The sequence below is a fragment of the Rhinoderma darwinii genome, chromosome 7 (assembly GCF_050947455.1).
Source record: "Rhinoderma darwinii isolate aRhiDar2 chromosome 7, aRhiDar2.hap1, whole genome shotgun sequence".
Taxonomy (NCBI): domain Eukaryota; kingdom Metazoa; phylum Chordata; class Amphibia; order Anura; family Rhinodermatidae; genus Rhinoderma; species Rhinoderma darwinii.
In genome coordinates this window covers 93,198,132-93,486,489 of record NC_134693.1, presented here as the reverse complement: position 1 = coordinate 93,486,489, position 288,358 = coordinate 93,198,132, and the positions used below count along the sequence as shown (strand labels likewise).

General features: G+C 44.0%; 1 protein-coding gene across 3 annotated transcripts; it reads left to right on the top strand.

Moving 5' to 3' along the window:
* Positions 1–124,930: 124,930 nt before the first annotated feature.
* TMEM184B (transmembrane protein 184B) lies at positions 124,931–282,604 on the top strand. 3 transcript variants are annotated; one of them, XM_075833691.1, is made up of 11 exons: positions 124,931–125,166; positions 130,556–130,709; positions 173,537–173,770; positions 207,057–207,222; positions 223,147–223,237; positions 233,658–233,733; positions 243,262–243,353; positions 260,158–260,327; positions 264,357–264,551; positions 277,974–277,997; positions 279,672–282,604. In XM_075833691.1, exons 2-11 carry the CDS (start codon positions 130,659–130,661, stop codon positions 279,908–279,910), a joined length of 1,338 nt encoding a protein of 445 aa, XP_075689806.1. In that variant the 5' UTR covers positions 124,931–125,166; positions 130,556–130,658; the 3' UTR covers positions 279,911–282,604. The 3 variants fall into 3 exon arrangements, with proteins under 3 accessions (XP_075689806.1, XP_075689805.1, XP_075689807.1); XM_075833690.1 differs by having other exon boundaries at positions 124,931–125,178; XM_075833692.1 differs by lacking the exon at positions 277,974–277,997 and having other exon boundaries at positions 124,932–125,178.
* Positions 282,605–288,358: the final 5,754 nt, after the last annotated feature.

Here is a 288,358-nt window from a genome sequence, read left to right as displayed (position 1 = left end):
CTGTGCCTATGCCCAACAACCCCATACCTTCCTCCACATTATAATGCCCCCACACAGTATAATGTTCCTATAGCTACCCCATAGCATATTGCCACCCATATCTGCCCCCACACAGCATAATGCCACCATTACTGCCCAAACAGTATAATGCCTCCATCGATGCCTCCACACAGTATAATACCCCGCATACAGTAGAATACCCCCTGTAGCTGCCCCCATACACTATAATGCCCCCCCATACACTATAATGCCCCCCATATAGTAAAAAGCTCCTGTAGCTGCTACCATGTCATCTGCCCCTCTATACCCAGTATAATGCCCCCATATGTTCTAATAGAAAAATAATTACTTGTCCCCATTCCCACGATGAGTGGAGGAGATCCTCCTTCGGTCTGTGCGATGAGGGACTTGGTGCAGACAGGCGCGATGACGTTACAAGATCGCGCCCACCTGCGCCGATCGGCTCACGGCACAGTGAATGCTGGAGCGAGGGGCCGTCAGCTTAGGGGCCCGGTCGCAACTGCTGCGAACTTTATAAGCCGCTGGCCTTTGTTCCGTGACCTGGGCGACCGCAGTGAATGTTAATTGTCACGCCCACTGATGTCAGACTATCGCAGGACATGACAAATTTCCAGGACTGCCAGGATATATTACCAACCTTACCTGCCCAGGACCTTACACCATTATTTAACTTCTAATAAAATTCAGACACCTATGTGGAAGTGGCCACAGCTTTATTGATTATAACACAACTCGGCATGAAGACATCTTTATCTTCTTAATCCTGTAATGCCGATGATCACTGTTATCCATCAGGCATGTAGGGTTCTAAATCCGCCTTCATAGCCGTACTTTTCCGTCCAATGAGGGGAAATGAGAAACCTACTCCGTCCCCCGACCACCCCCACTAAGCAACGCCAGTCCCCGCTCTGCACCATCCAACAGGTCCAAAAGGAAGATATCGAGCTCGATATCATTCAGATGCACTCCATCCGGTGCAAGGAAATCTGCGTTATCCCCTTCTAAGGACTGCTGCTGCAATCCCACTCCACCTATGGAGCGAACATAACGCGACACACACTTGAGTAACCTGCACACACTTTCCAAAGCCGCCATGTCCCTGGCACCCGCCAAACTACGCGTCACAATTACGGACCACACCACTACGCACCACGCAAAAACTTGTTGAAAGCGTTGCAGATCAGTGCGAATTAATGACAATTCGGCCATTTTTCCTGACCAATGTCACCCCCCCCTCCCGCGTGTACAACAGGTCCATCCGCGTGCTTTCTAACCGCCACTATTTCTGGCAGTAACTGCACCCACCGTAGTCCCCGGACACCTTTCCAGTGGACATTCGCCTGGGAAAGGCCTAAATTCGGGCCAAGAGGCCTCTGTACAGCACGGATAGCTGCCCAATGCACGTAGGAGTACCCCATGATCCATATCTGGGGGCGGTGAGACCCTGATAAGAAAATCGAGCAACTTAATAATAGGGAATGACACAAGCGGCAACAAGAAAAAAGCTAAAACAAAGTAGGGAGGGAAGGGGGAGACAGAGAAGGAAATACAAGAAACATCAAAGAAAGACACATCAACTACAAACCAAATCCGGCCTAACATAAGACATAACTATTAGAGCTCCATCTACCCAGGCGCATAATAGCGCCCGAGTTCAAACCCAAAGTGTCCGCTTCAGTGGCAGCTTCGATCCGGAAAGAATGAGAACCAAATTCGCTAGGCACCAGTCCCAGGTGTCTCAAACTAGCCTTAAAGACTGCTTCAAATTGGAAACGCTACAATAGAGAACCGTTTTTGTCTATTAAAAATTGTAAACCGACCACCCGTACCGACACAAATTTTTTAACCAATGCCACAGGGCACCACGGACCCCCAACCTTTCCTATAGACAACCAGGAACCCCTCCCCATTTGGTCGGTCTTAGACTGCCTAACACAAACCCGAAGGGAATCCCCCCAACATCAAAACATCAGGCCTGGAGAGTCCGCCCTGTTTGTTAACACTGGGCGAAACCAATTCACCCACACGCAACTCTGCAAAGAAAGCCAATGAAAAAGCTGCACCAAACAAAGACAAACATTCATACGCATCCCAGCAAACATAACATAAAGTGTACAAAATCCGGCCCAACAGCACGAACGACACTGGCTGTCTCGTATCGTGAGAAACCACCTCCTTCTTCCAACGCTTAAGCATCTGTCGTATTACAAGCTCATTTGTTACATACCTGACTCCCCACAATTTTAACATAAAGGCCACCCCTGCTAAATGTTTACTAGACGTGGCCGCACTACAACCGTCCTGACGCAACCTGACCAGAAAATTGAGAGTGAAATCAAGGTGACAACGGTCTTGTGGCGGAAAATTACCCCCCGCAGATACCAACCAACGATCCCATGCTCTGCAATGACTGCTCCAAGTCGACGGTACTACCGAACCCTTCAACAGACTCACAAGTTCTCCTCGACCAGGGCCCACAAGTGAAGAGGGGGGAACTCCCCTTCTGCCAAAGCTGCAGGGTGCAATTCCCGGAAAAAGGACATCTGCAAACGAGACAAAGCATCGGCCATCACATTACAAACCCCCGGGACATGTTTCGCACGGAACCATACGTTCAGCTGTAAACACTTCAAAACCAAGTAACGTAACAATGCTAAGACAGGTAAGGAACTGGACGACAAGCCATTCACCGCATGCACAACCACCTTATTATCAGTCCAAAATATAATCCGCTTGTCCACCATCCTATGTCCCCACAAATCTATAGCAATTATGATTGGAAAAAGTTATAGCAACGTCATTTTACGTACTAACCCTAAATCACTCAAATAAGAAGTCCAAGGGGACCTACACCAACTCTGGCCTAAGATTGCGCCAAACCCATCGCGCCCAGCTGCATCCGTGAACAGTTGCAAATTCACGCTTGACACATCGGGTCCCTGACAAACCGCCCGCCCATTGAAGGAATTCAAAAAATACTGCCACACAAACAAATCCTTCTTCATGCTGGACGTTACCCTGATAAAATGATCCAGTCTCTGAATTCCCCTAGTCGCCGAGGACTAACGCCGAGAAAAAAAACACCCCAAGGGAATGATGCGACAAGCAAAAACTAATAAACCCAACAATGACTGCAGCTGCTTCAAAGTCACCTTTTTAGACACAATTACCTGGTCGATTTGGGACACCAAACTCGCCAACTTATCGGGCAACCGAAAAATCATCTGTATGGTATCGATTTCAATGCCCAAAAAGGACAAAACAGTCACAGGGCCTTCCATCTTTTCTTCTGAAATAGCCATCGAGCCATCATCTGGCGAAGGGGGGGCTCTTTTGAAATGTTAACTTGTTGCTGCTGATCTCTGATACTGCTGATCTCTGATACTGAGAGTGCAGCATGCTGCAGCCGCTGACACTTTGAATCTTGCTACTGGCACACATTGCACTATGCTGGTTACTATCAGCAGTGAACATAACTTTTAATTTCTATGTAGTGTGTCTTTGCTATAATAGCCTAATAAAATTTTTTTATTTTATCTTGCTTGTAGTTGTTAAAAAGGGCCTTTTGCCGGCAGGCAAATATTTCTATTGATCATCTGGCGAAAAACCCACAACAGCGCACTGCACAAACCAGAGCCCTTAGGGCCTACAAAAAGGAAATCATCCAAATAATGAATGACCGAAGAAAACCCAGACTCAAAACGAACCACCCATTCTAAAAAGGAACCAAACATTTCAAAACAGCTGCAAGATATAGAACATCCCATGTGAAGGCCCATGTCTACATAAAAGGAACCGTCTAAACAACAACCTAGCAAATGAAAACACTGTGGATGAACCGGCAACAAACGGAAAGCCGCTTCAATATCGGATTTTGCCAAGAGCGCACCCTGCCCTGCTGACTGCACTAACCGAACTGCATCATCAAAAGAAGTGTACGAAACCGCCACATCCTCCCTGGAGAAGCCTAAACTTCCCCCATTCTTTTTTGGGGACCAGGCCAAGGAGGGAGACCCTCAGATTAGGATGAAGCAGCTCGCTGAATGAACCAGCCATTCTGCCCAATTCTACCTCCTTTGCCAGTTTTTTACACGCTACCTCAACATTCTCATTGATCGACTTCAAATTGTCGGCCAATAACAAGGAATACTCAAAAGGAACAAAACATTACGAAAAAATGCTAGTGAGCGCTTCGGCCTCCCGCCTCCTGTGGTAGCGCTCTAACCACGGCTCCATCTCGAGAACGCTCACTGGCTTTCTCTGCTGCGCCGGAAGGAGGTGCCTTGATAGGCTGCTTACCTCTCCGGAAACAACTGGGCGCCGAATGAGCGCCCCCACAGACGGAGCATTCATGTAGGAATTTGCACATGGCAAAAAACCGACAGTTACCCTCATTGTAGAGCCAACAGGCTCCGGTGGGTCGGAGCCCGGAGCCGTGGCCGCACTTGGAAAGGGGCGAGACTGTCTACTACCTTGCTTTAAAATCAGCTGCAGCCAAACGTCAGTTGCCTTTGATGCCTAACCAATATCAGGCGTCAAAGCCAAACGGCGACTAAATTCTTCATCGTAGCGCCACCAGGCTGCACCACCGTGCAACATGTGGGCGCTAAAAATTGTGTCAAAATACACAAACAATTCGGCCCCCTTCTCAGGGTAGCGCTGGCAAATAACATGGGCCAGGGTAGAGTAACCATGTATCCATTTGCCAAACGTCTTTGCAACCCTAACCTTCTTGTCTGAACCTCTCTCAAATACTCCCTACTTATCGACCGTCACCTGATCAACGGAAACTAAAGACCAAATATCCACAAATTCATTTCTCAACATTTTTTCTTTGGTCTCCGCTGACAAATGAGTCCTGAGAGGAGCGACCCCACAGAACAAAGAATCCCTAAACGTCAAACTTGATAAATTAGCCTCTCTCTCAGACGGAGGCTTCGCCCCCCTGGTGGAGCAGGGGGAACTGATGCTCCCTCATTTGCGCTTAAGCCAGCCACCACGGCTTTTAATACAGAAACCAAATCATTTCCAGATAATACAGTTTTGTTAAGCCATGCGTCACCGCATGCCGACTCACCATTCCCAGAGGTCCCGCCGACTCCTGAGGGTAATTTCTCCACTTGCAGGGACACCGGAACCATGGCCTGAACCTCCCCAACCAAACCGGCAGGAGGAACACCCTGGGACGGCTGGACGCTCAGCAGACAAATGATGCACCTACTGACGTCGACCGCATCTCTGCGTCCGCAAAGATTTCCTCGATGAACAACATGGCAAAGCGGACGAGGAGGATGAAGAAGAGGAGGAGGGTGTATCTCTGGAAGATGACGAAGACCGCCGATCGTGCGCCCTTTCTCTATCGGATCTATGACGTCTGCAATGGCCATGGTGACGATGTTTGCCAGAACTACGTTTCCTCCCTCTTCTGGAACGCTCCCTGACCAGACCTGTGGAAGAAAAATCAAACAAGGCAGGAGAAGGGCAAACAGTATGAATACGCTCCCTGGCACTACCATCTTTAGAACTGGCCCTACTCTGCGTCAACCCCTGTGGGAAGGAGCCTGTAGGACCAGCTTGCAAAGAATACAAAGCACATGCTGCAGCGGAAACCCCAGTGCCAGGGCCGGGCTGTACACTACTCACCGCCTGCTTCCTTGTCTCAGGACCCTTCTTCCTATGCGGGCTGCCATCTTGCTTCCTGGCAGCCTGCCGCTGAACCGGAAGTCCTGCCTCCACCCTCACTCCAACCACTTCTGGTTGAGCAGGGGCCATAGCAGTGAGCGATGACATCATCGCCGGCTGCTCTCGCGAGCATGAAGCAAGGCCCAGGTCCAGCGCACAAGCCTCGTGGTGGGCGACCATGGCGGACCAATCCCCTGGACCTACTTCACTCACCCCACTTGCGGGTACGCTGCGCACCGCATCCCGATGCCATCTGAGGGGGGATTTTACCGAGCAGATGCCGGTTTAACAGCAGCCCTCCTAGCACTGTGGGGAGGGATGCCAGCGCAACGCAAGGGAGGGAGGTACTCCATCCGCCGAAGAAGCGCCGGATGAAACAGGCTTAGAGCCTGTGCTGATCCCAGCACGTGGCGGCGCAGCACCCACTGCACGACCGTGGGTATGGGCAGGGCTGGGGCTCAAACGGGCAGGGGGGCGAATTACACGCTGTGGCCTACCCCGGGTAGCCGCTACAGGCTGCTCCACAACTGGATCCATCTCTTCCCGTCTTCCCCTTGCCAAAAGGGATTCCAGCCAGGCCGTCCCTTCTGAGGCCACCCGCTGTGCCACCTGGCGCAAAATATCTTCAGCCATCTGGAAAAGGACGTCCACCGATGCAAGAAGGAAAAATGGAGGCTCAAGATCTTCCAGCTCCAACTGAAGGATGTTCCTCACGCTGCAGCTGAAGGTAAGAGGGCGTTCTGCCCCAGATCCCACACTTATATTACCTTTACCACCCCCTCTTACCCCTTGTAAACAAATCCTCGTCCTGGGCATTTTTTGTATATGTTCACACCTTTACTTAACCCTTGCAGTCCCTGACACTTTCCCTAAACGGTTCAGTGTCTACAATGATGCCAAGAAATGCAATCCAATGTCACATTGACTTCTGGCGCAAATGGTTAATATGCCACACAACAGATTAGATGTTATTTTGAAGTAAAATGCAGTCAAAAACGGTGCGAATATCATGGATAAATGTGGAACGTGTGTAAAAAAACGTAGTCAAGAAAAAAAGCTCTAAAACGGAAGCCAGTTTACCAGCTGATATGTACGAACTATGGCAACTTAACCTCTTCCCGCTCCTGGACGTACTATTAGGTCATGGTAACCATAGCGTTCGCGCTCCATGACCTAATAGTACGTCTCGGGAGTAACGTTTCGGCCGTCCTCCCGACATATACAGGAGCTGTGACAGCTGCTGTCTCGTACAGCAGCTGTCACAGCTCCTACAGCGGGGACCGATCGCTGTGTCCCCGCTGATTAACCCCTGAAAAGCCGTGTTCAATAGCGATCACGGCTTTTTAGGGGTTAAGCTGCCATCGCCGACCTGCTACACGATAGCGGCCGGCGATGGTGACTATGGCAACCGGACACCAAACAATGTCAGGACCCACTATGCTTGCTGTCAGTGAGTAGCTGACAGCTCTGATCCACTGCACTACACATGTAGTGCAGTGTATTAGAATAGCGATCAGGGCCTCCTGCCCTCAAGTCCCCTAATGGGACAAAGTAATAAAGTAAAAAAAAAGTTAAAAAAAGATGTGTAAACATAAGAAAATAAAAGTAAAAATCCCCCCTTTTCCCTTATCAGTCCTTTATTATTAATAAAAATATATAAACAAACAAATAAACTATACATAATTGGTATCGCCGCGTCCGTAACGGCCTGAACTACAAAATTATTTCGTTATTTATCCCGCGCGATGAACGCCGTAAAAGAAAATAATAATAAACCGTACCAGAATCACAATTGTTTGGTCACTTCACCTCCCAAAAAATGGAATAAAAAGAGATCAAAAAGTTGCATGTACCTAAAAATGGTGCCGATCGAAACTACACTTCGTTACGCAAAAAATAAGTCCTCGCACGTCTTTATTGATGGAAAAATAAAAACGTTCTGGCTCTTAGAATAAGGTAACACAAAAGGAAATGATTTTTTACAAAACAAATTTTATTGTGCAAACGCAATAAGACATAAAAAAAACTCAGGGCCGCTATCAGGGGGGTATTAGGGGTACTGGTGTGAGGGGCCCGGCCAAACCTAATTGAAAGGGGGGCCCGGCAACTGCCGCGACATTCTTTTGGTAGGAAAAAACGGGCCCCTGCAATGGGGCCCGTTTTTTTCACCAAAAGAATGTCGTGAGCTGCTGCTGCTGCGGGCCCCCTCCCCTCCCCATGGGGGGCCGTCAAACTGTCCGCCCGCGCACGCGATCGCGCGCGCAAGGAAACTCCCGCGCGTGCGCACTCGCGAGCGCGCACCCACGATCGCCCGCACTCGAGACCGCCCGCGCGCGCACCCGCGAACGAAGCGTGCGCAGCCGCGGACACACATGGACAAAACTTACCTGGAGCCTGGCTGGAGGTGAAGGACTGGAAGTCTGGACCGAAGACATCGCTGGAAGAGGACTGGAGTGGGAGCAGCTCTTCTGACACAGTGAGTAAATTATCTCAAAGTGCTGTTTATGTATGGCCCTGTTCACACAGTATTTTGCAGGCAAAAAAAAATCTGACTCAAAATTCCTTAAAGAATTTTGAGGCAGATTTTGACCTGCCCACACTATCTTGCCGCGTTGTTTTGCTGCGTTTTTTGCCCGCGGCGATTGAGGATAGCAGACAAAAAAACGCAGCGAAAAATTCATTTTCTGCCTCCCATTGATTTCGATTGGAGGTCAGAGGCGGAACCGCTGCAAGAAAGGACGTGCTGCTTTTTCTATTTTCCGTGACTTACTCCCATTGATTTCAGATTAAGTCAATGGGAGGCGGTTTTGGAAGTTGTTTGGTGCTGATTCTGACGCAGTGTCCGAGTCAATATCAAGGCCCAAAAACTCTGTGAACTGGGCCTTATTGTTAGGGCTTATTCAGACGAACGTGTAATACGTCCGTGCAACGTGCGTGATTTTTACGCGCCTCGCATGGACTTATGTTAGTCTATGGGGCCGTGCAGACTGTCGGTGATTTTCACGCAGCGTGAAACTCACGACATGTCCTATATTTGTGCGCTGTTCGCGCATCACGCACCCATTGAAGTCAATGGGTGCGTGAAAATCACGCCCAGCACTTCCGCAGCAGTATAAACTATGAATGAAAACAGAAAAGCACCACGTGCTACAAACATACAAACAGAGTGTCATAATGATGGTGGCTGCGCGAAAATCACGCAGCCGCGCGCCATACGCTGCTGACACACGGAGCTGTTATGGACCTTTTGCATGCGCAAAATGCCACATTTTTTGCGCGTGCAAAAAACACACGCTCGTGTAAATCCGGCCTTAGGGTAGGAATACACTAGGCATGAACACTGCAGATTTTATGCAACACATTTTATTGTGGAAAATCCGCAGCGTATCACAGTCGCAGCAGAGTGGATGAGATTTTAACAAATCTCATCCGCACGCTGCAAAAAAAATTGACCTGCAGTGTGGCTTTTGGCTTTTTAAGCCGCAGCATGTCAATTTATTCTGTGGGATCGCTGCTCCTCTGTTGCGGAAATGCTGCGGTTCTGCCGCAAAAATCACAAATGAGAAAAGAAAAAGGTACTTTTTTAAATTGATAAAGTTTAGACTTACCCCGGCCGTAGTCCTGGTGACGCGATCCTCTATTCTTAGCGCAGCCCGGCCTCCTGTCATGACGTTTCATCCCATGTGACTGCTGCAGCAGTCACATGGTCTACAGCGTCATCCCAGGAGGCGGGGCTACGTTCAGAAGAGAGAGACGCGTCGCCCTAAACTACGGCCGGGGCAAGTCTAAACTTTTTTTTCCCTACAGGATTCCCGCAGCGGACATGCCTCACCAAACCTGCACCACTATTTGGTGCGGTTTTGCTGGCAGAATTCCCGGGGCGGATAAGCGGTGTAGTTTTACTTAGCTTATCCGCCTAGTGTGCCTTTTTTTTTTCTCATTTGTGATTTTTGCGGCAGAACCGCAGCATTTCCGCAACAGAGGAGCAGCGATCCCACAGAATACATTGAATCGCTGCGGCTTAAAAAGCCAAAAGTCACACTGCAGGTCCATTTTTTTTGCAGCGTGTGAATGAGATTTGATCAAATCTCATCCACTCTGCTGCGACTGTAATAAGCTGCAGATTTTCCACAATAAAATGTGTTGCATAAAATCCGCAGTGTTCATGCCTAGTGTGTTCCTAGCGTGATTTTCGCGCAGCCGCCATCATTATGACACTCTGTTTGTATGTTTGTAGCACGTGGTGCTTTTCTGTTTTCATTCATAGTTTATACGACTGCGGAAGTGCTGGGCGTGATTTTCACGCACCCATTGACTTTAATGGGTGCGTGATGCGCAAACAATGCACAAATATCGGACATGTCGTGAGTTTTACGCAGCGGACACACGCTGCTTGAAAATCACTGACAGTCTGCACGGCCCCATAGACTAACATATGTCCGTGCGAGGCCCGTGAAAATCACGCACGTTGCACGGACGTATTACACGTTCGTCTGAATAAGCCCTAACAATAAGGCCTTGATATTGACTCGGACACTGCGTCAGAATCAGCACCAAAAAACTTCCAAAACCGCCTCCCATTGATTTAATCTGAAATCAATGGGAGCCAGTCGCGGAAAAAAGAAAAAGCAGCACGTCCTTTCTTGCCGCGGTTCTGCCTCTGACCTCCCATCGAAATCAATGGGAGGCAGAAAATGCATTTTTCGCTGCGTTTTCTGTCTGCTGTCCTCAATCGCCGCAGGCAAAAAACGCGGCAAGCTAGTGTGGGCAGGTCAAAATCTGCCTCAAAATTCGGTGCGCGGTTCCAGGCGGTCGCTGGTGCGCATGCGCGGGAGTTTGCGGGTGCGCGCGATTGGTTGCACGGGCGGCAGTGTTTGACGGCCCCCATGCTACCCAGGGCCGCTATCAGGGGGGGTATTAGGGGTACTGATGTGAGAGGCCCGGCCAAACCTAATTGAAAGGGGGGCCCGCAGCTCATGACATTCTTTTGGTGAAAAAAACGGGCCCCATTGCAGGGGCCTGTTTTTTTTCTACCAAAGGCAAGTCGCGGCAGTTTGCCGGGCCCCCCTTTCAATTAGGTTTGGCCGGGCCTCTCACATCAGTACCCCTAATACCCCCCTGATGGCGGCCCTGGGTACCATGATATAGTGCTGGACGGAGTACCGTTAACAGGCGGTGCCACGGTAGGGGGGCCCAGAAAATTTAGCTGTAGGGGGCCCTGAAATTCCTGATGGTGGCCCTGAAAAAACTATAAACATATGGTATCGCCATAATCGTATCGCCCCGCAGAATAAAGTGAATATGTCATTTATAGCGCACGGTGAACGCTGTAAAAAAATCTAATAAAAAAACAATGGTAGAATTGCTGTTTTTTAGTCACTACGTCACCTAAAAATAGAATAAAAACTGATCAAAAAGCTGCATGCACCCCAAGAAAACTACAATGAATTCCTCAAGGGGTCTAGTTTCCAAAATGTCACTTTTGGGGGGTTTCCACTGTTTTGGCACCACAAGACCTCTTCAAACCGGACATGGTGCCTAATAAAAAAGAGGCCTCAAAATCCACTAGGTGCTCCTTTACTTCTGAGGCCGGTGCTTCAGTCCATTACCGCACTAGAGCCACATGTGGCATATTTCTCAAAACTGCAGAATCTGGGCAATAAGTATTAAGTTGCGTTTCTCTGATAAAACTTTTTGTGTTATAAAAAAAATGGTATAAAGAGGATTTTCTGACAAAAAAAATATATGTAAATTTCGCCTCTACTTTGCTCTAAATTTCTGTGAACTGTAACCTAAAAAAATAAATAAATAAGGCAATACTTCGCTTCTTACATTATACTGATAATGAGCCGTGCCCACCCCGAGATGACCCCAGTTTTGACCGTTTGTATAAACGGAGACCCCTATTAGACCGTTTCAGTGCCCGGTTTTCCCAAGCATACACCCCCGAGAAGTGTATTTCTATTGATGAGTCCCTGGTACATTTTAAAGGGAGGGTTCAATTCCTCCATTATCTGCCGGGTAAGAGGGCAAGGTATGGCGTGAAGATGTATAAGCTGTGCGAGAGTGCATCAGGGTATACCTACAGGTTTAGGATATATGAAGGGAAGGACAGCAGTACTCAGCCCCCAGAATGCCCCCCCTTACTGGGATATAATGCAAAAATTGTGTGGGATTTGGTGCACCCACTGCTGGACCAGGGTCACCACCTCTACCTGGATAATTTTTATACCAGCGTCCCACTCTTCAAGTGCCTCGCTTCCACAAGTCCTGCGGCATGCGGCACTGCTAGAAAAAATCTGAGAGGCCTCCCTAAGACTCTGCTTGGGCAAACAAGAAGGGGTGAGAGCAGGGCACATTATAGCAGCAGCATATTGTGTGTCAAGTATAAGGACAAGAGAGATGTCCTTGTATTGACAACAATACATGGCCACACCAGTACCCATGTACCTGTACGAGGTACCAGTACAGAGACCCCCAAGCCAGACTTCATCCTGGACTACAATAGGTATATGGGAGGGGTGGACTTGTCAGATCAAGCCCTGCAGCGCCATGTGGTGTGGTATAAGAAGCTGGCCGTGCACATCATGCAGATGGCATTGTACAATGTGTACGTGCTACGTCGATGTACAGGCCAGAGGGGAACTTTCCTGGAATTTCAAGAGGTGGTTATCAAGAACCTAATCTTTAGGGACCAGGAAAGGGGGGGGCACCCAGTACTTCTGGAAGCGAGGCCACACGCATCGTACCAGGGCAACACTTTCCAGGAGAAGTTCCCCAAACTGGCAAGAAGGGAAAAAGTCAAAAGAGGTGCAAAGTCTGCTATAAGAGGGGGATAAGGGAGGACACAATATATCAATGTGACACGTGTCCCGAAAAACCAGAGCTCTGTATGAGTGTTTTAAAATTTATCATACATCCCTTGGTTTATAATTTACCCCAATTTTACTTACCCTGATGTACTCCGCACAGCTTATCCCCCCTCGTCTTTCCCCTCTGGGCCCTGCTGTGTGCCCAGGCAGCTGATAACAGCCACATGTAGGGTATTGCCGTACCCAGGAGAACCCACATTACAGTTTATGGGGTGTATGTCTCCGGTCAAAGTGCTCACTACACCTCTAGATGAATGCCTTAAGGGTGTAGTTTTTAAAACGGGGTTACTTCTTGCGGGTTTCAACTGTACTGGTACCTCAGGGGCTTCTGCATACATGACTTCGCACCAGAAAATCCCCAGTAGGCCAAATGGTGGTCCTTTCCTTCTGAGCCCTCCCATGGGCCCAAACCGCAGTTTATCACCACAAATGGGATATTGCTGCACTCAGAACAAATTGCGCAACAGAATGGGGTATTTTGTTTCTTGTGAAAATAAGAAATTTTCAGCCAAAACTACGTATTATTGGAAAAAATTAATTTTGTTTTAATTCCCAGGCCAATTCAAATAAGTTCTGTGAAAAAATTATGGGGTCAAAATGGTCACAACACCCATAAATGAATTCCTTGAGGGGTGTAGTTTCCAAAATGGGGTCATTTCTGGTTGGTTTCCATTGCTTTGATACCTCTGGGGCTCTGCAAATGCGACATGGCACCCGAAAACCAATCCAGCAAAATCTGGACTCCAAAGAACAAATAGCGCACCTTTCCTTCTGAGCCCTCCCATGGGCCCAAACGGCAGTTTATCACCACAAATGGGGTATTGCCGCACTCAGGACAAATTGGGCAACAAAATGGAGTATTTTATTTCTTGTGAAAACAAGAACTTTTGAGCTAAAACGACATATTATTGGAAAATTTTTTTTTTTTTTAATTCCCAGCCCAATTCAAATAAGTTCTGTGAAGAAATGATGGGGTCTAAATTGTCACATTACCCATGAATGAATTCCTTGAGGGGTGTAGTTTCCAAAATGGGGTCGTCACTTCTGGTGGGTTTCCATTGCTTTGATACCTCTGGGGCTCTGCAAATGCGACATGGCACCCGAAAACCAAACCAGCAAAATCTGCCCTCCAAAGAACACACAGCGCTCCTTCCCTTCTGAGGCCTCCCATGGGCCCAAACGGCAGTTTATCGCCACAAATGGGGTATTGCTGCACTCAGGAGAAATTGGGCAACAAAATTGGGTATTTTGTTCCCTGTGAAAATAAGAAATTTTGATTAAAAAAAACATCTTATTGGAAAAAATGAAATTTTTTTCATTTCACAGCCCAATTCAAATTGGTGCTGTGAAAAAACAGTGCGGTCAAAATTGTAACAACAACCATATTTGAATTCCTTGAGGGGTGTAGTTTCCAAAATGGGGTCACTTATGGTGGGTTTCCATTGCTTTGATACCTCTGGGGCTCTGCAAATGCGACATGGCACCCGAAAACCAATCCAGCTAATCTGGACTCCAACAAACACATAGCGCTCCTTTCCTTCTGAGCCCTCCCATGGGCCCAAACGGAAGTTTATCACCACAAATGGGGTATTGCCACACTAAGGACAAATTGGGCAACAAAATGGGGTGTTTTGTTCCTTGTGAAAATAAGACATTTTGATCACAAATGACATCTTATTGGAAAAAATGACATTTTTTTAATTTCACAGCCCAATTCAAATAGGTGCTGTGAAAAAACTGTGTGGTCAAAATGGTAACAACAACCATAAATGAATTCCTTGAGGGGTGTAGTTTCCAAAATGTGGTCACTATTGGGGGATTCCTACTGTTTTGGCACCTCAACACCTCTTCAAACCTGGCATGCTGCCTAAAATATATTGTTATAAAAAAGAGGCCTCAAAATGCACTAGGTGCTTCCTTGCTTCTAGGGCTTGTGTTTTATTCCACGAGCGCAGTAGAACCACATGTGGGACATTTCTAAAAACTGCAGAATCTGGACAATACATATTTAGTAGTGTTTCTCTGGTAAAACCTTCTCTGTTACAGAAAAAAAATTGAATAAAATTGAAATTCAGCAAGAAAAATGAAATTTGCAAATTTCACCTCCTTTTTGCTTTAATTCCTGTGAAATGCCTGAAGGGTTAAAAAACTTTCTAAATGCTGTTTTGAATACTTTGAGGGGTCTAGTTTTTAAAATGGGGTGTTTTATCAGGGTTTCTAATACATAGGCCCCTCAAAGCCACTTCAGAACTGAAGAGGTAACTTAAAAAAAAGGCTTTTGAAATTTTCTTAAAAATATGAGAAATTGCTGTTTATGTTCTAAGCCTTGTAACGTCCAAGAAAAATAAAAGAATGTTCAAAAAACGATGCCAATCTAAAGTAGACATATGGGAAATGTGAACTAGTAACTTTTTTGGGTGGTATAACCGTCTGTTTTACAAGCAGATGCATTTAAATTCTGAAAAATTCAATTTTTTCAACATTTTCTCTAAATTTTGCAATTTTTCACCAATAAACACTGAATATATCGACCAAATTTTACCACGAACATGAAGCCCAATGTGTCACGAGAAAACAGCTCAAAATTTACGGCTGTCAGAGAAGCCTCGCAAAATGCGAGGAGGAGCATTTACGACTGAAACGAGGCAGCTGTTTTCTCCTGAAAACAGTCTGTCTTTTCAGACGTAAATGCCTGCTACCGTGTGCACATACCCTAAGGGTAGATTCTCACATGAATTCACTGAGGCTCCATGCCCACGAACATAAAAACGTAAAAACGCCCGTAATCACGGGCCGTAATTACGGCCCGTAATTACGGGCCCATAGACTTCTATTGGCCACGGGTACCTCCCCGTATGCTTACGGGAAGGTGCCCGGGCCGTTGAAAAATATAGAACATGTCCTATTTTAGGCCGTAATTACGGCACGGGCAGGCCCATAGAAGTCTATGGGGCTCCCGTAATTACGGGTGACTACGTGTGTGCACCCGTAATTACGGCACCCTGGACAGTGACTTCCGATCACAATATAAATCAAGGTGTAAAAAAAATAGAAGTTCATACTTACCCAGAACTCCCTGCTTCTTCCTCCAGTCCGGCCTCCCGGGATGACGTTTCAGCCCATGTGACCACTGCAGCCAATCACAGGCCAATCACAGGCTGCAGCGGTCACATGGACTGCCGCGTCATCCAGGGAGGTCGGGCTGGATGTCAAGAGAGGGACGCGTCACCAAGGCAACGGCCGGGTAAGTATGAATTTCTTTTACTTTTACCCTTGGAAAGGGCTGCCCTTATCTCTATCCTGCACTGATAGAGAGAAGGAGCTGCCGATTAGTGCAGTGAAAACGTGCCCGTAAATACGGGTGGAATACAGGTGACACCGGACCCGTATTTACGGGCACGGGTCCGTAAATACTGGTGCAATACGGGTCGAATACGTGTGACCAAGGACCCGTATTTACGCCAGTATTTACGGGAGGCAAAAAATACGTTTGTGTGCATGAGGCATCTTGTGGATGAGATAAACTAAAACATAACTTTTATTGAATATTTATTAAAATGACAGATAGCAAAAAGCTTCCATCCTAAATTCCACTTAAAATAATTGGTATATTATTTGGGAATCGTTGCTATAGAGCAGAGTTTCCCAACCGTTTTATGCTCGAGGCACCCCAGGGTAAAAAAAATTCTCAGGGCACCCCTACTAAAAATTGTTTACAAAACGACACAAAATGGCTAAAAACAAGCACTAAAACGCTCTAAAACGGAAGCTAGTTTACCAGCTCATATGTACAAACGCAGCGTTTTTTGGCGCGTGCAATATGGGCAGGTCCATGTGAATAAGGCCTTAGGGTGTGTTCACACAGCGTTTTTTGCCTCAAAATTCCTTTAGGTATTTTGAGGCAGATTTTGAATTGACTGTGTTGTTTGAATTTTTTTTTTTGCTGTGTTTTTTGCCCACATTTTGCCGTTGAAGCGAATGCAAAAACCGCAGACAAAAAAGCACCAAACGAGCGCCGCAGGTTTTTTCTGCCTCCTATTAATTTCAATGGGAGGTCAGACGCGGAAACCACTCGAAGACCATTAGCCCCCAACTCACAGTAAAACGACCATCAGACCCCAACTCACAGTAAAACGACCATCAGCCCCCAACTCACAGTAAAACGACCATCAGCCCCCAACTCACAGTAAAACGACCATCAGCCCCCAACTCACAGTAAAATGACCATCAGCCCCCAACTCACAGTAAAATGACCATCAGCCCCCAACTCACAGTAAAATGACCATCAGCCCCCCACTCACAATAAAATGACCATCAGCCCCCCAATCAGCCCCCCACTAACAGTAATGACCATAAGCCCCCCACTCACAGTATAATGACCTCACAGAAACGGCCGGACACATCATGAAGTGATTGGGGGAGGCAGACATGACCAGGGTTGCAGGGGAGAAGGAATGAGGTGAAAAGTTCAGATGGAGGAGGGGGAGAAAGGTGGAGGGGAGGGGGCGAGGTTAACAGAGGGCATATAGGAAGGGTGAGGAACTGGTTCGCGCCATTCACGCCCCAGGAAAGCAGTTTAGCCCTTGTGCCGCCCGCCCTCCTTTAAAGAGGCTCTGTCACCAGATTTTGCAACCCCTATCTGCTATTGCAGCAGATAGGCGCTGCAATGTAGATTACAGTAACGTTTTTATTTTTAAAAAACGAGCATTTTTGGCCACGTTATGACCATTTTCGTATTTATGCAAATGAGGCTTGCAAAAGTACAACTGGGCGTGTTGAAAAGTAAAAGTACAACTGGGCGTGTATTATGTGCGTACATCGGGGCGTGTTTACTACTTTTACTAGCTGGGCATTCTGATGAGAAGTATCATCCACTTCTCTTCAGAACGCCCAGCTTCTGGCAGTGCAGATCTGTGACGTCACTCACAGGTCCTGCATCGTGTCGGCACCAGAGGCTACAGTTGATTCTGCAGCAGCATCAGCGTTTGCAGGTAAGTAGCTACATCGACTTACCTGCAAACGCTGATGCTGCTGCAGAATCATCTGTAGCCTCTGGTGCCGACACGATGCAGGACCTGTGAGTGACGTCACAGATCTGCACTGCCAGAAGCTGGGCGTTCTGAAGAGAAGTGGATGATACTTCTCATCAGAATGCCCAGCTAGTAAAAGTAGTAAACACGCCCCGATGTACGCACATAATACACGCCCAGTTGTACTTTTACTTTTCAACACGCCCAGTTGTACCTTTGCAAGCCTCATTTGCATAAATACGAAAATGGTCATAACGTGGCCAAAATGCTCGTTTTTTAAAAATAAAAACGTTACTGTAATCTACATTGCAGCGCCTATCTGCTGCAATAGCAGATAGGGGTTGCAAAATCTGGTGACAGAGCCTCTTTAAGGTTAGGTGTTATGTTTGTTTTGCAATGTGGATTCTTTGTTGCTGCTGGTGTTTTTTCTTTTACAGGGGACGACTGGTGGTGACTGGTAGGAGTGGAGTCACGGTGGCATTGTTGGCGGATTGGGGGATCCTTGGAGTTGGTGGTAATTTGAAGTGGGGGATTCATCAGAGGTATGGTCCCTAACAAATACATAATTGCTCATGTATATGGGCGTATTTTGGCCTCCTGCTGGGTGGTGTCCCGGGGAGAGGTTTTACATACTTGGCAAGCCAACTGCGGAGCAGAAAGGTGCCTCTGAGCCTGTAGGGAGACGGCTGGGGGTAAGTAGCTATACAGGGGGCAGTTAGGCGCCAAAGTTTTGGAGCTCCAAGGACTTCCCCTTTCCTAGTAATGTTATTTATAAAGTTATGTTTTATGTTCATGTAAATTTGTTAATAAAATGGCTGCTGTGGCCGAAATTTTCCAACCCACTGTCTCGTGTGTTCACTAGGGAAGGGAGAGTGGCAAGGAGGAAGGGAAGGGCCATGAAGCAGAAAGGGGAGTGGACAGTATTGAAGGGGAGGTTAAGCAAAATGGTTCGAAATGGGGCGAGCTCTGTAATCCCATGGTCAAGTAAAGAGACCATAAGCCCCCTCAGTAAAGCCACCATCAGCCTCAGTTCCCCCCCCCCCCCCCCCAGTAAAATGACCATCTGCCCCTCTAGTAAAGTGACCATCACAGAGAGAAAGTGTGCTTACTCCTGGGGAGGGAATAAATAAGGAGGTATAAGAACTACAACTCCCAGCATGTCCAGGATGCTATTATGGGATATCGGAGGACATTACAGGGAGGAGGTATAAGAGGAGAGGACTACAACTCCCAGTATGTCCAGACTTATTATGTGATATCAGAGGAAACTACAGGAGGAGGTATAAGAGGAGAGAACTACAGCTCCCAGCATGTCCAGACTGTTATTATGGGATATCAGAGGACATTACAGGGAGAGGTATAAACGGAGAGAACTACAACTTCCAGCATGTCCAGGCTGTTATTATGGGATATCAGAGGACATTACAGGGAGGAAGTATAAGAGGAGAGAGCTACAACTACCAGCATGTCCAGGATGTTATTATGGGATATCAGGGGACATTACAGGGAGGAGGTATAAGAGGAGAGAACTACAACTACCAGCAAGTCCAGGATGTTATTATGGGATATCAGAGGACATTACAGGGAGGAGGTATAAAAGGAGAGGACTACAACTCCCAGCATGTCCAGACTTATTATGTGATATCAGAGGAAATTACAGGAGGAGGTATAAGAGGAGAGAACTACATCTTCCAGCATGTCCAGACTGTTATTATGGGATATCAGAGGACATTACAGGGAGGAAGTATAAGAGGAGAGAACTACAACTACCAGCATGTCCAGGCTGTTATTATGGGATATCAATGGATATTACAGGGAGGAGATATAAGAGGAGATAACTACAGCTCCCAGCATGTCCAGACTGTTATTATGGGATATCAATGGACATTACAGGGAGGAGATATAAGAGGAGAGACTTACAGCTCCCAGCATGTCCAGACTGTTATTATGGGATATCAGAGGACATTACAGGGAGGAAGTATAAGAGGAGAGAACTACAACTACCAGCATGTCCAGGCTGTTATTATGGGATATCAGGGGGCATTACAGGGAGGAGGTATAAGAGGAGAGAACTACAACTACCAGCATGTCCAGGCTGTTATTATGGGATATCAATGGACATTACAGGGAGGAGATATAAGAGGAGAGAACGACAGCTCCCAGCATGTCCAGACTGTTATTATGGGATATCAATGGACATTACAGGAAGGAGATATAAGAGGAGAGAACTACAGCTCCCAGCATGTCCAGACTGTTATTATGGGATATCAGAGGACATTACAGGGAGGAGGTATAAACGGAGAGAACTGCAACTTCCAGCATGTCCAGGCTGTTATTATGGGATATCAGAGGACATTACAGGGAGGAAGTATAAGAGGAGAGAACTACAACTACCAGCATGTCCAGGATGTTATTATGGGATATCAGGGGGCATTACAGGGAGGAGGTATAAGAGGAGAGAACGACAACTACCAGTATGTCCAGGATGTTATTATGGGATATCAGAGGACATTACAGGGAGGAGGTATAAGAGGAGAGGACTACAACTCCCAGCATGTCCAGACTTATTTTGTGATATCAGAGTAAATTACAGGAGGAGGTATAAGAGGAGAGAACTACAACTTCCAGCATGTCCAGGCTGTCATTATGGGATATCAGAGGACATTACAGGGAGGAAGTATAAGAGGAGAGAACTACAACTTCCAGCATGTCCAGGCTGTTATTATGGGATATCAGAGGACATTACAGGGAGGAAGTATAAGAGGAGAGAACTACAACTTCCAGCATGTCCAGGCTGTTATTATGGGATATCAGAGGACATTACAGGGAGGAAGTATAAGAGGAGAGAACTACAACTACCAGCATGTCAAGGATGTTATTATGGGATATCAGAGGACATTACAGGGAGGAGGTATAAGAGGAGAGAACTACAACTCCCAGCATGTCCAGGATGTTATTATGGGATATCAGAGGACATTACAGGGAGGAGGTATAAGAGGAGAGAACTGCAACTACCAGCATGTCCAGGATGTTATTATGGGATATCAGAGGACATTACAGGGAGGAGATATAAGAGGAGAGGACTACAACTTCCGGCGTTCTGGCTCCATTTCTCACACAATTGCTAATAAACTAAAGAAACAAAAAATACTTAACCTGCGCATGCGCCGCTCCCACACAGACCAAAACAAAGCTCGTTTGTAGAGCAAAATCCGGCGCCATTTTCATGTGGACTGGAAGCCGCTGCCGGACAGTAAGATGACGACTTCCAGCCACAGCTTCCGGCCATATGTTCAACTAAGCGAAGGCGCAAGGAGCATAGACCAGCGGGGGCGGCGGTGGCAGGAGCAGCTAATTTATGTTCGTGTATGTGATGTGTGTATTATGTTTGTGTATGTTCGTGTGATACTGTCTGCTGAGCCCTGTATCTAATCGTCCTACACTGTGCAGTCGCTCAGAAAATGGCGCCACACAGTGTAGGAGGTTTGAAGACCTTCAAACCCCTCCTCCTGGCACTAGCCAGAAGAAGGCAGGGAAGGGGGATTGTGTGAGGACACTAGAGGAGAGTGTGTCCACCCCAAATTTGCAGCATAAATCAATGAGGTTACTTTACCACAGTGACCATGCTGCAATTTTGGGAACTGCTCTCTTTAGTGACCAGCACATGGAAATGTTATAAATTAGAATATAATTTATAATATTTCCTGACTTGTGAAAAAAATATAAAAAATTAAAACAATGTGTAATCACTCAAATACTAATTGTTTAACTGAAAAAAAATATAAAAAAAATTTTCTAGCGACACATTCCCTTTAAGGAGTTCTCTCAGGAAGCTCATAGTAGTCTTGAGAACATATATACTGAGGAATGTTTGCTCCAGCCCAGTAGAATACTCCTAACAAAGACTTCATAATATTGCACCCTGTTAATCTACACCCAACATACTCTCATCCAACTAATAGGTAATTTACATGGAAAGTGACGGTATAGTTTATGACGTTGCTTTTGCAAGTACATATGGATCTCAACCAAGATACACTCCTCACTCCTCTCCTGCAAAGTCTCTACTGTAGGTACATATATTCTCATAATCTCCTGAAATTTTATCTTATAACCACTACCAAGTGTAAAAAGATTAAATAAACGGCACAAAGGATATCGAATCATTCAGACCATCAGGCTTGGTAGATTTAAGCCTAAATATCAGTTTCTATTCTCACATGGTGTAATTTGACACCATGGATTTGTCAGCAGTGAATTTGCCGGAAAATTTTCATGTTTAACTTCCAGATTTAGCTGCAGAAGTACTGCGGATTTCACCCCTTGCATTTCAAAATAAATCCCAAATATGTCTATTTTTTTTTTTAAATTGTAGATATTGATCTTGTCTTGTAAGCACAATTGGTGCATAATTTTCCTTAAAGGGCTCTTCTCATCTTGGACATTTATGGCATGTTTACAGGAAGTTTCTGTAATCCTGGCCTTCTCTCCACTGATTCTCTGCCTGGATGCGGTGGTTGATTTACCATGCGAGGTCGGGGGACTCCCGTTCTCAAAATAAGTACGAGTTGGGACCCACATTTATCAGACATTTATGGCATATACTGTGGATATGCCATAAATATCTAAGATCGGAATACTTTAACGCCTTCCTGCTGCAGCCATTTTTAGGACTTTTATTTTCCTTTTTTCTCCCCACCTTTCAAACACCATAACACTTATATTTTACCATCAATAGAGCCCTATGAGGGCTTGATTTTTGCAGGATGAGTTGTAGTATTTCATGGCACTTATTGTGCCAAATAATATACTAGGAAACATGAAGAAAATTAGTGGTGGTGTGTTTTTTGTTTTTCATCGATTAAAGAGGCTCTGTCACCAGATTTTCAAACCCCTATCTTGTATTGCAGCAGATCGGCGCTGCAATGTAGATTACAGTAACGTGGTTTTTTTTTCAAAAACGAGCATTTTTGGCCAAATTATAAGAATTTTTATATTTATGCAAATGAGCCTTTCTTAAGTACAACTGGGCGTGTTTAAAGTTATGTCCAAGTGGGCGTGTATTGTGTGTGTACATCTGGGCGTTTTTACTTGTTTTACTAGCTGGGCGTTGTGAATAGAAGTGTATGATGCTGACGAATCATCATCATCCACTTCTCTTCGTTACCACCCAGCTTCTGGCAGTGCTCAGACACACAGCGTGTTCTCGAGAGATCACGCTGTGACGTCACTTCCTGCCCCAGGTCCTGCATCGTGTCGGACGAGCGAGGACACATCGGCACCAGGCGACAGAGGCTACATCGACTTACCTGCAAACGCCGATGCTGCTGCAGAATCAACTGTAGCCTCTGTCGCCTGGTACTTAAGAAAGGCTCATTTGCATAAATATAAAAATGGTCATAACTTGGCCAAAAATGCTCGTTTTTGAAAAAAAACAAACGTTACTGTAATCTATATTGCAGCGCCAATCTGCTGCAATACGAGATAGGGGTTTGAAAATCTGGTGACAGAGCCTCTTTAAGCAGATGTAGTTTTTAATGTTAGGGTATGTGCACACGATAACTGGCTTTTACGTCTGAAATTGCAGACTGTTTTCAAGAGAAAACAGCTCCGACACTTCAGACGTAAATGCTCTTCCTCGCATTTTGCGAGGCGTCATTGACGCCCGTAATCTTGAGCTGTTCTTCATTGAATTCAATGAAAAAACGGCTCAAATTACGTTTCAAAGAAGTGTCCTGCACTTCTTTGACGAGGCAGTTATTATTTAATTTTTAATACTTCCCACCTTGTGGAAGAAAAAAAATTATATAGCTTTAGTTTGCCATTTAAATATCCTAATTTTCTTTAGTCACATGACTATTTGCAAACGGATTTCCCTAAATTAAACAAAGCTTTTCCGATTATGCTCAGTAACAATTCTGTGTTCCTGGTTCATTTGAGGACCGATATGTCTATGTCGGCACCTCTGTTCCATGTACACAGTATTTGTCCTGTTCTGACGTTCCCCTTTTCCCTACCCCTTGCCATTCACTCTCCTGCTATACTCCCCGCTCTCACACATGGACCTACTCCATGCATCCTCTCTAACACAGACCCGTGGCGCCTGGATAGGCGGCACGGACCTGATGTATGAGAGTCAGACTGTGGTACGTCACAGCCAATTATTGGCTGTCACGTCACGACAAGGGGCGGACTTCTCAGTTCCCCCTGTCACGCATCTCCGGGCAGCACTGGACCGCAGCTTGGAGATGTCATTACATCTCCAGGATTGAGACCTTAGGGAGTCCGCTCAGGGTGTTTTGTGGCGTTGGTCCTCGGCACGACCGCTCGCTCAGCTGTTGCATTCATTTCATGCTCAGCGGGCTCGTGGTCGCGGGGAGGATCAACCTGTCACATTAGATACACGCCCCCTTGATACGTCACAGGGGGGCGTGTTAGGTAGGGCGGGCTTATGGGAGTAATCGGATACAAAAAGCAGAGAATCCCTCAGTATATTGACGGCACACGCCAGGGACAGGCGTTCTTTGTTTACCTCCCACCAGGAAGGTTTCACTCCTTACCACTGCAATGATGTTTTAACTACAGGATACCTTTTGCCACTGCAAACTTGCTCTAATCGTCGAGCATTCCCTCGTGTATGAATTGACAGCTATATCTTGAGCAGCAGATTCTGAATTTGAACGTAGCTGCTTTGTTGATCCAACATGCTTTAATTACTGAGCACTCCTCTTCACATGAATTGACAGCTAAACTTTAAGCAGCAAACTCTGAACCTGGACGCCGCTGCTTTCTTGACCTATCTCCCCTGAGGAAATGCCTGGTCAGCAGGAAACGCGTTGGGAGAACTATTTATCGTTTTCTACCATTCAGGAGTGGACACAACATTTTCTTTGAACACATCTGTGTGGAGGACTACTACTACTGACCGAAAAATACGGGGTTGGAGGGCAATTGCCCCATCGTTTTAACATTTTCTCTAAATGTGATCCGAAGAACAAGTAGCATCTAAATTAGAAAACCTTATAAAGGCGGACTGATTCTTTGCTGTCAACAGAATTTCTGATATCAATTTGAAATGATGGAAAATAATTAAGAATTTGTATGCAGTATTGGCAGATAGGATCCTCATGTTTTTTACATGTCTGTTACATATATTTTATTCAAATCAGTAAAAGTTATATTTTAGTACTCCGGATCTACTCTTTCTTTATCTTAATACTACGGAGAGCGAATTTATTATTATCCAGGTGGGGGGTATACAACACCACGAAAAATTTAAATTCAGAAATAAAAGGGAAAGCCCCAGATTTTTGCTGTGGAAAAACACATTGAACTTATATGGCAACGTAAGAACGGAGCATTAGTGCTCCTTACATCCTCAAAAGCGCTTCCCCCTCCCTTAAGGACCCCTTCAAATTGTGTTGTTGCCCTAAGTTTATCGTGTACATCAGGAAATCTCCTAACGTACACTATAAACAACGTAGACGATCATTCACAGGGCTCCATTATGTCCTTTTAGCCTACGTCTGGCTGGTAGACGTCGGTATACCTTATTTTTGAAGGATGGAATAGTGTAGTACACTTTGCTATTCCAGAGTTCCCAGGCAGAGCATCACAAGTGCTCTACCCGTGGACTTTGTCCCTGGGAAAGCTCCTGACGTTACTGTCCATATATGTAAAGTGACGTCAGGGATTCTCCAGGGCCGGAATCCCTGGCCAGACCGTTGCCGACGCTCCGGCCGTGTACTCAGGCTTTGCAAAGCTTCGGACGTCACTTTACGTATATACATAAGGAACAGTGCCATAGTCCCTGGGCAGAGTGCGAGTAGAAGGCTCCAGCCCTGTTTATGGACAGTGACTTTAGTTGTTTCCCCTGGGCCATTCCCCGGGCGACGTATCCCACTGTATGCCATACAATCAGATACGTTTTAATAGATCAAAATCCAGAGCATTAACCGGTCACTGCCTGCTCCATGGTTTCCTACACTGTAATTGACATCAGCATCAAAATCAGTTAATGTGTATAACGTACAAACGTTAGTGCCACACTCTCCGTTGCCCACCCCCGGTAATGGAGGGGGGCCCCAGACATCTTGTCTGGGGCCCTGCCCACCGCCACCAGGAGTATCGGGAAGAGCCAGGTACGATCCAGTACCCGACCATCTGTATTGATGTACTGGGGCGGCTGCAGGCTGGTATCATTAAGCTGGGATAGGCCAAAAACTGTGGCCCTTCCCACCCTAGTATTGCTTGGCTGCTGATGTTTTATTGTATCTGGCTGTTTATGAAAATGGGGGAGACCCCACGTCGTTTTCTTCAATTACTTCTTCATTTTTAAATTAAAAAAACAACGTGGGGTCCCCCCCATTTTCAAAACTAGCGAAATACAATTAGGGCATGACCACACGTGGCGGATTTCCTCCGCAACTGTCCGCATCAATGCCGCACAGAATCTGCGTTGCAGATTCTGCTGCGGTTCTGCACAAAATGTGCAGTAAATTGATGCGGACTAGCTGCTGCGGACTGCGGTAAAAGTACTTCCCTTCTCCCTATCAGTGTAGGATAGAGAGAAGGGACAGCACTTTCCCTTGTGAAAGTCAAAGAAATTCATACTTACCGCCCGTTGTCTTGGTGACGCGTCCCTCCTTCGGCATCCAGCCCGATCTCCCTGGATGACGCGGCAGTCCATGTGACCGCTGCAGCCTGTTATTAGCCTGTGATTGGCTGCAGCCATCACTTAGACTGAAACGTCATCCTGGGAGGCCCGACTGGAGACAGAAGCAGGGAGTTCTCGGTAAGTATGAACTTCATTTTTTTTTACAGATACATGTATATTGGGATCGGTAGTCACTGTCCCGGGTGCAGAAACAGTTACTGCCGATCGCTTAACTCTTTCAGCACCCTGGACAGTGACTATTTACTGACGTCTCCTAGCAACGCTCCCGTCATTACGGGAGCCCCATTGACTTCCTCAGTCTGGCTGTAGACCTAGAAATAAATAGGTCCAGCCAGAATGAAGAAATGTCAAGTTAAAAAAAGCAAGACGGATCCGCAGCACACATAACATGTGCATGACAGCTGCGGACTTCATTGCGGAAATTAGAATCTCCATTGAAGTCAATGGAGAAATTCCGCCATGAGTCCGCCACTGCTCCGCAACAGACAGAGCATGCTGCGGACACCAAATTCCGCTCCGCAGCCTATGCTCCGCAGCGGAATTTTACGCCTCATCTAAACGAACACTGCTAAATTAAAGTGTAAGTCAATGGACAAACGGCTCCGCTGCGGATTAACGCTGCGGAGTGTCCGCAGCGGAATTTAAGTGAAATTCCGCCACGTGTGAACCCAGCCTAAAACAGTCGCAGCCTAGCATTACAAGTGTGGGAAGAAGGGCTACTGTTTTTGGCCCTTCCCAGCCTAATAATACCAGCCTGCAGCCGCCCCAGTGTCCAACCGTCACTACAGATGGTCGGGTACTGGATCGTACCCGGCTTTACCTGATACTCCTGGTGGCAGTGGTTATCAGGGTAATAATGGGGATGGGTTACTGCTTTAGTAATGGGTGGGGTTATTGCTTAGTAATGGGTGTCATCAAACAGACAACTGCCATTACTAATAAAGTATTAAAAAACATATGAAAATATTTTTTTATTGAAATAAAAACTCCCCCACACAACCCTCTTTCACCATTTTATAAAAAAAAAAAAAAAAAAGTAGATCATCGAAGTAGTCCAACGAATCTACGATGTAGTCCAAACGGTCCAGTGTAACCTGCAAAACAAAAAAAAATAAAAGTTAGTAATATGTCGCTGTTTCTGCATTCCTTGCTCCTACTGTGAATCGCCATGAAGTTACACGGCGATTCACAGTAGGAGCAAGGAATGAAGGAGCAGCGGCGTATGAGCGCCACTGATCCTTCAAAGCCTCCGATCAGCTGTTTTGAAGGAGCAGCGGCACTCATACGCCACTGCTCCTTCACTCCTTGCTCATACTGGAAAACGCCCTGCATCGGTGGTTCAAGTATTACAGCTTTTTCCTATTCACTTGAATGGGAGAAGGCTGTAATACTGTGAACCGCCACTAGAGGGCGATTCAAAGTAGGCGTAAGAAATGACGGAGTAGCGGCGTACGAGTGCCGCTGCTCCTTCAAAACAGCTGATCTGCGGCTTTGAAGGATCAGCGGCGCTAGTACACTGCTGCTGCTACTTCATTCCTTGTTCCTGCTGTGAATCGCCATGTAGCGGCGGTTCACAGTATTACAGCCTTCTCCCATTCAAGTGAATAGGAGAAGGCTGTAATGCTGTGAACTACTGCTAGAGGGGGATTCACAGTAGGAGAAAGAAACGACGGAGCAGCGGTGCTCGCCGCTGTTCCATCAATACAGCTGATTGGCGGCTATAAAGGATCAGCGGTGACCCCCCCCACACATGCAACCGCGCCACACACAAACCCCTCAAACATGCAAAACACACACACACCTTACCTGCAGTGCGGCCGGTCTTCACCAAAATGGTGCTGGATTTCCCCCTACAAACCAGCTTTTATGCTGGGTTGCTCTAAACTGTGCATGGCACAGAGCATGCGCAGTACAGAGTTAGGGTATGTTCACACGGCCGTAAAACGGCCGAAAATTCGGAAACAGAATCCGATGGCCCGTTTTTTTACGCGCCCATTTTGAAGAACGCAGCGAATAATGCGAGTGGCTTAAAAAACGTCTGAAAATCAGGAACTGTTTTCCCTTGAAAACAGCTCCGTATTTTCAGACGTTTTTGAGTTTGCGTGTGAACATAGGGTATGTTCACACGCTTAACCAAAAACGTCTGAAAATAGGGAGCTAGTTCTTCAAAATAGCCCGTGTGAACATACCCTCAGACAGCAGAAGCACAGTAGATAGAGTCAGCTCCTTTACTTATCTCCTATGCCCTGTAGCTATAGCCATATTTAATCTATGTAGGTGTCGTGAAGAGACACATACACAGATGAAATAAAACATGGCAGCCCCCAGTACAGTAAAAAAGTGTTAATAAAAGCAAAACAATTTATGTGAAAAAAAAAAAGTTAATATTATATTTTATTAAATAAAAATACATAGATTAATAAAAAAAATAAAAAATCATACCACCTTTCCTTTAACCCCTTTAGGACACAGCCTGTTTTGGCCTTGTGGAAACAGATGATTTTTTCAAATCTGACATGTGTCACTTTATGTGGTAATAACTCCGGAATGCTTTTACCTATCCAAGCGATTCTGAGATTGTTTTCTCGTGACATATTGTATTTTATGTTAGTGAAAAAATTTGGTCAATAAATTCAATATTTATTTGTGAAAAACTTCAAATTTTAGCAAAAATTTGCAAAAATGTGCATTTTTCTAAATTTAAATGTATTTGCTTGTAAAACAGATAGTAATACCACACAAAATAGTTACTAGTTAGCATCCCCCATATGTCTACTTTATGTTTGCATCATTTTTTTTCACGTACTATTATTTTTCTAGGACGTTACGAGGCTTAGGCTGGGTTCACACGACCTATTTTCAGACGTAAACGAGGCGTATTATGGCTCGTTTTACGTCTGAAAATAGGGCTACAATACGTCGGCAAACATCTGCCCATTCATTTGAATGTGTTTGCCGACGTACTGTGCAGACAACCTGTCATTTACGCGTCGTCGTTTGACAGCTGTCAAACGACGACGCGTAAAAATACAGCCTCGTCAAAAGAAGTGCAGGACACTTCTTTCAGACGTAATTTGAGCCGTTCTTCATTGAACTCAATGAAGAGCAGCTCAAAATTTACGGCTGTAAGAGAAGCCTCGCAAAATGCGAGGAGGAGCATTTACGACTGAAACGAGGCAGCTGTTTTCTCCTGAAAACAGTCTGTCTTTTCAGACGTAAAAGGCACTTCTCGTGTGCACATACCCTTAGAACTTTAGCAGCAATTTCACATATTTTCAATAAAATTTCAATAGGCCATTTTTTCACGGACCAGTTCAGTTCTGAAGTGGCTTTGAGGGCCTTATATATTAGAAAGTCCCCATAAATCACCCCATTTTGAAAACTGCACCCCTCAAGGTATTCAAAACCACATTCAGAAAGTATTTTAACCCTTTAGGCGTTTCACAGGAATTAAGGCAAAGTAGAGGTGAAATATACAAATTTCATTTTTTTGGGCGAAATTCATTTGTAATAAAAAAAAAATCTGTAACACAGAAGGTTTTACCAGAGAAACGCAACTCAATATTTATTGCCCAGATTCTGCAGATTTTAGAAATATCCAACATGTGGCCCAAGTGTCCTTTTTTTTGTTTATTAATTTTTTTTTACTTTTTACACTTTATTTTTTTGACCTGCAGCTCTGATCGCTGCTAGAATACATTACACTACCTAGGTAGTGTAACGTATTCCAAATGTCAGTGTGACGTCACAGTCACTCTGACAGTTGGTCTACGAGGATCAGCAGAGGCTGATCCTCATAGGCTGACAAACATGGCAGACTTGGGGGCCGTTGTCTGGCCCCCGGGTGCCATCACAAGCATCAGAAGCCCCCACGATTGCATGGGGGCTGCTGATGCGCTACAAACCCGCTACATACGGAGATCGCAATCGAGCCCCGCATGTAACGGGTTAATTGTCGAAATCAGCGCCGATGAGCCGCTGATCGGCAACACTGGAGTGTCAGCTGTCGGGGACAGCTGATCTCCAAGTTCCCAATGCACACTGTCGCCAACAGTGTGCCATCGGGAACGACACAGTGACTTCCTGTCACTCTGACAGGAAGCCTATCAGGACCAGCCGAAGGTTGGTCCTGATGGGCTTCCGTCCATGGCAGACCCGGAAGCCATTGTTTGGCTTCCATTTGCCATAGTAACTATCGGCAAACCTCGCGATTTCGGACCGGGGTCTGCCGATATGTTAAAAACCCCCAAAATTCGGCGATTGCACCCGATCGCCGAATTTAAGGGGTTAATTCGCCGAAACCAACGGCAAAGGACCTCTGGTCGGCAAGAGTGGAGTGTCAGCTGTGTGCACCGGGAAAAACTCAGTAACTGTACGTCTTCGTGCGGGAAGTAACCTCCCGCGACGACGGACAGTTACGTCCTGGTGCGGATAGGGGTTAAGGGTCAAGAACGACCCAGGGGTAACGGTAGGTAGACCTGCTATAGGAGCAGAGGGCAGGGTGGATCCAGTAAGTTTATTGTAAAGGTTAAAGGGGTTGTCCAGGAAAAAAATAATTCTAAAAAGTGTCCCCCAGCCTTGGTTTGCCTTCCCTAATACCCCCTATTAAACTTCTAACCATTTTCTGTTTGATTTCCATCGTCACTGCTGCTCTGTTTGTTTACATCCCTTGTTGTTTGTTTACATCCCTTACTGTCTGTTTTCTGTCATGTAACCCACCATACCCATGATCCCCTGTAATGTAGATGTTACCTGCAGTCCTATGTAACACCACAGATAACAGTGATAACTCTATGATTACAGATAATGTGGTAAATGTTGCCTGCAGTCCTATGTAACACCACAGATAACACACTGATAACTCCCTGAGAACAGATCATGTAGTAGATGTAAGAGACAAACACATGCAGAGACACACACACACATACACACACACATACACACACACACACACACACACACACACACACACACACACGCACTGTAACATATACACATACAAAAGACAGAGACACACACTATATACACATACACACACATATACATACACACACAGACACTCACCATGTCTCCTTGCTGACAGCATCACAGGTCAGGATGGGCTGTGGGCGGAGCTTCCTCTCTGCTTCTCGGCACAGCAGAGCACAGAGTAGAGGCAGATGCTGGGAGGCTGCAGCACCGGAGTGGACCTGTCCCCTGACCTGAGTCACTGGGCGGGCAGTAATCAACCAGCACACGCCGAAACGACACATCACCAGTGACGTGTCGTATCCCATCCGAGATCTCTCTGGGGCGAGACCATGTGATCGGGATACGACACGACAATGGAGGAGCCTGAAAAAGTGACGTCAGAAGTCATGTGATCCGAAGAAAAGAACAGCCAGAGCGGAGAACAGACGCAAGATTGCACAGGTAAGTATATTATTCAACTGTAAATATGTGCAATGTGTGTTTAAATTTACTGAAAAAATAAATCTCGGACAACCCTTTTAAATATCTTCATCCAAAACGGACAAAGTAATAGGCGATTCCACCATATATGTAGCATAGTCCCACACCGCCAGCGTTGATCCGACACAGAGGGGAAGATCCTATATAAAGGAGATGGTTACCTCTACCACCTGGTAAGTATTTTATAATGATTTTCTTGTGCGAAGCAAGACGTATGTAATTTGTGTGTGAATGCCTTTTGCCAATCTTTATCTGAATTCTGAAGTACCAGTTCTCGTTCCCAGGACCTAGTACAGGCAGGGTCATAGCTAAAGGCTCATGGGCCCCAGTACAAAAGTTCCTCATGGGCCCCAGTACAAAAGTTCCTCATGGGCCCCCAACTTCTCTTCATGGCCGAAGAGGCAGCATATCTATAGCACTACGACCCCTATAGATATGGATAGGATTAAATACAGCGGCTTAGAAGACTGTGTCACATATAATAGGCTTAGCTACAGGGCCAAGCTGACAGTATCACACATGATAGGCTTAGATACAGAGCCCAGTGGACAGTATCACACATGATAGGCTTAGATACAGGACCCAGCGTACAGTATCACACACAGTAGGCTTAGATAAAGGGCCCAGCGGACAGTATGACACATGGCAGGCTATGATACAGGGCCGATGTCTGATACGGTCTGCTGGGCCCTATATCTAAGCCTGGCACATGATAGGCTTAGATACTTGCCCTATGTGAGATACTGTCTGCTGGGCCCTGTATCTAAGCCTAGAACATCGTAGGCTTAGATAGAGGACCGAACGTACAGTATCACTCATAGGCCCTGTATCTAAGCCTACCATATGCCAGGCTTCGATACAGAGCCCAGCAGACAGTTTCACACATAGGCCCTGTATCTAAGCCTATTATATGCTAGGCTTTGATACAGGGCCCAGCAGACAGTTTCACACATGGTGTGATACTGTCTTCTGGGCCCTGTATCTATGCCTACTTTGTGGTGGGCTTAGATACAAGGCCCAACAGACCGTATCACACATAGGCCTTGTATCTAAGCCTACCATATGGTAGGCTTAGATACAGGGCCACAGCAGAAAAAAATCTGAGCCCTGTATCTAAGCCTACCACATGGTAGGCTTAGATACAGGGCCCCAGCAGACAGTAAGCAGGGCACTGTATCTAAGCCTACCGCATGGTAGGCTTAGATACATGGCCACCGTAGACAGTAATCTAGGCCCTGTATCTATGCCTACCACATGGTAGGCTTAGATACAGGGCCATAGCAGGCTGAGATCGTATAATCTTTTAATCCCTCCCCCACCCCCCGCTGCTTTTCAGGATCTTGCATGGGCTCTGCTGACTCCCAGAAAGTGATGGAGGGGGCGAAGTCAGTGATGGGGCGGAGTCAGTGACGTTCGACTGGCCATGACCTGGGAGAGCGTCACTAATTTCGTCCTGCCCCCCCCCCCCCCCGTTGGCACTTTCTTGGAGACAGGAGAGCCTACCGACATTCTGCCCTGCAATCCTCCGCATTTGTACCCCTCGGCTGACATCACATCAACTGGTTTTTCACAGTGGACCATGTGGTAAGGGGGGCCTGTGGGCCCCCTGGCATGGGGGGCCCGGTCGTGACTGTAACCATTGCTGTCCCTATAGCTACGCCACTGAGTACCGATGTGTTGTGCTGGAGAAAAAGAGGGCTGGAGGAAAGTGTGGAACGAAGAAAGCAAATGGGATGAAGTAGAAAAGATTCCAGGGAGGTCTTATCTTTAGTGAGGGCACTATAATCCCCTATGGATGATATGTACGACCGTAATTGTAAATATGGGAACCACCTCAATCTTTTCCCTGGACAATTGTCTGACAAAACATTGAGTGAAGGAAGTTCCCCACTTGAAGACAGAGATTTCGGCAAGCAAAAACTATAAATCTTGTGCCAGCCAAGAAACTCCTCTACTCCCACAGCATGAGGAAAGGCAGGATAATCAAAAAGTGGAGTAAGTGGACCCGGTCTATGTGAGAGGTCTGTAGTTTGAATTATGCGATCCCATACTATCAAGAATTGCAGAGTTAACAAAAGGGAGTGCCTAAGGGAATTGTCTACCCATGGAAGCGAAGTCAAGGCCAAAGATGACATCTCCTTCTCAATGCATAGCTATTGTGCCAGGAAGTCACATTGTCTGTTCCGTGGTGCACACTGCGATCGTGGGGGTTGCCATGGCAACCGGAGGCCATTCCAGACAATGGCCTCCGGGTCTGCTATGTACGAAAGCCTATGAGGACTGTCAGCGTCACAATGACAGTTGTAATACGTTACACTACGTAGGTAGTGTAATGTATTATAGCAGCAATCAGTGCTGCTGGTGTTCAAGTCCCCAAGTGGGATAAAAAAAAGTTAATAAAAACGTTTTATAAAAGTTATAAGTTAAAAAAAACAAAAACTGCTTTTTTTGCTGTAATGTCTTTTAGGAAAAAAATGAAAGCGTTAAAAAAAAGTACACATATTTGTTTTCAACGTGTTCGTAACTACCCAAACGAAAAAACTATAATATTATTTTTCGCGTAAGAACACGGCAAAAATAAAAAACAGTGCCAGAATCGCTATTTTTTTGGTCACCACCCCTCCCAAAATATAGAATAAAAAGTCGCATGTACCCCAAAATAGTACCAAAATTACAACCCGTCCTGCAAGAAAACAAGCCCTTACACAGCTTTTTGGACTGAAAAATAAAAGTTATGGCTCTCAGAATATGCTGACACAAAAAATATTTTTTTTTAAAGACAAGTGATTTTATTGCGCAAACGCTGCAAAACATAAAAAAAACTATACACATATGGTATCGCCGTAATCGTATCGACCCGCAGAATAAAGAGAAATTTCATTTATAGTGCATGGTGAATGCTGTAAGAAATAAAGAATTTAAAACACCAAAATCGGTCACCTTAGCTCTCAAAAATGTTTATAAAAAATGATCAAAAAGTTGTATGTAATAAAAAATGGTACCAATAAAAACTACAGCTTGTCCCGCCAAAAATAAGCCCTCAGACCGCTCAATCGACACAAAAACTAAAAAAGTTATGACTCTCAGAATGTGGTGAAACAAAACAATTTATTTTTTTTAACAATTATTTTTTAATGGAAAAGTAGTATAATATATTAAAAAAACGATATAAATTTGGTTTCACCGTAATCATATGGAGCCGCAGAATAAAGTTAAATTGTCATTTTTACGACACCGTGAAAGCAGTCAAACTGAAACCCAAAAAACAATAGAGGAATCGTGTTTTTTTCAAATTTCAGCCCGCAAAGAATTTTATTTTTAATTTCTCAGTACATAACTGTCACGTTGGGTATGTGGATCCACCGGGCTTTACCGCCTTGATGGTATGGCAGCTGGCCAACAGGATACAGGTCACAGTCTATAGTTTGTATGGTGTACAGTAGCAAGACAGGCAAGGCTGGGACTAGGCAGCAGGCAGGCGCCAGGCGTGGTGTAGCAGGACAGGCGTGGTACACAGCACAGCATGACTTCAGCTTAACACGGCACTTGACCAGCATAGCACGGGATACAGGTTACAGATAGCAGGAACGGGGAACACTGGGAACTGGAAAACACTTAGGAGACCACTTGCATAGACATACTAGGATAACGACAACGAGGCTCAGGCAAGGCAGGAAGAGGTTGGGCCCCTCTTATAGTCCAGGGTGTTCATGTGCTAATTTGGCACTTAAAGAGGCTCTGTCACCACATTATAAGTGCCCTATCTCCTATATCAGCAGAGGAAGCGTAATCTCGCGAGATTACGCAGTAAATGACAGGTTACAACGAGATTACGCCTCCTCTGCTGTAACTAAAATAGAAACAGTAACGAAGTGCATAGATTGTGAATAGACATCCCGTGGAATGTCTATTCACTGTCTAAACACTTCAGTATCGTTAATGTGTTAGTATAAGACAGCACATAAGGATCTAGCAGGATCCCTATGCGCTGAGTAAATGAATGGAGAGGAGTGCATGATGCTGATTGGTCAGCGTCATACACTCCTCTGTACAACGCCCACTTGGTCTAAAGTAAAAATACGCCCACTTGTGCATTAAGCAACTCATTAGCATAAATGTAAAATCGCTAATAAAGTGCTGAAAACAGATTATTTTATTAAATAAAAAGCACTGCTGTCACCTACATTATAGCGTCGATCTCCTTATGTAGGAGATAGGACACTTATAATGTGGTGACATAGCCTGTTTAACTCACACATGTGTGCGCTCTGGCTCAAAGCTGGACTAAGCTTGCGAGCGCACCCTAGTGGTCACTGTGGACCAGGTCTAAAAAAAAAAAGAAGGAGGCCCCAAAATCCACTAGGTGCTCCTTTGCTTCTAAAATCTGTGTTTCAGTCCAGTAGCACACTAGGGCCACAAGTGGGATATTTCTAAAAACTGCAGAATCTGGGCAATAACTATTGAGTTGCATTTTTCTGGTAAAACCATCTGTGTTACAGAAACCAATGAATTTATGCAAAAAAAATTAGATTTGTATGTTTCACCTCAACTTTGCATTATTTCCTGTGAAACTCCTAAAGGGTTAAGAGACTTTCTGAATGCTGTTTTGAATACTTTGAGGGTGCAGTTTTTAAAATGGGGAGATTTATGGGGACTTTCTAATATATAAGGCCTTCAAAGCCACTTCAGAACTGAACTGGTCCCTGATTTTAAATAGTTTTAAATAGCCTTTTGAAATTTCCTGAAAATGTGAGAAATTGCTGTTAAAGTTCTAAGCCTTGTAACGTCCTAGAAAAATAAACGATGCAAACATAGTAGACATATGAGAAATGTAAACTAGGAACTATTTTGTGTGGTATTACTATCTGTTTTACAAGCAGATACATTTAAATTTACAAAAATGCACATTTTTGCAAATTTTCTCTATATTTGGTGTTTTTCACTAACATAAAGCACGATACGTTATGAGAAAACAATCTCAGAATCGCTTGGCTAGGTAAACGCATTCCAAAGTTATTACCACATAAAGTAACACGTCAGATTTTAAAAAAATAATTTGTTTCCACAAGGTCAAAACAGGCTGTGTCTTGAAGGTGTTAATTTATTTTTGGATAAAATAATGTTTGATATCCAAATTATTGTGCTTATTTTTTACCATGATTTGTGGTGGGTAGGCAAGAATTTGGCACGTATTTGTGTACAAAGAAGGAAACTTTTGACAAGGAAATGTCTTTATTTTGGACATAAAAACACACTAGAACACATACTGTACCTTTTATAAAATCTGTATTAATTTATAAATATATATATATACACTACCGTTCAAAAGTTTAGGGTCACTTAGAAATTTCCTTATTTTTGAAAGAAAAGCACAGTTTTTTTTCAATGAAGATAACATTAAATTAATCAGAAATACACTCTATACATTGTTAATGTGCTAAATGACTATACTAGCTGCAAACGTCTGGTTTTTAATGCAATATCTACATAGGTATATAGAGGCCCATTACCAGAAACCATCACTCCAGTATTCTAATGGTACATTGTGTTTGCTAATTGTGCTAATGGATGATTAGAAAACACTTGAAAACCCTTGTGCAATTATGTTAGCACTGCTGTAAACAGTTTTGCTGTTTAGAGGAGCTATAAAACTGACCTTCCTTTGAGCTAGTTGAGAATCTGGAGCATTACATTTGTGGGTTCGATTAAACCCTCAAAATGGCTAGAAAAAGAGAGCTTTCATGTGAAACTCGACAGTCTATTCTTGTTCTTAGAAATTAAGGCTATTCCATGCGAGAAATTGCCAAGAAACTGAAGATTTCCTACAACGGTGTGTACTACTCCCTTCAGAGGACAGCACACACAGGCTGCTAATCAGAGTAGAAAGAGAAGTGGGAGGCCCCGCTGCACAACTGAGCAACAAGACAAGTACATTAGAGTCTCTAGTTTGAGAAATAGACGCCTCACAGGTCCTCAACTGGCAGCTTCATTAAATAGTACCCGCAAAACTGCAGTGTCAACGTCTACAGTGAAGAGGCAACTCCGGGATGCTGGCCTTCAGGGCAGAGTGGCAAAGAAAAAGCCATATCTGAGACTGGCTAATAAAAGGAAAAGATTAAGATGGGTAAAAGCACACAGACATTGGACACAGGAAGATTCGAAAAAAGTGTTACGGACAGATGAATCGAAGTTTGAGGTGTTTGGATCACACAGAAGAACCTTTGTGAGACGCAAAACAACTGAAAAGATGCTGGAAGAGTGCCTGACGCCATCTGTCAAGCATGGTGGAAGTAATGTGATGGTCTGGGGTTGCTTTGGTGCTGGTAAAGTGGGAGATTTGTACAAGGTAAAAGGGATTTTGAATAAGGAAGGCTATCACTCCATTTTGCAACGCCGTGCCATACCCTGTGGACAGCGCTTGATTGGAGCCAATTTCATCCTACAACAGGACAATGATCAAAAGCACACCTCCAAATTATGCAAGAACTATTTAGGGAAGAAGCAGGCAGCTGGCATTCTATCTGTAATGGAGTGGCCAGCGCAGTCACCAGATCTCAACCCCATAGAGCTGTTGTGGGAGCAGCTTGACCGTATGGTACGCAAGAAGTGCCCATCAAGCCAATCCAACTTGTGGGAGGGCCTTCTGGAAGCATGGGGTGAAATTTCTCCCGATTACCTCAGCAAATTAACAGCTAGGTCTGCAATGCTGTAATTGCTGCAAATGGAGCATTCTTTGAAGAAAGCAAAGTTTGAAGGAGAAAATTATTATTTCTAACCTTGTCAATGTCTTGACTACATTTTCTAGTCATTTTGCAACTCATTTGATAAATATAAGTGTGAGTTTTCATGGAAAACACAAAATTGTCTGGGTGACCCCAAACTTTTGAACGGTAGTGTACCTACCTAAAGGAGTCAAATGAGGTATTAGTTGATATTCAGGTCAAAATATATAAAAAAAATGAAATCAATTTTGTATGTGGTGAAAGTATTTTTATAACGCATGTTAAAGACATAAAAGTTAATATTTCGACCTAAATATAAAAAGCCCACAACAATGTAAACTAACTGGAAACACAAAATCAAACTTCACACATGGCATCTCTAGCGGATAGAGTCCTGCTGTCAGGGCACTGCTCCCTCAGGGCTCACAAAATAATCTGCAAAGAGTTCCCGGATTCTGAGTCCAGATATTCCTGGTCATCCTTGTGTCTTGTCCATACTCTATGCTCCAGTGGCCATGTGATGTTCTACGTCACCATCACACAGGCTTTGATGTTGTGGCTCACATTGTCCGCATCCATCTGGATTATTGACATGAAGACCCTCCATTTGTTTTCAATATTACCGAAGGTGCACTCAACATACCGACAAGCCCCAGTGAGCCGATAGTTAAATATTTACCTCCAGTGGTCCATACCATGCCTGGGAAAAGGGCTCATAACATGGGTGGAGTCCAAAGGCCTCATCCGCCACTATCACATATGGTGTCGGGGGTCCTGAAGGGGTTCTTGGAGGGCTAGCTGGTTGCTTAGAAGCCGCTGACCCATTCTGGAAGCCCTGAAGGTTCCAACATCAGCAGTGTGACCATGGGAATCAATGTCTACAATTACAAACCAGTATTGAGTGTCAGCCATGGCCAACAGCACTACTAAGAAATACTGCTTGTAATTGTAGAATTGGCACACTGCAAGGAAGACCAGTGTTGTGGACATGAATTTTGGCAGGTCATCAACTGGACCTCGTTGTAGTCTTTATCTGGTTTCAAATGGTGGGAGAGCATTCAATAGGTACTATGCATCGGAAAGAAAATAGCACACTGACACGATATGTGAGTGTAATCAGATTCTCTAATTTATTAAGGAACAATACATATGTTATATACCCATTATGTCCATACCTCCCCTCCCTCAGTCACAAGGGACTGTGACCTTGAGTCATCATAAAAAGAACACGTATACATTATATCACATGATTTATCATAAATGTAGTCATAATTTTTAGCTGTGTGAGCGGATTCATAATATAGGCTGCGGTCGGCCATTTCTTAAGAAAGAGGAAGAAACGTTTAGACGTAGTGTTACACAAGTCAGTCGCAGAACTTCAATAGTTTTAAATAAGAGAATTAAATTGATTCTTGTTCATAAGAACATGATTATAAAATAAATGATAAAGCACGGGCTTCCATCTCACCAGGAACATCTGGACTCAGAATCCGAGAATTCTGTGCGGATTATTTTGTGAGCCCTGAGGGAGAAGCGTCCTGGCAGCAGGACTCTATTCGCTAGAGATGCCATATATGAAGTTTATTTTGTTATTCCTGTTAGTTTACATTGCCTAGGCCTCATGCACACGAACGTGCTTTTTGCGACCGCAATTCCCCCTAAAATCCACGGGAGAATTGCGGCCCCATTCATTTCTATGGCACCATGCACACGACCGTAGTTTTTACGGTCCGTGCATGGCCCGGGAGCCCGCACCGCAGAAAGAATGGGCGGCTCGCGAATGACAGTCCGGCTGAAAGTCCAGGGCTGACAGTCCGTTGCCGGCCGACCCGAAAATAACAGCCGTGCACATGGCTACGGTCATGTGCATGAGGCCTTAGTTTTGTTAGTGTAGGGCAGTGGTTCCCAACCGATGCCGCGAGAACCGTCCAAGGTTGCCGCGACACTCCGCTCACCCACTGCAAAAAAAAAAAAAGTTAAAAAAATATATATACATATTTATTTTTGCTACAAGCTCCGCCCCCGTCGTTGTAGCACACGTGACGCATCCACGTCTTTTACGAGTACCGCCCACCGCTTCACACTAGAAGCCTGACGGAGGGAGAGGAGCCATTAACCCTGTGCTGGGTATTTTTTTTTTTTTTAGTTTATTAGCATTTGTGTGAGAAATGGAGCCAGAATGCCGGAAGTTGTAGTCCTCGCCTCTTATACCTCCTCCCCGTAATGTCCTCTGATATCCCATAATAACATCCAGGACATGCTGGTAGTTGTAGTTCTCTCATCTTATACTTCCTCCCTGTAATGTCCTCTGATATACCATAATAGCAGTCTGGACATGTTGGAACTTGTAGATCTCTCCTCTTATACCTCCTCCTGTAATTTCCTCTGATATCACATAATAAGCCTTGGCATGCTGGGAGTTGTAGTCCTCTCCTCCTATACCTCCTCCCTGTAATGTCCTCGGATATCCCATAATAACATCCTGAACATGCTGGGAGTTGTAGTTCTTATACCTCCTCATTTATTCCTTCCCCAGGAGTAAGCACACTTTCTCTCTGTGATGGTCACTTTACTAGAGGGGCATATGGTCATTTTACTGGGGGGGGGGGGGGGACTGAGGCTTATGGTGGCTTTACTGGAGAGGGCTGATGGGGGGCTGATGGTCATTACTGTGAGTGGGGGGGCTGATGGTCATTTTACTGTGAGTGGGGGGGCTGATGATCATTTTACTGTGAATTGGGGGCTGGTGGTCATTTTACTGTGAGTTGGGGGCTGATGGGGATTTTACTGTAAGTTGGGGGCTGATGGTCATTTTACTGTGAGTTGGGGGCTGATGGTCATTTTACTGTGAGTTGGGGGCTGATGGTCATTTTACTGTGAGTTGGGGGCTGGTGGTCATTTTACTGTGAGTTGGGGGCTGATGGTCTTCGAGTGGTTTCCGCCTCTGACCTCCCATTGAAATAAATAGGAGGCAGAAAAAACTTGCGGCGCTCGTTCGGTGCTTTTTGTCTGCGGTTTTTTCATTCGCGGCAAAATGTGGGCAAAAAACACAGCAAAAAAAAAAGTCAAACAAGGAATTTTGAGGCAGATTGTTAGTTTCTGCCTTACAAAAAAAAAAACGCTGTGTGAACATACCCTTAGGCTGGGTTCACACTACCTATTTTCAGGCGTAAACGAGGCGTATTATGCCTCGTGTTACGTCTGAAAATAGGGCTACAATACGTCGGCAAACATCTGCCCATTCATTTGAATGGGTTTGCCGACAACCTGTAATTTACGCGTCGTTGTTTGACAGCTGTCAAACGACGACGCGTAAAAATACAGCCTCGTCAAAAGAAGTGCAGGACACTTCTTTCAGACGTAATTTGAGCCGTTCTTCATTGAACTCAATGAAGCACAGCTCAAAATTTACGGCTGTCAGAGAAGCCTCGCAAAATGCGAGGAGGAGCTTTTACAGGTGAAATGAGGCAGCTGTTTTCTCCTTGAAAACAGTCTGTCATTTCAGACGTAAAAGCCTGCTACCGTGTGCACATACCCTAAGAGTGTAGTGCTTGTTTTTAGCCATTTTGTGTCGTTATGTAAACAATTTTTGGTAGGGGTGCCCTGATAATTTTTTTTTTTCCTGGGGTGCCTCGAGCCTGAAAAGGTTGGGAAACTCTGGTGTAGGGACTTGCAAAACAATGAGTATCCTTGACGCAGGTTGCGGGCTTTCAGATTTTGGTAAAATTATTAACTTGTATGATTTTAATATGTGTTATAAAAATTCCTTCACCATAACAAAAAAAATTATATTTTGACCTGAATATGAACTAATACCTCATTTTACTCCTCTAGGTAAGTATATATATTTTTATTTTTAATAAAGATTTTATAAAATGTTTGTGTTCTAGAGTGTGTTTTCGTACCAAACAAAGACGTTTGTACACAAATACATGACAAATTTTTGCCTACCCGACACCAAACATGATAAAAAATAAGCCGAAAAAATTGGATTTCCAACACTCTTCTATCCCAAAAAAAAAAAAAAAGAAACATTGCAAAATAACAGCAGAACAATGAGGCTATTCATAAATATAACATAACATAACTATAACAAAAAATGAATTATAAATGATAAATTAAATAGATCAGGTGTAATGAAGGGGGTAAGGAAACAGACAAGTGAGCCCTAATCTACCCGCCACTCAGTCCCTGCCTACTTGCAACGACCCGCCCTAGGCGACGGGGTACAACTGGGCGACGGTCCCTATGCTCAATAAGTGCACGACAGACAAACAGACAAGGGTACACAGAAGCAAGGGAAAAGGGGCAGTTGCCCACGGCAACACCGTGAGCAACAAGAGTGGTGAACGAGCCGAGTCAAACCAGGAGTGTACGAGGTACCAAACGCAGAGCAGGAGAGTAGTGAACAAGCCGAGTCAAACCAGGAGTGTACATGGTACCAAACGCAGAGCAGGAGAGTAGTCAGTAAGCCAGGGTCAATATGAAGCAGGGTCAAATGGTTCAAGAAGCTGCAGCAGGGCCAGGAAACAAAACGAGAAGAATCACAAGCAAAGGAGGAACAGGAAAGGCAGGTATAAATAGACAGAGGGCGGGAGCTAGCTCGGTCTGGCCAGGCTGCGATAGGCTCTCCCACTCCTAAGCCTGCCATCCTGAGTGGTGGAAGATGGAGTCAGTCTCAGAGACATAGACTCAGGTGCAGACTGATTACCTATGGGCGTATACACAGAAGTTGTGCTTGGCAGATCCTTTACAGTACCCCCCCCCCTTTTATGAGGGGCCACCGGACCCTTTCTAAGTGGACCTGGTTTTTGGGGAAACGAAGGTGGAACTTCCTGACCAATACTCCAGCATGAACATCCCGGGCGGGTACCCAAGTCCTCTCCTCAGGCCCATATCCTCTCCAATGGACCACGTACTGGAGGGAGCCTTGGACCATCTTGCTGTCCACAATCTTGGCCACCTCGAATTCCACCCCTTCAGGGGTGAGAACGGGAACAGGAGGTTTCCTCGAGGGAGCCAAGGACGGGGAGCAGTGTTTAAGGAGGGAGGCATGAAACACGTCGTGTATTCGAAAAGATGGCGGCAACTCCAGTCGGAAGGAGACAGGATTGAGGACTTCAATGACCTTATACGGCCCTATAAACCGGGGAGCAAACTTCTTGGATGGGACCTTAAGGTGCAAGTTCTTAGACGATAGCCCCACCAGATCCCCGACCATAAACAAGGGGTTAGCAGAACGTTTTCTATCTGCCTGAGTTTTTTGTATGCTCTGGGACTCCTCTAGGTTCTTCTGAACCTGGGCCCAGACTGTGCACAGTTCCCGATGAACGACCTCTACCTCAGGATTGTTGGAACTACCAGGTGAAACGGAGGAGAACCGTGGATTAAACCCAAAATTACAGAAAAAGGGGGAGACCCCTGACGAGTTACTGACCCGGTTATTAAGGGAAAATTCGGCGAGGGGAATGAATGAGACCCAATCATATTGACAGTCAGAGATAAAACACCTTAAATATTGTTCTAGAGATTGATTAGTCCTCTCGGTTTGGCCATTAGTTTCAGGATGGAAGGCAGAGGAGAAGGACAGATCAATCTCCAACTTTTTACAGAAGGCTCTCCAAAACAATGAAACAAATTGTACCCCTCTGTCCGAAACAATATTGACAGGGACCCCATGGAGACGCAGGATGTGTTTGACAAACAAGGTAGCTAACGTCTTAGCATTGGGTAGTTCCTTGAGGGGCACAAAGTGGCACATCTTACTGAAGCGGTCTACTACAACCCACACCACCGACTTGCCTTGAGATGGAGGCAAATCGGTGATAAAAACCATGGAGATATGGGTCCAAGGTCTCTGGGGAATGGGCAAAGAACGTAGTAAGCCCGCTGGTCGGGACCTGGGAGTCTTGGACCTAGCACAAACCTCACAAGCGGCGACGTAGGCCTTAACGTCTTTAGGCAACCCAGGCCACCAATAGTTTCTGGCAATGAGGTGTTTGGTACCAAGGATTCCTGGATGACCAGATAGTGCGGAGTCATGATTTTCCCTAAGTACCCTTAGCCGGAATTGCAGGGGAACAAACAGCTTGTTCTCAGGAAGGTTCCCGGGAGCTGAACCTTGATCAGCCGCAATTTCAGAGACTAAATCAGAATCAATAGAAGAAATTATTATACCAGGAGGCAAAATACAAGCAGGATCTTCCTCCGAAGGAGGGCTGGCCATGAAGCTACGCATCGGCCTTAATATTTTTAGACCCAGCCCTATAGGTAACCAAAAAGTTGAATCTGGTAAAAAATAGCGCCCATCGAGCTTGTCTCGGGTTTAGCCTTCGGGCAGATTCTGGGAAAACCAGATTCTTGTGGTCGGTAAGGACCGTTACCTGGTGCCTAGCCCCCTCCAGGAAGTGGCGCCACTCTTCAAATGCACATTTAATGGCTAAGAGTTCGCGGTTGCCAATATCATAGTTACTCTCAGTGGGCGAAAACTTCCTGGAGAAGTAGGCACAGGGACGGAGATGGGTGAGTGACCTGGTACCCTGGGACAAGACAGCCCCTACTCCCACCTCGGATGTGTCAACCTCCACGATAAATGGCTCCATTTGGTTGGGCTGAACCAGCACCGGGGCCGAGATAAAGCACTTTTTAAGGACCTCAAAAGCCTGGACAGCCTCAGGAGGCCAGTGGAGGAGATCAGCACCTTTGCGAGTGAGATCCGTAAGAGGCTTAGCGATGACCGAGATGTTAGCAATAAATCTCCTGTAATAATTAGCGAACCCCAAGAAACACTGTAACGCCTTCAGGGAGGCAGGTTGGACCCATTCCGCCACAGCCTGGACCTTGGCGGGGTCCATGCGGAATTCATGAGGAGTGAATATTTGACCCAAAAATTGTATCTCCTGCACCCCAAACACACATTTTTCGGTCTTCGCAAACAGTTTGTTTTCCCAAAGGACCTGGAGCACCTTCCTGACATGCTCAATGTGGGAGGACAAGTCCTTGGAAAACAAAAGTATGTCATCAAGGTACACTACAAGAAATACCCCCAGGTAATCTCTTAGAATCTCATTTATGAAATTCTGGAAGACCGCGGGAGCATTACACAACCCAAAGGGCATGACAAGGTATTCGAAATTACCTTCGGGCGTGTTGAACGCAGTCTTCCACTCATCCCCCTCTTTGATGCGGATAAGGTTATACGCCCCCCGTAGACCAAACTTAGAGAACCATTGGGCTCCCTGAACCTGATTAAAGAGATCAGGAATCAAAGGAAGGGGATACTGGTTCCTTACAGTGACCTTATTCAAGTTACGGTAGTCAATGCATGGCCTAAGACCACCATCCTTCTTCCCTACGAAGAAGAAGCCAGCACCTACCGGAGAAGTAGAGGGGCGAATGTAACCCTTGGCCAGGCATTCCTGGATATACTCTCTCATGCCTTCACATTCGGGACAAGAAAGATTAAATATCCTACCCTTAGGGAGCTTAGCTCCTGGTACCAAATCGATAGCGCAATCGTATTCTCTATGAGGAGGTAACACTTCAGATGCCTCCTTAGAGAAAACATCAGCGAAGTCCTGAACAAACTCAGGTAGCGTGTTCCCCTCCTCAGTGGGAGAAATAGAATTAACAGAAAAACATGACGTCAAGCATTCATTACCCCATTTGGTAAGCTCCCCAGTATTCCAGTCAAACGTGGGATTATGCAACTGCAACCAGGGAAGGCCTAAAACCAAATCGGACGATAATCCCTGCATCAACAGTACAGAGCACTGCTCCAAATGCATGGAGCCAACAAGGAGTTCAGAAACAGGGGTATGCTGTGTAAAATAACCATTAGCAAGAGGGGTGGAGTCGATACCCATTACCGGGACAAGTTTAGGCAAATCAATCAAAGGCAAAGCTAGAGACATAGCAAATGCCACAGACATGATATTAGCAGAAGACCCTGAATCCACGAAGGCACTGCCGGTAGCAGACCTACCACCAAAAGAGACCTGAAAGGGAAGCAAGATTTTATTACGTTTCATATTTACGGGAAATACCTGTGCGCCCAAGGGACCTCCCCGATGATCACTTAGGCGCGGAAGTTTTCCGGCTGCTTATTCTTACGCCTAGGACAGTTGTTCACTTGATGCTGGTCATCCCCACAATAGAAGCAGAGACCATTCTTCCTGCGGAACTCTCTACGTTGTCGGGGGGACACGGAGGCCCCGAGTTGCATAGGTACCTCCGAGTCTTCCGTGGAAGATCGAAGCAATGGGACCTCGGGAGGCATCATGGGGGAGTCAGAGGGGAAAACACAAAAACGTTCAAGTTGTCGTTCCCTGAGACGTCGGTCAAGTCGTACCGCTAAAGCCATAACCTGGTCTAGGGAGTCAGAAGAGGGATAGCTAACTAGCAGGTCTTTCAGGGCGTTCGACAGACCCAACCTAAACTGGCACCTTAAGGCAGGGTCATTCCACCGAGAAGCTATGCACCACTTCCTAAAGTCAGAACAATACTCCTCAACAGGTCTCTTACCCTGACGTAAGGTCACCAGCTGACTCTCGGCAAAGGCAGTCCTGTCAGTCTCGTCATAAATGAGTCCGAGAGAAGAAAAGAAAAGATCAACGGAGGAAAGTTCAGGGGCGTCAGGAGCCAAGGAGAAGGCCCATTCTTGGGGCCCTTCCTGGAGCCGGGACATAATTATACCCACCCGCTGGCTCTCAGAACCTGAGGAGTGAGGCTTTAAGCGAAAGTAGAGCCTACAACTCTCCCGAAAGGAGAGAAAAGTCCTCCGGTCCCCTGAGAACCGGTCAGGCAACTTGAGGTGGGGTTCAAGAGGTGAGGTGAGGGGCACTACCATGGTAGCGTCAGGCTGGTTGACCCTCTGAGCCAGGGCCTGGACCTGTAGGGAGAGACCCTGCATTTGCTGAGCCAGGGTCTCAAGGGGGTCCATAGTAGTGTGAGGGACCAGGGTAGCCTAGGTATATGGGCTTGTGATTATGTAATGGTGGGGGTAGGGAAACAGACAAGTGACCCCTAATCTACCCGCCTCTCAGTCCCTGCCTACTTGCAACGACCCGCCCTAGGCGACGGGGTACAACTGGGCGACGGTCCCTACGCTCAGTACGTGCACGACAGACAAACAGACAAGGGTACACAAAGCTAAGGGAAATGGGGCAGTTGCCCACGGCAACACCGTGAGCAACAAGAGTGGTGAACGAGCCGAGTCAAACCAGGAGTGTACGAAGTACCAAACGCAGAGCAGGAGAGTAGTCAGTAAGCCAGGGTCAGTATGAAGCAGGGTCAAATAGTTAGAAGCTGCAGCAGGGCCAGGAAACCACACGAGAAGAGTCACAAGCAAAGGAGGAACAGGAAAGGCAGGTATAAATAGACAGAGGGCGGGAGCTAGCTCCGTCTGGCCAGGCTGCGATAGGCTCTCCCACTCCTAAGCCTGCCATCCTAAGTGGTGGAAGATGGAGTCAGTCTCAGAGACATAGACTCAGGTGCAGACGTCCATACCTATGGGCGTATACACAGAAGTTGTGCCTGGCAGATCCTTTACACAGGTGCAGACTGATTACCTGTGGGCGTGGATACAGAAGCTGTGCCTGGCAGATCCTTAACATCAGGAGAGGATGGTGGGGCTGTTAGGAAATGTCTGTCCCTTTAAGATTACGATGACTACTAGTCTAGCTTCTGGGCGGTTCTGGTTCTAGTGTTCAGCCTATCCCTTTTCTCTGTCGTTCCTCATATCAGGTATAAGGCTATGTTCACACGGGGTATTTTGGGGGAGGAATATCTGCCTCAAAATTCCGTTTGGAACTTTGAGGCAGATTTTCCTCTCCCTGCACGCCGATTTTCGCTGCGATTTTCGCGCCGTTTTTCGCCCGCGGCCATTGAGCGCCGCGGGCATAAAACAGCGCGAAATACGCTTTCTCTGCCTCCCATTGAAGTCAATGGGAGGTCAGAGTCGGAAGCGCCCGAAGATAGGGCATGTCGCTTCTTTTTCCTGCGAGGCAGTTTTACTGCTCGCAGGAAAAAGACGCCGACGCCTCCCATTGAAATCAATGGGAGGCGTTCTCGGGCCGTTTTTGTGACGCGGTTTCCGCGTCAAAAAACTCGGCAAAATACCCCATGTGAACATAGCCTAAGAGTGGAGTACTTAAACCTGGATTGCTTCTGTGTTCTTTGCTTGTGAATTTCCTGGTTTCCATGTGTTTGAGCAAGCTTCTGACTATACCCTGTACCTTTGGCTATTTTGACTTCTTGGAACTGGACCTCAGCTTGTCTCTGGATTACCCCTTGCTTACGGATTTGGACTTTCTGCTCCCAGTTGGTACTGCTCCTATTATTCCTGACATTCCCTAGCTTTGTGGTTTGGACTTTCTGTTTAACTTCTGACTGTCTTGTCACCTGTGCTGGTATTGCCTGCATTGCACCTCTTATCCAACACCGAACTCTGTTAAAACAACCTGGGCTCTATGCAGCAAATATCCTCCCGCCTTGAGGTGGGCTCTGGCGAAAACCATAGAGTAACCTTAGACTCTGTTGATCAGTGGTGTGACGGATTTGGGGTTGCGGATTTATTTGCACACTTAGTCCCCACAGTCTCCAGCACCCTTTGGGGAATTGTTCACCTAGCAACTCCATAAACTTAAATCCTGGGAATTGCTTAACAATTGATTCCATAACATATTCACAAGCCTTTAAAAATTATCTTTTTTCATTATGGAACATGTGCACGCCCTAGTGGAACAAATGCACAATCTGACTCAGCTTGTACAAGATATGGCCGTAGGGGTTTGTCATCATGAAACTGCGCAGGTCCAACGTTCCAGTCGCAACTCCGGTTCAACCTAAAATGACCTTGCCTGATCGTTTTTTTTGTGATCGTAAGTATTTTATTCATTTTCGGGAGAGTTGTAAATTGTATTTTCGACTAAGACCTTTTTCCACTCGAACTGAGCAGCAGCGAGTTGGCCTCGTCATTTCACTACTGCTGGGAGGGCCTCAAACTTGGGCTTTTTCGTTGAGGTCCGATGCCCCTGGATTTTTTTCTGTTGAGACCTTCTTTGCGGCCCTAGGGTTGTTATATGGTGAACCAGATATCACTGCACAGGCCAATCTGTTATCTCTCCAGCAGAGACGGCGTCCTGTCAAAGATTACTGTTCGGAATTAGATGGCCCGTCTCTTCATAGTGGAACGATGCAGTGCTCCGATGTCAATTCCGCCGAGGCTTTTCTGGAGCCTTGAAAAATCTTCTAGTTAATTACCCTCCGCCCTCGAATTTAGAGGATACCATGACTCTTGTGTGTTTTGACCAGTGTTTACGAGAACACAAAAAAAAGTTCAGCATCCTCCATCTGTCTCGGTGGAGCCCATGGAGCTGGGCTCTACAATGTCCTCTCATGAACGGAGACTTTTCCGGATCGCAGAGGGTTGTGTTTCTATTTCGGGGAGACTGTTCATCTGCTCAAGAACTGTTCCAAGACATCCAACTCCAGAAAACTTCAAAGCCTAGATGGTCCCCGGGAATGCCATCTGGGCAGTCAGGTTTTTCACACATTTTCTTTAAAAATCCTTTTGTCTGTTAATGTATGGTTTAATAACTTTTGCATTTCTGGTCAAGCTTTTGTAGATTGTGGTTCTGCGGCTAATTTTTCAGATTTTCAGTTTGCTATAAGATTGGCTGTTCCCCTTGTTCAGCTGAATACCCCGGTCAAAGTATCTGCCCAACAGCCCCGATAGTATAATGCTCCCATAGCTGCCACCACACAGTATAATTCCCCCATAACTGCCCCATACCGTATAATGCCCCCATACAGTATAATGCTCCCCATATCAGCCCCATAGTATAATTCCCCACATAGCTGCCCCCATACAGTTTAATTCCCCCCATATCAGCTCCCCATACAGTATAATGCCCCCCATATCAGCTCCCCATAAAGTAAAATGCCCCCATATGAGCTCCCAATACAGTATAATGCCCCCACATGAGCTCCCCATACAGTATAATGCCCCCATATGAGCTCCCCATACAGTAAACTGCCCTCTCATATAGCCCCCCATACAGTATAATACCCCCACCATATCAGCCCCCCATACAGTATAATACCCCTCCACCATATCAGCCCTTCATACAGTATAATGCCCCCATATGTGCATAGTAGAAAAATAACATAATTACTTACCTATCCCCGTTCCCACCCTGGGTGTAGGATCCTTCTCCTCCTCCGGTCTGTGCTATGAGTGACTCGGCCCCCATATGAGCTCCCAATACAGTATAATGCCCCCACATGAGCTCCCCATACAGTATAATGCCCCCATATGAGCTCCCCATACAGTATACTGCCCTCTCATATCAACCCCCCATACAGTATAATACCCCCACCATATCAGCCCCCCATACAGTATAATACCCCTCCACCATATCAGCCCTTCATACAGTATAATGCCCCCATATGTGCATAGTAGAAAAATAACATAATTACTTACCTATCCCCGTTCCCACCCTGGGTGTAGGATCCTTCTCCTCCTCCGGTCTGTGCTATGAGTGACTCGGCCCCCATATGAGCTCCCAATACAGTATAATGCCCCCACATGAGCTCCCCATACAGTATAATGCCCCCATATGAGCTCCCCATACAGTATACTGCCCTCTCATATCAGCCCCCCATACAGTATAATACCCCCACCATATCAGCCCCCCATACAGTATAATACCCCTCCACCATATCAGCCCTTCATACAGTATAATGCCCCCATATGTGCATAGTAGAAAAATAACATAATTACTTACCTATCCCCGTTCCCACCCTGGGTGTAGGATCCTTCTCCTCCTCTGGTCTGTGCTATGAGTGACTCGGCGCAGACAGGTGCGATGACGTTACGATGCTCAGGGCATAGTAAATGCTCGAGCAAACAGCCATCAGCTCCTTTCTCCAGCATTGAATGGAACCGGGACCTCGATGGGTGGCTTGCAACCCCGCAGGGGGACGCGACCCACAGTGTATTGTGTTGTCTTGTAATGTATTGTGCTGTATTGTGCAGTTTGCGGTGGAGAGAGAAGGGGAAGGGCTGTAATTTAACAACCCCCCCCCCCTTCTCCTCTCTCCACCGCAAACGCAGACAGCACAAGACAACACAATACTTTTCAAGACAACACAATATATTACAATACAGACTCTGCAGCTGACCTGGAGTCTTCCACACTGGCTGGAACGCCCCTCACGTGACGTCACGGTCACATGGTACACTAAGTGTACCATGTGACCGTAACCAGGAAGTGCCGGCTTCACAGCACAGAAAATGTATTTAATCAGCACGCTGTATGGCAGCGGGGGCCCTGTGGGCCCCCCCGGCTTAGGGGCCCGGTCATAATTGCGACCCCTATAGCTACGCCACTGCATGAAAGATTATATTAAAGACAGTCTCCGTAAGGGTCATATTCGTCTATCTACTTCTCTAGTGGGTGCAGGTTTTTTCTTTGTTGAAAAGAAAGGTGGCGGTTTAAGACCCTTTATTGACTACCGTGAATGGCCCTCTCATGTTCAACATTTAAGATCCGTCCTCCACGTGCTGAGGGAGAATTGTCTTTATGCAAAATTTGAAAAATTTCTTTTTGGAGTTTAGCAAGTTAATTTTCTCGGGTATGTTCTGTCACCTCATGATTTTCGCATGGACTCTGCGAAAGTTCAGGCTGTTCTTGATTGGGTCCAACCTACTTCACTAAAAGCTCTGCAGAGGTTCTTGGGTTATGCTAATTATTACCGAAAATGTATTCAGAATTTTTCCTCCATTGCCAAACCTTTGACGGATCTTACGAAAGTGGGTTCTGACCTTGTAAATTGGAAACCTAGTGCGGTCTCCGCGTTCGAAACCCTAAAACAGTGTTTTATAGAAGTGCCTGTACTTGTTCAACCTGACCTTTCCAGCCCATTTACCGTTGAGATTGATGCCTTTAGAAATATGTGTGGGGGCTGTGTTTTCTCACGGATCTTCTGTATTGACTAATTTGTTTCCCTGTGCTTTTTTTTCTCGCAAATATTCCACCACTGAAAAAAATTATGATATATGTAATCGTGAGCTTCAGTGGGCATTGGAAGAGTGGCATCACTTTCTAAAGGGGGCTAGACATCAAATTACTGTCCCGACTGACTAAAAACCTGACTTTTTTAGAATCAGCTAAAAGACTCAATCTCAGACAGGCTAGGTGGGCCTTATTCTTTATCAGATTTGACTTTATTGTAACCTACAGACCCGGGTCTAAAAATGTCAGGGCCGACACCTTATCTCGAGATTCTGTTCCTCTCAGGTCCCCGACATGCAGCCTGAACCGTTTTTCTCCAAAGGGGATCTTGCAACTGAAATTAAAGAATTTCAGCAACTCGCTCCGCAAACCATTCCAGCTGGGAGATTGTTTGTACCTTCTCAGTTCAGATTTTGTTTGCTCAATAAGTTACATGATTTTGTTTTGTGTGGTCATAACTAGTACTAAAAAACTAATCTCACGTCTCTACTGGTGGCAGTTTGTATCTCGTGATGTTAGATCCTATGTCTCTGCTTGTGATATCTGCACTCATGCAAAGACTCCTCAGATTTGTCCTATGAGCGAATTACTTCCATTGTCTGTTCCACAGAAACCTTGGTCTGCTATGGAGTTTATCACTGATTTGCCTCCCTCTGAAGGGAAAACTGGCATTTGGGTTGTGATGGACCGTTTCAGTAAAATGTGTCATTTTATTCCCTTACCGCAACTCCCTAATTCCAAAACTCTGTCTAAATTATTTATTGATCAAGTGGTTCGTCTGCATGATATCCCGGAAAATATTTTCTCCGATAGGGGTGTACAATTTGTGGCTAACTTCTGGAGAGCTTTCTGTAAGAAACTTGGTGTACAGTTCCCTATTTCTTCTGCATTTTATCCTGAGACTAATGGTCAAACTGAGTGCTTTAATCAAACCTTGGAACGGTATCTTAGGTATTATATTAGTGACCACCATCCTGAATGGGTCTCGTATCTTCCATTAGCTATAAATAATAGTCACCATGTTTTCTCTTTATACCTCACCGTTTTTCTGTAATTATGATTTTCATCCTCGTTTTGGATCATTTTCTGCCTCTTCGAGCGATCAAATAAACTTTGCACAGTTTCGGCTCATATTCAATCGAATCTGAAGAACTCCCAAGTTATTCAAAAGAAAAATGCTGACAAAAAATGTACTGTGGGTCCTGTGTTTTGTATGGGTCAAAACGTGTGGCTTTCTACTAAAAATCTGCGACTGAAAGTACCATCTTGTAAATTTGCTCCTAGGATTATTGGACCATATGAAATTGTTGAAGTTATTAACCCTGTGTCTTTTCACCTGGCTCTTTCTCCTTCTTCCAAAATTCATGATATTTTTCACAAATCCCTCCTTTAAAATTTTTTGACACCACCTACTCCGCTTACGAAACCTCCTCCTCCAGTTCAGGTAGAAGGAGATATGGAATTTGAGGTTGAGAGGATTGTGGATTCCAGAAGGGTCAGGGGTACTCCCCAGTACTTGGTGAACTGGAGGGGGTATGGACCAGAAGAACGAACTTGGGTTCCTGCCTTTTCACTACATGCTGATCCTTTAGTTAAAATCTTTCATTTGAAGTTTCTTTAAAACCTAGGCCGTGGTTTAAGGGTCCGGTGGCCCCTCGTAGAGAGGGGGTACTGTTAGGAAATGTCTGTCCCCTTAAGATTACCATGACTACTAGTCCAGCTTCAGAGCAGTTCTGGTTTTAGTGTTCAGCCTATCCCACTTCTCTGTCGTTCCTCCTATCAGGTGTAAGGGTGGAGTACTTAAACTTGAGTTGCTTCTGTGTTCTTTGCTTGTGAATTTCCTGGTTTCCATGTGTTTGATCAAGCTTTTGACTATACCCTGCACCTTTGGCTGTTTTGACTTCTTGGAACTGGACCTCGGCTTGTCTCTGGATCAGCCCTTGATTATGGACTTGGATTTTCTACTCCAGGTTGGTACTGACCTCTGCTATTTCTGTTTACCCTTTGGCTGTCTTTTTACCTGGTATTTCCTGCGTTGCACCTCTTATCCAATACCGAACTCTGTTAAAACAACCTGGGTTCTATGCAGAAAAAAACCTTCCCACCTTGTGGTGGGCTCTGACAAAAAACATACACCGTGTTCCAAATTATTATGCACATTGGATTTAAGTGTCATAAACATTTAATTATTAGTTTTTCAATTAAACTCATGGATGGTATTGTGTCTTAGGGCTCTTTGGATCATTGCAATCAATCTCAGACACCTGTGATAATTAGTTTGCCAGGTGTGCCCAATCAAAGGAAAACTACTTAAGATAGACGTTCCACATTATTAAGCAGGCCACAGGTTTCAAGCAATATGGGAAAGAAAAAGGATCTCTCTGCTGCCGAAAAGCGTGAAATAGTGCAATACCTTGGGCAAGGTATGAAAACATTGGATATTTCAAGAAAACTTAAGTGTGATCATCGTACTGTGAAAAGATTTGTGGCTGATTCAGAGCACAGACGGGTTCGTTCAGATAAAGGCATAATGAGGAAGGTTTCTGCCAGACAAATTAATAGGATTAGGAGAGCAGCTGCTAAAATACCATTGCAAAGCAGCAAACAGGTATTTGAAGCCGCTGGTGCCTCTGGAGTCCCGCAAACCTCAAGGTGTAGGATCCTCCAGAGGTTTGCAAGTGTGCATAAAGCTATTATTCGGCCACACTTAAACAAAGCTCACAAGCAGAAAAGGTTGCAGTGGGCTCAGAAATACATGAAGACAAATTTTCAAACCGTGTTGTTTACTGATGAGTGCCGTGCAACCCTAGATGGTCCAGATGGATGGAGTAGTGGATGGTTGGTGAAGGGCCACCATGTCCCAACAAGGCTGCGACGTCAGCAAGGAGGTGGCGGAGTCATGTTTTGGGCTGGAATCATGGGGAGAGAGCTGGTAGGCCCCTTTAGAAAATGACCTCTGCAAAGTACGTAGAGTTTATGACTGACCACTTTCTTCTGTGGTACAAAAAGAAGAACCGTGCCTTCCGTAGCAAAATTATCTTCATGCATGACAATGCACCATCTCATGCTGCAAAGAATACCTCTGTGTCATTGGCTGCTATGGGCATAAAAGGAGAGAAACTCATGGTATGGCCCCCATGTTCCCCTGACCTCAACCCTATTGAGAACCTTTGGAGCATCCTGAAGCAAAATATCTATGAGGGTGGGAGGCAGTTCACATCAAAACAGAAGCTCTGGGAGGCTATTCTGACATCCTGCAAAGATATTCAAGCAGAAACTGTCCAAATGCTCACAAATTCAATGGATGCAATAATTGTGAAGGTGATAACATGTAACTTGGCCTGTTAAGTTTTTTTGGATTGAAAGAGCTTTTGATTTCTGTAAATCTGACCACCTGATGCTGCAAATTCAACAAATTACCATTTTAGTTCTCTTTACAACCTTTAAAATGTTTTGATCTCTGTTGTGCATAAAAATTTGAAACAGAAAATTTAGAGTTTTTTACTTCTAAAAAAAAATCTGTTATCATTAGATTTGTTCAATAAAATTCGCATTATACTCCAACGGCTGATGGCTTGAAGATTATACTGACTGTCATTTGCATCGACTATTTAGGAAAATCAGCGAAAAATAACATTTGCATAATAATTTGGAACGCGGTGTAGAGTAGCCTTAGACTCTGTTGATCAGTGTTGTGGCGGATTTGGGGTTGCAGATTTATTTGCACGCTCAGTTCCGACAGTCTCCAGCAGCCGTTGGGGAATCGCTCACCTAGCAACTCCATAAACTTACATCCTGGGAATTGTTTAACCAGTGATTCCATAACAGGGGCACTTTCTAGAGTCTAATCTATTCTCTCCTAGGGCGATGGGCCAGCAGATTGCCAAGGAGGTGGGTTGGTATAATACGGCTCCTGTGGGCTGTAGTAAGACCCCCTAAATATATTTGGGTGTTGCATTTCTGGTGCAATTTGCGATGAGGAGGCGGTGAGGTTTAGCTGTGGGATGGCTGAGGCTGAGGAGTAGTGTGGCCAAACAGGCACCAGTGCTCCAATGCTGTAAACCCCTCCGTGGGGTCACTAGGGGTGGTTGCAGTTTCTAATAAAATCAGTACAGCAGATTGGGTTCTGAGGCGATGCTCCAGTGGTATAAATCGCAAATAAGAAGCCAGGGAATGGACAAAAGTATCCACCTCATCCTCGGGTTTGTTTTATTGAGGTATTCCAAAATGCTTTTGTCAAACTGGCTCGCAGTAGAGGGTTGCACTCTTTTTCTTTTACTGGTGGCTTTTGAGTGACCTCGATTTTTAGGAGGAGTAGGGATGCATACACTGGGGGCAGATGATGTCCCAGGATTATCAGGATCCTGGTGTTCCTGGTCCGGGGTGATTTCTGTGGTGTCTTCCACCTCTCCCCTCTCCTCCTCCTCTAGGTTGTCCTCCAAGCTAAGTTTGGAAGAAATACAAAAAATATTAATATATATTATCGCCGGTCGAAGAAACCCCTTTCCAGGCAGCACCTTTTGGGATGGGAGCTCCGAAGGGCTCCCTCTGCTTTGTCAGGTGGTATTCCAATTGGTAAATCAAGTATAAGCAGTGCACTGGGAGATCAATAAAGACAATAGCAATCTCTTGTCTTAATCAATATTCGCTCTTTATTATCAAGATACATAAGTTAATATACCCTCAGGGCGTATCCTTTAGTCACGTTTTTGCCTTGCATGGAACAACCAATCATAACATTTTACACGTATGACTGAAAACAGGTCATAGGGTACCTTCCCACTGAGGTCACATGATCTTTCTAACAAATCCTGGACTACAATTGAATTGTATGAGCTTTTCTTAGATATTTGTGATGTTTTCAAATATGTGTGTGAAATACGGAGATGAATAGAATTATTTGCAATTCTGATGATTATTTCATGTCTAGGCATTCTGCCAGTCTTCTAGCTCCTAATGTGAAGGCCACAAGAGGAACACACATAGATTACATATTTCTTGTGGACCCAAGCAGAAATAAGTGGAGGAAAGGTCATTTGAAAATGGAGGATACATCTCTGCGTAATTCGGCATGCTTGATAATTCATAATGTAATTTAATAGAGAATATAAGCAAACAGATCATCCATGACAAACACCTGTTTTTTTCATATTAAATTACAGATATTATATATAAATGATTATAAACTTCAAGCAATATAATCAATAGGGCCAGAGCTAGTAATATAATCGTATCACCAATTTAAGGTTTGGGTATAGGTGTGCCATCAGTGCATTGACAAATCCTGTACATCTTCATCCTCTTCCTCTGTCGTCTGTTCTTCACTGACTGTCATCCTTAAGGGTATGTTCACACGGCCTATTTACGGACGTAATTCGGGCGTTTTTGCCCCGAATTACGTCTGAAAATAGCGCCTCAATAGCGCTGACAAACATCTGCCCATTGAAAGCAATGGGCAGACGTTTGTCTGTTCACACGAGGCGTATATTTACGCGCCGCTGTCAAATGACGGCGCGTAAATAGACGCCCGCGTAGAAGAAGTGACCTGTCACTTCTTTGGCCGTAATTGGAGCCGCTATTCATTGACTCCAATGAATAGCAGCGCTAATTACGGCCGTAATTGACGCGGCGTTCAAGCGCCTGCACATGCCGGTACGGCTGAAATTACGGGGATGTTTTCAGGCTGAAACATCCCCGTAATTTCAGCCGTTACGGACCCCCGCCGTGTGAACATACCCTAATGTAACCGACACAGTTTGTGGAGTCAGACTGCACGGTGGTGTCCTGGTCACTTTTCTTCTGCTGTAAAACTTGGACGTTGCTGACTGGTTCACTCATGTCTGTGGTCTTTGACTTTGACCTTTTCTGATGTCATCAGGACTTGGTTTGGTCCTTCACATCTGCAGCTTGTTAGTATCGTCACAGCATTTTGTACTGTGAGCCTGGGATGAGTTCCCTCATAGGCGGAATAGTGGAGTTTTATTACGACTGCACAAACCCTCCACGTTCAAAGTCCTCTTCTTTTTCCAGCAAGTTGCTTGTTTGCACAGCTGCTTAGAATTTGTTGAACCCAACCTTTGTTAGTTTTTCAAATACAAATTCATATAGTAATAACATCAACAACAACAACCGTATGCCCTGTATAAAAGTTGTAACATATATATGTCCTAGTTTATAAAATCCCTGTAACATAGGGTATTGTTGATTAAAAGATTTCGGCTTATGATGGACAATTTTGTTAGCCTTCTTACATAGGATAGATATCAGACACTACTAATTTAACAAAAACGTATATATAATCAATATTATGAGTAATATATGTAATGCGCCTTGCATGAGTCCTGCAAACCATCCTCCAATGCCTCTGAACCATGAGGCCGGGTTCAGCCATGACAACCAATCTTCTTCAGAATTGGCTTTCCTAAATTCCTCCTTTAACTGCTTTGCTTGTTCAATATCATGTTTAATCTGTACTGTCCCTTGGGGATCTATATAATGACAGAATGCAGGACACACTATCTGGCACATACCCCCTTGACTTGCAGTTAAAGCATACCTTCAATGACATTGCCTAAAAATAATTTTTTGCACAGCTGAATAGAGCCTTTCACTACAATTCCAACTATACTTATATTATGCAGATAGCTAATTCCTAGCCCAGAGATCCATTCGTTGTACATGTCAGAGAGTAAATGTAAAATCTTCTCTTGCTGCATATTGAAATGGACAGACACATCCTGATTGTGACATCAGCTAAGGGAATTGAAGCCAGAGCTTGTGCCCTTATATCGTGCACGAGCATATCAGCTCAGCCAATGAGGTTACAGAATCTCATGCAGCAATCTCTCCCCAGCATATAGTATCTATTAGGGATGCGGGATGCATCGAAACTTCGATACTGTGCATCCCCAAACAGTTCGATACCGTTATTGTAAAGGATCTGCCAGGCACAGCTTCGGGGTTAACGCCCATAGATAATCAGTCTGCACCTGCTTCTATGTCTGTGAGACTGACTCCATCTTCCACCACTCAGGGTTGCAGGCTTAGGAGTGGGAGAACCTATCACAGCCTGGCCAGACGGAGCTAGCTTCCGCCCTCTGTCTATTTATACCTGCCTTTCCTGTTCCTCCTTGCTTGTGATTTCTTCTCGTTTGGTTTCCTGGCCCTGCTGCAGCTTCTTGTACTATTGTCCTTGCTTCATATTGACCCTGGCTTGCTGACTACTCTCCTGCTCTGCGTTTGGTACCTCGTACACTCCTGGTTTGACTCGGCTTGTTCACTACTCTCCTGCTCTGCGTTTGGCACCTCGTACTCTCCTGGTTTGACTCGGCTTGTTCATTTCTCTTGTTGCTCTCGGTGTTGCCGTGGGCAACTGCCCCTTTCTCCCCCTAGCTCTGTGTACCCTTGTCTGTTTGTCTGTCGTGCACTTATTGAGCGTAGGGACCGTCGCCCAGTTATACCCCGTCGCCTAGGGCGGGTCGTTGCAAGTAGGCAGGGACTAAGTGGCGGGTAGATTAGGGCTCACTTGTCTGTCTCCCCACCCCCGTCATTACATAATCACAAGCCCATACCTAGTCTACCCTGGTCCCTGACACCACTATGGACCCCCTTGAGACCCTGGCTCAGCAAATGCAGGGTCTCTCCCTACAGGTCCAGGCCCTGGCTCAGAGGGTCAACCAGCCTGATGCTACCATGGTAGTCCCTCTCACCTCACCTCTTGAACCCCACCTCAAGTTGCCCGACCTGTTCTCAGGGGACCGGAAGACTTTTCTCTCCTTTCGGGAGAGTTGTAGGCTCTATTTTCGTTTAAAGCCCCACTCCTCAGGTTCTGAGAGCCAGCAGGTGGGTATAATTATGTCCCGGCTCCAGGAAGGGCCCCAAGAATGGGCCTTCTCCTTGGCTCCTGGCGCCCCCTGAACTTTCCTCCGTTGATCTTTTCTTTTCTACTCTCGGACTCATCTATGACGAGACTGACAAGACTGCTTTTGCCGAGAGTCAGCTGGTGACCTTACGTCAGGGTAAGAGACCTGTTGAGGAGTATTGCTCTGACTTTAGGAAGTGGTGCGTAGCTTCTCGGTGGAATGACCCTGCCTTAAGGTGCCAGTTTAGGTTGGGTCTGTCGAACGCCCTGAAAGACCTGCTAGTTAGTTATCCCTCTTCTGACTCCCTAGACCAGGTTATGGCTTTAGCGGTACGACTTGACCGACGTCTCAGGGAACGACGACTTGAACGTCTTGATGTTTTCTCCTCTGACTCCCCCATGATGCCTCCCGAGGTTCCGTTGCTTCGTTCCTCCCCGGAAGACTCGGAGGTACCTATGCAACTCGGGGCCTCCGTGTCCCCCCAACAACGTAGAGATTTCCGCAGGAAGAATGGTCTCTGCTTCTACTGTGGGGATGACAAGCATCAAGTGAACAACTGTCCTAAGCGTAAGAATGCAGACGGAGAACTTCCGCGCCTAAGTGATCATCGGGGAGGTCACTTGGGCGCACAGGTATTTCCCGTAAATATGAAACTTAATAAAATTTTGCTTCCCTTTCAGGTCTCTTTTGGTGGTAGGTCTGCTACCGGCAGTGCCTTCATGGATTCAGGGTCTTCTGCTAATATCATGTCTGTGGAATTTGCTATGTGTCTAGCTATGCCTTTGATTGATTTGCCTAAACCTGTCCCGGTAGTGGGTATCGACTCCACTCCTCTTGCTAATGGTTATTTTACACAGCATACCCCTATTTTTGAACTCCTTGTTGGCTCCATGCATTTGGAGCAGTGCTCTGTACTGTTAATGCAGGGATTATCGTCCGATTTGGTTTTAGGCCTTCCCTGGTTGCAGTTGCTTAATCCCACGTTTGACTGGAATTCTGGGGAACTTACCAAGTGGGGTAATGAATGCTTGACGTCATGTTTTTCTGTTAATTCTATTTCTCCCCCTGAGGAGGTGAACACGCTATCTGAGTTTGTTCAGGACTTTGCCGATGTTTTCTCTAAGGAGGCCTCCGAAGTGTTACCTCCTCATAGAGAATATGATTGCGCAATCAATTTGGTACCAGGAGCTAAGCTCCCTAAGGGTAGGATATTTCATCTTTCTTGTCCCGAACGTGAAGGCATGAGAGAGTATATCCAGGAATGCCTGGCCAAGGGTTACATTCGCCCCTCTACTTCTCCGGTAGGTGCTGGCTTCTTCTTCGTAGGGAAGAAGGATGGTGGTCTTAGGCCATGCATTGACTACCGAAGCTTGAATAAGGTCACTGTAAGGAACCAGTATCCCCTTCCTCTGATTCCTGATCTCTTTAATCAGATTCAGGAGGCCCAATGGTTCTCTAAGTTTGATCTATGGGGGGCTTATAACCTTATCCGCATCAAAGAGGGGGATGAGTGGAAGACTGCGTTTAACACACCCGAAGGTCATTTCGAATACCTCGTCATGCCCTTTGGGTTGTGTAATGCTCCCGCGGTCTTCCAGAATTTCATAAATGAGATTTTAAGAGATTACCTGGGGGTATTTCTTGTAGTGTACCTTGATGACATACTTGTGTTTTCCAAGGACTGGTCCTCCCACATTGAGCATGTCAGGAAGGTGCTCCAGGTCCTTCGAGAAAACAAACTGTTTGCGAAGACCGAAAAATGTGTGTTTGGGGTGCAGGAGATGCCATTTTTGGGCCAAATCCTCACTCCTCATGAATTCCGCATGGACCCTGCCAAGGTCCAGGCTGTGGCGGAATGGGTCCAACCTGCCTCCCTGAAGGCGTTACAGTGCTTCCTGGGGTTCGCTAATTATTACAGGAGGTTTATTGCTAACTTCTCGGTCATCGCTAAGCCTCTTACGGATCTCACTCGCAAAGGTGCTGATCTCCTCCACTGGCCTCCTGAGGCTGTCCAGGCATTTGAGGTCCTTAAGAAGTGCTTTATCTTGGCCCCGGTGCTGGTTCAGCCCAACCAAATGGAGCCATTTATCGTGGAGGTTGACGCGTCCGAGGTGGGAGCGGGGGCTGTCTTGTCTCAGGGTACCAGGTCCCTCACCCATCTCCGCCCCTGTGCCTACTTCTCCAGGAAGTTTTCACCCACTGAGAGTAACTATGATATTGGTAACCGCGAACTCTTAGCCATTAAATGGGCATTTGAAGAGTGGCGCCACTTCCTGGAGGGGGCTAAGCACCAGGTAATGGTCCTTACCGACCACAAGAATCTGGTTTTCCTAGAATCTGCCCGGAGGCTAAACCCGAGACAAGCTCGTTGGGCGTTATTTTTTACCAGATTCAACTTTGTGGTTACCTATAGGGCTGGGTCTAAAAATGTTAAGGCTGATGCACTGTCACGTAGCTTCATGGCCAGCCCTCCTTCGGAGGAAGATCCTGCTTGTATTTTGCCTCCAGGTATAATCATTTCCGCTATTGAATCTGATTTAGTCTCTGAAATTGCAGCTGATCAAGGTTCAGCTCCCGGGAGCCTTCCTGAGAACAAGCTGTTTGTTCCCCTGCAATTCCGGCTAAGGGTACTTAGGGAAAATCATGACTCTGCACTATCTGGCCATCCAGGCCTCCTGGGTACCAAGCACCTCATTGCCAGAAACTATTGGTGGCCTGGGTTGCCTAAAGACGTTAAGGCCTACGTCGCCGCTTGTGAGGTTTGTGCTAGGTCCAAGACTCCCAGGTCCCGACCAGCGGGCTTACTACGTTCTTTGCGCATTCCCCAGAGACCTTGGACCCATATCTCCATGGATTTTATCCCCGATTTGCCTCCATCTCAAGGCAAGTCGGTGGTGTGGGTTGTAGTAGACTGCTTCAGTAAGATGTGCCATTTTGTGCCCCTCAAGAAACTACCCAATGCTAAGATGTTAGCTACCTTGTTTTTCAAACACATCCTGCGTCTCCATGGGGTCCCTGTCAATATTGTTTCTGATAGAGGGGTACAATTTATTTCATTGTTTTTGGAGAGCCTTCTGTAAAAAGTTGGAGATTGATCTGTCCTTCTCCTCTGCCTTCCATCCTGAAACTAATGGCCAAACTGAGAGGACTAATCAATCTCTAGAACAATATTTAAGGTGTTTTATCTCTGACTGTCAATATGATTGGGTCTCATTCATTCCACTCGCCGAATTTTCCCTTAATAACCGGGTCAGTAACTCGTCAGGGGTCTCCCCCTTTTTCTGTAATTTTGGGTTTAATCCACGGTTCTCTTCCGTTTCACCTGGTAGTTCCAACAATCCCGAGGTAGAGGACATTCATCGGGAACTGTGCACAGTCTGGGCTCAGGTTCAGAAGAACCTAGAGGCGTCCCAGAGCATACAAAAAACTCAGGCAGATAGAAAACGTTCTGCTAACCCCTTGTTTATGGTCGGGGATCTGGTGTGGCTATCGTCTAAAAATTTGCGCCTTAAGGTCCCGTCCAAGAAGTTTGCTCCCCGGTTTATATGGCCGCACAAGGTCATTGAAGTCCTCAATCCTGTCTCCTTCCGACTGGAGTTGCCCCCATCTTTTCGAGTACACGACGTGTTCCATGCCTCCCTCCTTAAACGCTGCTCCCCGTCCTTGGCTCCCTCGAGGAAACCTCCGGTCCCTGTTCTCACCCCTGAGGGGGCAGAATTCGAGGTGGCCAAGATTGTGGACAGCAGGATGGTCCAAGGCTCCCTCCAGTACCTGGTCCATTGGAGAGGATACGGGCCTGAGGAGAGGACTTGGGTACCCGCTCGGGATGTTCACGCTGGGATATTGGTCAGGAGGTTTCACCTTCGTTTCCCCAGTAAACCAGGTCCACTTAGAAAGGGTCCGGTGGCCCCTCATAAAAGGGGGGGTACTGTAAAGGATCTGCCAGGCACAGCTTCGGGGTTAACGCCCATAGATAATCAGTCTGCACCTGCTTCTATGTCTGTGAGACTGACTCCATCTTCCACCACTCAGGGTTGCAGGCTTAGGAGTGGGAGAACCTATCACAGCCTGGCCAGAAGGAGCTAGCTCCCGCCCTCTGTCTATTTATACCTGCCTTTTCTGTTCCTCCTTGCTTGTGATTTCTTCTCGTTTGGTTTCCTGGCCCTGCTGCAGCTTCTTGTACTATTGTCCTTGCTTCATATTGACCCCGGCTTGCTGACTACTCTCCTGCTCTGCATTTGGTACCTCGTACACTCCTGGTTTGACTCGGCTTGTTCACTACTCTCCTGCTCTGCATTTGGCACTTCGTACTCTCCTGGTTTGACTCGGCTTGTTCATTTCTCTTGTTGCTCTCGGTGTTGCCGTGGGCAACTGCCCCTTTCTCCCCCTAGCTGTGTACCCTTGTCTGTTTGTCTGCCGTGCACTTATTGACCGTAGGGACCGTCGCCCAGTTGTACCCCATCGCCTAGGGTGGGTCGTTGCAAGTAGGCAGGGACTGAGTGGCGGGTAGATTAGGGCTCACTTGTCTGTCTCCCCACCCCCGTCATTACAGTTATTTCATGTATTTCGATACTAAGCTGTGCAGCCGCACAGCTTAGCATTGTAACACATGAATGTATGAGAGCGGGGCTGCGGCTGTGTAATACAGCCATTAGTCTGAGTCCTCAAAAGTGCGCGCCGTCAGGATGATGCGATGCGGCCAGCGCTGCACTAATGAGCGGCGGCACTGAAGACCGAACATGGCAGGCACACTGCAAAACACCCCCATGTTCTGTCTTCAGTGCGCTCATTAGTGCAGCACCGGCCGCATCACCTCATGCTGAACGCACGCACTTGTTGTCAGGAGCGGGGCAATGACTGTATTACGCAGCCGCTCTATAACAGCGGAGATGAGAGAAACCTCTCATCTCCGCCACTATTCTCCTGAATCAAAGCTGAATGCCGCATTCAAGAGGAAAATGAGAAGGAGGATGCCCCGTGGATCGCGTCACAGGAATCCCTGTGACGCGCTTGAGGGACATACCATATATGGGCACACAGCACAGGGTCCATTGAAGGGCCCCAGGGCTGTCTGACCATATTTCCTGTTAGGGCATACTTAGCTATGTCCTAACAACTGCCTGTGTACTATCCGTACACAGGCTAATGTACTGGCATATAGATATATGCCAGTACATTAACCCCTTCCCAACCACCCCATATAGATTAACGGGCTGCAGCACTGGTCCTTGTGCCTGAAGCCCGTTAATCTACGTGTGCTCCTAACAGAGCACACAGGCGCTCCCCGTAGCCCGGCATCTCCCATTACTGGCTGCCACTAGCAGCCCTAGTACTGGGGGAAAACATTGGGTCGGATCACAGCGGTGATCCGAACCGTTTAAACACTTAAATGCGGCAGTCAATAGCGACCGCCGCATTTAAGTTGTTATAGAAACATCGGCACCCTGCTACGCGATTGAGGGGGCCGATTGCTGCGGGGGGGTGGTGATTGCTATGGCAACCGGAAGCCTAACAAAGGCTTCCGGTCTGCCATCTATGGAAGGTGATTAGATCCTACCAGAAACAGGACCTAATATGCCTCCTGTCAGTGTGTAACTGACCGGTATAATACCCTGCAATACATAAGTATTGCAGGGTATTCCAAGAACGATCCAACAATTGGATCTTCAAGTCCCTAGTGGGACTAAAAAAAAAATAAAAAAATGTACAAAAGTAAAATGTCGAAATAATACAATTTGAAATAAATAAAAAATAAAAAAATCGTCCATTTTCCCTTATAAAGTCGTTTATTATTAGAAAAAAATGAAAAAGATAAATAAACTATGCATAATTGGTATCGCCACGTCCGTAACGGGCTGAGCTATAAAAATATAATGTCATTTATCCCGCACGGTGACCGCCATAAAAAAAATATATAAAAAAAACCTATACCGGAATCGCTATTTTTAGTTACTTCAGCTCCCAAAAAATTGCATAAATAGGGATCAAAATGTCGCATGTCCCCAAAAATTGTACCAATAAAAACGACAGTTTGTTCCGCAAAAAACAAGCCCTAATTTTTCTGATAGAAAAATAAAAAATTTGATTCTCTTAGGATATGGTGATACAAAAACGAAATAATTTTTTTAAAACCGTGATTTTATCGTGCAAACACCTTAAAACATAAAAAAAACTATATACATATGGTATCGCCGTAATCGCATCGACCCACAGAATAAATTAAATATGTCATTATAGCGCGCAGTGAACGCCGTAAGAAAAAAATAATAAAAAACTATAGACGTTTTGACGGCCTAATTACACTAAATTCAGCAAAAAACCTATGGGATCAAAATGCTTACTATACCCCTAGACAAATTCTTTTTAGGACTGTAGTTTCCCAAATGGGGTCACTTCTGGGAGGTGTTCACGGTTTTGTTCCCGTAGGGGCTTTGCAAACATGATATGACACCCGAAAACCAATTGAGTAAACTTGAGCTCCAAAAGCCAAATTCTGAGCCCCGCCATGTGTCCAAACAGCCGTTTATGACCACATGCGGGGTATTGCCGTAATCAGGAGAAATTGCTTTACAAATCTTGGGGCACTTTTTCTTCTTTATTCCTTGTAAAAATTTATAATTTCTACCTTTTTTTGGAAAAATGTTAGATTTTAATTTTTACGGACTAATTCCACTAAATTCAGCAAAAAAACCTGTGGGATTAAACTGCTCACTATACCCCTTGATGAATTCCTTGAGGGGTGTAGTTTGCCAAATGGTGTCTTTTTGGGCGTGTTTCCACTGTTTTGGTACTACAAGACCTCTTCAAACCTGACATGGTGCCTAAAATATATATTCTAATAAAAAGGAGACCCCAAAATCCCCAAGGTGCGCCTTTGCTTCTGAGGCCGGTGTTTCAGTCCATTAGCAGACTAGGGCCACATGTGGGATATTTCTAAAAACTGCAGAATCTGGGCAATAAATATTGAGTTGCATTTCTCTGGTAAAACCTTTTGTGTTACAGAAAAAAATGGATTAACATGGATTTTCCGACAAAAAAAAGAAATTTGTAAATTTCCCCTCTACTTTGCTTTAAAGAGGCTCTGTAAGAACGTGATGCTGCTGTGTAAATGAATGGAGAGGAGTGCATGATGCTGATTGGTCATTGATTCGTCAGTATCATACACTTCTATTCACAACGCCCAGTTAGTAAAACAAGTAAACACACCCAGTTAAAAACACAATACACGCCCAGTTGGACATACGAATAAAAACACGCCCAGTTGTCCATTTAAAACCTCATTTGCATATATATAAAATTGCTCATAACTTGGCCAAAAATGAACGATTTTCAAAAAAACAAAAACGTTACTGTTATCTACATTGCAGCGCCGATCACATGCAATAGGAGATAGGGATTTGAGAATCTGGTGACAGAGCCGCTTTAAGTCCTGTGAAACACCTAAAGGGTTAAGAAACTTTCTAAATTCTGTATTAAATACTTTGAGGGGTGCAGTTTTTAAAATTGGGTGACTTATGGGGGTTTCTAATATAAAAGGCCCTCAAAGTCTCTTCAGAAGTGAACTGGTACCTGTAAAAATAGGTTTTGGAAATTTTCTTGAAAATGTGAGAAATTGTTGCTAAAGTTCTAAGCCTTGTAACGTCCTAGAAAAATAAAAGGATGTTCAAAAAACAACGCCAACAGTAAAAGTAGACATACGGGAAATGTTAATTAGTAACTATTGTGTGTGTTATTACTATCTGTCTTACAAGCAGATACATCTAAATTTAGAAAAATGCTAATTTTTGAAAATTTTCTCTAAAGTTTGGTGTTTTTCACAAACAAATACTGAATGTATTGATCAAATTTTTCCACTAACATACAGCACAATATGTCACAACAAAACAGTCTCAGAGTCGCTTGGATAGGTAAAAGCATTCTCAAGTTATTACCACATAAAGTGAAGCGTCAGATTTGAAAAAATTGGCTGCTTCCACAAGGCCAAAACAGGCTCAGTCCTGAAGGGGTTAAAGTTTAAAAATAAAGTACAAACATAAAAGTAATATTAAATAAAATAAAAAAATACACAAACACCTTTTTTTACAATAAACATTAAAATAAGTCTCAATACATAAAATATACACATATTCGGTATTGGTACGGCCGTAATAACCTACATAACAATATTTTTTTTCGTCATTTATGGTGTGTACGCTGTAAAAAAAAACTGCTTTCTTTCACTTATTGTGAGGCACGGGGTGTTATGAATTTAACCTCCATGTGCCTCACATTAAGGCCTCATTCAGACGAGCGTGGCGTTTTGCGTGCGCAAAAGCCACTTAACAGCTCCGTGTGGCAGCAGCATATGATGTGCGGCTGCGTGCTTTTCGCGCAGCCGCCATCATTATGACACTCCTTTTGGATGTTTGTAAACAGAAAAGCACGACAGCTATTGCGCGAATCACGCTGTTCGCACGGAAGTGCTTCCGTGCCACATGCGTGGTTTTAACGCACCCATTGACTTCAATGGGTGCGTGATTCACGCAAAACGCCCAAAGAACGGACATGTCGCGACTTTTTTCCAGCGGATTCACGCTGAGTAAAAATCACGGACATGTCTGCACGGCCCCATAGACTAATATAGGTCCGTGCAATGCGCGTGCAAATCACGCGCGTTGCACGGACGTTTTTCCAGTTCGTCTGAATAAAGCCTAATAGTACTTAAGCCCATCATGTACCTTACACATTAACACATTATGACTGAGAAACATGATTAGGGTTTATTACTGTAAGGGCTTATTCAGACGAACGGGATATACGTCCGTGCAACGTGCGTGATTTTCACGCGCGTCGCACGGACCTATATTAGTCTATGGGGCCATGCAGACAGTTGCGTGATTTTTACGCAGCGTGAGTTCGCTGCGAGAAACTCACGACATGTCCGTTCTTTGTGCGTATTTCGCGCATCACGCACCCATTGAAGTCAATGGGTGCGTAAGAATAACGCGCACCACACGGAAGCACTTCCGTGGGACGAGCGTGATTCGAGCAACAGCTGTCAAACTATGAATGTAAACAGAAAAGCACCACGTGATTTTCTGTTTACAAACATCCAAACGGAGTGTCATAATGATGGCGGCTGCGTGAAAATCACGCAGCCACGCATCATACGGGGCTGACACACGGAGCTGTTAAGTGCCTTTTGCTCATGCAAAATGCTGCGTTTTTTGCGTGCGCAAAACCGCGCACGCTCGTGTGAATCCGGCCTTAGGGCTTATTCCCACGAACGAATACGTCCATGCTACGCGCGTGGAAATCATGCGCGTCGCTCGGATCTATGTTACTGAATGGGGCCGTTCAGACGGTCAGTGAATTTCACACAGCGTATGTGCGCTGCGTGAAACTCATGACATGTCCTATATTTGCCCGTGTTTCGCGCTGCACGCACCCATTGAAGTCAATGGGTGCGTGCAAATCGCGCTCGGTACACGGAAGCACTTCGTGATTCGCACAACAGCAGTAAAAACAATGAATGAAAACAGAAATGGACAACGTGCTTTTCTGTTTGTAAACATAAAACCAGAGTGTCATGATGCCGGCTGCACAAAAATCACGCAGCCGCGCACCATATGCTGATGACACACTGACCTTTTGCGCGCACAAAGCGCAGCGTTTTTTGCGCGCGCAAAACTGACACGTCCGTGTGAATAAAGCCTTAATGTGAGGCACATGGAGGTTAAATTCATCACACATCGTGCCTCACATCAGAAAATGGAAGAACTTTATTTTTTATTTTTATTACTGTTGGCAAAGTATCGTTTTGGTATCGAAATGGCAATAGTACACAAAGTATCGGTTTCGAAGTCCAAATTCTGGTATCGTGACAACCCTAGTATCTATACAGACATCTTCTGCAAGGCAAAAGTAAAGACAGACAAGTGCTGCAATCACTGGATCCCTACATCATGCTAATATATAGCATAATGCTATATTTTAGAATCGTGTGTGTGTATATATATATATATATATATATATATATACATACATACATACACACACACACACACACTTTCCCTCCGCAGCCACTTTTCGGATTTTCACTGTCATTTTTTCCTCCCCATATTACAAAAGCCATAACATTTTTATTTTTCCATCAATATTGCTGTATGAGGGCTTGTTTATTGCGGGACAAGTTGTAGATTTTCACGCCATCATTAATTTTACCATATAATGTAGTGGGAAACTGAAATAAAAATAATTGTGTGGTAAAATAGGGAAAAAAAACAGCAATTCCTTAATCTTTTGGGTGGTTTTGTTTTTACGGCATTCACTTTATTCCGTGGGTCAAGACGTTTACAGCAATACCAAATTGATAACGTTTTTTTCATGTTTTAGTACTTTTACCAGGAAAAAACTGATTGTTAAAAATAAAATTTGAGTTTTCTCGCCACATTCTGACAGGCATGACTTTTTTATATTTCCGTCGATTGAGCGGTGTGACGGCTTATTTTTTGTGGGGCGAGATGTAGTCTCTATTCGTACAATTTTGGGGTACATGAGAATTTTTGATCACTTTTTATTCCATTTTTTGTGAGAGATGAAGTGACCAAAAAAACAGATTCTGGCGGTTTTCTTTTTTATAGTGTTCACCGCGCGGACTCAATAATGATATATTGTAATAGTTCAGACTTTTACAGATGCATCGATACCAGTTATGTTCATTTTTTTTACATTGTGCTTGAGGGGAAAACGGGGTTTTTTTTAACTTAATTTTTTTTATTTATTAAAAAAGTTATTTTACAGATTTTTATTTGTCCCCCTAGGGGACTTGAACCAGCGATCATTAGATCGCTTGCACGATATACTGCAATACTAATGTATTACAGTATATCGTGATACTGACAGTCTCCTATGAAGATTCATAAGAGTACAAAGATGGCGGACCTGGGGGGCCTTCATCATGCCAACCAATACCACCCCGAAATCGTGTTGCAGGGGCGCTGTTGGAAAGTTACAGGGTTGACTAGCCCCTGTTTCTAGTCATTAAAACTCTGAGGTCTCTATTTACCACGGCATTTGACAGGTTAAAAAGTGGGATTGCGCTGAAGTGATGGCTGTAACACCTAGCCGGTACGCTTGTTCTATGCAGAGGGCTCAGCCAGTGAGCCCCCTCCATGTTACCCCATCCCACGTCCCTACCCGCCCATATATATGGCGGATGTCGGGACGGGGATATATATTATATATATATAAATATACATACATACATACATACATACATACATACATACATACATACACACACACATATATACTAGTCCGTTTCAATGAATTAGAATATCCCCAAAAAGTTAATTTATTTCAGTAATTCAATAAGTGAAACTCCTATATTATATAGATTTATTACACACAGAGTGTTCTATTTTCAGCATTTTTTTCTTCTAATGTGGATGAGTATAGCGAACAGTTAATGAAAACCCCAAATTTAGCGTCTCAGAAAATGAGATTGTCACGGATACAGGGTATGTGGACCCACTAGGCCGCTCCGCCGTAGCGGGGAGGCAGCTGACCAGGTCACAGTCTATGCGAAAGTCAATGGCAGACAGTAATGCTTGGGTACCTGAAATAGTCCAGACAGTGGCAGTGGCATCAGCACGGATGGAGGCTGGTGCGGCAAGTGGCGCCAGACATGGCGGGCAGTATCCGATGTAGCAGAAGACACTGGACGTGGCAGAAGACACAGGACGTGGCAGAAGCCACTGGACGTGGCAAACGACAGCAGGAGCAGTAGACACGACTCCAACGCTGGTAGGCACAGGAACTAGAACAATACGGAATACAGGAACAGGTAACAGGGCACGGGTAACAACTGGAACGGGGAAACACTAAGGGACCATTTGCGAGACAGACTGGGATAGACTAACAACGCGCAGGCAAGGATCAGAAGGCTTGGTGCCTTTTTATAGACCAGGAAATCATGACAGTTGATGATGATCCTTTTGTGCGCGCGCTGGCCCTTTAAGGCCGCGCGCGGGCGAGCGCACCCTACGGGACACAGCAGGACGGAGCGGAAGTAAGCGCTGGCGTCTCCTAGGAAGGAGACAGGGGCCAGCGCTCACGGATCCATGGCTGCGGGCGTCGGGAGGTGAGTAAACCCGACGGCCTGCGGCCATGGACGCTACAGTATCCCCCCTCTTACGCCCCCTCTTCTTGGGACCAGAGCGAGAGAAGAACTCTTTAATGAGAGCAGGGGCACTGAGGTTCTCTTCTGGCTCCCAGGACCTATCCTCAGGACCAAACCCTCTCCAGTCCACCAAATAGAAAGTCCTTCCTCCTACCCTTTTGCAGTCCAAGATCTCCTTTACCTCGAATACATCAGAAGGACCGCTGGGAGCAACTGGGGAACTAGAAGTCTTGCTATAGCGGTTTAGGACCACTGGTTTCAGGAGGGACACATGGAAGGAGTTAGGGATTCTGAGAGTAGGAGGCAGCCGCAGTTTATAGGAGACAGGGTTGATCTGTTGCAGAATCTCGAAAGGACCAAGGAACCTGGGAGCAAACTTGTATGAGGGTACCTTCAAGCGAATGTTCCGAGAGGACAGCCAGACTTTAGTCCCCGGAAGATACTGAGGCGGCTCTCTTCTCTTAGTATCTGCCTTTCGCTTCATGCGATCTACTGCCATCAAAATAGAGGACCGGGTCTGTTGCCAGATTTGCAGGAAGTCACCATATGCAGAGTCAGCAGCGGGTACCTGAGATGAAGTCGACACAGAAAGAGGGACTCTAGGATGTTGACTGTACACAATGTGGAACGGAGTGGAAGTGGTGGACTCACTTGTGTGGTTGTTGTATGAGAACTCGGCCCATGGAAGAAGCTGTACCCAGTTATTGTGCTGTGAAGAGATGAAGTGGCGGAGATAATTTAACATGATCTGGTTGATCCTCTCAATTTGCCCATTGGATTGGGGGTGATAGGCAGAGGAATAGTCCAAAACTCACATCCAGGAGTTTACAGAGGGCTCTCCAGAACTTAGAGGTAAACTGAACCCCCCGGTCGGACAATGTGAAGAGGCAAGCCATGCAAGCGAAAGATGTGCTGAATGAAGAGACTCGCCAGTCGGGGAGCAGAGGGTAGGCCGGTCAGCGGGATAAAATGTGCCATCTTAGAGAACCGGTCCACCACCACCCAGATGGTGTTGCATCCTGCTGAGGGAGGAAGGTCTGTGACGAAGTCCATCGCAATGTGCTGCCAAAGGGCACTGGGTACAGGCAGAGGTTGAAGCAGGCCGGCAGGCTTGGAGTGAGTCACTTTGTTAGAGGCACACACCGTGCAAGAAGAGACAAAGTCCAGAACATCTTTAGGTAGCGTGGGCCACCAAAAGTGACGAGCAATCAGGTCTTGGGTTCTACGAACACCAGCGTGTCCCGCCAGTTTAGAACTGTGTCCCCAGCGGAGAATTCTTTTTGTGTCTGCCAACCGAACAAAAGTTCTCCCCGGAGGGATGTTCTAAGCTGCAGAGGATTAGCGGTGACAACGCAGAATGGGTCTATCATAGTCTGAAGGGACTCCACAGTGTCTTTCGTCTCAAACGATCTGGACAGGGCATCGGCCCTCACATTCTTGTCAGCGGGACGGTAGTGGAGCAGAAACTGGAAACGGGTGAAGAACAGAGACCACCTGGCTTGACGAGGATTCAGTCTTTGAGCGGACTGAAGGTAGGTGAGGTTCTTGTGGTCGGTGAAGATCAGGATGGGGTGAGCTGCGCCTTCTAGAAGATGTCTCCACTCCTCCAGGGCCAATTTGATAGCCAGTAGCTCCCGATCTCCAATGGAGTAATTGCGCTCAGCAGAAGAAAAGAGTCTTGAGTAGTAGCCACATACCACTGCCTTTCCTTTAGAGCTCCTCTGGAACAGAAGTGCACCAGCACCAACAGAGGAAGCGTCCACTTCCAGTGAGAACTGCCGAGATACGTCAGGGTGATGGAGGATTGAAGCTGAAGTGAAGGCTTTCTTGAGGCTAATGAATGCGGACTCTGCCTCTGGGGTCCACACCTTGGCGTTCACACCCTTCTTGGTAAGGGTAGAGATAGGAGCCGTCAGAGAAGAAAAGTTCGGAATAAACTGCCGGTAGAAATTGGCGAATCCTAGGAACCGTTGTATGGCCCTTAGGCCTTGAGGACATGGCCATTCCAGGACAGACTTTAGTTTCTCAGGGTCCATCTTAAGGCCTTGATCCGAGATGACGTAGCCCAGGAAGTGCAAAGACCTCTTTTCAAAGGTGCACTTCTCCAACTTGGCATATAAGCGATTCTCTCTTAGTCGCAGAAGAACTTGACAAACATGCCTCCGATGGGTCATCAGATCTGGGGAGAAAATTAAAATATTATCGAGATAAACTACAACACACATATAGAGGAGATCTCGGAAGATATCATTAACGAACTCCTGAAATACTGCGGGAGCGTTACACAGTCCGAAGGGCATCACTAGGTATTTGTAGTGCCCATCGCGGGTGTTAAATGCCGTCTTCCATTCGCCACCCCAGCGAATCCGGATTAGATTATAAGCCCCCCGCAGATCTAGCTTAGAACATTTTTTGGCTCCTCGTATGCGATCAAAGAGCTCCGAAATAAGTGGCAACGGGTATTTGTTCTTGACCGTGATCTGATTGAGACCACGGTAGTCAATGCAAGGTCGAAGAGATCCATCTCTCTTCTTAACGAAGAAGAAGCCTGCCCCAGCCGGGGAGGAAGATTTTCGAATAAAACCCCTCTCCAAGTTCTCCTTGATATAGGCTGACATCGATAAAGTCTCTGGCAAGGAAAGAGGATATACTCGTCCACGGGGAAGAGAAGCATTAGGAACTAGTTCAATGGGACAGTTATAATTCCGATGTGGAGGCAACGTCTCAGCCTCTCGTTTGCAAAAGACATCCGCAAAACTGGCTTACTGAGATGGTAGACCGGAAAGTGACTGATGCAGAGGGGGCACAACTGGACGGACTTGTGACAGGCAATGGCTATGGCATCTGGAACCCCATTGAAGAACCTCTCCAAAATTCCAGTCAAGGGTCGGGGCGTGTAGACGGAGCCAAGGCAGGCCCAGCAGGATAGGATTGATAGCCTTAGGTAGTACCAGGAAGGTGATCTGTTCTGAGTGAAGAGCTCCGACCCGTAGTGTCAACGGCTCTGTGATGAGCATGATCGGATCAGGCAATGGTAGACCATTTACAGAGGCAACAGCCAGGGGTCTCTCCAGACGGACTGTGGGTAGACGAAAACGATCCACTAGATCCTGCTGGATGAAATTAGCAGCCGCTCCGGAGTCAAGATAGGCGGAGGAAGGATGTGATGTCTCTCCGGTGACGATGGCCACAGGAATCGATAATCTGGAAGAGGTTTTAACGTTTGGAGACGTTCCACCTAGAGTTGCCTCTCCAATCAACCCTAGGTACTGGAGTTTCCCGGTTTCTGTGGGCATTGGCGCACAAAATGGCCCTTGAGGCCACAATACATACATAGTCCAGAGGAGCGTCTGCGCTGCTTCTCCTGTTCAGATAACTGGACTCTGTCTACCTGCATGGGTTCTTCAGGTAGCGCACTAGGAGAGGACAATAGTGGTCTCTGGACCGAGGGTGCTGGTCTGTGGACCCGGCTCTCCTGTTAAACCTCTTGAGAGCGCTCCCGGATTCTCATATCAACCCGGGTGACCAACAGGATGAGGGCATTCTAGGTAGAAGGAAGGTCGCGGGCCGCCAGTTCGTCCTTGATGTGAGAGGACAGTCCCTGCCAGAAGGTCGCCACCAGTGCCTCATTGTTCCATGCCAGCTCGGCTGCTAGGGTACGGAAGGAGATAGCATACTCACCTACTGTGGAGCCTTCTTGCTTGAGGGTCAACAGAGTGGCTGCGGCAGAGGATGTTCGATCCTGCTCCTCGAACACGGCACGAAAGGACTGCAGGAACAAGGCTAGGTCCGAGGATACAGGTCCTTGTTGCTCCAAGATTGGGTTCGCCCATGCCAGGGCCTTGCCAGCGAGGAGGGAGATAATAAACGCCACTTTGGCCTCCTCGGAGGGGAAGAGATGAGGCCGTAGCCTGAAATTAACCGTGCATTGATTGAGAAATCCTCTGCATGCTCTAGGATCACCGTCGTAGCGAGGAGGAAGAGGCAGAGGAACTGTGGATCCGGAACAGACGTGGCAGAAGACACTGGACGTGGCAGAAGACACAGGACGTGGCAGAAGACACAGGACGTGGCAGAAAACACAGGACGTGGCAAACGACAGCAGGAGCAGTAGACACGACTCCAACGCTGGTAGGCACAGGAACTAGAACAATACGGAATACAGGAACGGGTAACAGGGCACGGGTAACAACTGGAACGGGGAAACACTAAGGGACCATTTGCGAGACAGACTGGGATAGACTAACAACGCTCAGGCAAGGATCAGAAGGCCTGTCAGGGGCTTCCCCAGAGCCGGAATCCTGGAGCTAATAGCGCTCTGCCCGGGACTCCAGCTCTGGGGTTGCCCCTGACATCACTGTCCATATATGGACAGTGATGTCAGGAGGAGAGAAGCGGCTGTTTCGGAACTCCGGCAATGGGGAACTCCAGCTCTGGGGTTGCCCCTGACATCACTGTCTATATGTGGACAGTGATGTTAGAGGCTTCCTGAAAAAGGACTCGTATATATAACTATATATATATATATATATATATATATATATATATATATATAATATATATGCACACTACACACACACCCACGTGTGTAAAATGGCTGGTATAATAGCGGCTTTCACCTACTTGTGTCACCCACTATTACTACCTCCTTTATAATCAGGGTCACTAGGGTTATGCCTAGTTCCCCTACCTTTTCCTTATACTAACGTCTACTTGCTTTGCTTCTACTCAACGGATTAAGACCGTACAATAAATACAAATTGTATAGTAAATAAAGGGTAATATTTATTACTAACAATAATCACACTTACATAAAAAATGCACAAACTAAACACATCGCAGTAACCGATCACCGTATAGTATCATAAACCCCAATACACATAACACGTTAATATATATACTGAGTATACTCACACTATACGTAGTACAGTATAAACATTGTATCACAAACCTATGTTATGCCTCCACCCACATACCTGAACATACGTATGACATGCTCACTATTTCTGTCCCACTCCCTCCTAATATAACTTTCCCTATACACTAAGGGTTAATCAGGTAACACGGACAGCAAGGGTTAACTTAGGAACTCAGGACTGCAAGGGATAGACAGCAGCAATGGGTTAACAAGGGGAATGGGTTGCTGTGTAACAGGTAAATGGTGGGAAAGGGTTAAACAGGTATGCAGGTAAAGGGTTGAAGTAAGGAGGGGGGAGAGCACAACGTGTAGCTGCTGCTACACGTGGATACTTAGTAGTCCACGTGGTCCGAGTTGGTGTGTCTTCAGGTAGGCAGGAAAAGAGAGCAGACCAGGAGGGAAATGGAGTCCGTTGGTAACAGGAAATAAGAGACAGAGTGTGAGGCCGTTGACCCTCTTATAGCTTGTCCATGCACATCTGTGTGACAACACAACTCATGCACGTGAAAGGGGGGGGGGGCCTGGGCCTCATGGCTACCTCATGGAATACCATTATCTAGTAGGGGGATGGAAGGGCACTGTTCACTGTTTATGGCTTCCTTCCCCCAGGGTGTCTGATTACATGGTAGGGAGATGAATATACACCTTTCTGGAGGGACAAATATATATCTACATTCACTTGTACATAGATATAAATCTATAAAACACTTCCCTTTACACTTCCACATTGCTGGAGTACCGAAACAGAGCCGCTTCAAGCGCAAAGCCCGGGACTCCGGCTCTGGGGTTGCCCCTGACATCACTGTCCATATATGGACAGTTATGTCAGGAGGAGCAAAGGAGTCCCAGGCAGAGCGCTTGAAGCAGCTCTGTTTCGGGATTCCGGAACTGGGGAAGTCCCTGACATCACAGTCCACATATGGACTGTAATGTAAGGAGCAGAGCAGGGGTCCCAGACAGGGCACTTGAAGCGGCTGTTTCGGGACTCCGGCTCTGGGGTTGCCCCTGACATTGTCTATATATGTACAGTGATGTTAGCGGCTTCCACAGAGCTAGTGTACCGGAGCAAAGCCTTTACTAGCGCTCTGCCCGGGACTTCAGCTCTGCTCCAGACATCACTGTCTATATATGTTATGTGCGTTTCTAACTGGTCCTCCAAAGATGGATAGGGCATATCCAAACTCGTACACCATATGTTTGGTACTTTATCCTTGTCCCATGTCCAGGTAGCAGACTGTAACCTAGCTAGGGCACAGGTACCTGTGGTAGTCTGCGGGATCCATTTATATGCATTATGTCCGCATACTATATATATCATGGGGAAGGTCAAACCATTACTTACTTCCTATTGTTAACATGTGAGCAAAATTAATTAAAAGAAAAGACTGCTGTAACACACACCAAGTATAATCTGGCAGTTCCCGCTGCTCCACCACTTGCTATCAGGTTGCCTCTACCTCCTCTCTACGACGGGGATCCGAAGTAAGACTTGTAGCGGTTTCATCAATTAGTGTCTCATCCACTTAAGGTTACGTGCTCACCACTTCCCCTCTTATGAGGCCAAATTTGCTTTTATTATGTCTCTCCTCTCCGGCAGAGCCCTGGCATGGGCGAACCCCATCTTGGAACGAGAGGGTCCGGAATTCTCTGATCTGCCACGGTTTCTAGAGACTTTCCGTACTGTGTTCGAGGAACTGGGTTGAACATCTTCTGCCGCTGCCTTACTGCTGACCCTCAGTCAAGGGGCAGCAACTGTAAGGAAATACGCCATCCACTTCTGTACGCTGGCAGTGGTGCTAGCTTGGAATGCCTTAGTGGCAACTTTCTGGCAGGGCCTGGCTTCTCATATAAAGGATGAACTGGCAGCTCGAGAACTTCCTGCTACCTTGGATGCCTTAATACTGTTGGCAACCCGTACGACATGAGGATCCAGGAACGTGCTCAGAAGGTCCGCCGGGAGAGAATGTCCTATAGACTGGCACCTACGTTCCGAAGACACCTACTGCCTTCTTCAGTTGTTCCTCCCGAAGAGCCCATGCAGGTGGACAGACTCAAATTGTCCGATCAGGAGAAACCGTGCAGACGCTCTTCAGGACGGTGTCTGTATTGTGGCCGCAATGCCATTTTGTGTGTCAATGTCCACAGAAGTCGGGAAAGTCCACCACCTAAGGTTGGTTGGAGAGACAACCCTAGGTGGAACGATGCCAAATGCCAAATCCTCACCCAAATTATCAATACCAGCAACCATTGTCTCTGGTGAGAAATCACACACCGTCTCTGCTTATCTGGACTCCGAAGCAGCTGAAAATTGTATTCAGCAGGACCTAGTAGATAGTCTCCATCTGGGCACGTTTCCTCTGGGGAGACCCCTGGCAGTCACCTCTGTGAATGGGCAACCTCTGCCCAATCAGATTCTGTCCATCACTAAACTGCTGAGACTACAAGTCGGAATCCTCCACTCAGAACAGATTGCCTTGTTCGTCTTGCCAAAAGCTATCAACCCTATTCTGCTGGGCCTGTCTTGGCTTCGTCTACATGCTCCCGTTCTCGACTGGAGTTCCGGAGAGGTCCTCCAATGGGGATCCAAGTGTCTTCACCACTGCCTGCTACAGGTTCCTCCTGCTATGCCTCCACTGCCTGAGTCACTCTCTGGACTACCCACACATTATGCCAGCTTTACAGACGTCTTTAGCAAAAAGGAGGCAGAGGTTCTCCCTTCCCATAATTCCTACGCTTATCCTATTGAACTGACGTCTCACCCACTCGTGGATGGGTCTATCCTCTCGCCTTGCCAGAGACCCAGGCAATGTCGGCTTACGTCAAGGAGAACCTTGAGGTGGGTTTCATCTGGAAATCTTCTCTGGCCAGAGCCGGATTCTTCTTCGTTGAGAAAAAAGATGGTTCACTTCGACCATGTATCGATAACCATGGTATAAACCAAATCACGGTCAAAAACAAGTACCCCTTGCCCCTAATCTCAGAGCTCTTCGATCTAATTCGTGGAGCTAAGTTTTTTACAAAGCTGGATCTGTGTGTGGCTTATAACCGGATCCGGATCAGTCAAGGTGACGAATGGAAGACCGCATTCAATACCCAAGACGGTCACTAGGAGTATCTTGTGATGCCCTATGGTCTGTGTAACGCTCCAGCTGTATTTTAGGAATTTGTGAATGATGTCTTCCGGGATCTTCTATATGTCTGTGTGGTGGTATATTTTGACGACATCCTGATCTATTCACCAGATCTGACGACGCATAGAAGGCATGTTCTGCAAGTCCTGTTGTGGTTAAGGGGGAATCGCCTATATGCTAAACTTGAAAAGTGCATGTTCAAGAGGAACTCTCTGCCCTTCCTGAGCTACATTTTCTCTGATCGTGGACTCAAGATAAATCCAGAGAAGGCGAGATCCGTCTTAGAGTGGCCACGTCCACAGGGCCTTCGGCTATTCAGCGATTTCTGGGATTCGCTAATTTTGCCGGCAGTCTATCCCAAACTTCTCGTCTCGGACTGCTCCAATCTCTGTTCTCACTAAGAGGGGATAAACGCCAAGGTTTGGACTCCGGAGGCGGAGTCAGAATTTACCAGCCTCAAGAGCAACTTCACTTTAGCAAAAGTTCTTCACCATCCTGAAGTGAAGTGTCTTGACAGTTCTCTCTAGAGGTTGATGCTGGAGAACTTCTGTTTCAAAGAAAATCCCATGGTAAGGCAGTGGTTTGTGGCTTCTTCTCCAAATTATTCTCTGCTGCAGGAGCGCAACTACTCCATTGGAGATCACAAGTTACTGGCAGTCACATTGGCCTTGGAGGAATGGAGACATCTGCTGAAGGGCGCTATTCACCCCATCATCTATACGAACCACAAAAATCTTATGTACCTACAGTCTGCGCAATGATTAAATCCTCGCTAAGCCAGGTGGTTGTTGTTTTTTGCCCGATTCCAGTTCCTGCTCCACTTCCGCCCTGCATATAAAAATGTGAGGGACGATGCCCTATCCCGGTAATTTGAGACGGATGACTCGGGTGAGGCTCCCCAATATATCTTAGATCCTTCTGGGATTATTGCCGTTAATCCTAAACAAATTAGAAACATTCCACTTGGAAAGACTTTTGTTCGTCCTGCAGACAGGAAGAGAGTTCTGGGGACACAATTCCAAACTGGCTGGGCACTCTGGTGGCCCACGTTGCCTAGAGATGTTGAGGACTATGTTGCTTCTTGTACCAATTGTACCCAATACAAGTCCTCTCATTCCAAGCCTGCTGGTCTGCTCCAACCTCTGCCCGTTCCCGATGGACCTTGGCAACAAATAGCCATGGATTTTTTTTATCACCGACCTTCCTCCTTCTGCAGGTTGCACTACTGTCTGGGTCGTAGTGGATAGCTTCTCTAAGATGGCACATTTCATCCAACTAACTGTTCTTCCCTCTGCTCCTCGCCTGTCAAATTGATTTATACAGCATATATTTCGTCTGCATGGACTGCCCCTACACATCATGTCTGCCCCTCCATATCATGCAATTTACTTATACATTTTGGAGAGCCCTCTGTAAACTTCTGGATGTGAAATTGGACTTTTCTACTGCTGATCACCCACAATCGAATGGCCAAGTTGAAAGGATTAATCAAATACTGTTAAAGAGGCTCTGTCACCGATTTTGCAACCCCTATCTGCTATTGCAACAGATCGGCGCTGCTATGTAGATTACAGTAACGTTTTTATTTTTTTTAAATGAGCATTTTTGGCCAAGTTATGACCATTTTTGTATTTATGCAAATGAGGCTTGCAAAAGTACAACTGGGCGTGTTGAAAACTAAAAATACAACTGGGCGTGTATTATGTGCGTACATCGGGGCGTTTTTACTTCTTTTACTAGCTGGGCGTTCTGACGAGAAGTATCATCCACTTCTCTTCAGAACGCCCAGCTTCTGGCAGATGACGCTGCGACGTCACTTCCCCAGGACCTGCATCGTGTCAGACGAGCGAGGACACATCGGCACCAGAGGCTACAGTTGATTCTGCAGCAGCATCGGCGTTTGCAGGTAAGTAGCTACATCGACTTACCTGCAAACGCCGATGCTGCTGCAGAATGATCTGTAGCCTCTGGTGCCGATGTGTCCTCGCTCGTCTGACACGATGCAGGACCTGGGGAAGTGACGTCACAGCGTGATCTGACAGAAGCTGGGCGTTCTGAAGAGAAGTGGATGATACTTCTCGTCAGAACGCCCAGCTAGTAAAAGAAGTAAAAACGCCCCGATGCACGCACATAATACACGCCCAGTTGTACTTTTGCAAGCCTCATTTGCATAAATACAAAAATGGTCATAACTTGGCCAAAAATGCTAGTTTTTTAAAAATAAAAACGTTACTGTAATCTACATTGCAGCGCCTATCTGCTGCAATAGCAGATAGGGGTTGCAAAATCTGGTGACAGAGCCTCTTTAAACTCGACAACTCGGTGCAGCTCCTTCCTTGGGCGGAGTTCTCCTACAACAACCACACGAGTGAATATACTGCCTCTTCCCCATTCTTCAATGTATACAGCCCACATCCAGGTCTTCCTCTTCCTGTGCCTGCTACATCTCAAGTACCTGCAGCTAACTCTTCATTTGGAGACTTTCTTCATATCTGGCAGCAAACCAAATCCTCTATCCTACAGGCGGTAGACCGCATGAAGAGAAATACTGATCGAAAAAGAAAAAGCCCTCCTCAGTTTCTTCCCAGAGCCAAAGTCTGGTTGTCATCAAAGAATATTAGTTTGAAAATCCCCTTACAGATTTGCGCCCAGACTTCTAGGTCCTTTTGAGGTTCTCCAACAGACCAATCCTGTGTCATAAGCTATGACTGCCTCCAACTCCGAAAATTCCCAACTCCTTCCATGTGTCCCTCCTAAAGCGCGTGGTCCTGAAGCACTACAGCAAATCCCCTGGCCCTGCAATTTCTCGCAGTGGTGCTACTGACATCTCATAGTCCAGAATCTCCTTGACTTCAAAGAAGGTAGGAAGAAAAAATCTTCTACCTGGTTAACTGGAAGAGGTTTGGTCCTGAGGAGAGATCTTGGGAACCTGAAGAGAACATTGATGCTCCTGTGCTCATTAAGCGGTTCCTTCTGCGTTCTGGTCCTAAGAAAAGGGGGCATAAAGAGGGGTACTGTAGCGCTGGCGCGCGCCGTTCGGCGCTATCTGGCTTCCTCCAGCGCCAGCTAGCATCGTTTACCTTTGTGCCGGCGTCCTCCTCCTCCCCAAGGATGCCGACATGTATTGCTCTCACCCGTGGCTTGCTCCCGTAGGGTGCGCTCGCTCTCCCTGGTAACGTCTTAAAAGGCCAACGCGCGCACCACTATAACCTTTCCTATCGTATCCCTGTGCACCCTGCCCTACTTAAATGTGTCATGCCCTCCTTCCTCAGCCTGAGCATTGTTGTGTCTACTCATGTGCGTTTAGCAAGTTAGTTGTATCCTGTTCCCAGTGTTCCCGTATCCTGTTTACTGTATTCCGTAACTGTGTTTTGTCCCAGAGCGAAGTCTAACGGAGTTGAGTCCATCCTCTGTGCCACGCCAAGTGTCATCTGTGCCAAGAAGTCTGCTACGCCAAAGTGTCTGCTACGTCACGTATGTCAGAACTTCTATACAGGTACTCTAGTTCTAAAGACTTTCATTGACTGTAGTTTGGCCAGCTGCTACTCAGCTACGGCGGAGCAGCTAGTGGGTCCACATACCCCACAGGCTTGACAATAGGCCATCAATTTTTAAATTATGGATAACCCCTTTAACTGTAGTGCCATGTGAGTGGGGAAAGCAGCTGAAACTGGAGGAGAATAGGGGGGGAAGCATTGCAGGGGAGGCACTAATGAAAATAGAAAGGTGAGCAATGTTGAGCAGCACAGAGGAGGGAGGAAATAAAGGAGGAGAGGTACTGGGACATATAGGAGTCACAGAAATAGGCAGAGGAGACTACAACTTACAGCATGCAGCTCCCCCTCCAGTATTAGCTACAGAAAGGATCAAACGTTGAGCTTAGTGTTCCTCAGGAACAGTTTGCCCAAGCTTTTTTTCACTTAATATCATTATATTATTTTTTTTTACCTCCCATCCGTGTGTGATGATAGGAGGGTGCAGGGTCATTGCTAGCACCATTACTGAGTGGGGGGGCACAATGGGGGCATCATTACTGAATACGGGGCACTATTACTATGTGGGGAGCACACAAGTGGGCACTACTGCTATGGGAGGAACTAAGAAGTCATTATTTTGTATATGGAGCGCTAAAGGGGGCAGCGAACTCTGCAGAGACAAATCATAGTCGCTCGTCATTTCGGTCTGGGTCAGATGCAGACGAGAATGAACAAGTCCAATAAGAGATGTTGTCACGTGTGAGTTACTGTATACAACTATAGTCACTTATATAAGGTCTACAGTGTGATTATACTCTGCAGAGTGCCAGTGTAGGACTGGTATGTGACCACTGTATGGTGATTGTTGTCACGGCGCGGGGTGTGGGCCCACTGGGCCATACCGCGTAGCGGAGCAGCAGCTGGCCAACAAGGTACAAAACAATGTCTATAATTCAGAATGGGTATCTGAGGCAATGTAGACAGTAGCGGGAGCACGACTTGACTTTCACAGCAGGTGACACCGCAGATGCAGCGGGAAGACACGACTTGACTTTCACTTGTAGATACGATAGCAGGGGATACAGGGTACAGGCAGCAGGAACGGGTAACAATGGGAACTGGAAAACACTGGGAGACCATTCACAAGACAAACTTAGGTATACAAAAACGCTCAAGCAAGGAACCAGTGGGCAGAGCCCCTTATTATAGTTCAGCAGCCATTTGGCCTGATAACTGATGGGTGACAGCTGGACGTGTACTGGCCCTTTACGGCCGGGCGCGCGCGCCCTGAGGGAATCAGTCCGAGGACCCGGAAGACAGTGCCGGCGTCCCCCTGGAGGGAGCGGACGCCGTGAAGAGAGATGTCCATGGCCGGGATCGTCAAGGAGTAAGTCTAAACGATGACCCCCGGCCATAGACGTTACAGTATGCCCACTCTTCTTGGGACCAGAGCGGGAAAGAAATTTCTTCGAGGACAGGAGCATCGATGTTCTCCTCTGGCTCCCAAGGCCTCTCCTCTGGACCAAATCCCCTCCAATCCACCAAGTAAAACGTCCTTCCTCCCACTTTCTTGGTGGCCAGGATCTCCCCCACTTCGAAAGTTCTGGATGAACTGCCAGGAGCCACTGCGGAACTAGCAGTACTGGAGTAGTGGTTCAGGACCACGGGTTTCAGCAAGGAGACGTGGAAGGAGATAGCGATCTTGAGGGTAGTAGGCAGTCGAAGCTTGTACGACACAGGATTAATCTGTAGTAGAATCTCGAAGGGTCCAAGGAACCAGGGAGCAAACTTGCAGGTCAGCACCCTCAGCCGAATATTTCTGGAAGACAGCCAGATATTTGGACGTGGAAGAAACTGGGGAGGTTCTCGTCTTCTAGTGTCTGCCTTTCTCTTCATGCGGTCCACCACAAGCAGAATGGAAGATCGTGTCTGCTGCCAGTTCCTGAAGGTAGAGTCGGCTGCAGGCACCTGAGACATAGTAGAGCCGGGCCGCAGACTATGAAGAACGGACTGGAGGTGGTGGACTCACTGGTATGGTAATTATAAGAGAAATCTGCCCACGGAAGCAGCTGCACCCATTGTGTCGTCTAGAGACAAAGTGCCGCAGATAGTTCTCCATAATTTGGTTAATCCTCTCAATTTGTCCATTGGACTGAGGGTGGTAAGCTGAGGAGAAGTCCAATTTTACACCGAGTAGGCCGCAGAGTGCTCTCCAGAACTTTGAGGTGAACTGGACCCCTCGATCCAAGACAATATGCAGGGGTAATCCGTGCAGACGGAAGATGTGTTGCATGAAGAGATCAGCCAGTCGAGCAGCAGAAGGCAGACTAGTCAGTGGAACAAAATGAGCCATTTTAGAAAAACGATCCACCACCACCCAGATCACACTGCATCCCGCAGAGAGAGGCAGGTCTGTTACAAATAGCAATATGCCGCCACGGGGCATCGGGCACGGGCAGTGGTTGGAGCAGACCGGCTGGTCTGGAGTGGGCAACTTTGTTTGCTGCACACACTGTACAGGAGGAGGCAAAGTCCAAGACATCTTTGGGCAGCGTGGGCCACCAGAAGTGATGGGCAATTAGGTCTCGGGTCTTACGGGCACCCGCGTGACATGCCAGCTTGGAACTGTGACCCCAGCGAAGGAGTCTTCTTCTGTCTGCCAGCCGTACAAAAGTTTTTCCCGGAGGAATGTCTCTAACCTGCTGAGGGTTAACAGAGTAGATGCAGGAAGGATCGATAATATTCTGTGGGGACTCCACAGTGTCCTCTGTCTCAATTGACCTAGATAAGGCATCGGCCCTCACATTCTTGTCGGTAGTGGAGTTCGAACCGGAACCGTGCAAAAAACAATGACCACCTGGCTTGACGAGGATTGAGCCGTTGAGCCGTCTGTAGGTAGGTCAAGTTCTTGTGGTCCGTAAAGACCAGGATAGGATGAGCTGCACCCTCCAGTAGTTGTCTCCACTTCTGCAGGGCCAGCTTGATGGCCATTAACTCCCGATCTCCAATCGAGGAGTTGCGCTCTGCAGAAGAAAACAGCTTGGAGTAGTAACCACATACCACCGTCTTGCCTTTCGAACCTCTCTGGAACAGTAGTGCATCGGCACCAACAGAGGAGGCGTCCACCTCTAATAAAAAAACTGTAACGATACATCAGGGTGGTGAAGTATGGAGGCTGACGTGAAGGCCTTTTTTAAGGTTTCAAATGCGATTTCCGCCTCTGGAGTCCATACCTTGGCATTCATACCCTTCTTAGTGAGGGTGGAGATGGGGGCTGTCAAAGAAGAGAAGTTGGGAATGAACAGTCTGTAGAAGTTGGCGAATCCCAGGAAGCGTTGTATGGCCCTTAAGCCTTGGGGATGTGGCCACTCCAGGACAGCCTTGACCTTTACAGGGTCCATCTTGAGAGCCTAATCAGAGATGATATAGCCCAGGAAGGGTAGAGACTTCTCTTGGAACACGCACTTCTCCAACTTGGCGTAAAGATGATTCTCCCTTAATTTAAGCAACACCTGGCGGACATGGCCCTGATGAGTCACAAGATCTGGGGAAAAAAATCAAGATATCATCGAGATACAACACAGACATAGAGGAGATCACGAAAAATGTCATTCACAAATTCTTGAAATACTGCAGGATCGTTACACAGGCCGAATGGCATGACCAAATATTCGTAGTGTCCATCACGTGTGTTAAATGCAGTCTTCCACTCGTCTCCCTGACGGATCCGGATTAGATTGTAAGCCCCCCGCAGGTCAAGCTTGGAAAAAAATGTCGCCCCCCCCGTATACGATCAAAGAGCTCTGAAATCTGAGGCCTAGGTAATCAATACAGGGTCGAAGGGATCCATTCTTAGTTTTGACAAAGAAAAATCTGGCTCCGGCCGGGGACGAAGACTTTCGTATGAAGCCCCTCTCCAGATTCTCTTTAATGTAGGCCGACATAGACTGGGTCTCTGGCAAGGAGAGAGGGTAAACTCTACCGCGAAGAGGGGACGAATCAGGAACCAAGTCGATAGGACAATCATATTCTCGATGTGGTGGCAATATCTCTGCCTCCTTTTTGTCGAAGACATCAGCGAACTGAGAGTAACAAGGAGGCAACCCTGTCAATGACTGATTCGGAGAAGGCTGGGATGGATGGACATGTCCCAGACAGCGGTCTAGGCACTTGGGGCCCCACTGGAGAACCTCTCCAGAGTTCCAATCCAGGACTGGGGCGTGAATACGGAGCCAAGGCAAATCCAGAAGCACGGGGTTGACGGCCTTGGACAGGACATACAGGGAGATGAGCTCAGAATGAAGAGCTCCCACTTGGAGTCACAAAGGTTTGGTCACAGACAATACTGGGTCAGGCAAAGGCAGTCCATCTACCGAGGCAACGATCAATGGTCTCTCAAGCAAAACAGTAGGTAATTGAAGAAGATCCACAAGGTCTTGACAGATGAAATTGGCTGCGGAGCCAGAGTCCAGGTAGGCAGAGACTGGATGAGGTCTCTCGCCAGCGACGATGGACACAGGAATAAACAGCTTGGAAGAGAGTTCTCTATTAAGTGCAGTAGCGCCCAGGGTGGTCTCTCCAACCAATACCAGGCATTGGGGTTTCTTTTGCCTCTGGGAACACAAACGCACGACATGGCCAGCGAGGCCGCAATATAGGCAGAGTCCAAAGGTGCGCCTGCGCTGTTTTTCTTGATCGGACAGTTTAAGCCGATCCACCTGCATCGGAATCTAGGGCGTAGCAGAAGAACAAGGCAAGAGGGGTTGCTGGAAGCTGGGCGCCAGTCTAGGTAGCAGTTTCTCCTGTAGAATCTCTTGGGATCTCTCTCTGAGCCTTATGTCCACACGAGTAGCCAGTAGAATCAGGTCATCTAGGGCAGCTGGGAGCTCTCGAGCAGCCAGTTCGTCTTTGATCTCAGGCGATAGGCCATGCCAGAAGGATGCTACCAAGGCCTCATTGTTCCAGGACAATTCTCCTGTCAGAGTCCGGAACAGGATTGTGTATTCGCCCACGGAGGCGTCCTCCTGACGCAGGTTAAAGATAGCAGTGGCTGCCGATGAGGCTCGTCCAGGCTCCTCAAATACGGAACGGAACAACCGCACAAACCCCTGGAAGTCTTGGGTCCCTGTCGTTCCCAGATTGGATTCGCACACGCCAGGGCTTTGCTGAGTAGGGATATAATGAAGGTGATCCTGACTCCATCTGAAGGAAATGCTCGGGCGTGCAGAGTGAAGTGGATTTGGCATTGATTCAGAAACCCCCTGCACGAACTTGTGTCTCCATGGAACCGATGTGGCAATGGCAGCGAGAACCGAGAGTCTGAACTGGGGCTGCCAGGAGGTGTAGCAGGAGGGTCGATCGGAGGAGCTTGAATAGGAGTGGTAACGGAAGTAACTAGCGCACCTAGATGCTGTGCCATGGAGTCTACTGCCACAAAGAGTTGATCCCGTCGTGCTTGCAGATCCTGCAGGTCCGCCTGCATGGCTTGGGAGGATGACAGGCTCTTGACTTGGCCAGCGGGGTCCATTGCCTGAGCGTACTGTCATGGCGCAGGGTGTGGACCCACTGGGCCGTACCGCGTAGCGGAGTAGCAGCTGGCCACAAGGTACAAAACAATGTCTATAGTTCGGAATGGGTACCTGAGGCAATGCAGACAGTAGCGGGAGCACGACTTGACTTTCACAGCAGATGACACCGCGGCTGCAGCGGGAAGACACGACTTGACTTTCACTTGTAGATACGATAGCACGGAATACAGGATACAGGCAGCAGGAACGGGTAACACTGGGAACTGGAAAACACTGGAAGACCATTTGCAAGACAAACTTAGGTATACAAAAACGCTCAGGCAAGGAACCAGTGAGCAGTGCCCCTTATTATAGTCCAGCAGCTTTTTTGGGCTGATAACTGATGGGTGACAGCTGGACGCGTACTGGCCCTTTAAGGCCGTGCACGCGCGCCCTGTGGGAATCAGTCTGAGGACCCGGAAGACAGTGCCGGCGTCTCCCTGGAGGGAGCGGACGCCGTGAAAAGAGATGTCCATGGCCGGGATCGTCAAGGGGTAAGTCTAAACGACGACCCCCAGCCATAGACGTTACAATTGTACTCTGCAGAGTGCCAGTGCAGGACTAGTATGTGACCACTGTATGATGGCATTATTGGCTACATTGGTCATTGTGGTAGATATATGTGGTCAAGGTGTGGAGATATTATTTGGGCCTTGTATAGTGGTATTATTTGGTAGGTGCATGAATGTTTTATTAAAGGGTAAACTATCAGATATACATTAGTGTTAATGATGTGGAAAAAAATGTGGGATCAGGGCTGATGGATCTATGGGTACAGGTTTCATTATAAAGTAGTATCCAGGGACGGTGTACTAATGAGCGGGTGTATCTAACACTGTCGTGTTCTAAAAGTTATTTTATAGCTATACGGTCTTCAATATAAGTACAATATGTAACTACGGTAGATCATGGGCTAAAATTCTGTGTTACACTCTGATTGCACTAGAGTTATAGATGTGCTGAAATGCTCAGTGCTGGGACTATTTCTCTAATTTAGCAGTAGTAATCAGTAGAGCAGCAGACAGGTCTCTAAGGCCTCATTCACACTTATTTAGGTCAGTATTTTCCATCATTATTTGTAAGCAAAAACTAGGTGTGGAACATAAACAGAGAAAAGGTATTTAGAGTACACATGTTAACCCCAAACCTTCCCCTCAAGAACACAAAACAATATTTTGGCAAAATGAGTGGAGTCAGCGTTGTTTTATTTAAGATCAGCAGTAAAGTTGGGTAACCCGACAGATTGCGGCACCCCACACCCAGGGGCTGGGGTGCCCCTGCCCGCGCACCTACACTGGCTCCCTCAAGCACCTTTTTGGTTATCCACCATCAACCATTCTGGCTGCTGAAGTCAGCCTGAAATTGTGTACATGCCACACAGCCTGTGTCCCCCACTGATGAGCAACCCTGCTGTACATCTTGTGGTTAGCTTACCATCGCCCATAGCTTCAGATTTTGGCGAGTGAAGTGCTGCAATACCACCTCCAAACTAATTACATCATCGTGACAACAAGTTCTGGAAGGGTGGCACTTGCTTTACCCTGAAAGAAAATGTTAGAACCTCACCTGCTACTAGTTTAAACCACTAACACTAACCCAACCCTCGTGGATAGGAGATAAATGTATGATCGCTGGGGGTCCCCCACTTATCACTAGAACTGAGGTCCTAACCCCCATTCCTACACAATGAATAATCACAGTGAGCAGGATTTTGATTGGAGCGGCGGTCGTGCAGGCCCGCTGCTGCTCCATTTAATATCTATGTGGCCGATAGAAACAGCCGAGCGCTGTACTCTCAGCGATCATACATTTATCAGCTATTGTGTGGAGGCAGATTTTTTTCTGCCAGACAAAATAAAAACGGTGTGTGGTACGAACCCTTAGGCCCAGTTCACACGGAAGAATTTTTGCGCCGTATTCCGCTGCAAAATTCCACCTCCCATTTATCTTAATGGGAGTCGGACGCTTCTTTTTCTCGATAGCTGATTTGTTTAGCTGGTGGTGGGGGGGTGGAAAGCATCCTGCCCGATCTTCAGGCGGATTCTGCCAGAACCTCCTATTGATGTCAATGGGAGGAGGAATCTTCCTGCCTATGGCTGGAATGATTCTGCAGCAGGTTTTTCGGCTGGACCCGCCACGCAAAATCCGCCGTGTGAACAGGGCCCTCGGTTTCCCGGCACCATCAGCCATGTGGCCAGTGCCATCTTAACTCAATGACCCCCTATAAAATCCCTATCCCCACTAGCTGTACTGTTTTCCCATCTTCCCACCACTGCCCACTTTTATACCTCTTTCCATTTCTGGATCCATTATTCGTTTTTAGCTTACAAATACTGATGCTAAATACTGCCGTGTGAATGAGCCCTCAGACGGTGTGGACAACCCCTGTCCATACGCCCTATTAGGGCATAAAACATCATATGACCCAGCTCTATTAGCCACAGAAAAAGCCACTGCAAGGTGGACTCCTTGAGACCATGCATTGTAGGATTGCCTTGTCATTTGAATAAACGTCATGTAATTATTTATTTCGCCGCAGGGAAAACTGTTATCACCAGGGGTTTCAGTAGCCAGATTTGTGGTCACTGCCAGGGTGGCTTTCTTGAGACTACCCCATTGAGGATGAGATCCCCAAATTTTGCAGTCTTCCTCTGATAAGGAAAATAATCCTGTAAAGTCGTGTGGGCACATTGATAGCAGTCACCCCTATGCCAAGAACGCATTGCATGGGTGGAGGTGCTCTAGCAGCTGGCACCTGATTTACATATCATAGCAGGTGCCCAGTCTCTCTCTATAGATAAAATCAACTTTACCGTAAATCATCCCGTCGAGACTTTACGTCTGCACTTCTCGATGTGTATACGATTCCAGCTATTCCAATCATCCGTTAGAAACAAACACTGAATGTACGGCCATCATTCTAATCATCCATAATAAACACAAGCAGCCTGCCTGTCCGGCCATTATTATAATCAAACCAAAAAAGACCCAAATGGGAGCATAGAGACCAAAATGTTTGTTCACATATGTAAAAAAGTAGGAATTAAACCTACCGGTAATTGTATTTCCAGGAATCCATCATGACAGCACCACAGGAGGTTGCCCTATTGACCTCTATAGGAACAGGAAGACAGAGAGGTTAAAAGGCCCCTCCCACCACCCACTTGCCAGTGTTTTTCAATTACTACTCCAGGATGGATGCAACGCTATTTTATTTCTAGGGATAATAACGGACATGTTACTTGTACAAATCAGAATTTTAATAAAGGGAGGGAATGTAAGGGTGCTGTCATGATGGATTCCTGGAAATACAATTACCGGTAGGTCTAATTCCTACTTTCCAGTACATCCCTCATGACCGCACCACAGGAGTAATACCTAATTATAAAGCTCAGGACGGGACTACGGATTGGAGGACTTTCCGTCCAAAACTTAAATCCGTAACTGACAGAACATCTAGCCTATAATGTTTGCAAAACGTATGATGGCTTGACCAGGTGGCAGCTCTGTAGATTTCGTACATAGAGGCTTCTCTTCTTTCTGCCCAGGATGCCGAAACTACCCTCGTTGAATGGGCTTTAATGCTTTGTGGGGCACATAGTCCTTGGGACTTGTAGGCTTCTTAAATCGTTTTTACCCATCTCGCTAGAGAGCCTTTTGAGGCTCTTTCCCCCATACATGACAAATAGATTTTTATCTGGTCTCCAAGAGGAGGTTCTATCCAGATACTGAAGAATTGTTCGCCTGACATCCAGGCAATGGAATTTTTCTTCTTGTTGGTCTTTAGGACCTGGACAAAAGGAAGGTAGAATTATTTCTTGGTCTCTATGGAAGGCAGTAGATACTTTTGGAAAAAAGGAAGGATCTAGTTTTAGAATGATCCTGTTTTTTTGAACTTTTAGGTAGGGTTCCATGATCGACAGAGATTGGATTTCTCCAATCCTTCTTGCGGATGTAATAGCGACTAAAAATGCAGCTTTTGGAGCCATTAATTCCTTGTGGCAAATAGGTCTATTTGTGGATAACCCCTCCTTTGGGTTAAGGACAGAAAAATTTCCCTTTTAAGGGACCTCCGGGGTCCACTTTTCCCCGACTTAGGAAGTCTCTTTTAGGTGGACCAGGGAGACAGATAGGATATTTTCTTCTGCCAAACTGAAAATTTGTGCAAAGAGTGCCCGAAGATGAGTGTGTCTTGTTCCCCCCTGATGGCGAAGAATATTAATCGTGTCGAGCGGCTTAAAGGGGGGGGGAATCTCAAAGAGCCGTTAATACTACATTCAAATCCCAGGTAGGTACTGATTTCTTTAGGGAAGGTTTCAATTTAGAAACTGCTTAATTGAATCTTCTGATCCACCTATGTTCAGCTAAAGGAGTATTGAAAAAATTACTTAAGGCTGAGATCTGCACTTTAAGGTACTCGGGCTAAGCCCTTTTTTAAATCCAGATTGCAAGAAATCGAGGATCTTCACGATGTTGGGAAGAAAGGGGTCTGGTCCCGGATCTCCATACCATTAACAGAATTTCTTCCAAATTTTTTGATAGATTTTAGAGGTAACTTCTTTATGGCTTAATAAGATAGTTGAAATTACCTAGTCTAACAAAACGTGGTTTCTCAAGATCTGCCTTTCAGGATCCAGGCTGACAACTTCAGAGTTTCTATTCCCTGAAAGAATAAAAAGAAGATTCTTCTTGACTGGGAGCATGAGAGGGTCTTCCAATGCTAGGTACTTTAGGATTGTAAACCAACTTCTTTTTGGCCAATAGGGAAGAACGATTATAAGTTTTGTCAAATCTTCCTTGATTTTTCTTAATACCACTGGTATTAGAGGAAACGGTGGAAAGGCATAGGCCAGATCCATGTCCCAGGGTTGGGATAATGCATCTACCCCTAACGGGTTGCCTTTGAGATTTAGGGAGAAGAATGTTTCTACCTGGGAGTTTTTCCTTGTGGCAAATAGGTCTCTTAGTGGATAACCCCTCCTTTGGGTTAAGGACAGAAAAATTTCCCTGTTTAGGGACCTCCGGGGACAACCTTGCTTATGTTGTTTGGGCAGAGCCACCAGTGGAGAGATGACTTCACAGTTTCGGAAATCTGAATTCAAGGAGTCCTGTTTTTGATTCCCACTGGGACAGGATCAGATTATGTGAGGGTCTGGAGTGAAATTGACTCCATGGAATGGATTGGATGCAAGATGTCATCAATCCCAACATCCGCATTCCTTCCCTTATGGAACAGGTGCTCTTTCCCCAAAATTTTCTCACGTCTGTCAGTAGAAGTATTTGTTTCTCCCTTGGGAGGAAGGAATGTTGAAGGGAGGAGTCTAGCAGCACTCCTAAGAAGACCTTCTGTTTTTGGGGAGGAAGACTTGACTTATCGAAGTTGATTATCCATCCAAATTCCTGTAGTAGGGAGAGAACCTGTAACCGATGGCTGTTTAGGATAGATGGAGTATCTGCTGTCAACAGGAAAATCGTCTAAATATGGGATAATCACTATGCTTTGACTTCTTAAAAATGCCATAATCTCCGCCCCCAGAATTTTTACAAAAATTATGGCAGAGGAAATGCCGAAAGATAGACAGACAAATTTGAAGTGGAGAACTTAAAGGGAACCTGTCACCAGCATTTCACCTATTGAACTTTACTTATCCCTCACTGGCTGTTGCTATCAAAAGTTCATTACTGCTATCCCCTCTCCTAAACTCCTCCACCGACTGTAAATAACGGTCTGCAAACATTTTGCGACTTTTATCGTAATAATCCGGTTTCCCTTTTTGTTCACACAACAGAAAAGGACATCAATGCACAAGCGCAGGATGTTGTGTGCTGGGGGAAGGCGAGGAGCTGTCAATCAAAAGTAAGGAGGTGGAGTAAACTCGGGAAGACTTGAGGAATGAAGATATGACTTTTCAAACGCAGTTTTGACTCTTTTCAAATGAAGGTCTGACTCTTATGCTCATTAGCATAAGGTGTGGGAACACTAAAAAACGTAATACTAAAGCTATAGAGCCGACTAAGACAATTATAGGTTATATAGAAATGATTTTTCACCCACTACCACCAGGTATTGCTGGTTTAATAGGTAAAATGCTGGTGACAGTTTCCCTTTAAGGACCGTTCTGAATCGCAAATCTGAGGAATCTCTAGTAAGCGGAGTGGATAGGGACGTGATAGTATGCATCCTTTAAATCGATCGTACACATTGACGCTTCTTCCCTTATTAGAGGAATAGTCAATCCGATAGACTCCATTTTGAACTTGCGATATTTCACCCATTTGTTTATTAACCCCTTCGCAATCAGCGACGTACTATTCCGTCGCGCTAACCAGTACAATCACGCTCAGCGACGGAATAGTACGTCGCGGGAGTAACGGCCATTTCGGCCGTCTTCCCGACACATGCAGGAGCTGTGACAGCTGCTGTCTCGTACAGCAGCTGCCGCAGCTCCTACAGCGGGGACCGATCGCTGTGTCCCCGCTGATTAACCCCTTAAAAGCCACGTTCAATACCGAACGCGGCTTTTTAGGGGTTAAGCTACTATCGCCGGCCTGCTACACGATAGCGGTCGGTGATTGTAACTATGGCAACCGGACACCAAACAATGGCGTCCGGCTATGCCATCGACGGAAGCCTAGTGGGTCCTGACAAAGTCAGGACCCACTGCGCTTGCTGTCAGTGAGTAGCTGACAGTTCTAATACACTGCACTACGCATGTAGTGCAGTGTATTAGAATAGCGGTCAGGGCCTCCTGCCCTCAAGTGGGACAAAGTAATAAAGTAAAAAAAATTATGTGTAAAAATAAAAGTTTTAAAAGTAACAAAAGTAATAAAAGTAAAAATCCCCCTTTTTCCCTGATCAGTCCTTTATTATTAATAAAAATATATAAACAAACAAATAAACTATACATAATTGGTATCGCCGCGTCCGTAACGGCCTGAACTAGAAAATTATTTTGTTATTTATCCAGCGTGGTGAACGCCATAAAAGAAAATAATAATAAACCGTACCAGAATCACGATTGTTTGGTCACTTCACCTCCCAAAAAATGGAATAAAAAGAGATCAAAAAGTCGCATGTACCTAAAAATGGTCCTGATCGAAACTACAGTTCGTTACGCAAAAAACAAGTCCTCGCACGGATTTATTGATGGAAAAATAAAAAAAGTTATGTTCGTAGAATAAGGTAACATAAAAAGTGAATGATTTTTACAAAAAGCATTTTATGGTGCAAACACCATAAGACATAAAAAAACTATAAACATCTGGTATCGCCGTAATCGTATCGCCCCGCAGAATAAAGTGAATATGTCATTTATAGCGCACGTTGAACGCTGTAATAAAAATAGAATGAAAAAACAATAGTTGAATTGCTGTTTTTTATTCACCACGCGACTTAAAAATAGAATAAAAACGGATCAAAAATGTGCATACACCACATGAAAACTAAAATGAATTCCTCAAGGGGTCTAGTTTCCAAAATGGGGTCACTTTTGGGGGGTTTTCACTGTTTTGGCACCACAAGACCTCCTCAAACCTGACATGGTGCCTAATAAAAAGGAGGCCTCATAATCCACTAGGTGCTCCTTTGCTTCGGAGGCCGGTGCTTCAGTCCATGAGCGCACTAGGGCCACTTGTGGAATATTTCTCAAAACTGAAGAATCTGGGCAATAAATATTGAGTTGCGTTTCTCTGGTAAAACCTTTTGTGTTATAAAAAAAATGATATAAAATGGATTTTCTGACAAAAAAAATAAATGTAAATTTCACCTCTACTTTGCTCTAAATTCCCGTGAAACACCTAAAGGGTTCATAAACTTTCTAAATGCTGTTGTGAATACTTTGAGGAGTCTAGTTTCTAAAATGGGGTGTTTCATAGGGGTTTCTAATATATGGGCCCCTCAAAGCAACTTCAGAACTGAACTGGAACCTAAAAATAAATAAAAATGAGGCAATACTTTGCTTCTTACATTATACTGATAATGAGCCGTGCCCACCCTGAGATTACACCAGTTTTGACCGCTTGTATAAACGGAGACCCCTATTAGACCGTTTCAGTGCCCGGTTTTCCCAAGCATTCACCGCCGAGATGTGTATTTCTATTGATGTGTCCTTGGTACATTTTAAAGGGAGGCTTCAATTCCGCCAGTACCTGCCGAGTAAGAGGGCAAGGTATGGCATGAAGATGTATAAGCTGTGCGAGAGTGCATCAGGGTATACCTACAGATTTAGGATATATGAAGGGAAGGACACCAGTATTCAGCCCACAGAATGCCCCCCCCCCTTTACTGGGAGTTAATGCAAAAATTGTGTGGGATTTGGTGCACCCACTGCAGGACCAGGGTTACCACCTCTACCTGGATAATTTTTATACCAGCGTCCCACTCTTCAACTGCCTCACTTCCAGAAGTCCTGCGGCATGCGGCACTGATAGAAGAAATCTGAGAGGCCTCCCTAAGACTCTGCTAGGGCAAACACTCAGAAAGGGTGAGAGCAGGGCACGATCTAGCAGCAACATATTGTGTGCCAAGTACAAGAGAGATGTCCTTGTATTGACAACAATACATGGCCACACCAGTACCCATGTACCTGTACGAGGTACCAGTACAGAGACCCCCAAACCAGACTGCATCCTGGACTACAGTAGGTACATGAGAGGGGTGGACTTGTCAGATCAAGCCCTGAAGCCCTACAGCGCCATGCGGTGTGGTATAAGAAGCTGGCCGGGCACCTCATACAGATGGCATTATACAATGCATACGTGCTACGTCGATGTACAGGCCAGAGGGGAACTTTCCTGGAATTTCAGGAGGTGGTTATCAAGAAACTAATTTTTAGGGACCAGGAAGGGGGGCACCCAGTACTTCTGGAAGTGAGGCCACACGCATCGTACCAGGGCAACACTTTCCAGGAGAAGTTCCCCAAACTGGCAAGAAGCGAAAAAGTCAAAAGAGGTGCAAAGTCTTTTATAAGAGGGGGATAAGGATGGACACAATATATCAATGGGACACGTTTCCTGAAAAACTAAGGCTCTGTATGAAAGAGTGTTATAAAATGTATCATACATCCCTTGATTATTAATCTACGCAAGTTTTACGTACCCTGATGCACTCCGCACAGCTTACCCCCCTCATCTTTCCCTTCTGAGCCCTGCTGTGTGCCCAGGCAGCTGTTAACAGCCACATGTAAGGTATTGCCATACCCGTGAGAACACACATTACAGTTTATGGGGTGCATGTCTCCAGTCAAAATGCTCACTACACCTCTAGATGAATGCCTTAAAGGGTGTAGTTTTAAAACGGGGTCACTTCTCGGGGGTTTCAACTGTACTGGTACATCAAGGGCTTCTGCATACATGAATTCGCACCAGAAAATCCCCAGTAGGCCAAATGTTGGTGCTTTCCTTCTAAGCCCTCCCATGGGCCCAGACGGCAGATTATCACCACAAATGGGGTATTGCCGCACTCAGGACAAATTGGGCAACAAAATGGGGTATTTTGTTCCCTGTGAAAATAAGAAAGTTTGATAAAAAAAATTACATTTTATTGGAAAAAAGTCATTTTTTTCATTTCAAAGCCCAATTCAAATACGTGCTGTGAAAAAAACTGTGCGATCAAAATGGTAACAACAACCATAAATCAATTCCCTGAGGGGTGTAGTTTCCAAAATGGGGTCACTTCTAGTGGGTTTCTGTTGATTTGATACCTCTGGGGCTCTGCAAATGCTACTTGGCACCCGAAAACAAATCCAGCAAAATCTGGACTCCAAAGAACAAATAGCGCTCATTTCCTTCGGAGCCCTCCAATGGGCCCAAACAGTAGTTTATCACCACAAATGGGGTATTGCTGCACTCAGGACAAATTGGGCAAAAAAAATCGAGTTTTTTATTTCTTGTGTAAATAAGAAATTTTGAGCTAAAACTACATATTATTGGAAAAAATTATTATTTTTTTAATTCCCAGCCCAATTCAAATAAGTTATGTGAAGAAACTATGGGGTCTAAATGGTCACATTACCCATAAATGAATTCCTTGAGGGGTGTAGTTTCCAAAATGGGGTCACTTCTTGTGGGTTTCCATTGCTTTGATACTGCTGGGACTCTGCAAATACGAGATGGCACCCAAAAACCAATCCAGCAAAAGCTGCACTCCAAAGAACACACAGCGCTTCTTCCCTTCTAAGACCTCCCATGGGCCCAAATGGCAGTTTATCGCCACAAGTGGGGTATTGCTGCATTCAGGAGAAATCGGGCAACAAAATGGGGTATTTTGTTCCCTGTGAAAATAAGAAATTTCGATGAAAAATGAAATTTTATTGGAAAAAATTTCATTTTTTAAATTTCACAGCCCAATTCAAATACGTGCCGTGTAAAAACTGTGCGGTCAAAATGGTAACAACAACCATAAATTAATTCCCTGAGGGGTGTAGTTTCCAAAATGGGGTCACTTTTAGTGGATTCCTACTGTTTTGGCACCTCAACACCTCTTCAAACCTGGCATGCTGCCTAAAATATATTCTAATAAAAAAAGAGGCCTCAAAATGCACTAGATGCTGCTTTGTTTCTGGGGCTTGTGTTTTAGTCCACGAGCGCACTAGAGCCACATGTGGGACATTTCTAAAAACTGCAGGATCTGGACAATACAGATTTAGTAGTGTTTCTCTGGTAAAATCTTCTGAGTTACAGAAAAAAAATTAATACAATTGAAATTCAGCAAGAAAAATTAAATTTGCAAATTTCACCTCCACTTTGTTTTAATTCCTGTGAAATGCCTAAAGGGTTAAATAAACTTTGTAAATGCTGTTTTGAATACTTTGATGGGTCTAGTTTTCAAAATGGAGTGTTTTATGGGGGTTTCTAATACATAGGCCCCTCAAAGCCACTTCAGAACTGAACAGGTACCTTAAAAAAAAGGCTTTTGAAATTTTCTTAAAAAGATGAGAAATTGCTGTTTATGTTCTAAGCCTTGTAACGTCCAAGAAAAATAAAAGAATGTTCAAAAAACAATGCCAATCTAAAGTAGACATATGGGAAATTTGAACTAGTAACTATTTTGAGTGGTATAACCATCTGTTTTACAAGCAGATGCATTTAAATTCTGAAAAATGCTATTTTTTATAAATTTTCTCTAAATTTTGCAATTTTTCACCAATAAACACTGAATATATCATCTAAATTTTACCACTAACATAAAGCCCAATGTGTCACGAGAAAACAATCTCAGAATCGCTTGGATAGGTTTAAGCATTTCAACGTTATTACCACATAAAGTGAAATATGTCAGATTTGAAAAATGGGCTCTGAGCCTTTAGGCCAAAACAAGGCTGTGTCCTTGACCAAGAAGATATTCGAATAGTGGACCTTGAATCTTTCGTTGTGGGGGAACTGGAATAATTGCTTTTAATTTTAGGAGTTTCTGGATGTCCAGAAGGATCTGGTGAAGATCTCTTGATCGGTACTTGGTTTCTCTGGAGGAATAGAGGAGAATTCTATTTTGTACCCTTCTTCTATAATTTGTAGAACCCAAGGGTTCTGGGTTACCCTGGTCCAGTTGGAATAAAAATGTAGGAGTCTTCCCCCACACTCTTGGCATCATTGCTTTGAGGGCTGAAATGAGTTATTGGGGTTGAGGAGATATCCTCGAACCCCTTCCCCCCTCGGGGTAACTCCAGCGACTGGACTACCCTTTCCCTCTGTAGTTCCGTAAGGTTGCTTCCCTCTGTTGGCGAAACTTAGGGGGCTTTTTAGGTTTCTCTTCTGGAAACCCTTTTTTTCTATACGTTTCGCTCTCCGGCATGTTGTCCAGGAGAGGACCAAACATCAGAGATCCGGTAAATGGGATAGAACATAGTTTGTTCTTAGACTTCGTATCTCCAGACCACATCTTGAGCCATAATGCTCTTCTAGCAGCATTTGAGAGAGCCCCATTCCTGGCAGCAAATCTAATGGATTCAGCTGATGTGTCTACCAAGAATCCGGTTGCCATTTTTAGTAAGGGTAGAGATTCTAATAGGTCTTCTCTTGATGTGGTCATCATTAACCCCCTTCAGGACCCAGCCGATTTTTTCAAATCTGACATGTGTTACTTTATGTGGTAATAACGTTGGAATGCTTTTACCTATCCAAGCGATTCTGAGATTGTTTTCTCGTGACATGTTGTACTTTATGTTAGTGAAAAAATGTTGTCGATAATTTTGGTATTTATTTCTGAAAAACACCACAATTTAGAAAAAATTAGCAAAAATTAGCATTTTTCTAAATTTAAACATATCTGCTTGTAAAACAGATAGTAATACCACACAAAATAGTTACTAGCTAACATTTCCCATATGTCTACTTTATGTTTGCATCATCTTTTGAACGTCCTTTTATTTTTCTAGGACGTTACAAGGCTTAGTACTTTAGCAGCAATTTCTCTTATTTTAAAGACAATTTCAAAAGGCTATTTTTTCAGGGACCAGTTCAGTCTGAGGTGGCTTTGAGGGCCTTATATATTAGAAAATCCCTAGAAGTCGCTCCATTTTGAAAACTGCACCCCTCAAGGTATTCGAATCAGCATTCACAAAGTGGTTTAACCCTTTAGGCGTTTCACAGAAATTAAAGCAAAGTAGAGGTGAAATTTACAAATTTTATTTTTTTTGCAGAAATAAATTTCTAATAAAATTTTTTTTTGTAACACAGAAGGTTTTACCAGAGAAATGCAACTCAATATGTATTGCCCAGATTCTGCAGTTTTTAGAAATATCCCACATGTGGCCCTAGTGTGATAATGGACTGAAGCACCGGCCTCAGAAGCAAAGGTGCACCTAGTGGATTTTGGACCTCCTTTTTTTAGAATATATTTTAGGCACCTTGTCAGGTTTGAAGAGGTCTTGTGGTGCCAAAACAGTGGAAACACCCCAAAAGTTACCCCATTTTGGAAACTACACCCCTCAAGGAATTTATCTAGGTTTATAGTTAGCATTTTGACCGCACAGGTTTTTCGCTAAATTTATTAGAATTAGTCTGTAAAAATGAAAAAACATAGAAATTTTTAATATTTACAAGAATAAAGAAAATGCACCCCAACATATGTAAAGCAATGTCTCCCGATTACGGTAATATCCCATATGTGGTAATAAACTGCTGATTGGACCCACAGCAGGGCTCAGAAGGGAAGGAGTGCCATTTGGATTTTGGAGCACGGATTTTGCTGGCTTGGTTTTCGGTTCCATGTCGCGTTTGCATCCCCCTGGAGGGACCAAAACAGGGGAAACCCTCCAAAAGTGACCCCATTTTGGAAACTATACCTATCAAGGAATTTTTCTAGGGGTACAGTTAGCATTTTGACCACACAGGTTTTTCGCTAAATATATTGGAATTAGTCTGTAAAAATTAAAATCTACTTTTTTTCTGAAAAAACATAGAAATTTTTAATATTTACGAGGAATAATGAAGAAAATCACCCCAACATTTATAAAGCAATGTCTCCTGATTACAGCAATATCCCATATGTGGTAATAAACTGCTGATTGGACCCACAGCAGGGCTCAGAAGGGAAGGAGTGCCATTTGGATTTTGGAGTACGGATTTTGCTGGATTGGTTTTCGGTGCCATGTCGCGTTTGCAACGCCCTGGAGAGACCAAAACAGGGGAAACCCACCAAAAGTGACCCCATTTTGGAAACAACACCTCTCAAGGAATTTATCTAGGGGTATAGTTAGCATTTTGACCACACAGGTTTTTTGCAGAATTTAGTGGATTAGGCAGTGAAAATGAAAATCAGCTTTTTTTCTGAAAAAGCATAGAAATGTTAAATTTTTACAAGGAATAAAGGAAAAAAAGAACCACAACATTTGTAAAGCATTTTCTCCTGATTACGGCAATACCCCATATGTGGTAATAAACTGCTGATTGGACCCATGGCAGCGCTCAGAATGGAAGTAGCGCCATTTGGATTTTGGAGCACGGATTTTGCTGGATTGTTTTTCGGTGCCATGCCGCCTTTGCAACGCCCTGGAGAGACCAAAACAGTGGAAGGCCCCCAAGTTACCCCATTTTGGAAACCCCCAAGGAATTTTTCTAGGGGTATAGTGAGCTAGTGAGCATTTAGACTCCACGGGTCTTTTGCAGAATTTATTAGAATTAGGCGGATAAAATTAATATCAAATTTTTTTCCACTAAAATGTTGAATTTTCTCATTTTCACAAGGGATAAAGGAGAAATAAACAACCAATTTTTATAAAGCCATTACTCCCGGGTATGGAAATACCCGATTAGAAATGAATTAACCCTTTCAGGACTGATCCATTTTTTTGCTTTCTTATTTTCGTTTTTCACTACCCGCCTTCCAAGAGCCATAACTTTTTTCTTTTTCCGTCAGTAGAGTGATGTGAGAGCTTATTTCTTGCGGGAGGAATTGTAGTTTCTATTGATACCATTTAAAGTGCCATAAAAAGTACTGGGAAACTGAAAAAAAATTTGGAAAATATAGTAATATAGGAAAAAAATCTGATTCCATTTTTTGGAGTTTTCGTTTTTACAGCTTTTGCCGTGCGGTAAAAACGAAAACGACAGCGATTTTGGCGGTTTAAATTATTTACGTTTTTTACGGTGTTCACCGTGCGAGTTAAATAATGGTATATTGTAATAGTTCGGCCTTTTACGGACGTAGCGATATCAATTCTGTTTATTTTATTACATTACTTTTGAAGAAAAATGGGAAAAGGTTTTTTTTTTTAACTTTTTTTTCTTTCTCACTACTAATAACTTTAATTTTTCTACACATTTTATTAGTCCCCTTAGGGGACTTGTACCCGCGATCCTTGGGTACAATATGCTGCAATACTAATGTACTGCAGTATATTGTTATTCTTACAGGCTTCTGTAACCGCACGATCGCTGTTCCTGTCCTGGGTGTCAGCTCTAATACACAGCCGATGCCCGCAGCGTATGGAGCGGGCTCAGCACGTGAGCCCGCTCCATACATCACCCCCGCGCCATGAGGTGCTATTAACTCATAGTGCGCAAAGGGGTTAATGCACAGCGGATGGTGTGAATATTGCAATTTTGCACTGATGTGCCATTTTAGTGCATAATATGTTGTGCCCGGTTTGTGCCACTGAAGACAAATACCTCATAAAACGTTAAGCGGGTTCTCCCGGGTATGGCGATGCCATATATGTGGGCACAAACTGCTGTTTGGGGACGCTGCAAGGCTCAGAAGGGAGGGACGCTATTTTGCTTTTGGAGCGCAGATTTTGCTTGGTAGATTTTCTGTTTTGGGTTTCGCTGGTATTTCAGTTTATAATGTGGGGGGCATGTGTAATCTGTGCGAAGAACATCTGGGCATAATAAGAGGGTATAATAATGCGGTAAATAAATAGTAATTCATAGATGTGTGGCTGGTGTCGCACTGATAAATGGTGTCGGATGTTACCCGCTTTTAGAAAACACTGCACATTTTGCATCGCCATATTCTGAGAGCCAGAAATTCTTTATTTTTTCACCACCGGAGCTGCGTGAGGGCTTATTTGTTGCGGGACAATCTGTACTTTTCATTGGTACCATTTTGGGATACATGTGATCTTTTTTTATCACTTTTTATTAAAGTTTTTTGCAAGCTGGGTGACCAAAAACAAGCAATTCTGACAATGTTTTTTAGTTTATTTTTTGCGGCGTTCACCGTGCACTATAAATTACCATTATATTTTATTCTGCGGGTCGGTACGATTACGGCGATACCAGATGTATATAGGTTTTTTTACGTTTTGCAGCGTTTGCGCAATAAAATCTCTTTTTTATAAAATAATTTATTTTCTGTGTCACCATATTCTGAGAGCCGTATCTTTTTTATTTTTCAGTAAAAAAAGCGTTGTAAGGGTTTGTTTTTTGCGGGACGGGTTGTAGTTTTTATCAGTATTATTTTCGGGTACATGCGACTTTTTGATCACTTTTTATTCCCTATTTTGGGAGGGGTGGTGACCAAAAAATTGCGATTCTGTTTTTTTTTGGGGTGTTCATCGTGCGGGAAAAATAACATTATAGTTTTATAGTTGGGGTCGTTACGAACGCGGTGATACTAGATATGTGTACTTTTTTTAACGTGCTAATTTTTTCCTATAATGAAAGACTTATTATAGGAAAAAAATGAAGTGTTTGTTTATACAACTTATAACTTTTATTTTTATACTTTTTTAAAACATTTTTATTATCTTTTTTTTACTTTTTTCACTTGTCCCACGTAGTGTAATGTACTCTGTCATTGTGACGTGACAGTCACACTGACAGGAAGCCTCGGAGGACCGGCCGGAGACTGCTCCTCCGAGGCTTCCGTACATGGCAACCCGGAGGTCATTGTCTGACCTCCAATTGCCGTGACAAGCATCGGTAGCCCCCCCGATCACTTTGTGGGGGCTGCCTATGTGCTTCAAACCACTTAAATGCAATCCGTCGCCGCCTTTATGGGGTTAATTGCCGAAATCAGCGGCGATGGTCTGCTGACCGGCAAGGCTGGAGTGGCAGCTGTCAGGGACAGCTGACCTCCCGGTTCCCGGACACTGTCCGTTAGGACAGTGTGCGCCGGGAACTACTCCGCAATAGTACGTCTGGATGCGGGAACTAACCCCTCTGCAGGACGTACTATTGCGGAGCAGCGCGGCAAGAGGTTAAATGGGTCTCCAGTTGGTTTAACCATATAAACATTGATCTCGCTACAGATGTGGCCGCGATATTTGTAGAGATTAAAGCGGATGAAGATTCCCAAGCTCTTTTCAGCAGCCCGTCTGCCTTCCGGTCCATGGGGTCCTTTAACTGAGAGGAATCTTCGAAGAGAATTGCGTTTTTTTTTTTAGCAACCCTAGTCACTCGAATATCCACTTTTGGGATCCCATTCCAAGGTTTCGTGTCTTCTGGATCAAAGAGAAGTTTGTTTTTAAATTCTCTTGAGATGAAGAGTGTTTTTTCTGAATCCTACCATTCCATCGTTACCATTTTCTTGAGATTCTCATTTACAGGAATAATCTTTGTTTTCCTCTCAGTCAGGCCCCCAAACATCTCATCCTGGATAGTATGGGGGTGCTCTTCTTTGGGAATATCCATTGTCTCCCGTATTAAGGTATCAGACATCTCTGAAGAGAAGAATTTTTTTTTTATCCTGAGTAGATGAGGCTGAAGGCAAGAGCTCCTCTCCTTCTAACTCACCCTCCGATAAATAATAACACTCCTGCTCAGTCAGACCCCTGAGATGGCGGGCACCATTTTTGTTCCACATCAGTCCGTGGCCTTTTTGCGGAGTTTCTTGAGGAGGGGCGAGGGAGGCTACTGACTGACTCACTTCCTCGCGAATCATAGCCCTAAGTTCAGACATAAACTGTAATGTTGGGGTAGGGAAACAGACAAGTGAGCCCTAATCTACCCGCCACTCAGTCCCTGCCTACAAGGGTACACAGAAGCTAAGGGAAATGGGGCAGTTGCCCACGGCAACACCGTGAGCAACAAGAGTAGTGAACGAGCCGAGTCAAACCAGGAGTGTACGAGGTACCAAACGCAGAGCAGGAGAGTAGTCAGTAAAGCCAGGGTCAATGAAGCAGAGGTCAATAGTACTAGCAGGAACAGCAGAGCCAGGAAACCAGACAGAATCACAGGCAAAGGAAGAGCAGGAAATGAAGGTATAAATAGACCGAGGGCGGGAGCTAGCTCCCTCTGGCCAGGCTGTGATAAGTTCTCCCACTCCTCAGCCTACCAGCCTGAGTGGTAGCAGATCGAGTCACTCTATCAGACCTAGGAGCAGATGGAGACTGATTAACCACGGGCGTCGACACAGAAGCTGTGTCTGGCAGATCCTTTACATAAACGTTGGTTGTTCCTCTTTTAGTAGTTTTGGGATACAGTCTTGACACAACTGTTTCTTATGTGACAGTTTTTTCCCACAAGTTGCACATTTTTTAACCTTTTTAGGGTCAGTTTGTCTCTGAGAGGAATCTTTATCCTAGAGAAAACAAAAAGGCAAGTAAAGTAAGGTGTACTTACATATGGAGTTGTTACCCTTAACCCAAGGGTGAGACTCACATGACCCTGGGACATATCTGGATTTCTGTCAGAACGAGGTAGTTCCATAACCGCAACAAGCAACATTCAAATGCAGTATCCAATTCCACAAGATATATGCTTAAGGCTGTATATATAATCCACGTTAGAGGTATTAGCTCCAACACCATACCTGTGCGGGTACCTTTAAATGCGGGCGTTTTGAATTTCCAGCCTTCCAACATGGCCGTGGACCGGAAGTAGCCCGGCATAATTTCCTGTCGCAGCTATTCCATTGAGATGCGGCCGCGTCCTAGCAGGCGACTCAGCACTTCCGGCTATCCGCTCACGAGGATATTACCAGCACTACCAACCTTATGGAGCTGCCGGTCCTCGCATGGTCACACAGCGTCGGCCAAAGCCTGGCTTGGGATTCCCGAACACCGTACACCACCGGAACCCTGTCTAAGATTCGTAAGGTAGGTGTTTTGGTTGGGACATAAGGGACCTCTCGTCAGAGAGGTAATTAGCCTAGGCACATAGGAGGAATAGAAGGGAGAGTGCACGGACTCCCCAATCTCGCCCCCTGCCCGAGATTATCCAGAAGCGACGTCTCTGCTCCTGACCCTGTAGGGACAGGAAGAACACTGGCAAGTGGGTGGTGGGAGGGACCTTTTAACTTCCTTGTCTTCCTGTCCCTATAGAGGTCAATAGGGCAACATCCTGTGGTGCTGTCATGAGGGATGTGCTGAAAATATATTTTATTTCAATTTATTAACCCCTTCCCTCTTTGGCCACTTTTGACCTTCCTGACATAGCCTCATTTTTCAAATCTGACATGTTTCACTTAGATATTAGAAACACCCAATAAGTCACCCCATTTTAAAAACTGCACCCCTCAAAGTATTCGAAACCCCATTTAAAAGTTTCTTAACCCTTTAGACATTTCGCAGGAATTAAGGCAATGTAGGTGTGAAATTTACAAAGTTCATTATTTTTTCCCAGAAATTCAATTTGAATCCATCTTTTTTGTACCACAGAAGGTTTTACCAGAGAAATGCAACTCAATATTTATTGCCCAGGTTCTGCAGTTTTAGAAAATATCCCACATGTGGCACTAGTGTGCTACTGGACTGAAGCACCGGCCTCCGAAGCAAAGTAGCACCTAGTGGATTTTGGGCCTCCTTTTTATTAGAATATATTTTAGGCACCATGTCAGTTTGAAGAGGTCTTGTGGTACTAAAACAGTGGAAAACCCCCAAAAGTGACCCCATTTGGGAAACTACACCCCTCGAGGAATTTATTTAGGGGTGTAGCAAGCATTTTGACCTGCCAGTTTTTTAGCAAAAATTTTTGGAACTAGGCCATGAAAATCTACATTTTTTCAAATAAAATGTAGGTTTAGCTAATTTTTTTTAATTTCCAAAAGAACTAAAGTAGAAAAAGCAGGTTTAGTCCTTTTGGAAATTAAAAAAAATTAGCTAAAGGAGAAAAAGTTCCCCAACATTTGTAGAGCAATTTCTCCCGAATAAAACAATACCCCACATGTGGTCATGATCGGCTGTTTGGACACACAGGAGGGCTGAGAAGGGAAAGAGGGCCATTTGGCTCTTGGAGCTCAAATTTAGCAGGAATGGTTTGCGGTGGCCATGTCGCATTTGCAAAGCCCCTGAGGGGACAAGAAAGTGGAAACCCCCAACAAGTGACCCCATTTTGGAAACTATACCCCTTGAGGAAATTATCTAGGGGTATAGTGAGAATTTTGACTCCACAGGTTTTTTGTAGAAATTATTGGAAATAGGCCGTAAAAATGAAAATCTAAATTTTTTCAAAAGAAAATGTAGGTTTAGCTATTTTTTTTTCCTTTCCACAAGGACTGAAGGAGAAAAAGCACCGCAACATTTGTAAAGCAATTTCTCCCGAGTAAAACAATACCCTACATGTGGTCATAAACGTGTGTTTGGACACACGGTAGGGCTCAGAATGGAAGGAGCACCATTTGGATTTTGGAATGGTTTCTGGGTGCCATGTCACATTTGCTGAGCCTCTGTAGTACTAGTACAGTGGAAACACATCAAAAGTGACTCCATTTGGGAAACTGCATCGCCTGAGGAATCATCTAAGGGTATAGTAAAAATTTTGATCCCAAAGATTTTTTGCTGAATTAATTAGAATTAAGCCATGAAAATGAAAAATAATTTTTTCCAATAAGATGTAGTTTTAGATCAACATTTTTCATTTTTACAAGGAATAGAGAAGAAAAAGCACCCCAACATTTGTAAAGAAATTTCTCCCGAGTACGGTAACACCCCATATGTGGTTATAATCGGCTGTTTACATATATGGGAGCATTCAGAAGAAAAGGAGCGGTATTTATCTTTTGGAGCGTAGATTTTGCTAGAATGGTTTGTGGACAGCATGTTGCATTTGCAAAACCCCATGATGTACCAAACAAAAGTGACCCCGTTTTAGAAACTACACCCCTAAAGGCATTTATTAAGTGGTGTAGTGAGAATTTAGACTTCACTGGTGTTTTTCAGAAATGAATACGCAGTGGATGGTGTAAAGTGAAAATTGCAATTTTTCCACTGATCTGCCTATTCACCGAACGATATGTTGTGCCCCTGGAGAATCTTACCCCATAAATTGTTAAGCGGGTCCTCCCGGGTATGGTAATGCCTTACTTGTGGACATAAATTGCTGTTTGGGCACACTGTAGGGCTAAGAAGGGAAAGACCGCTATTTTGAGCATGGATTTTGCTTGGTAGTTTTGTTTGAGTTTTGCTGGTATTTCAGTTTATAATGTGGGGGGTATATGTAATCTGTGAGTAAATAACCTACAAAGAATGGGGTACAATTAACACAAAAAGTAAAGCAGAAAAATCACAAACTTTATTAACATATGTAACAATGATTAAAAGATGAGTCATGCAAAGCATGAATAAAAACGTTCAAAAATTGCAGAGGATATAAGTACAGAGATGATGGGAACAGAGTCTAGTAGGATGAGCTGAGGTAAGGCAGCCAGACTAGATGGTTATATAATCAGAGCAAAAAATACGAAAATAGTAATATATTATAATATAGCAATGTACATTGATACTGATATATAATGAAGGGTACACTGTGAGTCTGTTGCCAAACATCAATCTCCCATGAAACTGTATTGAGGGTAGGGACATATAAATGAGTAATGCTCCAAATAAGTATTTTATGAAAGCAAGCATCATGGGAGAAGTGAATACAATAACATATCCATGGTGATAATGATATCCCTGCAATGAGAGACCGTCAGACCCGACGCGCGTTTCGGCGGGATGCCTTCGTCCGGGGGTGGCGTCTCTCCAGCTGGGATCCCCCCCTTTGTATGAACCCCTGCCCAATCATGTGCTTTTGCAGAAAGGTGATATAATTCAATGGCAACTTGCCATCGGCGTCATGCGCCAGGTGTGGAGGAGGCCGCTTGCATACCTCCGACAGCACGTCATCAGAGTGGTAACGAACCAACGGCGTCTGACGCCGGAGTGCCGCGCCCACTCAGATACAGACACACCAATCGGAAGGAAGCGAAACCCCTCCCCCTGACGTAAGCGCACAGGACAAGCGCCGGTACAAAGAAAATAACTGGATATACAAAGAGGGCACACGATTGGACAGGTTAACAGGAAGCATAGAGACAGCTTTGCATCGTAATACATACAAGTACTGTGAATTTATTAAGCCCTATAATAAGAATCCATATGCATATATACAAACATTTATAAAAGTGGCCATTTGGAGTGGTATAGTTTATATAATAAATATCAATCTCCAAATAAAACACAGAAAATGAATCAATCAGATAATTATATGTATAACTATATAGTTATGTTAATGTAAAAAACGCATCAATGTGAACAGGGCAGAACCTAGAACAAACAAAGTGACTGGTGAGAACATTTAGTATAGAAATTTATTAAAAAATAATAATAATGCTGAATGAGAAGGTCATATATGTTTATGGATAATGTCCCATGCAAAGACATTAATAATAATAAAATCCAAAATTAATAAAAGAAGTGCAAAATAGGAAAGAGTATATAAAAAGAAATATATATACATATAAATACGTGTGTGTAAAAAAAGAGAGATTTAATGGGTGTGTATGTTAAGTGAAAGAAAAAACTCAGTAATCGATAATATATCGAATAAATATAATGTTGTGCAATATATATATATATATATATGTACAAATTGCATTAAATAAATACATACTCAAGTGTAAAGGATAGTGAATAATATAAATATATAGAAAAATATATAGAAAAATATAAATATAAACAATTGTATACAATATATATATATATACATACACGAAATATAAAAATGTAAAAATACAAATGAATGATATAAATAATATGCCAATTTGTTCCTGGGGCTGTGGGAGAGGGACTTCTTCCAGGGGAGGCAGGATGTCTCTATGGACAGGGTCATCTTTTGGGCCAGGTACATAGATGACATCCTCCTCATCTGGAAGGGTACATCTGAGTCACTCGAGACCTTTATTGGTGACTTGAATAAAAATAAATTGAACATCAAACTCACACATCATTGTGATAAACACCAGGTGGAATTTTTGGATGTTAAATTAACTAGAGACTCAAATGGTTTCCTTCAGTCTGACGTCTTTCGAAAGGCCACTGCAGTCAATTCTCTTCTTCTTGCCTCTTCTTCTCACCCTATACAGACGGTTCGGGCCGTTCCAACGGGTCAATTCCTACGAATTAGACGGATCTGTTCCTCCTTGGACGGATTTGAAAAACAGGCATACGATCTCACTAATCGTTTTTTAGCACGGGGGTACAGTAAACGTTCAATAAAGAAGGCTTACCATCGCGCTAAAAACACCTCCAGAGAGACCCTTTTGTTCCCCAAACCCAAAAATAAATCTGGCACACAGGTAAGATTCATTACAGAATACCACTCACGTTGGTATCAGATGAAGGGAATCTTAAAACAATTTTGGCCTATTTTACTCACAGATTCGACCATCGCAAAATATATTCCCAAATACCCCTGCGTTACAGCGAGACGGTCTAAGAATCTTAAAGACTATCTGGTGAGAAGCCACTATCAGAATAAGAACCACAGATTCCCCTTTGGAACCAAAGGCCCTAAATGGGGATGCAAGGCATGTGGGCACTGTGTTGCCTGCCCCAACATTGAGCAAGCGACATCCTTCTCCGATTCAACAGGTAAATATTCCTACAACATTACACATTCAATTACTTGTTCTACGAAAGCAGTTGTTTACTATGCAACTTGTCCCTGTCCCAAGATCTATGTTGGCTTGACCACGAGAGAATTCAAAATTCGAGTAAGGGAACATATACGTGACATCTTAATGGCAAAAGAGATAGAAGTGACTGAAACCTTAAAACCTATTGCAAGACATTTTAAAACTCACCACTCCTGTGATCGTACTAAATTGAAAATAAAAGGGATAGATTGTATTAAACAAAATATCCGTAAAGGTGAAGTTGCAAAAAACTTGGCGAAGTGTGAGGCAAAATGGATCTGGACTTTGAGAACAATGCGCCCCATGGGACTCAATGAAAACCTAAATTTTGCTCCGTTTCTCTGACCATTGACCTCCAGCGGGTCATTTTTAAGTATGTTTTATTTATTTTTGTTACTTTGTATATTCATTTTATTATTTTCCGCCCCTTTCCTTTGATCATAGAACCAATTGATTAGTTTATAGCTAGAGGAAATTGAGACTTGGAAACTACGAAGAATTTGAAGAAATCTTCCCTTTCGTGAAATAATATACACTACTGTTTGATTATTGATTGCATTATTATTCTCTATTATTATTTATATCATTCATTTGTATTTTTACATTTTTATATTTTGTGTATGTATATATATTGTATACAATTGTTTATATTTATATTTTTCTATATATTTTTCTATATATTTATATTATTCACTATCCTTTACACTTGAGTATGTATTTATTTAATGCAATTTGTACATATATATATATAGCACAACATTATATTTATTCGATATATTATCGATTACTGAGTTTTTTCTTTCACTTAACATACACACCCATTAAATCTCTCTTTTTTTACACACACGTATTTATATGTATATATATTTATTTTTATATACTCTTTCCTATTTTGCACTTTTTATTAATTTTGGATTTTATTATTATTAATGTCTTTGCATGGGACATTATCCATAAACATATATCTCCTTCTCATTCAGCATTATTATTATTTTTTAATAAATTTCTATACTAAATGTTCTCACCAGTCACTTTCTGTTTGTTCTAGGTTCTGCCCTGTTCACATTGATGCGTTTTTCACATTAACATAACTATAGTTATACATATAATTATCTGATTGATTCATTTTCTGTGTTTTATTTGGAGATTGATATTTATTATATAAACTATACCACTCCAAATGGCCACTTTTATAAATGTTTGTATATATGCATATGGATTCTTATTATAGGGCTTAATAAATTCACAGTACTTGTATGTATTACGATGCAAAGCTGTCTCTATGCTTCCTGTTAACCTGTCCAATCGTGTGCCCTCTTTGTATATCCAGTTATTTTCTTTGTACCGGCGCTTGTCCTGTGCGCTTACGTCATGGGGAGGGGTTTCGCTTCCTTCCGATTGGTGTGTCTGTATCGGAGTGGGCGCGGCACTCCGGCGTCAGACGCCGTTGGTTCGTTACCACTCTGATGACGTGCTGTCGGAGGTATGCAAGCGGCCTCCTCCACACCTGGCGCATGACGCCGATGGCAAGTTGCCATTGAATTATATCACCTTTCTGCAAAAGCACATGATTGGGCAGGGGTTCATACAAAGGGGGGGATCCCAGCTGGAGAGACGCCACCCCCGGACGAAGGCATCCCGCCGAAACGCGCGTCGGGTCTGACGGTCTCTCATTGCAGGGATATCATTATCACCATGGATATGTTATTGTATTCACTTCTCCCATGATGCTTGCTTTCATAAAATACTTATTTGGAGCATTACTCATTTATATGTCCCTACCCTCAATACAGTTTCATGGGAGATTGATGTTTGGCAACAGACTCACAGTGTACCCTTCATTATATATCAGTATCAATGTACATTGCTATATTATAATATATTACTATTTTCGTATTTTTTGCTCTGATTATATAACCATCTAGTCTGGCTGCCTTACCTCAGCTCATCCTACTAGACTCTGTTCCCATCATCTCTGTACATCCTCTGCAATTTTTGAACGTTTTTATTCATGCTTTGCCTGACTCATCTTTTAATCATTGTTACATATGTTAATAAAGTTTGTGATTTTTCTGCTTTACTTTTTGTGTTAATTGTACCCCATTCTTTGTAGGTTATTAATTGGTTATTGAGGGTCAATGCACCAAGTCATACTTGGTTTTACGTTAGATCTTGCCTCAAGCACTTATGCTATGATTTGTCACACTCATTAGACAAGATCGCTTCCTGTCTGTACGAATAGGTAATCTGTGAGTAGTACATCAGGGCAATAATGGGGTAAATAATACAATTATCCATAGAAGTGTTGTACGCTGTGAAGCGATCCATTATGCACGGCCAATGTCGCACTGATAAACAGTTTTCTTTCTTATCCCCCCTTTTGTAACACTGCACCTTTTGGGGACTTTTTCTACTTCGTAGTTTGGGAAATTTTGCTGGGAAAGTTTTGCGCTGGTATAATACGGGCACCCTCGATTCCAGCGGATGTGCTATGTCCCTTACCTTCCTAGTTCCTAAATACTAGGTCCCTGAAACTGAAGGAATTTTCCCCTCCGGCCTGCGCATTGAGATGTTTTTTCATCACCGCATTACTAGTGCCATAACTTTTTTATTTTTCAGTTGATTGAGCGGTGTGTGGGATTGTTTTTTTGCGAGACGGGCTGTAGATTTTTTTGGTACCATTTTTAGAACACATACGACTTTTTGATCACTTTTTATTTCTTTTTTTGGTAAAGGAAATTACCAAAAACAAGCAATTCTGGAATAGTTTTGGATTTTTTTTTTTTTTTTTTCAGCATCCACAGTGCGCCATAAATGAAACGTTAACTTTATTCTGCGGGTCGATACGATTACGGTGATACCAAATTTATATCGTTTTTTTATGTATTGCAGCTTTTGCACAATAAAATAACTTTTTTTATAAAATCATTTTTTTCTGTGTCGCCATATAAGACCCATAACTTTTTTATTTTTGCGTGGACAAAGCTGTGTCAGGGATTATTTTTTGTGGGACGAATTGTCGTTTTTATTGGTACTATTTTGGAGTAAATGTGACTTTTTGATAATTTTATAGCATTTTTTTGGAGTGGTTTTTCGTGTTTTTTTTTATGCCGTTTTATGCGACATAATTTACATAATAGTTTTGTAGTTTGGGTCGTTACAGACGCGGTGATACCAATTATGTATAGTGCTTTTTTACGGTTTTCCCATAATAAAAGACTTACTATGGGAAAAAAGGCAGTTTAGCTTTTTTTTTTACTTGAAACTTGTGTGTTTTTATTGTTTTACGACATTTTTATTAACTTTTTTTTTACTTTTTTGACTTGTCCCACTAGGGCACTTGAGGGCCTGATGCCCCGATCGCTACTCTAATACACTGCACTACATACGTAGTGCAGTGTATTAGCGCTGTCAGTTATTCACTGACAGCAAGCCTATGAGGACTCGCCGCATCGGCTTCCCTACAAGGCAGACTCGGACACCATTATTTGGCTTCCGATTGCCATAGCAACCCAGCGATTGCGTCACTGGGCTGCCGGTCGGGTTAAAACCCATCAGATGCTGCGCTCTATTGAGCGCAGCATCTAAGGGGTTAATCAACCGGATCAGGGAATAGCTCCGGTCCTGGCAGTTACAGGAGGGTGCCAGCTGTATAATACAGCTGTCACCCCGGGTTGATAGTGCCGGCTCTGCTTCTGAGCCCGCACCATCACTGCGACGTAACTGTACTGCGGTTTGCGGGAACAACTTCCCGACAGCGCCGTATATATACGGAGGATGTCGGGAAGGCGTTAAAACAGCAATATAAATGTCAAATATATACATAAATGTGAAAAGGAATGTATCAAAAAGGATGTCAACCATGAACAAAGTACACTACTGCAGTTAGTAAGTAGGACTGAATACAACAAAACTCGAGAATAGCAGATTGATCCTAGTTGATGCAAAAAAAGATATCAAGAAATGTCAAAACCCAAGAAAAGGGTAAAGAAAAAAATGCTTGTATCAAATATTGTAATGATGATAAAAAATACCAATGGTCTGTTTAAAAAAAAAAGTCAATGAGACTAGGTATGTTATAGGAACGTGGAAAACATAGTTTCCAAAAACGGACTATAAAGTATTTGAAGTATAATAGCATTAGCATAGATTATCGGAGATCAAAACAAGGCATCATACATAAGTGAAGTGCAGAAGACAATGCTTTTCAGCTATGAACAGGAGTTAGTGTACAACTTACTAAGGCCTCATGCACACGGCCGTAAAAACTCCCGTAATTACGACCCGAAATAACGGGCTCATAGACTTCTATTGGCCACGGGTACCTTCCCGTTTTCTTACAGGAAGGTGCCCGTGCCGTTGAAAAAGATAGAACATGTCCTATTTCAGGCCGTAATAACGGCACGGACAGCCCATAGAAGTCTATGGAGCTCCCGTAATGACGGGTGACTACGTGTGTGCACCCGTCATTACGGCAGCGTTGCTAGGCGACGTCAGTAAATAGTCACTGTCCAGGGTGCTGAAAGAGTTAACTGATCGGCAGTAACTCTTTCAGCACCCTGGACAGTGAATTCCGATCAGAATATAGAGCAACCTGTAAAAATAAATAAAATAAAAGACGTTCATACTTACCGAGAACTTCCTGCTTCCTCCAGTCCGGTCTCCCGGCCGTTGCCTTGGTGACGCGTCCCTCTCGACATCCGGCCCGACATCCCTGGATGACGTTTCTGCCCATGTGACCGCTGCAGCCAATCACAGGTCAATCACAGGCTGCAGCGGTCACATGGACTGCCGCGTCATCCAGGGAGGTCGGGCTGGATGTGAGGAGAGGGACGCGTCACCAAGACAACGGCCGGGTAAGTATGAATTTCTTTAACTTTTATTACAGAAAGGGCTGTCCCTTCTCTCTATCCTGCACCGATAGAGAGAAGAGGCTGCCGATTAGTGAAGTGCTATTTTGCAGCCAAAAACGTGCCCGTAAATACGGGTGGAATACGGGTGACACCGGACCCATATTTACGGGCACGGGTCCGTAAATACTGGTGCAAAACGGGTCGAATACGTGTGACACCGGACCCGTATTTACACCAGTATTTACGGGTGGGAAAAAATACGGTCGTGTGCATGAGGTCTTAGTCAGCATAAGGCCTCATGCACACGACCGTGCTCGTAATTACGACTCGCTTTTGCGAGCCGTGCTGCCATTATAAAGTATAGCAGCACGGCCCGTAAAATGAAAAAATAGAACATGTTCTATTTTTTTAACGGCACGGGCACCTTCCCGTGAGAAAACGGGAAGGTACCCGTGACTAACACAAGTCTGAGGGCCCGTTATTGCGGGTCGTAATTACGACCCGCAATAACGGGTGTTTTTACGGTCGTGTGCATGAGGCCTAACTCAGTGGTTTCTGCAAGTGTACTGCGCCTCTGAGTTATACTGACTAAGTAAGTTGCACACTAACTAACTCCTGTTCAACGCGGTGGATGGGGATTCCGCTTCAGGAGTTTCCCCTGATGTTGCAGTCCATATATTGGCAGACATCAAGCGGAGCACTCGAGGAGCGGAATCCCCGGCCACACGGGGATTCCGCTCCTTCAGGGAGCTACAGTGGCGCTAGTAGAGTAGGTAGATACTTCCCTGCTCTGCTATAGTGCCGTCGCTAACGCTGTAGCAGCCGCAGCGGCTGCTAGCGGCGCCACCGCTCTTATGCCCGGTGTCGCCGCTACCAGCCACTATGGCTGCTACAGCGGAAGCGACGGCACTGAGTGAAGAAGCGCCTGGGCGGAAAGGCGACTGCTGAGACAGGCAGGGGAAGGGAGCCAGCGCGGCGCCCCTTCCACCTGCTGGAGTGATGCGTCCTGTGCGAAGGCACAGGTCGCACACCCCTAAGGCCGGCCCTGACTGCAGTATTGTACTTTGCTCATTGTTGACATCCTTTTTGATACATTCCTTTTACATTTATGTATATATTTGACATTTATATTGCCGTTTTAATATTATCCTAATGAACACAAGCAGCCTGACTGTCCGGCTATTATTATAATCATCCTAATGAACAAGCAGCCTGACTGTCCGGCCATTATTATAATCATCCTAATGAACACAAGCAGCCTGACTGTCCGACCATTATTATAATCATCCTAATGAACACAAGCAGCCTGACTGTCCGGCTATTATTATAATCATCCTAATGAACACAAGCAGCCTGACTGTCCGACCATTATTATAATCAACCTAATGAACACAAGCAGCCTGACTGTCCGACCATTATTATAATCAACCTAATGAACACAAGCAGCCTGACTGTCCGACCATTATTATAATCAACCATAATAAACACAAGCAGCCTTACTGTCCGGCTATTATTATAATCATCCATAATAAACACCAGCAGCCTGACTGTCCGGCCATTATTATAATCATCCTAATAAACAAGCAGCCTGACTGTCCGACCATTATTATAATCAACCATAATAAACACAAGCAGCCTGACGGTCCGACCATTATTATAAACATCCTAATGAACACTGTAAAGGATCTGCCAGTCTCTGAAATTGCGGCTGATCAAGGTTCAGCTCCCGGGAACCTTCCTGAGGACAAGCTGTTTGTTCCCCTGCAATTCCGGCTAAGGGTACTTAGGGAAAATCATGACTCCGCACTATCTGGTCATCCAGGCGTCCTGGGTACCAAACACCTCATTGCCAGAAACTATTGGTGGCCTGGGTTGCCTAAAGACGTTAAGGCCTACGTCGCCGCTTGTGAGGTTTGTGCTAGGTCCAAGACTCCCAGGTCCCGACCAGCGGGCTTACTACGTTCTTTGCCCATTCCCCAGAGACCTTGGACCCATATCTCCATGGATTTTATCACCGATTTGCCTCCATCTCAAGGCAAGTCGGTGGTGTGGGTTGTAGTAGACCGCTTCAGTAAGATGTGCCACTTTGTGCCCCTCAAGAAACTATCCAATGCCAAGACGTTAGCTACCTTGTTTGTCAAACACATCCTGCGTCTCCATGGGGTCCCTGTCAATATTGTTTCGGACAGAGGGGTGCAATTTGTTTCATTGTTTTGGAGAGCCTTCTGTAAAAAGTTGGAGATTGATCTGTCCTTCTCCTCTGCCTTCCATCCTGAAACTAATGGCCAAACTGAGAGGACTAATCAATCTCTAGAACAATATTTAAGGTGTTTTATCTCTGACTGTCAATATGATTGGGTCTCATTCATTCCCCTCGCCGAATTTTCCCTTAATAACCGGGTCAGTAACTCGTCAGGGGTCTCCCCCTTTTTCTGTAATTTTGGGTTTAATCCACGGTTCTCCTCCGTTTCACCTGGTAGTTCCAACAATCCCGAGGTAGAGGTCGTTCATCGGGAACTGTGCACAGTCTGGGCCCAGGTTCAGAAGAACCTAGAGGCGTCCCAGAGCGTACAAAAAAACTCAGGCTGATAGAAGACGTTCTGCTAACCCCTTGTTTAGGGTCGGGGATCTGGTGTGGTTATCGTCTAGGAACTTGCGCCTTAAGGTCCCGTCCAAGAAGTTTGCTCCCCGGTTTATTGGGCCGTATAAGGTCATTGAAGTCCTCAATCCTGTCTCCTTCCGACTGGAGTTACCCCCATCTTTTCAAATACACGACGTGTTTCATGCCTCCCTCCTTAAACGCTGCTCCCCGTCCTTGGCTCCCTCGAGGAAACCTTCTGTTCCCGTTCTCACCCCTGAGGGGGTGGAATTCGAGGTGGCCAAGATTGTGGACAGCAAGATGGTGCAAGGCTCCCTCCAGTATCTGGTCCATTGGAGAGGATACGGGCCTGAGGAGAGGACTTGGGTACCCGCCCGGGATGTTCACGCTGGGGTATTGGTCAGGAAGTTCCACCTTCGTTTCCCCAATAAACCAGGTCCACTTAGAAAGGGTCCGGTGGCCCCTCATAAAAGGGGGGGGGGTACTGTAAAGGATCTGCCAGGCACAACTTCTGTGTATACGCCCATAGGTAATCAGTCTGCACCTGAGTCTATGTCTCTGAGACTGACTCCATCTTCCACCACTCAGGATGGCAGGCTTAGGAGTGGGAGAGCCTATCGCAGCCTGGCCAGACGGAGCTAGCTCCCGCCCTCTGTCTATTTATACCTGCCTTTCCTGTTCCTCCTTTGCTTGTGATTCTTCCCGTGTGGTTTCCTGGCCCAGCTACAGCTTCTGACTATTTGATCCTGCTCCATACTGACCCTGGCTTACTGACTACTCTCCTGCTCTGCGTTTGGTACCTCGTACACTCCTGGTTTGACTCGGCTCGTTCACCACTCTTGTTGCTCACGGTGTTGCCGTGGGCAACTGCCCCATTTCCCTTAGCTTTGTGTACACTTGTCTGTTTGTCTCGTGCACTTACTGAGCGTAGGGACCGCCGCCCAGTTGTACCCCGTCGCCTAGGGCGGGTCGTTGCAAGTAGGAAGAGACAGAGTGGCGGGTAGATTAGGGCTCACTTGTCCGTTTCCCTACCCCCACCATTACAAACACAAGCAGCCTGACTGTCCGGCTATTATTATAATCAGCCATAATAAACACAAGCAGCCTGACTGTCCGGCCATTATTATAATCATCCATAATGAACACAAGCAGCCTGACTGTCCGGCCATTATTATAATCATCCATAATGAACACAAGCAGCCTGACTGTCCGACCATTATTATAATTATCCATAATAAACACAAGCAGCCTGATTGTCCGGCCATTATTATAATCATCCATAATAAACACGAGCAGCCTGACTGTCCGGCCATTATTATAATCATCCATAATGAACACAAGCAGCCTGACTGTCCGGCCATTATTATAATCATCCATAATAAACACAAGCAGCCTGACTGTCCGGCCATTATTATAATCAACCATAAGAAACACGAGCAGCCTGACTGTCCGGCCATTATTATAATCATCCTAATGAACACAAGCAGCCTGACTGTCCGGCCATTATTATAATCATCCTAATGAACACAAGCAGCCTGACTGTCCGACCATTATTATAATCATCCATAATAAACACGAGCAGCCTGACTGTCCGGCCATTATTACAATCATCCTTAATAAACACAAGCAGCCGGACTGTCCGACCATTATTATAATCATCCTAATGAACACAAGCAGCCTGACTGTCCGACCATTATTATAATCATCCTAATGAACACGAGCAGCCTGACTGTCCGGCCATTATTAAAATCATCCATAATGAACACAAGCAGCCTGACTGTTCGACCATTATTATAATCATCCATATGAACACAAGCAGCCTGACTGTCCGACCATTATTATAATCAACCATAATAAACACAAGCAGCCTGACTGTCCGGCCATTATTATAATCATCCATATGAACACAAGCAGCCTGACTGTCCGACCATTATTATAATCATCCATAATGAACACAAGCAGCCTGACTGTCCGGCCATTATTATAATCATCCATAATGAACAAGCAGCCTGACTGTCCGACCATTATTATAATCATCCATAATAAACACAAGCAGCCTGACTGTCCGGCCATTATTATAATCATCCTAATAAACACAAGCAGCCTGACTGTCCGAATATTATTATAATCATCCTAATGAATACAAGCAGCCTGACTGTCCAACCATTATTATAATCATCCTAATGAACACAAGCAGCCTGACTGTCCGGCCATTATTATAATCATCCATAATAAACACGAGCAGCCTGACTGTCCGACCATTATTATAATCATCCTAATGAACACGAGCAGCCTGACTGTCCAACCATTATTATAATCATCCTAATGAACAAGCAGCCTGACTGTCCGACCATTATTATAATCATCCATAATAAACACGAGCAGCCTGACTGTCCGACCATTATTATAAATCATCCTAATGAACACGAGCAGCCTGACTGTCCGACCATTATTATAATCATCCATAATAAACACGAGCAGCCTGACTGTCCGACCATTATTATAATCATCCTAATGAACACAAGCAGCCTGACTGTCCGAATATTATTATAATCATCCATAATAAACACGAGCAGCCTGACTGTCCGACCATTATTATAATCATCCATAATAAACACAAGCAGCCTGACTGTCCGGCCATTATTATAATCATCCATAATAAACACAAGCAGCCTGACTGTCCGGCCATTATTATAATCATCCTAATGAACACAAGCAGCCTGACTGTCCGGCCATTATTATAATCATCCTAATGAACACAAGCAGCCGGACTGTCCGGCCATTATTATAATCATCCTAATAAACACAAGCAGCCTGACTGTCCGACCATTATTATAATCATACTAATGAACACAAGCAGCCTGACTGTCCGGCCATTATTATAATCATCCATAATAAACACAAGCAGCCTGATTGTCCGACCATTATTATAATCATCCATAATAAACACGAGCAGCCTGACTGTCCGACCATTATTATAATCATCCTAATGAACACAAGCAGCCTGACTGTCCGGCCATTATTATAATCATCCATAATAAACACGAGCAGCCTGACTGTCCGGCCATTATTATAATCATCCATATTAAACACAAGCAGCCTGACTGTCCGACCATTATTATAATCAACCATAATAAACACAAGCAGCCTGACTGTCCGGCCATTATTATAATCAACCATAATAAACACGAGCAGCCTGACTGTCCGGCCATTATTATAATCATCCATAATGAACAAGCAGCCTGACTGTCCAACCATTATTATAATCATCCTAATGAACACAAGCAGCCTGACTGTCCGGCCATTATTATAATCATCCATAATGAACACGAGCAGTCTGACTGTCCGACCATTATTATAATCATCCATAATAAACACAAGCAGCCTGACTGTCCGACCATTATTATAATCATCCATAATAAACACAAGCAGCCGGACTGTCCGACCATTATTATAATCATCCTAATGAACACGAGCAGCCTGACTGTCCGACCATTATTATAATCATCCATAATAAACACAAGCAGCCTGATTGTCCGACCATTATTATAATCATCCATAATAAACACGAGCAGCCTGACTGTCCGACCATTATTATAATCATCCTAATGAACACAAGCAGCCTGACTGTCCGGCCATTATTATAATCATCCATAATAAACACAAGCAGCCTGACTGTCCGGCCATTATTATAATCATCCATAATAAACACGAGCAGCCTGACTGTCCGACCATTATTATAATCAACCATAATAAACACGAGCAGCCTGACTGTCCGACCATTATTATAATCATCCATAATGAACACAAGCAGCCTGACTGTCCGTCCATTATTATAATCATCCATAATAAACACGAGCAGCCTGACTGTCCGGCCATTATTATAATCATCCATATTAAACACAAGCAGCCTGACTGTCCGACCATTATTATAATCATCCATAATAAACACGAGCAGCCGGACTGTCCGGCCATTATTATAATCATCCATAATGAACACAAGCAGCCTGACTGTCCGGCCATTATTATAATCATCCTAATAAACACAAGCAGCCTGACTGTCCGACCATTATTATAATCATCCATAATGAACACGAGCAGCCTGACTGTCCGACCATTATTATAATCATCCATAATAAACACGAGCAGCCTGACTGTCCGGCCATTATTATAATCATCCTAATAAACACAAGCAGCCTGACTGTCCGACCATTATTATAATCATCCATAATGAACACGAGCAGCCTGACTGTCCGGCCATTATTATAATCATCCATATTAAACACAAGCAGCCTGACTGTCCGGCCATTATTATAATCATCCATAATAAACACGAGCAGCCGGACTGTCCGGCCATTATTATAATCATCCATAATGAACACAAGCAGCCTGACTGTCCGACCATTATTATAATCATCCTAATAAACACAAGCAGCCTGACTGTCTGGCCATATAACTACATTAGTGTAATCTATTTACATTTCACGGCACAGACCGAGCAACGTGGACATCGCTTTAAATAGAAACTAACGTCACACATTCGCCACGCCCCACCATGCAGATGGGCGGAGACTACAAGGTACGTCCACACATTTCCCTCTTCCCCTGACGTCGCCGTGTACATAGAGGCGGGCACGGCTAGGATGCCAGCTTGCGGCGCATGCGCGGAATAGCGGATCTGGAGCAGCGCATCACACTGCTGCCTATCTCCTGTATGAGTAGTTCGTGGCCGGTACCGCAGTGCGATTACTGCTTCTTGTTAGCACGCTGCCCGGTGTGAAGTGAACGTCTCTGCGGTGAAGCCGGATGACCAGTGCTTCTGCTGACGAAGGTGAAGACAGACAAGGTGCGGGCTCAGGTGAGGGTTTAGTCCGAGTAACGGCGTCCGTCTGATTGGCGTACGATATCTTGGCGCTCTTATATGGGGGTCTTTAGGAACCTGAGTGCCGTGGATACTGGACTGTGATTGGCTGACTCGATGTGACCCCGCCTGTTGCGCTGCCATGTACCGTGGATGGACTCGAACCCCTTCACCTCAGCTGCAAGGGGGACGAAGTTTGTTGTGTTTTGGCCGTGCTATTTGGGTGCTGCCATATTGGGTATCTGTGGAATCTTCCAGGGAGCTGCTCTGGTTATGTAGATGAGTCTAGTGGGGTTTATATTGTCCCTCCCACTTTCCTGCATAGAGGAAGCAGTGCAGGTGTGTCCTTACCTCTGAACGCCTGACAAATTATTCACATGCGCATGCTACGCCTCCGCGCCAAAAGTTGGATCAGATCTCCTCATAGGAAAGCTAGAAAAATATACCAACATCTCTGGGAAAGGTTTTCCTGCCGTCACGTGACTGGATTCAATCCCTTTTTAAATTCTAAATGTCCAGATAGTACAGGGAGCTGTAATACAGACGCATAAGGAAAGCAAAGATTTTATGTCCATGCCAAAAGAGTGGATACGACAGGAGTACGGCTGCGTTCACACGTGTCATATAACGGTCATCTGATCGCCTGTATTTTGTTGTAGAGTTATAAAACTTTGCTTTAGGCCCCATGCATACGACCGTAAAAAAAATCTGTAATTGCGGATCGCAATACGATCCGCAATTACACACCCTCCCGGTTCTATTGGCCGCGGACACCTTTCCGTATCGCTACGGAAGGGTGTCTGTGCCGTGAATTATGGAGCATGTCCTACTTTTCATTTTTTACAAAGTATGTGAGCACGGCCCGAAAATGGGCATCATGCACTCGGCCGTACCTGTAATCATGGCCCACGATTGCGGGCACGGCCGGCCGCAGCCAGTTTTTTCGGCCCGTGCTCCCATACAAAGTATGGGAGCACAGACCGTAGAACTTAAAAGATAGGATATGTTCTTTCTTTTCCGGAACAGTTCTATGACACGGACACCTATCCATAGCGATACGGAAAGGCGTCCGCGGCCAATAGAACTAAGTGGGTCTGTGATTGCGGACCGTATTATTATTTTTTCCCAACTGGGCGTTGTGAAGAGGAGTGCATGACGCTGACCAATCGGTGACAAATCACACTGTAACAATGGGCTGGAACAATGAGAAGTGTATGACGCTGATTGGTCACTGATTGGTCAGCCTCATACACTCCTCTGTACAACACCCAGTTGGTAAAAAGTAAAAACACGCCCAGTTGTCTATTAAAGTAATTAGCATAAATCTAAAATTGTCTATAACTTGCTCAAAAATGATCGTTATTCAAAATAAAAACCATTGTTATCTACATTACAGCGCCGATCAGATTATGTAGGAGATAGGGCGCTTATAATCTGGTGACAGAGCCTCTTAAAGAGACTGTCACCACATTATAAGTGCCCTATCTCCTACATAAGGAGATGGGCGCTGTAATGTAGGTGACTGTAATGCTTTTTATTTAAAAAAAACGATCTTTTTTCACAAAGTTAGGAGCGATTTAAGTTTATGCTAATGAGCTTTCTTAATGCTCAAGTGGGCGTACTTTTACTTTCGACCAAGTGGGCGTTGTACAGAGGAGTGCATGACGCTGACCAATCGTCATCATGCACTCCTCTCCATTCATTTACACTGCACTAGCGATATAGATATATCGCTATGTGCAGCCTCATACACAAACCCTAACATTACTAGTGTCCTGATAATGAATACACATGAAATCCAGCCTGGACGTCATGTGTACTCAGAATCCTGACACTTTTGACTCTTTTTTTTTTGTGAGATTCCAGCAACGGATACGAAATCTCGCGAGATCTCGGTGCTAAACGAGATTTGGTTTCACTTGCCGGAATCTCACAAAAAAAGAGTCAGAAGTGTCAGGATTCTGATTACACATGACGTCCAGGCTAGATGGTCATGTGTATTCATTATCAGGACACTAGTAATGTTAGGGCTTGTGTATGAGGCTGCACATAGCGATATATCTATATCGCTAGTGCAGTGTAAATGAATGGAGAGGAGTGCATGATGCTGATTGGTCAGCGTCATGCACTCCTCTGTACAACGCCCACTTGGTCGAAAGTAAAAGTACACCCACTTGGGCATTAAGAAAGCTCATTAGCATAAACTTAAATCGCTCCTAACTTTGTGAAAAAAGATCGTTTTTTTTTAAATAAAAAGCATTACTGTCACCTACTTTACAGCGCCCATCTCCTTATATAGGAGATAGGGCACTTATAATGTGGTGACAGTCTCTTTAAGGCCTCATGCACACGACCGTATTTTTTCCCACCCGTAAATACTGGCGTAAATATGGGTACGGTGTCACCCGTATTCCACCCGTATTTACGGGCACGTTTTTGGCTGCAAAATAGCACTGCACTAATCGGCAGCCCCTTCTCTCTATCGGTGCAGGATAGAGAGAAGGGACAGCCCTTTCTGTAATAAAAGTAAAAGAAATTAATACTTACCCGGCCGTTGCCTTGGTGACGCGTCCCTCTCTTCACATCCAGCCCGACCTCCCTGGATGACGCGGCAGTCCATGTGACCGCTGCAGCCTGTGATTGGCTGCAGCGGTCACATGGGCAGAAACGTCATCCAGGGATGTCGGGCCGGATGTCGAGAGGGACGCGTCACCAAGGCAACGGCCGGGAGACCGGACTGGAGGAAGCAGGAAGTTCTCGGTAAGTATGAACGTCTTTTATTTTATTTATTTTTACAGGTTGCTCTATATTCTGATCAGAATTCACTGTCCAGGGTGCTGAAAGAGTTACTGCCAATGAGTTAACTCTTTCAGCACCCTGGACAGTGACTATTTACGGACGTCGCATAGCAACGCTGGCGTAATGACTGGTGCGCACACGTAGTCACCCGTCATTACGGGAGCTCCATAGACTTCTATGGGCTGTCCGTGCTGTTTTTACAGCCTGAAATAGGACATGTTCTATCTTTTTCAACGGCACGGGCACCTTCCCGTAAGAAAACGGGAAGGTACCCGTGGCCAATAGAAGTCTATGAGCCTGTTATTACGGGTCGTAATAACGGGAGTTTTTACGGTCGTGTGCATGAGGCCTTAAAGTGGTTATCTGGGGACCAAATATTGCTTGGGTTTTTTATGTGAAAAGTCACTTACTAATGTTGTTTTATTTTTAATTATCGTGTAGTTCCGGCACCACTTCTCTGGGTTTGAACTAAGTCCTGTAGTTTTCCTAATATCAATGACGCGCCGACACAGCCCCGTGTGACTGAGGGCTTGCTTCCCGTGCCGTTTGTGTCTGCGTATTATCAAGCGCATGACCGCAAGGGACTGGCGCATTGCCTGTCGCTGGAGTCCCTGAGCAGAGCATCAACTAGTTCTCTGCCCGGGGACTCCAGCACTGCTCCCATCATATAAGGACAGTGATTTCCGGGGTTTTCTATTGCTGGAGCCCCCGAGAAGAGAATCAACTGGCGCTCTGCCATGGACTCCAGCACTGCTGTCAACTTCACTGTTCATATATGGACAGTGACGTCGGGAGCAGTGCCGGAGTCCCCGGGCTGAGCTCTAGTTGATGCTCTACTCGGGGACTGCAGAGATCGGCAATGTGCCAGCCCCTTGCAGTCATAGGCTGGGTTCACACGACCTATTTTCAGACGTAAACGAGGCGTATTATGCCTCGATTTACGTCTGAAAATAAGGCTACAATACGTCGGCAAACATCTGCCCATTCATTTGAATGGCTTTGCCGACGTACTGTGCGGACGACCTGTAATTTACGCGTCGTCGTTTGACAGCTGTCAAATGACGACGCGTAAAATTACTGCCTCGTCAAAGTAGTGCAGGACGCTTCTTTGGACGTTTTTGGAGCCGTTTTCTCAGACTCCAATGAAAACAGCTCCAAAAACTGACGTAGAAAACGCCGCGAAAAACGCGCGTTTCTCAAAAAACGTCTGAAAATCAGGGGCTGTTTTCCTTTGAAAACAGCTCCGTATTTTCAGACGTTTTTGGTCACTACGGGTGCACATACCCATACACTTGATAACACGCCGACACGAACAGCACAGGAAGCAAGCCCTCAATCACGTGGGGGCGTGTTGTCAATATTAGGAAAACTACAGGACTTCCGGGAACAATTCACTGGGTTTGAACTGCATGATTTGGTACAGAATTGAAAATAAAAGTACATTATTAAGTGATCTTTTTTTTCACATAAAAATATAACTCCCAATCAATTTTTGGTCCCGGATAACCTCTTTAAATGTGAACAGAACACATCACGAAAAAGATAAGGGTTACTGAATATTTAATATTTCAATGTTTGGCTGGAAAATGTTCATTCTTTGTCTGAGGAATTTGCCTTTTGAGTTCTATGATTTGGGATTATTTATATGTAGGTATTCAAATGTATTGTTATGTATGGAGCAAAATGGGACCGGTAGTTAAAGGGATTCTCCTGTACTATATGCCCACTGAGCTCTATAGATGAGGTCTGATCTTTTGATATACTCCCAGAGTGCTGGTCTCAGAGACATTATGGAGGTGGTTGTAACTGGAATTACCTACAATCCCTCCCCCATCTACAGTTGTGGCTCCTTGGCCTGGTTCACACAATGCAGATATCCTAAAAAGTAATGTAAAGATGTATACTCCGTCTGTTTGTTTTTTGCATCCACTCATGGATTTGCATCAAATCTGCTCTGTATGGACAAGAACTTTGACTTTGGCCTCGCTGTGAAAAGTCGTATTATATCTGGTACAGTTATTTTCAGACTTTTTATCTTTCTGGAGAAGTCTTTCAAGAAGGTTGTGACCTAAGAAATTGCTCAGTTCACCCAACGGCCTTACACTCTCCACTCTTGGTCATAGGGGGTGCTCCTGATGGGGGGGGGGGGGGGAGACCCTCTTACCTCCATATACCCTAAAAGGGCACATGCACAGATATTTCTTGTGGGCAAACAAGTATGACAAATTCTTTGTTATTTTGAGAACTGCCTGTTATGTTATAATTTTAGTAATAATTTTATAAAAATTAGATTTGAGTATTTCAGAAATAAACATCAGATTCTTGGCATTTCCATTAGTTGTGATTTGCCCCGTAATCTGACTGTCTTATAATTGAGCAGCTTCTTATAATAAGTGGCCTGTCAGTCATGCGTATTGACATTGGTGGCGTCAGTGACCATTCAGCTCTGCTTCTTTAAATCAGGGGGCATCCATCTCCTAGACCTGCACCAATGTCATTTTCTAACGTGTTATTATTTCAGCTGGATTTCTATAACTTTTGTATTCTTGTGTTTGTATATATTTTCTCTGTGTAGGTACCAAAAAGCACCTGCCTTACAAAAGGGGCATACTTTGGCCGCCAGTGATGGGGCCCTGAAGTACTCCAGTCTCAGAATCTGCTCTTGGCATGGGTAACTAATGCCTTTCTTGCTTGCTTTGTGGGAACTAGCTGAGCACCCAAGATCAAAGGTAAGCCCCTACGTCTATTATATGAATAGACAACACGTCTATTCATATAATGTATTTGATGCCTTATTTCTGTGGTCCCTTGTGTGTGTCCTCCATAAATAACACTACGTTCATGTGGAGATTGGCAAATTGGACATGGATAAAATGAATTGACTAATTTTTTTTTTTTTTTTATAAATTCTCTTTTATTAAGGATATTGACATATAAAACAACAATTAACAACATTCCATACATCCATCGTAATAACATTCTTACAATGAAGCAGGCTACATGAATCATAATATCATTAGTAAGATTGTCTCTGAGCGAAAGGGATAATTCCCGACACATCTTCATGAAATAAATTGTGAAAGAAAAAAATCAGAGGTATGCATTACAGGTCAAATATCAATAACCTACTGTGCGCTTACATCAACACAAAATATAGGAAAGAAAACAATAATACATAAAAGGGTAGATACAAAACAAAAAATATACATTCATTTACATTCATGTACAGTCTCCCTGATGGCGGAAAAAATTTTGTAATGTCAACACTTTGCTACGTCCCTAGTTTCTTCCGTCAAAATAAATCCATTATCATGGTGTAGAAGTTATTCATCCCGTAGTCCCCTCATATTAATTTACCTTATCACAACAGGGCCACCAGAGTTATTTCAGGAAAATTTTCCTAAATATTGCTTCCATGGTAGCCATGTCTTAAGAAAGCTGTCCCTTGTGAAAGTATTCCAGCCTACCAACTCCTCAAGTCTATATAGTTGATGCATTTTAGACCACCAGACCTCTATCGTAGGGGGATCTGTTTTCCTCCAATACAAGGGAATTAGAAGTTTTGCAGTGGCAACCAGAAAAGTAATCAGATTCTTTTTCGAAGGCGTAAAATCTTTCACTGGTAACCACAACAGAACCAACTCCGGAGTTAACCGGATATTATTACCTGTTATCTTTCCTATAGCTGTTTCCACCTCCTTCCAAAAAGTCTTAATTTTAGGGCAAGACCACCATATGTGTGCCTGCGTCCCTGTCTCCAGGCCACATCTCCAACAAACATCCGTGCCAACTAGATGTATTCTATAAAGATAAGCAGGTGTCCTATACCATCTCGTCACCAGTTTATACGAATTTTCTTGATACCTCACACATCTAGAGAACCCGTGAGCGTAAGAGAGTATCGTATCAGTCTCCATTTGCGAGAAAATGGAGCCCAGCTCTACCTCCCATTCTCTAATGAAATGTGGTTTAGATGGAGCTCTTTGTAGGAGGAGACCAGAATATATCCTAGACAGAGGCTTAGTCGGGGTATTGGGTAAGAGAATAATTTTCAAGCCACGTAGGATCCGGATATGAGCTTAGGTTAGCTGACAAAAATTTATGACATACTGATTTAAAATTAAGTTGATGTAGAAAGGGGGCTTTAACCTTATGAGTAGGAGAATTCGGATCATTTCCCTTAAGTCTTGTCCTAAGAACATCCAATTCAGGTAGATCTGCTACCCCTAAAATCTCCGCTACTTTTATAAGTTTTAAGTGTCCGCCACATTGAAGAACTCATACTATGCGTTTTATTTACATAATGTGGTAAAACAGCCAATGGAGCCAATGAAGAAAGATTTCCACTAGACATGGCCAAAGCACCCGATTTCTGGCAAACTCTAAGCATTCCCCTGGTCAGTACACTAACCAGTGCCTTTGGTGGAGGTAATGGTAATTTCACCCACAGCAAGTGAGCCAAATCCTCCGAAAGGAGCGCTCTTTCCATATCCAGATGAAGAGCTCCTATAGACAAATTAGCTAATTGTGACCATCTAGACAACTGGACCGCTTCGTAGTATGTCTTTAAATCAGGCAATGCCATTCCCCCTTGCTTTTTTTTAAGAGTGAGGAGCCGATAAGCCAACCTGGGGTGTTTATCCTTCCACAAGAACTTAACAAAAATACTCCTGAAACTGTTAAAGAAGCTATTTGGCATCTCAATAGGTAGACTCTGCAGCATATACAGGATCTGTGGGAGCACATAAGTCGCCAATAAATTTTTTCGTCCTATCCAAGAGACATAAGGTATGTTCAACTGAGAAATATATCTATGGATCTTGGAGAGAAGGGGTTTAAAATTAAGTTCGAAAAGCTGGGACACATCAGCTGAAATCATTATCCCCAGGTATTTAATAGCCTGCAAAGGCCATTTAAAGGGCGACATAGATTTCAGAACCAAGAGCTGACCAACCGGTACATTAATGCTCAAGGCCTCCGACTTATCGTAATTAATCTTAAAGTTAGATAACTCTCCAAATTCACTAAAGACGTCTATTATTTTTGGAAAGGCCTCCAGTGGATTTGTAATCAACAATAGCAAATCATCCGCAAAGGCTGCCAGTTTATGATTATGACTCCCCACCTTCAATCCTTCAATCTCAACGGTTTGTCTTAATTTCGCAAGCAATGTCTCCATCACCATACAGAACAGAGACGGGGACAAGGGGCAACCTTGGCGTGTTCCATTTGTAATAGAAAAATAGTCTGACAAAGGACCGTTCACTTGAATTCTAGCAGATGGGGAAGTATATAGAGAAAATATAGCCTCAATAAACACAGGAGGAAAGTTAAATTTAAATAAGGTAGCTCTCATGTACTCCCAACAGACCCTATCGAATGCCTTCTCTGCGTCAGTACCAAGGAGAACCATAGAGTGCCCCCGACGCCTTATTTGACATATTGCATGCAACACCCTGCTCACATTGTGTCTACCTTCTCGACCCTTCACAAATCCCACCTGTTCTTCATTAATTAGTTTCGGCAATATTGGTTGAATGCGAAGAGACAGAATTTTAGCCCACCACTTCACATCACAATTCAAGAGCGAGATAGGTCTATAGCTCCCACAGCATTCTAAGAATTGACTAATTTTAACATTGATGACAACCTGACATTAGTATTTTCTAGTTAGATTTAAAAAAACATTTTTTTTTAAAATCTGTTACTCGTTTACCACAATGGAAGAAATTCACATGCACTTTGGCATCAGTTTGATTCCAGTAATGAATATAATTTATTGACTGGTCTGTCATGATTATATGTTTTTGGTTGAAAGAAAACATACTGCAACAAAACCCAAGTGTGAATGTTATCTCAATGATGGGCCAAAATATATTAGACTGAAATTTGTATTGGGTATGTCAACCGATACCCGCCCTCCAGTGACTTATCCAGTGCTAAATCATAGGTAATCGAGATAGAGAGATATATATATCTCTATCTCACATCTCTCTCTGAGAAAAGATGACACAAGGGACCATGCTCAAAATCCTTCCCTGCCGTTTATTCATCAAACCATCACAATATCTTTCGAAGTAGGAGCAGCTTGATTCCAGCCAATCATTCACAATGTTTACAATATAACGTTAATTTGGATTTAATTTAGCCAATAGCATATAATGACAATATGTTTAGTCCTGAACCAATCAAAGGCTTAGAAGGAGTCTTAAAGGAACAGTGTCACCACAAAAAAATTTTTCATGTCAGTTTAATGTTAGTGTTTTATTAAAAACGTTTTTATTTATTTGTGTGTTACTTTTTTCTATTTTTTCACTTTTTCTTCCCTATGGGGGCTGCCATTTTTTTTTTTCCATTTCTGTATGTGTCGATTAACGACACATACAGACATGGAATACGGCAGCCACAGTCCCATAGGGACTGCGAACGGGGCCCGTCCCATCCACTTCTGTGTATGCCGTCTGTGGGAACGGCGCATGCGCCGCTCCCACACAGTCCAATTTGAAATGCGCGCCGTCCGGCGCCATTTTTCTGTGGACCAGAAGTCACGGCAGGACAGTAAGATTACTACTTCCGGTCGCGGCTTCCGGACTTGTGCACTTGGACCAGCGGCAGCAGACGGAGCGGACGGGCCGGAGGGAGCCGCGGCGGCAGGAGCAGGTAAGAGATTTCTATGTATGTTCGTGTTTGTGTGTGTTTACTACTGTATGTAAACCTACTACACTGTGTGTTAGCTCAAAAAATGGCGACACACAGTGTAGGAGGTTAGACCGTTCAATCCCCTCGTTTATCCCGGCACTAGCCAGGATAAAGGAGGGGGGGATTCTCAGAGCTCACAAGAGCGAGTGCTTTTTTCCCAATTTTGCAGCAAAAAGCAATGTGGTTGCTTTACCACATGCAATGCTGCAATTTTGGGAATAGCTCCATCTAGTGACCAGCACTGGGAAATATTATAAATTAGAATCTAATTTATAATATTTCCTGACTCGTGAAAAAAAAATTGAACAATGTTTAATCACCTACACACTAAATGTTTAATTAAAAAAAACCAAAACCTGTTTTGCTGGCAACACATTCCCTTTAAAGAGGCTCTGTCACCAGATTCTCAAATCCCTATTGCATGTGATCGGCGCTGCAACGTAGAACAGTAAAGTTGTTGTTTTTTTTTTTTTAAAAACGTTCATTTTTGGTCAAGTTATGAGCTATTTTATATATATATATGCAAATGAGCTTTGAAATGGGCAACTGGGCGTTTTTTTTTTTTCGTATGTCCAACTGGGCGTGTATTGTGTTTTTAACTGGGCGTGTTTACGTGTATGACGCTGTCCAATCAGTGACCAGTCAGCGTCATGCACTCTTCTCCAATAATTTACACAGCACATAGTGTTCTTACTAGAACGATGTGCAGCCACATACACAAGTGTCCTGATAATGAATACACATGACCTCCAGCCTGGATGTCATGTGTATTCAGAATCCTGACACTTCTGACTCTTTTCTGTGAGATTTCCAGCAAGGGAAACAAAATCTCGTAATCTCGTGAGATTACGCGTGGCTTGCTGTAATCTTGTTGAGGATTGTTTGAGGACGCTAGAGCGAGTGTGTCTTCTCCAATTTTGCAGCATAAAGCAATGTGGTTGCTTTACCACATGCCAATACTGCAATTTTGGGAATTGCTCCCTCTAGTGACCAGCACAGGGAAATGTTATAAATTAGAATCTAATTTATAATATTTCCTGACTTGTGAAAATATTAAAAAAGTTAGAACAATGTCTAATCATGTATATAATAACTGTTTAACTAAAGAGAAAATTTTTTTTTTTTCTAGTCACACATTCCCTTTAAATGTATCTGCTTGTAAGACAGTCAGTTATAACACACAAAATTGTTGCTAATTAACATCCCCCATATGTCTACTTTACATTGCCGTTGTTTTTTGAACATCCTTTTTTTTTTTTCTAGGACGTTACAAGGCTTTGAATTTTGGCAGCAATTTCTCACATTTTCAAGAAAATTTCAAAACGCTATTTTTACAGGGGCCAGTTCAGTTATGAAGTGGCTTTGAGGGCCTTATATATTAGAAACCCCCAAAAAGTCACCCCATTTTAAAAACTTCACCCCCTCAAAGTATTCAAAGCAGCATTTAGAACATTTCTTAACCCTTTAAACTTTTTACAGGAATTAAAGCAAAGTAGAGGTGAAATTTACAAATTTCATATTTTTTTGCAGAAATTAATTTTTAATCCAATTTTCTTTATAACACAAAGTTTGACCAGAGAAATACAACTATTTATTGCCCAGGTTCTGAAGTTTTAGGAAATATCCCACATGTGGCCGTAGCGTGCTACTGGACTGAAGCACCGGCCTCCGAATCAAAGGAGCACTTCGTGGATTTTGGGGCCTTATTTTTATTTGAATATATTTTAGGCACCATGTCAGGTTTGAAGGGCTCTTGCGGTGCCAAAATAGTGAAAATCCCCCAAAAGTGACCCCATTTGGGAAACTACACACCTCATGGAAATTATCTAGGGGTATAGTGAGCATTTTGACAGCACAGGTTTTTACAGAAATTATTGGAAGTAGGCCGTGAAAATGTAGGTTTATCGAATTATTTTTTTTTTTTTTGTAAAGCAATTTCTCCCGAGTAAAACAATACCCCACATGTGGTAATAAACGGCTGTTTGGACACACGGCAGGGCTTAAAAGGGATGGAGCACCATGTGGCTTTTGGAGTTCACATTTAGCAGGAATGGTTTGTGGAGGCCATGTCACATTTACAAAGCCCCTGAGCGGACAAAACAGTGGAAACCCCCCCCCCCCCACAAGTGACCCCTTTTTGGAAACTACTAAGCATTTTGACCCCATAGATGTTTCATAGAATTTATTAGAATTGGGCAGTGAAAATAAAAACAATCCTTTTTCTTCAATAACATTTTTCATTATCTCAACAAATAAAGGAAAAAAAGAACCAAACATTTGTAAAGAAATTTCTCCCGAGTACGGCAATACCCCATATGTGGTCATAAACTGCTGTTTGGGCACACGGCAGGGCTCAGAAGGGAAGGAGCACCATTTGGAGTACAGATTTTGCTGGATTGGTTTCTGGGCGCCTGTGGGACCAAAGCATTTTCACCCCACAGGTATTTTCCATAAATGAATGTGCTGCGGATGGTGTAAATTAAAAAATTATATTTTTCCCTAGATATGCCATTTCAGTGTCAAATATGTCATGCCCAGCTTATGCCACTGGAGACACACCCCCCAAAAATTGTTAAAAGGGTTCTCCTGGGTATGTTGATGCCATATATGTGGAAGGAAACTGCTGTTTGGGCACAATGTAGGGCTCAGATGGGAGGGAGCGCCACTTGGCTTTTGGAGAGCAGATTTTGCTTGGTAGTAGATTTGTTTGAGCATTGCTGGTGTTTCCATTTATAATGTGGGGGTACATGTAAGCTGGGCAGAGTACATCAGGGGCATAGTCAGGTGGTGTAATAATGGGGGTAAAAAAAACAATAAAATGATCCATAGATATGTGTTATTCTGTGAAGCAATCCTTTCTGCACAGGCCAGTGTCGCACTGATAAATGTCCTTCCTTATCCCCCTTTTTCGTCTGCACCTTTGCAGTTTGGGGAATTTTGCTGGGAAGTGTTGTCCTGGTATAATACAGGCACTGTCGCTTCCAGCAGATATGTTTGGAACCTTCCTGGTTCCCTAATTTTAGGTCCTTGATAAATCGCCTCTTGAAACAAGAAATGTTCCCCTCGGGACGGCACAACTGCATATTTTTTAATTCCTGACTTATTGGAGCCTTAACTTATTTTCTTTTCTTAGACATAGTATGAGGGCTTTTTATTGCGGGACGAGTTGCAGTTATTGGTACCATTTTGGGGTACATGCGACTTTTTGATCACCTTTTACTCTCTATTTTTTGGGAGGCCAGGTAAACCAAAAAACCGCAATTCCGGCATAGTTTTTTTAGTTTGTTTTTTATAGAGCGTTAACCATGCGTTATAAATTATATGTTAACGTTATTCTGCGAGTCAGTACGATTCCGGCGATACCTAATTTATAGCACTTTTTTATGTTTTACAACTTTTTGCACAATAAAATTACTTTTATAAAAAATGTATTTTTTCTGTCGCCAAGTTGTGAGAACCATAACTTTTTAATTTTAATGTCGACGGAGCTATATGAGGGCTTGTTTTTTGCGAGACGTGCTATACTTTTGTAGGTACCATTTTTGGATACGGGCAACTTTTTGATCACTTTTTATTCCAATATTTGTAGCGCAAAGTGACCAAAAAACAAACTCTGGTATAGTTTTTTTATGTTGTTCACCGCGTGCAATAAATAATATATTTTGATACCTCAGGTCATTACGGTTGCGTCGATACCAAATACGTATGGTTTATTTTATTTTTTTTCAATAATAAAGGGCTTGATAAGAGAAAAAGGGTGATTTATGTTTTATTTTATTACTTGAAACTTTTATTTTCAAACTTTTTTTTTTTTTTTACCCCTGTCTTGTACCATTGATGACAGGCAGGGAATCCGACCAAAAGACCACTAACTCGAACTCGAGCTGTAGGCCTGATAAAGTGCCATGATCTTATTCAACATGTTAGAGCTAAGTCCAACCTGAGTTAAGAAACTACGGAGAAACACCCAATGCACCCTATCGGAGGCCTTTTCGGCATCAACACAAAGCAAACACCTAGGTACCTTGTGTGTCTGACCCATATTATGTTAAAAGAAGGGTTTTATTAGTATTGTCGCGTGCCTCTCTGCCACGTACAAAACCCACCTGGTCATCCCTGACCAAGTCAGGCAAGAACGGAGAGAGGCGAGAGGCAATCCATTTCGCAAAAAGTTTCACGTCCACATCTATCAAAGAGATGGGTCTAAAGTTAACGCATGTCGCGGGGTCTTTACCCGGTTTCGGCAGAAGGGCTATTCGAGCTTCCAGAGACTGAGGGGCAAAAGGACAGGAGGAAGACACGGAATTAAAGACCTTTGTCAAAAATGGGGCAAGTTGATCTTTCAATTTCTTAAATTTTTCCCAAGAGAGAGTTCCTAATTTGCCTGTTCCACCTCAGTGTCCAAAAACTCCTCCTCCTGTCCTGAGGCATCCCCAGCCTCTGGAGACGGCAGTGACGTGTCCTGTACATAACTATCAATTTTTTCGTGTAATGCATCAGCCTGCATGTCATGAATGTCCCTTAAGGGTATGTTCACACAACAGCGTCCGTAACGGCTGAAATTACGGGGATGTTTCCGCCTGAAAACATCCCCGTAATTTCAGCCGTAACGGTATGTGCAGGCGCTTGAACGCCGCGTCCATTACGGAAGTAATTGGCGCTGCTTTTCATTGGAGTCAATGAATAACGGCTCCAATTACGCTCCAGGTCACTTCTTTGGCGCGGGCGTCTATTTATGCGCCGTCATTTGACAGCGGCGCGTAAATATACGCCTCGTGTGAACAGACAAACGTCAGCCCATTGCTTTCAATGGGCAGATGTTTGTCAACGCTATCGAGGCACATTTTTCGGACGTAATTCGGGGCAAAAACGCCCGAATTACGTCCGTAATTAGTGCGTGTGAACATACTCTAAGATTATATAAGGCAGAATAATATTGTCTGAAGCATTCAGTGATGCCTACCGGGTCACGAACATCAACACCAGCGGAAGATGTAAATTTAGGAATATAAGACGCTTGTGTACGGGGATGTAGAATCCGCGCTAAGGACTTACCACATTTGTCTGCAAATTCGTAGGAGTGTTTGCGCATCCGATACCTGAATCTGGCATGTGATTGATCAAGCAGAGAACGCAATGATTCTCTTGCCGTGGTAAGTTCCGAAAAGACCTGTGAAGATGGAATGTGTTTATGACTAGATTCTAGATCTCGTATCTGTGTGAGTAGTCGGGCAATAGCCATCCCCTTTTCCCTCTTCAATCGAGCCCCATGTTGTATAAGGACACCCCTAACCACGCACTTCAGAGCCTCCCACTATAGCGGTAAGGGAGTAGTCATGAGTATGGACAGCAAAGAATGTGGTAAGCGTCTCTTTAAGAACCGACACGCACACCCCGTTACACAAGAGATTATCGTTAATCTTCCAAGATTGGAAGTTAGGTATGGAATTGGGAAATGTTAATGTCAGAAAGCCTGGTGCATAATCTGACCAAAGCATGGGTCCCATCTCAGAAGTAGGAGCGCCTTGGCCGAGGATTCCCCTCTTCTGGCAGGGGATTCCGCTTTTAGAGTTAACCCCTGACGTCACTGTCCGTATATGGGGGTGCTATATACAGGGAGTGTGGCACTCTACATGGGTACTGTGGCATTATATTGGCACTCTACAGGGGACACTGGCGCTATCTACATGGGCACTAAGTGGGCATTATCTACAGGGGATAATGTGGCACGATCTACAGTGGTATTGCATCACTATCTACATGGGCACTGTGGTGTTTTCAGGGGGTTGGGACAAAAAGCCCTAATGAATAAAATTCATACTTTTTTATTTTTTTATTTTTTTTAACGTCCGTGAAAAACGGATGGCAAATGCCGGTTAAAAATGGTCAGACGGCCGGGAAATGGATTCAAATTTTGAGACCCATTAATGCAAAACAGCCATGAAAAACTGACACTTGATTCGTTGTTGACTGACATTTTTCTTCACGGTCGTGTGTGTGTGTGTGTGTGTGTGTGTGTGTGTGTGTGTGTGTGTATATATATATATATATATATATATATATATATATATATATCCCCCTTCACAGCGATCCAGGGTGACAGAGAGAAGACTAATTGTTACAGAGCTCTACAGTGCGTGTGTGTATATGTATATGTGTGTGTGGAAATCTTACAGCACTCCAAATGTGAAAAGATGGTGGTTTTATTCAGCCAACAAACAGCGACGTTTCTGTCCGACAAGAGGACCTTTATCAAGCATGCTTGATAAAGGTCCTATTGTTGGTCTGAAACGTCGGCTTTGGAGTGCTGCAAGATTTCTACTTTTCTATATTGCTCTGTCCTTGGATCGGGGCGACTTGCTTGGCACCTATACATCTACACTTAGTGAGTGCTGCTGCTTTCTGTTTTTTATATATATATATATATATATATAATTACAAGTGTTTTTTTTTTCTTTAAGTAGCTACATCGACTTACCTGCTAACGCCGATGCTGCTGCAGAATCAACTGAAGCCTCTGGTGCCGATGTGTCCTCGCTCGTCTGACACGATGCAGGACCTGTGAGTGACGTCACAGCGTGATCTGGCAGAAGCTGGGCGTTCTGAAGAGAAGTGGATGATACTTCTCGTCAGAACGCCCAGCTAGTAAAAGTATTAAAAACGCCCCGATGTACGCACATCATACACGCCCACTTGGACTTTTACTTTTAAACACACCCACTTGGACTTTTGCAAGCCTCATTTGCATAACTTCAAAAATGGTCATAACTTGGCCAAAAATGCTCGTTTTTTAAAAATAAAAACGTTACTGTAATCTACATTGCAGCGCCGATCTGCTGCAATAGCAGATAGGGGTTGCAAAATCTGGTGACAGAGCCTCTTTAAGTTAGTGGTAAAATTTGGTCGACACATTTAGTGTTTATTTATGAAAAACACCAAAATTTGGAGAAAAAATGCAAAAATTAGAATTTTTTGTTTACATTTAAATGTATCTGCTTGTAAGACAGATAGTAATACCACACAAAATAGTTACTAGATAACATTTACCATATGTCTACTTTATGTTCGCATTGTTTTTTGAACGTCCTTTTATTTTAGGACGTTACAAGGCTTTGAACTTTAGCAGCAATTTCTCATATTTCCAAGAAAATTTCAAAAACCTTATTTTAGGGACCGGTTCCGTTCTGAACTGGTTTTGAGGGCCTTATACACTTTAAACCCCCTATAAATCACCCCATTTTAAAAACTGAACCCCTCAAAGTATTCAAAACAGCATTTAGAAAGTTTCTTAACCCTTTAGGCGTTTCACAGGAATTAAAGCAAAGTGGAGGTGAAATTTAGAAATGTGTTTTTGTTTTTTTGTTTTTTTGCAGAAAATCAGTTTTGATCCATTTTTTTTTTTTTTCCTGTAACACAGAAGGTTTTACCAGAGAAACGCAACTCAATATCTATTGCCCAGATTCTGCAGTTTTTAGAAACATCCCACATGTGGCCCTAGCGTGCTACTGGATGGAAACACCGGCCTCCGAAGCAACACAGCACCTAGTGGATTTTGGGGCCTCCTTTTTATTATAATATATTTTAGGCACCATGTCAGGTTTGAAGAGGTCTTGTGATGCCAAAACAAAGAAAACACCCCAAAAAAGACACAATTTCGCAAACTACACCCTCAAGGAATTTATTAAGGTATATAGTGAGCATTTTGACCCCACAGGTATTTTGCTGAATTTTGTTTAATTAGACTCTGAAAATGAAAATCGAAGTTTTTTTTTTCTAATAAAATGTCATTTTAGCTCAGATTTTTCAATTTTCACAAAAGATAAAGGAGAAAAAGAACCCCAACATTTGTAAAGCAAACTCTTCGGAGTACGGCAATACCCCATATGTGGTAATAAACTGCAGTTTGGACCCACGGCAGGGCTCAGAAGGGAAGGAGCACCATTTGGCTTTTGGAGCTCAAATTTTGCTTGATTGTTTTTCAGGTGCCATGTTTCATTTGCAAAGCCCTTGAGAGGCCAAAACAGTGGAAACCCCACAAAAGTGACCCCATTTGGAAAACTACACCCCTCAAGGAATCTATCTAGGGGTATAGTGAGCATTTGGACCCCACAGGTCTTTTGCAGAATTTATTGAAATTAGGCCGTGAAAATGAAAATCTACATTTTGTTCCACTAAATTGTAGAATGTCTTCATTTTCACAAGGGATACTGGAGAAAAAGAACCCCAATGTTTGAAAAGCAATTTCTCCCGATTACGGCAATACCCCACATGTGGTCATAAACTGCTGTTTGGACACATGGCAGGGCTCAAAGGCAGGAGCACTATTTGTCATGCAGATTTTGCTGTATTGGTTTTTGGGCACCATGTCGCATATGCAAAACCACTGAGGTACCAGAGTATAGTGGAAGCCCCATTAAGTGACCCCATTTTGGAAACTGCACCCCTCAAGGCATTTATCATTTGCCTGCACAAGACAGGGCTCAGAAGTGATCTGTGCGGAGAACATCAGGGGCATAAGAGGGTATAATAATGCGGCAAATAAAAAATAATCCGCAGATATGTGGCCGGTGTCGCACTGATAAATGGCGCCCGATCTTATCCGATTTTGGAACGCTCTGTACATTTTTCGTCGCCATATTCTGAGAACGAGAACTTTTTGATTTTTTTTTTTTTTCACCACCGGAGCTGTGTGAGGGCTTATTTGTTGCGGGACAATCTGTGGTTTTCATTGGTACCATTTTGGGGTACGTTTTTTATTTTTTATTTTTTTTTTATCACTTTTTATTCCATTTTTTTGGCAAGCAAGGGGACCAAAAACCATCAATTCTGACAATGTTTTTTGGGGATTTTCACGGCGTTCACCCTGGGCTATAAATGATATTTTACTTATGCGGGTCGATATGATTACAGCGATACCAAATGTATATAGGTTTTTTTTATGGTGACAAAAATTACACATTTTTGTCACCATATTCTGAGACCCATAACTTTTTTTTATTTTTGCATTGACAAGGCTGTGTAAGGACTTTTTTTTTGCAGGACGGGATGTAGTTTTTATTGGTACTATTTTGCGGTACGTGCGACTTTATCATTTTTTTTATTCTATACTTTAGAAGGGATGGTGATCAAAAAAATAGTGATTCTAGCATTGTTAATTTTTTTTTGCGGTGTTCACCGTGCGGGAAAAATAACATTTTAGTTTTATAGTTTGGGTCGTTACGGACGCGCTGATACCAAATGTGTACTTTTTTTAACGGTTTCATTTTTTTCCTATAATAAAAGACAAATTATAGGAAAAAAGGCAGTTTTTTTTAATTTTTGAACTTTTTTATAACTTTTTTTTGTCCCACTAGTGGACTTGAAGACCTGCACCTGTCATCTTTATTCTAATACATTGCACTACCCACGTAGTGCAATGCATTAGAGCTGTCAGCTATTCACTGACAGCAAGCCTATTAGGTTCCGCCTCCGGGCGGGGCCTAATAGGCTTCTGTATGTGGGAGACCAGGAAGCAATTGTTGGCCTCCGGTTCCCATAGTAACGATCGGCAACCGTGCGACTTCATCGCAGCGATGCCGGTCACCTGGAAACATCTAAGGTGTTAGCTCCGTTCCCTGCTGTTACAGCAGGATGTCAGCTGTAATAAACAGTTGACATCCATCGGCTGATGGCTCAGACTCCGCTTCTGAGCCCGCCGTCATCCTTCATCTGCGGCCGGAAACCTTTTAAGCCCCGCCTCCAGGCGGGGCTTAAGAGGCCGCCGTACTTGGCAGACGGGGACGGGCATTGTTTGGCCTCCTGTAGCCAACAGCTGCTTGGCTAGCCGGGTAACCATGCTGCAATACTGTGATTGGTCAGTCTCTACTGACTGACCAATTACAGCGATCGCTGGCGGTGCCGCGATTGTTCCCCCGACGAGTCAGTGACTGTCGGCTGTCTATGACAGCCGATGTCGCTGTTCTGTCACCATGTGTTTTGACATGGTGACAGAAAAGCACCATGACGAAACTGTACTTCATGGTGCCTTAATGCAGGGCAAACCATGATGTACAGTTGCGTCATGGTGCATTAAGGGTTATGTGATTTGTTTGCTAATAATAAAAATGAAAAACCGTGAATCCTTTCTATTAGAATATATTTTAGGCACCATGTCCACTTTGAAGAGCTCTTTTGGTACCAAAACAGTGGAACACCCCCCCCCCCCAAAAGTTACCCCATTTGGGAAACTACACCCCTCGAGAAATTTATTTAGGGGTATAGCAAGCATTTTGACTGGACAGTTTTTTTTTTTTTTTGTTTTTTTTTGCAGAAATTTTTGGAAGTAGGCTATGAAAATGAAAATCTACATTCTTTCAAATAAAATGTAGGTTTAGTTAATTTTTTTTTTTAAATTTCCAAAAGGACTAAAGGAGAAAAAGTTCCACAGCATTTGTAGAGCAATTTCTCCCGAGTAAAACAATACCCCACATGTGGTCATAAACGGCTGTTTGGACAAACGGCAGGGCTGAGAAGGGAAAGAGCGCCATTTGCCTTTTGGAGCTCAAATTTAGCAGGAATGGTTTGCGGAGGCCATGTCACATTTGCAGAGCCCCTGAGGGGACAAAACAATGAAAACGCCCAAAAAGTGACCACATTTTGGAAGTGATCATTTTGACCCCACAGGTGTTTCATAGAATTGGGCAGTGAAAATAAAAACAATCCTTTTTTCTTCAATAAGATGTAGCTTTAGCTCAAAATTTTTAATTTTCTCAAAAAATAAAGCGGAAAGAACCCCAACATTTGTTAAGCAATTTCTCCCGAGTATGGCAATACCCCATATGTGGTCATAAACTGCTGTTTGGGCACACGACAGGGCTCAGAAGGGAAGGAGTTCCATTTGGCTTTCGGACTACAGATTTTGCTGGATTGGTTTCTGGTCGCTATGTAGCATTTGCCAAACCCCTGTAGGAACAAAACTGGAAATCCCCTAAAAGTGACCCCCATTTTGGAAACTACACCCCTCAAGGTATTCACCTAGGGGTGTAGTGAGCATGTTAACCCTGCAGGTGTTTTGCATAAATTAGTGTGCACTCTGGGGAATTTTGAATAGATATGCCAATATGTGGTGCCCAGCTTGTGCCACCATAACAAGACAGCTCTCCTAATTATTATGCTGTGTTTCCCGGTTTTAAAATGACCCTACATGGGGCACTAATCTTTTGCCTGGACATTTGACAGTGCTCAGGAGTGAGAATACCATACGAAATTGAGGCTTAATTTGGCGATTTACACAGAATTGGTTCACAATTGCAGAGGCTCAGATAGGAAATAATAAAAGAAACCCCCCAGAAGTGACCCCATTTTAGAAACGACATCCCTCAAGTCATTTATTAAGGGGAGTAGTGAGCATTTTCACCCCACAGGTCTTTGCACCATACACAGCGCATTTATTTATGGAAAAGTAAACCTTTTCCCCAGAATTGCCAATTCAGTGGCAAGTATGTCGTGCCCAGCTTATGCCACTGGAGACACACATCCCAAAAATTGTTAAAAGGGTTCTCCAGGCTATGGCGGTGCCATATATGTGGAAGCAAACTGTTGTTTGGGCACACTGTAGGGTTCAGATGGGTGGGAGCGCCTTTTGGCTTTTGGAGCGTGGATTTTGTTTGGTGGTAGTTTTGTTTGGAGTTTTACTGGTGTTTCAGTTTATAATGTGGGTTATATCTAAGCTGGGCAGAGTACATCCGTGGCATAGTCAAGGGCTATAATAATGGGGTAAACAATAAAATAATCCATAGATGTGTGTTGTGCTGTGACACAATCATTTCTGCACAGGCCGGTGTCTCACTGATAAACAGTGTCTTTACTTATCCCCCTTTTGGTCCACACACCGCACCTTTGCAGTTTGGGGAATTTTGCTAGGAAGTGTTGTCCTGGTATAATACGGGCACCCTCGCTTCTAGCAGATATGTTTGGGGCCCCCCTTCCTGGTTCTCTAATTTTAAGGCCCCGATAAATCTCCTCTTGAAACACTAAATGTTCCCCTCTGATCTGCACAACTGCATATTTTTTATTTCCTGAGATATGGAAGCCTTAACTAATTTTATTTTTTCATAGATGTAGTGGTATGAGGGCTGATTTTTTTTGCAGGTCGAGTTGTAGTTTTTATTGGTATAATTATTTTGGGGTACATGTGACTTTTTGATCACTTTTATCCTATTTTTTGAGAGGCAAGGTGACCAAAAAACGGCAATTCTGCCATAGTTTTTTATGGGTTTTTTTTTTAATACAGTGTTCACCATTAGTTTATAAATTACATGTTCACTTTATTGTGCGGGTCCGTACGATTCCGGTGATGCCTAATTTATAGCACTTTTTTATGTTTTACAACTTTTTGCACAATAAAATTACTTTTGTAAAAAGAATTTATAGGTACCATTTTTGGATACATGCGACTTTTTGTTGACTTTTTATTTCAATTTTTGTAGGGCAAAGTGACCAAAAAACAAGTTCTGGCATTATTTTTTTCGTATTTTTTACTCCGTTCACTGCGTGGAATAAGGAACATAGTATTTTTATAGTTTAAGCCGTTACGGTCGCGACGATACCACATATGTATGGTTTTATTTATTTTTTTCAATAATAAAGGACTTGATAAGGGAAAAAGGGTGATTGTGTTTTATTTTATTACTTAAAACTTTTACTATTTTTTACACATTTTTTTCCAAATTTTTTTTTTTTTTTTTTTTTTTTTTACGCTTTACCTTTAGTCCTACTAGGGGACTTGAAGGTCCAACTGTCAGATTTTTTTTTCGAATACATACCTACGTAGTGCAATGTATTAGATCTGTCAGTCATTCACTGACCTCAAGCCAATTAGGCTTTGCCTCCGAGCGGGGCCTAATCGGCTTCCGTAATGGCAAACCGGAGGCAATTGTTAGGTCGGCTGGTGTCATAGCAGTCGTGCGATTGCAGGGCACAGCTGCCGATCTGCTAGCAACCACAAAGATGCAGCGATCGGATCCAATCGCTGCATCTGAGGGGTTAATGGCAGGGATCGGAGCTAGCTCCGGTTCCTGCCGTTACAGGTGGATGTCAGCTGTAACATACAGCTGACATCCACCGATGATGACGCCGGCTCATCTCCAGAGCCGGCGCCATCTTTCCGGCGGCTACGGAAGCCTTTCAAGTCCCGCCTCCAGGCGGGGGCTGGAAGTTTTCCGTGCTAGGCATACTGGGAGACCAGTATTAGGCCTCCGGTTGCCATTGCAGCCACCGACACCCCGGCGATTTCATTTCTGGGGTGTCGATGAACTGCAAACACCTTAAATGTAGCGATCGGTTTTGATGGCTGCATTTAAAGGGTTAATGGCGGGGATCGAAGCTAACTTCGATCCCCGCCATTACAGCCGTATGTCAGCTGTTGGATACAGCTGAAATCCAGGGATGATAGCACCGGCTCCGCTTCTGAGCTGGTTCCATGCATTTGGCGTAAGTATACGACATTTTGTGGGAAGCACTAGCTTTCCATGTCGTATACTTACGACAAATGTCGGGAAGGGGTTAAATAGTTTTACTTGGCGTGAGCTTTGTAAGTCCAATGTATTGTACGGAGTAAGGCTGCCTCAGATTAATTAGAAATGTGGATCTATGTGTATTTGTCTTGCCACCTGTCAGATAATTGTCTGCCTGTAGCTTTTCTTACCTGGCAGCCTTGGCGGTAAAATGTAAGGTAATATGTACAGTGTCCTGTATAATTTACGCCAGTGTATGTGTAAACACTGGGCAGTCAGCTGCGACAGGACTAGAAAGAGACCTTGTGTAGTTAATACTCTGTGTGTGGGCTTCTTTCATCTCCTCTTTATGTGTATAGCGGTCTTTCATTCACTCTGCTTTTCTCCTAGTTCCTTTCTATAACCAATAAAGGAGGAGTTTTTTTTTATTTTTTTATTTTTTGTTTTTTTTCTTTCATTTGTATTTTTTGTTAAACAAAAACAGAAAATATCCCCTTTTGAATACCCCCCGGTAAATGTAAAAAATATGATTTGCATCCAAAAACACTTGCTAAAACCTTAGGTACATGTATTAGTACAGAACATGCACATTCCTAGTACTCAAGTAAAAATCACAATGGTATTTAGTTATTCATTCCGTTCACTATTCTAGTACAAGATATATGGCAGAACTTTTTGTCCTTGGGGAAAATCTATCATTGGCAGGCATGCAAGTTATACCATCTTGATGCTAGGCAGAGGCAAGAATACTAAAGTATACCGCTTAATTATTTTGTGGCAGCGTTCCCTCCTCAGGAAGCTGTATTTTATCCTACAGAGGCGCCCAAGTTCTGTTTTATTTTTTTGGTCTGGCCACAAACTTAGGTGGGCAAGCTGGATGTGTTGTGGTTAAGGGGTCCGATCCCTTTAGATATTAGAACCAGTTGTTGGAAGATGAGTGCAGCTCCTAGCTACAAGTTTCTACAACCTACTATAATTCTTGATCATGACTTCTTTAATCCTTTCCCGACCTATGACGAAAATGAACGTCCTTGTCGGCTGCTAGATCGCGCACCATGACGTCCCACATGTGTCTCTAGTGTGCTACTGGACTAAAACACAAGCCCCAGAAGCAACGAAGCACCTAGTGCATTTTGGGGCCTTTTTTATTTTTTGTTTTTTTATTAATTCAAATATATTTTAGGCAGCATGCCAGGTTTGGAGGGGTGTTGAGGTGCCAAAACAGTAGGAATACCCCAAAAGTGACCCCAATTTTTTCCAATTCGATGTCATTTTTGATCAAAATGTCTTATTTTCACAGGGAACAAATTACCCCATTTTGTTGCCAATTTGTCCTGAGTGCGGCAATACCCCATTGCCGTTTGGGCCCATCGGAGTGCTCAGAAGGAAAGGAGCGCTATTTGTTCTTTGCAGTCCAGATTTTGCTGGATTGGTTTTCGGGTGCCATCTTTCAGTTGCAGAGCCCCAGAGGTATCAAAGCAATGGAAACCCCCAAGAAGCTTTTCAAAACTTTTCCTAACTTTTGTGGAGGATGAGTGTATCTGTACAGATCCACCTATCACATCAATCGTCGGCATTGGACCGCTTTGACGGGTCCGTTGCCGGTGACTGACGTGTTAGCTGTCGGGTGGGGGGAGGTAGGTGGAGCTTTGTAACCGTTCCCGGACTTAATTACGAGTCCCGGGAACGGTTTTAAAAACTTTTACTGTTCTAGCAATGTGATCGGTGTATCGGGGGGCACTCAGAAGGGCTCAGAAGGTAAAAACGAAGGGGGATAAGCTGTGCGGAGTGCATCAGGGTAAATAAAACTGGGGTAGATTTAAAATGTATCATACATCTCTTGATTTTTTAAATACTTTCATACAGAGTCCTAGTTTTTCAGGACATGTGTCGCATTGTTATATTGTGTCCTTCCTTATCCCCCTCTTATAGCAGACTTTGAACCTCTTTTGACTTTTTCCTTTCTTGCCAGTTTGGGGAACTTCTCCTGGAAAGTGTTGCCTTGGTACGATGCGTGTGGCCTCGCTTCCAGAAGTAATGGGTGCCCCCCCTTCTTGGTCCATAAAGATTAGGTTCATGATAACCACCTTTTGAAATTCCAGGAAAGTTCCCGCCTGGCCTGCACATCGACTTGTCTTAGGGAGGTGCCTCAGATTTCTTCTAGCAGTGCCGCATGCCGCAGGACTTCTGGAAGCGAGGCACTTGAAGAGTGGGACGCTGGTATAAAAATTATCCAGGTAGAGGTGGTGACCCTGGTCCAGCAGTGGGTGCACCAAATCCCACACAATTTTTGCATTAACTCCCTGTAAGGGGGGGCATTCTGGGGGCTGAATACTGGTGTTCTTTCCTTCATATATCCTAAATTTGTAGGTATACCCTGATGCACTCTCGCACAGCTTATACATCTTCACGCCATACCTTGCCCTCTTACCCGGCAGGTACTGGCGGAATTGAATCCTCCCTTTAAAATGTACCAGGGACTCCTCAATAGAATTACCCTTCTCGGGGGTGTATGCTTGGGAAAACTGGGCACTAAAACTGTCTAATAGGAGTCTCCAAAGCAGAAAATTACCACAGCACTGGACCACAAGTGGGTGCACGCCTCAATAGGACCGGATCCGTGGTCCCCAATATCAGATAGACAAAATAGACGAGGAGACAGCACTTCCAAAATATGTCAGCTTTTTAATCACCCGTGCGACGTTTCAGTCCAGCAGGACTGAGAAAAGTCCTGCTGGACTGAAACGTCGCACGGGTGATTAAAAAGCTGACATATTTTGGAAGTGCTGTCTCCTCGTCTATTTTGTCTAATAGGAGTCTCCGTCATCTCTGGGTGGGCACTGCTTATTATCAGTATAATGTAAGAAGCAAAGTATTGCCTAATTTATTTATTTTTTTAGGTTCCAGTTCAGTTCTGAAGTTGCTTTGAGAGGCCTATATATTAGACACCCCTATCAAACACCCCATTTTAGAAACTAAATTACTTCCTGCAAGAACAATTAATTGTTCTTGCAGGCAGTAATTTAATATCAAATTGAATGTATATCGATTATCCGTATTAGGTGTACTCATTTTAGAAACTAGACCCCTCAAAGTATTCACAACAGCATTTAGAAAGTTTATTAACCCTTTAGGTGTTTCACAGGAATTTAGAGCAAAGTAGAGGTGAAATTTACATATTTCTATTTTTTTTGTCAGAAAATCCTTTTGTATTCCATTTTTTTTTCTGTAACACAGAAGGTTTTACCACAGAAACGCAACTCAATATTTATTGCCCAGGTTCCTCAGTTTTGAGAAATATTCCACATGTGGCCCTAGTGCGGTAATGAACTGAAGCACCGGCCTCCGAAACAGAGGAGCACTTAGTGGATTTGGAGGCCTCCTTTTTGTTAGGCACCATGTCTGGTTTGAAGAGGTCTTGTGGTGCCAAAACAGTGGAAACCCCCCAAAAGTGACCCCATTTTGGAAACTAGACCCCTTGAGGAATTAATTGTAGTTTTCATGTGGTGCATGCGACTTTTTGATCAGTTTTTATTCTATTTTTTTACGAGCCGATGTGACTAAAAAAAACAGCAATTCTAGTATTTTGTTTTCTATTCTATTTATTTTTTTTTTTACACGGTTCACCGTGCGCTATAAATGACACATTCACTTTATTCTGCGGGGCGATACGATTACAGCTATACCAGATGTTTATAGCTTTTTAATGTCTTATGGCGTTTGCACAATAAAATACTTTTTGTAAAAAATCATTTACTTTTTGTGTTTCCTTATTCTAAGAGCTATAACTTTTTTTTTTTTTTTTTTTTTTTTTTTTTTCCCCATCAAAGCGGTGCGAGGTCTGAACTGTAGTTTTGATAAGGACCATTTTTAGGTACATGCGACTTTTTGATCTCTTTTTATTCCATTTTTTGGGAGGTGAAGTGACCAAACAATTGTGATTCTGGTACGGTTTATTATGATTTTCTTTTATGGCGTTCATCGCGCGGGATAAGTAATGAAATCATTTTGTAGTTCAGGCCGTTACGGATGCGGCGATACCAATTATGTATAGTTGATTTATTTTTATTAATAATAAAGGACCGATAAGGGATTACTTTTATTACTTTTTAAAACTTTTATTTTCTTATTTTTACACAACTCTTTTTTACTTTATCCCACTAGGGGACTTGAGGACAGGAGGCCCTGATCGCTATTCTAATACACTGCACTACATGCGTAGTGCAGTGTATTAGTACTGTCCACTACTCACTGACAGCAAGCGTAGTGGGTCCTGACTTTGTCAGGACCCACTAGGCTGCCGTAGATGGCATAGCCGGACACCATTATTAGGCGTCCGGTTGCCATAGCAACAATCACCGTCCGCTATCATGTAGTGGGACGTCGATGGTGGTTTAACTCCTTAGAAGTCGCAATTGCTTTTGAACGCGGCTTCTAAGGGGTTAATTAGCGGGGACACAGCGATCGGTCCCCACTATAGGAGCTGTACGAGACAGCAGTTGTCACAGCTCCTGTATGTTTCTGGAAGACGGCAGAAATGGCCGTTCCTCCCGTGACGTACTATTAGGTCATGGAGCACGAACGCTACAGCTTCCATGACCTAATATGTCCAGGAGTGGGAAGGGGTTAAAGCAGTTGATGAGGCTTTGTTTTTCACCAAGGATAAAACGCTGTCTTTCCCCTTTAAAAATCCCAGAATCCCTTTGTCCGCACATTAAAAGCTTAAATCTCTCTGAAGGATTAATTAATAGCACATAAAATTCCTCCACCGAGATTCCTGTTGTATTAATCGTGAAGAGTAAATGACCTTTCTAGATCATTGATTATTTCTTTCCAAATGGTTTTGTAGTAATCCCCTCCACACAGGCTTTATCTTAACCATTCTCCTGAAAATAACATCTATGCAGCTATAAATATCACTCTTAGAGGCTCTACACTGCTGTTACTTCTATTCAATGGGGACACGTGATTTACATAGTAACCATGCCAGGCTCTGCTAGAACATGGAATGTGAAGAGGCAAACCAATATTGAGACACACTTTGCCAATGACTGTAATTGTACATGATATCAATGGCCTATTACAGCCTGCAAAAAAACTATCGTTAAGGCTCTGTTCAAGGCTTACATTCATGCATACCGGACAAACGTATGCCAAAAAGGACAATCTCTTTTGGCATACATTTGGCTAGTGATTGTATATGGGCACATCGGCATATGTGTTAGGAAGTTCTCCTAATATATATGCCGAACTCGCATCATATATATTTTCTGACAACTTTTATGGCAAATACACATCCTTTGTAAATAATACCACCCCCTCCATGTCCGTTGTATCGGAAAAATATATATTTTGAAAGTGTATGGATTTTCAATCGCAGGATAAAGAGAAGGGGCCACATTTCCCAGAGCCCACCGGTTTACACTGTACATGCAGTGGGGTTTAAAGGTGCTGTCTGGATTATAAAAACAATTTCCAAATCACGCAGCGCTGTGTAAATACGTTTGTCCCTAAGCTCAACGTCCCTGTCACTAAATCATGCTGCTTTCAATTAGAACAGTTAAAACAACGGCCGTCACATGGACACCTGTATTTAAATGGGGACGTTAATACGACCGTTTCAATGGAGGGTGTGTGAAAGGTCCGTGAAAAAATAGGACATGTCATATTTTACTACGTGTCACGCATCCCTCCATAGACTCTCGTCTATAAGGGATCAGTGACCAAGCATCCCGCAAGGGTGCACCGCAGACGTGAAAAACTGTCGTTTTTCGCGTCCGATGTTGGCTACGTTCGTATTCCATCAGACCTTTTCGTCGGAGGAACCCGTCAACGGAAAGGCAAATGGAAACCATACCATCCGTTTGCACTACCATTGATTTCAATGGTAATGCTTCCGTTGCTAATGGTTTCCATTTGTGTCCGTACCGTAAGGATAGTGCAGTCGACTGATATCAATGGTAATGCAAACGAAAGCTATGGTTTACTTTTTCCTCTCCGTTGATGTTTTCCTTCAATGAATCAGTCTGATGGAAGCCATCATCGGAAACCGAACCCTGATGTGAACAGGCCCTTAGCCTGTATTGGAGACTTGCATACCTAGATTTACATCAGGGCTTCTCAAAATTTCTGAAATACACCCTCCATGACAGCACATCTGAGGTTGAATCTCCACCCCTAATGGACAGGAACACACAAAAAGTTAAATAGCCCCTCCCCACCTCAGTGTTTTTCCTGTGCATTCTAGGGGCATACAAGAGGTTACTGCTCTTCTAGCAGCGTAGACTTAACTGAAGACCAGGCTGTAAGGAAGGACATTTTTGTTAACCCCTTCCCGCTCCTTGACGTACTATTACGTCATGGCAGCTGTATCGTTAGCGCTCCATGCCGTAATAGTACGTCACGGGAGTAACGGCCGTTTCGGCCGTCCTCCCGACACATACAGGAGCTGTGACGCTGCTGTCTTGTTCAGCAGCTGTCACAGCTCCTACAGCGGGGACCGATCGTTGTGTCCCCGCTGATTAACCCCTTAAAAGCCGCGTTCTATAGAGATCGCGGCTTTTTAGGGGTTAAGCTGCCATCGCCGGCCTGCTACGCGATAGCGGCCGGCGATGGTGACTATGGCAACCGGACACCAAACAATGGCGTCCGGCTATGCCATAGACGGAAGCCTAGTGGGTCCTGACAACGTCAGGACCCACTATGCTTGCTGTCAGTGAGTAGCTGACAGTTCTAATACACTGCACTACGCATGTAGTGCAGTGTATTAGAATAGCGATCAGGGCCTCCTGCCCTCATGTCCCCTAGTGGGACAAAGTAATAAAGTAAAAAAAAAGTTAAAAAAAGATGTGTAAAAATAAGAAAATAAAAGATTTAAAAGTAAAAATCCCCCCTTTTCCCTTATCAGTCCTTTATTATTAATAAAAATATATAAACAAACAAATAAACTATACATAATTGGTATCGCCGCGTCCGTAACGGCCTGAACTACAAAACTATTTCATTATTTATCCCGCACGGTGAACGCCGTAAAATAAAATAATAATAAACCGTACCACAATCACAATTGTTTGGTCACTTAACCTCCCAAAAATTGGAATAAAAAGAGATCAAAAAGTCGCATGTACCGAAAAATGGTAATGATTGAAACTACAGTTCGTTACGCAAAAAATAAGTCCTCGCACGGCTTTATTGATTGAAAAATAAAAACGTTATGGCTCTTAGAATAAGGTAACACAAAAAGTGAATGATTGTTTACAAAACGTATTTTATTGTGCAAACGCCATAAGACATAAAAAAAACCTATAAACATCTGGTATCGCCGTAATCGTATCGCCGCGCAGAATAAAGTGAATATGTCATTTATAGCGCACGGTGAACGCTGTAAAAAAAAACGAAAAAAAAAACAATCGTACAATTGCTGTTTTTTAGTCACCACTCCACCTAAAAATAGAATAAAAACTGATCAAAAAGCCGCATGCACCCCAAGAAAACTACAATGGATTCCTCAAGGGGTCTAGTTTCCAAATTGGGGTCACTTTTGGGGGGTTCCCAATGTTTTGGCACCACAAGACCTCTTCAAACCGGACATGGTGCCTAATAAAAAAGAGGCTTCAAAATCCACTAGGTGCTCCTTTGCTTCGGAGGCCGGTGCTTCAGTCCATTACCGCCCGAGGGCCACATGTGGGATATTTCTCAAAACTGCAGAATCTGGGTAATACGTATTAATTTGCGTTTCTCTGATAAATCCTTTTGTGTTATAAAAAAAATGGTATAAAGAGGATTTTCTGACCAAAAAAAAATGTAAATTTCACCTCTACTTTGCTCTAAATTTTTGTGAAACACCTAAAGGGTTCATAAACTTTCTATATGCTGTTGTGAATACTTTGAGGGGTCTAGTTTCTAAAATGGGGTATTTCATAGGGGTTTCTAATATATGGGCCCCTCAAAGCAACTTCAGAACTGAACTGGAACCTAAAAAAATAAATAAATGAGGCAATACTTTGCTTCTTACATTATACTGATAATGAGCTGTGCCCACCCCGAGATGACCCCAGTTTTGACCGTTTGTATAAACGGAGACCCCTATTAGACCGTTCCAGTGCCCGGTTTTCCCAAGCATACACCCCCGAGAAGTGTATTTCTATTGATGAGTCCCTGGTACATTTTAAAGGGAGGGTTCAATTCCGCCAGTACCTGCCGGGTAAGAGGGCAAGGTATGGCGTGAAGATGTATAAGCTGTGAGAGTGCATCCGGGTATACCTACAGGTTTAGGATATATGAAGAGAGGGACACCCCCAAACCAGACTGCATCCTGGACTACAATAGGTACATGGGAGGTGTGGACTTGTCAGATCAAGTCCTGAAGCCCTACAGCGCCATGCGGTGAGGTATAAGAAGCTGGCCGGGCACATCATACAGATGGCTTTGTACAATGCGTACGTGCTACGTCGATGTGCAGGCCAGACGGGAACTTTCCTGGAATTTCAAGAGGTGATTATCAAGAACCTAATCTTTAGGGACCAAGAAGGGGGGGCACCCAGTACTTCTGGAAGCAGGGCCACACGCATCGTACCAGGGCAACACTTTCCAGGAGAAGTTCCCCAAACTGGCAAGAAGGGAAAAAGTCAAAAGAGGTGCAAAGTCTGCTATGAGAGGGCGATAATGCATGACGCAATATATCAATGTGACACGTGTCCCGAATAACCAGAGCTCTGTATGAAAGTGTTTTAAAATTTATCATCCATCCCTTGGTTTATAATTTACCCCAATTTTACTTACCCTGATGCACTCCGCACAGCTTATCCCCCCACGTCTTTCCCCTCTGGGCCCTGCTGCGTGCCCAGGCAGCTGATAACAGCCACATGTAGGGTATTGCCATACCCGGGAGAACCCACATTACACTTTATGGGGTGTAGGTCTCAGGTCAAAATGCTCACTACACCTCTATATGAATGCCTTAAGGGTGTAGTTTTTAAAACGGGGTCACTTCTTGCGGGTTTCAACTGTACTGGTACCTCAGGTGCTTCTGCATACATGACTTCGCACTCGAAAATCCCCAGTAGGCCAAATGGTGGTCCTTTCCTTCTGAGCCCTCCCATGGGCCCAAACGGCAGTTTATCACAACACATGGGGTATTGCCGCACTCAGAACAAATTGCGCAACAGAATGGGGTATTTTGTTTCTTGTGAAAATAAGAAATTTTCTGCCAAAACTACATATTATTTGAAAAAAATAATTTTGTTTTCATTCCCAGCCCAATTCAAATAAGTTCTGTGAAAAAACTATGGGGTCAAAATGGTCACAACACCCATAAATGAATTCCTTGAGGGGTGTAGTTTCCAAAATGGGGTCACTTCTGGTGGGTTTCCATTGCTTTGATACCTCTGGGGCTCTGCAAATGCGACATGGCACCCGAAAACCAAACCAGCAAAATCTGTACTCCAAAGAACACACAGCGCTCCTTCCCTTCTGAGGCCTCCCATGGGCCCAAACGGCAGTTTATTGCCACAAATGGGGTATTGATGCACTCAGGACAAATTGGGCAACAAAATTGAGTATTTTGTTCCCTGTGAAAATAAGAAATTTTGGTAAAAAATTACATCTTATTGGAAAAAATGTCATTTTTTTTAATGTCACAGCCCAATTGAAATAGGTGCTGTGAAAAAACTGTGTGGTCAACATGCTAACAACAACCATAAATGAATTCCTTGAGGGGTGTAGTTTCCAAAATGGGGTCACTTTTGGTGGGTTTCCATTGCTTTGATACCGCTGAGGCTCTGCAAATGCGACATGGCACCCGAAAACCAATCCAGCAAAATCTGGACTCCAACAAACACATAGCGCTCCTTTCCTTCTGAGCCCTCCCATGGGCCCAAACGGCAGTTTATTGCCACAAATGGGGTATTGCCACACTAAGGACAAATTGGGCAACAAAATGGGGTATTTTGTTCCCTGTGAAAATAAGAAATTTTGATCACAAATGACATTTTATTGGAAAAAATGAAATTTTTTTCATTTCAGAGCCCAATTCAAATACGTGCTGTGAAAAAACTGTGCGGTCAACATGCTAACAACAACCCTAAATGAATTCCTTGAGGGGTGTAGTTTCCAAAATGGGATCACTATTGGGGGATTCCTACTGTTTTGGCACCTCAACACCTCTTCAAACCTGGCATGCTGCCTAAAATATATTCTAATAAAAAAGAGGACTCAAAATGCACTAGGTGCTTCTTTGCTTCTGGGGCTTGTGTTTTAGTCCACGAGCGCAGTAGGGCCACATGTGGGACATTTCTAAAAACTGCAGAATCTGGACAATACATATTTAGTAGTGTTTCTCTGGTAAAACCTTCTGTGTTACAGAAAAAAAAATGAATAAAATTGAAATTCAGCAAGAAAAATGAAATTTGCAAATTTCACCTCCACTTTGCTTTAATTCCTGTGAAATGCCTGAAGGGTTAAAAAACTTTATAACTGCTGTTTTGAATACTTTGAGGGGTCTAGTTTTTAAAATGGGGTGTTTTATCAGGGTTTCTAATACATAGGCCCCACAAAGCCACTTCAGAACTCAAGAGGTACCTTAAAAAAAAGGCTTTTGAAATTTTCTTAAAAATATGAGAAATTGCTGTTTATGTTCTAAGCCTTGTAACGTCCAAGAAAAATAAAAGAATGTTCAAAAAACGATGCCAATCTAAAGTAGACATATGGGAAATGTGAACTAGTAACTATTTTGGGTGGTATAACCATTTGTTTTACAAGCAGATGCATTTAAATTCTGAAAAATGCAATTTTTTCAAAATTTTCTCTACATTTTGCAATTTTTCACCAATAAACACTGAATATATCGACCACATTTTACCACGAACATGAAGCCCAATGTGTCACGAGAAAACAATCTCAGAATCGCTTGGGTAGGTTTAAGCATTCCGACGTTATTACCACATAAAGTGAAATATGTCAGATTTGAAAAATGGGCTCTGAGCCTTAAGGCCAAAACTAGGCTGCGTCCTTAAGGGGTTAAGTTACCTGTTCCCTAGCTCCAGGAAAAGACCTCTGGTCTTGTGCCGCGCCTCCTTCGCCTCCGGGTAATTCTGAGGCGGCTAAACAAGCAGGCTCTCGTCCTCCCATAGCTCCCCAGCCTTGCTTCTTTCCAGACTCTCCTCGATCCTTGCGTACGTTCCACCTTGAAAGCAAGCACTAGTCCGCCTGGAGTGACGTACCTCCGTTCGTGGGACTAACACACTTCTGGTTTGGAGGATTGCGCACTAGTGCATAATGAAAAGATATTGTGGCCTTCGTCCGGACAGGGATCAGGGGAGGCGTCTATTGGCACGCTGTCTTCACTGTAAATGTAAACACCGCCAGACTACATCTCCATCAGGTAAGACTTTGTACTATTACCATGATGACAGGAGATGAGGCTTCAACCTTTCTTCGTTCACATTTGTGCTAGGGTTCAGTTCCGTCTGAACTTTCCATCAGAACGTAGCCCTAACGGACACAAACGGAAACCATAGGCTTCCATCGCCATTGATTTCAATGGTGACGGATCCGATGCCAATCGCTTCCGTTTGTCTCCGTTGTGCAAGTGTTCCGTCGTTTTGACGGAATCAATAGTGTAGTCGACTACAAATTTAATATTGTTGCCACATGTGTGGCAGGAGCAATGTATAGATGGCTCAACCAATTAGAAGAGCACTTAAAAGAAGGTACCCCTAGAGAGGATATCCTAGCCGATCTACAACTCCTAGAAAGTGACAGGATTCTTAGCAGACGCATCAGCAGAATCCGTCAGTGTCAGCCAGAACTGGCATTCTATCCAATACCACCAGACAAAAGTTATGTGCTTTACCCTTCCAGGGAGAATATGTCTTTGGTCCTATATGTCTTTGGTCCTATATGTCTTTGGTCCTATATGTCTTGGACACTATATTAGAGAAGGCTGCAGACAAGAAAAAGACCTTGCCAGATGGCAAAAATAACAGAAAAAAACTAATTTTCGTCCCTTTCATAGCTACAGTCAGGAATATAGAGGAAAGGGAAAGACTTTTACTGGAGTTATGCAAAAGGTGGTAGAGGAAGAAATATTCTCTTCAATCAAAATAGACAACAGGATAGGCAATGACGCCAAGAGAGTGGGGTGGGGGGCGGGGGGCAGGCTGTCTGGATTTCCTCCCCAGTGGAATCCGATGGATCCTGAACACTATTTCAGAAGGTTACAAGATCAAGTTTTCTGCCTATTCCCCCCCCCCCCCCAAAAAAAAAAACAGTATCCCTTCTCTCCCCTCCAGCACTTTGCAACAAGCCCTGATAAAGGGAATCCAGAAGTTACAAGAGATGGATGTCGCTTCTCCAGTTCCAATAAAGGAAATAGGGGAGGGTCGCTGTTCCCAACTATTCCTAGTAAAAAAACAAACAAAAAAAAACTGGAGATTATCAAATTTATAATCTAGAGCCACTAAATTACTTTATAGTATATAATCATTTCAAGATGGAATCAATCAGATCATCCATCCCACTAATAGGTCTCAACAGCTCCATGGCAACCATCGATCTACAGGATGCCTATTACCATATCTCAGTACATCCACAATATCAAAAATTCCTCAGATTTGCCTTTCTACAAAATCAAAAGATACTACATTATCAGTTCAGGGCCCTTTCATTTGGAATATCTTCTGCACCCTGTATATTCACGAAGATAATGGTGGAGGTAATCGCGTTCCTCTGGAAACAGGGTATGAATATAATACCTTATCTAGAGGACCGGTTAGTAGTTGCTCCAACGCCATCGCCACTTTCCATAAAACTTCATCCGATTTCTCAGACCCTCTTGAATTTAGGGTGGATTATAAACCTCAAGAAATCCAATCTCTCTCTCATCACCAAAGAGCATTTCTAGGGGTTCGCCTGGATTCACATCAGCAGATGTTGTTTCTCCCTCCAGAGAAGAAATCTATGCTGATCACAAAGATATCCTGGTTTCAGAAAAAATTAAGGATCTCTAAAAGACAAACAATGTCTATACTGGGGTCCATGACTTCATGCATTCAGGTAACCCCATGGGCGCAAGCTCACTCCAGGACGTTGCAAGCGTTAGTCCTTTCAGAATGGGACAAATCCCCCTTATCTTTAGACAAGAAAATCAGATGGCCCATTGGAGTGAAACATTCACTAAATTGGTGGAAACGCTGGAGAAATGTAAAACAGGGCGTAGCCTGGCATCCTTCCCCTGTGACTGCAATCACCACAGATGCCAGCAAGAAAGGCTGGTGAGCAGTGGTCTCCCACTCATCATTTCAAGGAGTCATGCCTCAAAACCGGAGACATCACTCATCCAACTTTCTGGAACTCCGAGCAGTCCTGGAAGTATTGAGGGCCTACGAACATCTTACAAGCGGCTCAAATATAACAATTTATTCTGACAACATAACTACAGTTGCCTATTTTAATCCTCAAGGAGGAAAAAACTCCAGATTCTATCAACCCAAATCTTTAACTGGGCAGAACAACATGTGAGATCCATCTCTGCCATCCTCCTAACAGGGTCTCTAAACGTACAGGCCGACTTTCTCAGTCGGCATGATCTCACTCCACAAGAATGGTGCCTAAGCAAAGAGATCTTCTATCACATCACACAGTTGTGGGGCAGTCCAGAATTAGATCTATCTGCAAATCAACAAAACTCCAAAGTGGAAAAAAAAAAAATCCTGTCGTCCTGATGCAGGGATGATATCCCTAATTTATGCAATCGAGATATAGCTCAGATTTTAGCCCTTTTTCTAGACCTGTCTGTAAAAATTCTAAGACCCGCTACATTAAAAGTCCAGATTTCTGCACTTAGTTCATATTTTGACCAAGGTTTAGCAAATCATCATTGGATCAAAAGATTATTTTCTGGGGCTAATAGATTATCCCTCAGTAAACAGATTTACCCTTCCCCCTTGGTCTAAATATTGTCTTTAAAAGGTCTAACAGCCTCTCCCTTTGAACCCATAGTAAATATCTGAATTAAAAATCTTTCCTGGAAAGCAGCCTTTCTGGACGCCATTACCACGGCTAAAAGGGTTGGGGAAATTCGGGCTCTTTCAACATGTCAACCATATCTTCAGATTATCTAGAAGATAGAATCCTCTTATGCCCTGATCCTACCTTTTTACCTAAAGTAGTTTCCCATTTTCATATGTCACAAGATATTATACTCTCCTTTTTTCCAAGAACCCAGAAACAAAGAAGAGTTTCCATACATTAGATATTAGGAGAACCATACTTACCTACTTGGCAGCTACAAAAGACTGGAGGATTATCTCCCCCCCCCCAGATAAATTAAAAGCTCATTCAACTAAAGCCATGTTAACATCTTGGGCTGAAAAATGTAACTCCTCAATAGAACAGATTTATAAAGCGGCCACTTAGTCCTCTATCCATACTTTTGTGAGACATTATAGATTAGATCTTTCTCACAGCAGTGATCTTTCCTTTGGTAGGAAAGTCCTGAGAACTAATCCCTCCCTAGTATTATTTATTTGGTACTCTCCTGTGTGCTGTCAGGGAGGGTGTATTTGAGAAAATAGAATTAGTACTTACCGGTAATTCGGTTTCTATTAAACCCTCCATGACCGCACCGTTATTACCCTCCCAATGTGTATATGTACTTCACCAATATGTTTATGGAGTAATTGATATGTTGGCTACTATGCCATGCGGTTATTTGAAATACACTGAGGTGGGGAGAGGCTACTTAACCTTTTGTGTGCTCCTGTCCTTGTTAGGGGTGGAGATTCAACGTCTGATGTGCTTTCATGGAGGGTTTAATAGAAACCGAATTACCGATAAGTGCTAATTCTATTTTTCTACTACGGCCTCACTATCCAGAACATGGTTATGACTGGGCCTCCGAACCTGTCGTGTGTGCCAATATTTAACCCCTTCAAGACAGCCTGTTTTGGCCTAAATGACGAAGATGATTTTTAAAATCTGACATGTCAATTTATGTGGTAATAACTTCGGAATGCTTTTACCTATCCAAGCGATTCTGAGATTGTTTTCTCGTGAAATATTGTACTTTATGTTTAGTGTTTTTTACAAATAAATATTGAATTTAGCGACCACATTTTTTCACTAAGATTTGGAGAAAATTTGAAAAATTTGTATTCTACATTTTAGATGTATCTGCTTGTAAAACAGATAGTAATACCACACAAAATAGTTACTAGTTTACATTTCCTATATGTCTACTTTGTTTGCATCGTTTTTTGAACATTCTTTTATTTTTCTAGGACATTACAAGACTTTAGCAGCAATTTCTCATATTTTCAAGAAAATTTCAAAAGGCTATTTTTTTCAGGGACCAGTTGAGAAGTTCTGAAGTGGCTTTGAGGGCCTTATATATTAGAAAGTCCCCATAAATCACCCCATTTTGAAAACTGCACCCCTCAAAGTATTCAAAAGCGCAGTCAGTGTTTTAACCCTTTAGGCTTTCCAGCAAAGTAGAGGTGAAATGTACAAATGTAATTATTTTTTTTTGCCAAAATTAATTTGTAATACAAAAAAAATTATATACCACAGGTTTTACCCAAGAAATGCAGCTCAGTATGTATTGCCCAGATTCCGTAGTTTTTAGAAATATCCGACATGTGGCCCTAGTATGCTACTGGACTAAAACACAGGCCTCAGAAGCAAAGGAGCACCTAGTGGATTTTAGGGCCTCATTTTTTTTAGAATATATTTTAGGCACCATGTCAAGTTTGAAGAGGTCTTGTGGTGCCAAAACAGTGGAAACCCCCCAGCAGTGACCCCATTTTGCAAAGTGTAGTTGGCATTTTTGCGCCACAGTTTTTTTTTTTGCTAAATTTATTTGAATTAGTATGTGCAGGTGAAAATCTACTTTTCTTCTGAAAAAAATTAAAACGTTTTAATTTTTACAAGGAATAAAGGAGAAAAAAACACACCAACATATGTAAACAATTTCTTCTGATTTTATAGTAATACCCCATATGTGTTAATAAACTGCTGTTTGGACTCACAGCAGGGCTCAGAAGAGAATGAGCACCATTTAGATTTCTGATTTTGCTGGAACAGCTTTCAGTGCCATGTTGCGTTTGCAATGCACTGGAGGGACCAAAAGAGTGGAACCCCCCCCAAAGTGACTCCATTTTTGAAACTACACGCCTCAAGGAATTTTTCTAGGAGGAAAGTTATCATTTTGACCCCACAGTTGTTTTGCTGAATTCATTGGAATTGGGGCTTATTTACACGAGCGTGTTAAACGTCCGTGGGACGGCCGTTGAAATAGCGGCCGTCCCACGGACCTATGTAATTCAATGTGGCAGTCCACACAGCCGTTGTTTCAACGGACCGTGTGAAGGGTCCGTGCGTAAATAGGACATGTCCGTTCTTTTCGCGTATCACACATCCCTCCATAGACTCTCAACTATGGGGAATGCGTGACATCGCGTCCCGCAGCGCTGCGCACGGATGCACCTCGGAAGTGAAAAACGGCAGTCTTTCATGTCCGAGATGCGCAGCGCTCGTGTGAATCAGGCCTCAGTCTGTAAAGGTAAAAATCTACTTTTTTTCTGAAAAAATGTAAATACCCTTTTTAATTTTTACAAGGAATAAAGGAGAAAAAGCACCCCAACATTTGTGAAACTATTTCTCCCGATTACAGAAATATGTCATATGTGGTAATAAACTGCTGTTTGGACCCATAGCGGGGCTTAGAAGGGAAGGAGCGCTATTTGGCTTTTGGAGCTCAAATTTAGCTGAAATGGTTTTCGGGTGTCATGTAGAATTTGCAAAGCCCCTGAGAGATCAAAACAGTGGAAACCACACAAAAGTGACACTATTTGGGAAACGAAACCACTTAAGGCATCGATCTAGGGGTATAGTGAGCATTTAGACCCCACAGGTCTTTTGCAGAATTTATTAGAATTAGGCCGTGAAAATTAATATCTACATTATTTCCACTCAAATGTTGAATTTTTTTCAATTTCACAAAGGATAAAGGAGGAAAAAGCACCCCAACATTTGTAAAGCAATTTCTCCCGAGTACGGCAATACCCCACATGTGCTCATAAATGTTTTTTTCATTAGAAAGTAATTAACCCTTTCCAGAGTGATCAATTTTTTTTCTTTTTCGTCTTTCCCTCCCCGCTTTCCAAGAGCCATAACTTTTTTAATTTTTCCGTCAATAGAGTGGTGTGAGGGCTTATTTTTTGCGGAATGAGCTGTAGTTGTTATTGGTACAATTTTTTTTTTTGCACATACAACTTTTTGAGCACTATTTATTACATTTTCTGGTAGGGACAAGGTGACCAAAAAACAGCGATTTTGCCGGTTTAAAGTGTTTTTCAAGGCATTTGGTTTTGGCCTTTTACAGACACACCGATACCAATTTCCAATTTTGTGTATTTTTTAATTTTTATATTGCTTTAGAGAAAAAAATCTGAAAAGTTTTTTTTTTTTTTTTTTTGGACTTTAAATAACCTCTTCATGCGCTGCGCCGCAACTGTATGTCCTGCAGAAAGCTTGCTTCCCGCATCAGGACGTACAGTTGCGGAGTAGTTCCCGGCGCACACTGTCTTAACGGAGTGTGTCCGGGAACCGGGAGGTCAGCTGACACTCCAGTCTTGCCGGTCAGCGGACAATCGACGCTGATTTCGGCAATTAACCCCATAAATGCAGCGACAGATTGCGTGTTCCGCATTTAAGGAGGTTGAAGCACATCGGCAGCCCCCACGAAGTGATTGTCGGGGCTGCCGATGCTTGTTGTGGCAATCGGTGGCCAGACAATGACCTCCGGGTTGCCATGTATGGAAGCCTCGGAGGAGCAGCCTCCGGCCGGACCTCCGAGACTTCCTGTCAGTGTGACTGTCACGTCACAATGACCGTTAGAAAACATTACACTACGTGTGTAGTGTAATGTACTCTAGCAGCGATCAAAGCTGCAAGCCTTAATGTCCCCTAGTAGGACAAGTAAAAAAAAAAAAAAAAATGTTTTTAAAGAAAAGTGTAAAAATATAAGTTCTATAAACAAAAAATGCTTTTTTTCCTATTGGAACACATTAAAAAAAGTGCACATTTTGGTATCGCTGCGTTCCTAACGACCCAAACTATAAAATTATAATGTTACTTTTCCTGCACGATTAACACCCCAAAAAAATCAATAAAGAAACACCAGAATCAATATTTTTTTGGGTCACCACCCCTCCCAAAAATAGAGAATAAAAAGTGATCAAAAAGTCGCATGTACCCGAAAATAGTACCGATTTAACCCCTTCCCGCTCCTGGACGTACTATTAGGTCATGGTAGCTATATCGTTCGCGCTCCATGACCTAATAGTATGTCTCGGGAGTAACGGCCGTTTCGGCCGTCCTCCCGACACATACAGCATACAGGAGCTGTGACAGCTGCTGTCTCGTACAGCAGCTGCCGCAGCTCCTACAGCGGGGACCAATCGCTGTGTCCCTGCTGATTAACCCCTTAAAAGCCGCGTCAATAGAGAGCGCAGCTTTTTAGGGGTTAAGCTGCCATCGCTGGCCTGCTACACGATAGCGGCCGGCGATGGTGACTATGGCAACCGGTCGCCAAACAATGGCATCCGGCTATGCCATCGACGGAAGCCTAGTAGGTCCTGACAACGTCAGGACCCACTATGCTTGCTGTCAGTGAGTAGTGACCGCTCTAATACACTGCACTATGCATGTAGTGCAGTGTATTGGAATAGCGATCAGAGCCTCCTGCCCTCAAGTCCCCTAGTGGGACAAAGTGGGACAAAGTAATAAAGTAAAAAAAAGATGTGTAAAATTTTTTAACCGTATTAAAAGTAAAAATCCCCCTTCTTGCATTATCAGTCCTTTTATTATTAATAAAAATATATAAACTATACATAATTGGTATCGCCGCGTCCATAACGGTCTGAACTACAAAATTATTTCGTTATTTATCCCGCACGGTGAACGCTGTAAAAGACAATAATAATAAACCGTACCACAATCACAATTGTTTGGTCACTCCACCTCCCAAAAAATGGAATAAAAGGAGATCAAAAAGTCGCATGTACCTAAAAATGGTACTGATCGAAACTACAGTTCGTTACACAAAAAATAAGTCCTCGCACGGCTTTATTGATGGAAAAATAAAAACTTTCTGGCTCTTAGAATAAGGTAACACAAGTGAATGATTTTTTACTAAACTTATTTTATTGTGCAAACACCATAAGACATAAAAAAACTATAAACATCTGGTATCGCAATAATCTTATCGCCCCGCAGAATAAAGTGAATATGTCATTTATAGCGCACGGTGAACGTTGTAAAAAAAATAGAATAAAAAAACAATAGTAGAATTGCTGTTTTTTTAGTCCCCACGCCACCTAAAATGGAATAAAATCTGAACAAAAAGCCACATGCACCCCAAGAAAACTACAATGAATTCCTCAAGTTGTCTAGTTTCCAAAATGGGGTCACTTTAGGGGGGTTTCCACTGTTTTGGCACCACAAGACTTCTTCAAACCGGACATGGTGCCTAATAAAAAAAAAGGCCTCAAAATCCACTAGGTGCTCCTTTGCTTCTGAGGCCGGTGCTTCAGTCCATTACCGCACTAGGGCCACACATGGGATATTGCTCAAAACTGCAGAATCTGGGCAATAAGTATTAAAGAGGCTCTGTCACCAGATTTTGCAACCCCCTATCTGCTATTGCAGCAGATAGGCTCTGCAGTGTAGATTACAGTAACGTTTTTATTTTTAAAAAACGAGCATTTTTGTAGTTATGCAAATGAGGCTTGCAAAAGTCCAAGTGGGTCTGTTTAAAAGTCCAAGTGGGCGTGTATTATGTGTGTACATCGGGGCGTTTTTAATACTTTTACTAGCTGGGCGCTCTGACGAGAATTATCATCCACTTCTCTTCAACGCCCAGCTTCTGCCAGATCATGCTGTGACGTCACTCACAGGTCCTGCATCGTGTCAGACGAGCGAGGACACATCGGCACCAGAGGTTAGATGATTCTGCAGCAGCATCGGCGTTGGCAGGTAAGTCGATGTAGCTACTTACCTGCAAACGCTGATGCTGCTGCAGAATCAACTGTAGCCTCTGGTGCCGATGTGTCCGACACGATGCAGGACCTGTGAGTGACGTCACAGATCTGCACTGCCAGAAGCTGGGCGTTCTGAAGAGAAGTGGATGATACTTCTCATCAGAACGCCCAGCTAGTAAAAGTATTAAAAACGCCCCGATGTACGCACATAATACACGCCCACTTGGACTTTTACTTTTAAACACACCCACTTGGACTTTTGCAAGCCTCATTTGCATAACTACAAAAATGGTCATAACTTGGCCAAAAATGCTCGTTTTTTAAAAATAAAAACGTTACTGTAATCTACATTGCAGCGCCTATCTGCTGCAATAGCAGATAGGGGTTGCAAAATCTGGTGACAGAGCCTCTTTAAGTTGCGTTTCTCTGATAAAACCTTTTGTGTTATAAAAAAAATGGTATAAAGAAGATTTTATGACAAAAAAAATAATTTACATTTCACCTCTACTTTGCTCTAAATTTCTGTGAAACCACCTAAAGGGTTCATAAACTTTCTAAATGCTGTTGTGAATACTTTGAGGGGTCTAATTTCTAAAATGGGGTGTTTGATAGGGGTTTCTAATATATGGGCCCCTCAAAGCAACTTCAGAACTGAACTGGAACCTAAAAAAATAAATAAATTAGGCAATACTTCGCTCATTACATTATACTGATAATGAGCCGTGCCCACCACGAGATGACCCCAGTTTTGACCGTTTCAGTGCCCGGTTTTCCCAAGCATACACCCCCGAGAAGTGTATTTCTATTGATGAGTCCCTGGTACATTTTAAAGGGAGGGTTCAATTCCGCGAGTACCTGCCGGGTAAGAGGGCAAGGTATGGCGTGAAAATGTATAAGCTGTGCGAGAGTGCATCAGGGTATACCTACAGATTTAGGATATATGAAGGGAAGGACAGCAGTATTCGGCCCCCAGAATGCCCACCCTTACTGGGAGTTGATGCAAAAATTGTGTGGGATTTGGTGCACCCACCATGATAATTTTTATACCAGCGTCCCACTCTTCAACTGCCTCGCTTCCAGTCATGGGGCACCGCTAGAAGAAATCTGATAGGCCTCCCTAGGACTCTGCAGGGCAAACACTCAGAAGGGGTGAGAGCAGGGCACATTCTAGCAGCAACATATTGTGTGTCAAGGACAAGAGAGATGTCCTTGTATTGACTACAATACATGCCCACACCAGTACCCATGTACCAGTACAGAGACCCCCAAACCAGACTGCATCCTGGACTACAATAGGTACATGGGAGGGGTGGACTTGTCAGATCAAGTCCTGAAGCCCTACAGCGCGGTGCGGGCACCTCATACCGATGGCTTTGTACAATGTGTATGTGCTACGTCGATGTACAGGCCAGACGGGAACTTTCCTGGAATTTTAAGAGGTGATTTTCAAGAACCTAATCTTTAGGGACCAAGAAGGGGGGGGGGGCACCAAGTACTTCTGGAAGCGAGGCCGCACGCATCGTACCAGGGCAACACTTTCCAGGAGAAGTTCCCCAAATTGGCAAGAAGGGAATAAGTCAAAAGAGGTGCAAAGTCTGCTATAAGAGGGGGGTAAGGGAGGACACAATATATCAATGTGACACGTGTCCTGGAAAAACCAGAGCTCTGTATGAAAGCGTGTTTTAAAATTTATCATACATCCCTTGGTTTATAATTTACCCCAATTTTACTTACCCTGATGTACTCCGCACAGCTTATCCCCTCTCGTCTTTCCCCTCTGGGCCCTGCTGTGTGCCCAGGCAGCTGATAACATCCAATTGTAGGGTATTGCCGTACCCAGGAGAACTCGCATTACAGTTTATGGGGTGTATGTCTCCGGTCAAAATGCTCACTACACTGCTAGATGAATGCCTTGAGGGTGTAGTTTTTAAAACTGGGTCACTACTTGCGGGTTTCAACTGTACTGGTACCTAAGGGGCTTCTGCATACGTGACTTCGCACCAGAAAATCCCCAGTAGGCCAAATGGTGGTCCTTTCGTTCTGAGCCCTCCCATGGGCCCAAACGTGCAACAGAATGGAGTATTTTATTTCTTGTGAAAATAAGAATTTTTGAGCTAAAACGACATATTATTGGAAAAAATATATATATTTTTAATTCCCAGCCCAATTCAAATAAGCTCTGTGAAGAAACTATGGGGTCTAAATGGTCACATTACCCATAAATGAATTCCTTGAGGGGTGTAGTTTCCAAAATGGGGTCACTTCTGGTGGGTTTCCATTGCTTTGATACCTCTGGGGCTCTGCAAATGCGACATGGCACCCGAAAACCAATCCAGCAAAATCTGGACTCCAAAGAACAAATAGCGCTCCTTTCCTTCTGCACCCTCCCACTATTGGGGGATTCCTACTGTTTTGGCACCTCAACACCTTTTCAAACCTGGCATGCTGCCTAAAATATATTCTAATAAAAAAGAGGCCTCAAAATGCACTAGGTGCTTCTTTGCTTCTAGGGCTTGTGTTTTAGTCCACGAGTGCACTAGACACATGTGGGACATTTCTAAAAACTGCAGAATCTGGACAATACATATTTAGTAATGTTTCTCTGGTAAAACCTTCTGTGTTACAGAAAAAAAATTGAATAAAATTGAAATTCAGCAAGAAAAATGACATTTGCAAATTTCACGTCCACTTTGCTTTAATTCCTGTGAAATGCCTGAAGGGCTAAAAAACGTTCTAAATGCTGTTTTAAATGCTTTGAGGGGTCTAGTTTTTAAAATGTGGTGTTTTATCAGGGTTTCTAATACATAGGCCCCTCAAAGCCACTTCAGAACTGAACAGGTACCTTAAAAAAAAGGCTTTTGAAATTTCTTAATAATATGAGAAATTGCTGTTTATGTTCTAAGCCTTGTAACGTCCAAGAAAAATAAAAGAATGTTCAAAAAACTATGCCAATCTAAAGTAGACATATGGGAAATGTGAACTAGTAACTATTTTGGGTGGTGTAACCATCTGTTTTACAAGCAGATGCATTTAAATTCAGAAAAATGCTATTTTAAAAAAAATTCCTCTTAAATTTTGCAATTTTTCACCAATAAACACTGAATATATCGACCAAATTTTACCACGAACATGAAGCCCAATGTGTCACGAGAAAAAAAATCTCAATCGCTTGGATAGGTTTAAGCATTCCGACGTTATTACCGCATAAAGTTAAATATGTCAGATTTGAAAAATGGGCTCTGAGCCTTAAGGCCAAAAGTAGGCTGCGTCCTTAAAGGAAGTGTCACCAAATTTTTTTTTATTATGTTAGGGTTTTATTAAAAACGTTTATATTTATTTGTGTGTTTGTGTGTTACTTTTTTTCTATTTTTACACTTTTTCTTCCCTATGGGGGCTGCCATTTTTTTTCCCATTTCTGTATGTGTCGATTAACGACACATACAGACATGGAATACGGCAGCTCCAGTCCCATAGGGACTGCGAACGGGGCCCGTTCCATCCACTTTGGTGTACGCTGTGTGTGGGAACGGCGCATGCGCCGCTCCCACACAGTCCGATTTGAAATGCGCGCCGTCCGGCGCCATTTTCCTGTGGACCGGAAGTCGCGGCCGGGCAGTAAGATTACTACTTCCAGGCGCGGCTTCCGGACTTGTGCACTTGGAGCAGCGGCAGCAGACGGAGCGGACGGACCGGATGGAGCGGCGGCGGCGACTGGAGCAGGTAAGTGATTTCTATGTATGTTCGTGTTTCAGTGTGTTTTACTAGTGTATGTAAACATTCTACACTGTGTGTTAGCTCAAAAAATGGCGACACACAGTGTAGGAGTTTAGACCGTTCAAACCCCTCGTTTCTCCCGGCACTAGCCAGGATAAAGGAGGGGGGGATTCTGAGAGCTCACTAGAGCGGGGGATTTTTTCCCAATTTTGCAGCATAAAGCAATGTGGTTGCTTTACCACATGCAATGCTGCAATTTTGGGAATTGCTCCATCTAGTGACCAGTGCTGGGAAATATTATAAATTGAATCCAATTTATAATATTTCCTGACTTGTAAAAAAAATTAGAACAATGTTTAATCACCTACACACTAATTGTTTAACTAAAAAAACAAACATGCTTTGCTGGCAACACATTGCCTTTAAGGGGTTAATGACCAGCTACATTTTTTGTTTTTGCTTCTGCTTTTCAACAGCCATAATGTTTTTTATTTTTTATTTTATTGATGCAGCTATAGGAGGCCTTGTTTATGCGGGAGAAAATTATATATTTTTTCTGCCCAGTTTGAAGGTACAATAATTTACTGTAAGTCTATGTAATTTGTGCGACGTTAACCTAGAAAAAAGCAATTTTTGACCTTGTGGATCTGTTTTTTGTATTTTTGTCTTGTACACGTTTCAATTTTTCCAGATTATTCCGGTTGTGTAGGTACTTAATGTGTAGGTTTTTTGTAATGTATGAGCAATAAAATATTCTCTGCTGTATAATGATTTTTATTTTTTCCCTGTGAAAATAGCTCTTTAGTAACTTTATAGTTTATTAGCATGCACTTTTTTTTATGTGAATACATTTCATTGTGTCACTATGACACAGACTGTTAGGACAACACATATTGTGCCCTAACCAGCAGGCTTGCTGAACAGACAGCCCTGGAGTGCTTTTTAAGTCCCAGGACTGACTGCAGAGGGTTCCCCCAGTCTCCGGTCACGGACCATGGCGCTCAAAGGGTTCAATGGCTGTTAGTAACCGCTGCTGGCTAAAGAGTAAGCGCTCATAAACCTTTTTCTATGGCAACGCCAACATTTTTTACTGTGGATTAAGGATCTGCGCCGCCTGCCGTCAAGACAAGTGGGCTGTCGTTAAGGCTCAATTTACATGTTGCAGTCATTTCGTGTTTTTTACATGGTTTTTAGAAACATTTTCACAGAATCACGGCAAAAAAATCGTTGTTCGGGCCGAAACGTGTGAATAGACCCAAGCACTATGACACAATTGTATTTTAGTATTTCCTTTTTTTTTTTTTTTATTTAGTCTTAGTTGGACTTTGTGCAAACTGACTCATCTTATCACTGTTCAAATGCCGAAAAACGTATTTAGTGTTTGCAAAGTTATTCCACTGTATATGACTGGGACCCAGTGTTTACACTGCCTGCAATATGAACTCTCCAACCAGTGAGTAAGCACTGTCACAAGCGGGCTTATTGATTGAGGTCCTCTATAATATACTGTATATCATAGTCTGTGAGCAAATGTACTCCGTGCGCTCCGCTTTATGGAAGGGGAGTGTATGACAAGTATGTTGACTTGTAGCATTTTATTTCCTATTACAGGGTGCAATGACAATGTCAAGTTTAAGTGATCTTTCTCAGGAGGGGACAGGTATGATCACTGGTTTGCCTGCTTCTACAATTCCTGGCTCGGAAACCACTGTAACTCCCAATCTCTCCCAGACACCAGAGGAGGAACCTTTCACCTTGGCGCAACCTATGTTCCTTATGACAACCACTGCTCAGGCCATCTCAGGGTTCTTTGTCTGGACTGCATTACTCCTCACTTGCCACCAGGTAAATTTCATCTTTTTTTTTTTTGTACTGAGAAGAGCAATTCTAGGGGAACATGTCAGATGGTTGTCGTATAATGGGAGAGCGTACAAACTAATCTCTTAGAATTTGTGGTATTTCTTTAACCCCTTCACGACTGCCATACGGCTATATACGTTCTAAATGCTGATTTCCCCGTGCAGTTAGCACGTGTATAAACGTTGACAACCTGGAACGGGTTTAATGAGCGCAGTGCTGCTTCAGTTTGGGCAGCACTGCACTCCTATGTCGGCCGGGGCTTTAAGAGCCCCGGAATATACCCCTCACTGTAAATCATGCCACCCACAACCCTCTGTAGATAGCGCCACCTAATCTCCCTTCAGCATCGGAATCCCCGGCCAGTGCTCTGTACGAGGATTCCCCTCCTAGAGGGAGCCCCCGCCGTCTCTCCATCCCCGCTGTACATAGTGCCACCCCCCTGCAGATAGCAACCCCCCCCCCCCCCTGTTGTAGATAGCATCGCAAACCCCACTGTAGATAGTATCACCTGAACTGACTCTAGGAGCGGAATCCCTGATGTCAGATCACACTGGCCGGGAATTCCGCTTCTAGAGGGAGCCCCTGATGTCACTGTCCATTTGGACAGTGACGTTAGTGGCTCTCTAGGAGCGTAATCCTTGGCCGACACTCTGGGGGTTCTGCTACTGGAGAAGCCCCAGGTGGCACTATCCCATATATGAGCAATGACATCAGCGGCTCTCTAGGAGCGGAATCCCTGGTGTCAGATCGCTCTGTGCCGGGGATTCCGCTACTGGAGAAGCCCCTGGTGTCACTATCCATATATGGACAATGACCTCAGAGGCTCTCTCTCTAGGAGCGAGATCCCGGGTGTCCGATCACTCTGTGTCGGGGATTCTGCTACTGGAGAAGCCCCCCTCCATATATGGACAGTGACGTCAGGGGCAACTGCTGGAGCGGAATCCCCGCTCTGGCAGGGGGTTCCACTTTTAGAGTTAACCCCTGACGTCACTGTCCATATATGGGGTGCTGTATACAGGGGGTGGGACACGATCTACATGGGTACTGTGGCATTATATTGGCCCTATCTTCAGGGGACACTGGCATTATCTACATGGGCACTGTGTGTGGCACTACGTGAGCATTATCTGCAGGGAGAACTGTGGCACTTTACAGTGAGCACTATATGTGGGCACTGGCACCATCTATGTGGGCAATGCGGCACTATCTACAGTGGTATGGCGTCACCATCTACATGGGCACTGTGGTGTTTTCATGGGTTTGGGACAAAAAACCCTAACTAATAATTCATCCATTTTTTTTGTAACGTCCATGAAAAACTGATTGGAAATGGATTCAAATTTTGAGATACATTGATGCAAAACAGCCATGAAAAACTGACCGTTGATTCGTTGTTAACTGCCATTTTTTTCACGGTCGTGTTTCTATAGCCCTCTTCACTCTCTCCTCACAGCAGTAGATAGATATTAAAAAATATATATATATTTTTTCATATTTTGTGATTTTTGTCTGCTCATAATAAAAAACACTGAATTAATTAAATTAATCTAGAAAATGAAAGCCTCATAAGTCTTGTAAAAAAAACAAAGTAAAAATAGTTGTGATATTCAAAGCGGTTCCACAGATATTATAGTTTAAAGAAGTGCGTATTAAAAATTTGACCTGGACACGGGCATCAATGACCCTTGGTCATGAAAGGGATTTGACACTACACAACTAACGTTGCATTGATATAGAAAGATGTACGTTCACTTATGTAAATTATATGTATCACTGCCTATATGAACGATTAAAATATAAATTTTATTATAGAAATCAAGAACTAAAATAGGGCTAAATAGCTAATAGACTATTTAAGGCATAAGCACGATGTCCAGCAAGGGGGGGGGGGGGGGGTACATATGGGTACTATATGGTATGTGTACCACATGATGCAAGGAAATGTCTCCCCCTCTTGAATTATAGCATAAACACCTGGACAATACGTGCTAATAGCTGTGTCCCTACGCGTTTCCGCACCACTTAGTTAGCAGGGGTCACAATAATATCGATTTAATACACCTAATGGCTGGTAAGCACCTATTGCGTGCCTAAAACATTCACCCGGCCCGTGCACGACACTAGTCAGCAGGTCGAACACGAGCCGAGGAAATGCCGGACATAAATAGGAACAGTCCAACCCCTCCACAATGACGCGGAGCCCGGGCGGCCAATCCGCAGCAAGCCACGCCGATGACTTGACCTGAGCAGGACAGGGGTTGGACTGTTACTATTTATGTCCGGCATTTCCTCGGCTCGTGTTCGACCTGCTGACTAGTGTCGTGCACGGGCCGGGTGAATGTTTTAGGCACGCAATAGGTGCTTACCAGCCATTAGGTGTATTAAAGGAACAGTGTCACCCAAAAAATGTTTTTAATATGTTAAAGATGTTAGTGCTTTATTAAAAACGTTTGGATTGGGGCGTGGCCTAGCAGCGCATGTAAGAAGAAGCAGGATCCGGAGCTCCCGCTGCCATTCTCCTTAAACTATATCTTGCAGTTGTTAATTTGCACGGTGAATTACTTAACACGAGAGGAGAAGTGGTGGAGAGCCCGGGGACGATATTTCGGAACAAAACAGACACTCATAATGACCCGATCCCGGAAGTCAAAGGCGGCAGAGGACGAGGAGCTGAAGAAGCAAGATGGCGCCGACGCGGGCTCCTTCACGGAGCGCAGAGATGTGAGAGGGGCGGCAGCATCGAGGTTAGAGCGCTTTGCCCGGCACACACCTACGAAGCCTGCTGTAATCAGGGGGCAGATTAGTAGTAGGGAGAGGATAGCGGAGGGTTCAGGCTCCGGGTCCCGGTTTGAGCCACTGAGGACACAGATGGAGTCGGATGAGGAGGAAAATGGAGAAGGGATGCCGGATAACCACACAGACGGATCGGAAGGAGGCATACATGACAAGGCAGTGCCTGGACGCACCCTGGCAGATGTTTTTTTGGCGGTAAGCCAGTGCAATTCTACTCTAGCCAAACTTACCTGTCAGGTGGGGGAGATCAAAGAGGACATTTCTATTATACGACATGACCTGCAGAAGGTGTCTGAACGTACAACGGCGGTGGAGGGTCGGGTCAGTGAGCTGGAAGACAGAATGCTGCCCATGCGGAGAGATGTGAATGCAACGGCTGTGGACGTAAATTACCTTTTGTCCAAAACGGACGACTTGGAGAATCGTTTGCGCCGAAATAATGTGAGGATGGTGGGGATCCCGGAGAAAGTGGAAGGGGCCCATCCAGATTCTTATTTTGAAAAATGGCTGCTAGAAGTGTTTGGCAAAGAATCCTTGACGCCATTGTTTGCAGTGGAAAGAGCACATAGAGTTCCCACTCGACCTGGCCCACCTGGAAGACCGCCCAGGCCAGTTTTGGTGAAATTGCTCCATTACAAAGACCGAGATCTGATTCTTAGGCAAGCCCGGGAACGCCAAGATATTAGTGTGAACGGGGCGAAAGTCTCCTTTTATCCAGATTTCTCAGCTGAGATTCAGAAGAGACGACTGCAGCTCCTAGATATAAAAAAAAGGCTGAGGAGTCTTCGGGTCCAATACTCCATGTTATATCCAGCGAAGCTGCGGGTGGTGGCGCTGGGGACTGTCCAATTCTTTGAAAGCCCAAAAGATGTGCTCAGATGGCTGGACAGCCATGAGGATCGTCTTCGTCAGGAGAGGGAAGAAGCTGCTGCGCGAACCTGAGATGGAAGGTTCCTGATGGGACTGTTGATGGTGGATGGAGAGGAGAAAGAAATGCGGTTGTGCGTTGAAATGCTGAACTGTTGGAGGGGAGTTGAAATCCTTTTCTTTTAGAAATGGGAAAGGGAGGGGGGGGGAATACTTGGAGGTTGACCGTGATATGATTACTTGAAATGTGAAGATCACCTGTATATGCTGTATTCTGGTGGCGGGAGGATCGGAGCTTCTGAAGTACAATGCATAGAATATTTTAAATGTATTTATACATTGTGAATAAGGTTCTGAAATGTCCTGATAAGGGCGAATTGTTCGCCTGCCCTGGCCCTCTTAGGAGGGTAAGTTTATGGCAAGGTGGGGAGTTGAGAGATATGACAGGGGGAAGGGGATGTGTTGCGGGGGGGTGGGGGGGTGGGAGGTTAAAGCGTGCCGTATTCAGAAGTGTATTGTACTATATGGTATATCTCAATGTCAAATCCAAGCCTTGATTAGATGGGGGGGAAGGGTAAATTTTATGTCCTGGAATGTCAGGGGTATGGGGGAGGCTACAAAACGCAGGGCTGTTTTTGATTCATTGAAAAGACAGTCTGCTGGGGTGATGGGATTGCAGGAGACTCACCTGACCAAAGACACGGCCCACCAGGCGCATAGAACCTGGATTAGACACTGTTTCCACTCCTTTCATTCCACATACTCAAGAGGGGTTAGTTTCTTGGTACATCGGAGCCTGCCGTTTAGTTGCCTGGACTCATTCAGTGATCGGGAAGGTAGATATGTAGGGGTACATTGTAAACTTTTTAACTGGGAATGTATTATAGTGATACTGTATGTGCCTCCCCCATACTCTGTGGTCCCCATACGGGAAGTGTTAGAGAAATTGGCTGGCTGGCCGATGGTCCCCACTATACTAATAGGGGACTTTAACAATATAATGGATAAGGCGCGTGATAAGTTCCTGGGGAATGGAGGGGGAATGGAAGCCGGGTTGACATCGTTTGGAAAATATATGACGGAGGTTGGGTTTACGGATGTGTGGCGAGCTAAATGGCCATCTACTGTGCAATATTCCTGTGTCTCTTCTACATATGGATCACTGTCCAGGTTGGATTTGATATTCAGTAATAGTCTGGGAGTTATGTGTGTTGAAGAGGTGGAATACTTGCCGCGCTCGCTGTCGGATCACTCTCCAATGCTAATGAAAGTCAAAACCAGTCCTCAGGAGGGAGGACTTAGAATGCATTGGCGGCTAAATCCGTTCTGGATTCAATTGGTAGGGGGGGAAATATAACCTCGAGTTTACAGGAATATTTTGAATTTAATTCTGGCACAGTGCCGGTAGACGTCTTGTGGGATGCGATGAAGGCGTATATTAGAGGGGTATATATACGAGAGATTACGGCCATTAAGAATAGGACTAAACAAATGGGTGTGGAGTTGTCAAATAGGGTAACACTAACAGAGGAGAGTCATGTTACACATTGCACGGCAGATACGCTTGCTCATTGGAAGATTGCCCAGAAATTATTGAGGGAACATGTGATGGAACAGGCGGCTAATAAACGACTTTTTATGCAACAGAAATATTATGAGGAGGGGGAAATGACAGGTAGATTGTTGGCCACTATAGCTAGGCCTGCACAAGATAGTACGTTTGTTCATTGCTTACAAGACAGGAAAGGGGTGGCGGCCAAAGACACAGGAAGTGTGCTGAAGGTGTTGAAATCTTACTATACTGAACTATATAGCTCTAAAGTTGACTATACGGGAGCATTATTGGCAGACTATTTAGAGGGTATGACATGGGTCACACTGACGGCAGAGGATAGGAAGGGGCTGGAGACACCACTAACTCTGGAAGAAATACAACAAGCGGTGAGTTCAATGGCAAATGAAAAGGCACCAGGGTTAGATGGCATACCAGTGGAGCTGTATAAAACCTGCGGTGATGTACTTTTGCCAGAGTTATTGACAGTGTTTCAGGATGGTTTTGAGAGGGGGTGTCTGCCTCGGTCAATGTCTGAGGCTGCCATAGTAGTTATTCCTAAGGAGGGGAAAGACAAGACTATGCCTGAATCTTATCGGCCAATCTCTCTGTTGACCTCCGATGTTAAAATTCTTGCAAAAATTCTTGCGAATAGGCTGACGAAAGTAGTGACCACCATTGTTGGCCCAGACCAGTCGGGGTTTATGCCATCAAAATCTACGGCAGTTAATCTGAGAAGGCTGTTCCTGAATATTCAGGCAGATACTGACTATGCTCGGTCTAGAGCACTGTTATCCCTAGATGCTGCTAAAGCTTTTGATAGTGTAGAGTGGGGATATATGTGGGCGGTGATGGAACGCATGGGGTTTGGGAACAACTTTATTACCTGGGTACGACTGTTGTACAAACAGCCAATGGCAAGAATTCGAGCTAATGGAAGGATGTCAGAGATCTTTGCTCTGGGAAGGGGGACTCGTCAGGGATGCCCGTTATTCCCGTTGTTATTTGCTTTAGCAATTGAGCCCTTAGCGAATGTTGTGAGGCAGCATCCGGATATTGAAGGATTTCGGTATGGGGACTTAGAGGAACGTATAGCCTTATATGCGGATGATGTTTTGTTATTTTTAAGGGGACTAGATCGGTCGTTGCCGGCAGTTATGAATGTGTTGGAAAGCTTTGGTAAATTCTCGGGGTTGAGAATCAACTGGAATAAGTCAGTGCTATTGCCGCTTACCCCTCTGAGTCTGCCGGTGGTGGTGAGAGGGGTGAATATACCCTGTGTGAAGGAATTTAAAGAGGCTCTGTCACCAGATTTTGCAACCCCTATCTGCTATTGCAGCAGATAGGCGCTGCAATGTAGATTACAGTAATGTTTTTATTTTTAAAAAACGAGCATTTTTGGCCAAGTTATGACCATTTTTGTAATTATGCAAATGAGGCTTGCAAAAGTCCAAGTGGGTGTGTTTAAAAGTAAAAGTCCAAGTGGGCGTGTATTAGGTGCGTACATCGGGGCGTTTTTAATACTTTCACTAGCTGGGCGCTCTGAAGAGAAGTAACATCCTCTTCTCTTCAGAACGCCCAGCTTCTGACAGTGCAGATCTGTGACGTCACTCACAGGTCCTGCATCGTGACGGCCACATCGGCACCAGAGGCTACAGTTGATTCTGCAGCAGCATCAGCGTTTGCAGGTAAATCGATCTTACCTGCAAACGCTGATGCTGCTGCAGAATCAACTGTAGCCTCTGGTGCCGATGTGGCCATCACGATGCAGGACCTGTGAGTGACGTCACAGATCTGCACTGTCACAAGCTGGGTATTCTGAAGAGAAGAGGATGTTACTTCTCTTCACAGCGCCCAGCTAGTAAAAGTATTAAACGCCCCGATGTACGCACCTAATACACGCCCACTTGGACTTTTACTTTTAAACACACCCACTTGGACTTTTGCAAGCCTCATTTGCATAATTACAAAAATGGTCATAACTTGGCCAAAAATGCTCGTTTTTAAAAAATAAAAACGTTACTGTAATCTACATTGCAGCGCCTATCTGCTGCAATAGCAGATAGGGGTTGCAAAATCTGGTGACAGAGCCTCTTTAAGTACCTGGGGATTACAGTTTCGGCAAGGGTGCAGGACTTTGTTGCCCTAAACGTGAAACCCTTATTGGAGAAAATCCGAGATAGATCAAAAATTTGGTTGAAGTTACCTCTCAGCACTGGGACGGGCGAATTTAATTAAAATGATTTTAATGCCCCAGATCCTTTATGTGGGGCATAACGCTCCAGTGTGGTTGCCTAAGTATTGGTTCAGGAGGATTCATAACCTGTTCAGGGACTTGGTGTGGAAAAGGAGGATCCCTCGAATTAAAATGGAAAAATTGCAGTTACCAAAGGAGCAAGGTGGGTTGGCTATCCCAAATGCGTGGGTATATTACTTGGCGGCGCAGTTGCAGCACTTTGCAGGATGGAAAGAGAGAGGATTGGGATTCCAGGGGGAAGCTGCTATTCTACCTGGGGCAGCGCATGAGTCTCACAGCTTCAGGAAGAGTTTGGCCTCCCCCATAGGTTATTTTTTTTTCTTATTCAAAGTTTTATTAAGTTTCAGTACACAGAGTTACAAGACATAGTGGAGGGAAGGCCTCCACACAGTAAATTAACAAACAAACCAGGTCAAGACCAAAGCAAAAACACACTAAAACAAAATCAGAAATGTGCATCACATCCCCATTCAAGGACATTATTCAGTATACGTCAGTAGCATGAATGAGTTCATGAGCAAAGCAGCAGAGCATACATTGAGGCCACTTAACTGAAGCGGAGAAGGAGAGGCACATTACCCTAGACAGGGGAAAAGAACGAATAGAAAAGGCCCCAAGAGAGGGAGGGAAAGGAGGGAAGGGGGAGGGCATGAGGATCCTGGACTCCTGTTCCGGGGTATTATGAATGCAGCCAACAGAAAATAAGCACCACCGTACACTTCACAGGGGCATAGGCCAACTCAGGTTACGGCCGTGAGGTATGAAGAAGAAAGGAACACTATCCATGGCGACCATGTAGACGTATATTTTACCACAGCTGCCGGGGAGTGAGCTACCAGGTGTTCCATGTGCTGTATCACGGCAACCTCCCGAAACCATTCATCTAATGTTGGAGGCATTGCAGTTTTCCACCTGCGCGGGATCACTGACTTTGCCGCCTGAAGGAGATGTCTAGTTAGGGAACTTTTATAAACGTGTATTGGCATCGGGAACATAAATAAAAGAGCAGCTTCAGGGGAATCGGGAACAGAAACTCCGGTAACCTCTAGTATTAATTTAAGTACTGCATCCCAAAAACTCCTCAACAAAGGGCAACTCCACCAGACATGTGACATGGAACCTCTCGCAGCACCACAACGCCAACAACTGTCAGGCACAGATGGAAACCATTTATGCAGAGCCACCGGGACCCGATACCATCTAGAGACAATTTTGTAACTAGTTTCCTGGGCCCTACTGGCTATAGAGGCTTTTTGAGAAAGGGTAAAACACCTCTTCCACTGTGCTTCTGTAAATGTAGTCTGTAATTCTCTCTCCCAGGCCCCGCAGAAGGAGGGGAGTTGTTGGGATCGCTGTGCAAGAAGTAGTTTGTATAATGTGGAGATGGTGTGGGTAGGAGGCTGGGTGGAGACACAGAGGCGTTCAAAGTCAGTTAACAACCGGTGGAGATGTGCGCGACGATTAACGGCTCCATAAAAGTGCTTCAACTGGGCGTATTCATACATACGGCGAGGAGAGAGCACGTCATCGGGGCAGATAGAGGTTAAAGGGAGAAGAGAGGAGGCAGATAGGACCTGGGCAAAATACAAGGGGCTGGTGGGTGACCTACCTAGGAAGGAGCGACCAGCCTTACCAGCAGGAAAGGCAGGATTGTCCGTAACCGGAGTTAAAGGACCCAGGGGGTCAACCAGCGTACTTCCAGGCTTTATGTGCCTCAACGCCACAAGGGTATGGTGTACAACAAAGGAGGGTTGGGTCGGTCTATTCCCAGGCAGGGTCCACGGCAGGGTAGATAGGGTACTGGGGCATAGTTGTTGAGCCAAACGAACCCACAGTTTTGATTCTCGGTTGTGAAAAAAATCTAAAACCCGCGCATGTGTTGATGCTAGATAATAGAGCCGACAGTCCGGCAGACCCACCCCACCCGCACCCCTGGAGCGAGTCAGAAGAGCTCGGCTCAAATGCGGACGACCAGTCGGCCAAATGAAGGAGCCAAAACACTGCTGAAGCCGCAACCAGTAGGTAGATGGGATAGTGATGGGGATGGTCTGCAGGAGATAAAGTAAACGGGGGAGTAGAGACATTTTAATAATATTAATCCGGCCAAACCAGGAGAATTCAGTCTTATGCCAGGAACTAAGGTCAGTACGAAACTTGGCCAGCAGGGGGATGAAATTATTTGTAAACAGCTGTGTGAGGTCTCTACTTATACGAGCACCTAAATATGTAATGCCTCTGGAAGGCCACGAGAAAGGGAAGTTACTTTGGAGAAGCGACACTAGCTGGGCAGGGAGAGAAACATTTAACGCTTCAGACTTAGAGAAATTAATCTTGAAATTAGACCAAGTTCCAAAACGGGACAACTCGGACATCAAAGAAGGGAGGGAGACATGAGGGTCTGTGAGATAGACCAATAGGTCGTCAGCAAATGCCGAGCACTTATATTCCATTCCTCCAATGGTAATGCCCTTGATATCCATGTTGTTCCGGATGGAGGCCATGAGATGCTCCATGACCAGGACATACAACAGGGGGGACAGGGGGCATCCCTGTCTAGTGCCATTATGAATCGGGAAAGGTGCCGAGAGGGATCCATTTATTTTTATTTGGGCCGAAGGTGTGTGATACAGTGCCATAATTTTTGCCAAGAGAGAGGGTCCTACACCTACATGTCGAAGGGTTTGGTGAAGGGCAGGCCATGATATTCTGTCAAACGCCTTTTCGGCATCCAGGGACAGGATCATGAGCGGGATGTGGTTAGTCTGGGCATGGTGGATGATATCAAGTGTTTTGAGGGTGTTGTCCCGGCCCGGTACAAACCCCACCTGGTCCGGATGAACTAGACTAGGCAGGTATTTATTCAATCTATTGGCAAGCAACTTGGCATATATTTTTAGATCTACATTGAGTAAGGAGATGGGACGATAACTTGAGCAGAGTTGAGGGTCTTTACCCGGTTTAGGGATAACCGTGACGTAGGCTAAAGTGGAGCTGGGAGGAAACATGACCTCTGGGGAAACAGAGTTAAACGCTGGCAGTAGGAGCGGTATTAAATGATCAGTTAACATTTTGTAGAATTTGGCAGTATAGCTGTCCGGGCCAGGACTCTTTCCCCCAGGAAGATCGGTTATAACCGCAAGGAGCTCCGGGGAGGTGAAGTCCATATCTAATTCCTCTGCTATCTCCCCAGACAACGGTGTAAAGGGAGAGGAGAAAGAATCCCGGTCCGGCGGAAGGGAGGGGGCGTGGGCGGGCGAGTCAAGGCTGTAAAGGTCAGAGAAAAATCTATGGAAACAATCCGCTATTTCCGGGGTCGTGTGAACAACCTGGCCAGACGGAGATTTAGTGTTTTGTATGTGTGACTGGGCAGTCCTAGCCTTTAAAGCTCTGGCCAACATGCGTCCGCTCTTATTGCCAAACTCATAGAACCTACTACGACAGACTTGAAGAGCACGCTGCTTGGCCGAGTCCAGCAGCCGCCTGGCCTCCTGTCGGGCAACCTGTAATTCCCGTAGAATCGGAAGAGAGAGCGCACGCTTGTGAGCCAGTTCCAGGGAGCTAATTTTTTGGAGCGCAATTTTAAGGGAATGGGCCCTCTCTCTTTTAAGGCGCGCCCCATGTTTTATGAGTACCCCCCTAAGAACACATTTAAGGGCCTCCCAACGAATCAAGGGGGACGTGTCATCACGAGCGTGATCCAGTGTGAAATGCTCCACCGTCTTAAGCAAGTCAGCATGGCATGCCCCATCCAGGAGGAGGGACTCGTTAAGTTTCCAAGTCCAGGGACCCTTAGTGAGGAAGGGGAGCTGCAAGGTGCAATACACCGGCGCATGGTCAGACCACAGAATACTACCAATGGACGTGTCGGTGACCCAGGGGAGAGCATGCTGCTGCAGAAAAATGTAGTCCAAGCGACTGTAAGTGCCATGCGGGTGGGAGTAAAAACTATAATCCTTATCAACGGGATGTTGAATGCGCCATGCATCACATAGTTGGAGCTGCAAGAGAGCACGTTTCACCCGTCTGATAGCACCATATGCCAGACTCGAACGACCAGTAGAATTATCCACTGTCTGATCCAAAGTGAGGTTGAAGTCTCCGCACAGCACCACAGTCCCCCGGACCACCGGAAGGGCAGTATCTATAAGTTTAAGAATGAAAGGCACCTGTCCCTGGTTGGGAGCATAAGCATTAATCACCGTGAACTCCCTCCCACCAATATTGAGCACTAAAATGATATACCTAGCGTCGGGGTCCACGACCGAATTGACAACCTGATGGGGGAGGGACTTGTGGAGAGCTATGGCCACTCCACACGCTCTGGAAAGTGGGTTATTATTGAAGTGCCAAGTAGTGTAAAATTTATGTTTAATGGTAGGGGTGTGTCCTTCCTTGAAATGTGTCTCCTGGAAGCATGCAATGTGTACCTTACGCTTGTGTAGATGGTGGAGGATTTGCGCCCGCTTTTCAGGAACATTCAGCCCCTTCACATTGAAGGAGGCAATATTGAGGTCAGCCATGGATGTAGACTAAACGGCTTGGAGATGTGTACTGGAAAACCCACGAGGGGCAGGAGTCCAGGATCGCCAGGAGGAAGGAAGGGGAAGGGAACAAGCTAGAAGTAAAAGACAGAGCATTAGAAAAAAAACACATACAAGTATTCAACAAAAAAGGCAGTATGAGAAACCCTACCGCATCAACTAAACGCACAAATGCGAAAGACCAAAAATTTGGTCCAATACCTACAGGGGGAAGGTGACAACTATGCATGAGAGTTATCCACACTCCCCAGCGTACTTATAATAAAAGTATGAACAGCTTAACATCTAAAACTCAATGCAAAGACAAAAGCAGTAGTAAGGCATCTAACGGAAATATTCAAACAGCAGGCAGCCTCAATTTCACACAGAAGAGGAAGCAGTCCTCATCACCGGGAAAGGCACTCCAGGTCATCACGCTGAGCGGGCAATTTCCATAGGTGGAGTAGGATCACGTTCTTGCCGGCGACCAGATCTTCTGCGGGGTCCGCGCTGAGGGCGACCCACCGTCGCATGTAGGGGCCTAGGGAGCGGCCGTCCCGACCGCGGTCCTCCGCCAGCAGAGGATAGCAGCGAGGGCCACTCCGGTAGAGAAACCTGAGGGAGGTTCAAGTCCCGTAAGAATCCAGGCACGTCGGCCGGGGATCGTACTGTATGGGTACGACCATCTTGTCGGACCATCAGGGCAAAGGGGAAGCCCCACCTGTAGATGATATCACGGCTCCGGAGTACCTCCAATAGGGGTTTGAGAGCAGCTCTTTGCGCCAGCGTATGTCGTGATAAATCCGGCAGAATACGTAGTTGCGTGCCTTGGTGAAGGATGATAGGCTGTCGTCTGATTTTTTGTAGGATCGAGTCTTTGATGGCGTAAAAGTGAATTCGGCAAATGACATCCCTCGGGCGTGGATCCTCAACACTCACCGGGCGGAGAGCTCTATGCGCTCGGTCGATTTCTATATGGGTGTTCGGCGGGCGGCCCAATAAATTATTAAAGATGGTTGACAGGGTTGAAAACAGGTCAGACGCAGGAATGGATTCTGGCAACCCCCGGACTTGTAGGTTATTCCTCCGGTTACGGTTTTCAATGTCGTCCAGATGTTGCTGTAAAGTGAACAGTTGGGCTGAGTGCTGCTGGATCGTTGTTTGGATATTCACAATAGTAGCATTATCAGCCGCCCGATCCTGAGTGAGTGTGTCCACTCTCGCAGTAAGTGAGGAAAGTTCAGCACGGAACTGGGTAAACTCTAGCTTACACTCTTCCACAATCTGTCTCGCAAAGGAAGACATATCCTCCCTGGTGGGCATCAATTGAACAAGCTGGCGGATATCCGAGAGGGTTGCCGGCCTATTTTCACACACAGACCCAGACGACGGATCTGGGAAATGCGATCCCAAGCCTGCTGATGTATGGGTATTATCCAGGCCAGGAGAAGAAAGTGGGTGGCACGGGGGACCTTGGCCGCATGTCCGCAGCACAGACATATTCCCGGGGTGCGGGATAGACCCCATATACAGGGGCTGAGTGGTTGTCAGTAAAGCGCTGGGGGTACTGCTCAGGGACCAAGAGGGGGAGGCCCCTACCTGCCCAGGTCCCCTGAGAGGGGGATCTGGGTATATCAGCCCCACATGCTGAGCAGTGGCACTGGCGGTATGTGGCACAGGGCCCTGGTACTCACTGCGGTCCTCCCTCTGACCATCCACCGTCAGGTCGTCCGCGGAGTCTCCCATTCCAAGGGACTCCAGGTCAATCTGTGTCCGCCCCTCATCCTGTCTAGGAGGCACAGGGCCTGCAGGCCATGAAGAGAACTCTGCCGCAGGATGCTTCCCTGACTTCTGCTGGTCGGCCCGAGAACGCCGGCGGCCATCTTGCAGGACCACGTGGTCCGACTGCAGGAGCGCAGCGGCGGCCGCAGAGGGGGCCCCAGAGACCTCAAATCCCGGTCGGGGGTCCGGTTCCCTCGGATCCCGAGCTCTCCCAGCTGGCGGGAGTGAAAGAAGGGCCGTGCTCTCCTGAGCGGGCCCGTTTCCAGACGACACAGAGTCCCGGCGGCCATCTTGGGAAGCAGCAGGCGCCGTCGGCCGGGCCCCAGTCTTGTGCGGTACCTGGTGAGGAGACACGGATCCATCGACCTCCTGCAGCTGCACCATGGAGGGTAAGTGGACGTCGTCAGGTGCGGTCTCCGGAGGCCCAGGGCACCGAGCTAGCGTTGAGGACGACTCCGAGCGGCCATCTTGGTCGCCTGCTTCAGACCGCGATGAGGCCCTCAGCTGCATCTGCTGATGGCGCCCGAAATAGACCCCAATATCGCGCTGGGGTGAAGAGGGGCAGGAAAGGGCTGCTGCCTTAGATTTTTTAGATGCTTTTCACATTACTGGGAGTCTATGTTAGCCACTAATATGAACGCTGGGTGAGGAGCTGGAGAAAACACGACTTCACTCTCCCATAGCTGGCCACGCCCCCCCCCCCATAGGTTATTTTATCAATACCTTCAACTGCGGCATGCGGCACAAGCACAGGCAAGGGTGCTGGATATGGGTTGTTCCAGTATGGGAGTGGTGGAACAGATACTGCGGGCAAGAGACACAAAAGGGCTTATATCTTTAATATATGGCACGCTGCTTCTCAAATTTCTAGGGGATCCGATTGCAGAAGTTAAAACAAAATGGGAAAGAGATGTGGGAACATTGACAGAGGACGAGTGGGGGGAAATATTAGAGTCACCAAAAGTCCTCTCCCTTAGTGTGGCGCATAGGAGGTCGCAACTTTTTCTCCTACACAGAGTATATAGAACACCTAAGGTGCTCTGGGAAATGCGGCTTAGATCTACAATGGAATGTCAAAGATGTTTATTGGATGGGGCGGATCTGAAGCACATGTTCTGGAGCTGTCCGAGGCTGCACGGATACTGGGGAGAGATTAAAGAAATGGTGTCTCGGATATATGGCAGGGAATTCCCACTGGATCCCAAGATATACCTGCTGGGCTGCATAGGAGGGGTGGAAGAAGATAGGGCTGAACTGTTATCCATTAAAAAAGTACTATATCACGCAAGAAAATAGATTGCTAAATACTGGCTACAGGGGGATCCCCCGGAGGTTTCTGAACTAGTGAGTTATGTTACTTGTACGGTGGCTTTGGAGCGAAGAATTTATATGAAACGTGGAGCGATTCATAAATATGATAAGCAATGGGGTAAATGGACACACTACTATGGATTGGGAGGTCAATAAAAGTGGAGTGAGATATACCAAGGGATAGAGACATGGACGCGCAGGGGGGGGAAGGGGTGTGGAAGGGAGTTAAGGTTGGGGCGGTGGGGATGTTATTAAAGAAACGTATGGGAAATATGTAATGTATACACAGAATTTATACTAAAAGATGATGTGTAATGTAAATTTTATTTTTCTGCTAAATGTGGATTTATAGCAGATGACAGATGTATATTGTGTATTTTCAATAAACAGTTGTTTGATTAAAAAAAAAACTTTTTTTTATTTTTACACTTTTTCTTCCCTATGGGGGCTGCCATTTTTTTTTCCATTTCTGTATGTGTCGATTAACGACACATACAGACATGTAATACGACAGCTCCAGTCCCATAGGGACTGCGAACGGGGCCCGTTCCATCCACTTTCGTGTACGCCGCTGTGTGGGAACGGCGCATGCGCCGCTCCCACACAGTTCAATTTGAAATGCGCGCCGTCCGGCGCCATTTTCCTGTGGACCGGAAGTCGCGGCCGGACAGTAAGATTACTACTTCCGGTCGCGGCTTCCGGACTTGTGCACATGGAGCAGCGGCAGCAGGCGGAGCGGATGGACCGGAGGGAGCGGCGGCGACTGGAGCAGGTAAGTTATTTCTATGTATGTTCGTGTTTCAGTGTGTTTACTACTGTATGTTAACCTTCTACACTGTGTGTTAGCTCAAAAAATGGCGACACACAGTGTAGGAGGTTAGACCGTTCAAACCCCACGTTTATCCCGGCACTAGCCAGGATAAAGGAGGGGGGGATTCTGAGAGCTCACTAGAGCGAGGGATTTTTACCCAATTTTGCAGCATAAAGCAACGTGGTTGCTTTACCACATGCAATGCTGCAATTTTGGGAATGGCTCCATCTAGTGACCAGTGCTGGGAAATATTATAAATTGAATCCAATTTATAATATTTCCTGACTCGTGAAAAAAATAAATAAAATCAGAACAATGTTTAAAGGGGTTTTCCGGAACTAAGAAATTACATTTATTTAAATAAAACAATGAAAAATATATAACTTTACAATGTACTTACGTTTCATCAGATGGCTGTAGCGTCGTATATCCTCCTCCGTCACCGCCCCCTTAGTAATGGAAAATCTGCACTTCCTGTGCAGACCCGTCCATTTGGTCTTCTGCCTTGCTTCCGGTTTCCGGCTTTCACACTGTACGGTTATGTCACAAATGACGTAACCGTACCACATGCTTCTTTATCTCATTAGAGCATGCGTGGTTAACACACTCCACCGCGCATGCTCTGTGAAATTATAACCCCTTATCAATTAGCGACGGAATATGAAGTTGTGGGAATAACGGCCGTTTCGGCCGTCTTCCCGACAGGTGCAGGAGCTGTGACAGCTGCTGTCTCGTACAGCAGCTGCCGCAGCTCCTACAGCGGGGACCGATCGCTGTGTCCCCGCTGTCTAACCCCTTAAAAGCCGCGTTCAATAGAGATCGCGGCTTTTTAGGGGTTAAGTTACCATCGCCAGCCTGCTACACGATAGCGGCCGGTGATGGTTACTATGGCAACCGGACACCAAACAATGGCGTCCGGCTATGCCATCGACGGAAGCCTAATGGGTCCTGACAAAGTCAGGACCCACTATGCTTGCTGTCAGTGAATAGCTGACAGTTCTAATACACTGCACTACGCATGTAGTGCAGTGTATTAGAATAGCGATCAGGGCCTCCTGCCCTCAAGTCCCCTAGTGGGACAAAGTAATAAAGTAAAAAAAAAAAAGGTGTAAAAATAAGAAAATAAAAGTTAAAAAAAATCCCCTTTTTTTTCCCTTATCAGTCCTTTTTTATTAATAAAAATATATAAATAATAAACTATACATAATTGGTATCGCCGCGTCCGTAACGGCCTGAACTCCAAAATTATTTCGTTATTTATCCCGCGCGGTGAACTCCGTAAAAGAAAATAATAATAAACCATACCAAAATCACAATTGTTTGGTCACTTCACCTCCCAAAAAATGTATTAAAAATAGATCAAAAAGTCGCATGTACCTAAAAATGGTCCTGATCGAAACGACAGTTCGTTACGCAAAAAATAAGTCCTCGCACGGCTTTATTGATGGAAAAATTATAAAGTTCTGGTTAGAATAAGGTAACACAAAAAGTAAATGATTTTTTACAAAACGTATTTTATTGTGCAAACGCCATAAGACATAAAAGAACTATAAACATCTGGTGTCACCGTAAGGCCGGGTTTACACGAGCGTGTGCGTTTTTGCGCAAGCAAAAAACGCGGCGTTTTTCGTGCGCAAAAGGCACTTAACAGCTCCGTGTGTCAGCCCTTTATGATGCGCGGCTGCGTGGTTTTCGCGCAGCCGCCATCATTATGACACTCCGTTTGGATGTTTGTAAACAGAAAAGCACGTGGTGCTTTTCTGTTTTCATTCATCCTTTACAGTGCTGTTGCGCGAATCACGCGCGTCCCACGGAATTGCTTCCGTGCGACATGCGTGGTTTTCACACACCCATTGACTTCAATGGGTGCGTGATGTGCGAACATCGCACAAATATAGGATGTCGTGCGTTTCACGCAGCGGACATACGCTGCGTGAAAATCACGCACCTGGCTGCACGGCCCCATAGACTAACATAGGTCCCTGCGACGCGCGTTGCACGGACGTATAACACGCTCGTGTAAATGAGCCCTAATCGTATCGCCCCGCAGAATAAAGTGAATGTCATTTATAGCGCACGGTGAACGCTGTAACAAAAATAGAATAAAAAAACAATAGTAGAATTGCTGTTTTTTTTAGTCACCACGCCACTTAAAAATAGAATAAAAACTGATCAAAAAGCCGCATGCACCCCAAGAAAACTACAATGAATTCCTCAAGGGGTCTAGTTTCCAAAATGGGGTCACCTTTTGGGGGTTTCCACTGTTTTGGTATCAGAAGACCTCTTCAAACCGTTTAACCCCTTAATGACCGGGCCATTTTGCACGTTAATGACCAAGGATTATTTCTTGTTTTTTCACGGTTGCATTCCAAGAGTTGTAACTGTTTTTGTATTCCGTCTATATAGCCGTATAAGGGCTTGTTTTTTGCGGGACGAGTTGTATTTTGTAATTCTACCATTTTTAGATGCTTATAATATATTGATTAACTTTTTATTTTAGGAGAGAATTGAAAATAAGCAGCTATTCCAGCATTCATTTTCACGTTATAAATTTACGCCGTTTACTATGCAGCGTAAATAACATGTTAACTTTATTCTATGGGTCGGCACGGTTACGGGGATACCAAATATGTAAAGGTTTTATATGTTTTTTCTACGTTTGCACAATAAAAAGCCTTTTAGAAAAAAATTACTTGTTTTTGCATCGCCGCATTCCAAGAGCCGTAACGTTTTTATTTTTCCGTCGATGTGGCCGTACGTGGGCTTGATTTTTGCGGGACAATGTGTAGTTTTCATTAGTACTATTTTGGGGTACATAGGACTTAGATTAATTTTTATTTAATTTTTTATGGGGGGAATGGGAGAAAAGAGCGAATTTTGCCGTTGTTTTTTTGGACGCCGTTCATCCGGCGGTTTAATTAATGTGTTAATTTTATTGTTCAAGTTGTTACGATCGCGGGGATACCATATATGTGTATGTGTGATTTGTTTTGACACTTTTACTAAAAAAAAAACACTCTTTGGGCAAAAAAAGTAGTTTTATTTGATTTTCAATGTAATTTTATTTTTATTTTTTTCACCAACTTTATTTAACGGATTGACATTTATTTTTTTTTAGTCCCACCATGGGACTTCACTATGCGATGTGCCGATCGCATATATAATGCTTTGGTATACTTAGTATACGGAAGCATTATTGCCTGTCTGTGTAAAACGGACAGGCAATCTGTTAGGTCATGCCTCCGGCATCGCCTAACAGGCAGATGCTGAAGACAGACCTGGGGGTCTTTGTTAGACCCCCGCTGCCATGGAAACCCGACGGCGACCTGCGATTTCTTTGCGGGGGCGCCGATAGGGGGACAGAGGGAGCTCCCTCCCTCTGTCAAACACATTAGATGCCGCTGTCACTATTGACAGCGGCATTTAATGGGTTAAACTGCCGGAATCGGAGCGCGCTTCGATTCCCGCAGTTGCAGCAGGAGCCAGGCTGTGTATAACAGCTGTGCTCCTGCCGCTGATCGCGTGGGTACACTGGCAGTACCCGCGCCATCACAGGACGGATATATCCCTCCTCCTGCGCGAACTAGCAGCTGCAGAGGACTGATATATCCGCCCTTCGGCGTTAAGAGGTTAAAAACGCAGATATCCAGTGATTTCAGCTTGTGCTATCAGTAATAGAATGAGAGCACCAAAATGAAGACTGAGATTGCAGAAGTTAGTAGAGCTGGGTGTAGTAGGCGGAGCAAGTGCACTGCTGCATGCACATTGCATGCTGGGACTAGAGCAGTGCATGCAGGGAGGAGAAACACAGGAAGTTAAGAGGAATGAACTTACTGAGCAAAACAAACCTCTCAAGGTAAACAATAGGGAGTAATGTTACTAAAACCATTTATTATCAAGAAAAAGATAGTCAGTCAGAGTGCACTAATATATTAATAGAGGAACATTGCATTGATTTAAAAAAAAAAAAAAAAGGATTGGAAAACCCCTTTAATCACCTATACACTAACTGTTTAATTTTTAAAAAAAAAACATGTTTTGCTGGCAGCACATTCCCTTTAACCCCTTAATGACCGCCGATACGCCTTTTTACGGCGGTCATTAGTGGGCTTTATTCTAGAGCGCCGCTATTCTACGGCGCTGCTGTAGAATAAAAAACAGAGCAGGGAGCTGTCAAATCTCCCTGCTCTCAGCTGCTAGAGGCAGCTGAGGGCTGGGGGCGTCCCTGCTCTGCCGGGTGAGATCGATATTAGTATCGATCTCACCCGTTTAACCCTTCAGATGCGGTGCACAATAGCGAGCACCGCATCTGAATGGTTTTGGAGAGAGGGAGGGAGCTCCCTCTCATCTCACTGACACCCGGCGATAAAATCGCCGAGTGTCTGTGTCTTCTATGGCAGCCGGGGGTCTAATAAAGACCCCCAGGTCTGCCTGGAGCGAATGCCTGCTAGATCATGCCGCAGGCATGACCTAGCAGATGCCTGTCCGTTTTAAACGGACAGGCAGTAATACACTGCAATACAAAAGTATTGCAGTGTATTATAATAGCGATCGGAGGATAGTGAAGTCCCCTAGTGGGACTAGTAAAAAAGTTTAATAAAGTTAATAAAAAAAAAAAAAGTGAAACAAAAAAAAATGAAAAACCCACTTTTTCCCCTTACAAACTGCTTTACTATTAAAAAAAACTACAATAAAGCAAAAAAGTTACACATATTTGGTATCGCCGCGTCCGTAACGACCCCGACTATAAATCTATAACATTATTTAACCCGCACTGTGAACGCCGTAAAAAATAAAATAAAAAACAATGGAAAAATTGCTGTTTTCTGTTAATCCTGACTTAAAAAAAATGTGATAGAAAGTGATCAAAAAGTCGCATCTACTCTCAATTGGTACCAATAAAAACTGCAAGTCGTCCCGCAAAAAACAAGACCTTATACAGCTATGCCCACGCAAAAATAAAAAAGTTACAGCTCTTCGAATGTGACAATGGAAAAATGTAAAAAATGGCTTGGACATTAGGGCCCAGAATGCAAGCAGGGGGAAGGGGGTTAAATAGATATTATTGTGACCCCTGATGAATCACCCTGCTAACTAAGTGGTGCGGAAACGCGTAGGGACACAGCTATTGGCACGTATTGTCCAGGTGTTTATGCTATAATTCAAGAGGGGGAGACATTTCCTTGCATCGTGTGGTACACATACCATATAGTACCCATATGTACCCCCTTGCTGGACATCGTGCTTATGTCTTAAATAGTCTATTAGCTATTTAGCCCTATTTTAGTTCTTGATTTCTATAATAAAATTTATATTTTAATCGTTCATATAGGCAGTGATATGATTGGTTACTTCATGTCCAACTGTGTTATCCAGTTAGCCATACAGTATGTAATGCAAAATTGAGCCAAACCTAAAGGGGAGAAGTGTGAGTAGAACTGTTCGCTGGTTGTTTATGCAGCATCCTTCAGTATAGAATTCATGTCTTGTAGATTTTCCATAACTGTAAACACTTGTTCTTCAGACAGGTGCGTCTTTGTATCATATGACACTGCTGCCTCCTGAGCAACATAATAGGCACCCAGCAACAGAAGACAGGTGTGGTGGGGGAAATGTGCTTTAACCCTTTAACTGCTGACCGCTAAATCTAAGGGCATGTTCCCACGCACTGTTTTCAGACGTAATTCGGGCGTTTTACACCTCGAATTACGCCTGAAAAAATGACTCCATTACGCGTACAAACGTCTGGCCATTGCTTTCAATTGGTTTTACGATGTTCTGTCCCCACAAGCCTTAATTTTACGCTGATCCAAATACGGCGCGTCGCTGTCAAAATACGGTGCGTAAAGACGCTCGTGAAAAAGTGCATGTCACTTCTTGGGACGTTTTTGGAGCAGTTTTTCATTGACTCCGTTGAAAAACAGCTCCAATAACGTTCGTAAAATACGGCGCGAAAAACGCGAGTTGCTACAAAAACGTCTGAAAATCAGGAGCTGTTTTCGCCTGAAAACCGCTCTGTATTTTCAGGCATATTTTGCTAAGCCGTGTGAGCATACCCTAACTCTGTAAAACAGGAGCTATATAACCACAGGTCCTTCTCAATGAATTAGAATATCATCAAAGAGTTAATTTCTGTAATTAAATTCAAAAAGTGAAACTCCTATATTATATTGATTCATTACTCACAAAGATCAATTTCCAGCATTTTTTTTCTTTAGATTATGGCTAAGGGTATGTTCACACGACCTATTTTCGGTCGTTTTTCGGGATCTTCGGGATTTTTTTGAAGCAGAACGCCTCCAAACATCTGCCCATTGATTGCAATTGGAAAAACGACGTTCTGTTCCGATGAACCGTCTTTTTTTTTTTTTTTTTTTTTTTTTTACGCCGCCGTTTGAGAAACGGCCGCGTAAAAAAACGTCCGAAAGTGCAGGTCACTTCTTGGGACGTTTTTGGAACGCTCCAAAAAAGGCCATGAAAATCGCGAGTGGCTTCAAAAACGCCTGAAAATCAGGAGCATTTTTTCCTTGAAAACAGCTCCGTATTTTCAGATGTTTTTAGTCTAGCGTGTGAGCATACCCTAACAATTAAAGGGTAACTAAACATTCGACAAACTTCTGACATGTCAGAAGTTTTGATTGTTGGGGGTCCGAGCACGGAGACCCTCACCAATTGTTAAAACGAAGCAGAAAATCTGAATATTGGATAAAAGTTCAAGATTATAGACTCATGGTGTCACACACTCTAATCCGCTAATCAACACAAAACACATGCAAAGGTTTCCTTAGCCTTTAAAGGGAATGTGTTGCCAGAAAAACATGTTTTTTTTTAAAAAATTAAACATTTAGTGTGTGGGTGATTAAACATTGTTCAAATTTTTTTCATTTTTTTGCACGAGTCCAGGAAATATTATAAATTATTTCTAATTTATAATACTACCCATTTTTGGTCACTAGATGGAGCTGTTCCCAAAATTGCAGCATTGCAACATTGGGTTAAAAGCCCTCGCTCTAGTGAGCTCTCAGCATCCCCCCCTCCTTTATCCTGGCTAGTGCCGGGATAAACGAGGGGTTTGAACGGTGTAACCTCCTACACTGTGTGTCGCCATTTTTTGAGCTAACCCACAGTGTAGTAGGTTTACATACAGTAGTAAACACACACAAACACGAACATACATTGAAATCTCTTACCTGCTCCTGCCGCCGCGGCTCCCTCCGGCCCGTCCGCTCCGTTTGCTGTCGCTGGTGCAAGTGCACAAATCCGGAAGCAGCGACCGGAAGTAGTAATATTACTGTCCGGCCGCGACTTCCGGTCCACAGGAAAATGGCGCCGGACGGCGCCAATTTCGAATAGGACTGTGTGGGAGCGGCGCATGCGCAGTTCCCACACAGACGCCGTACACTGCAGTCAATGGGACGGGAGCCGTTCGCAGTCCCTATGGGACTGTGGCTGCCGTATTCCATGTCTGTATGTGTCGTTAATCGACACACACAGAAATGGAACAAAAAATGGCAGCCCCCATAGGGAAGAAAAAGTGTAAAAATAAGAAAGTAAAACACAAACACACAAATGAATATAAACGTTTTTAATAAAGCACTAACATCTTTAACATATAAAAAAATAATTTGTGATGACACTGTTCCTTTAAATGGTCCAACAGTCTTGTTCAGTAGGCTACACAATCATGGGGAAGACTGCTGACTTGACAGTTGTCCAGAAGACAGTTATTGACTCCCTCCACAAGGAGGGCAAGCCACAAAAGGACATTGCTAAAGAAGCTGGCTGATCAGAGTGCTGTATCCAAGCATATTAATGTAAAGTTGAGAGGAAGGAAAAAGTGTGGTAGAAAAAGGTGCACAAGCAACAGGGATAACCGCAGCCTTGATAGGATTGTTAAAAGGCCATTCAAGAATCTGGGGGAAATTGACAAGGAGAGGACTGCGGCTGGAGTCGGTGCTTCAAAAGCCACCACACACAGACGTATTCAGGACATGTACAACTGTCGCATTCCTTGTGTCAAGCCACTCATGACCCAGAGACTACGTGAGAAGCGTCTCACCTGGGCTAAGGAGAAAAAGCACTGCTTTCAGATGAAGGTAAATTTTGCATTTCATTTGGAAATCTCAGTCCCAGAGTCTGGAGGAAGAGTGGAGAGGCATCAATCCAAGTTGCTTGAGGTCCAGTGTGAAGTTTCCACAGTCAGTGATGGTTTGGGGAGCCATGTCATCTGCTGGTGTTGGTACACTGTGTTATATCAAGTCCAAAGTCAACGCAGCTGTCTACCAGGAAATTTTAGAGCACTTCATGCTTCCCTCTGCTGACAAGCTTTATGGAGATGCTGATTTCATTTTCCAGCAGGACTCTGCACCTGCCCACACTGCCAAAAGTACCAATACCTGGTTTAACCCCTTAAAGGAACAGTGTCATCACATTATTTTTTTTAATATGTTAAAGATGTTCGTGCTTTATTAAAAACGTTTATATTTATTTGTGTGTTTGTGTTTTACTTTTTCTTATTTTTACACTTTTTCTTCCCTATGGGGGCTGCCATTTTTTTTTCCATTTCTGTATGTGTCGATTAACGACACATACAGACATGGAATACGGCAGCCACAGTCCCATAGGGACTGCGAACGGGTCCCGTCCCATCCACTTCTGTGTACGCCGTCTGTGTGGGAACTGCGCATGCGCCGCTCCCACACAGTCCAATTTGAAATGCGCGCCGTCCGGCGCCATTTTCCTGTGGACCGGAAGTCGCGGCCGGACAGTAAGATTACTACTTCCGGTCGCGGCTTCCGGACTTGTGCACTTGGACCAGCGGCAGCAGACGGAGCGGACGGGCTGGAGGGAGCCGCGGCGGCAGGAGCAGGTAAGAGATTTCTATGTATGTTCGTGTTTGTGTACGTTTACTACTGTATGTAAACCTACTACACTGTGTGTTAGCTCAAAAAATGGCGACACACCGTGTAGGAGGTTAGACCGTTCAAACCCCTCGTTTATCCCGGCACTAGCCAGGATAAAGGAGGGCGGGGATGCTGAGAGCTCACTAGAGCGAGGGCTTTTTACCCAATTTTGCAATGCTTCAATTTTGGAAATAGCTCCATCTAGTGACCAGCAATGGGAAATATTATAAATTAGAATTAATTTATAATATTTCCTGACTCGTGAAAAAAATAAAAAAAATGTGAACAATGTTTAATCACCTACACACTAAATGTTTAATTTAAAAAAAAAACAACATGTTTTTCTGGCAACACATTCCCTTTAAGGACGCAGACTAGTTTGGGCCTTAAGGCTCAGAGGCCATTTTTCAAATCTGCCATTTTTCACTTTATGCGGTAATAACTTCGGAATGCTTTGATCTATCCAAGTGATTCTGACATTGTTTTCTCGTGACACATTGGGCTTTGTTAGCGATAAAATTTGGTCGATACACTGTGTTTATTTGTGAAAAATAGCAAAATGTAGTGAAAAATTAGCCTTTTTTTTTTTTTAAAAATTTAACTGTATCTGCTTAACATTTCCCATATGTCTACTTTAAATTGGCATCATTTTTTGAGCATTATTTTATTTTTCTAGGACTTTGTAAGACACTTAGAACATAAACGGCAATTTCTCATTTCTCGTTTTCAAGAAAATTTCAAGCCTTTTTTTTTTTTATCTACCAGTTTAGTTCTGAAGTGGCTTTGAGGGGCCTATGTATTATAAACCCCCATAATACACCCCATTTTAAAAACTAGACCCCTGAAAGTATTCAAAACCGTATATAGAAAGTTTCTTAACCAGGGGCGTAACTAGGAAAGATTGGGCCCCATAGCAAAATTTAGACTGGGCCCCCCCCCCCTGGGTACCCCCCAAACCTCCACCCCCCCATTGTAGATAGTGCTTCCCTATGGATTCCACCACACACTGCCCCCTATAGATAGCGCCATACAGCCCTCCCCCTGTAGATAACGCTATACAGCCCTCCCCACCAAAAAAACAAAAACAGCCTATAGTTTGTCCTACAAAATAGATGTATCCCCTATCCACAGGATAGGGGATACATGTGTGATCGCTGCCAACAATGAGAGCGGGGGACCTAAAGTCCCCGAAGTTCTCCATGAGAGACCTCGGACTTCCGGGGTCTGCGCAGTTCAATAAAAATGAAAGGAGCACTGGTCACGCATGCGCACAAGCGCGACCAGTGCACAATTCATTTCTATGGAGCTGTCGATAGACTTCGGAAGTCCGAGGTTTGTCATGGAGAACTTCGGGGGACTCTCGGTCCCCCATTCTCCTTATCACTGGGCGTCCTAGCGATCACACATGTATCCCCTATCCTGTGGATAGGGGATGCATGTCTTTTTTTAGGAACAACCCCTTCAGTGGCGTCGCGCTGTAGCAGCCATAACGGCAGCTAGCGGAGCCTACGGCCATGCTGCGGGCCCCTTGGCAGCCGCTACGGCGGTAGTTACGCCACTGTTCTTAACCCTTTAGGCGTTTCACAGGAATTAAAGTGGAGGTGAAATTTGCAAATTTAATTTTTCTTGCAGGAATTCAATTTTAATCCATTTTTTTCTGTAACACAGGAGGTTTTACCAGAGAAACACCACTAGTGGACTAAAACACAAGCCCCAGAACCAAAGAAGCACCTACTGCATTTTGGGGCCGGTTTTTCATTCGAATATATATTCGGCACCATGCTAGGTTTTAACAGGTCTTGTGGTGCCAAAATAGTAGGAATCCTCCCAAACTGACCCTGTTTTGGAAACTAAACCCCTCAAGGAATTCATTTATGGGTGTTGTGACCATTTAGACCCCACAGTTTTTTTTCACATAACTTATTTGAATTGGGCTGTGAATTAAAAAAAAACAAAACTTAATCTTTTCCAATAATATGTAGTTTTGGCTCAAAATTTCTTATTTTCACAAGAAATAAAATACCCCATTATGTTGCCCAATTTGTCCTGAGTGTGGCAATACCCATTTGTGATGATAAACTGCCGTTTGGGCCCATGCGAGGTCTCAGAAGGAAAGGAGCGCTATTTGTTCTTTGGAGGCCAGATTTTGCTTTATTGGTTTTCGGGTGCCATGTCGCATTTGCAGAGCCCCATAGGTATCAAAGCAATGGAAACCCACCAGAAGTGGCCCCATTTTGGAAACTACACCCCTCAAGGAATTCATCTAGAGGTGTAGTGAGCATTTTAACCCCAGAGGTATTGTCTAAACCAGGGGTCTCAAGCACGCGGCCCGCGGGCCGCATGCGGCCCCTGGGGCTGTCATCTGCGGCCCGCAGGACACAGGGCTGCTAGTATCGGCTCTGCTCCGGGACTCTGTGGAATTCCCTGACATCGCTGCCCATATATGGACAGTGTGTCAGGGTCTTCCCCAGAGCGGAGTCCCGGGCAGAGCGCTATTATCGGCTCTGCTCCGGGACTCTGGGGAAGCCTCTGACATCGCTGTCCATACATCGACAATGATGTCAGGGGCTTCCCCAGAGCAGGAGTCCTAGTGATGTCAGGAGCACAGCTGGAGTCCCAGGAAGAGCCTACTAGCGTTCTGCCTGGGACTCCAGCTCTGGGCAAGCCCCTGACATCACTGGGGCAGCCTCTACAGAGGGCACTGGGGCAGCCTCTACAGAGGGCACTGGGGCAGCCTCTACAGAGGGCACTGGGGCAGCCTCTACAGAGGGCACTGTGGCAGCTTCTACAGAGGGCACTGTGGCAGCCTCTACAGAGGGCACTGTGGCAGCCTCTACAGAGGGCACTGTGGCAGCCTCTACAGAGGGCACTGTGGCAGCCTCTACAGAGGGCACTGTGGCAGCCTCTACAGAGGGCACTGTGGCAGCCTCTACAGAGGGCACTGTGGCAGCCATCTACAAGTGGGTGTGTGACAGTATCTGAAGAGGACACTGGCATTATCTAGGGGTGTGTTGCATTATCTACAGAGGGCACTGTGGCCTTATCTACAGAGGGCACTGTGGCCTTATCTACAGAGGGCACTGTGGCCTTATCTACAGAGGGCACTGTGGCCTTATCTACAGAGGGCACTGTGGCCTTATCTACAGAGGGCACTGTGGCCTTATCTACAGAGGGCACTGTGGCCTTATCTACAGAGGGCACTGTGGCCTTATCTACAGAGGGCACTGTGGCCTTATCTAGGGGTGTGTTGCATTATCCACAGAGGGCACTGCGGCAGCATCTAAAAAGGGGCTGCCCAATCTTGACATGTGTGCTAACTGAGCAGCCGGACTGCATTTGGCGAGACTTAAACTGGAAAGCTGGATTGTTGAAATAAGCATGTGGAGAAATATCTCAAATTTTAAACCTAGCGCTATTATTATAGTAATGTAATATTATAGCTATGTAGTATTATTAATATAGTGTTATAGTAGTTCAAATAACTACTTGATTAACAATAATTTTGTATTGTATCAAATTTGAAAGTAATGCGGCCCGACCACTTCCCATTTTTTCTATATGCGGCCCACTTACCCGGCCGAGTTTGAGACCCCTGGTGTAAACGGTAATGCGCAGCAGATGGTGCAGTGTGAGATTTGCAATTTTCTATATATCTATGCCATTTGTGTCCAATATATTATGCCCAGCATGCGCCACCGGAGATATACACCCTATAAATTGTAATGTGAGTTCTCCTGGGTACGGCAATACCCTACATGTGGCTGTTATCAGCTGCCTGGGCACACAGCAGGGCTCAGAAGGGAAAGATGAGGATAAGCTGTGCGGAGTGCGTCAGGGTAGATTAAAAATCTAAGGGATGTATGATACATTTTAAAACACTCTTTCATACAGAGCCCTGGCTTTTCGGGACACGTGTCACATTGATCTATTGTGTCCTACCTCATCCCCCTCTTTGAGCAGACTCTGCACCTCTTTTGACTTTATCTCTTCTTGCCAGTTTGGGGAACTTCTCCTGGAAAGTGTTGCCCTGCTACGATGTGCGTAGCCTCTCTTCCAGAAGTACTGGGTGCCCCCACTTATTGGTCCCTAAAAATTTAAGTTTTTGATAACCACCTCTTGAAATTCCAGGAAAGTTCCCGTCTGGCCTGCACATCGACGTAGCACGTACGCATTGTACAATGCCATCTGTATGATTTGCACGGCCAGCTTCTTATACCACACCGCATGGCGCTGTAAGGCTTCAGGACTGGATCTAAGAAGTCCACCCCTCCCATGTACCTATTGTAGTCCAGGATGCAGTCTGGTTTGGGGGTCTTTGTACTGGTACCTCGTACAGGTACATGGGTACTGGTGTGGCCATGTATTGTTGTCAATACAAGGACATCTCTCTTGTACTTGACCCACAATATGTTGCTGCTAGAATGTGCCCTGCCCTCACCCCTTCTGAATTTTTTCCCAAGCAGAGTCTTAGGGAGGCCTCTCAGATTTCTTCTAGCAGTGCCGCATGCCGCAGGACTTCTGGAAGCGAGGCACTTGAAGAGTGGGACGCGGGTATATGATGCACTCTCGCACAGCTTATACATCTTCACACCATACCCTGGGCAGGTTCGGGCAGAATTGAAGCCTCCCTTTAAAATGTACCAAGGACTCATAAATAGAAATACAGTTCTGGGGGGTGTATGCTTGGGAAAACCGGGCACTGAAGTGGTCTATTAGGGGTCTCTGTTTATACAAACTGTCAAAGCTGGGGTCATATCAGGGTGGGCACTGCTCATTATCCGTATAATATAAGAAGCGAAGTATTGCCTCATAACGCATTCTAGACACGGCTACACGGTACATCGGAGTGTGGTATAAGAAAAAGCCGCCTCCTCCTCCTCCTCTTCCTCTCAGAAATTGACCTGCTGTGCAGAGTTTTATTCCGTAGCATGCCAATTGTATTTGCGCAAACGCTGCTTATTTGTAAAACCCGCAACAAATATGCAAATTTTGCGGTGGAAAAATCACAATTCAGAAAAAATCTAAATTCGTTGACTTGAAAAATAATAAAGGTTCATGCTTGCACCCAGCCGTTGTCATAGCTACACAATCACAGACTGCAGCTGTAACAAGGACTTACAGGTTCATCCGAGGTTACAGGGCTGTACTTGGAGCAGAGGGACACATCGCCATGACAATGCCCGGGTGGTAAGTATTAACCTTCTTTTTTTTTTTTGTTCCTGCAGTATTTCCACAGCAGAAAAAATGCACCAGAATTTGGAGCAGAGTTCCCTGCGGTTTCCAGGACGGATACGCTGTGTAAGTTTACGCAGCGTATCCGCTCTGTTTGAGCTGACCCGAAGTCTACATACACACTTTGCTGAATTCAATGTAGAAAATCCCCATCAAAACCGCACATAAACGTAAGGTAAAATCCGCATTTCATATTTTTTAAATGCGTTTTTAGGTGCAGATTTTACATTCTGACGCAGAAACTGGTGCGATGTTGTGCTGCAGGTTTTGGTGGTTTTTGTTTTTATAAACTTGTCAGATACAATTCTGAGACTGAAACGCAAGATAAATTGACATTCTGCAACGTGTAGATGAGATTATTTATCTTATTTATTTTTCTGGTACTGCATGTGACCTAACACTATATTGTATTACTGTGTCTATTCAGTATTATCTATGTAATGTTTTCCTAAAGAGTAAGGGTAAGTTCACACGCTGAGCCAAAAACGTCTGAAAATACGGAGCTGTTTTCAAGGGAAAACAGCACCTGATTTTCAGACGTTTTTTGAGCAACTCACGTTTTTCGCGCCGTTTTTTGAGCTGTTTTCAATAGAGTCTATGAGAAAACGGCTCCAAAAACGTCCCAAGAAGTGTCCTGCACTTCTTTTGACGAGGCTGTAATTTTACAATGACAGGTCGTCTGCACAGTACGTCGACAAACCCATTCAAATGAATGGGCAGATGTTTGCCGACGTATTGAAGCCGTATTTTCAGGCGTAAATCGAGGCATAATACGCCTCGTTTACGCCTGAAAATAGGTTGTGTGAACCCAGCCTAAGGGTGAGTGCACACTGATTTTTTCGACGCAGGAATCGTGCCGCAAAACGCATTTCAATTGGGAGGCGGAGGAGTTTTTTTCCCAGCGAGCCGAAAAACCGGCTCGAGGGGAAAAAGAAGGGACATGTCCTATCTTTGGGCGCTTATGCCTCTGACCTCCCATTGACATCAATGGGAGGCAGAGAAAGCGTATTTCGTGGCGTTCAATGGCGCGGGCGAAAAACGCAGCGAAAATCGGCGTGCAGGCAGAGGAAAATCTGCCTCAAAATTCCAAACTGAATTTTGAGGCAGATTTTCCTCCTGCCAAAAACTGTGTGAACGCAGCCTAACTGTCATTAATGGAAACTTTTTTTTTTTTTTTTTTTTTTTGGGAAGTGTCAGACGTTTTGATCAGTGTGAGCTGTTCAGCTGGGATCAGCAATGCTTCCAAGCCTGATGATAGGCTCACATAGAAAATCTATGAGCGCGTCTTTAGCCTGATGGCATGCTCATAGACCTATGTGAGCCCGTCTTCAAGCATACTAGAGTTGCCAATCACAGCTGAAGAAAAAGAAGCACTGCCCGTTTGTTCGTTGGCACACGGACATCCACCGATCATATTGTCTGACATATCCCTATGACATTCAAAAGTTTCCTGAAACGACAGTAAGGGTATGTGCACACACACTAATTTCGTCCGTAATTTACGGACGTATTTCGGCCGCAAGTTCCGGACCGAACTCAGTGCAGGGAGCCGGGCTCCTAGCATCATACTTATGTACGATGCTAGGAGTCCCTGCCTCGCTGCCGGACAACTGTCCCGTACTGTAATCATGTTTTCAGTACAGGACAGTAGTTCCACGGAGAGGCAGGGACTCCTAGCATTGTACATAAGTATGATGCTAGGAGCACGGCTCCCTGCACTGTGTTCGGTCCACTACTTGCGGCCGAAATACGTCCGTAAATTACGGACGTAATTAGTGTGTGTGCACATACCCTAACTCTTTAACTGGTTGCTGACGTTTGACATCTATGCTAGTCATGAGCGGCTGGACGTTGCCGCACCATGATGAGCATATATGTAATGCCGATCATGCGGGCACAGCAAATGTGCCCATGCTATCAGGAGCAGGGTAACGGCTATATTACACAACCGCAGCCTCGCTTTAACGGCGGAGATGAGCGAGGCCTCTTATCTCAGATGTTAACCATTTGAATGCCGCGATCAAAGCTGACCTTGCAGCATTCAATGGGAAAATGAGAAGGGGGAATACTCTTATGTTTACATCACAAACTTACCTTGTATGAGCAGAAAGCCCACAGTTCATTGACGGACCCCAGGGCTATCTGACCATATTACCAGTTAGAACATGCTTAATACACAGGCAGTTCTTACAGCATACCTATCAGTACAGAGGCTAATATACTGGCATATAGATAAAAGGCAGTACATTATGGTAAAAAAAATAAAAATCCAAACCCAAAATCACTTTTATTGGATTACAATAAAAAAATATAAAAAAAAAAAAAAGGAAATACACATACACGTTTGTTGCAATGAATAAACGACAATAAATATAATTCCTAAAACATAAAATATACATATATTTGGTATCCTCACCACCGTAACGATCTGCAAAACAAATTTATATCATCATTTATGATCGGTGTATGCTGTAAAATAAAAAATATATGGAAACCGCTGCAGAGCTTTTTTCTTTTTTTTTTTTTTCTCAGTTTTTGCCACAATAAAAATTTATAGAAACAAAACTATTATGGAAGTGCCATTTTTTTGGTACATTTGCATTAAGTACAACCCGCAACGAAATAGCCTCATACAGCGATGTCGAACAAAAAATAAAAGTTATGATCGCTGGGATTCCAAGAGAAAAAAAAATCGAATTGTTCGGTCCATGACAAAATTGGCCCGGGCCTTAAGGGGTTAATGTATTGTTGTATATTTTTCTGTTCTTTCAGATAATAGGACATCTGTGATCAAGAAAAAAGGCTCACATTGTGTATTCCGATAACTACATTTTGGAGCTTCTAATTAACATCCATGTGATTGAGGTCACTTGATCTCGTCTCACGAATTAAAAGTACAGCCTGTAATGAGAACAGTCAGTTATTTCGTAAAATGTATCATGTGCCCTTAATGTGTTTCTCTAAAAATAAGTTCTAACCATGTTTTTTCATGTGAAGGAAGATCTTTTTAAAGGAGTATTCCAGCCACAAACCTTTTTAAACTGTCCATTGCATAAGTGATAAATATTATACTGTGGCGAGGAGGCGTTTGAATGGAGCGAATGTCCAGCACGCTGCCGCTAAATCTCTATGGGAGTGACGGAAACGGCCATGAGTCATTGCAATCTTTGTACAGCGCTGTGGAATATCTTGGTTCTATATTGCAGCATAAATAAATATTTTCCTGTTGATTTCCCTTCTCAGATCTATATGCATCTACGCTCCTACAGCTGCCCTAATGAACAGAGACACATTGTCCGAATCCTCTTCATCGTTCCAATATTTGCCTTTGATTCCTGGCTTAGTCTCCTCTTTTTCACCAATGACCAGTACTATGTGTACTTTGACACAGTGCGGGACTGCTACGAAGGTAAATGTCATCAGAAATATCCACTCTGCATAATGAGACCTGCATTTACATTAGTTAAGAGATTCTAACTTGGTTGTGCTCATACCTGTACTTTTGTGGTCTCTGTTTTAGGCCTCATGCACACGACCGTGCCCGCAATCACGGCCCGCGATTGCGGGCACGGCCGGCCGCTGACTGACAGCCGCATTTTCGGGCCGTGCTCCCATACAAAGTATGGGAGCACGGCCCGCAAAATGCGAAAGAACGGACATGTTCCATAATTCCCGGAACATTTCCACGGCACGGACACCCTTCCGTAGTGCTACGGAAAGGTGTCAGTGTTCAATGAAAGTGAATGGCTCAGTTTTTGCGGACCGCAATTGCGGTCCGCAAAAACGGAGGTTTTTTACGGTCGTGTGCATGGGGCCTTAGGCCCAGGTTTTACTGTGATTTTGCGGGCTGCAATTTACGCACGGTGCAAAAATATATTGCCAAATATCGCCTATGAGAGGAATTCATGTGCCTGCAACTCCCAGGTTACAAAAAGAACATTGGATTTTTTGTGATTGCTGCAGGTTCAGCTGGTTAAAGTTTGACGGTTATCACTACGAGAAGCTGTGGGTGGTCTCGGATAGAATAACTGGCCAGCCATTTAACCCCTTCCCAGATTTGGAGGTGTGATTACATTAGGGATGCACTTCGATACCGTGCACCCCCAAACGGTTCGATACTAAGCTGTGCGTCCACACAGCTAAGTATAGTAACACATGAATGTATGAGAGCGTGGCTGCGGCCATGTAATACAGCCACTGCCCCGCTCCTGAGTCCTGACAAGTGCGCGCCGTCAGGATGATGCGATGTGGCCAGCGCTGTACCAATGAGCAGCGTCACTGAAGACTGAACATGGCGCACGCACTGCAAAACACCCCTATGTTGTCTTCAGTGCCTGCGCTGTCACTCATTAGTGCAGTGCCGGCCACATCACCTCAGGCTGACCAGGCGCGCACTTAATGTCAGGAGCGGAGCAATGGCTGTATTACACAGCCACAGCCCCGCTCTATAACGGCGGAGAGAAGAGAAACCTCTCATCTCCGCTGTTATTCCCCTGAATGCTGCGATCAAAGCTGACCGCAGCTTTCAAGAAGAAAATGAGAAGGGGGGGATGCCCCTTGGATCGCGTCACAGGAATCTCTGTGACGCGATTGAGGGACATACCATATATGGGCAGACAGCCCAGGGTCCATTGAAGGACCCCAGGGCTGTCCTACCATATTTCCTGTTAGGGTATGCTTAGTACACAGGCAGTTGTTAGAACATACCTATCAGTACACAGGCTAATGTACTGGCATATAGATGTATGCCAGTACATTAAAGTTTAAAAATAAAGTAAAAACAAAGTAATATAAAATTTTAAAAAAATACACCTACACTTTTTTTTACAATAAACATTAAAGTAAGTCTCAATACATAAAATATACACATTCAGTATTGGCGCGGCCGTAATAACCTGCACAACAATTTTCTTTGCATAATTTATGATGTGTACGCTGTAAAGAAATAAAATAAAAACCTGCTTTCTTTCACTTACTAATGTGAGGCACGAGGTGTGTTGAACTTAACCTCCATGTGCCTCATATTAATAGTAATTAACCCCATCATGTACCTTACATATTAACCCATTATGACTGAAAAACATGATGGGGTTAATTACTATTAATGTGAGGCTCATGGAGGTTAAATTCATCACACCTCACGCCTCACATCAGAAAATTGAAGCACTTTTTTTTATTACTGTTGGCAAAGTATCGTTTTGGTATCAAAATCGCAATACTACACGAAGTATCGGTATCTAAGTCCAAATTCTGGTATCGTGACATCCCTAGATTACATCCTAACTGCGGTATTCAAGCCGCAATAGGATTTAATGATACTTCCAGTGGGTGCTGGCTGTAATATAAAGCTGACCTCCCACAGCAGCCTCTTAATCCAACCCACCCTAAAATAAAAAAGATGTCAGTCAATAGCGACTGCGGCATACAAGCCGTTAGAAAGAGGTGGGTTAGCCCCCTCCGTCACCCCATTGGCCCACCGTGACTCTATCGTGGGGTGAAGGTGTAATTGGGACTGGTAAATATTACAAATGTAAGAACAGTTAAAGAGTAACTGCACTTTCTGCAAGGTTTTGATATGTCATAGAGACATATCAAAAGTTTGGATCGGTGTGGGTCTGGGTTCTGAGATCCCCACCATCGTTGGAACGAAGGTGCAGAAGCATTCAGCAGGGCGGCCTGCACCATTGCCGGTGATCCGCGCGCTATGAGAGCCGTCTTCAGCTTAACCAGGAGTGCAGATCATAGGACTGCACTCAGCTGAGCGCTTCTGCACCTTCGTTTAAAAGACTGTGAAGGTCTCGGCACCCGGAACCCACTGATTCAAACTTTTGATATGTCTGACTACAGTTAATAAAAAACTATTACAAATGTTAAAGGAAAAAACCCTTCTGCCCCCACCCCCCCACAAAGTAATATAAAAAAATAAATAAACGTAACTGGTATCACCGTGTACGGAACTATTACAATATAACATTACTAATATAGATAACCCGTTATACGGGTTTTACTAGCAAAAGGAATGATAAGTATTTATAATTGTGATCTTTGAGAACGACGTTGTTCGTTACAGGCTTGTCTTCCTTCAGGGTTTTGCCTTAATTCCTTGCTTTGGGAATTGGTTTCTCATTGTTCCTGGCGTTCCCCTGCTCTCATAGTTGCTCTTCTTATTCTCTGAGCCAAATATACATGATGATTATCAGCATTGTCCCTTTTTATAAGTGAGCGTGATCACACGTAACAGCTAAGGGACAATCCTTATAATCAATATATATTATTGGATAACTCCGCCTGCAATTCTCTTATGTAAAAGAATTGTGTCTTGGTATTTAATTTTTTTTGAGATAAGGGAATTGCATGCACAGTAATTCTTGCTAAAAAGTCCTTGCGTCTTAGTCGGCAGTCAAGGGACCCGGCTGCGCCGGGCCCCTGACCGCTTCTTACTTAACCCCTTCCAGACTCATGATGTGACGGCACATCATGGAGCAGGGAGGGGATGATTTTTGGAGCAGAGTGGGCTCACGCGCTGAGCCTGCTTCTTACACTGCCGGTGTCAGATGTGTTTTACAGCTGACACGCTGCTCTAACGGCCAGGAACAGCGATGGCGCTGTTCTTGGCCGTTTAAAGAGGCTCTGTCACCAGATTATAAGTGTCCTATCTCCTACATAATCTGATTGGCGCTGTAATGTAGATAAAATCAGTGGTGTTTATTTTGAAAAACGATCATTTATGAGCAAGTTATGAGCTAGTTTAGATTTATTCTAATGAGTTTCTCAATGGACAACTGGGCGTGTTTTTACTTTTTACCAACTGGGTGTTGTACAGAGGAGTGTATGAGGCTGACCAATCAGTGACCAATCAGCGTCATACACTCCTCATTGTTCCAGCCCAGCTTCTTTCACTGCACAATCACACTGTGCTGTGGATCATGGATATGTCATAAATGTTAGATAGATTCGGGTCCCACCTCTGGGACCCGCACCTATCTCTAGAACGGGGCCCCATAAACCCTGTTCGATCTTACTCTGCTCCGCTGCCTCCCGGCCACTTCCTGGTTAGGTGGTCGGGAGTTACGGAAACAGTGTAGCTCAGCGAGCACTCGGCTGTTTCCGTAACTCCCCTAGAAGTGAATGGGAGTTACGGAAACAGTGTAGCACCGTGAGCTACGCTGTTTTCGGAACTCGGTAGATACAAAAACAGAGTACACGGTCTGGTTACAGAAACAGCGTAACTCCCATACAACTGAATAGTAGTTACGGAAACAGCGTAGCATGCTACGTTGCTTCTGTAACTGCCATTCACTACTGTGGTAGTTACGGAAACAGCGTAGCTCAGCGAGTTACGCTGTTTCTGTAACTCCACCATGTATTGCAGGGCACTGTACCAGTGATCTAATGATCGCTGGTTCAAATCCCCTAGGGGAACTAATAAAATGTGTAAACGAAATATTAAAAGTTAAAAAAAAAACAACATCTCTTTTTCCCTTTTTTTCCCCAAACACAATGTAAAAAATGAAACCATTGTTATCACTGCGTCCGTAAAAGTCTGAACTATTACAATATAGCATTATTTCACTCGCATGGTGAGCGGCGTAAAAAAAATAAATGTTTAACCCCAGAATTGTTGTTTTTTGGTCACCACAGCGCTAAAAAAAGTGAAATAAAAAGTGAACAAAAAAATTACAATAATAAAAACTACAGCTCGTCACTCAAAAAATAAGCCCTCCCATTGCTCAAATGATGGAAAAATATAAAAGTTATGGCTCTCAGAATGTGGTGAAACCGAACAAATATATAATATATTTTTTTTTAACCAATAGTTTTTTCCTTGTAAAAGTAGTAAAATATGTTGTTTTTTTTCCACTATTTTCTGTTGTCTAAAACCTGGGTGCGTCTTCTAGTCCGAAAAATACGGTACTCCTAAAAATAAGAAAATTTTGAATCAAATAAAAAATCGTCCATAGGGTTGACAAAAATGTAGATTGATTACACAGTGGTAACTCTGAGTAGGGATGACACGATACCAGAATTTGGACTTGGACCAATCGGCATCATGCACTCCTCTCCATTCATTTACACTGCACTAGCGATATAGATATATCGCTATGTGCAGCCTCATACACAAACCCTAACATTACTACAGTGTCCTGATAATGAATACACATGAAATCCAGCCTGGACGTCATGTGTACTCAGAATCCTGACACTTCTGAATCTTTTTTTGTGAGATTCCGGCAAGTGAAACCAAATCTCGTTTAGCTCCGTGATCTCGCGAGATTTCGTATCCGTTGCTGGAATCTCACAAAAAAGAGTCAGAAGTGTCAGGATTCTGAGTACACATGACGTCCAGGCTAGATGGTCATGTGTATTCATTATCAGGACACTAGTAATGTTAGGGTTTGTGTATGAGGCTGCACATAGTGATATATCTATATCGCTAGTGCAGTGTAAATGAATGGAGAGGAGTGCATGATACCGATTGGTCAGCGTCATGCACTCCTCTGTACAACGCCCACTTGGTCTAAAGTAAAAGTACGCCCACTTGGGCATTAAGAAAGCTCATTAGCATAAACCTAAATCGCTCCTAACTTTGTGAAAAAAGATCGTTTTTTTTAAAATAAAAAGCATTACTGTCACCTACATTACAGCGCCCATCTCCTTATATAGGAGATAGGGCACTTATAATGTGGTGACAGAGTCTCTTTAAGGCTCAGAGCCCATTTTTCAAATCTGACATATTTCACTTTATGTGGTAATAACGTCTGAATGCTTAAACCTATCCAAGCGATTCTGAGATCGTTTTCTCGTGACACATTGGGCTTCATGTTCGTGGTAAAATTTGGTCGATATATTCAGTGTTTATTGGTGAAAAATTGCAAAATGTAGAGAAAATTTTGAAAAAATAGAATTTTTCAGAATTGAAATGTATCTGCTTGTAAAACAGACGGTTATACCACCCAAAATAGTTACTAGTTCACATTTCCCATATGTCTACTTTAGATTGGCATCGTTTTTTGAACATTCTTTTATTTTTCTTGGACGTTACAAGGCTTAGAACATAAACAGCAATTTCTCATATTTTTAAGAAAATTTCAAAAGCCTTTTTTTTAAGGTACCTGTTCGGTTCCAATGTGGCTTTGAGGGGCCTATGTATTAGAAACCCTGATAAAACACCCCGTTTTAAAAACTAGACCCCTCAAAGTATTCAAAACAGCATTTAGAAAGTTTTTTAACCCTTCAGGCATTTCACAGGAATTATAGAAAAGTGGACGTGAAATTTGCACATTTCATTTTTCTTGCTGAATTTCAATTTTATTAAATTTTTTTCTGTAACACAGAAGGTTTTACCAGAGAAATACTACTAAATATGTATTGTCCAGATTCTGCAGTTTTTAGAAATGTCCCACATGTGGCTCTACTGTGCTCGTGGAATAAAACACAAGTCCTAGAAGCAAAGAAGCACCTAGTGCATTTTGAGGCCTCTTTTTTATTAGAATATATTTTAGGCAGCATGCCAGGTTTGAAGAGGTGTTGAGGTGCCAAAACAGTAGGAAACCCCCAATAGTGACCCCATTTTGGAAACTACACCCCTCAAGGAATTCATTTATGGTTGTTTACCATTTTGACCGCACAGTTTTTTCACAGCACGTATTTGAATTGGTCTGTGAAATGAGAAAAATGACAATTTTTCCAATAAAATGTCATTTGTGATCAAAATTTCTTATTTTCACAGGGAACAAAATACCCCATTTTGTTTCCCAATTTCTCCTGAGTGCAGCAATACCCCATTTGTGGTGATAAACTGCCGTGTGGGCCCATGGGAGGGCTCAAAAGGAAAGGACCACCATTTGGCCTACTGGGGATTTTCTAGTGCGAAGTCATGTATGCAGAAGCCCCTGAGGTACCAGTACAGTTGTGACCCCGTTTTAAAAACTACACCCTTAAGGCATTCATCTAGAGGTGTAGTGAGCATTTTGACCGGAGACCTACACCCCATAAACTGTAATGTGGGTTCTCACGGGTATCGCAATACCCTACATGTCGCTGTTATCAGCTGCCTGGGCACACAGCAGGGCCCAGAGGGGAAAGACGAGGGGGGATAAGCTGTGCGGAGTGCATCACGGTAAGTAAAATTGGGGTAAATTATAAACAAAGGGATGTATGATAAATTTTAAAACACTTTCATACAGAGCTCAGGTTATTCGGGACACGTGTCACATTGATATATTGTGTCATCCCTTATCGCACTCTTATAGCAGACTTTGCACCTCTTTTGACTTTTTCCCTTCTTGCCAGTTTGGGGAACTTCTCCTGGAAAGTGTTGCTGCCCTGGTACGATGCGTGTGGCCTCGCTTCCAGAAGTACTGGGTGCCCCCCCTTCTTGGTCCCTAAAGATTAGGTTCTTGATAATCACCTCTTGAAATTCCAGGAAAGTTCCCCTCTGGCCTGCACATCGATGTAGCACGTACACATTGTACAATGCCATCTGTATGATGTGCCCGGCCAGCGTCTTATGCCACACCGCATGGCGCTGTAGGGCTTCACGACTTGATCTGACAAGTCCACCCCTCCCATGTACCTATTGTAGTCCAGGATGCAGTCTGGTTTGGGGGTGGCCTTTCCTTCATATATCCTAAATCTGTAGGTATACCCTGATGCACTCTCGCACAGCTTATACATCTTCATGCAATACCTTGCCCTCTTACCCGGCAGGTACTCGTGGAATTGAACCCTCCCTTTAAAATGTACCAGGGACTCATCAATAGAAATACACTTCTCGGGGGTGTATGATTGGGAAAACCGGGCACTGAAACGGTCTAATAGGGGTCTCCGTTTATACAAACGGTCAAAACTGGGGTCATCTCGGGGTGGGCACGGCTCATTATCAGTATAATGTAAGAAGCAAAGTATTGCCTCATTTATTAATTTTTTTAGGTTTCAGTTCTGAAGTTGCTTTGAGGGGCCCATATATTAGAAACCTATCAAACACCCCATTTTAGAAACTAGACCCCTCAAAGTATTCACAACAGCATTTAGAAAGTTTATGAACCCTTTAGGTGTTTCACAGAAATTTAGAGCAAAGTAGAGGTGAAATTTACATAATTTTTTTTGTCAGAAAATCCCCTTTATACCATTTTTTTATAACACAAAAGGATTTATCCGAGAAACGCAACTTAATACGTATTGCCCAGATTCTGCAGTTTTGAGAAATATCCCACATGTGGCCCTAGTGCGGTAATGGACTGAAGCACCGGCCTCCGAAGCAAAGGAGCACATAGTGGATTTTGAGGCCTCTTTTTTTTATTAGGCCCCATGTCCGGTTTGAAGAGGTGCCAAAACATTAGAAACCCCCCAAAAGTGACCCCAATTTGGAAACTAGACCCCTTGAGGAATCCATTGTAGTTTTCTTGGGGTGCATGCGGCTTTTTGATTAGTTTTTATTCTATTTTTAGGTGGCGTGGTGACTAAAAAACAGCAATTCTACTATTTGTTTTTTTATTCTATTTTTTTTTTTTACAGCATTCACCGTGCGCTATAAATGACATATTCACTTTATTCTGCGGGGCGATACGATTATGGCGATACCAGATGTTTATAGTTTTTTTTTTTAATGTCTTATGGCGTTTCCACAATAAAATACGTTTTGTAAAAAATAATTAACTTTTTGTGTTACCTTATTCTAAGCGCCAGAACTTTTTTTATTTTTCAATCAATAAAGCCGTGCGAGGACTTATTTTTTGCGTAACGAACTGTAGTTTCGATAATTACCATTTTTAGGTACATGCGACCTTTTGATCTCAGTTTGTTCCATTTTTTGGGGAGGTGAAGTGACCAAACAATTGTGATTGTGGTACGGTTTATTATTACTTTCTTTTACGGCGTTCACCGTGCGGGATAAATAACGAAGTAATTTTGTAGTTCAGGTCGTTACGGACGCGGCGATACCAATTATCTATAGTTTATTTGTTTGTTTATATATTTTTATTAATAAATGACAAGGTAAAAAGGGGATTTTTACTTTTTAATACTTAAAACTTTTATTTTCTTATTTTTACACTTTTTTTTTTAACTTTATTACTTTGTCCCACTGCGTCAGGACCCACTAGGCTTCTGTCTATGGCATATCCGGACGACATTGTTTGGTGTCTGGTTGCCATAGTCACCATCGCCGGCCGCTATCGTGTAGCAGGCCGGCGATGGCAGCTTAACCCCTAAAAAGCCGCGATCTCTATAGAACGCGGCTTTTAAGGGGTTAATCAGCGGGGACACAGCGATCGGTCCCCGCTGTAGGAGCTGTGACAGCTGCTGTACGAGACAGCAGCTGTCACAGCTCCTGTATGTGTCGGGAGGACGGCCGAAACGGCCGTTACTCCCGAGACGTACTATTAGGTCATGGAGCGCGAACGATACAGCTGCCATGACCTAATAGTACGTCCAGGAGCGGGAAGGGGTTAAAGGGGTTTTCCGATGAGGGACATCTATGACATATCCACAGGATCTATGTAATAAATTTCAGATAGATGTGGCTCCCACCTCTGGGACCCGCACCTATCTCTACAACGGGACCCCCTAAACCCCTGTTATAGCTTTTTGTGCACACTGACTTCCGGCCATTTACTGATTACATGGTCGGGAGTTACAGAAACCGCGTAACTAGCTGAGCTACGCTGTTTCCATAACTCCCATAGAACTGAATGCGAGTTATGCTGTTTCTGTAACTCCTGACCATGTAATCAAGAACTGGCCGAGAGTCAGCATGAGCACAAAAAGCTAGAATGGGTTTTAGATGGTTGCGTTCTAGAGATAGGTGGGACCTGCATCTATCTGGCATTTAACCTGTGGATATGTCTTAAATGTCCCCCATAGGAAAACCCCTTTAATGGTGCCTTTTAAAAACTAAAACTACAACCCACAAGATGCCAACGGGCTAGATGCTATAGACAGCGTTGAGGCTTTTTATTAAATAAAAAAAATATGCATTTATTTGTAGATGAAAACAACTTTTGTCATTTTGACTTTTTTTTTATAAAAACACATGCACTGTTTTACTTCTGAAGCTTCTATGTATTACAGTACATAGTAGCTGCAGAAAGCCGTTCTGAACCAAATAAGTCGGGTGACCGCAGCTCTTGTGTGCTTCTAAAGAGATTTTCTAATGTTCTGATCAAGTCAAAGTGGATCTGAGCTTTGAAAATCTGTGGCTTTTTTTTTTTAATTCAACTACAAAAGTTTGTTTTTATCTCCAAATGAATGCATTTTAATAAAAAAAAAAAAAAAAAAAAGCCACAATGGGTCCTTTAACCCCTTCCTGAAATTTTACGTGTACTCACAGCATAGATGGGAAAGGGGGGGAGAGGGTATGGAGCAGACATGTATGATACATCTAACACTTCACTGTAACGAGCGGCATGCCGCTAGTTTAACTCCTTAAATGAAAAAACAAAACAAGCCCTTCTAGAATCGGAGGAAAAATAGAAAAGTTAATGCTCTTGAAATGCAGCAACACAAAAACACTCCAGCAATCCTGAACACAAAAATAGGCTTGGTTCTTAAAGGGAATGTATCGCAAATTAAACCTTTTTTTTTTAAGTGTCGTTACTTTATTTCTATTATATTTTTTACGTTTTTTGCTGTATTCTTTATTTTTTTCCGTATGGTGGAAAGTATTAAAAATTAAATAATAATTTGACATGTTTTCCAATGTTGACCACCAGGGGGAGCACTTCCCAGAATTACAGCAAGGTGAATAAGGCAAAGCAACCTGACTCACAGCTGCTGTAAATGTGGGAGGGAACCTCACCCCCCCTCTCACAAGCCAGGTAAAGGTGTCTTCAAATTGCTAAGCAGTGTCCGGCAGCCATATTGGGTGTGATTCTGCAGCTGGCAGAAGTTATAGGACACACCAAAATGCTAAGTGTATGTTCACACGCTTACTAAACAAAGGGAAAACAGCTCCTGATTTTCAGCCATTTTTTAATCAAACTCGCGTTTTTTAACGGCCGTTTTTGGAGCTGTTTTTCTATAAAGTCAATGAAAAACTGCTCCAAAAACGTCCCAAGAAGTGATGTGCACTTCATTTTGGTCGGGCGTCTTTTTACGTGCCGTTTTTGGAAAACTACCACGTAAAAAACGCCCTGTCGGAACAGAACGCCGTATTTCCCATTGAAACCAATGGCCAGATGCTTGTAGGCGTTCTGCTTCCGATTTTTCAGCTGAAAACATTGTGTGTGAACATACCCTTAGGGTATGTGCACACGCTAACTGCATTTACGTCTGAAATGACGGAGCTGTTTTCAGGAGAAAACATCTCCGTCATTTCAGACGTAATTGCTCGTACTCGCGTTTTGCGAGGCGTCAATTACGGCCGTAATTTGGAGCGGTTCTTCATTGAATTCAATGAAAAACGGCTCAAATTACGTCCCAAGAAGTGTCCTGCACTTATTTGCCGAGGCTGTTATTTTACGCGCCGTCTTTTGACAGCGACGCGTAAAATGACAGGTCGTCGGCACAGTACGTCGGCAAACCCATTCAAATGAATGGGCAGATGTTTGCCGACGTATTGGAGCCGTCTTTTCAGGCGTAAATCGAGGCGTAAAACGCCTCGTTTACGCCTGAAAATAGGTCGTGTGAACCCAGCCTTAGAATGATGAAAGTGAAGTGAATGACTTTTCAGTTGACCGGTTCACACGACGTGTATTTGACATGGTTTTTTTTTGCACATTTTACGTGCAAAAAAACACAAACGCTTGATTACACTCGATTTTGCGTGTTTGGGGGATTTGTGTGTGTGTGTGTGTGTGTGGGGAGGGGGGTGCTCGCCGCTGATTCTTCAAAACAGCTGATAAGCTGCTATGAAGTATCAGCGGCGCCCGTGCACACTCCGCTCTGCCACACACACACGGGAAAAGTCTTAAAGGGGTCGTCCAGGAAAACATGGCGCTGCACCTGTCCTCAGGTCGTGTGTGGTATTACAGCTCTGTCCTATTCACTTCAATGGAGGTGAACTGCAATACCAGACACAACCTGAGGACAGGTGCGGCGCTGTGTCTCCAATCCGGACACCCCTTCTGTCCTGAGATGACCCGACGGGGGAGGCGGGTGTCAGAGCCACCCACCGCCATCACTGCAGACAGAACCATACAACTACGGCATGAGGGCAGGGCTTGTCCTGAGTGCACTGTCTCTTGTTATGGACAGATTTATAGTCACATGAACCCCGTCTGATGAACCGGTAACCTAGGTCCGATCACATGACAGAGGGGGATCACCAAAAACCCTGTGCACCCTCAGCCCGTCCATCCAGCCCTTTCCTGGTTATATCTGCGTCTGGGAAAGCTGGGTGACCACCATTACCCCACATACTGGAGTGTTTAGGGATGTGACTAATGAACCTCTCACACTCCCGTGGGAGGGGTAATGGTGGTCACCCAGCTTTCCCAGACCCCTGAACGGTAAATCTCTCTAGTTGTGCTGAGACTGTTTGGGAATGTGACTAATGAACCTCTGTCTCAGCACAACAAGAGAGATTTATCGTTCAGGGGTCTGGGAAAGCTGGGTGACCACCATTACTCCTACTGGAGTGTGTTTTGGGATGTGACTAATGAATCTCACACTCCAGTAGGAGGGGTAATGGTGGTCACCCAGCTTTCCCAGACCCCTGAACGGTAAATCTCTAGTTGTGCTGAGACTTTGGGGGGGGGGGGCGCGTCGGGTCACGAGAGCGGGGGTCTGTGAGATAGAGTGGGACATGCAGAGACACACATCTTACCTGCAGTGCAGCTGGTCTTCAGGATGGCGCCTGCTCTCTCCCTGCAAACAGCTGCTCTGCTCTGTGTGACTCTGACCTGCGTCTGCGCAGTACAGAGCCATAGAGCAAAGTCAATGGAACGGCTCCCGTTCATTGACTCCTATGCACTGTAGCTGCCGTATTCCATCTCTGTATGTGTCGTTAATCGACACATACAGAGATGAAAAACAAAATGGCAGCCCCCGTAGTGAAGTAAAAGTTATAAAAAAGTAAAACACAAACACACATAAATAAAAGATTTTATAATAAAACACTAAATGCAAATTGATAGCAAAAAATGTTTTCCGTGACACTCGTCCTTTAACCCCTTAGTGTCCAGACTATTTTAGACCCTAATGACCAAGCAATTTTTTTTGTTTTTCTATAGTCTCATTCAAAGAGCTATACCTTTTTCTATTTTTCTGTCGACCAAGCTGTATGAGGACTTGTTTTCTGCGGGATTAGTTGTACTTTTTAATGCCACCATTTAGGGGTACATATCATTTTTTTTACTAACTTTTATTAACATTTTTCGGGGGAATATTAAAAAAAACCTGAAATTCCGCTATTCCATGCGTTTTAAATTGACGCCGTTCACTGTGCGGCATAAATAAACCATTACCTTTATTCTATGGGTCGGTAAGATTACTACGATACCACATATGAATAGGTTTTCTATGTTTTACGACTTTTGCACAATAAAAACACTAACATTTATTTGTTTTTGCATCGTCTCTTTCCAAGAGCCGTAAGTTTTTTTTTATTTTTCCGTCAATTAAGTGATTTTTTGGGGTTTGTTTTTTTGTGGGACGAGACGTAGTTTTAACTGATACTGTTTTGGGGTACATGGTACTGATTAACTTCTATTATGGCTTTTTTTTTTTGGGGGGGCAATGGAAAAAAATTGCAATTTTGTAATTGTTTTATTGCATTTTATGGTGTTAACCTTGCGGTTTAAATTGTTTTGAGTCATTACAGTGGCGGTGATAACATAAATGTGTACTTTTATTTATTTTTTACTAAATAAAACCACTTTTTATGGAAAAAAAATGGTTTTGCTTCTTTTTTATTTTTTTATTTTTTTTACTGTCATTTTTATGTCACATTACTTACGGTACTTTATTTTTTTTAGGCCCACTAGGGGACTTTACTATGCGATCTTTAGATCCCTGCTATAATGCTTTGGTATACTTAGTATACCAAAGCATTATTGCCTGTCAGTGTAAATCTGACAGGTAATCTGCATATGCCCAGTGCAGACCTGGGGGTTTTTATCAGGCCCCCGGCTGCCGTGACACCCCATCGTAGGCCCGCAACTGCATTTGTGGGCCGCCGATGGGTGAGCGGGAGCTCCCTCTGTAAACTATTTAAATGGTGCGTTCTCTATTGGCCGTCGTATTTAACTTGTTAAGCCACTGCGATCTAAGTAAACTTCGATCGTTGGAGCAGGAGCCCGGCTGTCATTAGGCAGGTCTTCGTTCTGGCTAATATGGAGGGGGTCCAAGTCGGGGATCCTCATCTATAACCTCCATATTCCCTTTTTGTGCCAGGAGTACCACCTGTCAGCACTATAGGCACACCTGTTAGATATAGATTCTTCTTTTGGCTGCCTGAAAAAAACGCATGCATTTTTTTATATGTTTTAGCTGTAATCCACTTCTGCATTTACTGCTGATAGGCTTACAGCCGCAACACTTTGTAAAAACGCGTTGGTAGTTAATCCTTGCGTTTTTGTGGCAGCATTTAAAGCTGCAATAAAAATGCACAATGTGAATCCAGCCTCAGGCTTTTAAAATTATATTGTAATTATGTTTTTGAGGCTCTACTTGAGTCGCCTTTGGTGAGCTGGCATCTTTTTGCCAAACCATTCTTGTGTTTGAATCTCTACCATTACTGTCATAACGTCTATTTTAAGGGTATGTTCACACAGTTTATTTGCAGGTAGAAAATTCTGCCTCAAAATTCAGTTTTGACTTTTGAGGCAGATTTTGATCTGCCTGCACGCCGTTTGCTGCGTTTTTTCACACTCCGCCATTGAGCGCCGCGGGAAAAAACTCAGCGAAATACGCTTTATCTGCCTCCCATTGATGTCAATGGGTGGTCAGAGACGTAAACGCCTGAAAATAGGGAAAAAAACAACGCCTCTGCCTCCCATTGAAATCAATAGGAGGCACATTCGGACATTTTTTTGTCGCGTTTTCTGACGCGGTTTACGCATCAATAAAAAGTGTCTCAAACGCAGTGTGAACTGACCCTAAAGGGAATTTCTGGTGACCGACTCCCTCTCTCATCAGAGAAATTTTAAGTCCTGGCACCCCTGGCTGATTTTCCTGGGGAAGCCTGGTCTACCAGCTCTCCATTCTGACCCTACTCTATGATGTCCATATGCCCCAATAGGACATATGGACAGGGGTTGTGTGCATGAGACAAACCTTTTTTAATATGTTCACTCATCAGAGATATTTCTAGTTTTATTTTGGTCCTATGTTTCTTTTAGTGGTGTCTTCCTTTGCGTGATAACCTTTTTTTATTTTTTTTATTTTCTTCTTTCCGTAATCGTTGTATCTCTTGCTCTTGTGCTGTCCTTGTGTTGTGCATCCCCCCCCCCCTCCCAGTTGCTGTTACTTGTGATAATAATAAAGATTACTAAGGGAGATGGGCAGTCACTTTCTGTGTTTAGTGTTCTGCTAATCTTGCTGCTTTCTGACATTCCACGTACTGTGTGGATAGGGACTAAATAGACGAGTTCTCCTGTTATATAATACCCATTAATAAAATGTAGTTAATTCCCATCTAATAAAATTATAGCATATGGCTGGGATATACCATCAGTTTATGACCGGTGGGGATCAGACATCTCGCACCCCCACCAAGCCTGAGAAAGAAGGGGCAGCAGCTCTGATTTTTGGGCGATGCGTCCCCTGTGCTGTTTTTTCCTGCACAGATGCACTTCCAGCTAAGGGGAATACTTATTATAACTTTATCTAATTGTCACCAGGACAATGAATGCTATAAAATAATGAATTTTGTTTGCACACTAAGGCTATGTTCACACGGGGTATTTTGCCGAGTTTTTTGACGCGGAAACCGCGTCGCAAAACTCGGCAAAAACGGCACGAGAACACCTCCCATTGATTTCAATGGGAGGCATCGGCGTCTTTTTCCCGCGAGCAGTAAAACTGCCTCGCGGGAAAAAGAAGCGACCTGCCCTATCTTCGGGCGCTTCCGCCTCTGACCTCCCATTGACTTCAATGGGAGGCAGGAGAAAGCGTATTTCTCGCTGCTTTATGCCCGCGGCGCTCAATGGCCGCGGGCGAAAAACGGCACGATAATCGCCCCGAAAATCGGCGTGCAGGGAGAGGAATATCTGCCTCAAAGTTCCAAACGGAATTTTGAGGCAGATATTCCTCCCCCAAAATACTCCGTGTGAACATAGCCTTATTATAATTTAGTTATTAGTAAATGAATACGGTTTGGGTGTATTCAGTCTTTATTCTGTTTCTATTTCAATTGGTGTTTGTGTAAATAAATACTCCTTTATGTTTACAGCATTTGTCATCTACAATTTCCTAAGTCTTTGCTATGAATATCTTGGAGGAGAGAGTAATATCATGACCGAGATTCGGGGGAAAACCATTGAGTGAGTATTATAATGTACTTAGAGTGTAAAAGTGTGCACAGGCATATTCTATATCTGCAGTATGTATTTTAAGAAAAATAAAAAAATTAGCAGTTCATACTCCTATCAGCGCCTCTGGATGATGGCGGACATGTCGTCATGTACTCTGCTCCTGTGCACACCTGTACTTTCCGCAGCACAACTGCAACACCACTTCAGCGCTGTTTTCATTTCAGCCATGGCTTGTGATATCTTTCCACCAGTGTGCTGCTGTACGAACACTGGTGGAAAAATTGTAGACAATCGGCTGGGGTTTATCCAATACAGGATGGCGAGACTCCATCCTATTTATCGGGACTTGTGCTGCTTCACTCACTTTTTTTATGGCCTCTGATATGACGAGGAACACTTCTAAATTGTTGTCACTCTCCTGGATCTCCTTTAGACAATGTGGCTACCTCCCAGGAGAGCCTATCTGAATCTCATTCTGAACTTCGACAACACATCCGAAACTCTTCTTCAGGTAGAACTGTTCGCAGTTGTATGGGACTTTACACTGCAGGACCAATATACTGATGACCTGGAATTCAAGGCTGATAACTTGGTCCACTTTATTGAGGAGTACAGGGCTAAATTGGATGATCGCACAACCAGATTAGAGGAACGGTCCGAAATTGCTTTCCCTTCTACCACAAACCGAGTGCTATAATTCTCGGATTGACAGGACCATAGGGCGTTGGCCTAACCAGCAAATCCGGATCTACCTAAAGGTGTCCCCTGGAAATTGCACTAAGACAAGATCTAGAAACAAATATTAGCTATCCAGTGTTGTATGCCGATGTGGCTGCTTAGACCGCAGCGCAGGTGGATCACTACAGTACTGCTGTGGGCAAACATAGTTTAAATGTTTGTTTAGCTTTTCCTCGAATTTATCATAACTAAAATAACTTCACTATCTGTTCTGTGGATGATGGCAGATGCTTACGACTACCATCAAAAGTTCTTAGTGGGCATCCCACTGGCCACTACTTCAGTGCCTCAGCGACTCCTATCGCACCTGTCATGATCTGTGGGTATGTGGACACACTGGGCCATACTGCCATAGCGGTATAGCAGCTGGCCAAACAGGGGACAAAGTCAATATCTATTGTTCGGATAAAGGTACCTGTGGCCATTCATACAGTAGCGATGATTTAGGCTCGGATGGAACTCTGGAAGCAGGCAGACAACAGGTGCGGCGAAACAGCGGGTGTAGTAGGCGACACGACTCTAACTCAGTATAGCACAGGATACAGGTAGCAGGAAAGGGAACTCTGGAACTGGAAAACACTCAAGAAACCATTTGCAAGAGACACAGGTAGATACAAACACGCTCAGGCAATGCAGGGAAGGGCAGAGCCCTTCTTCTAGTCCAGGGTGATCTGGGAGCAATCAGCTCAATCTCACACACGTGTGCGCTCCGGCTCCTTAAGGCTGGACTGAGCTCACGAGCACACCCTAGCGGTCACTGCGGAACAGGACGGCCACGTGTGCAGACATCTCTGGAGAGAAGGGCGTCGACAGGATGGGAGGAGTTCGTCGTCCGCGACAATGGACGTTACAGTATCCCCCCTCTTGGGACCAGAACGGGAAACTTCTTAATGAGGGTAGGAGCATTGAGATTCTCTTCTGGCTCGCTGGACCCCTCTGCTGGACCAAACCGCCTCCAATCTACTAAATAAAAAAAGGTTCTTCCTCTTACTTTTGTGTTGTCTAGGATCTCCTTAACCTCAAATATCTCGTCCGTACCGCTGGGGGCAACTGCAGGGCTAAGAGTCTTAGAGTAGCAGTTCAGGACCACCGGTTTCAGGAGAGAAACGTGAAAGGAGTTGGGGATCCGGAGGGTCGCGGGCAGCCGAAGCTTATAAGAGACCGGGTTGATCCGCTGCAGGATCACAAATGGTCCAAGGAACCTGGGAGCGAATTTGCATGACGGCACCCTCAGTCGGATATTGCTGGAATCTCACAAAAAAAGATTCAGAAGTGTCAGGATTCTGAGTACACATGACGTCCAGGCTGGATGGTCATGTGTATTCATTATCAGGACACTAGTAATGTTAGGGCTTGTGTATGAGGCTGCACATAGCGATATATCTATATCGCTAGTGCAGTGTAAATGAATGGAGAGGAGTGCATGATGCTGATTGGTCAGCGTCATGCACTCCTCTGTACAACGCCCACTTGGTCGAAAGTAAAAGTATGCCCACTTGGGCATTAAGAAAGCTCATTAGCATAAACCAAAATCGCTCCTAACGTGAAAAAAGATCGTTTTTTTTAAATAAAAAGCATTTCTGTCACCTACATTACAGCGCCGATCTCCTTATATAGGAGATAGAGCACTTATAATGTGGGGACAGAGTCTCTTTAAATGTATCTGCTTGTAAGACAGGCAGTTATACCACACAAAATTGCTGCTAATTAACATCCCCCATATGTCTACTTTAGATTGGCATCGTTTTTTGAACATCCTTTTTCTAGGCCGTTACAAGGCTTAGAACTTTAGCAGCAATTTCTCACATTTTCAAGAAAATTTCAAAAGGCTATTTTTACAGGGGCCAGTTCAGTTGTGAAGCGGATTTTAGGGCCTTATATATTAGAAGCTCCCATTAAGTCCCCCCCCCCATTTTAAAAACTTCACCCCTCAGAGTATTCAAAACCGCATTTAGAAAGTTTCTTAACCCTTTAGACGTTTCACAGGAATTAAAGCAATGTGGAGGTGAAATTTACACACTTCATTTTTTTGGGCAGAAATTATTTTTGAATCCATTTTTTTTGTAACCGAGTTTTACCAGAGAAATACAACTCTATATTTATACAGTTCTAGGAAATATCCCACATGTGACCCTAGTATGCTTATGGACTGAAGCACCGGCCTCAGAAGCATAGGAGCACCTAGTGGATTTTGGGCCTCCTTTTTATTACAATATATTTTAGACACCATGTCAGGTTTGAAGGGCTCTTGCGATGCCAAAACAATCGAAATCCCCCAAAAGTGACCCCATTTGGGGAAAGAGCACCATTTGGCTTTTGGAGCTCAAATTTAGCAGGAATGGTTTGCAGAGGCCATGTCGCATTTGCAAAGCCCCTGAGGGGACAAAACCGTGGAAACCTCCCCCCCCCCCCACAAGTGACCCCCTTTTGGAAACTACACCTCTTCAGGAAATTATCTAGGGGTATAGTGACCACAAATGTTTTTTGCAGAAATGATTGGAAGTAGGCTGTGAAAATAAAAATCTAAATTTTTGTTTTTTTTCAAAGAAAATGTAGGTTTAGCTATTTTGTTTTCTCCTTTCCACAAGGACTAAAGGAGAAAATGCACCACGACATTTGTAAAGCAATTTCTCCCGAGTAAAACAATACCCCACGTGGTCATAAATGGCTATTTGGACACAGTAGGGCTCAGAAGAGGAGCGCTGATTTGGCTTTTGGAGCACAGATTTCAGTGGATTGGTTTCTTGACACCATGTCGCATTTGCAAAGCCAATGAGGGACCAAAAAAGTGAAGCCGCCCAAAAAGTCACTCTATTTGGGAAACTACACCATTTGAGGAATTCATCTAGGTGTAGTGCACATTTTGACCCCACAGGTGTTTCATAGATTTTTATTAGAATTGGGCAGTGAAAATAAAAACAATCCTTTTTTCTTCAATAAGACGTAGCTTTAGCTCAATTTTTCATTTTCTCAACAAATAAAGGAAATAAAAAGCACCCCAACATTTGTAAAGCAATTTCTCCCGAGTACGGCAATACCCCATTTTTGGTCATAAACTGGTGTTTGGGCACACAGTAGGGCTCAGAACGGAAAGAGCGCCATTTGGCTTTTGGAGCACAGATTTTCTGGATTGGTTTCTTGACACCATGTCGCATTTGCAAAGCCCCTGTGGGTTCAAAATCGTGCAAACCTGCCAGAAGTCAGCCCATTTTGGAAACGACACCCCTCAAGATATTCACCTAGGGGTGGTGTGAGCATGTTAACCCCGCAGGTCTTTTGCAGAAATTAGAGTGCACTCGATGTTGCAGAGTGAAAATGTTGTTTTTCCATAGATGTGCCAATATTTGGTGCCCAGCTTGTGCCACCATAACAAGACAGCTTTCTAATTTTTATGCTGTGTTTCCCAGTTTTAGAATCCCCTAACATGTGGCCCTAATCTTTTGCCTGGACATTCGACCAGGCTCATATGTGAAAGCGTACCATCTGAAGTTGAGGTATAATTTGGCGATTTACAAAGTATTGGTTCACGATTGCAGAGGCTCTGTTGTGAAATAATAAAAGAAACCCCTCAGAAGTGACCCCCATTTTGGAAACTATGCCCAAGGCATTTATTAAGGGGTGTAGTTAGCATTTTCTCCCCACAGGAATTTTCCTTAACCCGTTAGTGACCGACCCATCGTGTTTCTACGTCGGTCACTAACGGGCCTTAGTCCGATGCCATAGACTTTTTACGTCGTGGCATCGGAATAAGTAAACAGAGCAGGGAGCTGTCAGATCTCCGTGCTCTCAGCTGCTAGAGGCAGCTGAGGGCTGGGAGCGTCCCTGCTCTGCCGTGTGAGATCGATATTCGTATCGATTGCACACGTTTAACCCCTCAGATGCGGTGCTCGATAGCGAGCACCGCATCTGAGTGGTTTTGGAGAGAGGGAGGGAGCTCCCTCTCTCTCCCACCGACACCCGGCGATATGATCGCCGAGTGTCTGTGTCTCTAATGGCAGCCGGGGGTCTAATAAAGGCCCCCAGGCTGCCTGGAGTGATTGCCTGCTAGATCATGCCGCAGGCATGACCTAGCAGATGCCTGTCCGTGTTAAACGGACAGGCAGTAATACACTGCAATACAAAAGTATTGCAGTGAATTATAAATTGAATCGCATATTATAGTCCCCTAATGGGACTAGTAAAAAAAAAGTTTAATAAAGTTAATTAAAAAAAAAAAATGTGAAAAAAAATGAAAAACCCAGCTTTTCCCCTTACAAAATGCTTTACTATTAAAAAAACAAAATAAAGTTAAAAAGTTACACATATTTGGTATCGCCGCGTCCGTAACGACCCCGACTATAAATCTATTACATTATTTAACCCGCACGGTGAACGCCGTAAAAAAAATAATAAAAACTATGGAAAAATTGCTGTTTTCTGTGAATACTGACTTTAAAAAAATTTAATAAAAAGTGATCAAAAAGTCGCATCTACTCCAAAATGGTACCAATAAAAACTACAAGTCGTCCCGCAAAAAAAAAGCCCTCATACAACCGCATCGGCGAAAAAATAAAAACGTTGCGCCTCTTCAAATATGGAGACACAAAAACAAATAATTTTGAAAAAAAAGCGTTTTTACTGTGTTAATAAAAGTTAATCAATAAATATGTACCTAAAAATGGTGCTATTAAAAAATACAACTTGTCCCGCAAGAAACAAGACCTTATACAGCTATGTCGACGCAAAAATAAGAAGGTTATAGCTCTTTGAATGCGACGATTGAAAAACGTAAAAAATAGCTTGGTCATTAAGGTCCAAAATAGGCTGGTCATTAAGGGGTTAAGTGATTGCGCTGTTTGTGCAAAGTAAACATTTACATTTTTCCCTAGATATGCTATTTCAGTGGCAAATATGTCGTGCCCAGCTTGTGCCACTGGAGAAACACCCCAAAAATAGTTGAAAGGGTTCAGGTTCACCCGGGTATGGCAATGCCATATATGTGGAAGTAAACAGCTGTTTGGGCATGCTGTAGGGTTCAGGAGGGAGGGAGCGCCGTTTGGATTTTGGAGCGTAGATTTTGCTTAGTAGCAGTTTTTGTTTGGAGTTTTACTGGTATATCAGTTTATAATGTGGGGGTACATATAAGCTGGGCAGAGTACATAAGGGGCATAGTCAGGTGGTATAATAATGGGGTAAAAAAATATCTTCGACATGTTTGGGCCCTCCCCTTCCTGGTTCCCTGATTTTAGTGCCTTGATAAATTTCTTCTTGAAACAGAAGAAATATTCCACTCGGCCCTGCACAACTGCATATTTTTCATTTCCTGACTTATTGGAGCCTTAACTAATTTTATTTTGACATAGACGTAGTGGTATGAGGGCTGTTTTTTTGCGTGACGAGCTGTAGTTATTATTGGTACTATTTTGGGGTACATGCGACTTTTTGATTATTTTTTTTTATCCTATTTTATGGGAGGCATACTGACTAAAAAAACAGCAATTCAGGCATAGTTTTTGTCTATTTTATACAGCGTACACCATGTGTTATAAATTACGTGTTAACTTTGTTCTGCGGATCAGTACGATTCTGGCGCTTTTTGTTTTACAACTTTTTGCACGATAAAATTACTTTTGTAAAAAGAATGTGGTGTTTTTTTTTCTGTCGCCATGTTGGGAGAACCATAACTTTTTTTTATTTTTTTGTCGACGGAGCTGTATAAGGGCTTGTTTAGGTACCGTTTTTGGATACATCACTACTTCTTTTTTTTTTTTTTTTTTATTCCACTTTTTGTAGAGCAAAGTGACCAAAAAACTGAAATTCTGGCATTGGTTTTTAAGTTAATAAATAATATATTATTTTTATATGTCAGGCCGTTACAGACGCGGCGATATCAAATATGTATGGTTTATTTATTTTTTCAATAATCAAGGGCTTGGTAAGGGAAAAAGGGCGATTGTGCTTTATTTTATTACTTGAACCTTTATTCTACAACTTTTTTTTTTCCCACTTTTCTTTAGTCCCACTAGGGGAATGGAAGGTCCAACTGTCAGTTTTTTTTTTCTAATACATTGCACTACCTATGTAGTGCAATGTATTAGATCTGTCAGTCGTTCACTGACAGCAAGTCGATTAGGCTTTGCCTCCGGGCGGGGCCTAATCGGCTTCCATAATGGCAGAGCAGGAGGCCATTGTTAGGCCTCCTGTTGCCATAGCAGCAGTCGGCAGCCCTGCGATTGCATGGCAGGGCTGTCGATCTGCTACCAACCTCTAAGATGCAGCAATCTCTTTCGATCGCCGCATCTAAGGGGTTAATGGCAGGAATCGGATCTATCTCCGGTTCTTGCCGTTACAGGTGGATGTCAGCTGTAACATACTACTGACATCCACCGCTGATGACGCTTGCTCAGCTCATGAGCCGGTGCCATTTTACTGCCGGCTACGGAAGACCTTTAGGCCCAGCGTCAGGGCGGGGGCCTGAAAGGCTTCCGTGCTAGGCATACCGGGAGGGTAGTGTTAGGCCTCCGGTTTCCTTTGCAGCCAATGGCAATTTCATTGCTGGGGTGCCGATGAGCTGCAAACCCCTTAAATGCAGCGATCGCTTTTGACCGCTGCATTTAAAGGGTTAATGGCGGGGATCAGAGAAAACTTCGGTCCCCGCCATTACCCCAGGGTGTCAGCTGTAACATACAGCTGACATCCGGGGATGATGACACGGACTCTGCTTCTGAGCCCGTGTCATCCATTTGTCGTATAGATGACACTAGCTTTCCATGACGTATCCATTTGAAAAATGTCGGGAAGGGGTTAAGCGGACCATTTAGGATGATTTAAGGCCCTTTTACATCGGCCGGTGCAGTGAAATATCGTTCGTCGGCGTTCGTTTGCTCCTGTAACACGGAGCCATAGATGGGAACGAGCGGTCGTTACTCTGATCGCTCGTCCTCATACGTTCATATCATGTCGGCAGTACGTCTCCCTGTTTACACAGGGAGATGTGCCGTCGACAACAATTAATAATTCACTTTTTTAACCCCTTAGTGACCAGCCTATTTTATGCCCTAATGACTAGCTATTTTTTTTGTTTTTCTATAGTCTCATTCAAAGTGCTATAACTTTTTTTATTCTTCCGTCGACATAGCTGTATGAGGACTTGTTTTTTGCAGGATTAGTTGTACTTTTTAATGGCACCATTTTGGTGTAGATATCATTTTTCGATTTTTAACTTTTTTTTGGGGTGGGAATAGAAGAAAACACTGATATTCCCCCCTTGTTCTATGCATTTTAAATTTACGCTATTCACTGTGCGGCGAAAATAACCTGTTACCTTTTATTCTATGGGTCCTTACGACGATACCACATGTATAGGTTTTTTATGTTTTAGCGCTTTTGCACAATAAAAACTCTTTATGCATAAATAAATAATTTTAGTTCAAGTCTTTCCAAGAGCCGTAATTTTTATTTTTTCCCGTGAATGTAGTTATATGTAGGGCTTGTTTTTTGCGGAACGAGATGTAGTTTTGATTGGTACTGTTTTGGGGTACGTGGGACTTATTGATTAACTTTTATTATGACTTTTTGGGGGGCAATGGAAAAAAATAGCAATTTCGCCATTGTTTATGGCGCTTGTTTTTTGTGGTATTCATCGTGCGGTTTAAATTATATATTAACTTTATTGTTTGGGTCATTACGGTTGCAGCGATACTATGTATGTGTAGTTTTGTTTTTTTACACTTTTACTGAATAGAACCACTTTTTATGGAAAAAAGTTTTTGTTTTTTTACTGCAATTTTTTTATTAATTTTTATTTTACGTTACTGTATTTTTAGTCCCGCTAGGGGACTTTACTATGCGATCGCTGCTATAATGGTTTGGTATACTTCGTATACCAAAGCATTATTGCCTGTCAGTGTAAATCTGACAGGCAATCTATTCGGACGTGCCTCTGGCACGTCATAATAGGCATATGCCCAGGGCAGACCTGGGGGCTTTTATCAGGCTCCCGGCTGCCATGACATCCCATCGGAGGCCCACGATTGCATTTGGGGGCCGCCGATGGGTGAGAGGGAGCTCCCTGCCTCTGCAAATTAACTAAATGCCGCGGTCGGTATTGACTGCAGCATTTAACGGGTTAAACGGCCGCAATTAAAGTAAACTTTGATCGTGGCCGGTGGAGCAGGAGCCCGGCTGTCATTAGACAGCCGAGACCCAGCCTGCACGGGATACCATTACAGGGTGTAGACTGGGCCGCCGTGAAAAGAGGGCGGCCTAGCCTAAGGCCCCTTAGTGACCGCCGTGAAAATGCGTATTGGTGGTCACTAAGGGGTTAAAATAATACGACCAGCAGCTGATCGAGCATCTTACTGATGATCGCCCTGTGTAAAATCCCCTTTACAAATCAAAACCTCCATTTAGCCTGTTATCTAGAACTGTAAAAGATTGACAATGATGATCTTGTATATTCTATTTGAAATAACAGAACTTTAAAAAAAAAACTAAAAATGCATGCCCTATTTGCAAGTGACGTGTATATTTTCAAGTTCCGCCAAACAATGAAGTGTCCTGCATTCTCAAAACCCTCCCCAACCCCTCTCCTCTGCTGTTGATTGATGGATCTACTGGTCTGGTGTCATAACCTCTGCTAAGGACCGGTAGAGACTTCAATCCAGAACGCAGGTGTTGGGGAGGGTTTACATCAGAGAACGCAGAACACTTATCGGCCACGCTCTGGCCGTGGATTCCGCCATCTCAAAACCTCTAACATCACTATCCATAAATGGACAGTGACGTCAGGGGCTGCTCCAGGTCGGGGGGGGGGGGGGGCGATATCTACAGGGGGATGTGTGGCACTATCTACGGGGGGCACTTTGTGGAGACTGGCGCTACCTACAGTCTGCACTGTGGCGTTATGTGAAGTGTTTGGTGCTATCTACAGTGGTGCTGTGGCACCATGTGGAGACTGGAGTTATCTACAGATGGCGCTGTGGCACTATGTTCGAGTGTTTGGCACTATCTATAGATGGCACTATGAAGACTGGTGCTATCCACAGATGGTGCTATCTGCTGTGGTGCTATCTGGGTGTGTTGGCACTGGCACTTATGTGGGCACTATCTACAGTGGGCACGGTGGTACTATCTAGAGTGGGCGCGGTAGTGGTTTCAGGGAGTTGGGACAAAAAAAACTTGACACATGAAATTCGTCAGTGTTTTTTTTTTTCACGGCTGTGAAAATGGATGGCAAACGGCCGTTAATACCGTTAAGTCAGTTGGCCAATTCCTTCCCTTACACAGAATTAGGAAGTAAAGGCCCTTTTACACGGGCCAATTATTGGTCAAACGAGCGTTCAAGTGTAAACAGGGCAACGATCAGCCGATGAACGAGCAAACACCCGTTTTTGCAGCAATAAATATCATCGTTGTCTGCAGCACATCTCCCTGTGTAAGATAGTAGACATGCATTATAAAAAGCTAAGAGATCTCCACCTAGCAAACATTTTATAGTCTGTCCTTTTGGATGGGCCATAAATGTCGTGCCGGAATCCCCTTTAAACCAAGTATGATAATCTATTTCCAAATCTCATTTACATCAATGTTAACCATAGATAATTGTATTCATAGTCAAGATTTCTTTAAGTTCCTTGTGACATTCCTGTCTCAAGTCAGAGGGGAAAATATTCTGTAATGTATGCTTTTGTTTTTCTGTATTTGTTTACAGGTCTAGTTGTATGTACGGTACTTGCTGTCTTTGGGGGAAGACGTATTCTATAGGCTTCTTACGCTTTTGTAAACAGGTGAGTTTGCAGTGTGGTTCTGGTCTTCTACCAAACACGTTCCAATTTCGATGTAGTGTTATTTACACGTTTTCTAATACAAATTTTAAGTTAATATTTCTAAAAATCGCAATAGATGTAATGATTTGTATTTTAACAAAAGAAAGTTCACATTTTTTATTTTCATCATGCAAAAGTTGCAATAAAGTAATAATGTTAAAGGGTAACTAAACTTTCAAAAAAACTTCTGACGTCAGAAGTTTTGATCGGTGAATGTCCAAGCACGGAGACCCCAACCGATCGCTAAAACAAAGATCAGGTGAGTGCTGAGTCCATTCGTTTCTGATCCGTTTTTCTCGGAAAGCTGAACAATTATTGTATGGGCTTAAAGAGGCTCTGTCACCAGATTTTGCAACCCCTATCTGCTATTGCAGCAGATAGGCGCTGCAATGGAGATTACAGTAACGTTTTTATTTTTAAGAAACGAGCATTTTTTGCCAAGTTATGACCATTGTTGTATTTATGCAAATGAGGCTTGCAAAAGTACAACTGGGCGTGTTTACAGTAAAAGTCCAACTGGGCGTGTATTATGTGTGTATTATGGGCATGTTTACTTCTTTTACTAGCTGGGCGTTCTGACGAGAAGTATCATCCACTTCTCTTCAGAACGCCCAGCTTCTGGCAGTGCAGACACACAGCGTTTTCTCGAGAGATCACGCTGTGTCGTCACTCACTTCCTGCCCCAGGTCCTGCATCGTGTCGGACGAGCAAGGACACATCGGCACCAGAGGCTACAGTTGATTCTGCAGCAGCATCTGCGTTTGCAGGTAAGTCGATGTAGCTACTTACCTGCAAACGATGATGCTGCTGCAGAATCAACTGTAGCCTCTGGTGCCGATGTGGCCGACACGATGCAGGACCTGGGGCAGGAAGTGAGTGACGTCACAGCGTGATCTCTCGAGAACACGCTGTGTGTCTGCACTGCCAGAAGCTGGGCGTTCTGAAGAGAAGTGGATGATACTTCTCGTGAGAACGCCCAGCTAGTAAAAGAAGTAAACACGCCCAGATGTAACGAACACAATACACGCCCAGTTGGACTTTTGCAAGCCTCATTTGCATAAATACAAAAATGGTCATAACTTGGCCAAAAATGCTCTTTTTAAAAAAAATAAAAACGTTACTCTTATCTACATTGCAGCGCCGATCTGCTGCAATAGCAGATAGGGGTTGCAAAATCTGGTGACAGAGCCTCTTTAATAGAAAGTCTATGAGCGGCGGGCGTGGCTTTGGCATGGCGGTGTGAGGACGTGTTGCTCTGGAGCTCCGGACCCCGCTTACAGTAAATCGCCCGTACGGGCTCACTAACCTGATCCCTGCACACGATAACAAAGGGGAGAAGTCGTAAGAGCCACTCGGTCACTTCTGGCGCCTCATCCATCAGCCGGTACCTTCGCTCCACTCAGGACGGAGCTTCTCCGCCGCGGGCATCCATTCCTCTTTCAGGCCGCAGCCGGACCCCGCCACCACGTTGGCGCTCGCCGCCCTCCTACACCGCTGAGCCGGTAAGACCGCACAGCAGCTCCCAGGCCTCTGACTCGATCAGCATGTCCACGGAGGTAGCGCAGGGAGCAATGGGCTTTCGCGGATCAGTACCCCCAGATCCGGCGGAAGATTTTCCTCCTCTCCAGCTCCAAAACGTGGCAGGGCGAGGACCGCATGTCCTCGCAGGGAAGTACAGCCCCGGCGCCATCTTGTCAGGCCACCTCGCAGCAGCATCCCTCTCCGGACTTTCAGCAGTTTACTCAGGGGACGCCTGCAATTTTGAGGGGTTCGTTCACTCCGCCGGCGGGTTTGGGGCATCATCAGACGGCTCATTCCCCGCTCTACATGGAACGGACCCTTGCGGAATTGTGGGAGATGGTGCGGGTGCTCCACACCAAATCTGATTTGGACCTACGACTCTCGCACCTGGGAGAGAAGCACAACAAGGCCATTGGCGCGGTCTCGCAGGAGGTACGCTCCCTGGCCGCGCGGGTAGAGGCCTTAGAGCGCCATAATTCTGTCCAGACTATGGACATCTCCGTACTGTCCCGCACCATGGACACTCAGTCCACTCAAATGCGAGACTTCTCATTGCACCTCGACGATGTAGAAAACGGGGAGAAGAAATAACCTGAAATTACGGGGCACACCGGAATCTGTGCCCCCGGATGGCTTATATGGTGCAGTACGCATATTTTTAACAAACTCCTGGACAGGCCACGTGATATGGCCATTGAAATGGACAGAGTTCACAGGTTGGCGGGCCCACGGGCTAGAGAGGGTTACCGCCCGCGGGACGTCATATGTAGAGTTAATTTCTACAAGCAGAAGGAAGATATCGCTTGGAGAGCTTGGGAGAAGGGGACCGTTCCCTTTGAGGGTTCGGAGATCACCGTCCTGCCAGATGTTTCCAGGTTGACCCTCCATATTCGGCGGACAGTTTGCCCTCTGTTGGAGGCCACTAAGGCGGCAGGAGCCACCTACAGATGGGGACACCCCATTTCATATTATTCTTCGCAGACAAGGACATTCATTTGCTGTCAGGTCTCTGGGGGACCTAGAGGCCTTTCAATTCTTGGAGATTTCCCTGGTGCAGATACCGGACTGGACGGAACCCCCGGAAGCACTCTTCACCAGGGGAGGTCCTTACCAGGATTATGTGCGCCCACCCCCGTCTCGCTCCAGAGATATCCTGAGCGATTTCAGGACCCCCGGACGGCGTTCTCCTCGCAGAGACTGACTGTCCTTCATTTATGCTGAGTGTTCCGTCTGAGGGCATAGGCCACGGTTGGCCTGTTGTTTGCACTTAACCCCCCCTTTTTTCTGCAGATGACCATCCGAAGATACTCAGGACGGCTTGACTGGCGGATTTAACCGGGACTTTTTGTTCAGTATGTTATCTAAGGGTTGCACAAGTGGGGATCTGCAGCTAGATGGTTAAGCAGGGCTGGGAGAGTTGTAACGATAGTTTATTGGGTGTGTCCGGGGTTCCGCTGAGCTTCATTGTTTATTGTTAGTCTTCCTATAACCATATTTGAGGAATTGTGTCTGTAGCGCCGCTGCCATTCTTTGTTCCCCACTAGGGTCCCGTGTTGCTGTGTCGCGGTCGGTGGGTTTTCCTTCCGAGGGCGACACAGCCCACGACGAGTTGTTGAGGGGTTTTGCACTCCGCTAGTAGAGGGGTAGTGCAGTTTCGTTGCTCCGGATCTTTGTGCGCCCTTGAAGGGGTCTTTTTTTTTTTTTTTTTTTTTTTTTTTTTCTCTTTCTCTTCTGTTTCCCTTTTTCCCTCTGTCATCCCCTACCCCTCTTAACATGTCTGCCTTAACCATTGTCTCCTTGAATGCGCAGGGCCTGAATATCCCTGAAAAGAGGTCCTCCATTCTCCGTCTCTGGAAGAAAAAAGCGCAAGTCGCCTTCCTACAGGAGACCCACTTCCGGTACGACAACGTACCGAAACTTGACGATTTCAACTTCCCGGAGGGTTATCATAGTACATCCCCTGACTCCAAGACTAAGGGGGGTCTCCATCCTGATTTCTCGCTCTCTTCCCTGGGAACATCTGGAGACATGCACTGATGGAGCAGGTCGGTACCTCTTTGTGAAAGGTAGGCTGGATAACACCTTGTTCACTCTGGCCTCGTACTACCTCCCTAACACCGGTCAGGTTGCATTTTTAGAACGGGTGTTGGTCGCGTTGGATGACTTTCTGGAAGGCACTCTGATACTGGGGGGAGACTTGAACACCACTTTAGATCCCACGATAGACTCCTCAAGGGGACATTCATCCTTATCCAGAGCGGCACATCGTCGAATGCGTCAGCTGTTGCGTGAGCACCAACTGGTCGACTCATGGCGGCTTATGCATCCCTCGACCAGGGACTATACTTTCTTCTCGGCCCCTCACAATTCATATTTCTGTTTAGACTATTTATTTTTACGTCACTCCCACCTCCCTGACCTCGCATCTGCCTCCATAGATAACATCACGTTTTCGGACGTTTTCTTATCATTCTCTCCCTTACTCTGCCGAAGGCGCGCCCTCGTTCCTGGCAGTGGCGTTTGAATGAAGCGCTCCTGCAGGATTCAACGGTGGTGTCCGAGATCCACAGGGATCTCACTGAATATTTTGCTAATAAACACCGCATCAGGGGTGGACCCACTTTGCGTAAGAGAGGCACATAAGTGTGTGGTGCGCGGTTCCTTCATTCGTATTGGGGCCAAATTGAAGCGGGAGCGGGTGGCACATCTCAGGGAACTCCTGAACCGCATACACACGTTGGAACAGTCGCATAAGGTCACGCAGGATCGGGTGGTGGGAGCGGAATTGGGGCAGTTGAGCGAGCAGGTTCGCTCGCTCTGTCTTTCCAAAGCTAGAGCCTCCTTAGTTAAATGTAGAAGGCATTTTAAGGAGTAATAAACCGGGTAGATCTGTGGCTAGGGCATTGATGAAGTCACGAATGCGCACCTATGTCCCTCGGGTACAGGGTCGACACAGGCAGCTTCCACATGACATCTCGGAGACCTTTCGGGCCTATTATCACTCTCTTTATAATCTTCCTGGCCCCCCCCCCTGTAGGGGGTCACATGGAGAGGACTGAGTCATATCTCCGGTCCTCAGGGATGAAATGTATCCCACAGGAGGCTACTGCCGCACTGGAGGCTCCTATTTCCCTGGAGGAGTGGTCGTGGGCACTGAAAGACTCGCCTTCGGGAAAGGCGCCGGGCCCAGATGGGTTCTCATTGCCTTATTATAAGGCCTGTTCGGAACTGCTTTCACCTCATTTTCTACATGCATTCAATTCGCTCACGGAGGGGAGGACCCTCCCTAAGGACATGCTAAGGGCACATATCACGGTGATACCCAAAGAAGGGAAGGACCCATCCTTGTGCCAGAATTATCGTCCCATATCATTATTGAATGTCGACTTGAAGCTGTTTGCAAAAATTTTGGCACACAGGATGACTCCGCTATTACATGATGTGATTCATAATGACCAGGTGGGCTTTATGCCATTGAGGGAGGCTCGGGATAACACTACGCGGGCTATTAATTTGATGTATCAGGCGGCCGTCATGTCCCTGCCCACATGCTTCCTCTCTACGGATGCAGAGAAGGCCTTCGACAGGGTCAACTGGGATTTTATGTTGGCTACACTGCGGCATGTGGGGCTGGGTTCCCATACGATGCAGTGGATTTCGAGTCTCCACCTTAACCTCTGCCGTGGGTGAGGAGTAAACGGCCACTTCTCCTCCTCGCTCGCTATCTCCAACGGCACAAGGCAAGGTTGTCCCTTGTCTCCCTTAATTTTCATTGTGTGTTTGGAGCCTTTTTTGTGCCACATTCGCTCCAATCCGGACATAGCGGGTGTTTCTTTGGGAGGACAGTGCCATAAGGTGGCTGCCTATGCGGATGACCTGCTCTTTTTTCTCACTGCCCCCAGAATCTCCTTGCCCAACGTTTTGGCGGAGCGGAGTAGATACTCGAAACTTTCTAACTTTAAGATTACCAGAAATCGAGGGCTCTCAACATCTCATTGCCGCAGTCCCTGGTGGATGAGCTGTCGGAGTCTTTCTCTTTTAAGTGGGCCAGGGACTCTCTTAAATACCTGGGGGTTCGGCTAACCGGGGACCTATCTCGCCTTTACGCGGTGAATTACCCTCCGCTTCTTCAACGGGTGAAGAGCGATTTTAGATTCCTGGACGTCTGGCACCTTCACCTGGTTTGGTAGATGTGCCATCTTCAAGATGAACATTCTGCCCCGGATTTTGTATCTCTTACAGGCCTTGCCGGTACATGTCCCACGTCCCTTCTTCCAAGCCCTGTTGTCCCTACTCCACAGATTTATATGGGTGGGGAAACCAGCGCGCATTGCGCGGTCCCTGCTTTTTCGTGCCAAGTTTGATGGTGGCATTGGTCTCCCAGATTTTGTCTCCTATCACCAGGCCTCCCATTTGGCACGAATATTGGACTGGTTCAGGCACACGGGGTTCAAAGAGTGGGTGTCTATGGAACGGTCCTTTTTTGAGGTCCCGTTGCAGGCCCTACCCTGGTTAGGCACACATGTCCCCCTCTCGGTTCGAATGCATCCGACAATAGGGCCCACCCTGGCGGTCGCGTCCCGGCTCTTCCCTCGGAAGGAGATCTCTCCGTTCCCATCGCCCTTGTTACCTATCTTGGGCAACCCGGGACAGGAGGGGGGCCCCTTCCGACACTGGTTGAGGGCGGGCAAGGGCTATGCGGATAATTTTATACAGGATTCGGCCTGGATGACCGGTTCACAGCTGTTATCCTTGTCAGAACCCATCTCCTTTTCCGCCTGGCAGGTCACCCAGTTAAGACATTTCATTACATCTCTATCTAACCCTCAGGCATATTTGTGAGACTACACACCTTTCGAAAGACTATGCAGGGGCACGACCTCGGTGCGCCACTCATTGTCCAGGCTCTATGCGCTGCTGATCTCCCCCTCTACCCTTTCCACACCTTCCTATTTGAGTTGCTGGGAGAGGGACTTAGGTCTTACATTCACTGCAGAACAGACGGATCGTCTGTTTACTATGTCACACAAATCATCCATGGCCAGCCGAATTCAAGAAGCAGGATTTAAGATCCTGTCGCGTTGGTATAGGGTGCCTTCCAGATTGCATGCAATGATTCCGGCGGTCTCTCCGTTGTGTTGGAGATGTGGGGGCCAGGTGGGCACGATTTTGCATATCTTTTGGAAGTGCCCGCAGCTGTCAGACTTTTGGGCTGAGGTGTGGCGCATTTCATCTAAATTTACGGACTTTGCTCTTCCGCGTTCTCCGGCTCTGTTCCTGCTCCATTTGTGCGAGGTCCCCTTATCTACATACCGACGCTCGGTGGTTCGCCACTTGGTGAATGCTGCTAGGGCTTGTGTTCCCGTGTTATGGAGACAAACCTGTCCACCTACAGTGGGCATGTGGTTCGGCAAGATTCAGGAGATCATGAGAATCAATGAGAGGGGCTCATGCCAAATTTATCCAAACGTGGCGTGAGTGGATTCGATTCCAATCATCCGTGGAGTATAGGACCATTATGGCCTCCTGATGCGCTTCCTAGATTTATGTGTGTGAGGTCAGATTCCTCCCTTTCCCTTTCTCTCTGCCCCCCCCCCCCCCTTCTTTTCTGTTCTCCTTTATTTCTAGTCTGTCCTTCTTTGGTTTTATGCATGGCTGCTGGTTCGGGATGTATAAAATTTAAAATTTGCTGTTTTTTCCAGATTGATGCAGATGACGGTCAGAGCTGTGTATTGTATCTCTTGCATTGCACTTGTTATCATACTTACTGGCCTGTGAGCCGATGTCTGTGCTGTTTATGTCGGCACTATCTTGTCGTTGTTTGAAAAATGAAAATAAAAGAATTTATAAAAAAAGAAAGTCTATGAGCCCGTACACCAATTGCTCGGCTTTCTGTGAAAAGTCTATTATAAACTAAGCGGCTCAGCGCTCACCCATCGTTTTAGCGATCGGTGGGGGTCTCCGTGCTCAGAAATAACATTGTAGTTTGGGTCGTTCCGAACGCGGTGATACCAAATATGTGTACTTCTTTTTATTTATTTTTTTTTTTTTTACGTGTTCAATTGTTCTTCCGTAATTTTTGTCTGAATCCAAAGACACAAAAAAGGAAAACTGTAATTGTCTTGATGTTAGAAGATTGGTTTTACAATGTTTACAGGTTACTGCAGATTGGCGGAAAGACTCCAACTTTCTTGTCCAATTTGGGGGAAAAAATAAACGCCAGACGACCTCAAAAGCTACCATTGCTAGATGGATTAAAACAACCATTCAAGACTGTTCTTCTCTTGAGGGAAAATCAGTTCCTATAAATCTCAAAGCCCACTCCACCAGGTCAACCGCTTCATCATGGGCAGAAAGGGGGGGGGGGGCTCCTTAGACCAGATTTGTACTGCAGCTATTTGGGTTAGCTCCCTTACCTATGCAAAGCTTCCAGCAGAATCTTGGCAAATTACTCCAAGTGGTAGTCCCACCCTAAACCATCTCATTTGGTATTCACCTAGTGTGCCGTCATGGTGGACGAAGTGGAAACCGAATTACCTGTAAGACTAAAGCCTCATTTACACGAGCGTAATATACGCGCGTGCTTTTCACGCGTGTCGTACGCACCTATATTACTCTATGTGGCAGTGCAGACAATGCGTGAATTTTGCGCTGCGCGAGTGCGTTGCGTAAAACTCACGACATGTTCTATAATCGTGCGTTTTTCGCGCATCACGCACCCATTGAAGTCAATGGGTGCGTGAAAACCACGCATGCCGCACAGAAGCACTTCCGTGCGAACTGCGTGATTCGCGCAAGAGCTGTCAAAAGGATGAATGTAAACAGAATAGCACCACGTGCTTTTCTGTTTACAAACATCCAAATGGAGTGTCAAATCAGAGATGAGCGCACCGAACTTCACGGGGTTCGGCCGAACTCGTTTTGACCGAACCCGGCAAAAAAAATTCCGGTATGCGACGTCAGGAGACAGTCACTGTCCACGGTGCTGAAAGAGTTAAACTGGTTCAGCACCCTGGACAGTGACTTCCGATCACAATATACATGAACGTGTAAAAAAAAAGAAGAAGTTCTGACTTACCGATAACTCCCGGCTTCTTCCTCCAGTCTGACCTCCCGGGATGACAATTCAGTCCAAGTGACAGCTGCAGCCAATCACAGGCCAATCACAGGCTGCAGCGGTCACATGGACTGCCGCGTCATCCAGGGAGGTGGGGCCGGATGACAAGAGAGGGACGCGTCACCAAGGCAACGGCCGGGAGACCGGACTGGAGGAAGCAGGAAGTTCTTGTTAAGTATGAACGTCTTTTTATTTTTATTTTTATTCACAGGTTGGTGTATATTGTGATCGGAATTCACTGTCGAGGGTGCTGAAAGAGTTACTGCCGATCAGTTAACTCTTTCAGCACCCTGGACAGTGACTGACGTCGACTTGCCTCATCTCTATGATGGCGGCTGCACGAAAATCACGCAGCCGCGCATCATACACTGATGACACACTGAGCTGTCAAGTGCCTTTTGCGCACGCCAAACGCTGCATTTTTTTGCCTGCGCAAAACGCACACGCTCGTGTAAATGAGGCCTAATTCTTATTTTTGAGGATAAACTCTAGCGTGGACCTGCAGGGATATTGGGTATTACCTCATAACTGCCCTAAAGCACCACAGATATTACCATATAACCAATAAAACCTTCACCAGCCTAGACCAAGAGGATATTTGCTATTAACACCTAAATCTTTCCAGACCACCAGGAATACTTTCTCTAACCCCTTTATCACTTGTGTTGATTCCTGATATACATCATCATTATTTCTATAATATAATATAAAAATCCTATCCACATGATGTATCTGTAATACACAAAGTTGTACTTTTCTAATCGAATTAGTAGAATACTGGTATCTATTACTTCTAACATTTTATTTGTTATATTATATCAATGTTTTTTTATATTGTTTTGGCATCGTAGGCAACCCTGCAGTTTTGTGTGGTTAAACCGCTAATGGCAGCTATCACAGTAATACTCCAAGCTTTTGGAAAATATCGGGATGGTGATTTCAAGTAAGTACTAAATGTGTTTATTATTGTTCTGTCCATAATATGCGGTGCTATACAGCATTGTTCTGTAATGGGTGCTGTATATCGCACTGTATTTAACCCTAGAAGCAAAGCAAACCGTTCTTCTAGGTGAGAATATGGTGCAAGCTATGGCATTTGCTGGAACATGCTGTGAAAATATAGCACTATGCATAACCCCCTTTTAAAAGCCTGGCTGCTGTATTCAGAATCCCAAGTGATACGGATCCTGAATACGCCCATGAGCCTAACCGTGTGTGAAAATGCAGGCAAGCATGCTTCTCCATCACTGCTATACACCGCAGCATCTGTTGGGCCTGCAACTGCTTGGGGCTTACCTGGCTAAAAGTATGTGGATACATCACCATCACACAAACAGGTCCTTTTCAATGAATTAGAATATCATCAAAAAGTTAATTTATTTCAATAATTCAATTCAAAAAGGGAAACTCCTATATTCTATAGATTCATTACACACACACTGATCTTTTTCCAGCATTGTTTTTAAAGGGGAAGTGTCGCTAGAAAGGTTTTTTTTTTGTTTTTTTTTTAGTTAAACAGTTGGTATATACATGATTACACATTGTTCTAATTTTTTTTAATTTTTTCACAAGTAAGGAAATATTATAAATTAGATTCTAATTTATAAAATTTCCATGTGCTGGTCACTAGAGGGAGCAATTCCCAAAATTGCAGCATTGGCATGTGGTAAAGCAACCTCATTGCTTTATGCTGCAAAATTGGAGAAGACACTCGCTCTAGTGTGCTCAAACAATCCCCCTCCTTTATCCTGGCTACTGCCAGGAGAAGGGGGTGGGGGGGTTGAATGTTCAAACCTCCTACACTGTGTGCCGCCATTTTTTGAGCGAATGCACAGTGTAGTAGGCTTACATACAGTGGTAATCGCACAGTAAAACACAAACATACACAAACATAACTTACCTGCTCCTGCCGCCGCCGCTCCGTCCGCTCCCTCCACTCCTAGTCCTTGCTTCTGAACATATGTCCGGAAGCCGCGACCGGAATTAGTCCTCTTACTGTCCGGCCTCGGCTTCCAGTCCACATGAAAATGGCGCCGGATGTCGCTCGGCCGAAGACCTTCCTTTTGGACTGTGTGGGAGCGGTGCATGCGCCGTTCCCACACAGACGGCGTACACCATAGTGAATGGAACGGCTCCCGTTCGCATTCTCTATGGGGATGTATGTGCCGTATTCCATCTCTGTATGTGTCGTTAATCGACAAATACAGAGATTAAAAAAAAAATGGCAGCCCCCATAGTGAAGTAAAAAAAAAAAGGAAAAAAGTAAAACACAAAAACAAATAAATAAAATGTATTTTAATAATACACTAAAAGCAAATTTATATAAAAAAAATAATTTCCTGCGACACCTGTCCTTTAATGTTGAAGATTGTGGCTAGCAGTTAATAAAAACCCAAAATTTAGTGTCTCAGAAAATGTGAATATTATAAAAGCTCAATTTCAAAAATGATTTTTAAAACCGAAATGTAGGCTTACTGAAAAGAATGTAGAGTATATGCACTCAATACTTGGTCAGGGCTCCTTTCGCACGAATTACTCCATCTATGCGGAGTGGCATGGAGGCGATCAGCCTGTGGCACTGCTGAGGTGTTATGGAAGCCCCGGTTGCTTTGATAGTGGCCTTCAGCTCGTCTGCATTGTCGGGTCTGGTGTCTTCTCTTCCACTTGACAATACCACATAGATTCTCTATGGGGTTTAGGTCAGGCGAGTTTGTGGCCAATCAAGCACAGTGATACTGTGGTTATTAAACCAGGTATTGGTACTTTTGGCAGCGTGGGCAGGTGCCGAGTCCTGCTGGAAAATGAAATCAGCATCTCCATAAAGCTTGTCAGCAGAGGGAAGCATGAAGTGCTCTAAAATTTCCTGGTAGATGGCTGCGTTGACTTTGAACTTGATATAATACAGTGTACCAACACCAGCCGATGACACGGCTCCCCAAGCCATCACTGGCTGTGGAAACTTCACTCTGGACCGCAAGCAACTTGGTTTGAGTGCCTCTCCACTCTTCCTCCAGACTCTGGGACCTTGATTTCCAAATGAAATGCAAAATTTACTTTCATCTGAAAACAGGACTTTGGACCACTAAGCAACAGACCAGTCCTTTTTCTCCTTAGCCCAGGTAAGGCGCTTCTCACGTTGTCTCTGGGTCATGAGTGGCTTGACACAAGGAATGCGAGGAATTGTAGCCCATGTCCTGAATACGTCTGTGTGGTGGCTCTTGAAGCACCTACTCCAGCCGCAGTCTTCTCCTTGTGAATCTCCCCCAGATTCTTGAATGGCCTTTTCTTGACAATCCTTTCAAGGCTGCGGTTATCCTTGTTGCTTGTGCACCTTTTTCTACCACACTTTCTCCTTCCTCTCAACTTTCCATTAATATGCTTGGATACAGGGGGGCAGAGCTAGCGCTGAGACTGCATGGACGTGTCTCGCTGAGCTCCGTACATCCAACAGCCCTTCTACAGCCTACGACAGATTCTTGAACCACAAGGAAATCCGAGTTACATGTAAACCTGTGTCTAATATCGAAAACCTTCCCAGTATAGGGGTGCTGGAACTTGTTACCCTTCAGTATATTATTGCAATTACAGCAATTCAGACACGGAAAGTTTCCATTTTTAGGGGGGCAAAGCAACATTTGTGTATTTTCTTTTTACTACCGACGTCCGACTTAACCAGTGTATCTCTGATGTTCCTAGTCCTATGATAGGACATAATGGGTGGTATACTCAATGTGTCAATCTCATTGTGTCCCTTTCACCAATATTGGCCAATTCTTTCGCAGAATGTTACTTATGCGACCACTCAAGTTACCAATGGTTGATATAAAATGTATTCGTTCAACCTGTTTATTCTTATTTTTTGTTTCCAATGGATTAGTGTCTAATCTATCCCTGTGTTTCTGCACAAGATTCCTAGGGTATCCCCTCTTCTTAAATTTATTGCACATCTGTGTCAACCTAACCTGTTTCTGTGTTGTATCTGACACAATTCTATCAACTTGTAAAAGCTGACTCCATGGTAAAGATGGTTGCATAGTTACAGCATCTTTGACAATGACATTTATAATGGGTTTAACATGAGCCACAAGATGCGGGATCGATTTTATAATATGGCTTCCATACGTACCTGATTAGCAGTCTTCGCCGATTTGTTGAGTTGTAAGTGGATGAGACTCAACTCGCTGCTTCGACTGTGCCTCGGCGATTCACTGATTGTAGAGCATGCACAATGATATACTATGATCGGGCTGGGAGTCTGGTGAACTTCTCATTCTTTTTTGTCTGGTAGAACAATGATTGATCTAAATATATCAACTGGTTTATTGAAGATGTATTGTATGTCGTTTTTGTACACATTTTATTATTATGTAACCAGTCGATTGATGTAAATTGAACTAATGTATAATTCACCTGGGAGACACTGATCACGATTTTCACAGGTTGAAATGTATCGTGACTTTTTGTATTTACCTATTTAAAGATGATTCTTTTAGACATAAAGTTAGGCTTGAAAATACCCTACACTCACTATAGGTTGAAATGTTGCCTGTTTGCCGTTGATGTTTTGACAATAAAACCACTTTGAAGATCTGGAGACGTGTGCTATTGTCTTACTACTTCTCTTGGAACATCCTGTGGATATGTCACAAATGTCTCTTGTGTGAAAACCCCTTAAACAGAGCAGCTACGCAACGATTCTTCTACTGCCAGTCTGCCTTTAATAACCTCTTCAGAGCCCTGAAAGACCAAGAGAATAGAGGCCACAGGAACAATCTCCGTTTTCGTGGGGTACCGGAGTCTGTGCCCTCTGAAATCTGCACCAAGTATAGAACGAGAAATAGACAAAATGGTGTCTGCAACATCTTCAAAGGAGATATTGTACTTGAACGGGCTCACAGGGCGCTAAGCCCAAGACCCAAAACAAATGATCCCCCTAGGGACATAATCGGTTATCTCAACTTCAAAGTCAAGGACATGATCCTGATTAAATCCAGAAATGCTGCGCCTATATTGTTTGGAGATGCTGAGGTTTCGATTTTTCAAGACTTCACTGCAGTCACCTTACAAAAACGCAGGAAGCTTAAACCGCTTAATGGTTCTCTTGAGAAATAGACGAATACTCTGTAGATGGACATTCCTGTATGGGCTCACATTCTTGGTCGAGGGTCGTCCGCTCTCTAACTCCTCGATAAATGACCTGGATGATGTTTATGCTTACCTGGACGTTGCTCCATTACCTATTGAAGATTGGGACTCGATGTCAGATCTCTCCTATCTTCCTCAAGTCGCTCTGGTCAAAACTTTGGGAGCAGAATCCAGCCCCTAAATCTCAAAGAAGTCGCAAGAGATCCGGTCGCCTAACTCCCTGGAGACTAATCGAAGATAAAACTTTGTCTGATTTAGTTTCTCTCTACTGTTTTCTCCGCTTTTTGAAAATATGGTATCGTGTAACTAATGCCTTTTTAGTTTGTCTCATGCGTTATTTCCTCTGTTTTCCTAGACTGAGGTTTTATTATACATGTAGTGTCTCAAATTGCCGATAGTGTTTACTGCTTGGTACTATGATATTTTAACCCCCCCTTACTGCTCATGTTGCTGCTCCATATCGATGCGGTTATTGATATTGTGTACGCAGGTCTATATGATGTAATCTGGTCTACTTTTACTTTAATTATCCTGTTCCTGGGGTTGCCTTTAGACCTCTGGTTTGGCTCCTTTGGTTGGTATTCCCCATATTTTTTTGCACATGTGTAAAGGTGAATTCTCACTTGGTGAGGTGGATGGATACTTCATTCCATTATATGATGTTCTGAACTCGCTGTATTAGGTTGACTGGTTTAGCCTGCGCTCAGCCCCTTGGACGGTATTATTTGTTTTATTTTTTTCTCTAAGATTTTTTTTCTTTGCCATGGCTTCATTGAAAGTCATGTCCTATAATGTTAAGGGCTTTAATTCCCTTTCTAAGAGACGTCAGATTTTTTCATTTCTCAAGAAATCCTCTTGCGATGTTTTGATTCTCCAAGAAACACATTTTAGATTAAATCATTTTCCCCACCGGTCTTTCTCTTATTTCCCTAACTCGCATCATCATTGTTCGACTGGTTCTGCTTCTAGGGGGAGTGAGTGCAGGCTTTCTTCGCTCTGTCCTATTTGTTTATTCCTCTCATTTCTAAGAACGAACACCTGCCATCAGGATGTTGAAGGGTAGCAGGTTCTCAAACTATTACCTTTTGCTAATCTATATGCCCCGAACTCTGGTCAAATAGATTGGTTGTTAACAGTATTCACGTTATTAGAATCCTTCTCAGAGGGTATGGTCATTGTTGGTGGAGATATCAATCTAGTCATGGATCCACTCGTTGGTTCCTCCTCTAAAAAAATCAGCTCTCTCCTATAGAGCGCTGAATAGATTTAAATCTATGCTGGCTGGATATGGATTGGTTGATGATCGGTGATGCTTAAATCTGACTAGTTTAGATTATATGTTCTTTTCCCCTGTACAAGCCTTCTACCATAGACGAGATTATTTTTTTTCCTGCCTAACCCCTTCCTAAAATTTTGCTCTTGGTTCTCAATTGCACTCTGCTCACCCTCCAATTTTCCTGACCTTTCTTCTGCCTGATATGACTAAGCATACAGTTAAATGGTGTTTGAACTGCACTATTTTGAGCACTGCAAAAATTAAAGAAGATTTCCGATCCAAGTTAGAGTAATATTTCCAGCTAAACAAGACCCCCTGATGTCTCACCTAATGTGATTTGGGATGCTCATAAAGCATATATTCGGGGTCAATTTATTAATTACTGCTCCCATCTGCAGAGGGAGAGAACTAAATGTGGTGATTAATTAGTAGCTATAATAAGTACTTTTGAAAGACTTCATAAGGCTTCATTAGCCTTCACATTCAAAAGAATTGGCTTCCCTGAGGACTCAGTTGAAAAATGTTTTTTAATGAATCCTCTGCGAAATATTATATGCACTCTCAGCAGAGATTTTATGCACATGGTAATAGGGCTTCGAAATTTATCGCTAAGAGACTAAGACCGCGTTATGTGCATATGTTGAAGGACTCAAAGGGGACATTTGTGTACTCTTTTTAAACACATTGCCGAACTTTCTTCTTTTTATAAAGATTTATACAATTTAAAAGACAACTGTATCTCCCCCTTTGCGGATGGGAGATCGTTCCTTATTTCCTCCTTCCTGACTTACCTTTTACCTTCCCGCTATCTCCACCTCCGAGTGAGGAACTAGCCCGACCGTTCACAATGTTGGAATTGGAAACTGCGTTGAGGGATTCACCTTCGGGTAAATGCCCAGACGGGCTACCCGTAATCTATTATGCAACCATTAAAGAAGTCTCACTCCCCTGATTTTTATTTTTTTAAACTCATTTTATTGAAAATACACAGTGCACAAGGTATGATAAACATAACATTTTGGGTGACATGCAAGAAACCCATTATTCCAATGTAACATAACCATACAAACAACAACATCGATCTCCGTTACACAATGAGAATAAGAAGTGGTACATCCTTTTCCGGTATGTTATTGAGTGTAACCATTACATTTATAGGAACAAAAGCAATGCAAATATATACAACCCTGTTAAAAATACTTGTACAATCCAGGACTGATCTCGTCCAACCCCCTATCGAACCTCCCCCCCCCCCCCCCAGTTGGGGCCCGCTACCCCGTTCCTGCTTACTCAATTAAACCCCAAGACCGTTTAGGGAGGACCTGAGGTCACCTACATTAAATGATGCAAGAGGCGATGAGCACCAACTACCCCACACTTCCAGAAATTTATACGGACAACCCCTATGTTTGTATACTAGATTAACGTAAGGTATTACTGAATTGAGCAGTGATTTCCATTGTGGAACCGTTGGGTGAAGATCTCCCATCCAACGAAGTGCAATAGCCTTCCTGGCCATGAACAGGGTCTCCCGTAAAAATATACCTTCATAGTGTGACCAGGAATTTGGTGGGATCAGACCCAACAAACATAGCCCAGGCTCACAGGGGACTCGTTTACCTGTTACTGATGAGAGAAAGTCTGTGACCTCTCTCCAGAAATTAGATATTACCGGGCAGTGCCACACCATATGGTCAAAGTCTGCCCGATCGTGCTGGCATCTTTTACAACTAGCCGAGGAAGATCTGCCCATATGCAATAGCCTGGTAGGAGTTATATAACATCTATGGATGATATAAAGCTGCGTCATTTTATTATTAGCCGCTGGTGAAACCGCAAGGTGTGAAAACATTGCATCAAGCCAATCCCCCTCAGTCAGGTTCGGAATCAGCCCCTTCCATCTGAGTTCCACCGCACATCCCGCATGTGCTAACCTTTGAGACAGCAGGAACGTGTAAACTACTGATATCAGGCCCCGCGGGCTTTGTGTTCGAAGCACCCCTATAAGGGGTAGGGAAGAAATCGAAGTCTGAGCGTGTCTGAATTGGGCCCTGAGAGCGTGATGCAGCTGTACACATCTAAATGTATCCCTCTCTGGCACCTGGAATGTATCTTGTATCTCCCTTGCTGATAACGCGTGTCCATCTCCAGTACTCAAATGCTTCATTTGTGTCACCTCTAAACCCTCCCAGAATGCATGATCCTGAAATCCCAAAAAGTGAGGTAATCCATGGTTGGACCACAATGGCAACTCCGCTACCGTATCTTTTATATTTCAGCAGTGATTTTGCATGAGCCCACACCTGCTTCGCCAGTTTAATCAACGGTAACGTATGCTTAGGACTAAAATCATGTGGTTCTAGAACGGGCCATAAGTTAGATACTCTGAGAAAATGTGCTAAATGATGTTCTGCTTTGGGCAATGGATCATCCAACATCCACAGCCTAATATATCTAAGTTGACCTGCCAAGTAGTATAAAAACACATCCGGTAGGGCCGCTCCCCCCCTCTGTTTGGGCCTCTGCAGAGTGTCTATTCTGAGCTTGTGTCTATTCTTTCCCCAGATAAATGGCGTAAATAAAGAGTTGACCAAATTAAAAAACTTTTTAGGAACCATTGTGTCTGCGTGCTCCAAGACATATAGCAATTTAGGTAGCACTACCATTTTAATAAGGTTAATTCTACCTGCCACTGATAAGGGGAGTGACTTCCAGACTGCAAATTTATCTTTCAAATAAGAAAGTAGAGGGTACACATTAATATCGTATGAGTGTGAACTATCCCTAGATATCCAAACTCCCAGATATTTAAAACTATGCACCACTTGTAGACCCTGAAAATGTGAACCCCACCCACAATTGTTAGAATGGAGAGGCATGAGATAAGACTTACTCCAGTTAACATGCAGGCCCGAAAAACTGCTAAACACCTCCATCAATCTCATAGCCCTGGGTAGTGAGGCATTCGGGTTGGCCAGGAACAGCAGCATATCGTCAGCGTATAATCCTATGCGGTCTTCCCGTGGTCCGATACGAATTCCCTGAAGGGCCCTATCTTTTCGAATCCCTATAGCCAGGGGCTCTATGGCAAGTGCGAACAATAATGGGGACAATGGGCACCCCTGTCTCGTACCCCTATGAAGCAAAAAGGAGGGGGACAATCCCATTAACCACTACCGAGGCTCGAGGCTCTTTATATATGATCGTAATCCATTTGATAAAGTTAGTTCCAAACCCAAATTTCCTGAGGACCTCACCTAAGTATGTCCACTCTACAGAGTCAAATGCCTTGGCAGCATCCAAGGATGCCAGCGCCCAATCCTGCTGCTCCCACCACCCCATCTGAGTAACCACCTGAGCTCTGCGAATACTATCCGAATTGGATTTCCCTGGTATAAAACCGGTCTGATCAGAGTGTATGACATCATTGATGACCCGCGCTAGTCTATTGGCCAATAATTTAGTCAGTATCTTATAGTCTATGTTAAGCAGTGATATGGGACGGTAAGAACCACAATCCTCTGGGTTCTTGCCTGGTTTCAGAATAACTACTATGGTAGCTTCTTTCATAGAATCCGCCAGGTCCCCCGCCAATAAGCACGCCTCAAATAGCGAAAGAAGTTGGGCTGACATAACCTGAATATATTGAACATATACTTCCAGAGGAATCCCATCCGGGCCCGAGGCCTTACCTTTAGTCATATCCAATATACACTCAGAAATCTCCTCTACTGTGAAGGGGGACTCTAGTAACTCACAACCCTCCTCCGTCAACTGTGGAAACTGCATGTCATCCAAATATTTCTCCAACTCTTCCATTGAGTTCCCAGCCCTAGACGTATATAAGTCCCTATAGAAGTCTGCAAATTGAGCCACTATCTCCTGGGAGGTATGGACCAAAACCTTCTGAGCGTTCCGAATGTTCAACACCGGAGGAGACCAGGTATTCTGTCTCACCACATGAGCCAAGAGTTTGCCGGATTGGTTACCCAATTCAAAAAAGGATTGGCCAGTGAAGAAGATTCTACGTTCCGCCTTCTCCTGTAGTACTAGAAGATAATCCCTCCCCACCGAGAGCCAAGCCTCCCTGTTTTGTGGGGAGGGATCACCCACAAACGCGGCCTCCAATTCTCCACATTTTCCCGCCAAATCCCTTTTCCCTTTGGGCCGAGGAGCGCTTAACAAATGATATTGATGATTTCAGGCAGCCTCTCAAATACGCTTTCAGCGTATCCCATCGTAGTAACCCATTCTGCTCCTGCCTATGTGCTTCGAGAAAGACTTCTAGCTGATCTGGGATTCTATCGTTCGGTTTGATTAATTGGAGCCAAAACGGATGAATTTTAAGGGCCCCCCTCCTACCCACCTCCGGTAATGACATTTGCAGAAGAATCGGACTGTGATCAGAAATTGCTCTGGGAAGATGTTCAATGCTTTCCATAGAGTTATATACAGAGGGCGTGCCAAAAATATAATCTATACGAGACAATGCATCAAATTGTGGTGTGTGACATGTGAATTCACGAAGTCCCATATGACTAACTCTCCACAGATCTACCCAGCCTATCTCCTCCATTAATGAGGCTAATGGGGAGACCCCTTGTCTTACGTCCCCCTCTCCCCTCAACAGGAACCGATCAATAGACTGATCCATTATAAGGTTCAGGTCTCCTAGGAGGATCACTCTGGCTTCTTGATATGCGGAAGCAAAGGAAACCGCCTCCCTCAGTACTGCCAGAGACCCTGGCGGTGGGTTATATATCCCCATTACGACATAAGGTGTGGAGTTAATGTTGGCATGCACAAATACGTATCTCCCCTCAGGATCAATTCTGGTATGCATCACTTCCCATCTAAGAGTTCTATGTATTAATAGAGATACCCCTCTAGAGGCAGAAGTTCTAACAGAGTGTCTACTCCACTGAATCCAGGGCTTACATAAAAGCTGTACTGTGTCTGCTGTCAGATGCGTCTCCTGAAGACAGATTATATGTGGGTTCACATTCTTAAGCACAGAAAAAATCATATTCCGTTTCCTTGGAGTCCCCATGCCCCTCACATTCCAGGACAAGAACTTAAGTGACGCCATCCTTAGAACACTCTCTATGTACTGATAACAGCCCTTCCCTCTCCCCCCTCTCCCTAGGTAGTGCCAGTCCCTGATATGCTCTCAAAATGTAAGGTACTTGTTTTCTAACATAGTGTAAAACAGAGATCAAAAACATGAACCACATAAAAACCCAGTTAGCCATCAGAAGCTCAACAGGAGCTCAATAGCTATATACTATATATGCAGGGGGTAGCTTCCACCGATAAGGAATATACACAGTGGAATCACAAATCAGGCTGCGTACTACAACAAGTTCCCCCCTGTAATGTGCTTTACTGTGCCACAGAATAAGAGGAACAACCACCCGTTGGTCAGAATCCCCTATTAACACTTCGGTAACCTACTACAATCACGTATCGTAACAGGAATAATATATGATCTGGAACCATTCTGAACTCCGAACCCCCTTATAGGCATAATACAGGAAGATAAATCATTATGATAGGAAACTTTAAACAATGTCTCCCCCAAGTATAACCTCTCCCCACATGCAGGACAGCAAAAGTCCGTTCAGGATACATATTCACCATGCCAGCGCTTAAGTCCCCAAGAACTCCTTCATCTTCTAGGCGACCTCATATTCCTCAGCAACCATTCATCCGCCTCCTCCGGGTTGGCAAAAAATACTGCTCGATCTCCATCGACGACTCTCAAGCGGGCCGGATAAGCCATAGAATACGGAATTTGTCGGTCTCGCAGCTTTCGTTTAATCATCAAAAACGATGCACGTTGACGTTGTAATTCCGGAGAGAAATCAGGGAAAATCGACACCGTGACGTTGTCCACTTTAATGGCCCCCTTGCGTCTGGCTGCCTGCAGGACCAGATCCCGGTCCTTACAATTTAACAATCTCGCCAGGAATGGTCGAGGGTTCGCTCCAGGGGGTGGCGGCCTCGCCGGAACCCTGTGCGCTCTTTCCACTGCAAAAGCCTGCGAAAACACGGTATCTGGAAACATATCTTTCAGCCATTTCTCTGTAAACTCGTCCGGACGGGATCCTTCTGCTCGTTCTGGTAGGCCTATAATGCGAAGGTTATTCCTCCTCAGCCTGTTCTCCAAATCATCCGCTTTCTGGCGCCATAAATCCACCTTTTCAGAGAGGTCTCGCAGAGTGCGGGGTATATTAGCTGTACGGTCCTCCAGGTCAGACAACCTGGTTTCAGCATGCTCGACTCGGTCCCTCAAGTTGTGCAAATCCTGCCTCAGGAGACCCACATCCACCTTAACCTCCTCTATTTTTGTCGTGACCGAGGTCTTGGTCTCTAATATCGCCGCCAGCAGCGTCTCCGATACTTGCTGCAATGTCAGGCCAGGCTGTGCTGTTACCTCAGCCGCAGGGCGTAACTCCGACTGCCCTCCAGGAACTTTTGCCGGCCCCTCTGCTCCATGCTGTGAGGCCTCGCCGCGGGCGCCATCTTGGACCGCACCTCGGGCAAACTCTTTCAACTTCTCCGCAGCTCCTGCCGCTTTTGACGGACCCATTTTGCTCCTCAGGGGTCTCTTACCCTTTCTCCGCAAGTTATAAGAAATGGTGGCAACAGTAATTCCTCCGCAGGATAAATAATAGGGGTCTCTGGTCAGAGCCGAAGTTCCGTGCGACCGCTCACATCAGTGCCTGGCCACGCCCCCTCTCACTCCCCTGATTTTATTATCACTGGCAAATCTCTCTTTACTAGGGCACTCCCTTTCTCCCGATATGATACATGCTCATATTTCTGTTATTCCCAAAGATGGCAAAGACCCCATTCCTGTACTAATTATAGGTCTATATCTCTCTTAAACTCTAACCTAAAACTGATAGCGAAATTGTTAGCAAATGGACTTAAATGCATACTACCCGATATCATCTCGCCGGACCAAGTCGGCTTTGTTAAAAATAGAGAGGGTAAAGATGGTTCAGTTAGTCGTTCATATCTTACACCATTCACTGAAAAATCAGATCCCTTTTAGTCCTTCTCAACACCGATGCTGAGAAGGCATTTGATAGAATAGACTAGAGTTATAAGACAGGTACTATCTGCTTTCCATTTCCCCGACCCCTTTATTAACGCAGTATTCTCTATGTATGCCTCCCCGTCTGCCTCTCTAGCAGTTAAAGAGGCTCTGTCACCAGATTATAAGTGCCCTGTCTCCTACATAATCTGATTGGAGCTGTAATGTAGATAACAGCAGTGGTTTTTATTTTGAAAAACGATCATTTTTGAGTAAGTTATGAGCTAGTTTAGATTTATGCTAATGAGTTTCTCAATCGACAACTGGACGTGTTTTTACTTTTTACCAACTGGGCGTTGTACGAGGCGTGTATGAGGCACTTGTTCGCCTTGAACTATGCCCCCTTTCTTGCCTCTCTTCCGGATATGTTAAGACTCTTTGACAATCCATACCTTTTTTGGTTTGGACGGAAAAATCTAGTAATGTCTTTTTTGCTGCCTGAATTGACCACCTTATGCAGGCCTTACCCATTCCGCTAACTAGAGGTTTTTTTACAGCCATTAATAAATTATTTTCCAAGTTCATCTGGAGAGGTAAAGCTCATTTCTAGGGATGTTTTAGCTCGACACAAGACCAGTTGTGGGATCAGCTTACCAGATCCTGAAAAATATTCGTGCCATACATTTAGCTAGAATCCTTGATTGGATCTATGCACCCCCCCCCCCCCCCAACCTTATGGATTCCTGTGGAAAACACTATTTCCTCAGTTCCTCTTAGAATTTTTGTCTTATATGAAAAAAAAGCTGTAGATACTGTCAGGTTTTATAACCCTCTCACCGTAGCTACTTTAAAGGTTTGGCATAAATTTTCCTCTGGAACTGACAATTGTCTTTTGCTGTCTCCTCTATTACAAGTTAGAGATTTCTTGGGTCTTGCCCCGCTAGCCCTAAAAGAAAGCATCCCCTTGGCTGTCACCTCATCGAGATGTCCGCTTCTTCAATTTCTAGATGAATCGGGAGACCTTTTGGACGATGTTTCCCTAGCCTCCCAACTTGGGCTTTCCTCTGCCCATGTCCCTTTTTTCTCTTTTATTAAAAAAAGATATCGTCCTTTTAAGGTGTCCCAAATAGATCATAGACCTCATGGGGTGGTTTGATTTGTTATCTCATCTACGGCCAATAAGTAAACCTGTACCATTGTTGTATAAGAAGCCAAGTTTTCATGGCCCCTCCTCTCCTCCCATATGTCGTCAGAAAAAGACCTGAGAAGGACTTTCACTGATTTAGAGATCTCTCATGTGTTGTCTGCTCCTCACAAGATCTCCAGATGTATACGTATGCAGGAGAATAGCTATAAAATTTTGTCCCGCTGGTATAAGATCCCAGATGTTACAACCATTTATACGTTCTCTCATTCAGATGTTTGTTGGTGTTGTCAGGGAGAGAGGTTCGTTTTTCCACGTCTGGTGGTCTTGTGATAAGATTTCAATGTGGTGGAAAAATATTTTCAATAAGTGTAATTCCATCTGTCAATCCAATATCTCCACTTCCCCAGACTGCTGTCTATTTCAGCTCCTGACGATGCATCGATCTCCTCTAAACTTTTTAAACATTTATGACTTCCGCCAGATTGCTAGTCCCAACATATTGGCTTTCAGTAGAGGTCCCTTCCATGGAGCATTGGATTGCCAGAGTGGATCAAATTTATTGATTTGAGGAAGTTTATCATTGGGAAAATCATTCTAGGGATGCTTTGTTAAAAATGTGGTCGCCATGGAAAAACTTTAGGAATTTTACCTACCTTTGCCTCAATGTACGGAAGGAGTTGTGCTTCATAACCCTTTTCGTTCATTAATACCTCATTGTTGATGATACGATTGATTCTCTGTCATAACCTGTACTTTTTCTTTTTATATAGGGAGTGTTCCATTTTATGAGTTCCTCATAGTGTACATTTACAATGTTATTTTCTTTTGCTTTACTTGATTGACATTGTGTATGTTTTTTTTTTTCTTTCAATAAAACGTTAAAAAAATTATATAAATGTCCTTTTGTGGGTTAATGACTGTCTTCTTGACAACTGTCAAGTGAGCAGTCTTCCCCATGATTGTGTAGCCTACTGAACCATTTGGAATTGGACCATTTTAAGGGTATGTTCACACATAGTCAACAAAAACGTCTGAAAATCCAGAGCTGTTTTCAAGGGAAAACAGACCCTGCTTTTCAGACGTTTTTTTACCAACTCGCCTTTTTCGCTGCGTTTTCACGCCGTTTTTTATGTCCGTTTTTGGAGCTGTTTTCATTGGAGTCTATGAGAAAACAGCTCCAAAAACGTCCAAAGAAGTGTCCTGCACTTCTTTTGACGAGGCTGTATTTTTACGCGTCGTCGTTTGACAGCTGTCAAACGACGACGCGTAAATAACAGGTCGTCTGCACAGTACGTCGGCAAACCCATTCAAATGAATGGGCAGATGTTTGCCGACGTATTTGAGACGTATTTCCAGACGTAAAACGAGGCAAAATACGCCTCGTATACGTCTGAAATTTGGCCGTGTGAACATACCCTTAAGGCTTAGGAAACCTTTGCAGGTGTTTTGTGTTGATTAGCTGATTAGAGTGACACCGTGAGTCTATAATCTTGAACTCCCAATATTCTAATTTTCTGCTTCGTTTTAGTGATTGGTGAGGGTCTCAATGGTCGGACCCCCACCAATCAAAACTTCTGACATGACTATGAAATGTCAGAAGCTTGTCTAATGTTTACTTACCCTTTAACGGTTAGCCATAATCTTAAACATTAAAAGAAAAAATGCTGGCAATAGATCACTAGGTGTGTAATAAATCTATATAATATGAGTTTCCCTTTTTGAATTGAATTACTGAAATTTTACTTTTTGATATTCTAATTAATTGAGAAGGACCTGTATATGAACTAACGATGTCTATTTCCAGAACTTACAATAATATGGAGTTGGGTCCCCTTTTACAGCTTCCACTATTCTGGGAAGGCTTTTTTTTTTTTTTTTTTAACAATATTTTAGTGTCTGTCTGTGGGAATTTGTGCCCATTTAGCCAAAAGAGCATTTGTGAGATACTAATTTTGGAGAAGGTAGTCTGGCTCCAAGTCAAGAGTTTCAATTCATCCCAATAGTGTTGGATGGGGTTGAGGTCAGGACTCTGTACAGCCACTTGAGTTCCTCCACACCAAACTTGTCATACCATACCTTTTATGGTCCTCGCTTTATGCACTGGGGCACAGTGATGCTGAAACAGGGAAGGGCCTCCCCCAAACTACTGTTACCACAAAGTTGGAAGCATACAATTTGTCTAAAATGTTAATGCTACAGCATACAAAAACACAACCCTCACTGTAAATAAGGGGCCTAGTCTAAATCCTTAAAAACAGATCCAGACCATTATACCTCCTCCTGAATTTTACAGTAGGCACTCTGCATTCCGCTATTCTCCCGGCATCTGCAAAATCCAGATTTGTCCATCACACTGCCAGATAGTGAATTGTGATTTATCACTCCAGACACATCCAACACATTTCCACTTCTCCAGAGTCCAGTGGTGGAGTGCTTTACACCACTGCAGTAGATTCTTGACATTGCACATGGTTATCTTAGGCTTGTGTACAACTGCTCGACCATGGAAACCTATTTCATGAAGCTTTAGATGTAAAGTTCTTGCGCTGATGTCCCTTTCGAAGGCAGTTTGGGACTCTGCAGTGAGTGATACAACAGAGGATAGACGATTGGCGTAGGCTTTAGCTCTTGGAGGCTGGCTCTGTGGTTAGAGTGGTCCACCACTTTGTGACAGCTTTTGTTACTTAGACGCTTCCACTTTACAATAATAGCACTTACAGTGACCGTGGCAGTTCTAGCAGATAAGAATTTTCACAAAGTATCTTGTGTCAAAGGTGGCATTCTAAAGTAACTGAGCTCTTCAGTACTACCCATACTATTACCATTGTTTGTCTATAGAGATAGACGTGTGCTTGATTTTATGCACCTGTTTGCAATGGATGGGGCTGAAACAACTGAACTTGAGAAGTAGGAGGGGTGTCCACATACTTTTGACCATAGTGTAACTTCCTGTATGAAAACGGCAAGAAAGCCTCCCTTGATATCCTGCCCCATGTTTCTCATATCCATACAGCTTTACGATGGTTGTAACATGTAAAATAGAATAAGCTGCAGTATTTCTAAAATGCCATGGTAGGATGTCCGAGGTTACATTTCGTATCTGTGTAACTTTTAACCCTATCTACATCTCGTTGCAGTGTGGCAAGTGGTTACATCTATGTAACAATTATTTACAACATCTCGGTCAGCCTTGCGCTCTATGCTTTATTTCTTTTTTACTTTGCCACACGAGAGCTGCTTAGTCCGTACAGCCCTGTGTTAAAGTTCTTCATGGTGAAGTCAGTGATTTTCCTTTCCTTCTGGCAAGGTGAGTGTCCCGAAGAAGAGTTTATTGCACTTAGGAGTATGTAGGTGACTAAACACAAGGTCGTCACGATTTACAGATTCTGTTTTCACAGTTTCATGCGATTACAGTTTGTTTGTTTTTTTTTTTTTTTGTTTTTTTTATGGAATCTATTATGATTCCATAGAAAATACTGTATAATATATTTTTATTCTAGAGGACTTTTTTTTTTATATGTTCTTATATTCCTTACCTGTTGCTAATATTCTTCATTAAACGCTTCCTCTTGCAAAATAAATTGCTCCGAAAAAGAACAATTTGTCAGTACAGGGCAGCCGGTGTTTGTTAAAGGAGTTGTTCAACAAATCTAGCCCCCTTGTTGATAAGCTGGTTGTCAGAGTTCAGTCTTCTGAAACCCCCAGTAATAAGTTGCTATCTTCCGGGATGACGTCTGTTCCTTGCTCTGATGGAATAACACTATATTACCACATCAGCTGCAAGAACCGAACATAGATCATCAGTGATGGTGATCTAAGTTTAGTCCAGTAGAACTGCAGGATGCCCAGGTATTATGGCCAAAATTATGGACTCCTAAAACGGGAATAAGAGCTGGAATCGGGGGACCTCCGTTGTGCTACATCTGTTTTAGGTCAAGCAGCTTTTCCTAAACTGATGCATTGTAGGAACTAGTTCAGGATATGTTTTCAACCTTTGAATGTAAAGAATGTTTACATTAAGGCTGGGTTCACACGACCTATTTTCAGGCGTAAACGAGGCATATTATTCCTCGATTTACGCCTGAAAATACGGTTCTATACGTCGGCAAACATCTGCCCATTCATTTGCCGACGTACTGTGCTGACGACCTGTAATTTACGCGTCGTCGTTTGACAGGATATGTTTTCAACCTTTGAATGTAAAGAATGTTTACATTAAGGCTGAGTTCACACGACCTATTTTCAGGCGTAAACGAGGCATATTATGCCTCGATTTACGCCTGAAAATACGGCTCTATACGTCGGCAAACATCTGCCCATTCATTTGCCGACGTACTGTGCCGACGACCTGTAATTTACACGTCGTCGTTTGACAGCTGTCAAACGACGATGCATGACTGCCTCGTCAAAGAAGTGCAGGACACTTCTTTGGACGTAATTTGAGCCGTTTTTCATTGAATTCAATGAAGAACAGCTCTAAATTGCAAAATGTGAGTACGAGCAATTACGTCTGAAATTACGGAGCTGTTTTCTCCTGAAAACAGCTCCGTAATTTCAGACGTAAATTCAGTTTACGTGTGCACATAGCCTTACTGACAGCAAACAGATTTTAACAATTGTGAGGAACAAAAGACAAAGTATACAGTTGAGTCCAGAAGTATTTGGAGAGTGATATAATTTTCATCATTTAGTCCCCATCGTTTAGCCTCTGGGCACCACCACAATGGATTTGAAACAAAGCAATGAAGATGTGATTGAAGTGGGGACTTTCAGTTTTAATTTAAGGAGTTTAACAAAAATATTGCAATAAAAGGGTGTTCCCAACTCACTGTTTCCGTAACTCGACCATGTAACCATTAAGTAGCCGGTAGAGCACAAAAAGCTAAAACGGGGTTTAGGGGGCCCAGTTCTAGAGATAGGTGTGGGTCCGATAGGTGGGACCCGTATCTATCTGACATTTGACACATCCTGTGGATATGTCATAAATGTCTTTCATAGGAAAACCCCTATAAATGCCGCGGTCACTATTGACTGCAACATTTAACTAGTTAAGCGGCCAGGAACATAGTGATTACTGTTCCTGCCTGTTAGAGCAGCGTGTCAGCTGTAAAACACAGCTGATACCTGCAGTGTATACGCGCAGAGCCCGCTCCAAACTTTACGCGGGGGTGATGGGTCAGGAAGCGGTCAATTAAGGAAGCTGTCAGGGGGTCTGGCGCAGCCGGGTCCCTTGACTGCCGACTATAAGACGGAGTGAGTTTTTAGCAATATTTATTCCTGCTAAAAACGGCATCTTCTAGTCCGAAAAATACGGTTATGCACTGGCGTGCTCCGCAATACCAAAAGGCCTGGAAGACCACTAAAGTGGATGATCCCAGAAGAGAGAACCCCCCTCGCACTCTGGAGAAGGTAGATGTATAATTCAGTCTACAATGAGGAGACGTCTTCATGTATGGAAATACACAGGGTTTATCTCAAGAAGCAAACCACCGGTAATACTCAAGCAGAAAGGCAAGATTAGAATTTGCTAGAAAACATCGAATAAAGGTTCTGAAGCAAGGTGTTTTTCTTTGGACAAATGAAACCAAGCTGATGTTGTACAGAATGATCGGAAGAGGACAATATGGGAAAGGAAGGGTTTATGATCCGAAGCATATCACGTCATCTGTCACACATGGCGGAGGCAGTGTAATGGCATGGGCATGTATGGTCGCCTGTGGTAATGAGGTTTATTGTTGTGACTGCGGATAGAAGTAGCAGGATGAATTCTGAAGTGTATAGAGCGAGACTTTCTGTTCCGATTCAGTCAAATGCTACAAAACAGAGAGGAGGAACTTCACAATACAGATGGATAATGACCCAAACCCTACCACACAAGAAACCCAAGAGCTTCTTAAGGCAAAGAAATAGAATCTCTTCAATGGCCAAGTCAGTCATGTGACATCAACCTGATTTGAGCTTTTAACGAACTGAAGGCAGAAAGACCCATAAACGCAGCAACTGAAGATGGTGGCAGCAAAAGCATCTCAAGGGAGAAAACTCAGTATTTGGTAATATCCATGGGTTCCAGACTTTAGGCAGTCACTTACTAAAAAGGATTTGCATCCAAGTATTAAAAATAGTTCTTATGTTTATATTTGTTTTTCCATTTTAGTTGTGAGCCTGTGAAAATGGAGGCACTATGTAAAAAAATGACTAATTCCTAATCAATATTTTTGTTAAACCCCTTGAATAAAAGCTGAAAGTCTCCACTACAATCACATCTTCATTGCTTTATTTCAAATCTATTGTGGTGATGTACAGAGGCTAAATGAGGAAATGGTCACTGTCAAAATTCTCCTGAACCAGAGTTTATTACGTCATACAGAAAATAAAGGCGTTATCCGGGCAGTGAAAATGATCCCCAAATCAAATACAAGCAGAAATTGAGGGCACATACTAATATACATATATTTTCGTTCTTGAGACCTTTCCCTGTTTTTCCATACTTCTGGAAGTCCTGTAGTTCAGCTGCAATGATGACACGCCGACATATGACCATGTGACCAAGAATGGTTTCCCTCTACAGTGGTGCTGGCACGTCATCATCCCACGTGACCGCTAGCCCCATGTTGGCGCATCATCCTCATCCCACGTGACCGCTAGCCCCAGCAGTGTTGGCGCATCATCCTCATCCCACATTACCGCTAGGGGGTTGGTGCTTTGATATCCCTGCAGAAGTAAGCCAGCCCCCTTCACTGTACTTGATCTCAGCGGTGGGCAGAGATACACAGCAAGAGGATGAACGAAGTACATGACGTGACTTGTCGTTTCCGCACACACCGTAAACTAAAAGTCCTGTCTGTTAACCAAAAGTCTGCTTGTAGTTTTTAGCTTTACATCAGGGGTTGGTGAGTAACGCAGAAATGTAATTGACTTTCCGTAGCTGGGTTTACCCAACGGAAACCTCTGACGGAACCCCGGAACGGAAAGCCAACGCTGATGTGAACAGGCCCTTACTGTGCATAGAGCGAAATCTGTCAATCTGCGGGTTGGGGGAGCGTGAATATCATTGGACTCCAGGCTTGCAGCGCGCCGCAGAGATAAGGTGTACGTTTTTAAAACCCATTAAAGATTAAGTGGCAAACCACCGAAATTCATCATCTGTCACGACTTCATGCTGTCCTTGGACAGGCCAGCATAAAAATCTGACCGATCTGGTTTAATTCCTACAAACAAGAGCTATTTCAGCTGTGTGTTATAGATTGGGAGAAAAGGCAGATCCTGTTTCTGTGTTCTACAACCTATCCCAGTAACTGTTTACAGTGTGTTGTTCGCTTTTGCTTCTGTCCTGCAGGGATGCTTTTGGCTATAATGGAAAAGTGTGGAGCTATTCCAAAAATCCATTCCGCTGAGGTTACTGTGGGTGAGGGCACAGTGGCTGCCGGGTACCAAAACTTCATTATCTGTGTGGAGATGTTCTTTGCATCAATAGCTCTGCGTTATGCTTTTACTTACAAAGTATACCTAGACAAGAGGCTGGATGCCCAAGGTGAGTGCGGCCATTTCTCACTTCCATTAATCATAAATATATTATTTTTAAAAAAACCTAAGAGGGTAATCTAGATTCAGCAAATGTAATTAGTTCTATAATGAAGTTTTATAGTTTTCCAATATACTTTCTGTATATGTTCCACAGTTTTCAAGATCAATGCTTGCTGTCATTTAATACGAACCTTCATTGTATACTCCCATGGCATAAAAATCTGTTATGGACGCCCTGGTGCAGGGCTCTGTAACAACGTTCAGCTCTGATACTGTAAGGGTAAGGTCTCACGTGGTGGCATTGATGCAGCCAAAAAAAACATGCCGTCATGCTTCAATGTCGCCCTGTGGGACCTTATCTTAACCCCTTAGTGACCACCAATGCGCCTTTTCACAGCGGTCACTAATTGTGCAAAAGTAGTGAGACATTAAAAAAAACCTATACATATGTGGTATCGCCGCAATCGTACTGATCCATAGAATAAAGGTAACATGTTATTTATGCCACGCGGTAAATGGTGTCAATTTAAAATTCATAGAACAATGGCAGCATTGCTGTTTTTTTGTTGTTTTTTGCCCCCCCCCCCCCCCCACCCCAAAAAAAGTTCATAAAGGTTAACCCTTTAATCCCGTCCCGACATTTGACGTATCCATACGCCAAAATCTGGTAGGGGAAGTATGGAGCGGGCTCACGCAGTGAGCTCGCTCCATACGATGCTGGTGTCGGCTGTATGTTACAGCCGACACTTCAGAGTAATTAGCGGCATCGCGCTCGAGCGCGATCCCGCTAGTTTAACTCGTTAAATGCTGCGGTCAATACCGACCGCAGCATTTAAATCGTCAGAAAGAGGGGGCGACCCCCTTTAACAGCTCATCGCGCCCCCCGCAACACAATCGGGGGGGCGATGGTTGCTATGGCTTCCTGGTGGCTTAATGAACGCCCCCAGGTCCGCCATCTTTGTACCCCTATTAAGCCCTGCCTCCGGCAGAGCTTACTAGAAGCCTGTCCGAATCATGATATACTGCAATACATATAGTATTGCAGTATATCGTGCAAGCTATCTAACGATCGCTGGTTGAAGTCCCCTAGGGGGACTAATAAAAAAAGAAAAAATAGTAAAAATGAGTTAACGTTTTTGGTTTTTTTTGTGTAAAAAAAAAAATAAATATTTAAAATAAAAAGGAAAAAAAAAAAACCTTTTCCCATTTTCCCCCTAGAGCAAAGTAAAAAAATAAATAAATAAACATAATTGGTATCGCCGCGTCCGTAAAAGTCTGAACTATTACAAAATATCATTATTTAACCCACACGGTGAACGTCGTAAAAAAAAAAAAAAAATTGTAAACGCCAGAATGTCTATTTTTTGGTCACCTCGTCTCCCACAAAAAATGAAATAAAAAGTGATCAAACCGTCGCATGTACACCAAAATGGTATTATTAAAAACTACAGCTTATCCCGCAAAAAATAAGCCCTCATACCACTTAATCGACGGAAAAATAAAAAACTTATGGCTCTCGGAATTTGGCGACGCAAACTAAATTTTTTTTTTTACACTTAGGTTTTTACATGTAAAAGTAGTAAAATATAGAAAAAACTATGTATATTTGGTATTGCAATAATCGTATTGACCCACAGAATAAAGTTAACATGTCGTTTTAAATGCACAGTGAATTCCGTAAAAACGGCGTGCAAAAAAAACATGGAGGAATCGCAGTTTTTTTTCATTTTCTACCCCACAAATATTTTTTTGCCCGTTTCCTAGTACATTATATGGCAAAATAAATGCTGCTACGAAAAACTACAACTCGTCCCGCAAAAATCAAGCCCTCATAGTACTATATCGACGGAAAAATGTGAGGAGGAATAAACGAAAATCTGAATGTTGTTTACGACGGGAAGGGGTTAATGACCAGGCCATTTTGCGTGTTAATGACCAAGGATTATTTTTTGTTTTTTCACGGTCACATTTCAAGAGTCGTAACTTGTTTTTTATTCTGTCGACATAGCCGTATAAGGGCTTGTTTTTTGCGGGACGAGTTGTATTTGTACCATTTTTAGATGTTTATAATATATTGATTAACTTTTATTAACTTTATTTTAGGAGAGAATTGAAAATAAGCAGCTATTCCAGCATTGATTTTCACGTTATAAATTTACGCCGTTTACTATGCCGCGTAAATAACATGTTAACTTTATTCTATGGGTCGGCACGATTACGGGGATACCAAATATGTAAAGGTTTTCCTACATTTGCACAATAAAAACCCTTTTAGGAAAAAATTACTTGTTTTTGCATCGCTGCATTCCAAGAGATGTAATTTTTTTCTTTTTCCGTCAATGTGGCCGTATGTGGGCTTGATTTTTGCGGGCCAATGTGTAGTTTTCATCATTACTATTTTGGGGTACATAGGATTTATAGATGAACTTTTATTTTTTTATGGGGGGAATGGGAGAATTTTGCAGTTTTTTGCAGTTTTTTTGGAATCCGTTCATGCAGCGGTTTAATTAATGTGTTCATTTTATTGTTCAAGTTGTTCGATCGCGGGGATACCATATATGTGTATGTGTGATTTTGTTTTGAGACTTTTACTAAATAAAACCACTTTTTGGGCAAAAAAAAAAGTTTTATTTGATTTTGACTGTACATTTTTTTTTTCTCTCACAAACTTTATTTAACTGCTTTTACATTTTTATTTTTTTTTATTTTTTTTTTAGTCCAACCAGGGGACTTCACTATGCGATCTGCCGATCGCACATATAATGCTTTGGTATACTTAGGCAATAATGCTTTGGTATACTGTCAGTGTTAAACTGGCAGGCAATCTATTTGCCTAACATGCATTTGCTGAAGGCAGACCTGGGGGCCTTTGTTAGGCCCCCGGCTGCCATGGAAACCCGACGGCGACCCGCGATTTCTTTGGATCTCCCTCCCTCTGTCAAACACATTAGATGTCGCTATTGGCAGCGGCATTTAATGGGTTAAACTGCCGGAATCGGAGCGCGCTTCGATTCCGGCAGTTGCAGCAGGAGCCAGGCTGTGTATAACAGCCGTGCTCCTGCTGCTGATCACGTGGGTACAGTGGCAGTAACCGAGCGATCACAGGACGGATATATCCGCCGTCCGCGAACTAGCCGCTGCAGAGGACGGATATATCCGTCCTTTGGCGTTAACAGTTTAATAAAAAAAATTATATGTACCACAAAATGGTGCGATTTAAAAAAATATAACTAATCCCGCAAAAAAATTTTCCTCATACAGCTATGTCAACTGAAATATAACGTTTATAGCTCTTTAAATGCGACTATAGAAAAACAAAAATTCCTTGGTCATTAAGGCCTAAAATAGGCTGGTCACTAAGGGGTAATGAGTCCTTCACCTCTTTGTCCATCACATGGCCAAAATAAATAGTGAAGGTTCCTATTGAATAACAGCAAGCAGAGATCTTGAAAACCATGGGGAATTGATAAAGTGTATTGGGAAAATTCTATAACTTAAAGCATACTTCCAATGACATTGACTTAAATCATGCCTTCATTTTTTGCACAGCTCAATAGAGCCTTTCACTACAATTCCAAATATACCTATATTATGCAGATAGCCACTTCCTAGCCCGAGATCCAGCCATTATATATGTCAGAGACTAAATGTAAAATCTCCCCTTGCTGCATATTGAAATGGACGGGCACTTCCTGATTGTGATATCACCTAAGGCAATTGAAGCCAGGGCTTGTGCCCTTCTATCCAAGGAAGCTTTTCTTTTAACTCGTACACAAGCAAATCAGGTCACAGAATCTCCTGCTGCATTCTCTCACCAGCATTTAGTATCTATACAGACATCTTCTGCAAGGCAAGAGACAGACAAGTGCTGCAATCACTGGATCCTTGCATCATGCTAATAACTAGCATGATGCCATATATTAGCATTGTGTGTGTGTGTGTGTGTGTGTGTGTGTGCGCGCGCGTGTGTGTGGGCGCGCGCGTGCGTGCGTGCGTGTGGACACGCGCGCGCGCACACACACACACTTTTTTCACTTTAATTTTTTTCCTCCATACATATCAAAAGCCATTTTTTTATTTTTTCATCGATTATTGCCATATGAGGGCATGTTTTTTGCAGGACAGGTTGTAGATTTTCACGGCACCATTTATTGTACCATATAATGTAGTGGGAAACTGTAATAAAAATATTTGTGTGGTAAAATAGGAAAAAACAGCGATTCTGGGTGGCGTTGTTTTTAGGGCTTTCACTGTGCAGTAACGGTGCATTAACGTCATTCTGCGGGTCAAGACCATTACAGCGATACCAAATTTATATAGTTTTTTTCATGTTTTACTACTTTTACAAGGAAAAAACTGGTTGTTAAAAATAAAATGAGTTTTGTTTCCACATTCTGTCAGGCATAACTTTTAGTTTTTTTTTCGTTAATTGAGTGGTGTGGGGGTGAGATGTAGTTTCTATTACCGTTTTGGGGTACATGAGACTTTTTGATCACTTTTTTTATTTAATTTTTTGTGGGAGATGAAGTCACCAAAAAACAGCAATTTTTTTTTTTTTACAGCATTCACCGCGCGGTCTAAAAAAAAAATGATATATTGTAATAGTACAGACTTTTAACCCCTTAATGACCGCCGATACGTCTTTTTACGGCGGTCATTAGTGGGCTTTATTCTAGAGCGCCGCCAAACTACGTCGCTGCTGTAGAATAAAGTAAACAGCAGGGAGCCGTGAAATCTCCCTGCTCTCAGCTGCCAGAAGCAGCTGAGGGCTGGGGGCGTCCCTGCTCTGCCGGGTGAGATCGATATTAGTATCGATCTCACCTGTTTAACCCTTCAGATGCGGTGCACAATAGCGAGCACCGCATCTGAGTGGTTTTGGAGAGAGGGAGTGAGCTCCCTCTCATCTCACTGACACCCGGCGATAAAATCGCCGAGTGTCTGTGTCTTCTATGGCAGCCGGGGGTCTAATAAAGACCCCCAGGTCTGCCTGCAGCGAATGCCTGCTAGATCATGCCGCAGGCATGACCTAGCAGATGCCTGTCCGTTTTAAACGGACAGGCAGTAATACACTGCAATACAAAAGTATTGCAGTGTATTATAATAGCGATCGGAGGATAGGGAAGTCCCCTAGTGGGACTATTAAAGTAAAAAAAGTTTAATAAAGTTAATAAAAAAAAAAAGTGAAAAAAAAAAAATGAAAAACCCAGCTTTTCCCCTTACAAAATGCTTTACTATTAAAAAAAACTACAATAAAGCAAAAAAGTTACACATATTTGGTATCGCCGCGTCCGTAACGACCCCGACTATAAAGCTGTTACATTATTTAACCCGCACTGTGAACGCCGTAAAAAATAAAATAAAAAACAATGGAAAAATTGCTGTTTTCTGTTAATCCTGACTTAAAAAAAATGTGATAGAAAGTGATCAAAAAGTCGCATCTACTCTCAAATGGTACTAATAAAAACTGCAAGTCGTCCCGCAAAAAACAAGACCTTATACAGCTATGCCGACGCAAAAATAAAAAAGTTACAGCTCTTCGAATGTGACAATGGAAAAATCTAAAAAATGGCTTGGACATTAGGGCCCAGAATGCCAGCAGGGGGAAGGGGTTAAGGAAGCATCCATACCAGTTCTGTTTTAAAAAAAAAAATATATATAATTTTGTTTACATTGTGCTTGAAAGGAAAATGGGAAATTGGGGGTTTTTGAAACTTATTTTTTTTTATTTTTTATTCATTAAAAAAGTTATTTTACTGTTTTTTTTACTTGTGCCCGTAGGTGACTTTAACCAGCGATCGTTAGATCGCTTGCACGATATACTGCAGTATGAATGTATTGCAGTATATCGTGATACTGACAGTCTCCTATGAAGCCCTAGCAGGTGGGCTGCTGCTGCTGCTGCTGCTATGTTGTATCTGGCTGGTTATGAAAAATGACCCCACGTCTTTTATTTTTTACATTTTTTTTTAAATAAATTACTGGAAAAAACACTGTCTTCCCCCCCCCCCCCCCACCCCATTGTTCATAACCAGCCAGATACAACATAGCAGCAGCCTAGCATTATCAGGATGAGAAGGACCACGGTGTTTGGACATTCCCAGCCTAATAACACCAGCCTGTGGTCGCCCTAGTGCCCGACCATCACTTCAGGTGGTCGGGTACTGTTTGTTCCCGATTCTTCCTGGTACCCCTGGTGGTGGAGGGTCCCGGGGTAATAATGGAGAGGTTAGTGTTAGCCTTTCCACCGGCTAAGGCCCCATGCACATGACCATATTTTTCATCAGTAATTATTGACCGTAATTACGGACCCATTAAATTCCATTGGCCAAGGACACCTTTCAGTATTTTTACTAATGGGTGTCCATGCTGAAAAAAATGATAGAACCTGTCCTATTCTTGTCAGTAACTAAGGACTCTCCCATAGCAGTCTGGGAGCTTCCGTAATTTCGGACGGCTACTGATGTGCATCCGTAAACCATCCGTATTTACGAAAGCGTTGCTATGCAACATGCTGATATAATTTGCATCGTTCGTCTTTATTTACGGATCCATATATACGGTTGGAATACGGCTGCAATACGGGCCGTATTTACGGACACCCTTCTGTATATGCGGATGCCTACGGATCAATATTTATGGACAGTATTTCGGGATAGATGAAAATACGGTCGTGTGCATGGGGCCTAAAGCAGTAGTAATAAAGTTTTTTAAAAAAAAGACACGCAGAAAAAATATCCCCCACACAACCCTCGTTAACCATTTTATTTAAAAAAAAAAGGGACTACTTCGGACTCGAGGACTAACAACCAAACCTGTAAAAAAACACAAATAAGAAAAGGATGTTGTAGCGTAGTAGACTACGCTAATCCATCCTGATGGATCCCATCAAAAAATATGTCACACGGTATACGTTTTTTTAACATGAGAGGCTATGGGTGACTGATGCCACTGTATGGCATCCGTCACAGGTATACTTTAAAAGTACCCTTCGGGGAGCTACCAACATCATTGTCCATGTAAGGACAGCGATGTCAGGGGCCTCCTCAGAGTCTGAATCCCCAGGCAGTGCGCTAGTAGAGACTCTGCCTTAGGACGCCGGCCCTGGAAAAACTCTTGGCATCACTGTCCATATATGGACAGTGATGTCAGGGATTTCCCCAGAGCCGGAGTCCCATTGCAGAGCGCTAGTATAGGCTCTGCTCCGTGACTCTGGTTCTGGGGAAGCCTCTGACATTATTGTCCATATATTAATGTCAGGGGCGGAGTCCCGGTGCTAATAGAGCTCTGCCCGGGACTCCGGCTCTGGGGCTGCCCCTGACATCACTGTCCATATGTGGATAGTGATGTTAGGACAGAGCAGGAGTTCCAGGCAGAGCCCGGGACTCCTGTTCTGGGGTTGCCCCTGTCATCACTGTCTATATATGGACAGTGATGTTAGAGGCTTCCACAGTGCCAGTGGTGTATTGTAGCAGAGCCTCTACTAGCGCTCTGCCTGGGATTTCATCTCTGCTCCGGACATGACTATCCATTTATGGACAGTGATGTCAGGAGCAGTGCTGTGAATAGGGCCTAGAGTGCGGAGGCTCGGGAGCGCGCACGTCAACGTGGTGCAGAAGGAGAAGAGACGGAGGAGCAGCAAAACACGGAAGAAGACTACAGCATAGCAGGCCAACAGTAAGGTAAATATATAATATATTGAAAAGGTTTTTTTTTATTATGTTAAAAGGAACACGTGTTAAAAAAGTTTTTTTTTATCTTTACTGGTACACTTTAATTATTGTTGGATACATACAGTAAACTACAATACCAAACATGTTCTGTCCCGTGCACCTTAAAAAAAAAAAAAAAAAAATGGAAAACGGTGCTCCGTTTAAAGCTTTCCTGTCCTGAACTCTGTTCAGTATGTCTTTACACTTTCACCGCCAAGGATGCAATAGTTAAAGACCGGTTCTATTGGAAAATTAATTTCTTAAGGAGCTAATGGGTTTTCAAAATAGGTTTTAAAAAAAAAAATGTAACGTTTCCTCAGCATATGGCTTACTTTTACTATGCAAATCAGACTCTCGCAGGAGTCGGGTTCCAAACTTTCGGGTAGGGGGTTATCCCGACACATCCTGCATCCTCCCGCAACTCCCCACGGCAGCATCCAAGCTCAAAACGTGAGATCTCGCATTCTGTTTCAAAGAGGTTTATTTATTGCAATATTTTAATTAGTATGGCAGTTGCTAATGGGTAACGTCTGTATTAATTCTTACGGACCAGATTGACCTCTGCTGCGTCAGGGAGCTCCCATGATAATTGTCAGTATATGAACCGTTACATCACTGGAGCTTGCTGACGCATACGTTTAATGGAGGCCTGTGACTGATTCCATACAGTGGCATCAGTCACCCATAGGCCCCCATATTTAAAAAAAAAAGAAAATTTATACCACGCGGTATAAGTTCTTGGGGTTTTTTTAAATACACTTTTCTTTCATTCTTTTAAAAAAAAAGTATACTGACATTATTTTGGAATCCATTGGGCTAATGGAGCTCTATGGATAAGGTTAGCGTGGAAGTCGGAATCTTTCCTGACATACACGTTAAGCGTTGGGCATAAACCTGATGTACACCGTGCTTAACCCCTTAATGACCAGCCTATTTTAAACCTTAATGACCAAGCCCTTTTTTACGTTTTTCCATCGTCACATTCCAAGAGCTATAACTTTCATTTTTGCGTCGACATAGCTGTATAAGGTCTTGTTTTTTGCGGGACAAGTTGTATTTTTTAGTAGCACCATTTTGGGGGACATATTATTTGTTGATGAACTTTTATTAACTTTTTTTTGGGGGGGAATAGAAAAAAACCTGAAATTTCGCCACGCTTTTTCGCGTCTTAAATCTACGCCGTTTACCGTGTGATATAAATAACACAATAACTTTATTCAGCGGGTTGTTACGATTGCAACGATACCAAATTTGTATCGTTTTTGTATGTTTTACTACTTTTACACAGGAAAAATGCTTTTTTTTTTCAAAATTATTTGTTTTTGTCTCTCCATGTTTGAAGAGTCGTAACGTTTTTATTGTTCCGCCGATGCAGTTGTATGAGGGCTTTTTTTTTTGCGGGAAGACTTGTCATTTTTATTGGTACCATTTTGGAGTAGATGCAACTTTTTGATCACTTTTTATAACTTTTTTTTTTAAGTCCGGATTCACAGAAAACAGCAATTTTTCCATAGTTTTTTATAAAAAAAATTACGGCGTTCACTGTGCGGGTTAAATAATGCAATAGATTTATAGTCAGGGTCGTTACGGACGCGGCGATACCAAATATGCGTAACTTTTTAAATTTATTTTGGTTTTTTAATAGTAAAGGAGTTTGTAAGGGGAAAAGGTGGGTTTTTCATTTTTTTTTTCACTTTTTTTTTAAATTAACTTTATTAAACTTTTTTTTTTTACTAGTCCCACTAGGGGACTTTAATATGCGATTCTCCGATCGCTATTATAATACACTGCAAAACGGACAGGCATCTGCTAGGTCATGCCAGAGGCATGATCTAGCAGGCATTCATGACAGGCAGACCTGGGGGCCTTTATTAGGGGGCTAGCGCTTTTTTAATAATCCTAGTCGGTACAAGCTATTGTATTCACCCAGCGTGACTAAGAGGCTCTCCAGCAGTCTGCAGCTGCTGACCGTGCCTGCCACACTATTCCTATCAGATCTCAATACACATTGGATCCCAAACGTTATGCTAACCGACCTGGAATCATTTTAACTCACTTTAATGTTGTACGTCCTGTCATTTTCTGCTGTGCTTTATTTCTAAAGTAAAATATTAAAAGTTATGTTTTAATCTTTTCAATAAATCAATAGCAGCTGGGAAATTGGGATCATTTGTGTACATTATTTGCTTTTCGGCTGCTATAGAAGACAGACACTCGGCGATCTTATCGCCGGGTGTCGGTGAGAGAGAGAGGGAGCTCCGTCCCTCTCTCCAAAACCACTCAGATGCGGTGCTCGCTATTGCACACCGCATCTGAGGGGTTAAACATGTGAGATCGATAGTTATATCGATCTCACCCGGCAGAGCAGGGACGCCCCCAGCCCTCAGCTGCCTCTAGCAGCTGAGAGCAGGGAGATTTGACGGCTCCCTGCTCTGTTTACTCATCCTGATGCAGTGCCGTAAAAAGCCATTTTCGCATCAGAATAAAGCCCGTTAGTGGCCGCCGTTAAAAGGCGTATTGGCGGTCACTAACGGGTTAAGCCCTGGCAGTAAGGCGCTAAATAGAAAGCTTTGATTGTTTCTCAGCTAGTAACCAGACTGAATCTTAAATAGAAAATATTTGTCGATCAAGGTGACTGTACAGCAAAATTCAGAAGCTACAGCAAATTCTGCTTCAGGTTAATTATCCACAGCCAAGGCCAGAAAGCAGACTAAGGCCCCCTGTACACAATCGTACCTGTAATCACAGCTCTTACGGGCACGGCCGGCCGCATACCGTCACCTGCATTTGTGGCCCATGCTCCCATTATAAAGTATGGGAGCACGCTCCGTAAAATCAAAAAATTGGACATGTCCTATTTTTTTGTACGGATCATTTCAAGTGTTTTGATTCATAAATTCAGATCAAAACCGGCCGTGTGCATGGGGCCTTAGTCTATTTCCGCCGACTACCACAAAGTTTGTCAGTTTGTTTGAGACGGGATTTTGTTTTCCCATTGTACTGCATTGTCATAGGAGTAGAACAACAAGAAAAACGGAAGTGCTGGATCCGTTGCAAGACTGAAACAAACGGTGTCCGACGGAACCTATTGACTTTAATGGGCTCCGTCATGGTTTCTGTCATTTTTGTGGACAATGTCTCTGCGTGCTGCACTATTTGTGCAGTAAAAATGACTGCAAAGGAGGTCCCTAATGGAGCCTCAGATGCAGATGTAAACCGGGCTTTGTACAGTAGACACAAGTTATGTCCTTGCCACAATTTGGTTTGACAGTACTGTGTGATAAAGGGATGCTGCCATCGTGTGGCTGTCATCAGAATGATGTGACTTCCACGTTCTCTTTTGCTCCACAACAGTACTTTTACTGTCAAAGAAAAAAAAAAGGTGAAATTCTGTAAAATATGAAACAAAAGCGCGGAGGATCCGATCTGTAAATGCTAATGATAAAAAAATGATTGCACATTTCAGCAATTCAGACACGACATTGTTTGTTTACATTTGGCGTTCTTTCAGATGGTCTCCTGCGATTAAAGATTATTTGCTTGGCTATTTTTAAGTTTAGGTTTGTTAAGTTCGCACTTGCGTGCTTAGACTGGGTTCATATTGTGCCTTTTTTGTGGTATTTTCAAACATCGCCTAAAGAAACGCATCTAAAAAACGCATGCGTTTTTCAAAGTGTTTCAGCTGTGTAGAACCATTCAATTCAAAACCACAGCTGAAACATTCACAAAACGTATGCATTTTTTCAGATAAATTTTCTTTAGGCTGTTTGAAAATGCACAATGTGAACCCAACCTTAGTGGGGTTAAATCTTTCTCTGCTGCTTTGGTAATAATTGTTTAATCCCTTAATACCGCATGAGTTTTTGGCATTAATTACTAGACCATTTTTAGCTATTTTTTTTATTTGTGCTGGTTAAACGGGCATCATTTTTTGTAATTGTTGTGTCTTTTGTAAAAAAGCTTTATTTTATTTTTTTTAATCATTTTTACACCTAGTACTTACTTGGGTACTCATATAGGGTTGGGTTTTTAGAGTTTGAACTTGAAAAATGAATTGTTTTAACAATTTTTTTGTAACCACATAGAGGAACCTTTAAATAGAATTTATATTTGTATCCACCGGCATTTAACGTTTTTGATATGCATCATGACCAATAAAGTGGAATTAGTGGAATTCAGTTTAATATTTTTTTTTTTATATTACAATTTTATTTTTACTTTTTTTGTTTTTAACTCCTATCCGCACCACAACGTACTATTGAGTCATGGTGGGGGCTGATGTTTGGAGCAGGCTCACCCACTGAGCCCATTCCGCACGATGTGTGGGTCAGCTGTGTATAACAGCTGACACCCAGGACTAATGGCCAGGTCACACTGCTCCTGGCCGTTTAACCCCTTAGATGATGCGATCAATCACGATCGCAGCGTCTAAGACGTTAAGACAGCTCATCGGCCCCCCGCAATGCGATCTTGGGGTGCTGATGGTTGTCATGGCAGCCCAGGGGCCTAATGAAGGCACTCAGGGCTGCCTTTCTTCATCTCCTGTTAAGCCCTGCCTCCTTAACAGGAGCCTGTTTAAATTAAAATTATACTGCAATACGCTAGTATTGTAGTGTATTGTATCGGTTCATGTCCCCTAGGGGGACTAATAAAATGTGTGTTAAAAAAAAAATAATAATTCAAAAGTGCAAAAAACTCCCCTTTTCCCATTTTTTCCTCTAAAGTAATGAAATAAAAAAAGTCATGGCTTTTGGAAGGTGGAGAGCAAAAAATGGAAATCCAGGAAATAGCAGTGACGGGAAGGGGTTATAACTTGTCCCCCAGAAGTTCAGAAAAAACTATTTACATGAAATATTTCTCCATAGCAGCTGTCATGACAGGCCCCCTTAGGGGAACTTCACACATGTTTTTTGACGCGGAAACCGCGCCAATAAACGTCCGAAGACGCCTCATTGATTTTAATGGGAGGCACAGGCTTTTTTTCCCTGCAATCAGTAAACACCGCTCGCGGGAAGAAGAGCGACATGCCCTATCTTGGGGCATTTACGTCTCTGACCTCCCATTTACAATCATGGGAGGCAGAGAAAGACGTTAACGCAGCGTGCCCACGGCGCTCAATGGCCGCGGCTGAAAAACGCCATTAAAAACACCCCAAACAGTGTGCTGGCAGGTCAAAATCTGCCTCAAAATTCCTGAAGGAAAAACTCAGTGTGAACAGGGCCTTACAGTGGAAAATAGCTCTGATGATTTGACAATTGTCACACTTATATCTGACATTTTGTTCTAGTGATCGCCGTGACCAATAGAGGCAGATCAGGAAGGCAGAAACGGTACTGGCTGCACGAGTTTTTGACGGGTGTTTTCACATTGCTGTAAAATAAAGCGCCTTAAGGGCTGCAATAAAAAAATACTTCTATGCATGGTCGGGCATTAAGGGGTTGTTCCCTAGGAGTATGTAAAGAATACTTGTATTCAGACTCTGGATAGATCTCCATGGCTTTGGAGAAGTGCTGACTCATCTCAGTGAGCTCACTGCTTGGGTGGAGAGAACATGAGGTTCACATGATTCAGGCCATTCACGTGTGTGACTCATCAAGATAGGAGCCTCATGATGTTCACTGAATTCTTCCACTTGCAATCTTTGTATAACTTGTGTGTATCTTGATCCTGTCCTTTCTCTCTTTTGTTCCCCTTGCTTTTGCCCTGGTTGTATGCTGCAGCTGTTCCAACCTACGGTCCATATGGTAGGTACAGCTCTGTCTGCATCGTCTTTTCCAGCTTTATAAATCTGCTGTTTTTATATACTACCTTTCCTTTTTCTAGACCGTCTTTCATTAGGCATTTATTTTAAAATGTACTTTTGGAAAATAAAATGCCATTCAACATCCCATAAACCAACACTTCATCTGATAAGTAACAGTAATGATTCCATAAAGCTAGACGTTCTTTACATTAACAGTATAGCCTAAGTAAAAGCCATTCCTATAAGTGATAGGGAGCTTATCTAACACTATTATTTCTATGTACACCAGATTACCATCCATCCTTCCTTTTATTCCATTTATAAGGTACATTACAAGACGTTCTGTATAGTTTTACCCACATACATAGCTTTTTGCATGGTTAACCACTGTAGATAGTGCCCATATAGTGCCACACTTCCCTTTATAGCGCCACACACACACCCCCTTCCTGGGGGTTCTGCTCCAGGAGGGAGACTTTGAGTTCACTATCCATATATGGGCAGACATTAGGGGCTTTGAGATGGCAAAATCCCAGTCCAGAGCATTGGCAACACTCTGGCCGGGGATATTGCCCCTAGAGGAAGCCCCTGACCTCACTGTCCATATATTGATAGTGACGTCAAGGGCTTTGCCAAGACAGGAGTCCCCAGCCAGAAAGCTTGCGATGCTCTCGCCGGGGATTCCATAGTTGAAAGCCCCTGACAACACTGTCCACGTCAGTGGCTTTCCCGGGCTCAGCACTTAGCGATGTGCGGAGTCCCCTTGTTTTTAATAGCCGTCGCATGGATGACTTTCTGAAAAATGGTCGTTAAAAACTGATCCATTGCCTTCTATGGGTGCCGTTGGGGCCATAAATTCGGCTGAAAATAGAACATGTTCATTTATTTTGATGATCGTGTTCACGGGCCGTTAAAAAAGACGGCCGTGAACTTTTGAGACTGCTTACTCTAGCCCAGAAATTGAGACGATGGTCCAGCCATTTAAATATGCCACTTTGTATAATAGGGAACGCTGGGTAGACTACAACTGACGATATGACACAACCATTAATATTCAGATTATTTACTTTTCTGCTGTTAAAGCTACAGTTCTAGCGGGGGGAGGGGATTTTATGCGCTAAGGGATATTGTGTGTCATCCTATTGGTTTTATATTGTGTACAATACTTGATCTGCTCTATTTAATTGTATGCTTATCTGAACGTTATAATTGTTATTGATGGGAAAAAAAATATTTTATAAAAATGTTATAAAAAAAAAAAAATAATACACCCATAGAACTTCATTGTTCTGAAAACGGTCGTGAGAATATAGCCTTAGAATTTTGATGGCAGATTCTACTGATTTTCTGTGTTGGTGGAAATATAGATGGGACAGACTGACTGCTGTGCCCTCATCCTCCAGAAATTGCTAAAATGAAATTACAGTGACACTAGGAAAGCACAGTGTTCCTTGGTCTCCTGTTGTCTCCATTTGACTTGTACAGGGTGGCCTCATGGATGGTTATTATAATGAATGACTGCCATGGAGAAGCCCGGAAAGCTGAGTGGAGCTCGCAGGAGACGAAGTGTCAATGTGTCTAGGGAAACATTTATTTTTGATTAATTTTATTAAATGTATCTTCTACTTTTTATTTTCAACTCCTCATCTAAGAATTTGTTTTTGATACTTTTCAGGCCGCTGCGCCCCAATGAAGAGCATCTCCAGTAGTTTGAAGGAGACCATGAATCCTCATGACATTGTCCAGGATGCCATCCATAACTTCTCACCAGCCTATCAGCAGTACACACAGCAGTCTACCTTGGAGCAGGGCACAGGCTGGCGCAATGGACAAATAATCTCTCGCTCCCAGAGTCTGTCGGGTGCTCATGACACCGAGAAGACCTTACTTCTGAGTTCTGATGATGAATTCTGACCAGTACGAAGAGACCGTCTGACAGACTAACTTCTAGGGACAGGGACTTGGCAGCAAATTCAGATTTGTGCTGTCACCAAATTCTGTGCTGACTTTTTTTTTTTTTTCTCCTTAGAGTCCACTGTAAACAGGCAATCTCATTGTAGAGCAGATCTGTAAAGAGGCTTCATCATTATTATAATTGTTTGTTTTGGTGATGTAGGTTTGTTGCAGGTTGAGATTATATTTTTGTATTAGATAAGCAGATTCTCTGACATTTCCTGCTGCCAATTTCATTTTTTGTATCAGTAGATGTAGGAACCTGGACCATACTGTTGCGAGCAGTAGCTGCACTTTAATGGATTCATAACCTATATATATATACTCATAGCCAATTCATTAAATTCAAGATTTCACATAATCCATATATATTAAACCGAAAAGAAAAATCTCGACATAATAATATTATATCAAAATATTTTTATTTTTACTTTATTACACATCAATAAATACAAAACATACAAAATTAACCCCCTCCCAAGTATATACTATAGACATATAAAATATAATTAAAAGAATGTGTACCAGGTTCACAAAATACAGTATCAAAAATAGTTATATATAGAGAAATAATTCCTCCCAATAGAGAATCACATCCCAGGTAAGTAAGAGCTTATATCATGTGTATGAGTATCAGACTGACAGGTCCCTCCAATCAATAAAGTATAGCAACCATGCTTAAGATAATGGAGACCTAATCAGAGATAAGCTATAGGCAGTTAGAAATAGAACACAATACCTGTTGAGGACATGATGCTGGTGGGATAGGACACCTGGACACCAAGCACCTCGACGCGCGTTTCGAGCATCATGTCCTCAACAGGTCGAGATTTTTCTTTTCGGTTTAATAATAAAAAAAAAACTTTAATGGATTCAGCGTGCTTGAACTCGATTTTGCATCAAGAGACACTGTAGGAATGAATTGGTGTTCTGTCATTCAGGTACAAGGACACTCTTGGTATCCATCTGTCCCATAGAAATCTATGGAAACATTACACTATACAGTAGGTCTGAACGTAGGCAAATGAAGTGTGAACAGAGATGGATCACAACCTGCAACAAATCTAGAAGTTTGAAACACTTTGTGTCGCAGCTTTGTGCTCTGTACCTTTCATTACAAAAAACAGATGCTATTCAGTCCTATGACTCTGTTGTCAATAGGGGTTGTTTTTTTGTTTTTGTTTTTTTATTAATAAGTATGCTGTCTAGGAAGTTCGTTGGGAACACTTATTTCACATATCCCTTTTCCGTGCTTGTCTTTTGGTTGGACTTCCAATTTCCCTGTGTTGTTGCAAAAATTGTTTGCATAGTTCTTTAAGGGGTTTCAACAGATAAAGCTTATTTTATCATGATAAGTTTAGCATTTTTCTACTATACTTTTTGCATGAACTCAGTTTTTTTTAGATTACTGCTTGCAGTTATTGAATAGAAACCTTTAATATATGAATATGAGAATTTGTCCTGGTCATGTGATGGACACCGGTGCAGTACACTAATCAGAGCGCTATGTGATCAGGACAGATTCTCGTCCTCGAATGTACACAGTAGAACTGACCACAAACAAAGATCTTGACAACTGTGAGGAATTTACACACAAAGTATATTAGAACGTGGCAGAACTATTCAATATGAACAAGCTTAAAACAAAAAAATTCCATTTATAGAAAGTTCCTCTCCAAACTAATTTGCTTAGATGTATGTATAATAATGTGCTAGACATAAAGGGTCTTTTGTGTTAATTCATATTCGACATCTGCCATCTCAACTCATTTAGTGCAGAATAATGATTTCTGCAGGAGCATAGAAATAATGGGAGGTGAGGAACTGTGTAAAAACTACTGCAGATATATATAATGTGTTTTCAGGATGCATAAGATTCTACCTTTTTATTATAGATGAAATGAGGAATATATGGTTGTAAAGCTTGCGTTATTTTTATTTTTTTTGAGTAGTACGGTGGTTGGCTGGTGGTTTCTCTCCGAGTTTATTACAATGTTGTTGTTTCATTTTTGGGACCATTATCCTAATGAGTATTGATCGTTTTGTGATTGTAAACAGTCCAGGCAATTTTTGTGTCTTTTCTAGTGTGATTTTAGGTAGGCTCTCTGGCTTGTGATTAGTGAGTGGACAACATGAAGGCAACAGGGCCGGATAGATCTGTCCATTTTCCTATTTATTTGAATATATATTAAAAATTCAGGCCACAGACACAAAGCGGCACACAGTACATGGGTGTTTTTCATTTGAGAACAAGGCGATCAATGTTGATCACAGGACAGACTACAGATGCTTCCGGTCTGCTGTATGCTGACATTTTAGAGCTCGCAATTTATGAATTGGGCTCCTTTACGATACAAGTCCTTCTCAACGATATACTGGCCAAATGCTGGAATTGTGGGACCACAAAAGCTATCAGAATCTAGCCCTTAACCAATGCAAACCCTACAGTCAGGCTGTCTTCCTGCATCTTCCATTCACTTTTCGGTGTTCGAAAATATTTATATTTATTAAAAGGTTGCGAACAGACGTAAATTAACCATTATGCCCTTTTGCTTATTCCCTGCTATATTGAACTCTTTCACTGGCAAAACGAACTGCAGCCCTTGTCTTCTCTGGCAGTGGGGGGAATAAATAAAACAAGTATATTTTTATAAATATTTGTAGACATTTCTTTTTTCTCTTCTATGTTGCAGTGATCACTCAGACTCCTGTAATCACTACAGACATTAAGGCTATGTTCACACAGAGTTTTTGGCAGGCGGAATTTCTGCCTCAAAATTCCGTTTGGACGTTTGAGGCAGATTTTTCTCTCCCTGCACGGCGATTTTCGCGGCGTTTTTTTCCCGCGGCCATTGAGCGCCGCGGGCATAAAACGCCGCAAAATACGCTTTCTCTGCCTCCTATTGAAGTCAATGGGAGGCCATCAGGCGTAAACGCCCGAAGATACGGCATATCGCTTCTTTTTCCCGCGAGGTGGTTTTACCGCTCGCGGGAAAAATACGCCTCCGCCTCCCATTGAAATCAATGGGAGGCATTTTCGGGCCGTTTTTTGGCGCGGTTTCCTCGTCAAAAAACTCTGTGTGAACATAGCCTTTTAATCTTCCTATACACCTGTAGGTGCTCTCTGGTTACATTGACTTGGAATGAGCTTTCTGCAGTGAGGAAGAAAAGAGCCATATGCCCCTCTGGACTTGAGTATCCTAGCGAAACATTATGCCTTTAAAGTAGAGTAATGATGTAAACTGCTTGGTTCAAGGGGTCCTTCTAAGATCCCATTTAGGTGCAATATCGTTTCCAAGTCAGGATTGGGAGATGTTGGCAATTTGTGTGGAGTTTTATGGTTTGTTTCTTTAAAAAAAAAAGGAAAAAATTATGTAAACTATTAATGGAATATGTGTGTGGTGGTAAATTATTTACGCTATTTACATTGTTAAATTCCATGTCACTGAAAACAAAGGGTAATTTGCTCTGTCTACTGGAGAATTTTCTGCAGATATTTATAGGGGGACTTACCCAAATTAACTTTCTTTCCAAAAAAAAAACAATCTAAGGGTATGTTCACACGCAGTGGTTTCAGACGTAATTCGGGCGTTTTACACCTCGAATTACGCCTGAAAAAACGCCCCTAATATGCCTACAAACATCTACCCATTGCTTTCAATGGGAATTACGATGTTCTGTTCCCACAAGCTTTTATTTTACGCGTCACTGTCAAAATACGGCGCGTAAATTGACGGCTCGTCAAACGAAGTGCAGGGCACTTCTTGGGACATTTTTGGAAGCGTTTTTCATTGACTCCATTAAATAATAGCTCCAAAAACGGCCGTAAAAAACGCGAGTTGTTAAAAAAATTAAAAATAAAAAAACCTTCTGAAAATCAGGAGCTGTTTTTGCCTGAAAACAGCTCTGTATTTTCAGTAGTTTCTCCGGCAATGAAGACAGAACATGGCAGGCGCACTGCAAAAGACCCCCATGTTCCGTCTTCAGTGCCTCCGCTTATTAGTGCAGCGCCTGCCGCATCACCCCGTTCTGACTGCGCGCGCACTTTTTGTCAGGAGTGGGGCAATGGCTGTATTACACAGCCGCAGCCCCACTCTAAAGGCGGAGGTCAGTGAAACATATCCTCTCCGCCGCTATTCCTTTGAATGCTGCGATCAAAGCGGACTGCAGCATTTGAGGGGAAAATGAGAAGGGGGGGGTGCCCTTTGGATCGCGTGACATACCATATATGGGCAGATAGCCCAGGGTCCATTGAAGGACCCCAGGGCTGTCTGGCCATAATTCCTGTTGTTAGGACATACCCAAGTATGCCCTAACAACTGCCTGTGTAATATCCGTAAACAGGCAAATGTACTGGCATATAGATATAAGCCAGTACATTAAAGTATAAAAAAAAAAGTAATTTTAATTTAAAAAAAAAATAGAAACCTTAAAATAAGTCTCAATACATTAAATATTCACATTTGGTATAGTTGCAACCGTAACAACAAATTTATAGCTTCTTATGATTTTTATGCACCTATAATATAAAATAAAAACGGCTTTCTTTCACTTTATTAATGTGATGCACGCGGTGCGATTTAATTTTGAACCTCCATGTGCCTCACATTAATAGGAATTAACCCCATCATGTACCTCACACATTAACCGAATGTTGTCCATTATGACTTTCAGGGACATGATGGGTTTAATTACTATTAATGTGAGGCACATGGAGGTTCAAAATTCATCATACTGCGTACCTCACATCAGAAAATGTAAGAACTCTTATTTTTATTTTTATTTTTTTATATTTAATTATTATTGTTGGCAAAGTTTCATTTTGCTATCGACTAGCAATACTACACAAATTATCGGTATCTAAAAGTCCAAATTCTGGTATTGTGACAACCCTACTAGGTGCATTTCTTTACATTTATCAAATTAATGATTAATTTTCATCTGCCATCTTTTTGCCCATTCTGCCAGCTTATCTAGATCTTTCTGTAATATTTTATAGTCAAGTTGAGGTTTAAGTATCAAAAACTGACACCTTTCTAACAATTTTATCCACAAGGTCTTTAACCCCTTTGCGCACCCGGACGTGCCATTACGTCCTGGTGTGGGTGATGCTTGGAGCGCGCTCCATATGCAGTGGGGGACAGCTGTGTTTTACAGTTGGCACCCGGGACATAGGCCCCATGCACACGGCCGTGCCCGTAATCGTGGGCCGCGATTGCTGGCCGCGGGCAGCTGTACTTCACGAAGTATGGGAGTACGGTCCACAAAAAGCAAAAGATAGAAAAAATATATTTTGCGGTACACTTATATATTGTAATCATGTTTTCAGTACGGGACAGTAGTTCCACGGAGAGGCAGGGACTCCTAGCATCGTACATAACTGAGGCTAGGAGCCTGGCTCACTGCAGTGTGTTCGGTCCGGTACTTGCGGCCGAAATACGTTCTGTCCTTTACGGACGTAACATGCTCGTGTGAACCCAGCCTAAAGAAGGCTTGTCGCCTCTGCAGGTTAAACCTTTTGCGTGCCCCCTTGTTTTTTGAGGTGGTTTTACATAGAACAGGATCACAACCATATTTTTTTGTTTGTGCCATTAATATATTTACTTAAGTTAATAATGTCCCCCCCCCCCCCTTAGTTGTCTTTTCTCAAGGCTAAATAGGTTTAATTATTTTAATCTTTATCCATGCCCCTTATTAGCTTGGTTGCTCTTCTTTGTATTTTTTCCAACTCCAGGGTATCCTTTCTATGAACTGGAGCCCAGAACTGAACCGTATTCTAGATGAGGCCTCACTAATGCTTTGTAAAGTGGTAATATTACATCCCTGTCTTTAATACACAACAATATTTTTCTGGAACCCTGGGGTACACCATTTATAACCGGGGACCATTCAGAGTATGAATCATTGACCACAATTCTCTTGATACGGTCCTTGAGCTAATTCTCAATCCAATTACAAACTACACTTTCTAGACCTATAGTATTTAATTTACCCATTAGATGTCTATGAGGGACAGTGTCAAATGCTCTGCAAAGTCCAAAAACACTCCATTGCGCATCTAGGCTTCTACTCACCTCTTCATAAAAACAAATCAGGTTGGTTTGACAACTTCTGTTATAATACCATTTTTTTTTGTCACATAATCCTGTATATAGTCCCTCAGTAGCCCCTCAAACATTTCCCCACGATGGATGTCAAGTTTATTGGTCTATAATTACCCGGGAAAGAGCTAGAGCCCTTTTTGAAAATGAAACCACATTTGCCCTGCTCCAGTCCCTTGGCACTATACCAGTCACTAAAGAATCCCTAAATATTATGAAGAGGGGGACAGAAAAAACTGATCTAAGCGCTTTAAGAACTCTAGGGTGTAACCCATCTGGTCCCGGGGCCTTGTGTACATTTATTTAATTTAGCTTGGACCACATTCAGCCAATTCAATATATCGACTGATATATTAACAGCACAGGCACCGGCTACATCAGCTACTCTTTCTTCTGTTGTATATACAGAGCTAAAGAACCCATTTAGTAACTCTGCCTTCTCTTGATTTTGTTTTCATTGCTGTTTTGTGACAAAAGGATCTCCTTATCTTGTCTAGTCCTCTCCACAGTCTTCCCCCCCCCACCAATATAGTCTGACCCCTCTCTAACCTAACTACCCCTTCATTTTCTACATTGACCTCCCTCTTCAGCCCTAGTTTAAATACTCTGCCACCCAGCTAGAATTCTCTCCCCAGCACAGCAGGCCCCCTTCCATTTAGGTGCAAATTATCTGCAGAATACAGTTTGTACCCAAATAAAAAGTCAGCCCAGTGCTCTAGGAACCCAAAGCCTTCACCACCAAGACTTCAGCCATGCATTTAACTCCCTGAGCTCCCGCTGTCTTTTTTTTCTGATGCGCATGGCACAGGCAGTATTCCTGAGAATACTACCTTGGAGGTCCTTCCCTTCAGCTTGCAGCCTAGTACTTTAAATTATTTTTAAGGCTCCTCCACTTACCATTTATTCTGTCATTGGCTCCCACATGGAGCACGACAGCTGGATCATCTCCACCCCCCCCCCCCCCCCAGTAATTTATCCACCCGTTTCACCACAGGCCAAATCCTGGCACCAGGGAGACAGCAAACCATTTGGTTATGGCGGTCTTGGCGACAAATTATTCTTTACGTCTTCCCGATTTATAGAATCGCCTACAACTACCAATTGTCTTGCCTTACCTGCATTGCCATCCTGCCGACTACTAGTTGGGCTGTTCTCCTGGCTGTTAGGGAGATCCGTATCCACTAGGGCTGCCATTTCTGCAACCGACACTCTTTCATCGTAACCCAACTTGGCAATTTTGCTTGGAATGATGAAAACAGGATTGGTCTTCCTTTTCTTGGACCCCTTTCTACTGCCCCTAACTACATTAACCCTGGTCCTGCTGACCCATGTCTTCACCCTCCAGTTCTACCCCACTAACTGCTTGCTCAATGAGCAGCATGCTCTGCTCAAAATTGTCTATCGCTATACAATATGGAATTTTGTAAAATTATGCTTGGAAAATAATAATAAAAACAAAAGTTTTCCTATTTTTTTCTCTAAAGTAATGTAAAAAATACAAAAGTAAATCAAATTGTTATTGCTGCGTTCATAAGTCTGAACTATTACAGGTTGAACGCCGCAAAAATTTTAAACCGCCAAAATTGCTTTTTGGTCAAATTAAAAAAAATATAATAAAAAGTAATCCATAAGATGTATGTACCAAAAAATGGTACCGATTAAAAACTACAGCTTGTCCCACAAAAAATAAGCTATCACACTTCTCAATCGATGAAAAAAATAAAGTTAAGGCTCTTAGAATGTGGCGACACAAAACAATTTATTTTATTTTTTTTTGTAGCTTTTTTTTTTTTTCTTTGAAAGTGGTAAGATATATATTAAAAAAAAATATATATGAATTTTAATCTTATTGAGCCACAGAATAAAGTTAAGTTTTGGTGTTTTCCAGTACATTATATGGTGTTTATTTGGGCCTAACACTGAACCTTGTACCCCACTGCTGACTGCAGCCCATTTTGAATAAGTTCCATTTAGAACGACTTTGTTTTCTGTCCCTTAACCAATTCTTTACCCACTTGCAATGGGCTTCAGAACAAGACTGTTGTGTTTGCACTTAACTCCTCATAGAAACCAAACATGTTGGTTAGGCATGACCTGTTTTTCATGAATCTATGGTGGTTATCAGTAATTAGACTTTTCTCCGCTATATACTTTTGCAGTTCAGCTCTTAGAATATACGCAAATATTTTGCATACCACAGATGTCAAACTTACCGGACGGTAATTACTCGGTTCAGCCTTTTTACCATTCTTAACTGGTTGCCGACACAGGACGAGAATGCTCGTCCTGAGCGGCGGGTACTTCGCTG

Coding starts and splice junctions, on each gene's coding strand:
- TMEM184B (XM_075833691.1), top strand. CDS start 130,659: ATGCCTTTCTTGCTTGCTTTGTGGGAACTAGCTGAGCACCCAAGATCA. Junction 223,238..233,657: donor ATTCGGGGGAAAACCATTGA/GTGAGTATTATA, acceptor ATTTGTTTACAG/GTCTAGTTGTATGTACGGTA. Junction 233,734..243,261: donor TCTTACGCTTTTGTAAACAG/GTGAGTTTGCAG, acceptor TTGGCATCGTAG/GCAACCCTGCAGTTTTGTGT.